General features: G+C 29.6%; 2 protein-coding genes across 2 annotated transcripts in view; both read left to right on the plus strand.

Annotated features, from left to right (window-relative positions):
* The window catches only part of LOC142318820 (uncharacterized), a 191,526-nt gene extending 191,234 nt beyond the window's left edge, over nt 1-292 (plus strand). Inside the window, exon 6 of the mRNA XM_075355332.1 lies at nt 1-292. This exon is cut by the window's left edge and continues 134 nt beyond it. The gene's annotated coding sequence lies outside the window, so the exon portion shown is untranslated.
* A 49,053-nt stretch (nt 293-49,345) lies between these two features.
* LOC142318821 (uncharacterized) lies at nt 49,346-163,944 on the plus strand. Its single transcript, XM_075355333.1, has 3 exons — nt 49,346-49,443; nt 153,874-154,014; nt 162,390-163,944. The coding sequence occupies exons 2-3, from the start codon at nt 153,876-153,878 to the stop codon at nt 162,740-162,742; spliced, it is 492 nt and encodes a 163-aa protein (XP_075211448.1). The 5' UTR covers nt 49,346-49,443; nt 153,874-153,875; the 3' UTR covers nt 162,743-163,944.
* Nucleotides 163,945-251,593: the final 87,649 nt, after the last annotated feature.

The raw sequence follows: 251,593 nt of genomic DNA on the forward strand, positions 1-251,593 counted from the left end.
TTTTACATTTTTTCACTTACTAGTTACTTATTTCGTATATTATAGTTCTTCACCTAATAAATAATATGTCAAAGAATTTGTACACGAATATCAAATATTTCACTGTTTTGGTAGAACATAGCGATAGACCTAATTGAACAAAGAATAAAAAATAAATAATAAAACTAAACAGATTTAAAAAAATATTTAAATAAATTTTGATGAAATATGAATTTAAAAAAATGTTATTCAAATTTAAACAAGCTAATTTTCATCCACAAGTATTAAATCATGTTAGCACAAAACCACTGAATCATACTGAAAAATGAATATGAAAATAAAAATAGGAAATAAATACTTAACAAAATGTACACTTATGGTAGTAATTTATTTCATCTCGATGATACTCAGTAATATTCTTAAGTAAAAAAGGATTTCAACCGATCTCTGAGATGTACAAATTGTATGAAATATTAAAAAAAAAAAAAAATCCCTTTCGGCACAGGGAGAAGGCGGAATTAGATTTCACCAACTCTGAAAAGGGGATAAAAAAGATTTCCAAGTTAAAGTTAAGAAAAACTTCAAATCTACTCAATACGACAAATTGCATGTAAAAAAAATTTCATATGTTTAGCATACGACAAGCCCAATCTTCTTACAATTCTAGCAATATTTTGATCATCCCTTGTCATGCAATTTTGCCCCCATTAACAAATTCGATCGAGATTTTGGGTCGTTATTGATATTTATATATATATATATATATAAACTTTTGAACTGACGGTGGTTTTAAGAGATGTGAAATGCGAAGATATGTCGAAATTTTCCGGAAGTCGAATCATGGTACCCATTACAATAGGTAGCTTTCTTATGAAATCTACTAAAACAACATTAATATCGCCCAATTACGTTCGAGCACTCTTCCATAAAGTCATTTATCTATCAATGTTTAAAGCTAAATGAACCCTCAAATGTCTAGGTATATAACTTACGAAGGCGTAGAAAATAAACTAATTATTTAGATCTAACTAAAAATTGAGCCGGATAGTTAGTAGAAAATACATTTCACTTGTGAGTGGAACTGATGCAAATATATGTTCTACTCGGCTACTGGCAAGTTAAGTGCTTGAGTTCTATGGACATTGAAACAGGCAATACGAATATTGGAAAACAAGAAATTGTTTGAAATCCTTTACAAGATATTCTATTTAAAATTTAAAATTCTAAGAGCGATTTGATTTATTAAACAATCATCATCGCTAAACACTATGTACCATAACACATATAAGATAGATTAAAAAGAAAGCTGACAACACAGTGTAGGACTTACCCGTCACGGGGCTTTTTTCTAATGTACGGCTTAACACCTACAACGTAATTTAAATATTTATCATTTCATTTAAATGTAATATTTCTTATTTACTTAATTCAATTATTCTAAAATAAAAAATAAAGCGCGCGCTCATACCATATTTCAATCGCGAGAATGTGGTGCTACTAGTAGGTACTTTAAATACTTTTTTACACTTTAAATATTATTAATTTATTTAATTCTACCACTCACCTGTGACGTCACAACATACTAGAAGACTACAGCAGCTGTACGTCAGTGCTACACTAGCGCTCGTAGTGATGAGAAGGGGTAATATTGTTACAGTATACCCACTTACCCACTAGATTATTTAGAGAATTTTTTGGAATGGCTTGAGACTTAAGTGATGAACACGGTGAACGTTTCCACCAAGACATTTCGGTGATGGAAAGCTGCTATAAAGGGAAATGGAATACTAACATGCTAGCCGGTTACTGTTGGGCATTAATTCGGAATGTGCCTGAGACTATTTATAAAAGAAAAGCATTAGCGAAATCATTCTGACACAATTATCGCCATGCAAAATTATATATTTTAAGATTTTAACTATATTTTCCCCTAATTTTTTTAAAAGCGTAATTTATTTAAAATTAAGAGTGATATAACAATTGTATTTACATATCTGTAATGTACGCAAAAAAGCAATTCAAGAAATGGTATTACACTTAGAGAAACATTAAGAAAATGGTTTTTGTCTATCAGTGTTGTAATAAAATACTATACTTATAGGAAATTGAAAAATATATTACAAAATTTTATACGTTTTAGCTATGTTTTCAAATAACTAAATATTTAATTATCTAAATTAATTATAGCTAAGGTGAAACTACTTTTGACTGTTTTGACTGGTGCCAAACTTTAAGCATCTAATTTTCACCCAAATATTAACTACCTGTTATTGCTATCATCAAACATCAAACTGTTTACTAAGTACTGTAATGAAAATCTTACTTTAATCTATAGCCTTTTTATAAAATTAAAATTATACTTTTCTAAATTATATTTTATATCATCTTAAAAATACAGAAAAATTTACCGAGGCCATAAACATACTTTCATCACATTTTTGATCTGAAGTTGAAAAAGGATTACAGAGTTTGTAATTTATTGTTGAAGGTTGTATTGTATCAATTCAGAAAATATTTATTACATTTTATATTGGAGTTAGGCGAATGTTCACCATTATGAAAGAACCCTGGAGTGTTGTACGCTTTCAAAGAAAACATTCAATCATAAAATTACAAAACTTAATGCCTGCTTGAACTTTTATCACTTTTCTGCACAGTAAATAGACTTTATTAAATATCTTTATGAGCAGTAATTAATTTATTAAATACTGTTATTTATAAAAAAAAAAACTTATTTTATTAAGATATATTCTTTATTAATTTAGATTTATCGTCTTCACTAGAATATTTTCATAAAATTATTAAAAGTTTCGAAATATTATAAAAGGTTTAAGAAAAAAAAAAGAGAACTTTGTTATAAATTTATCATATTATCTGCCTTCAGGCAGGTCTGTCGTACCATCTCCATCATCATTCTTTTCAATTTTCAGCTAATCTTTTCATGTTGATAACACCCACTTCGATTTAAATCATCTAGTCTTTTCTTCTTTTTTTTTAATTTTTTCCAATTCATTAATATTCTTCCTTGTACCTTCTACTAATCTTGTTTTAATCAATCCTTCTCCTCTTATGATATTTCCCAGCCAATCTACTTCCCCGTTTGAATTTTTACAGATGTAAGAAATAAAAAAATAAAAAAAAAAAAACATGTGATTTTCTAAAGTTATATTGTGAAGACTGGATATTGTTAACAAAAACTATACAAACAGCTACAATTTAATAAAAAAACTATACAGACGAAATGTTTCTATTGAGAATTTTAATTAAACACAGTTTTTTCATTCTGTTTCGTTTATGCATGACATGAGGTACAACTCTTACCCTCACCCTAATTTAACATTCAGCATCTATATAAATAAGGTGGAAGAGAATAAACATGATTCGTCATCCATCGTTGGAATAACACTTAAATTAGCGAGGGATCATCTTAGTAATGAAACCTTTCTATGTGTTAGTGATTATTGAAAATAGAAATAATAAAGCAATACACGGTTTTTATAAACTCACTTTTAATAATATAACATTAACGGACGGTCTTAATGTACTACACCACTATTATTAGAGACCAAAATTACTTTTTGTACAAAAAAAGTGAAGATAATTATTTTTAAATTTGAGAATTGACAAAGTTGATTCATAATTTTAATGACGAATAGTCAAGAGAAATAGCTACTGAAATTTTCTTCTTCTTAAAATATATGGAGAAGGCAAAAATAAGCGAGTGCTCACGGAAAGGACAGCTCTTATACATTTATATTAATAATAATAGTAACAATAATGTATGTGTCAAAATGTTAAAGCTGTCACCGTGATAAAAATTTATTGACGTGAAAAAAGTGTACCCTCACAGAATTGATTTTTCTTTTTTAATAATAATTTCTCTTCTGTCATGTACGATGAATATCAACTGTAATTAAAAAAATAATTACTATTTATATATCTCAAACGTTATTACAATTTTGATTCACATAAAATGCTTTTTTTTCAGACAATCTATGAAGGCTATAATTTCATGGAATCAGTTAAGGTATGAATATATATTCTATAATTAAACTTTGCTGCTACAACTTTGTTGTAGCTTACGTCAAATCACGATAAAAATTATATTTACTTATTTCAATTACATGTTACATTCTCATTTGTTTATAAAACGGTTTATGAATAAGCTTATTTTTAATAATAATTTAGCATAGTTATGCTACATTATCTTGAATTACTACATCTTGTGTTAATTAATAAGTTAATAATATTGATAAAATTAATACTTAACAGCCCTGAGGTAGATATTCCCCACGTCCGGAACACAACATCTACGTTCCACGTCCAGGGCGGCAACAGCTGTACTCAAGTACATTACATATAGCTGGCTAACGGGGTTCCGAGTGTTGTTTCTCGGATATGCTTTTTTCGGTCGATTTACATCTATAGGCCGAATTACAGGACTGGATTTTACGGCCACCTGCAGATACGACATTCTTAACGATTACGGAAATGGATTAATACCGCCTTTAGAGCTGGCGATGTGGCGGCCACAGTCAAAGTTATTTGCAGGTGTAACGGAGACCTTTCGTCGTCCACATGCCCCCCGCGATGGCAAGCATGTAGTTAAGGTGCCCATATTCGGAGCATGGGAGCCCTGAAAGCTTCGGTGTGTAGGGGCCTGGAGTCACTGCAGAGACTGCGCATCCGCTCTCTGCCAGGACATATGCCGGTTCCACCGGAGTACCGGAACGGACCTCCAGGGTTGGTAGCCCTGGAGTGGGGGTGTACCCCGGCGGCTAGCCTTACTACAGAAGGGATTATTTGTTCATGGAAACTGAACAATTAAACGTGGCAGAGGGTTCACGCAAACACCCTCGTTTAGAACCGGCTGTTTCGCCTGAAGCGAAACGCCGATAGAGTACGGAGATTAAGAGGATTGAGATTGAGGCTAGGAAAAGCTTGCAGAAAGCTTTTTTCAAGAGCAGCATCTCAAAACCTAAGTATTTGGTTATTACGAAGGAAGAAGGTAATTTCTCGAAGGTGAGTCCTTTCCTCATCGCTCGAGAAATAAACAAATGTGCTGGAGGCCCTGTTAAAGAAATAAGAAAAACTTTCACGAGACTTCATGTAGAGACTGTTAATGATATACAGTCTCAGAAGATTCTAGGACTGAAGAAAATTGGAGAATTAGCTGTACGTGTTGATCCCCACGGCACGCTCAACACCTCAAGGGGTGTTGTGGTCTGTCGGGATCTTTTAAATTGTTCGGAGCAAGAGATTGTAGAGGAACTGGCAGCACAAGGAGTAATAGAGTGCCGTCGATTGAACATGAAAAGGAACGGTGAGGTCTTACCCTCAGCTTCTCATGTCCTCACTTTCAACCGGCCTACTTTGCCAGAAAAGATAAGAGCGGGGATTCACCGTTTGGATGTGCGGGCATTTGTCCCACAGCCTATGAGGTGCTTCAAGTGCCAACGCTTTGGCCATACCGCTCTTAGATGCGAAAGACCGCAAATATGCGTGTGCGGTGAAGAGGTGCATGAGGGAGAGCCGTGTAAAGAGCCTCCTACATGTATTAATTGCAAAGGAGCGCATTTTTTTTTTTTTTTTTTTTTCCCTCTCAGCTCCCCTGAGCCGGACCGACTTGTTGGTATTACGCCGCCCAGGAGAGTGTATTCAAACTCAAATAGGCCTCCCCACCTACCGGCTATATACCGGCAAGGCAGTTCGGCCTACCGGTTAGCTCTTTTTGAGAGTTCTTTATCAATATTGCCCTCTTGGGGACCCAAAAGGGCAATACTAATACACCACATTATTACACCACGCCAGACCCAGTTCGCCGCGACGCGGTACCGGGTCCCTTCAGTATTCAGTGTGCTGTTGCCTGACTGTTACCCGTGGAGTCCTTGGTGGCTCATCAGTGCCAACACACCGCAGCATGCTGGACCTCACCAGCAAGGCTGTCCACCCAGTCCTATTCTAGCCAACACCTTGTCTTCTCTCGTCGGAGTATTTCTGTAGAACAACTTGTCTAACAAAACTAGCAAAATTATTCCAGTTTGACTCGCTTCTTAGCATGTAGTCTATTGTTGTCTCTGGAGTTATACCTGTGAGTGCCTTACTATGTCTAAGTGTGTCCCACCTATTGCACTCAAAAAAGGTGTGCTCAGCATCATCTATCTCGTTGCAGTAGTTGCAAATTGGCTCTTCTCTCTTGCCTATTTTGTGCAGGTAGTTATTGAAGGAACCATGTCCTGTAAAAAACTGCGATAGGTGATGATCAACCTCACCAAATCTTCTCTGATGGCGATAGAGCGCCACCAGGCCGGAACGGCATACATAAGCGAAGACACGACGGTGGTCGCCAGTAAACGGCGCTTTGAGGCCCGAGGGGCATTCTGCGATGACATAATGATGTTTAGACTTTTTATCATCCTTTCTGCCTTGTTGCACGCCCGTAAGCCTAGAGCAACAACAACTTACGCTCAGGCTGCGGCTGCCGCTCCTGTCACTGCTCCAGTTGCTGTCGATGAGGGTCAACTCATAAGTAAACTTGCTCCGACCTTGGCTAATATGATTGAAAGAATTATAGACAATAAAAAGAAACCTTTCAATAGTAAAGAGCCAATAAAGCCAAAGATATTAGTACAGCCTCCTGAAGATAAAACACAGAAAGTTGCTCTTACTCTCAAGAAAACGGACGCCAAAGCAGAATGTCAAGTCCGTCTCAGTGAGATTCCTGATGAAAAGAAAAAGGTGACTCCTACAGAGACTGTTATGGAGGCTCCAAAGCCTCCAGCAACTGAGTTGGCCTCTAAACCCCAGAGGCCACAAAAAATCACACAGGGGGAGCGAGTGTCCTTCCTCCCACAGGCGGTGACCGGTGCTATCCCCGTGTCGGGGAGTGGCCAGGTTGCCGCCTCTCAATCGGCGCCTGAAACCGGCGCCGATCCATGTCCGTCGTCGTCGGCGGCTTCGGTGGTCTCCGACACGGAGACCGGAAGCCTTACAGGCGACGACCTTCTCCGCGAACATGCTGCTGTTCGCAACATGGAGAAGAAGCGAAAAAAAGGATGGCCGAAAGGAAAACCCAGACAATAATTTAATTAAAAATTAGTGAGTCGATAGTACAGTGGAACATCAATGGATGTTTTTCAAACATCCATGAGCTCCAACGCTTGGTACATGATGTAGACCCGATCTGTATATGTCTGCAAGAAACACATTTCCGCCGAAATGAAAATTTTAAATTAAAAGGATTCAATATATTTCGGCGAGATCAACCGCCAAATATAAGAGTTAGAGGTGGAGTAGCTATATCAACATCGACTAGAGCTACCACCGAAGCGGTTGTTCTGGACACAAACCTACAAGCGGTCGCCGTTAGAATGAAGCGTCCGCTCCATGTCACTGTCGGCAGCATATACTTGCCGTATTTTGATTCGAATAAGGATGACATAGCAAGACTAATTTCCGAGCTTCCCCCACCTGTTTTACTGGTGGGTGGCTTTAATGCTCATAATTCTCTTTGGGGATCGGATCGAGTAGATCCCCGTGGAAGAGAACTGGAAGGGTTCCTGATGAATTCAGAACTTATTATTTTAAACGACGAATCAGGAACCTTTTTCAATGCCAGAGATGGATCGACGTCCTGTATAGATCTTGCACTTATAAGCGGATCGATAGCACCGAGGTACAGCATCTATGTCATAGACGATCTGCATGGAAGCAATCATTTCCCGGTGCAAATTGTAACTGATGTTACAAGAACAATATATCCCATCCCTAAAAGATGGTTATTTGAAAAGGCAGACTGGACGAGCTTCACAGCTAGAACAATACTCCCGGAAACAACTGGAGTTATCGGAGACGATGTCGACGCCATAACAAATGAAATAATTGAGTCGGCATCGAGATATATTCCCAAAACATCTGGGAAACTTACAAAGAAACCCGTTCCATGGTGGAACGATGAAATAAGTGAAGCTATTAAAAGAAAAAAAAGGGCGTATAACGCCTTTAAGAAGCGTCCTGGCATAAAAAATCTTGTTGCCTTTAAGAAATACAGGGGGTATGCAAAACGTCTTATGATAGACTCGAAAAAACGATCCTGGCAGCAATACGTGTCATCTATCGACAAAACTACTACTGCATCAAATGTTTGGAGGAAAGTGAAGGCGATTTGTGGGCGTAATGATTTTCCTCCCATAACTAGCCTTCAAGATGAAGATGAAATAAAAGACACTCCATATGAAATTGCAGAGCTGTTATCCAATCACTTCGAAAAGGCCAGCAGAACGGCCAACTACGAGGAAGGTTTTCGAACCAAAAAAGAACTCGAAGGGCTACTAAATTTTAGAACTGAGTATAATTACTCATATAATGTACAATTTAAAATGGAAGAATTCGCAAAAGCGTTGGAAAAAGCAGGTAACACAGCTGCTGGTCCGGATGAAATCCATTATAATATGATCAGGCAGCTGATTACCACTGCAAAACGCAGATTATTAGAACTTTATAATAAAATGTGGCGGGATGGAACGTACCCGCGGCAGTGGAAAAAAGCTCATGTTGTTCCAGTACCAAAGAAAAATAAAAATTTAACAGACCCCAATAGCTATCGTCCTATTTCTTTGACGTGTGCTATGGGAAAAATACTGGAAAATATGATTAATAATCGACTCGTCTGGGTTTTGGAAAAAGGAAACATTGTGTCGGAGTCTTCTTTGATCTTCAGAAGGCTTTCGATATGACCTGGCGTCATGGTATAATGCTCCAGATACACGAATGGGGCATTCGTGGCAATCTGCCTATACTGCTCAGCAACTACATGAATGACCGTACCTTCCAAGTACGTGTCAACAATGAATATTCATGCGAAAGAATCTTGGAAAATGGCATACCGCAGGGTTCGCCGTTGAGCGGTACCTTGTTTACCATTGCCATTAATAAATTGATACTTGCCATTCCAGTAGAAATCAGCAAGAGCGTCTATGTTGATGATCTGGCAATTGTGTATGCCGGCAACAAGACTGCTATGGTGAGGTACAAATTGCACGAGCTATCAATGCTCTAAATGAAGTTGCAAGGAATAACGGATTCCAATTCTCACCAGAGAAAACGTGCTGTGTACACTTTTGTAGGAAGAGAATTCCTCATCAAAGTCCTGCATTGACAACTGACGATAATCCAATACAATATAAAGATAGCGTAAGATATTTAGGACTAATAAATCCCTTACATGGGGATTACATATACTGGACTTGAGTGATAGATGCAAAAGAGCCCTAAACATTATAAAATGTTTATCGAATTTAAATTGGGGCTCAGACAAAGAGACATTATTGAGATTGTATAAAGCATTGGCTCAATCTAAACTAGACTACGGATGTATCGTATATTCATCCGCTAGAAAGTCGCACTTAAGAAAGTTAGACGTAGTTCATAATAGCGGAATAAGATATGCAACAGGCGCTTTCCGCACAAGTCCGGCGGCTAGTCTGATGTCTGAAGCCGGAATAATCCCACTACATTATAGAAGAGAGATCCTTTTGTTAAGATATGCAGCAAATGTATGGGCTTTCCCTGCTCATATAAATAATAAATTGTTTACGAATCATCCTATGGCTGCAGTATATGAACATCGTGCTACCTATTCCAGACCAACCGGAATTAGGTACAACGAATTAAGAAGAAAATATGAAATTGCTATACCAGAGACACTAGCAATTTCTACTAGAGAAATACCGCCATGGCTCTTGCCAGCGGTAAATACAAATTTGGATCTCTCTCAAGGAGAAATAAAAAAGAAACTAGCAGTGATCATCCAGCAGGAATTTTTAGCAACCGTCAGTAGTTACGAAGAACATATTAAAATTTATACTGACGGTTCTAAAACCGAACATGGTGTTGGATGCTCGATATATGTAAATGAAGAAGCCCACTTTTGAAGACTGCCAGATGTGGCCAGTGGCTACACGGCAGAACTCACTGCAATTCAGCAAGCTCTTCGCTACACTGAACACTATTGCGAAGAGAGAGTGCTAATATGTTCCGATTCATTAAGTGCACTCGTCGCAATTCGGATCAAGAACATTAAGGATGTCTTAATTGCAAACATCCTATCCATTTTATACGTACTAAAACAACGAGGACAGCGATGCGTATTTGTATGGACTCCAGGGCATGCTGGTATTACAGGTAATGAAATCGCAGACGAAGCTGCCAGAAAGCCAACAGTCTGCGATGATTTGGATACATTTCCTGTAAGAGTGGCAGATGTTAAAAACCGTCTAACAAACATAGTAAAAAACAAGTGGAACGCTTAATGGAGGAGTTTAAATACAAAATTAAACTCAGTTAAAACTTCTCCTTATAAATGGAAAAGCGACTTTAAGTTGACTCGCCGAGTACAAGTAGCGGTGACCAGACTTAGAATCGGTCACACGCGATTAACAAATTTATATATGTTAACCGGTGAAGTGAGACCAATGTGCGGTGCTTGTAATAAAACACTGACAATCAAGCATCTAATAGAAGAGTGTACCATATATGAGGACCTCAGAAAGAGGTTCCATCTTACAAATAATATTAGTGCTGATCTGGATAATGGAAATGAAGAAAATATAGTTGCATTTTTACACGCCAGTGGACTTCTTAAAAGTCTATAAAATGGAAGTTTAAAGCTGTGGTAAAAGATACTCTAAGCGGTAGTATTATAATATATACATATAAGGGAGTCTCGAAGCGTGGCACGTATAGTGACGGGAGGTAGCCCTCTTGCCTAGGCCATTTTGGCTCACCTGCATTCAAGAGCAGTGAGTCGGGGTGTGTCCGATGATGGCATGGGGGACCCTCAAGGGTGGATTGAGGGCGCGAGGCTATGGGTGTACGCCGTGCATGCCTATGGCCTGATATAAGAAGGATTCAACTGCCACGCCACCCTGGCACGACTGATATACTGCTCAACGGCGGTTCTGGTCGCCCCGAGGGTGCTTAAACAAACTATAAATGAGACTTCGTAGAAGAAAGAAAGAAAGATATGGTATTGATAAGTTTAATTTTAATTTTAATTTCATGGTCTTTTGAGAACCTATCTCAAATTTTAATATTGGGGCCCTTTACACCCCGTAAGTGTTTGTGATTGTCCTTGTCTTTATGTTTTAATGTTTATTTTGAAGTTTGTGTTTTTAAATAAAATGTAAGGGCCCTTTACACCCTTACATATGACGATCCTGATGGAGATAATAACTTCTTTTAAAGAATGTGTCGAGGGCTAATGACCTTAGCAGTCGATGCCCGTAAAAATTCAGTTAAAAAAAAAAAAAAATACTTAACAGGGTGAAGGAGTAGGATAAATTGCTTTAAGAATACTGGAGTTACTATTGGTTACTAAGAAGTTTCTGGGTACGGAACAACTAGTTTATGTATATACAGATTTTGATATCGTCAAAACTATATTCTCGCTTCTACATATGTTATCACCATCTCTGGTAAAAATTTTCCGATCTCTTAAAGTGTTGTGGGTGGAATGGAAGCCCACTGGCTAAAGGAAGACTTTGAACTTCTATTTGGGTAGAATGGGTTGTATAGTTGGCTTCGTTTGCTACGTAGATACATCATTCTTCCCCATTTCCATTATATATTAGTTTTTGTGTTGTCTGTGTAGAAACCATGTTAGTTTTATGTAGTCTGTGTCAGAAACCAGCTGGATAACGGCAATGGTTATTGGAATGTGAAACTACTACATTCTGATGTCATACGGAGTTGCGCGCCTACATATAGATCTGTTCGGGGTCATTCTTATCTGCTTTCTGGTGGCTAAACAATTAGCTTACTGCTAAGATATATGTTGGGAAAGACCAGACTTTCTAAAACCAAAATTAGAACTCACACTGCAGCTTAAGAACATTCAAAATATTGTTTTCCTGTAAATTTTATTTTCGCCGTTTAATTCTCAAATTCTTTTTTTAAACACCATAAAATTCTGAGAAAGGATGTTTTTAAAATTAATTGTAAAAAAATAGGCCTAAACATTGTTTCCCTAATTTAAATAAACAAAATATAAGGTAACTTTACAGAATTTTTATTATTTCGTTTGTTGACATATACACAACGGGCTTGTTTTTTTGTTTTTTTTATATAAAGCATTAATATGTTAGAGAAATCAACCATATCACATGACCAGAATTGGTAGGCGAAGTTTCTGAAAAGAACTCCGGCTTTCATAAAAACTAAAATATCTTCAAGATTATGATTACAATTAATATTACGCGTATCATACACTTACAAATGTTTTATTTACTATAAAAAAAATTTTTACGTCAATAATAAGAGAGAATCAATATAATCTAATTAGGATAAATGAAAGTAGGAGTAAAATTGAAAGGATTAAACAGTACTTACTGTTTAATCCTTTCCCTTACTAATCCCTTACTCAACGGGTGACTTTACTGTAAAGCATAGTTGAAATCTGATTTGATTTTGTTTCTCAGAAAGAACATAATCTAATATTACGTGAGAAAAAACCAACAAAATGCTATTAACTCAAATGAATGGCTTTTTTTAGTTTTTTATATGTTGTAAGATAAACTGGAAACGGATTTTGTGTTATCGTTGTGCAGTAATGTCTCTGCGAGTATTTGAATAAGTTTTATTTATGAAAAAACTTTCATAAGACTTTTGTGTGAACATTTTTATTTAACCTAAGTTACATTGTTATTGAAACTTTAAAAAAGATGTTTAGCACAAACGTATTTATAAATTACATTCGTACATTGACCTCAAAAGTTAAGCCATTAAGCAGACGCCAAACTATACTATTTTATTTTATAAAAATAAAAACTCAAATAGTTTCTTAATTGTAATAAGATAGCTTAATTAAAATTCCCATACAAATTTGGTAAAAACTAATAATAATTTTCGTTTAAGAAAGTCAGGAATGAAAAATCAGAATATATGAAGGAAAAAATTAATAAACCAAATTAAACAAAAATAAATTTTTAATTTAAAAGGAAAGTAATTAAACATATTTATTTTGCAAATAAAATTATTTAAGATTAAAATCAATCTTTCTTACATTTAAGAGAGAATAAGTAAAACTACCTTTACTTTCGACGTAAAAAAGAGGATAATAAATCCTCATTCTCAAACCATAAATTACTAAAATTATAATTTAACTAAAGCCAAAGAGAAGCAACTTAATTTTAATGAAGAAAATGAAATAAAAAGTTCAGTTAAAATAATAAAATTAAGGAAGTCATTAAATATCTAACGATGACAACATCACTTTACTCTTAAAAATTTAAATAAATAATATAACGCAAAATCAACTATTAATTTATGTAGTGTAAAATTCAATACTCCTTTAATGTTATATTTAAAAAGAAGATTGAAGATGGAAACATACAAGAAACTAACAAAAATTGTTAAAGATTATCTTAAACGTCCCTTTTCTATTAAGTGATACATTATTATTATTATTTGGATTTGTTGTTTTATATGACTATGTACCAAACAGATATTTCCTGATAAATGGTGATAAACTTGCAAAACTTGCCACGGAAATAAATATAACTTTATTTTTAAATATCTTACTTTTTTTTTTTGAAAACAAATTGGATTCAGCAGTGTTACTTTTGAAGGAGATTATGCAGCCAAAGACAATCTATAAAGTGTAAAGTTTTTAAAATCCGATCCTATTACGTAAAAATTGTCTACACAATTGAAATAAAATAATTTTTTTGGATACGAACAGGAATTTTTTCCCACTATAATTTGTTTTTTTTTTTTTTAAGAGGCAGAGAAACCCCATTTACGTGCACCTAAGCAGTGTTGGGCTCACTAACAGGTTCCGCCAGTTATAACCAAGGGCGTATGTATACCTGCGCACTACCGACTAAACCTCCACCCCTGGCTTCCCCCTTCCTCAGACTGCTTATAAAAACATTTCATCAGAAGAAGAGGGAATCGCCCACACACACAGACATAACAATCCAACAATTTCACACACCACACAAACAACATTATTGGAAGCAACACATACAGCACGTCAAATACATACACCGACAGCAACACACAAGAACCTGCAGAAAACAGGACAAGCTACTAAAATCCATGTGTGAGCGTTACACACCCACACAGCCGTCAAAATAGAAATCTTAAATAGTCACACCACTAACCAGTAGCCACCATCAGACGCACGAGCAGGGTGTACCCGGCCTCATCGCACCCAGGCGACCCCCACATGTACGGGAGGCCCCCTAGTCACTCAGCCGAGGATCTGTCCACACCCATGCCCTCCGGCGCCATTCTCCTCTGTGGGACTTCTCATATAATTGGAGCTTGCTTATGACTGTCCTGACGAATCTTTCCACAGTATTCCTCTGTGTCTCACCTTGTAATAGGACTCGTGCTTCAGGGTGAAACATGTGCTCACGTCTCAGGTTGCCGAGCATCTCTCTACGCTCTACGACGAATCGTGGACACAAAAAGAAAACATGTTGGGAGGGGTCTCTTCCACCTCGCACTCCGGACAATTTTCAAATTGACCTAACCCAAATCTATACGAATATGACCTTAATTTCCCATGACCCGCCAGGAATTGCGTTAATTCAAAACTCAGCGTGCCATGGGTTCTCCGGCACCACCCCTTGATATCCCCAATAAGGCAGTGGATCCACCTACCCTTCCTGGCCAGATCCGCTCCTGCCATGTTTGTGCGATCTCTTCTTCAGCAGAACACTTCCTTTCCACTAATAGGAGTATTCTCAGTTCCCTAGTTCTGCTACGCCGCATTACCATCAAGTCTACAGACGGGAATCCAGCAATCACCTCAACCGTCTCACTGGATACCGTTCTATAGGCGGCCACTACCCTGACGCAACACCTACTATGGATGGATTCCAATTTACCCCTGTACTTGGCAAATCTAACAACTCCCGCCCACATCTCGGCGCCATATAGCAGGGCTGAATAAACCACACCAGTAAGCAATTGCCTCCTATGTTAGGAGGGCCCTCTCGTATTCGAGAGTAGACTAGCAATAAGCTACCTCGTTTTCTCTGCCTTCTCACAAGCCCGGAGTACGTGAGTACAAAATCTTAGACAACCCAGATTCCCAAGTATTTTATGGCCATCTGAGACATAATTTCTCTGCTATCAAGGATCAAGTATACTGATTCGCGGAGAGCCCACCCTGCTCTTCCAGTACACCAACTATCCTTTGCTGAAGCATACGTTCCAGTACCTTCGCTAACGCATCAATCTTCGCCAGCGGCCGGTACGAGGAGGGAAGTGCCAAGTCCCTCATCGGTTTAGGAACTAGCACCAGCCGCTGACGCTTCCATTTGCCAGGTAAAACTGTCTCGTTAAGACAGTTGTATGTCTCTAAAAACGCCTCTGGCTCAGCCCGAGCCGCTACCTTGATAAACATATTAGGCAGGAGATCCGGGCTACGCGCCCTGGCCGACGATATTCGTGTGATCGCGGCCTCCAGTTCTGCATCGGTAAACAGCGGTGTAGTCCCAGCCGCGTTTCTTACCTCTGGGAGTAATTCGTCCCCCGAGGGGAAGAGCCCATCAACTATGTTTATTCGATTATAATCTATAAATTAAAAAAAAATGAGATAGAAAATAAAGAATTCTTTCTTATTCATGTTTTATTGAAACTGATATTATAATTTCAACTAAAATTTTAGATAAATATGAAAACTGTTTCTGGGTATAATTTATTTTTTCATAAAAGATTCTCATATAGATTGTTGCTGTTACAATTTACGAAAATTATTGTACAAAATTCCAAATTTCACGTTTTTTTTTTTCGCACAAGTATATTTATGATAGGTTCTTTAGTGGAACCATAAGTAAATAGTTTGATAATAAGCACATGATAAGGGGTTGTTGAGAAATAAGTTAATTTATAATAACAGTTATCAGAAAGCAAAAATCTTCATTAGAAACATTACTTCTGCCAACACTTCATAGTCCATAAAAACAAACCAATAAATAAATAAATAGTTAATCAAAGAAACGAAGAAATAATCAAGCGATAGCTAGTCGAACAAAGAACAAAATAACCTGAAGATGTAAACAAAAAAAGGATATAAATGAATAAAATAAACAAAAATTATATCACTAGATTTGGCGATAGTAATTGCAAACTGTCATTCAGTTGCTCTTAAGTCAAGCACATGGAGAAGTTTTAACCTTCGGACGTCCCTAATGTTATCAAGCAGATTGTTAAAGTGGCTCAAGCTAAGTGGTTGAAGTGATTTTCTAATCGTTGTCTCTCAACGATTGCTATTTAACACTGCGCTGTCTCTCAACCTCACGAACCGTCGGAAGATGCCAGATATTGACTTAAAGCGCAAGTTGCAGGAGTGCTCCTGTCCTTCCTGAAACAAACAGCTGTTCGGTGGCCTTCCCCACACTTTACACAGCGGAAGGGTCTCATGCAATTGTTTTTGGTGTGTCCGTACCGTTGCCACCTCATGCACTGCACGAGGCCTGTTGGTTACTGCAGTGTTTCAAACGACACCACGCGGCCGTTTTCAATATATTTTAACTGAAACATAGTTTTATTGTTCTCCTGCCGCTCTAGATTCACGAAAAATGTTTATGTTGGCTCTTTAGTTACTCTGTGGCGCGCACTTATTATGTCCGTCACACTATGTCCGTGGCCTTCGATTTCCCTGATCATCTGCCTCGGGAATGAGTGGTGTAGGTTTCTAATCACAACACGAAAAGCTCTGTGGTTCTTTCTGGTGAAGGTATAACCTATTTATCTATATTCTCGAACTGTATTTATTATTTTCTTGTACGCTTCAATATCTTTAGAAATTATTCTAAATTGCTTACCTCCTACCAATCAAATATACATCCATACGAACGAAAGTAACACCGAACGTTTCTTTGAAAAGTCTGTAAAAATTTCAACTAAAATAATATTCTATCCATCACAAAGACAAATACTGATCTATTACGGTCTCTGTTTAGAGTTAGAGAGGGAAACTGTGGAACTATCGTACTAATTAGGAGAAATCTCTGAGGTCAAAGAAAATTAAAAACCTACAGATGTTTCAATGATTCTGATTGATCTACGAATTAAACTATCTTCCTATATAAAGATTTTTATGGGTAGCCACTAAAATGGAATACCATATATTCTGTAGAGCCTGGCAGAGCTAGGGTTAGGGTGATTTTCAGCAAATAAAATTTCAAAAGCTTTAAACAATAAAAATGGATTTTCCTAAAGTCCCTGTCAACATAGTGTGTAATTTAATATTATATAAACGGTACCTTGAATTGTGATTTTTTTTTTTCAGACAAAGCTAATTTTGTGCCTTGTTCAAGCAATAAAATAAATCATCTTCCATCAGAAAAATTAATTGAGTGACTACTTTTGAATGCCGGTAAAATTGATCTTCAAATACAAATAACGTTAGGATAGCTAAATGTAAATCTAGGCCTTCCACCACACTATTACAGAACATACTTTACAGCAGTCGATCACAATGATGTTTCAGAACACTTTTCACTATTTTTATTTAAATGTTGATAATGCTAGACTTTTTTTTTTACTCATTCGCATTAATTAAGTCGTTAAATTCCATAGAATGCCAATCAAAGATGGCTTACTTAATTAAGGCCGGTCAGCCTTAATTAACTGACTAGCTCAGTGGATTTCTTTACATTATTCATGTAAAAGCTTAAAATTATATTCAGTGCAAAATAACCTTAATCAGACGAAATATCAACATTGAAAATCCCAGAAATTATTAATAAATTTACCTCTTACGCTAACTTTGATAAAGAAATTATGATCAAATATGTATTTTTGATTCGAACAAAAAGAAACGAAGCCAAAACTTTATATTTTATCTACTCGATAAAATATAGTTTGACTTGCAGTAATTAAGGTAAAAATTTAGTCATTATATTTATTTAATGTGTGACTGAAACTAAAATATTTCATTAAATAATGTAAATACTCCTTCAATAAAGAAGTATCTCCATTAGAAAGAAAAATCTTTGATCAAATAAGAGAGAATAAAGAGAAAGTACGTCAGGACAGGAAATTGAGAATATTGAATGAAAACTTTTCCTTACTCTCCCACTCGAAAATGTAAGACGTTACACATTATCCCAATTGTTGCGGAAACCTGAGTTTTTGAAGATAAAGCTTTTTTATCCCCCACTTTTTCACATCTATTGAATTTCAAAAATTTCCTAAAATATCATTGAACACATTTACTTGCAAGTTTACAAATTGAATGAAATAGATAAAGTATCAGTAAATCCATTTTTAGTTTTAAAGTAAAATAAACTTAATTTATGTATGGTAAAGAAAAATATACCTTAAATAGTGTTAAGGTTTATATTTAATTTAAGAATAAATTTAATTCCATGAACTTTCTAAGTATAATAATTTATGATTTATGACTATTACAATTATTAATGTTTTTATAATACTCATATTAGTAATTTTTTTTTTTATATTCAACAAAAGTTTCCTTAAATGACATTCATTATGGAAATTAACAAAATATTTGTTTATAGTGAGTGCGGATCTATTATTCTTGGTGAGTGTAGAGAAGTTATCAACAAAAAGAAATACAAACAATTTTTTTGATTTTAACTAATTTCTTTCAAGTATTTTTTTTAAAAAAACCGGAAAAGTATCAGCATTAAATTAGTAAAAATAAAAAATTAATAATTTTTTTCTCTTGTAAAATTCCCCGAGTAGTATAAAGTAGGATAATTGCCCATGTTTTTTTTGGATGATACATTTTTCAAAAAACAGTGAAGAAGACTTTAGCTGTACCTAAACAATAAAGACCTGAAGGAAATAGATATAATGACTATAATAGATAATGGATGTTTACCGTAATCAGTGCCGAAACAACAAATTTCAATAACTTCTTCAGACACATTTGGGATGAAATTTAAGAACATCAAGATAGTTTATCTTTGAAAAATACTATTTGTTTAATAATTAAATTATTCTATTGAAATATCATTAAAAGAATACAATTTTTCACACAAAAATGTTTACCATAATAAAAAAAGCGAGTAAAAATAGGAAAAACTGACGATTTCGAATCCGCAAAAGAATTAAAACTGAGGAAGGAAAAATTAAGATTTGTCATCTTTATCCCTCAATGTCAGGGAGTTTGGAAAATATTTTATCTGATATCTGTGTTAAAATTTAGTCCATAAAGTGACGTCTTACTCAAGTTTCTCTACGTACTTAACCACCTTTGACTTATGGCGATAGTTGGGAATAACTTTCACCCCCGTTTCAACCCTTTGGGTTCCTGCTTGCTGAAAATTCCTTCTCAGTTGGTGTCAGCATCATAAAACAAAGCTTTGTGCCAAGTTTAAATTTATTTACTGCAAGGATTACATTATCAGTATAATTACAGTGTTTCAGTAAGGTTTTGACGAAAAAAAATGTTACTACTCGTAAATAAACATATTGTATCATAGAAAAATAATAAACAAAAATAAATGATAAATCAAGTAATATGTATTCTGGAAAAAATATAAAATTCTAAAAACCTCTATAAAAATGTTATTTACAAGCTAAAAATAGATGATCATTTCGATCTTTAACTTTATCAGTTATAAAACAGGTATTGTATCGTTAATTATATTATAGAACACAGATAGTGCTCGCTTCGAAAAATACGACACCATTCACATTACAATAAAAATAACTAATCACAATACCGGTTACTTTCAACCGTATCAAAAGTTTTGCATTTACACCAATCAAAATACAGAAAATACATATCGTAGTAATAGGTTATAGAATTAGCAAATCATAATACCGAATGGTTTTCACAAAACATCTCAACCAATCAATAGATTGTTATGGTATGACTACCATGTAGCAGTACTGAATGAAGTTGTCAGCATATCCCAATCCAATAGGAAGAACTTATTTTTTGCTTATTACTTAAAGGAAAGTATACTCGGCCATTTAGAAAAATATTACGAATACTCCAATTCAGGTATTTAGAAAAACAACACTTTTCTTCAATATTACAATATGATATCGGTTTTGTATTTACTAAAAAAAAGTATCCCGATAACTATAATTTTCAAAACATTAAACTTGGAAATTAATAATTCTAAATCCACTCCACTTTCATTTAGCTATTACGATATTGATTTAATTCATGAAAAGTTTTGAATTTGACAATTTATAATTTTGTAAAATGCAAACTACTCGAAGATATTTTGTAATAGGTCTAAAGTTAACATGACTGTTTATAATTAATTTAATGTACAAGTTACAGGAATTTATCTATCTTACCTGGAAGATGATCTTTTTATTTATATAAGGCAGAGTAATTTTTCAACAAATATCTCTAACAATAACGTTTTATGCACTTAGCTTTGTTCTTCTAAAAAGTATCGTTAACTAGTCTGTTCTCTTAACAGTTTATTTGAAACGGAAGATAATTTGAGGAATTTGATTAAAGGTAAACGATTTTCTCATCTACCGAAAATTCTCACATAAACATATACGTATTTACATCTGTTTAATTCAGTGGTGCTCTTCAGTGTTGGAATGCATTGGTAAAATAAACTGAACAACAAAATGAGCTCAAATAACATTTTAAAAAATATATAAAAATATAACATATTTTAATAGTTGAAGATACGATAATGAAGAAATGATATAATTAAGAAAAAAACAATTCATATGAAACCCGACAAAAGGAGCCTATGTATCTATATTTATATAATAAAAATTAAAACAAGTTTCTACCAAAAAAAGTAAGAATTATTGTTCTAGGCAATCCCAGTGGAAAGCGTAATGTAAGCTGAAAAGTAGTTTTAACTACGGAAACTTTAATTCAGATGGCTCACTGTGATCACGTTCACATTCAGATAGCACACTCCTTATATATGGGATACGATGAGTGTATATCGATGCACACTCTATACATATATATATCGGTGGGACGATGACGTTATCTATGAAAGAAAGAGATAGTATAAACTTTAAAACAATTAAAGAAATATCCCCTCCCACGAATAAAATTTGAAGGAAGGGATAGCCTTTTAATATTCTTATAATATAATGCTTTCACAAAAAAAAACTCTATAAATTCAAAACAAGATGCTACCAACTCGTTACTTGTTAAGTAACCGATTGGTCTCTCGTTACTCAACGATGAAATTTCTGCATCATTATTCTCATAAAGTAAGTTTATCGACCATTTATTTCCCGTTTATTGCTTTTACCTTTAAAACTTTCTTTTCTAATAAAGTAATGTTGTGACACCAAAGATGAGTTTGGATTGCAGATTATTATTATTTCTTTTTATTGTTAGATCCAAAAAATTAACAGTTTCGTCTTTCTCTTTTCCATCGTATACCAGTACAACTAGTTTTGGCAATGGAGTGGTTCCGAAACGCGTCAACAAGTGATAAAAGAATGAAGCTAAGAAATATAAACAGTACTCAGCATAAAAACTATAGTGATTCTAGCCAAAAAGATAAGAGGAAATTATTATCTTAGTAACAACAATTTAAATCTAATTTAACTGAACTCACTTATAACAAATATACGTACACTTTAAAGTCAATAAAATGATAAATTTAGCTTTTTTGTAATAAACTTCTCTGCATCAAGTCCTAATATTTCATAAATATAACAAAAATAATAAAATCAAAACTGTAAGATAAGCATTCTTAAGGAATTTAAGCTAGAGCGTTTTAAATAAACCCGACTTTGTAAAAATAGTTAATCACAATATAAAAATTAATTCATAATTATTTCACTGTACAGTTCAACAATGACGAGACAGATTTACTATCTAATAATTTGAAGTTTGGTTTAGAACACGTTAAAAAAATCTTTCAAAACGTTATGGTGAGTGTAGAAACTATAATTAGAGTACTGACAAAACGTAAAAGTTGAAATTAATAAATTTATCAAATTTAAATTTGAAATAAACTTATGCACCAACTAAACAGCAATAGAAAGAAAAAATAAATAAATAAATTTATTCATGAACATAAAGAACTTTTTTTTTAAGTAATGTTGTTCTGATTTTTTATTATAGTTATTTGAACACCAAGGTAGGAAATTATGGAGTTGTTAAAGTTAATAAAAACCCACTTCCAAATTTTGCTCAAGAAACCAAAGAAGTTAGTTATTAGCATTATAAAAATGTGGTACCAAGGAGAAATAGGTTATCATTTTTTTTTTTCATTTACTTATTTATTCTATTCACTAATCCCTCAGAATTATGATTATCTAACTACGTAATTTCCCATCTATTTTTTTATGTAATTACTTTTTCTATACAGTTTTAGAACACTGTTTTGTTTTCAAATTCAATAAAATGTGGATAGACATTCAATAAAATAAAACCTTCTAATTATGAAAAAAAAATCCATTCGACAGAAATGTATAAGTAAAATATCTGCAATTTGATAAAAATTGGAAAAATGATGAAGAGAAATTAAGTAGAGACGTTTTATCCATACCGTATATGTTCATCACATGTGGTAAGATTGTTTAGAATGCGGAATAGTATACAACATTGATATATTCTCAAACTTTTCCAGCTTATTTCCTTGAATTTAGACACGAAAATCTTTAATGCCAGGGTGATTCCAACATCTTGGAATCAGAAATAAACTGAAACAATTAATATTAAGCAATAAAGAAGTTAACATAATTAAAAATAAGTTCAGATGATCCAGGTGGGTAACATTTCTTTTGTTAAAAAAAGTTTATGTTTAAGTAAAAATTTAAAAAAATTAAAAATGAATCGTGAAGAGTTGAGTATATAAAAAACGTATTTAAGAATGAAAAAGCATTTTTAAGAAAAATATTGCTATTAAAACGTTTTGTCACACATCAAACTGGCAACGTAGATTCATAAAATCAATACGTCTATTATTTAAAATAAAAAACATACCCAAAACACAAAACTAATCTGAAATAACATTAATAATATAATCTAATACTTGTGAATCTTCAAAGCGATTTCCATTACCCATTTTGTGTTTCGTGGATTTCGAACACCCTGTTAAATCTATACCGAAGATGTTGGATTCTGAAGAGCCAGTAAGTCCTAAGTGTAGGATATCGGATTGACTCGGGGACAATAATTTCCTTTCCGGTAGCTGCACAATACGCATTGTGAAAAACAAATCCTAATCTTTTCTAATACAAATGATTTTTTTTTTTGTATTCTCTAGATAGTATTCTCTAGATAGGTGTATTGAAATAATTATGATGACAACAGATTTAGAAGGCTAACAAAAGACAAAGCGAGAGACTTTTGTAGTGCATTAATTTGTTATTAATTGTGTAATCATATTGATTAATTCTTTACTATTAAATTTTATTACCTATTTAACCCGATAATTTATTTTCTTGACTGATAAAGAAAAACGACGTCTTTCCATCTTCTTATACAGGATTTTATCTCTTATTAAAAATGAAAATGCAGTGTTGTTTAATTTTATTTAATATTTTATTTTATTTTACGAATTTTATTTATTTTTTCTTCATAAATATCTCATTAACTAGCAAATTCTAATTGCACTTCGTCCGTAGACAGTCAGGGTGTTAGTGTAACTAAAAAGCTGTTTTTATGAGTAGGTAAGAAAAGACGTACATTATTGCCGTAGAACCAACTTTGGAAATAAAATAATATCTGCTAAAACTGTAGTTAAACCAATTACACTGTCAAGTCTCCGAGTTACTAAAAAATATGTTATAAAGTTTACCCTTTAATAACTCTTTACAGAATTCACATAGAAGAGCCTATTCAAAATCATTACAACTCACTTCTATAAACATATATATTACATAAATAATTTAATAAAACCCTGGTAGAAATATGATTATAAACAAAATATCGATCCACCACTTTCCTAATATTAAATTCTTTCTGGATACATTAAATTGTTTTTTCAAACTATAAAAAATTTTAATTTTGAAAACATACGCGTAAACATAATCGTAGTAGGAACGGAACGCAAGAATGGTGGGAGTTTCAATATTTCTCCCTACAGATCGCACAGCCTGGACAAGGTTCCTTGCTGCTATCTTTTTATTATCAGGCGGGTTTCATGGGTTACGTAGTGGCGGTTATAAATTTTAAGTTTTATTTATGGTCGGATTTGGTAATTTGTGTTTCTATCTGTTTGAACCAGCGTGAAATTTATTTACTGGGTCTGACCGTGGGAGACCAAGCTTTTGAGCCTCGTACTCCTTGCGTGATTCGCCTTCAGTCCGTTCTCTGAAGTCCTTTCAGTACTAGCACCTTATGGGCTAGCAGTAATACGCCTACGGGGCCCTATTTATTTGGAGGGAGCAATGCGCCCCTTCTCCGGAGGGAGTCGCATGCGCTGACTGAATTAAATTGAAAGTTTTGAGGATGGTGGGTAAGAGATTGTAGATCTTCATCTTCTTTTGTGGTGTCCTTCGCGCTGTTTCTCTGCTGGACTCTTCTTCCGTGGCGGTGAGTCGCGTTGTGAATCTTCTTTCTTCTTTTGTGTAATCATATTTAAAGACGTTGTTTATATACTCTTTAGTTGCATGATACATGTACTTTTAATTGGTACATTAACAAGACTCAGATTTTATATATATATATATATATATATATATATATATATATATATATATATATATATATATATATATATATATATATTTATATATATAAAATGTACAAAAAAAATATGTTAAAATAGAAAATGGCATGAATATAAACTGATCTAAATAAATTTTATTGCTGAAAACTTTAAACTGTATTAAAGTTACATCACGTTTACCTAAAAATCAGTCTTTGGATTTTAAGAACATTTCATATGTATTATTAAGCAAGTTAGATTTTATTTAGTACCTTATCAAATCAATAAAATGTTCTAACATATTTCTTAACAGAGAATATTTAAATTAATTTTTGTCTATTGATGTTTTTTGCTTATAAAATTAACCAACAATTAAAAAAATAAACAGTAGTTGGCTAAGAACATAATTACAAATTGTAATTATTTTCTTTTATTATTAGTTTTTAGATTTATTAGAATCACGCATTATTTTAACTACGTATGTATGTTACGTCCCTTAACCGTAATGCTTATAGGCGACCTCAGAAGACGCCAGTCGCTCCTGAAAATGAAAAAAGCATTACCGAGTACAAATAGCAGTCTCTAGATTTATTAGGAAACAATATCAACAAGTTATTAATATAACTAATTTACTTAAAGTTTATTTTCCTGCCAAGTTATCAAATTAAAACGTCTTATCTGTTGAATTAAACTACTCCTCCTTTAAGCACCGAGTACTTTTTTCCTTTTGTATGTAATATTTGAGATAATCTCGTAGTATTTTGTATCGAAAATAAATATATGCATTTTAATCTTAATGATCGGTAAATGCGATGATAAAAATGAATTTGACATGTATAAAGTACATGAAGAGGGTAGGAGTACTGCTATAATTACACAGAAGTGGTCTCTAATAGAGTGAAGCAATAAATTCTAAAAAGAAAAAACATAAAAAGTGCCTAAAAATGTAATTTATTCATATCTCTAAAAGATCGTTGATTTAAAAGATGGGGATAACTTTGTATGAATGCTGTATTGAGGTCACATTTATTTTATTTGACGTAAAAAATATATCTTTTTTAATTTAATTTAATTCTGATCATCTATAGATCTTAGAATAGTTATAGCGATAATCTAGAATTTTTGTACATGATAATGTTAACGTTTTTTATGCATCTTGAAGAAAAGACAAGAGAATATCGAAATGAATGACAAACATTTTTATTTGTCTCAAAACTTACCTTCGACTAATATTCATACGTTGCTGTTTCTTTTATTTGATTTGTTTTTTACAATAAACTCCCTAACTGATTAAAGAATTTAAATTCAGGCTTTATTTTTCCCATACACATTGTATCGTACATACTGAAATCATTGTATTCCGACGTTTTTAAACACCCAATGAACCTAAAAGTAAAATAGTTTTGGTTACAGAATCTTGTATTTTACGTAGTTGGATATGTGGTGGTGTATCGTTTTCTTAGTTTAAGCGGTAAACCTTCATGATGAAATGTTATAGTAGGTTTTGTATTATTAGGGCTGTTTCTATTAAAGTGTTTGATAAAACTGGATGAGAGGGTTGAAAAGTTGAATAACACCGTGTATTTCAGAGATATTGAGCAATGAAACTTGTGCTTTTTTTATGATTACCAGAAACTAAATCTAAGAAAAAATACCTCTGAAAACATCACTAAAAAATCTCCACCATCCCTAAATTACATATGATCATAAAATATTTAGACCAATACCATAAAAAAAAAGAATTATTTTTATATATTTTTTAACTTTTTATCTATCGAATTGAAATAACTTAATCTTCTTTCTAACTATTATAAAAAATAAATTTATTTAAATTTTTTTCTCCAGTTTTTTTCCAATTAGGCTAAAATGTTGTTATTCGAGATATTTTAAATTAATTTTATGGTTCTTTATGATTGAGTACTTTAGAGAACTGCTTGATACAGCGAGGAACTTATAGATGATTTATATATGTTTATACATCCATAAATGTTTTTGAGATAATATTGGATACGATCAGAAGTCACATATGTATCGGAAACATGAACAATGGCCAAAGTAATTGAGAACTGTTTAAACAGCTAAAGATGTAGATAACTAGAGAATAAGACGAAATGATAAAATGAATAATCTAATGAGTGGAGAGGATATTGTAATTTTCATGAAGGCCCAAAAATTTCTTTGGCTTGGGCACAATCAAATAATAAATACTTACTGATAGCCAGGAGAATTTTTCATTTCCTCTGAATTTTTCATTTCCTTTTTTTCAGAGGAAATGAAAAATTCCTTTTTCAGGAGGTGTTGACCCAGGAAACGTCGATAAGATGTGAGATTAAGAAAGATTTGCCTGTGCTGGGAAAGAGTGGTGAGAGAGAAATGGTTGAGGATGGAATTGTATGGAAGCTATCGTGGAGGAAGCAAGATTCAAAAAATTCTGTAGTGCCGAAAAATAAATAAATGTTTAAAATAAAAAATATAAATTCATAAAGATAATAGTTTAAAGTTTTCAATGGTTTTCATTTGACGTTAAGCACAGTTGGAGAGGTTTAGCAACATCGTTGACATTTTTATTTTCTAAATTTTTCGGGAAGATAAAAGTAATATTTTTAACTTGATAAGTACCGTTCTTCTAGAGATCAATTACAAAGTCAACACAATAAATTCCACTTATGTACGATAACTCTCAGTAAGGAAAATATTTACGGAACATCTTTAATTAGAAGGCTGTCACTCGTATTACAAAAATAATTTCTTCACTATTTTTATATAACAGTCATTCAAGATTGTTTTTTATAATAATAAATAATCACTTCATTTTGTATATACTGCTGAAAGTGTACTCTACAAAGTTCAGCTGATTAGATTTAGAGACCGTCTATTTCTTTATTTTTGTAAAATTTTGTCCTTTGGGTCTTACAGACGAGATATGAATCTGTTCCGGATCGTATAGATTCATATTTTTTGGGAGAATTATAATGACTATCAAAATGCGAACAATGATTATTTAAATATTTCCATGCGTCTTGGATACCCAAATAGTCACTAAGTTCAAAAGTAAGACTATATTCGTAAGGTTTATGGTTTACTAGTAGCCTTTACACACTTATTTTGGAAAACAAGGGTAATATTTCACAACATTTTTCTAAAAATATTTATAGAAACTCTTATATTCGGATGATATATATATATACGAAAGGGCTCAATTCTATAAATGAGCTTTAATCAAAAGCTAATAACCCTTCGGGTCGGTCTAGTGGTAAAACTCATCATCGTAAAGCAGCTAATTTTGAGGTTGAGAGTTCTCAGGTTTGAATCCTAATAGTCAATTGCATTTATTCGGATTTAGCTTCTAGATCGTGAATACCGATGATCTTTGGAGTTTGGGTTTCAATTAACCAAATTTCTCAGTTATGGTTGGCCTGAGTCTGTACAAGACTACACCTTATTCACACATAACGAACAAGGGACGCGGCTGCTTACGAACCCCGAATCCAGAAAGAGACTCTATCTTCACGATAGAGACAGATGAACTTATTCCATGTTATCTATCCCAGCCGATTTATCAATTTGATTCATGTACAGAACGTGAATTCCAAAATCACTATTAGTAATGATTTCTTTGAGAGTAAAGAACCCAGCATCTATGAAAGAGCGTTTGATGTCACTTCTAGAGCTGACGTAGCCCTTCTTCATTGAGCTTACTGCTTGCAGCAGTATATTAAGTTCAGTAAATAAAACAAATGCAAACTACTTAATATAATAAACCGAGTAGAAGATGCCTGTTATTCTTAAAAGAAATGGTTTTAATATTTTTCTTGAGAGTTCTGTCTGTATCAGGCTGCTGATAAACGTGATTTTATAGCAACAAGAAAAGTACATTTTGGTCTACAGAAAATTATTTTTTTAAATGTTATCATTTTAGTCCTACGAATAAAAATATAAAATTTCCTTAGCACATGATGTTGGTTTATATCATAGGTTCTCCTATAATACGTGGAATACTTTCGTAGGAAACCGATATAATTAGGTAGTTATAAAAAAATTAACGTTAATTATAAATAAATGTTTATATAATTTATAATTACGCGTAATTATAAAAATAAACATTATAATTTTCACCCACCATAGCTCATTAACAGCTGTGGTGGCTGATAATTATTTATTTACAAAGATCAATTTATTAGATTTAATTCGTTATTTTCACAAGAATTGGTTAGGTAAAAGCGTTATAACTGATTAAATGAAGTAGTTTAAATTGAATTCAAAAGGTTATTTCTGTTTTGAGACGCTATCATCATATTTCTGAAATGATTGGCAAGGTTATTTCACAATTTGAAAGAAAAAAATAAGTAGTGTCATATTACTTGTTACCTTACGAAACAATGTCATAAAGAGAAGCTTAAAATAATCAAAAGAATACGTTTGTATAATTTCAATTATTCCAAGCAATTTTTAGAAAATTAGTTTTAATATAAATATTTTAATATTGCTATTTTTTCCAACTTTTTTTTACTCATTATATTCTAGTTGTTTACTGTATCATCTAACAGAGTTAAATGAAGCATAACGAAATCATGCAGACAGAAAATACGTATCAAATTTAAAACGATACACGTGTATAGACAGTTATTTAATTTAATAAAACTCACTTCTTAGTTACACGAATAATGTAATATTTCTATAGAAACAACGAACTAAACAAACAATTCACATATTTATTATTCCATTAAACTTATTTATTTTTTCATAACACTAGAAATTATTTACCTATACTTTCATACTTAAACAAAAAATAAATTACGTGTACATCTGTCATCTAATCATTGTAGGTTACCCGTTTTAAAGAAATAATTACGCCGATATAATCTGTAAACGATGGATGGAATCAAATGATAAGGCAAAGAGTAATGTTATTTATGTTTGATCTTAACGCAATAATTGACCTTAATAGTCAATAACTTTAAAAAATATAATAAAAACTTAAGCTACATTATTTATTAAAGAATAAATAAATATTATTAAAAAGAAATTAAGCAATGAAAAAAAACCAAATATATCTTATGATAGTAATTACTTCAGTAAAGAAACAATTGCTAACAGAGATCGTAAAAAGAGATCGTATAAAAAATTGGTTATTTTTTTTATGTAATAGAAAAATAATTATACATAAAAAAAGTTAAAAAATCCAAAAAAAATTCTATATTTTTAATCATTGACCGTCTATCTCCCCCGATCTCAATATTGCTCCTAAATATTTTTTTAGAGCTACTTACAATACTACTAAGCTTAGGAGAATTTTAAAAAAAAGTCGCTTAAAATATATGCAAGAAATAAAAAGAGAGCTTTTTTCGATTATTGGGGAAGGGGAGAATTTGGAAGCAAACCTTTTTTAGAAAGTGGTATCGTAATATATACGCAGTAAACTTAATATAAAATGATGTTATTTATACAAAATTTTGATAAAATTAACTTCAAAAAACTATCTTCCCACTTCCTGGGACAATAAATTGTCCCATATATTAGTTTACGAGTCTCTTTACCAAATATCATCAAAATCGATTTATCCAGTCAAAAGTTATTACGCTTCAAACATGCTAACACACGTATGTACGAACATTACGCCACATTTTTTTTGTCCCTAGGTAATGAACGTCGAAAAATGCAAAAAAAAACCATAACCCATTTTTTGACTGATTATCATACTTTGCATTTTGCATCATAGCTCTAGAGCTATGATACCAGGAAAGTAAAAATAAATTTTATAAACAATTTTTGATTAATAAATCACAACATAAAATACAAACAAGTATTCGTATTAATACCGATTTCATATTAACTGACGTTATAAACACTGAAAGTATCGTTAAATTAAATTTTTATTAACTATTATTAGTAGTATAAATACACTAGATAACATCAAACATTGTTTCTTTTATTAAGAAAATCCTTCATTAGATTTTTACTAATCTTATAGTAATTAATTGTAGCAAACCGATTGTTTAATGATAATCACTTAAAATCTTATAAATATAGATCATATGTCTCTTTCTCCCAAATAGAATAAGAGATCTCTTTCAAAACAATTATAAATTGTTAATAGATATTTTTTAATTATCGATAAAAAAACACATGATGATCAAAAATCGGAAAAAAATATTATCTTATTTAAAATTTTCAACTGGATGGCAATTTTGATTGTTAAACAGTCACTATCAGTAGGTTCTGAGGAAACGTATAAACATGAAAAAATGTAAATATATAAAAAAATAAATCTAAAAAAAAGACGAAATAGTAATAATAAAAAAAGTGTTAATTGTCCAGTGTACAATAATTAAAAACTATTATAATAAGGTAGTATTCATTTACTTCGTTACTTACTTTCTGGTTGTGTATATGTTTTCCTGCTATCAACTTAAAATGGTTATTTAACAATCGAAATAATCATCTAGTTATGGATTTCAAGTAAAAAATGTTGTAAATAATTTTTAAGCATTATCTCGTTTCTGATCGTAGGTGTATGTATTACTGCTTAAATTCGGAGCTAAGACAGTGATTTCGCATCAACCAGCGACTACAGTAGTAGTCAAAAGAACTGGTTACATTCCAAAGAAACCGATATATCTCAAAAGTTTGACTGTAAAATTTCAAATCAACTGCATCCCTCCTATCAAACAACGTTTGAAAGAAAAAACGTGAGAAAGAAGTTATTAAATTTTTCTGGAACTTTAAAGTTTAATACCTTAATAAATGAAAAATCAAGAATCACCATTTCGGATCTAATTGGAAAATAATTAGTCATCGGATGACGTGTAACGGATTCGTTAAATATTATTTACGTTTGGAAGGAGTTCTCTGGAAAACGGTTTAAAGTCGGTTAATTTATTTTTCTTTTTTGTTTAATGCGATTACAATGTGTCACAATAATATGACATAAATTTAATTTCTGTTTACCTATTCTTAAAAGAGACCAATGGGTTATGCCAAATTAGGTGAATTGAATGGAGACCAATTAGGTTGTACTTTCATAGTTATCATAAAATGCCAAAAATTAATGAGTGAGGTTATTTTTGGAATGTTTATATAAAATGTATATGTTGTTACAACTATGGAAAGTGATTTTAAATTAAGCTATTTACTTATGTATTATGAACCGTCTAATTTATTTAACTAATTTCTTAATGTATTTACTGATCATAATGACGTTATTAATCCTAGACAAATCAAACGAAAGTTAGGTATCAAAATAAAAGTTTGCCAGGTTAATGGAAAAAGGCGAGCGAAAAAGACGCATAATAAATATTATACCATATATATTACCATTTAATCAGAAATTAATAACTTATAAGAAGTATCAAGTAATTTAAAAATTTCTCTTGAAAGTTTTTGTTTGAAAAATGTTTTTGGTTCTTGAAGACAAAAACAAAAATGATAATATGATTTTAGGAATATTAGAAGTAAAAATTGTTTTGTCTCGGACAGTAAAAACAAAATGCAAATTAAAACAGAACATTACATTTAATTTTTTTTTTTTTTTTTAATGAGAAGTGCGGGCATCAACTGCTATAATTACTTAGCCCGAATGGAAATGTTTAGCGTACGATAAATGTCATGCCTGACATGAATTCGAACCCAGGGACTTCCTGATGAAAGTACATTTAATTATCCTGTTAATTTCCTGAAAAATTCCCTGTCATAAATTGAGAAAAGAATTCGGTGGGCAACAATTCCCTGCTGGGTGTAATCCAAATAACTAATACCAGACTGAAAATTTGTATTAATGCAGCTAAAAAGAGGCTTCTGCCTGCGAAGATAATCGAAGTAAAGTGGCCGAACAAAACTGACGAAACCATTTGGAGTTTAGTAAAATCTCACTGAAGTTTTTTGCTGAAAATAATCAGATTACCGTCTTAAAAAAAAATCAAAGCGCAAATTCTATTCTAAATATCACTAAACTGCACACTCTTTTCAAGTATTATTATTTTAAAGAAATTGGTAAAGTAAAAATTAAATTCAAAATTTATAATTATTGTTAAACAGTCTGTATTCTTTAAGCAATATCTGCGATTTTTATAAGAATATGAATGGTTTTTCTTAAAAGATAAACTTAAAGATAGACGAAAAGATGAGTTTAATTTTTATATCAGGATAAGTATTACACAATACAATCTAAAAAAAAGATTTTGATCCATTAAATTAAAAAATATTATCAAAAATCGATTACCGCCCAAAACCATTGTTTGCCTCCCTTAATTGTACATATCAATTCTACAAATGACTTATAATTGTGATTATTTATTTTTAATATTCATTTACAACCACCAAACAAATTTTTTGTAATTTTTGAAGAAAAAATTATAACAAAATTCACTTAAAAACACATTGTTTTACAGTCAGATTCTGCCAGTGGATAAAATAACAGCAGTACTGTTTTGATATTTTGTGCATAGTTTTCCTATCAGTTTAATACAATGTTTATAACACAAACATATGTTATAATGTTAGTTAAAAACACGAGAAGTTATCTCTAATGTAAAGAACGTTTCATTGCAATAAAGTTTATTCTGAAAACTTTATAAATATTTTTTTATTTCTATTAAACTACATACCTTATACTACTTTTGTATATAATCGCTAAATGAATTAACACATCTATCGTAGCGGTATATCAGCTTCTATATACACTCGTGACATTCTTCTGCCGCCAGTCCATTTAGCCTTTGATTAACAGCATTCTTACGTTCATCGCCTCCTACGAATTGCTTACCGCTCAAAAATTCTTTTAATTTCCCAAACAAATGGTAATAAGAAGGTGCTAAGTTCGGACTATATGATGGGTGATCGTAAATTTCCCATCCAAATGTTCTCACTAAATCACGTGTCGGACCCGCAAGATGTGGAAGTGCATTATCGTACAGCAGGACAAAGCCGTCTCTTAACCGCCCAGGTCGCCGAGTTTAATTGCGCGCCGTTACCTACGCAAAGTTTTGCAATAGGCTTCTCCATTTATAGTCGATCCACGTATCAAGAAATCAATCAGCAGTATACCAAACCGATCCCAAAGGACTATGGCAATCACTTTCCGTCCAAATGGCTGTGGCTTGAGATGTGCTGATCTGGTTGGTGATTCAGGATGACGCCATTCACTTGAATACCGTTTTCTTCCTGGCGTATAATACAAACTCCATGTTTCATCATCGGTAACAATTGAATTAAGGAATTCATTACGTTTTTTCTGTGTAGCGTATCAAAAATTCCAAGTAGATACTATTCGGATTTTTTTTGTAACGTTTTGTTAAGACATGCGGCACCTTACGTGCACAAACCTTTCTGAAGCATAAATGGTCATGAAAAATGCGACCAATAACAGCACTTGAAACATCAGGAAAAAGAAAGGTTAGGTTGGAAATCGTTGAGCGACGATCATTTCTGATTTCATCATCGAAGCTTTTCAACAAGTCCTAGGTGATTATCGAGGTCCTTCCCGAACGTTCTTCATCATGCACATTATTTCTGTTATTTCAAAACCTTTACAGACAACATTGCAGATTTTACATTACTAGCGTGGCCATGAACGTCTCGGGTTCGTCAAACTTAAGGAGAGAAATTTCCCAGCCGTCTGTAAGTAGAGATATCCCTTGTAATTCTCGTTTCCGAAAATATTCATATCCTGTTCTCGCGAGTGCCATAGATATCGATGTTATGTTGAATATGTATTGTCATTGGATTATTTGTATCAGCATTTGTATGCGAGGACCATCGCGGTTGTTAAATTTAGCATTATTTATACGAACATTTAGAGACTGTTTTGATGGGCCCAATGATGAATAAATTATCAGCAAGATTTAATTTTTAAAAGCAATAAATACCAGTACCTTAGTAGTTTACTGATTGTTACATCATCATTTAGGATTAAAGTTTTTGTTGAAATTTATACACGTTTTACGCATGTACTTTTAGGGTGCTTTTACCCGTTAAAATATACATGTATTTGAAAAGTAAGATGTTATAACGTATCGTGAAATGTTACTGGTTTGAAATTTTAAATGGATTGAATTTTTACTGTGGGATTTCATTAATTTTTTTAATGTTACTCGAATATATTCAAGATTACGACTTCCAAAACATACCGTCCAATTCACTATGTCATCTGTTTTGTATGTAAAAACCATACCATTTGCAAAGTGAATTTGAATTGAATTTATATATTCTTTCCTTTAAATTAAACACGAAATCTTTCCTTAAATCTTCTGCGACGTGACTATGGCAAATAAATCACCACAAAGAAAGCCTTTCTGCTGCATATAGTTATCAATTATTTCAGATATCTTGTATAATTAAGGTTCAGGAGATCATGAAAAAGAATTAATGCTATACTGTTAAATTATCGGAATAAAAAAACAGGAATTTCAAGTGATATATTTCTCAATACTAAACATTAAAAAGCTAATGAGACCGGAATTTTGTTTGTTTGTCTTTCTTATTGAAATATGTTGATACACCAGAACAGTATACAAACATAATACTCGTAAATAAGATATAAATAAAACCTAAAGCATTTAAACCTAAAATGGCAGGTTAAAGACAGTTCTTCTTGAATTCACTCTTTTTTAAGCAACCATAAACAAAAGAAAACACATTTCTCATACAAAAATATGTTAGTATGTATTAGTAAAAACATAAATTTCCTGTGGTATTTATGTACTCTGATCTGCATTACATCACCCTACGCAGTAATTAAAAAACACTTTTAAAAGAAAACTAAAGACCGTTTAAGATTAATACTTGCAAAGTAATCAGGAATAAACATTATGAAAACGAAAGATATTGAAACCCGTTAAAAATATTCGATTTTTATATACCATACCACCAGATTATATTTTCCTCGGCTGTTAAACAAAAGTATGAAGACAAAGACGTAGATAATAAATAAGATTGTTATAAAAATTTTATTTTAATAATAAAATATATATATATATATATATTATAATTTCTTTTATTCAAACTAATATCATATTTTTATATAACTTTGTCATTTCTTTAAATTGTTCATTAAGTAAAATATATGGTTCAAAAATATTTAAAGAAAATGTCGAGTAGAAGCATTTTTGTAAAGTAAATATAAATAAGAGATATCGTACTTTTTTATGAATTTTATTGTAATAAAAGAATATTATTTGTTTTCTTTTTAGATTAAGTATTCATATTTTAATTGTATAGATTATAAACACAGTAGTTAGACTTTATAACTACGTTTTCATAGGAAAACAAATAATAACACCGTTTCTATGGTAAAACAACTTAAAACTTTTTAAAATGTTACTTTTAAAGATTTTTAAAAGTAAATCTGCACAATATCTAAACAATTTATTTTCAATCGATTCATACTAAAATAAAAGAATATATAATGTAAAATATTACTATAAACTCAGTTTAAGAAAAATGTATTTTTATATTTGAAAATAAAACTTCAAATTTTTTAAAATGATGACTTCATTTTTCAAAATGAAGTCATTCTTCCAGAGTAGTTTTACTAATTTACTAAACTAGCAAAGTATTACTAATATATTATTAAATATTTGCAAAATATTGATTTTATTAAAGTTGTAAATAACTCATGGTTTTTTGGGAAAAATTTTCAAATTGTTTTATTGTTGCTTCTTTGTCACACCCTTTAGCTTTCTGTCCTATCAGTTTAAAATTTCACAACTTTCCCTAGTCGATTGCTGAAAAATTGCAATTCTGATCTACAATTTTAGACATCTGATCCTAACACAATAGCTGACAGGTACTCTGTTATAAATTTCTGAGCTCGGTTTTTAAGTTTTTATTATAGTTACAGATTTTAGTTTGCGTAGATTTTATTTGTAATATCCAAAATACTATTATTTTTCTACAATTATTTATTTAACAATTTTGGAAATTTAAACAATTTTTAAATCAATCTCAATAGAAAGTCACATTCCATTTGTACTAAACAATATTCCAGTTTTATTGATATAAACATTTTTGACAGGTAACAAAACAAAAAATGCAGTTTCGTAGAGTGGTGCAAAAAGTCTGAACGTTGAATTTTTCTTTCTCAAATACTTTTGAACATTATTAGGAAGTTATTGGAATTTTAATTAATTTAGCATAATGTAAAAGTACGCATTTTAGTAAAATCAGTTGTACAGAAAGCTAAATCCAGAATTTTTATTCCTTAAAATACACGGGAAGATTTTTTATGATTTTCTTTTAGAAACTGTATGTGCATGAAACGTTTATTAATTTGCATTATAAAAATTTATAAGAAAACTTACGAAATAAATATCTAATATAAATAATTATAAAGTAATAAAAGAATAAAGTAACAGGAAAAAATGAAAATATTGCAATCGTTTACTTAAATACAAAGAATAGCCTACGTAAATATAGCATATATATAAAAGTAAAAAGTACTTAAGTAATTATACAATACTTATTTATTTGATGGATGCAGTGATAAAACGATCACTTCATACCATCAACACTGCAGAAATCTGAAGTTTTGAGAATTAGAATAATGAAGACTTTAACATCATCCTGCGACAAAAAATAAATAAATAAATAAAATAAAAAAATATTGATTATCGGTTGTACTTTAGATATTGTAAACTATTTATTTTCTTTCCTTCAAATAATGCGGTCAACGATAGTTAAAAACTATTAAACCAATCAATATCGATTTTATTTTTCCTACTAGAACGATCTCAAATCTGGTAGACAATTATAACTGAATTAAGAAAAGTAAATACGTAATTTGAAAAAAGAAGTAAAATGCATGATATTATTAGCATTTCCTAAGTCGACGTAAAATAATTATTCGATTTTCATTCTCTGATTTTTTCAACATATAAAATTGTATATAGAAAAATTTTCCTACAAAACATCAAAGGAATGGTCATTTTTTTATTTTTAAAACAGTATTTTAATTTTCACATTAAACGCATCTGCCGAATTTAAAACGAATTTTATTTTCTAAATAAGTAACAAAAACCAACGTCATATTGGATATGAGTATATAATTAGCAAAATTTCTGGGGAAAACTTTACAGTTACTTACATTGCTGGGGTAAAGGAACACATAAAAAAATTTCTAAATTGACAACGTTCAACAAAAATTAAACTTATGAGAGTAAATTATTTAGTGATAATTCAAACTTCCAACGAAACTGGATGATCATTTTTTTATATAATTTTCGATAAAAGATTTAAAATTTCCTCTATTTGGTCAATTTTTTATTGAATTCTTATGTGTCCTGAATCATAGTAATTGGAATTAAATGTAGATCGACTAAAAAATAAGGCTACAACTTTATGGATGAAGATAAAGGTTTTTACAAGATCCTAAATGCCAAAACATGACGAAATTAATAAAAACCAATCATCAAATCATCAACGCTACGAATAATTTCATAAAAATAAAGAACTAAAAATCCTTAGGCTATTATTTTGGATGTCCTAACATCCAAAACAATATTAAATGTCAATGACCTTGGGTGTTTCATTAAATTGATTAAACAAACCACTGATCTCATATATATTAAATGATATGAGATTAAGATAAGTAATTTGTACATAAACGGAATAAGAGAATGAATTTCATCTTATTACAACCAAATTACACTTAGAGAAAAACAAATTGTTATATGGACTTTTATAAGTGGAAGTAGTAAAGGGCTTATAACAAACTTAAAAAAATAAATGCGTGAGAGGAGGTGGTGGAGAGTTGATTTGGGGGGTTGAAAAGGGGTGAAAATGGTATTATTGCGATTTCCGGCGAAAATTGACGTAAAAAAAAGTATCCAATACAAAGGTTGTAAATCATGCAAAAATCTATAACTTTGTAGAGGTCACTTTTTAAAATAACCTCAAAATTTACGAGAAAAATTCCAAAAATCTTCTTTTTTTCGTTTTTATTTTTAATTTTCGCTAAAATAATTTAATTTTGACGAAAGTTGGTGAAATTATACCTTTCTATACCTTAAATAAACACAAATTTTTTTAGATAAAAAAATCAAGAAGTTTCCGAGATTTATTTTTTCCGGTCCGAAACTCTTTTTTATTAAAAAAAAATTCTATTTAGAAAAATCATTGTAAGAGTTCTGTCGGTGCTCACTTTTTCGTTTTGACATGTACTTTTTAGTAAAATAGAAGAAAAAATGAAATGTGCTCAAAAACGTAAAAAAAAAAATAAAAAATAACTTGCAACAATGATTTTTTCAGTAATTGTTGATAATTTGTTTAAATTTTAAAAGAAAATCAAAACTATTACACCATGCAATTGTACGGGAAAATAGAAAAGAAACTGTGTTTCATTGTTTGACCAGAAACTTTATTTTTGTACAGTATTGTTATAAACGTCTACGTCGTATAATTTTGTGTACCGAAGGATCAAAACAAGAGAGGTGAGTGGGCGTGCAGCTCCGTTTCCGCTATCACCTTTTACAGAGAACGGCTGATGAACTGTTTCATCTAGCTTTACTTTACCAACTACCGAAAATGTAGTACATATTATTGTTGGTAGATTTCTGTTACACAAAGTTGTTTGAAAAAAAAATGATATCATTGAAGTGATCACCAGAAAATATTTGTCTTTTGAACGCAATCATTATGCAGAAAATAGCTGTATAGTATTATTTGATGGTTATCCGGACAATGAGGCTGATAATGAACACTCAACTGCATCTTCAACAAAAGCAGCTGAACGCTTAAGGCGAAAAAATTCTTCGATTTGTCCTTTTGTTAATATTGAACCGCACACAAAAATAACATTTTTACAAGAAAAGTTTTTGTCAAATGATAAAAATAAGAATGAATTAATAAAACAGTTGTGAAAAGCATTTAGATTTGAAGGGTATACAATAAATAAGCAAAAAAAGATGCAGATTCATTAATTATTTATGCAGCAATAGAAATCGCCGAAAAAATAGGGTTATAAATGCAGCAACAGCAGTCGCCGAATATAAAAAAACTGTCTTTGTTGTCCAAGATTGATCTTTTGGTTCTATTAAATCAATTAAATTCGACTAATGCAACAATTTACTTTCTCAAGCCAGGTGCAGGCAATGTAAGCGACTCAATGTATTACTAAAATTATTTTAAGTATGAAGATTATCGTTCTATTGTTGGTTTTTTAAGTTATTTTACTGGCTGTGACACAACTTCTGCTTTTGCAGGCTAAGGAAATAAACCAACATGGAATTCACTGATTAAAACTTCCGAGTTGACGGAGTTGGTAAATCATTTTTATCAGACTAATTTAGAGCCAAAAGTCATTGCTCGAAATGGTTGTAAATTAATTTCAACTATTTACAAATGCACAAACGATAAATTATCTCTGGATGATTTGAGATTTCAGCAATACAAACTATTAATAGCAAAGTCTACTTTGAAATTTAAAAAATTACCACTAACTGTTGGAGCAGCTACGCAACACTCCTATAGAGCGTACTTTCAGCTTCAAAATTGGCTTGGAAACAACAAAATAACTGTAACTAAGTGGGGCTGGAAAGAAGTAATTACGAATAATTCCAAAATACTTATGCCTCGCTTTACAGAAGTCTCAGTCATGCCTGAAGATATATTAAAAACAATCTCTTGCATCCGCAAAACCAGTTGTGAAGGTAATAAATGCGAGTGTTGAAAAGATGGACGGCAATGTACAGATTTATCTATAAAATGTCATGGTTCGGACAATTGTTCGAACATTGACAAAATTTTGGTAGATTTCACCGATTCCAAAGACATTTCACATGAAATCTAGCAGCCAAGTCTTTGCATGAACCCGGAAAATCAATTACCCGAGGAATTTAGTGATATCGAAGAAATATTTGAAGATCAGGAAGAATCCCAGTCTACTAAAGGATCAGACGATGAAGATTAAGTTAAAAAGGTGCCAAAAATACCAAGATTAGCCTAGTATTATTTAATTATAAATATCCATTGTACAAATTTTGAAAAATATAAATATAATATATAATTATATTATATAATATAATATATAATTTTGAAAGCAAAAATCGGAATTTTAAATAATTTATTCAAAATCGCTTATACATGTATGAATTCATCAATATTAAAACAAAAAAAAAGAAAGTACACTAATCGATTCTACGACAAACAAATTAAGAAAAATATTTTTTTTTTTGTTTTTTATTTGAAGCTTCATTATTCGAACTGAATGTTTATAGCAATACTGCACAAAAATAAAGTTACACGTCAAACAATGAAAAACAATTTATTTGTATTTTTTCCCGTACAATTGAATGGTGTAATCAGTTTTTGGATTTTTAAAAACAATTACTGAAAAATTCATTGTTCAAGTAATTTTTTGTTTTTTTACGTTTTTGAGCATATTTTTGATTGTGATTATAGATTCTTTTTATTTTACTAAAAAGTATATATCAAAACGAAAAAGGTGAGCACCGGCAGAACTCTTACAATGATTTTTCTAAGTAGAATTTTTTTTTTAATAAAAAAGTGTTTCGGACCGGAAAAAATGAATATCTCGCAAACTTCTTGATTTTTTTTATCTAAATAAAAAACGAAAAAAGAAGTTTTTTTCGCATTTTTCTCGGAAAGTTTGAGGTTACCTCTACAAAAGTTGTAGATTTTTACATGATCTACAACTTTTGTACTGCATAATTTTTACATCAACTTTCGCCGTAAATCGTAATAATACCATTTTTACCCGCTTTTCAACCCCCCAAATCAACCCTCTACCACCTCAACTCACGCACTTATTATTTTAACGCTTATTATTAGCCCCTTTGCCATTTCCACTTATAATAGTCCAGCTAACAGTTTTTTTCTCTGTGAGTTATATTGATCGGTCTATCTGTGTAACTCATAATATTTATTTAGAAATTTCCAAACGAAATAGCTGATTATACATATATAATTTTTTGTTCGTTAACTTAACTACTAAAACTTGGAGGGTCTATCTGACCACAAATTTATATTATTCTTTCCATTTAGAAACAATATTTATACGCTGGGGTGAAAAAATAAGATTTTCTACTTAAATTTTTGTTTTATTAATGTTTTACGTCATCACAAAGATACATTTTTGAATGGGTACAACTTCATCTTAGGAAAACTATTCTGTAATAAATTTACTTTTGAAGGAGTTGGGTAAACATTTTAGGAACAAAAATTGTAGCCAGTAGAATTTTAAAACGTAATTTTTTTGGAAATATTGCATTTCACACGCAAGCTACAGTTTCTCTTGGAGAATTTATATTTTTTCATACGTTGTAACGAACAGTGTATAATAATAATAATAATAATAGTACAATAAAGGAGAATAGAAAGAAAAAATCTGAAAAAACTATTACAAGCATTTTTTTCTGAGATTGTATCCAGGAATTCCCCTAAAAAAATAAGTGATTGATAGCGGTACAAATTTGAAAGAAATCGGGATAATTAATTTGCACGTAAATAAAACTTATAAACGTCCATGACTGATAAAAACCCTTTCTACGTTAAAATATAATAACCACAGTCAAATTAAAAAATTGCTCTACTGGATAGAAAAACGAGTTATAATTTTAAAATGCGATTAATTTTAACCGTAAATACACACTACAATGACATAACTATATACCCTAGTATAATCTAAATATTGTAACGTATATCTGCTCTTAACATAATAGGGAAACAGTTATATAATGGAAGTTGTTCAAATTCATGAAATTTTACTAACATTTCATTTTAAGCTTACAAGAAAAATTATTTTTAATTAAATCATTTAAAAACTCATGAAAATTTAATAAAACATTAATTCAAGCAAATAATTTCTTTGCAACGTTTTTGAACTAAAATAATAAAGATTCATACATTTGTTACATCATGTTCGAAACGTAAATATAAAACTTTAAATTTTGTTACTTATTATTAGTTTTACGAATATTAACCCTGCATTTTTAATTCATATTGCAGAACTGAAATTCCATTACATTCAGTTAGCTGAACAAATTGGATCCCAAAGGAGAGCATATATGTCAAAAATATTTACCCTGAAAAATTCCCTAGTCAGTACAAAATATATCTTCCTAAATTCGTAACAGATGTCAGTTATATTTTGTCGATCTAATACAACGTAACTTACAAAACAAATTGTGATAATTTTTCAAACTAATACTCAAAATAAATAAAATAATATTAAAAATTATTCTACATATCCTGTTTAAATTTTTCGATTGTTAGGATGGTCTTGAAATGTTAGCTTTTTCCAAACCATTTCACATCGGTAACACGGTGTGTCTTGCTCTTTCATTATTTTTTTAAGCCCAACTTAAATGGACTATTTTCTTAATTGTCAAGTGATTTTTTTTTCTACCACAATTTTTTTTTTCTTATCTCATATTAAATATTATACTCTTTTCTTATCCAATTAACCGAAATTGCTTAAGTCGCCACTTACAAGGAAGGAGCTGATCTTTTTAAGGATAGAATTTCCTAATTATTTTATTTTTATTTTTTTAGTATGAAAAATTAAATTAAAAACTATTGCTTAAAATAATTTTCTATGGGAGAACGGTTTATTGGCTCAGTTGGATATTTCCTCTAGTCACATGGCTTTGAAATGGTTGAGAGTTTTCCTTATTAAAGCCTAAACACGTTCACAGATGGCTCTTTAATAGCTGAAGGATATAAATTTCCCTTTATTATTGAAAAAATATGCACTGTAAAAAATGATTAGATCAACGCAAAAGTCCTACAACAGTGATGCAATCACTAAACCTGCTGTTCAAAAATCCATGTTTCAAAACAATGTCGAGGATTATTGTAAAACATTTTTAAATAATTTTGTCACAGAAAAATATCTTAATTTCAATACGTACCAATGTTTTAAGACTATTTAGATATGTTAATTTAAGTTATATCTTTAGAGGATGTTTTTGTCGGCAATCCTTATCAGAATTATTATTCCAGTTTAGTTTTATTTCAATCCAAAATATAATACGACTTTTTTTCATTGTTCATTTATTTCCAATCAGAACATAAAAATTTGGATACCACATTATAAATGCATATTGTGCAATTCGGTATATTGTTAATTTTATGAAAATGTATTGTCAAAGGATATTCGATATGCTCCAACGATTTATTATGAAAGAAAATTAGGTTGAAATTAATTTCATGTTGAAGCATGAGTGTTCTTCAAAAACAGGGATTTTCTTTATTACAATAAAGTATTTAATAATGAAAGTATTCGATATATATAAAAACATATCAAATATATGTGTTATACGAATTAGATATCAATTATAACAGGACAGTGCTATATTAAAAGTTTTAAATATAATCTCAATAATTTCATAGTTTATACTACTTGACATTTCATATTATATAACTAAATAACTACGTAACTTTAAGTAACGTTATATGTCATATGAAATTCATAGAATAAGTCTAAATAAGTTCATATAAAACTAAATTTGAAAAGTTAAAAATGTTCATATACATAAAACTTCGAAAAGTAGCAGTAACATTCTTAGGTCAAATATTAATTTGCAGGCTACACTAAGATGTTTTACTGAACACGTGGTTAATGTAATCTAATAACCTTGATACTTATAACTGTGACATAAAATCAATAATTACAACAATTCATACATATAATAAAATGATAACTAGGATCATTCCTGAATGCGCATCACACAAAAACTACTGGGCAAATTTTAATAAAACTTTTCAGATTTGCAGCGTAGAGGCTTGGTCATTAACTCGGATTAGAATTATTACGATATTCCTAATAGAAGATATTAAAGACATCAATTAAAGAAAAAAATTAATCCTTTTATTTCATTATATTCCTTTTAACATTCATAATAAAAGAAAAAATCATAACAAGTGTGTCGGTACGTGCACACACTACGGAAGCAAACCTTCTTACGCAATATTGTGTGAATTATTAATGGTGCAAAATAACATACACAAATGATAAGAATTTTTTTATTAATAAGAAATATGAATTAAAAATGAAATACAATCTGTTAAATATGTCAACGTTTAAATCCAATTTGTGTTTAAAATATTTAAATATGAGGATGATCAAAAACCGTTAAGAAATGAGTAACAGTATCATTCTTTGAACACGATTCTTGAATGAACTGTGTTATCAGCTAGCGTGTGACGCTTTTTCGTGAAGCTCTTTTTTCTCAGTTGATCCCACATCCAAAGCCTGCGATAAGAAGCTTCGCTTCAAAAAGCTCTTTGAGTTGTACAGTTCATATCTATATATTTTAAAATATTTTATTAAATTATTATTATTGTTGTAATTAGCCCAAATTGACGAACTTTAATGTAATTAAAGTTCGTATGTAATTATTTGACGAACTTTTATGGGTTTTGATTGTTTATTTTGTAAATATAACATGCATTTCAGTGTACATCATGCTGATACGCTGATGGGTGAGGAGTGAAATAATAAATCGACTTCACTCCTCATTTTCTTCAGTAATCCTATGAAAGAGTGACGGATGTTTTTTACAATTTTCAGGACGCTTGTCTTATATCAGATTGCCAATAACCATTACAGTTTTTTATCTAACCAATAAAATACAGTTCTTTCTTATGGTCTTTATAGACGTCATTCAGAATTTTTGTTAAACCGATACACTGCATGAATATCATTGATGTAATTTCATATTACCATAAAAAGCTGTTGCTTATACCAATAACAACGCCATATAAATAAATTGATAATAATAATTAATTAGTTATTATAGTATATTAACAGAACTTATCGCCCTAAATATTAGTTGTAAGCAGAAATACGTATAAAGGGTAGTTTTAAGTCGAGTAAATACTTCTGTGAAGAAATTTCCAAATTATATCTAATAATAAAACTAAATCTAAACGAACAATTTATTACAATACTGTTGATAATTACTTTAACCATTAATTAGTTTTACCTATATTATATGCGAATTTAAACTAAATACTAAACTTCTAAACCACTGAACGATCAATCTAACAGATGGGAAGTGCAATGAACCTTTGGAAGCTCGCTTAATGGGGCTATCAACGCTTTACACGAGTAGGAGGCAACGCTGAATTAAATACACACACTCACTGGCATACATACATGCACACATATTCATGAATTCATACAAGAAAGGGTGTGCTAGAGAGGGAGGAGGCAGCTTCACCAGTCACACTCATACTCTTAGATTACACAACAAAAGCACCCTCTCTTTGACCGCCCACCTACCTACTATAAACAAAGTCACGCATGCGCATTAATTAGTAAAAACACGTTCGTTCAAAATTATGCTCTTAATGTTAGTCTATATCATAAAATTATTCTAATGTTAAAATTTTATTAACGTAGATTAAACCTATTTGTCTACCAGTAGTAACTTAGTATTTAACTGGCACATTATATTTCCGCTCCATTGCTATTATTACCTATATTAGAATTATTATCAGTTCAAATAAAATTAAAATTCCTTACAGTAAACAAAAAAATAGTAATATGATTCTATCGTTATTCCTACAATTAAGAAAAAATTAAAAATTGTTAGTTTTTCAGTTTTTTTTTGTTTTTTTTTGTTTTTTAATACGAAAGAGTTTAAACAAAAAAGTAGAATACTTATTGAAAAATAATTTTTTTAATTAACTCTTTAAACATTTTCTTAAATTTTGCCTGGATGTTTGTATTTATGCCAGAAACAGTTCGACCTATCGAGCTGAAATTTTCACTGTACCTTCTACCAAAATCAGTGTCACATAGTTAAATAAAAAATGAATACTCAAGTTCAGGTTTAGAATTCTAACTTGTGATATTTTAGTAACGGCACGTCCACACGTACTGCAATTCTAACTGTAAGTTCTACTACCTTTTTCATTGAAAATCGTAACAAAATTTAAATGAATGTAAATATTAAGATTGTAAAACTAGTGATTATTCGCCGTATAATATTGGGCGCTCTATTTTCTACTTAAGAGAACGATGTTGTACTGGCATGTTATGGAGTTAAATCTACCCACTCCGGTAAATCAACACCCGGTCGAATATAAACAAACGGTGCTACGACATGCCTTCCTTTTTCCTGTTTATCCTCCGGTAACTACCGTTTAGATAATACTTCAGAGTACTAAATGAGGATGACATGTATGAGTGTAAATGAAGTGTAGTCTTATACATTCTCAGTTTGACTATTCCTGAGATGTGTGGTTAATTGAAACCCAACCACCAAAGAACACTAGTATCCACAATCTAGTATTCAAATCCGTGTAAACATAAGTGGCTTTAGTAGGACTTGAACGCTGGAACTCTCGACTTCCAAATCAGCTGATTTGGAATGAGCTACGACATGCCGAATAGTTGTAAACAAACGCAAACCTGCTTCATTTCTTTCGGTGGTATACCCTTCATCTGCAGACGTGCAGAGGATCAGACCTCGTTTACGGAGTATATTAAGTCTGATATTTTCTTGTATTAACTGGTTTCAGCTTGCTCACAGCCATTCGGTGTTTTCAAATGAATTAAATGTAAATATCTCTTTTCTTTATTTTAATGTTTTGACTTCCTTCCTTAAGTTTCAAAAAATCGGTAAAGAAATTTTGTGAATAAGTGCTAGTGTAAAAATATTGGACAATTTTGATAATCAAAAAACATATTTATTTCAGTCGAATTATCAATTATTTTTTTTCAATTTTTCACCAGTTAAAATCCTTCATTTTCAGCAACGCTAGAGTTATTAATCTGTTTTTTCTTTTTTTTATATCGGACAAATTTTTCTCTGAACAATGTTTTTCCCTTTATTCATTATCTGATATCTTACAACGTAATCATGTAATTGCAGTTTTTCAATCTTCCTATCTTTAATTAACAGAAAAAAATACTCGAAGGAAAAACTGCACAACTCATTTGCTGGGTCATTAAGAATACAGAGAAATTAATCTATAATAAAACGATTTTTTTCATAGATATTAGAATATCTGCAGTAATTATCATTATCAATTTCTAATTTAAAAGATGTGGAGACAATCAGCTGCAAATTTGGAAAATGACGCGAATTTAGTACTTCAGGACTTTATTTAATTAATCATAATCTTTTTATACCTATCAGAAAGTATTGCACTAGACGTAAACAAAATTTCAAATAACCATTTGTTAATTAGTTGATTCGTGCAATATTACGAAAGGAAATCTATTGACAATTTTTACAGCATAGTTAAATCAGATTTTTAGGCAGTTGCGTCCTTTCTTCGTGTAGTGAGTGTTCCATTAAACGATTACAACATGAATTACTAGGTTAAAATATATTATTTATTAGAAACCAGCTAGCGAATAGTTACGGAGAGATGGTATTAAGGAATGATTGCATAAACCAACCGCTGCATTATAAACACTAACCTTCACAAAACTTGTATTTTTCTATTAATTATTTTATTAATAAACTAATTATTTCATATCTAAATTGTTTATTTTTACTTTATCGTAAAATAAGAGTTTATTTTACTTGTCAAATTTGCAATGCTATTTTATTTTTATTCTCATATATCTATATAAAAATACACACTTTTCGAACTTAGCTATTCTTTTTTCAGTCTTAAGTCTTCATAAACAACTTATATTTTAAATAAAAATTTGAAGTAATTGATGATGTTAGCTATTAATAGAATTTCCTTATTGACCGGTAGAAAAAAGCAATGAAACAATACTGGAATTTTTAAAAGTTTTCTTAATGTACGTTTTTAAAGACCGTGCTTAAAACTCATACGGTATTTTAAGAAAAATCAAGATTTTTACTTTTTATAATTATATTCTAAGTAAAAGTTATTCTGCATTTTAGCATTTACCTAATATAAAAGATTTGAAATGTAGTCGAAAATTACAATTTATTTTTAGTGGCTAAACAATTTCAAATCCCTTCTTGGATTTATTATTTAATTTCTTCCTACTGAATAAATATTTAACGTGTTTCAGAATTAAATAAATCAAAATAAACAATATATTCTTTCTGGTTGTTTAGAAAACGAATAATATTATTGCTTGAAATTCTATGTTTATCTTTTATTCCTTTAAAAAGATTTATTTTAAGATAAGTAGGGTATAAGTGGAATTTTTCTTAGGATTACAATTTCGGAAAATACTATAATGAATCAACAAGTGAATGACTACCACTTTGTGGCTTTATACAACCGAGTTAGGTATATAAATTAACTTATAAATACCAAATCAAATAGCAATATAAATCTCACATCTTTTATAAAATAAACAAAAATAGAATTTCAAAATAATATTTAGACTGAAGAATATGTTCAAAATTAATGTAGAATGGAAGTCACATAATATGCGACGAATAAATATTGAACATATTACTTAGTAATAAGTTTTTTAACTGTAATTAAAAAAATATATATATATCGTTATATTATTTTCATATTTAGAGTCTTTAATTTTTATAATTTTTTTTTTGATAAATATAATTAAATATTTTTGCATTATAAATTTAGTTCAAAAAGCAACTTTCAACTTTTTTTGTTAAATTGAGCATTGTAATAAATCACTATTAAGAAATTTCTTTAATGTTATTACAAAAAAAGTAATAATTTAACCAACAAAATAACGTGTAAGGGATGATATTTATTATCATCTAATTACAAAAATGTTATCCGTACAACTTAAATTAAGAATGATACTCCCCCACCAAAATGGGTGACGTTAGAGGCTATCATAGTAAGGGATAAATATAATGTGGGTGCATGTTGTTGCGCAGCAGCGTTACTCGTGACGCCCAGAGACGCATAAAACGCTGAGGTTTCTCTCAAATTGTTCATACAGCGACGCGTCCCGACGCCAAGCAACAAGTGACAGTGTGCACCCTTATCGGTGAGTGATTATGAATGTGACGAAATATATGGTCTATCAATTTAATATTTAAGAAAACCATCTTTTTTCCGTATAAATAGTCCCACGACTAAAGTACGTTATTAGAAAAGTTTTATTACAAATTTTAGATACACTGATTTAACAACAGATTGATTTTTTTAACGGTGAAAATATTATTAGTCGTAATAATTTTCAGGATTTACCAAAATATTTAAACATTTTAAATAACTCTAATTGTAACGTTTTTCTTACTATTTCATTTCGCAGATTTAGAAAAAACGGATAAGAAATAACTGTTTATTCATAAAAAGAATTTTAGTGCTTGATAATTGGTATAAATGCAAAATATTATTTTTCTTGGGAATAAAATTATCTTTAGTCAGATACTATACAAGAATGATCAATTTTAAATTTAGTATTTATAACATTTTATACAAAATTTCTCGTTAAATCTTTTACAAAATTTTATTTAATGGTTATTTTATAGTTAAATTTAAACATACATTCTTAAATACAAACAAAAAATTACTTTTTAAAAAATTCTTTTAACAAAATATGCCCTAAAATCTACGTTATTATGAAAGTTGTATAAATAAAATATCTTCTTGAAAATAATGCTCGTATCAGTACATTAAATATTGGTTATTTGTTATTTTAATTATCAAAACGGCCTTTATAACACGTAAAAAAATAATTATCATCTAACCCAGAAACTATTTTTGGATGTCAGCCACTTTTCACTCTTGTATAAATAAATAAGCAAATTTATTATATTTACAATTATTTTCAAGTGTTAATAACTTTTATTTTTCTTTGAAGTAGTGGTAACACAAAACCACATATTTTTAAAAGTAATTGAACTATTACCATAAAATAAAAATGACACTGAAACTTTCAATATATATCACCCAAAACTATCCGATTAGTAAATTGTCATTTCATGAAATACTGATAACAAAAACTCACCATGGGTGAAAAGAACCATCGTGGATGTCAAGTAATAATCTTTTTATTTTTAAAAACATATTGCTCATGTAACTAAATTGAATAGGTAATTTTAAAAGTAAAACAACAAATACCAGAAAATACCGCATACTAACCAGTTTCTTAAATATTTATTTCATTAAAAAAAATCTACTATATTTCTATAAAAAGCTTAAGATCACGAGTTATTTTTAAGATTAGGAGTTTATATATACATGTATATTTAATGCTTAGCAAAATGTTATTTAAACTGTATAAAAATGTATAATCAAAATTTACTTTTAAAAAATTTATTCATTTATAAGTTGTATCTTCAATTTTGTTGAAATCGGATATTTATTTGCCATGGATAAAAATGATTGATGCATACTCAAACATAACTATTAGCTTACGCTCATACTCACAACCGCGTGCGAAAAAAAGCAGATATTTTTTAAAAAATCTTTTGAAATAGTAATAGTTTTATTATCCAAAAATATTATGTTTGATAGAAAAATAATTCAGAAAATAGATGTCATTTAAAAACAATAATTCAAAATATTTAAAAAACCATTATAGGAGTAGAAAAATTATAGAGTTATTTATTTAAGAGCACGTTAAAAATTCACTCGTTAAAAATCGTTAATCGTTATCGTTAATCGAATCGTTAAAAATATGCAATGAATTTTTTTCAGATATGATTATTTATTTATAACCGTGAATAAGTTACGAAATATAAAACTCAAAAAACGAACAATCTTAACTGAATGAAAAATTTAGTGTTACAGTGACAGATAGTCACTTACTTCAAATTATTAACTCTCATTTTTTTTTACAAAATTTTCGCAGGATTATTGTACGCCTGAAATTTGAACTAGTAGTGTGAATATTATAGTTTTTACTATATTTTCAAATTAAAAAAAAATTGTTATAGTTCAACCTGATTAAACAATTTTCTTCTACAATGAATTAAAATGATTATTTATTACATTGTTTAAAGTAAATGGATTTTTAAGTGTATTTTCAAAAGAAAGGCTTATCTTATTATAAATCATATATTAATTCATTGAAGGTGAAATAAGATATATTATTTTATAAGATAATATAATATTTATATTATCTTATAATGATAAATAATATTATATAATACTGTTTAGATACAAAAAAAAATTAACAAATACCTAGAAGTAAATAATACAAATTTGATAAAACAAATATGTTTTTTTTATCGCTTTAAGTATAAATAAATCAAAATCACACTAGTTAGAAGAAAAGTACCCTTACTTAGAATAAAATTTAATTATTATTTCTTTCCAATAAGAATATTTTTTTATAGGAAGCCAAAAAAAAAAAAAAAAGAAATAATTTAGATAGCAAGTCAAAAGTAAAGAAACGACTTTAAAACCGTTCCAGATAGAATATTATAACTTTCAGGATTAGGATCGGTCAACTACTTTAGCTTTTTACAAAAAATAAAATTTCAACCTCTTCTTTGGGGTTGGCTCAGAGGTTGTAACTCAAATATTTAAAATAACAACACCTATTATGTAATAAATAATTTTAAAGGTCTCTTAAGACAAAAAAAAAATGGTATAAAGAAAAAGTTGATACGATGACGTATCCAAATTAGAGGCGGGATAAATTTTGAATTTTGAAAAAATACATTAAGTAACTGTTATCGCAAATAAATAAATTTATAAAAATTTAATTAATTGGATATTATCCAATATTTTTTTCTTTTTTTTAATTATTTGTTAAGCACAACGTTTGCTTATTCACTTACATTTCATTTTAATACATATTCGAAATGTCCTCCTTCTTTTGTTTGACAGTGTGCCAGTCGGTAGTAAAAGGATGATGCTGCTTTAATTAATTATTCCCTATTGATATTTTGTGATGATTCACGAATTATTTTATGTAAATCTTCGATATCTTGGCGCTTAAGTGGCCCCAATACTTTTTAAGTGGCCCCATAAAAAACAATCGAACTGTGACAAATCGGATTATCTTGCTGGTTATTCTATTTGACCCCTTCGGCCAATCCATCTTCCACGAAAAAATGCATTTAAAATTTCTCGTACCTGAAGACCGAAATGAGGCCGAGCACCATCTTGTTGAAACCAAATGTTTTGGAAAATGGGACCAACGTTTTGAATGTTTGTAATGATATGGTCGAGAATTAAAGCCCCATACTTCACTGCATTTAAATTTTCTTCAATAAATATAAGCTCTATCAATCGTCCAACACCTGCCTCTATATTTACTTTGAATACTGTGCATGTGCCTCACGATACCAGTGTGGGTTAATGTTAGTCCAGTATCGGTAATTATGACGATTTACATTGCCATTAAAAACAACAAAAACCGCGGCCTCATCACTAAAACTATGTTGTTTATTAAGATAGGGTGTGCACAAATATTGTTCATTATTATTTCTCAGAACTTAAGTCTTTGAATGTTTTTGAATGACCTTCATTAAGTTCTTGCATCAGACGAATTTTCGAGGAATTAGGATTCTCAATAAATTCTTACATAATCTCTAACGATTTGTTGCAGATTTAGGCCTCCCTGGTTTTTCCCTATTATTACTGCTCCCGATTTCTTTAAATCGTTTGATGGTTTTTGACAATATATCTTTTGAAATAGGGTTACGATTAATAAATGTTGCATTGAACGATTCATAAATTGCATTATACGACCTAACGATATCACCAAAGCCTCTCATCATTAAAAGTGTGGCCCTCTCCCGTTCATTAAGTAATATTGATAGCATATTACAAGAAAGCAGAGAAAAAATAAATTTAGTAAAAACAATTGCAAAAAAAAGGTAAAAAAGATGTAAATTACAAAATCGGCTTACAATGTTGTAAAGGTAAACAAAATCAATTAGCCAACCGATCGCAATAAATTCTCATAAGAAACTTACAGTGTAGTAAGGAAAAATTCTAACTGAAAATTTACACAATATGAAGTAAGCTTCATTTTTGCAACAATAGTAAGAGACCATCAGTCTCTTACTATTGCTACATCAGCTCTTAATAACCTGATCAGCACGATTAGGTGAAAATATTTTATTTATTTTCTGATTTATTCGGAACAAAAAAAAATTTTTGTGTTATAAATAACAATATTTTAGAATTTATATTAAATTTTAATTAAATTAGATTTAATTTAAAAGTAATTTCTTTTTATTTAATTTTATTATTTGAACTTAAATTTAGCAATATAAAAAAACCAAAATTTATCTTGCCGCCATTAGGGTACAGATATCTTAGCAATATTTTATTTGTACCATTTTTATTTGCTTAAGGAGATCTTTAAAAATGATGTATCATACAAAGGGTGTTACAACCCTTAAAGATATTTGAGTTACAACTTCTGCCCCCCCCCCTCCCCACCCAGGAAGGTGTTGAAATTTTATTTCTCGTTAAAAGGTAAAGTAGTTGGCCGATTCCTCATTCCTGAAAGTTACAGAATTCTGTCTGGAACGGTTTTTAAGTTTTTGTGAGGTTTCCGTACTTTTGACTCACTCTGTATGTAACATTTTAATATTTTTAACATTAAGATAGATTAATATCGTTTTACTAATCTTGAATTTGCGTGAGCTAATGTGTCATTCGTTATTACATTGCGAAGGCATTGAAAGCTTTCATAAGAAAAGCTAAATTATTAACAACTTACGATATAAATGTTAAATTTTCGGATAAAATTTAATTAAAAATCTAATTACAGAATATCAAAACGATTGTTAAAAATTGCATTAAAATATATAATACAGTACTTTTCTTATTACGACAAATAAAATGTTAATTTCAAACTCAAATTCATTCCTCCACTGAAAAGAAAATATGTAACACGATTCTCGAAGAGTTTCGATAAGTAATTCACATAAAATAGAACTGTAAGAAATAAAAAAATCTTATCATTTGTAATATATTAAAACAAGTTACATAATTTATATAACACTAGCGGACCCAACAGACGTTGTCCTGACGCGGCATTATTGTGTAATAAATGCACACACATAAATATAAGTAACTTAATTAAGTTAAAATTAGCAGGAATGTGTTCTAAATTTCATTAAAAAGACTATTAGTATGATATTATCAGTTTGTGATTGTTGTATTATTGTAATAGGTTTATTGATTAATTATGTGTAGTATGGTTAATATTTATTTTCACTAAATATTGAGATGTCCGATGAAAATTGAATTAAAAAATCGAAACGTTAAATTAAAAATTAATCAGCTAAAACATTATAAATTCAATTTTTTAAATATACTTTAAACTATATTATAAGTAACTTATATTTTAATTTTATAAATGTTATAATTTATTTTACAAACTTTTATTTTTACAAATTTTTATTTTCAAAGAGTCGTTCAATACTTCATAAGTTACATAGAATCAAATGAGAACTGACAATTTAAATTTGTAGGTTAAGTTGATTGTTATTGAATGCACGTGAATACATCATTAAAAATCATGTAAAATACTCACTTCAATACTGCACCTTACAAATTTGCACAATGTACAATTTTTAATTAAACTTTAAAATTATTTCAATAAATAATATAATATAACATAATTATAATATAATATATAATATAATTATAATAATATAATATAATATTCTCAATAAGCGCGCAATTCTAGCAGACTCGGCAATGCTTCGCTATTGCTACATCTGAGTATACATACAGATTAAATGAAAACTGAAAGTTTCATAAAACCTTAAAAAACTGAACATTAGCAATTTAACAAAATTTAACCTTTCACTTTATAAAAGTCAGAATGTAAATAAATCCAAATAGCAAAACAAAAGCACTACCTATCGGATTTAATTCACACCACTCTAATCAAAGTATTCGGTGGAAAATAATTTTTTAACGAAAGGTGTTGTGGCTGCAAAATCATTACAATTGATACTGAACATTAAGAAACCTACAAAACATTACGGAACCTTATAAAATTTCACCTTTAACTTTATAAAATTGAGAATGTAAATAAATCCAATTGTCAGAACAGCACTACCTACTGATTTAATTCAAACTATTCTCTAAATACGAATTTTAATGTAAGAACAACACTAAGCTACGACGCAAGTAACTGATATGCGAAAAAGCAACAAAATAAAAAAAAAATTCCTAGAATCCGATCGCAGCACCAACTACCGGGTTTGACTGATAAACCAAAAATTAAAAAAAAAACTTCTAAAACGCAATCGCAGCTCTGCCTACCGGACCCAATTGTGAACCTTAACCATCCCAAGATCAACAACACATAAATAAATTTTTTTTAAATTTTCACTTCAATTCTGTACCTTACAAATTTGCACAATGTATATTTTTTAATTACACTTTAAAACGTTATTTCAATAAATAATAATATAATATTTCTCAATACGCGCACAATTCTAAACGCGATCGCAGTGCTGCCTACTTGTTACGTAATCAGTTGTGATTTTGTTTACATTGGCAACGGCCATACGGGCTCTTTGTGATTGGTCGTTGTGTTTGACAGCGGCCATCTTGCATTGATCTGATTGGTTTTCCTATGTTTACATTGCCATCTGATTTATTAGCCTCTTATTTATTAAAAAACTGTTTCATCGCGATTTTTTGTAACACAATAATAACACAAAATTACGAAATATTTTTCTCAATTTGATCGCAGCACCAACTGTCAGCACAAACTAAAATTAAAATAGAATATTATTGAATATTCGATACTGCGATGGTAGTGCAGTCTTCCGGATCCAATGTAAAACATTCCAAAATCAACAACTACTTATAAATAAAAAATTAATTAAAAAAACATTTTCCAGTGGACCAAATTGTGAATCTAAATCATTCTCGAATCCTCTTGAACTCACACACAAAATTTCATCAAAATCAGTCCAGCCATTTAGGAGGAGTTCACTTTCACACACACGCACACAAGAAATATATATATAAAGATTAGTAATATTAACAAGGAGACTAAATTTTAGTACTGTCGATAAGTAAGTAATATAATTTCATGATCCTATTATCGCAAAGAGTAATAAGTTTAAGTAATGAAAATCTGTGAGAAATATATAGTAATCGGTTAAATTTCAAAAATAAATTTGTAACATATGATAATTTATAATATTTTTATACGAATCGAACTACTTACTATTGCACAGTTACTTAATATTAAATACAGGGAACGTAAGACGTTGATCATAGACAAACCCGATTTAATGAAAAAGCTGCATTGTTTACTACGCTTTAAATACAATTTAAAAACTAATTTAAATATTTTTATGCCTTCAAAGTAACAACAAAAAAATGTATATATAAATTCAGTAATCTTTGTTATTGAAAATTACTAGGTACTTCCATCAATAAATGCAGGCTACCTATATAAATGTAAATAAGGAAATAATATTCTACTATAGGAAGAAATATAAGAAAAGATAAATAAAAAGTTTATTGAAAAATAAACATTTACGTATTTTGCAGATCGCTCTAGAGAGATTTATAAAACATCATAAAATATAAAATACAAAAATAAGTTTTTACAACACAAAACATATTAAGTTAATATTAAATAAAGAAAAATATGGTATTAGTTATGTTATTATAAATGTTAAAAATCTTATAAGGTTTTTTTTCAATATGATAAAATACGTATAATACATTCAATCCATTTGACATTTATTTAGGCGAGGGGAAACAAGAAACATAACTAATTGTATAGGATTAGAAATATCCATATTTTATTTTTATGAAAATTATATTAAAATTTTTTGCTTCCTTGTACGAAGTAAAGTAAGTATTGTGATCGCGAAAAGTTTCGGTTTTCAGATTTAAACGGAAATATTCATAATGAATAGTTTCGGCCTGATGTCTGTACGCATGTACATATGAATGTACATACCTCGCGTAACTAAAAAACGATTTGCTGTAAGATGTTGAAATTTTGGATTTGTAAATGTTGTAACATCTAGTTGTGCACCTCTCCTTTTGATCGCAATCGACTGGACCAAAAGTGTCCAAAAAAACCCAAAATCCAAGTGTTTTGGATCTTTTCTTAACTGCAATAATAAGTTCTCATTGAGAGATTTTCAACGATATATCGTAAGTGGTACTTATTTTCATTGGTTCCAGAGTTATAGCCAAATAAAATTCTAATTAATGAAATATTTGGATCTTACGAGGGATCTTATTTTTTTAACTTATATATATATATATATATATATATATATATATATATATATGATTTATTAATAAATTATTAACCTCCGATTGTAAACAAAATTACAAAAAAATTAATTATTCAATAATAACAATAAAAAAAATATCAGAAGTTATTAACAAAAAAAAATTTTATGTACTTTTGATTTTTTTTAAAAATGTATATGTAAATTAATAGACATACAAGGAAGTCATATAGTGTTCACATCAAATTTTTTTGAATCAATGAATACTTAGCGATTAATTAATTGTAAAAGTTGTATTTTAATTATTTTTAACCATCAACATATTTTACACCAATCGTATTTTAATGAATTCATAATTACTTAGGAAAAACGATAATGGATCTTATTTCTGAAGAAGAATGATTTTATTCAGCTAAAAACTAGTATGATGATACTTGAATAATTAAACGAAATATATTACTGGGTGTTTTTTTGAGTGATAGTACTTTGAATTGAAATAAAACACATAAAACAGTAAGTTTGAAACCAATTTTGTTTTTATCTGAAAGATAACTTTCTGATATTTAATTTTTGAAAATAATTTCCGGTTCCAAGCTAGTCGTGTGGACATATGTCCACCATGACATACGATGAATCGTGTTCGATCAGTCTAACTTTGAATCACTTTTTCAACTAATGAGGGACGTATTTCGTTAATAACAAGAGTTATGTTTGGTTCCAAAGCGTCAATTGTTGCTGGTTTATCAGCATAAACCTGAAACTTCACATATCCCCAAACAAAATAATCCATTGGCGTTAGATCACATGATCTTTAAGGCCAGTTCAATGGACCATTTCGTGAAATGATTTTCATTTCAAATTGTTTTTTCAATAAATCGATTGTTTTGGTTGCAGTATGAGTATGGCACAACCCTGTTGAAACCAAAACTGGACGATTATGTGCACAATAAAATTTACGAAGTGCTTTAAACGTTCGGAGAACAGAACATTGATTTTGGAAATATATTTCCACAATTTGTAAACGTTGTTCCGGCGTCAGTTTTTCCATCATCATTTGCTAATGCTCACAGATCTGAAATGACAAAGCAAAACAAATGACAGCTATCTCTATCAAACGTTCTATCACTCTAAACAAAAACACCCATTATAAAAGAAGTCAACTTGTTTTAAGAGCGTCAACACCTTTTTTGAATCTCGTTCTAATTTCGATAAACTAGTCCTTTTTACAGGATCTTTTGTTAGAAATAACTCTAGCATGAAATGCAAATGTTACTACCAGCTTTATGATTAAATTTGTGAACATATATGCTAAATATATAACTGCTAATTACTACTAATTTTATACGGTATGAGGATGATTTATATAAAAAAATTGTTCATTCGTTTAAACCTAAAATATTCACTTAATCGAAAAGATTGTTTATTTTTAGAAGAAAAAATTTTTAGATATTTCTCTTTTTATTTTTTTAATTTTTATTATTAGCAACATAAATAAATACAGCTGTTGTAATTGAGTGTAAATTTTTTTCTTATTGATTTTTTGAATGCTTTTCTTAATCACAGACGTTTACTCTTAAAAATGGCTCCGGTAAAAATCCACACAATTCTATTTTTTCAAACAAAACTAAATGAACCGCTGACCAAGAATGCGTAACAAAAATCAACTTAATGCGAAGTTCTGGTACGCTTCAAAATAATAAAAACTAGTCTTCGGATGATTACTCCTAGAGAAGGTTTCTATGCGGATTTAACCTAACATAGCAAAGTGTGAACCAATAAAATTTCCTTACATATATTATTATAAAATAAATAATGATATATTATTTATTTATAAATCATGTTTATTATTACTCTTATCTCACATACCTTATTTAATTTAAACTAAAAAAATCTGACAAAAAATTTGTAATATTTTCCTGTTATTGGTTTTTTATTCTTATACAGTAGAAAAATAAATGATACATGAAAAAATTTAACTACGATTTATTTTTTGGAGAAGGGTAATTTATGATGAAGTTTTATTGCAAAATAATTATCAACAAACCAAAAAAACTAAAAAATTTAAAAGTCGGTATTTTTTTATTTTGTTCTGCCCCCTGCCTCTAATTGCAAGAATCTATTTGATATTTCTGCGTTTACTATGTTAAATGGAAGAAAATTTAAATAATTTCACTAAAAAATATACAATAAATTAAAAATCTTTCTTTTTCCATGAAATCTTTCTTTTTCTGTCTAGCATCCGGTAATTACCTTTCAGATAATACTTCAGAGGATGTATGAGGATGATATGTATAAGTGTAAATGAAGTATAGTCTTGTACAGTCTCAGTTCGACAATTCCTGAGATGTGTGGTTAATTGAAACTCAACTACCAAAGAACACCGGTATCCACGATCTAGTATTCAAATCCATGTAAGAATATCTGACTTTACTAGGACATGAACGCCTGAACTCTTGACTTCCAAATCAGCTGATTTTAGAAGACGCGTTCACCATTAGACTAACCCGGTGGGTTAATAAATAAAAATCTTCCTATGATTTTATTTTTTCGGGTGAATTATGATGTTATTTTATTACTAAAAGTTTGTTATTTAAACATTTAATACTAATATAAGTTTAAGAAATTCAAAAAAATTTTGAAGAATTCAAAATTTTTGAACTTTTTATCGGATTCCCCAGCACCAGTATTCCCCACAAAGTATTTTTTTAGGTCGCTTGCATTACTGTTACGCCAAGGAAAACATTAAACAAAATTTGTTTTAAAAAATATGTAATATATAAGAAGATAGCTTTTTTCGATTTTTGGAGAAGGGTAATTTTGGGAAATTTTATTTTTTTTAAATGGTAAGATAAGCAGCATTCACGCACGTACTGTGCTTAATAAAAAGTATTTGAAAAAGTCTGAGAAAATTGAACACTAAACCCCCCTCTATCATTGAGATATCAACTTCAAAATTTCACCCACAAATTCCCTCATATACACGAATTTCTGTACAAAATTTCATCAAAATCGGTTTATCCAGTCAAAAGCAATTAATTTTCAAACACTCCGACGCTCGTATGATATTACCCCCATATATTTTTGTTTTTTTTGTTTTTTGGGGTCCCTAGGACATGAAATTCAAGAAATGACAAAACAACCTTTACCTCATTTATTTACTGTTTACCATACATTCCTTCTTGCAGCACAGATTTAGAGTTATGATGCTAGGAAAGTAAAAAAGTAACGAAACTTCAAATAACAATGATTTTAGTAACAATAACTTGTTATTTATTGAAAGCCTCTCTACTCATAAAAATTAGTTGTAGTGAATTACAGAAAGACTGTTAACTGAATAAGGAAAAGATAATTTCAAAGTTGTGGAGATGTTAACTATTTACAGTTCTTTAATTTGCTTTCACTTTGATATGTTGAAATTTTTGTTGGTATTTTTGCTAACTTCCCACGAAAAATTTCTCTCTCCTTTTCGCTGTTTCTGTAATTCATCTTACCTTCTTTTTTTATTATGTTTTTCTATCTCTTAGTATTACTTGAAATCTTATTTTCTTTTTGAAAAGAAGATTTTGGAAATACAAATCAGCGTTCTGCTAAAAAAAAAACTTGTAAACCTGAAACAATTTTTTTTTACAATTGATGTTTTGCAAGATATATTTGAAATAACTAATATTACACCAATATAGTTCATAAGTAATATTAGTTTAGTAATCGGAACCGAATAGATGAGCTGAACATGAGATTAAATACCATCTAAATTTACTAACTAATTTTCATGACTTTAATTAAGTATTGTAAATTCCTAAAAAGAGCATTACTATGTTCAGATAATATCAGAAATTTCCAAACTGTTACATCGATACTTGAAATCAATTAATAAAGCCACTTTCGTTCGATGCCTAATAAAATACAGGTCTGTAAATGAAATAAAACGTTTTAATTAAAAACTTCAAACGTAGATGTTTCTTATTGATGTTAGGTCATTCCTTTTCAATTAAAGCAAAGTAAATATCTTTTGGAGAATGTTTTATTTTTTTTAAAATAACTGAAGAGTAAAAAAAAATATTATTCTAATTTTATATAATTCTGGATTGCACAATTTTTATAAAGAATTATCCCAACGGCTTCATTATTTTCGTGCAAGCTATAATGATATCATGGAATATTGCATTTTATAACATTTGTGATTTGTGACTCAGTAGTATTTTGTGAATCGGTAAATGATGTAAATACCACTACCACTTTTTTTTTTAATTACGAAGTGTAAAAACAAAAAATGCCAAAGTAGTACAGAAATTTAATTTTCTAATTTAAACGTAATTTTGTATTTTGGAATGGAAAAATTTATAAGACGTATTCCTCAGCGTGTCTTTATCTGTTAGGAGTCACTACTAATTAATCAATCTAATTGTTAATTTATTATCTATTAGCAAACGAATCTGTCAATACCTAAATCTTGAATAATCTTAGTCCCGAAAATAAATGTAAAAATCTCAAAGACGAATTTTTTTTTCTAAAAACAAGACCTAGAATTTCGATTACCTTGCAAAAATTATAAAAACAGCTCAATTGAAAAATACGGTTGTAATTCGGCAAAAATTATTAGATCTCATATCTTTTTTGCGAACTACTTTTAATTACGGCCCGAGTATGCGTTTTACTGGAATATTTGTAATTTTTAATAACGAAAAATTTATCTTGTGACTTAATTATACTTTATTTTCTCTTCTCATTACAGTAAAAAAAAATCTGATGTAGACACCACATGACTTCCTTGTACACCTATTAAATTACATATACACATTTTTAAAAGTACATAAAATTTTATTCACTAATAACTTCTGATTTTTTGTTTTTATTGTTATTATTGAATTATAATTTATTGTAAAAAATTGTTTACAATCAGAAGTTAATTTATTAATAAATCAATACATTTTAAATTAAAAAAAAAAGGTTAAAAAAAAAGGAAATGAAGTCGGATTCGAAGATGTATCTTCCCCTTGTAAGCTACAAATATTTCATTAATTCAACATTTATTTGGCTATAACTCTGGAACCAATCAAAATAAGTACCACTTATGATATATCGTTGAAAAGCTCTCAATAACGGCTTATTACTGCAGTTAAGAAAAAGTCGAAATTCTAAATTTTTTTGGACACTTTTGGTCCAGTCTCATTGCAATCAAAAGGGGAGATGCACAATTAGATGTTACAATAGTTCTAAATCCAAAATTTCAACATTCTACGGCTAATCGTTTTTGATACATACTTACGTATGTACAGACATCACGCTGAAACTAGCAAAATGGATATTTCCGTTGAAATTTGAAAACCGAAATTTTTCGCGATTGCAATATTTTCTTGTACTTTGTACAAGGAAGTAAAAATAACATGTAAGGATGAAACAATATATGACGTCTAACCCCGAAAATTGTTAACTGTCTACAAACACTGACCCCCAGATATAAAATATGAGAGTAAATATCAAACTTGGAAAAGGAATGTTGTAGCTCACTAGTTACCAATTTCTGTATTGTTTCTTAGCCAATGTTTTTTGTATGAAAATTGGCTTCTGCCAGATACTTGGCCACTGTGCAAATTGGCTTCCAAAAATGCGGATTTTATTTTTCGGGTATTTTCTAATTCTCCGGTTAACTAAAATTATTCCTAGCCCAACAAAAATAAATGGGGTAAATGGAAAATCGAATATTTAAAAATGTTTCCTTGTATTTTTTAAAAAAGAAACGATATTTTATCAGATGTTATGCTTAAATTTAAAAAAATATATATTCCTTAACTTTGGTTTTCAATTTGGCATATATCAGTTAATCATAAATATGTATTATCATACATATTCGACATATTTATGGCATATCATACTATATTCTCCGTGATTTATGATCATTTCAATATGATAATTTTGCTGATTTTGCAAAAAAGAACTGGGCTAGTTTAAATATTCTCCGGCCGTTTATTTTAATTTAGAATTCAAGATAGATAAAAATGAAAAAAATCTTGCAGACATTTATTTTCAGTATAGATTTATTAGTTAAAATTAAATAATCATTAATAACTTTAATGAATATCACGCGATTCATATTTCATTATGATATCCACTTTCTAGTCAATTTTAAAAATAAGTAATTTAAAATCTAATAACTTTAAATTAATAACTATTACAATAATTCTATTTCCAAACTTTCTAATAAGAAGCAGTCCGGAAAAGTTTATTTTTGGACACTTAAAATTCTTTTACTTACTTATGAATTAAAGTTCTGTCAAGAAACACATCATACTTTTTTCAAAGTTTATTATTCCAAAAATAAACGTAGTTTTTACATACTTTTCTGGAGTTCTACTTCAAAATTAAGCATCAAACTTTGATTTTGTTTTCTTATTTATATTTGTATTGATTTCAGTTTTCTTTTCATATATTTAAGTTCAGTTGGCAATCTTTTTTGAACCAAGTTTCCTGTTTACTTAAAATGAAAAAAAAATCGAAGAATGTATTATTTATAAAATCTAAACTAATCAGTCGTATATTGTTAAATGTATTTTAATTATTTTTTTGACAAACCTAACTGAAAATAGGTCAATCTTGGGATGATAGAAATTACATTTACTTCTTATTTGAATAGGGCAGCTACAAAATCTAGTTCAATTTCCTTCACTATTCAGTCTGGATGTACCTGGATTAACTTTACGTGGAAGTAATATACAAATATATCATGAAATTTTTAAAAACACGAGAGCTGAACGGCTGACTTATACCCATGGCTATCTAGTTTATTTTTGTAATATTCTTAAAAAGTGAATACGTAGCAGATTGTAAGTGGTAGATTTTATGAAAGTAATACATTACATATGTCAATTTCTTAATACAAAACAAATAATATGTTTATAGTGTTGAAACGTTTGGTAATATATTTAAGCGATTTAGAATCCTAATTTAATTAATTTGATTAATGGTCAACAGTATTTTTCAGTCGTGTTTTAAGAGCAACATCCTACTAAGAAGCAACAATGTAACTATTCTACATCTGACAAGGTAATAATTTTTTTTTTAACATCTTTACCACATGAAAGAAGATCCTATTAGGATTTATATATAATCTCATTTAGTTTCGTAATATTTTAAAAAATTAGTTATCACTCACCAAAAGAATGGTAAATATATATTTTATTAACCTATTCTCTTAGCTCACGATGTTTTTTATATGATGTAAAGATATTAAAAAATTGGTGTCTATTTTCTTCATTCAAAAACAAACTAAATCGTAGGAAAAAAAATAGTTAAGTATTGTATGACTTTCCCATTTATTAATAATGAAAATTAAATGAGTTAGAGCCAAAAAAATAAAAAAACAGAATAAATATTTTTTGAAGCTTGAAAATAAATTATAAGAAAACGTTTTCTAAAAACATTCATACATAGGTTAACATTAACAAATGTGCATAAGTAAAATTTTCTCTAAATCTAACACCCCCTTCAATAAGAAATAAACAATTTCCAAAAAAAGTCTCTAAAACTATGATTTAAAAAAAATTGTAAACATTTCTTGATAGCTCTACGTACAAGCATAAACTTTCAAAAAATGTTTGAAAAATATTTAAACCGAAGGAAGATAGAGAGAAAAAGACAAAAACATTTACTGGAACTTTAAGAGGATGGGGGTTGATTTTTTGAAAAAAATAATTTTTGGTTAATTATATATGCAACGTAGGTTAAAGTTTTGCTTTAATAAAGTTTTTTTCTAAAATGCCTCAGAAGAAAATCTAAATTGGTTTCTTCGCATCCCCTTAACGAATTTAAAAAAAAATAATATGATCAATAACCCTTATTTAAAAATATTGATCCTAATTTGAAGAAAATCGATTTTTTAACTCTGAGATAAAAGCCAAAAGCAGTGCGACACCACATATATACATACATATGTTTTTTTTTTTTTTTTTTTTTTTTTTTTGGTCTAGATGAACTGTTGGACCCTAAAATATAAAGGTTTTGGAAAAAACTCGTTTTTAACATAATCAATATACTGTCCCCTTTAACACTGTAGCTATATTCGCCGGGAAAGTAAAACTGTAATAAAAGAATCCTGTTATCAACTGAAAATCTTTTTATTTTGACAAATCGGAAAAAACTTCAGTAGGAATCTTACGCAAATTCTTTCATAGGTATATATAAAATTTATAATTTTTGAAAGATACTTTTTTATGCGTCAGTATTTTATCCAGATCACGAATCCGAAAAAAATATCTACATTGGCTGAAATTGTCTGCAATAATTAAAATTATTTTATTGATTTTTATTAGTTGCATATGAAAAAAATATGATTTTAATTCCGATTATGTTAATTTCAATTCACTTAACACATAATTGTTAAATTAAACATATAGAAAATGGAAGCTATCGTTTTTTCATTCGTATGTCCATAAATAATTATTATTAAACTATACCATTGTAAATAAAATCAAATAAATTTGATAATTTATTAAACAAAGTTATATTCGTCTATAATTAATTTGTTGCATTTTTTGTTAATTATATCTGAAAAAGGACGTAGATAATTTAATATTCAAGAATAATACAGATTTATTACATATATATATATATAATCAAGAATCAAGTATATATATATATATATATATATATATATATATATAATCTTTTATTTTTATTTTTTTAATTATAAAACGTATTTAAATTATTTTTACAACTTCACATTAATTAATAAAATTTCAATTTTTAACTCATTAGATTTCATTTCCTTGTTTTGTGTCTCTTAAGAAATGTTTTATTCATCTAATGCTTTAAGGAGAATAAATCTACCCGTGCCAGTGAGATGTTATATCGTCACGTTCAAATTATTTTCTTTACTTGAATCTCTCAATAACGTATTCTCTCATTTTTGTTTTGGCGGAAATTGTGTTTGTCGGTAAAAATACATTATTCTTTACTTACAAAAGTTGTTAGGATTGAATTTAAAAGTTTTTTTTTGGAAAAATATCTTTAATTATTATTTATAAATATAAATTGTGCTCTTATAAATATAAATGTTCACTTTATACTACAATTTTACTTCTCTGTGTTTTTTTTTGTTCTATTCTTGAATTTTGTCACTTATCTTAATTTATATTTTGTTAATATTTTTCTAGTCTTAATAACTTTTTTTAAACCTGTAAACTGATCTGGCCGTAGATTTATTACTTTTTTTTTTCTTACCATCCAAATATTGAAAAAATTTATTTTACTTCCTTTGGAGTATCAAAACCACTCCTTAGCATATTTGTCGTGATATACGTAAAAGAAGACTATATTTCTAATAAAAATATCTATTTTTATCTATTACTTTTTTTATTATTTCTAATGTTTACGACGCTGTCTGTTCAACTAGTAAACAATAAGCAACACCCCCCCCCCCGGGCCAAATGAGATCAGAATGATATGTGTGACTCGCAAATGAGGTGTACCCTTGTACAGGCTCAGGCCTTCTGTTACTGAGTGTGTGGTTAATTGAATCCCAACCTCTAAATCCATTGTCGGCATCCATTGTCTATTATTAAAATCCGTATAAACGTTAACTAATTTTAACTAGGATTTGAACCTCAGAACCTTCGTCTTCGAAAATCAGCTGTTAAACAAGTGATTTGTGACGAGTTTACTACTAGACCACACCGTTAAACAATAAATATATTTATTTATTATTACAATGATAACAACCGAATAATAACAGTTCCTCTTGCTAAATCAGCGATCAGTTAGGAATGTGAATTTTTATCCTGGAAACCACTTCAATGTTCATCCCCCATCATTCGATCATTTGTTGAAGCAATAGTACGTAACAAAGTTGATAATTCTACTACCGAGGATAAATTTCAGAAGTTGATTTTGAAAACTGAGTTTCTAATGCAATAGATCGGAAATCTCACAGGTTCTATTGACAAAAGTGATCACTAAGCTCTGCCGATAGCAAAGAATTTGAGAATGGTGTCATGGGAACATAAATGGCATTGTGAATCGGCAAATAAACCTACAGGCATTGATCCTAACCGAGCTATTAGATTTTGTTTTTATTTCCGAATCGTATTTTACTGACAGCAACAATTTGAATAGTCGAGAAATTTTTTTTTTTTTCATATGTATTAGTCAAGAAACCGAAGGTAGGTGCAGCCAGTCGCGTCGCACATACAGTAACAGTGCCAGTGGCTGTGTTGGTAGAGCCGCAGCGCCTTACAGTGTAAACAACTAACTATTCAGAAGGCAGTAGAGCGCATGGAGGTACTGCGTTTCTGATCAAAAATGGGATAAAGTATATTCAGCTTCTTCCATTTAGGACCAACCATATTCAAGCAACCTCGTTCGAAATATAAGACTGGCTTGGGCCTCTACGTGTCTCTTTTGTAATGCGATAACGGATGACATTTATCTTGAATACTTCAACTCACTAGGTTGCCGCTTTATTGCGGTAGTAACAAGAATGCGAAACGTGTACTCTGGGGTTCTAGACTAACAACTACTCGTGAAAGATTCTTAAAGGAGTGTATTACGAGGTTGCTACTCAATATTATCTCTGGCTTAGAACCAACTTATTGGCCTACGGACGTGACCTGTTTAGCTCCTGATTTATTACATTGAGTTCTTTATTACATTGATAATTGGCTCTTTCTAGACTGACGTGGGGAAAGTAACCTTGAATCTACGTCCGATCACTCTCCCGTGATATTGAATTTTAGCACAATGGTCATAAAGAAGAAGAATTTTCCAAGCTTTCACGAGAGTAGGACTGACTGGGAAACCTACCGGAGCTGGTAGCTTTAACACATTACATTTCACATTGTTGAATTGTCTCTCTAATTAAATAAGATACTCTTATTTATTATATTAATTTTAATATTTATTAAAATATGAGTCAATTATTCTTATAAAATTCTTTCTTACAGCTCATAGAATAGTATTAATGAAAAATTAATGGAAAAATGTACAAATTATAAATATCATTCTTACCAACCTTGATACCATTCGTGCTGAAATTTTAAATAAATGCATCTAATTAACGTATTTAAATACATTTTTTTTAAATATAGAGCATCATAAACATAAAATTATTGAATATATAATTGCTTAAAAAAAAATTTGTTTGCTTACATCTAAAGATCAGGAGTGGTGATTTTGCGTTTTAAGTTTCAGTAACGCAATAGGGCTAAGTAGTGCTAAAAAAATGCAATATAATTCACGTTTATTTTCTCTTGGGTGTATCTTATTTACTAAAGTATAAACTCTTGGGTATTTTCTATCTACTGAAGTATATATTTATAAAATCTCAAGAGGATATAAATGTTACAAGCGATAGAACCAATAAAAAGAGAAACCCTGAATTATCAAACAGTTGTTTATAAAAAATATTGAAAGTAAAACTATAAGGAATATAAATAATAACAATTCAGAAATTTAATCATTTAAAAGTTATTATTGAATTAAATTTATTTTTCTGTTAGGAAAGAATAAAATACAGTTTACTCTCTCTCTATATATATATATATATATATATATATATATATATATATATATATATATTCATTCCCGTTGCGGCTTCGGCCACGCTATATGGTTACTTCCGTTTCTCGTCGCGATCAATTTTTTTTTTCCATATGTTTTAGTCAAGAAACCAGAGGTAAGTGCAGCCAGTTGAGTCACACATACAATAATAGTGCCAGTGACTATGTTAGTAGAGCAGCAGTACCTTACAGCGTTACATCCCTAAAAAATTGAAATTCAAAAATCTTGAAAATGGTTTTCAGATGTTTAATTGAAGAGTATTTGCAAGCCCCAACCTAGTGAATATCTCTTTTGGTATAGTCGGAAATGGAGAAAATTTGCAATCATTGTTTAATTTTTTTTACCTTTCTTCATCCTTTTAAAAATAAAATTTCGAAAAATCTAGAAATTGGTTTTTAGATATTTGTATTAAAATTACACACACTACAAATCATGTTAATATCATCATTTTTTACCGAAAAATTACAAAAATAATAAATTTCATTATTATTCCATTTTAAACTCGGAATTTAACAGAAATCCTTACTTACTGTGCACCACCGTAAGAAGAGTGTGTACACAAATTTTCATTAATTTATCTTCAGTAGTTTTTGCTGGTCGTTTATTACGAATCACTCACGGGATGTTCTTTTATATATACGTGTATGTACATTATGTATATATATGTACAATTTTATTCAGTACTTTAATCAAAATAAGATGGGCTTATTTTTCTGGTAATCATACAACACAAAACAATCTTTGTGTACTTAACACTTAGAATAAATATAATTTAGTTTGTAAATGTATTTATATATATATATATATATATATATACTTTTTTTTAATTACAAGAATTTAATCAAATTAGCCTACGCTCATCTAGTTATTTATTAAGACGAACAAAATTGGAAAGATGTTAAGAGAAAAGGAATTAATCCTAAATGAATTTGAAGAAGAAAAAGGTTACTGAGATAGCGTATTTCCTCTCATCAACTTCTGCTGCGAAAATATCTATTTACAAAGAAATTTCGTACAAAATAAAAGACAAAATACGTTTTATTATTTATATTAAAATGACTGAAATTTCTAGACAATTAAAAAATAATTGTAATTTGTTAAAATGTTGTAGTTAGATTGACTTTATTTTTAAGACACGGTCCAAAAAACAAAAATTAAAAAAAGATGTTTGACTAGTTTTTTCAACTATAAAAAAAAATGCAGCTGACAAAAATAAAAATTATCAGATTTATATTAAAAATGAATTTTCTACAGTAGGTTTAAAAGCTTTTTTATGTAAAACTAGTAGTCATAACGCTGTGAATACAATAACTATGTAATAAAGAGTGACAACAATACAAAGCGCGCGCGCGCAGGAGTGTATATATGATTTTTTAGCTGTTGTTTAGTGAAAAACTATTCTTTCTTTTTTCCTAAAATAGTTTACTTCACAAAATTATGTATTAATTATCATATCATAACAAGTTACCCCTACATTTTTTTCCATTTGGTATAATTTCCATTAAGGTTGTGAATAAAATTATATAACTTTTGTATCGTGTAAGAAATGCCAACTACGATCAAATACACAACTGGAACAGTTTGAATAAAAGTCACAACTACTCTGGAGGTTGAGACAATTATTTTTTGCTGAATTTAATAACATACTTCAAGTTAAGATAATATTAATGTTTAATAAAAATTTAAGAATTAACTATAACTGAAATCGGTCTACGTTGTTTAATTAATATTAGCTGATTCCTCATTTCTATTTTAAGCATTTTAAAAAACAATAAAAGAAAAACTGTTAATTTAATAAAATAATTAACAGATCACGTATAAAATTTACTTAAACCTCTTAATCTTTGGAAAGATTATAATCATTTTTTTAACAAAGTTTTTGTTTTATTATGGGTTTAAAAATTAATCCAACTGTCGTGAAGAAATTTTAAAGATTTTTAATTATCTACGACCTAAGAGGAATTTTGCAAAATTTTAATATCGTTGAATGAGAAATTCCAAACAAAGATTCTGTGATTATGACTAAATAGGCAAGCGAATGCTTTTATATTACATAAGCAATTAAGGCACTAACAAAAAATTCAGTTGCACTAAATAATTAAAATGTTTATTCTTCAACAACAAAAAAATTATTTATATATATATTAATATATAATTTAATATATATATATTAAAATGAATTATTATATATATATACATTCATTAAAGCATTTTCTTCTTTAAACACGAATAAATGGCCACAACTCTGATAAACATTAGAAAAAAAAATTTACTCGTACTTTAATTTATTACTATCCTTTATCTGTTTAAATTAATAATGTTAATTCCACAGGAATACATTAATGTAACATGACATCTTAATAAGTATGTTACGTTCAAATTTTAATAAAAAATATATCTGTATATATAAACATATAAAAAGGTTAAATTAATCATACCAAACTAATTTAACAAAGTACATTTCAGTGTAGAAGTGACCTTGGTAGATAAGAATTAAAACGTGACATAACAACAGTTAGAAGTATAATTTTCGTTCCCGTATTGGACTTATGATCGTTTTATCTCGATATTCTCATAAACTCTATTAGTAAGTTAGATTATGAACTTATAAGTAACAAAACTTTAATTTGAAATAGCCATGGGATTACGTACAGTATAATTAAAGATAAGGAAGCTAAATAAAATCAGAGATTAAATTTTCTTAGCATGGCACCGTTGGTATTTTATATAAACTATAAAAATAATAAGGATTCACCTTAACAATAGTGAATGTTAAATTAATTTATTTGTTCATCTTCAGGAAAAATCGATTAATTATCAAATTTACAGTTGTGCATTTAAATAGTAGTGTAGAAACTAAAATGAAATAAAATAAATGATTCAAATTTGTATATTCATAAAATCAAGAGTTCTACTTTAAATAAATGATAAAACAAATAAAAATTAATACAAATGTAGAAATAAAAAACAATGTACAAGGGGCATTCAATATTTAAAAATATTTCTCTGGAGCAAAATCTGTTTATTTAATCAATGTGACATTTTTTTCACTTTTTCAATATAATACCAGCAAAATTAATACATCTGTCTCATCCCATCAGCTTACTTATGCCTGTTGCAAAGAAATGTTTGATATCGAAGCCAATTCAGAGCATTTTTTTTTTTTTTGACGTCGTCATTGCCTTTAAACCTCTTACCATGCAGCGCTTTCTAGAGTAGACCAATAAGTGGAAATCCGATGGAACAAAGTGAGAACTTTATAGGTGGTGTGGTAGTAATTTCTAATTCAATTTTTCGATGGTTTTTCGACTTACCTAAACCGTGTGAGGCTGGACATTATCGTGAAGCAGAATGATTCCTTTACGCTGAGATCGAGGGCGTTTTTCAACACTGCTGGCTTCACATAAGCATTAAGCTGGTTGTTAATAAGTATGTTACAGTAGTATGTGCTGTTTTATTGTATGCTAATGTTTTAGAAAATCAACATGAACCGGATCGGGTCTTTTGCATCCTAAAGATTATCTTAATTATTTTGCTGCCGGAATTCTTTCTTATGGATTTATTCTGAAATATAATAATGTAGCAAAATGAATAATCGACTCAAAAACATTTGTACATAAGAATAGTGATTCACTGACACTAGTTAATAGCTGTCCATATATAGCCCATCTTCACATTATAGACTATTCATTTTCTTCCATAGCAGAAGGTACAACTGGCTGACATTCTGGGTCGACGTCTTTCTTACACGTGCACCGTTGTTTGAATTTTCGTTATTTACAAACAACAAACCTTCCATGAAAATGGATTTTTTTATAGAAATTTTTGTTATCACAATGCACTGTCATCGAAAAAACACGCGTGCAAAATTTTAGCCTTCTATTTCACCTAGGTTAAATATTGCTGTCAAAATTCTGACCATCCCGTCATGAGACAAAGGGCATAGAGTAAATTAAATAAAAGTTTATAATAAAAAAAGAAGAATTTAGAAGTTCAAAAAGTTCTCAAAAAATAAAAATACCTGAAGAAATTGTCAAGAAAAAACCTTGTTCAGAAAACTGGTACAAGATCTCAAGGGTATCCAAGAGAAGGAGAAAAGAGAAACCAACAATGTCTCCTCAAAAGAAAGAAGGCAAAATTAAAGTGAAAGAAAGGACTACTGAAATACCAGAAAATAAAATGCCCAGAAGAAAGAGAAATAGATGCAAAATCTTTGCTTCACGTGGTCGACAGTCGGCCAAACTTGAAAAGAGAAAAAGGCCAAGTTTAATAAATTCTTTTACACAAAATTGTTTACTATTCAGTGATGTACGAAAATCAATATGGTGATCGTGATTAAAATTTTGTTCTGACCATAAGAAATCCAGCACGATAGTTTAGAATTGGTCTGTTTTCTATATAAAACGAAAATATTTTTTTTTAAATTAATTAAAAAATATTTTGTTGCATATGTACGTATTATTTTAAACAAGAAAGTTACAGCTTTCTAAAGACCTTCAAATTTATTATAGAGTTTTTAGGGTGCACAAAGCGTGGAATTTATTTCAATATATTGATGTTTATAAATTTCGTCTGGAAAAATCTGCAATGACTTATTTTTTTAATATATTTAAAGACATATGGATGTAAACAAAAGCAAACACGATGTTAATATGCTAAGCAACTATTATTATACTTTAAGCACAGTTTAGCTGAAAATCTTCAATTAACCTGAAATAAACCTCCTTTCATAAACATCCAAATTTTATGTAAAAAAGCATAAGATTTAAAATAGACATGCGAAACATGAAAAAAATATTTTCTTGCAAATTTATGGAAAATGTTACAATAGCATATACAAATTACAGATTTATTTACAGTAAGAGGTTTTGTACCTGCTTTTACTTACCTTAAAAGGGTTTCTTGCATTCCTAAATTTCTAAGTCTTTTTAAGCCATAACAGGAAACTTAACCAAGCACACGAATCAGAATATTTATCCTGAAAAAAATAAATTCAAAAAATCAGATTTTGGAATACATTAAATTCCAACAATATATAGGTGAATAGGCTGAGAAGTTTCCAGCCTGATACATATGTCTCCAGCAGGTCTAATTCTTACTCGTATTCTATATTACTATCCTTCACTAGCTTATTCCTTCAAACTTATTGTAACGTTTGAGTAACAAAATAAAATTAAAACAACCAGCAATAGAGAAAAGAAATCTGTTTCACCATGACAATGCACTAGTACATTCGTCAATCATCGTAGTGGCTAAAATCAACGAATTGGATTTCCAATTGCTTTCGCAACTGCCTTTCCCATTCGCCGGATTTAGTACCCAGCGACTATCACCTATTTTCTAACTTTCCTAACAAAGAATGGCTTGGTGGACACCGATTTGAAAAAAACGAGAAAGTCAGTGATGCTGTAAATGATTATTTTGAGGAGTTCCACGAATCGCATTATAAAGTTGGTATAAATGCATTAGAGCACAGTTATGAAAAGTGTATTAGTCTTTGTAGAAATTGCACTGAAAAATAAGAAAGAAAAATTGTTCCCTTCTTTGTCAGACCGAAAACTTTTCAGCCTACGTATATACAGTTTTTAAATAATTTCTTAACATAATCAATTCAGTTAGGAATCTTCCTAACTAAGGAAGTTCACTAACTAAAGGAAGATTACCTTGCTTAGACTTTTCCAATGCAATCTAACAAGAGATTTAAGTAAATCATTATTGGCTATAATAAAACGAAAACTTACTTAATTAGACATGCTCACTGTTCTTTAAATAAGCTTCAAAACGTTAAAGTAATTATCTATTAATAGGATTATAAATTCATCTGAATTATTATTTTTTTTAATCATATTCTATCAAATTTATATAATAAATTCTCATCTAGTTCTCAAAGTTTTCCGATCTCCGTGACGCGAGTGGTATGGTCTCGGCCTTTCATCCGGAGGTCCCGGATTCGAATCCCGATTAAGCATGGCATTTTTCATACGATAAAAAATTGCATTTCATATTCCTACGCACAAGCTTCGAGTTTTTGTAGTGAATTTCGTCAAGGAAATAAGCGAGCTTAAAAAATTTGAAAAGGATTATAATCGTTGTATTATTTATGACTTAAATCTTCATGAAAAACTGCAGATAAGAAACATAGAGATTTCTATTATTATCATTATTTTTCTTTAGAAAAATTATCTCTTTTTATTTAAATTACATGCATCATATTAATACGTGAAATACTTCATATATGTAAATAATTCTGTCTGCGTTTGCGCATAAGAACATATGTTTTTGTGACTTACGTACCCTCTATTGTTAGACAACAGAAACATATCCGGGTGTCAAAACAGAATGTCATCGTATTATCTTGCGGAATATTATGTCATATTGTTCAAGAACAACAGAAGGTTTATTATAGTAACGTAAAATATCTCCATTGATAAAGATGTCTATAACAATTCAATAATAATTTTCTAGAGTTAAATGATACTTGAAACAATCAACTCGTCAGAAAATCAGACTTACGCGTGTTTATATATATATATATAAACATTTTCGGATATTTTTTCTGGTGTATCGAAGCACCATAACACTTAAATATTATGAATAATTTAAAATCGATAAATTAATTAAAATTAATAGCACGTGTTGTTATTAACACATTAGTTGTTATTAAAACATTATTGTTAATAACACATGTTATTGATGAATCAGTTCATACAGAAACATACCAGATTTTATAGTAATACGTACGAAAACGTAACAAGTAGTTTTGCAACAACATTAGGTAAACATAACAATTCAAAATGATATTTATTTTCAATGCAATAGGATAAAGATTTCATAATCTTGCTGTCTTTATTATAATGTTATAAAATTCTTCTAGCATAAACCATCATAAAATATGGAAGTATTAGTGAATTAATTGAAAAATAATTCATAAGAGATTGGTCCGTTTATATATGTAACCTTTCAGAAACGTTTGAATTTATACGCTAAGAAATTCGACTGTAAGTATTAATGGCTATGTTAAATAACAATTTAACGAAAAGAACTAGTAAAAAAATATTAAAACAATTCAATATGTAATAATTTGTCCAGCTTGAATTTTTTTTATCTTACATTCAATACACAAATTAAAAAAAAAACTTTCTTTAAGATATCAACGACAAAAAAGGTAGGTTACAATATAAATTACATTAAGGAAAGTATACAAGTTAGTTTTAATAGAACGTACTAATAAGATTTAATCAATCTCTGACTAGATAAACTTCTAAACAAGTATCACTGTGAAGAATATCTAAATTCTTTCTAGAAAGTCTAGAAAGTTGTATTATGACAATGAAATCTGAGTTCTCTTTAAATTTGGAATAATATTAGAAATACATGTGTTTATTGTTTTCCTTCACGGATTTTTTTACCGTTCTTAATAAGAAAACTACGGTATTATTTTCGATCGTACAGTAAGTCTGCAGGCTGAAAATTAATTTTCTTGGCGTTTGGAGGTATGAGTAGTACGAAAATGCCATTAATTTAAAATTAATTTCCTTATTTAAATTGGCCTATTTATAAAAATGATGGCTGAAATCATTAATCTCCAAATCTGTAAATCTCAAAGAACTACTAAATCAATTTCATTGAAATTAGATTTGCTGTAGTTATGAATTTGAAGTGCATCTGAAAATTTGATGAAAATTGGTCGAGTCGTTCTTGAGTTACGCTCAATTTAAGGTCGACAGCAGACAAAATAACCTAATTTGAGGTTATGTTGGTTGTATAGTGGTATAATTTTTTCAATTGCGCTTATGGAACGATCACAGTGATGAGCGAGTTGAAACTTGATCCTTGTGTGTAGGGTTTACTCGTTAACCAAATGTATGTAGTGCGATGTATTCTGAAAATCAGTGCGTTTCTGACTGCGAAATAACTAGGGCGTCACAAACGAAAGGATTGTCTTTTTGTGCAAAATTGCGAAAATAGATTTTTATACATGGGAAGAAGAGTTAAGAATTTTCTGAAACTAACAAGAAAAATGATTATAATAAAGCAATAGAGAAAATATCAATTGTTACTTTTCTGTTTTTCAGCTAAGTGGAAGAGAATAAAGATGGACTTTAGTAAACCAGACGCCGTGAGCGTAAATAAAAGACCGTTTATAGATTTCATTTTTATAAATACTGCTGGTATTTATAAATTTTGAGAATTTTGCGTTTTAATCGAATTATGTTAAAGAATTTACTATTATCCTTCTAATTTTCGAAACGTAAGGAGTAATTTAAAGATTTTACGTCCAACCTTAATTCTGTATATCGATTCTTACTGACATAAATACAGTTGGAATTTGAACTAGTAATCTTTTATATCCCCCGCCCAATAATTATATAAACTATGCTTACTTCAGTAAAAAAAAAAAATAAATAAGCATGGATGTTATGTTTATGTATATGGTTCTGATTATGAATAAAACTTTTAAAAATATTATTCAGAAGCAGTTGATTCGCGTTTTTAAAAAAGTAGCAACTTTTAACAAACTTAATGACAAAAATTAAGCGTTTAATTATCCTTGAAATCATTCAACATTTAGTTTAAAAAACTGTTAAATCTATCAAATATCAGGAAAAAATCTAAATGCCGAATGTGAAATTGTAAACAAGATTAGATCAATACATAATAGTTTTTCAAAAAATACTTTCTTTCCACAGCATTCATTTCATCGATATTTATTTTTAAACAAACTAAAGTAATAATTAGTTATATAAATACTTAGAAAATAACATTTTCAATTTATTTAGAAGTATAGAAGCTAATTACTCAAATAAAATATTTGAATAGCTCAGGAGAAGAGTAATTATGGTAACAAAATACAAATTTTACAGGAAAAAGATTTGAAAGTTTTCTGCTGTATAACTTTCTTATCATAAAAAAATTCGATTTTTGTTCTTTTAACGTACATTGTACTTAATAGTCTCCTTCAAATATAAAGCAAAGAGTTACACATTGATTCATGTAATTTTGTTTTATAATAGAGAGTAATTCAGAAAGAAAGGGAAATAATTTGCGAACTGATTCTAGACCTTGAAATAAGGAAAAGCGTTCATACAAACATAAATCCGAAATGCTTCGTTATCGAGTTACGGCTAGCAAACGTTTCGCTCGGATTTCAGTTCCCTCGGAGAAATACTAATATTTTTAAGTTGTTACATATAAGTGGTAAACTTGATGGTTTCTTATCTTTCTTGACCAAAAAAATCGAATAAAATAGAATCCAGAAATGTATCTTTCGTAGTTCTCATGATATCCAACGTAAAACAGAAAAACTTGGTGACGAAAAACACGTTTTTTTAGGGTCGACGAACAACAATTTCTTTTTCAATTTTTTTTTAAATAACTAATAATGCTTAAATTTTATTATCTAAACTTGTAGAAAATTTATTTCTGAAAAAAAATTGATGTAATAAAGTCTGAAAATGAGAAAACATCCACTTCTATTATTAAAAACAAAACAGAACAAAATTTTAAAGAAAACTTTTGGAATTTATAAAAATAAAAAAACAGCTGTTTTAGCATAATATATTTACACTTTAAAAAATTAGAATACGTATAATTTACTTTTAAAAAACACTAACTATGGTTTATATTTAATTAATTTACAATAAATATTCGAAAATTCCACATCGATGCACATTACAACTGGTTTCTTTACATTTCTGTCGCCAACCTGATTATTCGTCAAGAGTTTTTCTGTTTTCTGTAGTATATTATGAAAACTACGAGAGATAAACTTCTGGGATCTGTTTTATTCGATTTTTCAGGTAAAAAATAAGAAACCATCAAGTTTACCCCTTATAAAAATTTCAATGACCTCAAGTCACCGGGGGTATTGAAATCCGGACGAAATTTTTCGCTAGCCGAACTCGATAAAAAAGCGTTTTCGGACAAATGTTTGTATGAATCTTTTTTCCTTATTTTAAGATAATCAGTTACCAAATTATTTCCTTTCCTCTGAATATGTAACAACAGAATTAGACGACTTTTTGAAATTTTGTAATGAAGAAATTTAATGATTGCGAAATTTTTACTTCTGCGCACATGAGTCACAAAATATGTACAATTTACCACAACGGGATAAAGAGATTAGAAATTAAATGCATAAGCATAATTATAATCTCAAGTGAAATATTTTCGAAATGGTTTGTTTGAAAGTGTAAAAATATGATCCTTTATTTGATGAAAATGTATACTGAAATTTGTTTTTACAATTCAATCATTACCCCGGTAATTTTCGGTATCGTTATTTTAAGAAAAAAAATAGTTTTACAATTTGAAAGTATTAACTCCTTTGTAGATTTTTGAATTCGCTCATTCCCCTAAATTTTATTTTACGAAGATTTTGCAAAGTACATTACCATGCAGACATTCAAAGAAAAAACCCATTCTTATATATGTAACATATATAATGAACAAGGGTCTGTATTCTAATGAAAGAGGAAAGGATGAGAATGAACCTTCTTTTACTGTGACTATACTGTAACGACTCCCTATCTGCAGCAGCGTTTTCAAATTTGAGAAAGTAACAATAAAAAAAAATCTAATATACTTATATCTTTCAACCGGTTAGTTTCAATGTATATTCTTGTTTAGTATGGTTTCCTTTTTTGTAACAATCCTGCCAAATGTTAAGAGCAATTTTTAATAAAGTAATGTAATTTTTATTCCATAATTTATCCTTCAAGGCGAAAGTCACAAGTTACAATGCGATAGCTGCTAATTGCTGCTTTTACACCAGTCCTTCCGAACATAAGCTAAAATTAGATTACATTTATTTGTTAATCGGCGCTTCATATAAGTTCCTTCAAGGCGTAAGACAATTTTTGCAAAACAAAACTTTATTGTCGGTTTCATCAGACTACTTCAAGACGATTGATACTAAATGCAGTACTTAAGTTAGTCGTATTATATTGTCTCTTGGAATTCTATATATAAAACATAAAAATATTTTTAGATTCTGTTAAACAAATAAAATTCTCTAATAATTATGGATATTTTCATATCCATATGAAGCAAATATCGGTTTTGCTAAAACATAAATTTATCATACCCCAATCTCTTCGGTAAGCTAATAACCTTTCATCCGAAACGTTCTGGACTAGAATCCCGAACGTTTAAATAAAACTCGCTGAATCCAGTCATTGAGAATTACAAAATTAACTGCATTCATCTATCATAATATTACATGAATAACTGAAATATATATATAAACAAAATTCACTGAATAAAAAATTTATTAATATTCCTAGGTTTATATAATTACAAAGCCGAGTAACTATCTAAAACATGCTGATTAAGCCTATGATACTATTGGTCAGTAATTTTACATTTTAACTAAGCGGACTTTAATCCTTACTCCATCGTATTCACGGACTATGGTCGATCTTTGAATAAAAGCTTTATAACTTACATTACAGTCATTATTCCTAATAGTTTTAACCAAGTTAATAATGTAGTATACAAATCAGGACTATACTTTATTCCACATGACAATTTTGATTTTTTTTTATCGTTCTTTCGCTTTGTTTTTTATTTATTTACCCCATTTTATTTATTTATTTTTTGTTAATAAATTAAATATCAATTTTTTAATATTTAGTTAAAATTTATTTGTTTAATTAATGTAAAAATTACATAATTTTTTTTGTTGTTATTATTTCATGATATTTATTATTTTTGAATGAAAAATAAACTAAGAGTACGTATAATTTTTTTTTTTAACAAAATTATACCAAAAAATTTTGTTTAAAGAATAAAGAGAATATTAATGCTTGCTTTTAAAAACTACCTTAAAGCAGATTTCTTTGAAGATTCTAATAATCTTGTGGAGAATTAGGCATATTAAGATTTTAAATTGTGTAGTAAATAAAATTAATTAAAATTTAAAACCTTTTTTTAAAAAACTTTATTTATAAAAGCAACCAAAAAATTATTTAATAGTGAACGACTAGTAGTCATGAATATTCACAAAATAATTATGGGAATAATAAAATTAAAAAAAAAAATGTATTAAATACTACAAAAAACTGTAATTAAGAAGCGGACGATTATGATAATTACCCTTGCCATTTACTTTGTTTATCAATCCTTTTTCTTTAAAAACATTATTATTAATAAATATACCCCTTGTACACATAAATAAACAAATTTTATCTATAGTTAATCCATCTCGTGGAAAATAAAGTAAACAGCAGTTTACTGCTATATGATTAATTAAAAAATTAATCTTGTCATTCCAGGATGACTGCAGTGTGTCTCTGCTTATGAATGGATAATAATCTAAGAACTATGGTATAGATAAACGATAATCAATTGAGAAAAAGGAAATCCTCAATACGAAAACAAAACTGTTTATATATAATTTCTAATAAAAATAATAAGTCAATACCGAGTAATTTATTCATCCTATGTCAATTGATTGGACAAATTCTTGACTAATCTGAATTACATAAATATTTAGGGCCTTTCAATTCATCTCTAAATAGTCTCTTCACTATTTCATATTTCTACCTTTGTAGGTTGGAGTAATCAGTAATGAAGTCTTTTCTCATACAAGACGATATGCAAAATCATTTATTCTGATTAAAATATGAAATCAAATATTAACACATAGAAATATGATTAAGATTAGAATACTTTATACGTATTAAGAATTTATTCTTTAATCGATTGTTTTATTTCATTGTATCCGAAAAAAAATATATGTATAATTGCTTGTAAGGTGCCTTCAAATAATAACTTAAAAATTCTGTAAGTACATTAGATGACACATATCTCGTAGAATATTTTTGGAGGAATTTCAAGTTCACATATTTGAGGATTTCTTCGAATAATAACCATTTTTCATATTAACTGTTTTTGAGTTTTATAAGATTAATTTTGACTGTTACATAAAAGTATCCAGGGTCATAATGAAGCGTCAAAGGAAACAGAAAGTGTGGTGTGAAAATTCATTACAATTCTTCCTAACATCGTTTCACCTAAGTCGAAAGAATTTGTCTTTATATCAGTTTCAATTTTCTGACTGTATAACATTAATAAAAAGGATACTTAAACTTTCTTTGAACATACAAGCGAAGAGAGCAAATATTATTTACCAAAACCTTATCAAATTTTGTATAAATCTAAAAATACGTTAATTTTAAGTACTGGAGATTACTTACTTTAAAATAAAGTTAAGGGGATGTTAATTTCTAATACTAACGACTCGGTATTAATTAATATATTGTTCTACAAGCATTTATTGTAGACTACCTTTTGTTTTATTTTTTCGGTATTAATACTACAATATACTCATATTCCATTCAACCAAAATTAAGGTAAAATTATTCGTTCCGGTAAAATCCTCTTTACTCAGTAAGGCAGGGAAAATCATAAAATCCTTTAGCAAATTTATTATGTATGAAACAAATACGTTGGAAGTTTAAATACTGTTAACAGCGCATCAAAATTCACTCCTATAAGTCGTACTAGATTCCGGAAAGGTATTGTATAGGCCTAATGTTATGCAAAATGCACAAACTTTAATTAAATTTTTCAATTTTCCAGTAAAATTATATGGAAAAACTTACAACGAGACTACCAAACAAACTTTATAAAATACAAAAATAATCATTGAAATTGTTCTATTTGATGAAAAGTAAGACTACAACATACGTAAAGAAAAAAATTGTCTAATTAAAATCTCCTCTGTTTTTTTGTTTTTTTTTTTTTTAATTTGGTTAAAAAGGTAATCACCAAAAAAAGATTTATCTTAGATTACATAAACATTGTTTGAATATCTTAAGTGTTATCTAGAAGCATAACACTTTTCTCTTCTGGATAAAGAACTGAAAAAAATTGATAAATTATTGTAAAGGGAGTAATATAAACGTGAACTGTTCAGTAACAATTATCCTGTAAATTCAAAAATAATGAAATTCATTATAGACAATGTAGCCTACTGCGTAATTTTCATGAGTAACGTCAATTTTCATGAGTAAGTCCATCACAGTGCGGCAATGTTTCAGGCTTTTATCTGGAAATTTCCAGGTTCTAGTTTCAGTCAGACTTGGCATATTTTACAAGCCAAAAATGTCCTTAGCTTACTCTCTGTATTAGGATGGTGTTCGGAATAAAAATTTCCCTAAACACAGATAAACTAGAAAAATGAAAGTAACAGAAAAAATATTAAGAATCTCAATGACTTGTCATTTTATAATACAATGTATTGTATTTTTATTTATCAAAAAATATATACAGTTTAACAACTAGGTGAATTAGCTGTCGTTATTTCGATAACAATTGTTGAAATATATTCAAATTTAGTTTCACTTAAGGAGGGAGATATCAGAAATCCAATCGATCATTTCTTTTAAATTTTCATTAAGTTTAAATTGAAAAAAATTGTATAATGATCTTTTTATTTTTAACGTTGTAGGCAGTCCTAGATTTATATTTAAAAGACGAAAGAATTATTTCACTTAGTGTGCGGCTTAGTAGCCGTTTCATATTTCAGAAAGGTTTTAAAAAAAGATCGTTAAATATTTAAGACTAAATTGTTTTGACCTAATCCATTTACTTGTTATTTAATTATTTATTACATATTTTTTTTGTTTTTATTTACTTATTTATTTTTTATTGTTTACCTATTTATTTTTTAATGAATCATTAACGACTAAATGACAAAAAAAAATTATACCCTTCATCATTAGGCAAACTAGGACCCAAATTTAAATCCTAGTAAAGGCAGTTATTTTTATACGGATTTGAATATTAGACTGTGGATACCGGTGATCTTTGGTGGTTGGGCTTCAATTAACCACATCTTAGGAATGATCGACCTGAGACTGTACATGACTAACCTTCCTTTACATTCATACACATCATCCTCAGTCATCCTCTGAAGTAATAACTTACGATGGTTTCGGAGGCTAAACAGAAAAAAAGTTCTCAAATTCAGCTTGACAATCTACCATCATTAGAATTATTATAACGGTTTTCTTTGCCACCATACCAACATATAAATGATGAGACTATTGCAAGATTTAACTTAGATAATGTTTCGCTCACCCTCAAATTTAAAATTTCATAACAAACCAAATCCCGAACAAAATTTGTAATTTGTTGTTGATGTTCAGTTAATTATACCAGTGATATACCGTGGAAAGAAACAAATATCAACTAAACGATATTATTAATTTTCTTTTAATTAAAGTGGTAGTTAAAACATAGATAAAAGTTAAGTTGAAGAAGAATACAAATATTTTCCTTCAAAATAGGATTTTTTTTAAAATTAACCAAAGCTAACAAAACATATTTCTGAAAAATGACTCTACTAAATGTAATTACGAAAGTTACAAATAAAATAACCGGTTTATATTATTTTCATTAAATTCACCCGGCAAGTTCAGAAATGCATTATTTATCATTAAGCTGAGTTTTATCAACATTTTTCCACATTAACATATTTAATTCAATCAAGAATTATTGATGGTAAAGAGCTAAACAATAGTTCATTGGACGCCTAAGCAAAATAAATCAGTTCGTTGTTGAGACTGACTATAAAGACTTAACTATTAATTATTAGGCTATATAAAATAAAATTGTAATAATAAATGTACATATTTTAATGGATATAAAGACTAGTGTCGAATAATATTTTTTTAAATAAAAAAACAAGTAAAAAATTCCAAAAGCGAGCATAAATAATAAACTAAATAATTGCATAATAAATATTAGTTATAATAATAAATGAGTATTTACATTAAACAATCAACTAAATAATACAACCTTCAATAAAGATTCAAAATAAACTCCCCTTGAATTTCTATTTTATAACTATAATTGTTTCCTCTGGTTATTTGTAATTCCAACACTAAATAATAATAGCGCTTTCATAGTTTTTCGTATTTCACTGAACTATACGTTTTAATTATACTTATAATAACGAACTTTTCTATTATTTTAAGATAAATTACAAAAGAGGATTTGAATATTTTTGTACTTTTATACGGATTTGAATACTAGATTGTGGATACCGGCATCCTTTGGTGGTTGGGTTTCAATTAACCACACATCTCAGGATTAGTCAACCTGACACTGTACACGACTACACTTCATTTACATACATACATACATACATACAAGTATCATCCTAATTCATCCTCTGAAGTAATGCCTTACGGTATAGGGCTAGGCAGAAAAGAAAGAAGAAAAATTACAAGAGCGTACTCAAAAGTTTCTGTTAAAAATCAGCTGTTAAAAGATTAGACAATCGTGCGAACTTTCTAGCAGTTAATTTCATAGACAACACTGAAGATATCCGGCGACTGAAACGTCAACAAGTGCTGAACTTGGGATATCTTGAGTGTCATTTGTACTGGTTCGGTATCAGACATACGATTAACGTCTTTATTATGCCTTAGTGAGGAGCCTACCGCCCTTCTATTTCTTCCGTAAACTCATTACGCTAATATTTTGTTTATCTCCATCTATTTAAAAAAAAATGTTGCCGATGTTTTTTTGTTTTTTTTCACTAGACTATTGCGATTTCTTGAATCTTTGTGATCCCAATTAATGCAAGTGTGTTTATGTATATACTTTTTATGTATATGTAGTTTATTTATATATGTACGCTTTATTGAGGGTGTTCGCTGGAAACCATTCTTTAAGAGCTTTTTGTAAGGCAATTTACTTTTGATTCTTTAATCGGAACAGATTGTAAATACACGATTTGTAAGACAAAAATATTTTTGTAGAATTATATTACCACATTATAAGTATAATCATCACACTATATTATGTTGATGGAATATGGACAGTTATAAATACAAAATTATGAACCAGGATACTGGAAAATATGAATGCGTTCATTACAACAAAGATTCATGGCGAGAAACTTTTCACGGTTTTTACAAAAATATGTTTTCTTGATTTTTATTGGTTTTATACTAAAGGGTACAGTATATATGTCTGAACACGTATACACAGAAATGTGTATTTCATAGTTGTGGTACGTGCTACAGGTTTTGTGGCTACAACCTGCTACTTAAACCGAAGAGAGTAAGATAAAATGGAATAACGAATCAACAAATAAAAATAGCTGATATCGTAAATACAATATTTAAATATTTTTATTACGAGGAATATATTCACGTTATACAACTGAATTTTCGAATTATCGCTCTAAGTTAAAAAAGATAAATAAAATTGATACAACTTCAAAACGTTTAAAAATTAATAAAAACAGTGAAAATTAATTTTCAAATTAACTAAAATATTACTCCAAAGTCATTTTTGAGTTAATTATAAAAACGCTCAACCGCGAAGTTTTCAGAAGCACTTTTGTTAATGCCATCAATCTGATTTTCATCACCAGATGTTTTTATTTTTTAACACTTTTAGTTCTAGTGTTTTTAAAATATTTAAAAGTACTAAAATCTAGGTTAGAAAATTCAATATCAATGGATATGTTTAAAGATACACCCACATTACTTAATCGTATGTATTTAATGGTAATATTTATGTGTTCAAATTCCTGTTTTGCTTCATATCTCTCAGTAACATACAATAATTAGGCTATGTATAGTAGCTGAATATTAAGTAGACTTCACTCTTGAATTTCGGGGGAAAAAATGGATGGATTAGTGATGAAAATGAAAAAATTACTCGTAAGGTTGGAAATGAGGAAATAATACGATGAAATATGTGTAAATATCCTTTGTAAAAAAAACTTTCACCTAAAAAATTTAGGTTTTATAAATACTAAGTTTTCTCTTTATAATTAACGATTTAGATTTTTCTATAAGTTTTTCAAATTGAGGGATTATCAGAATGGAAATAGATTTGCATTTATCGAAAGACAGAGAAGGCAAAATACTTCCTCTAAAATAAGACTTTTAATGTTAAAATTTTACTTTTATCTGTTCAAGTCAACTGAACTGAATTTTTTTTAAGTATATCCTATTCAGTGGAAAATATATTTTAGCGATTACCAGAGAAACAGAAGGTAAACTTTCATAAAAGATATTAAGAGGGAAGACTTCTAAATAAGTAATGTTTTTGTTTAAATAGTTCAAAATATGCCTCATCGAGGCGTTTTACTAATTAAATTTTTATAACACCTTACAACAGGGTATCAAAATACTCACTCTTTTGGTTATGAACGACGTCGCATTTACGCAAATATTTATAATTTTTTTCCTTTTTATCAGTTTATTTAAGTATATTTTTTTATTATTTTCTACTCCATTCTAATAAAGTATTTAAAAATATATAAGTTAGAAATTAAATAAAATGATAAAATTAATCAAAAAATCTTTGCATTGATACATTAGAAAGGGATAAAGTTCTGCGAAAATGTAAAAGAATTCCAGCTGAAACCAGTAATTTTTTATAATTAATAAAAATAATATTCAAAATGCACTGAAATTTAATAATCCTAGAAAATATTACTCACCTAGTTCTAGGAAAATTGAGTAAAGAGGACTGAATGGTAGAATAATAATTAGTTTTATTTTACAAAAAAAAAAAAATGAGTTTTACTATTCATTTTTACCTTGAACCTACGCTTGACGTGGTCGGCACGTCACCTGATGGGGAAAGGCTACGAGGTAGGAAAGAGGAAACAGTTTAACATCAAGTATAGGAAACTAAATGGTTGCTGAATAGAAACTCACATTTATCGTTGTCTAATACTGTATATCTACAGTAGAGAGTTCTCCTTAGACTTATCTGGACGTATGAGATCCAGATAAAGGTACGACGAGTAACAGCAATATTGAGATAATTCAAAGATTCCAAAATAGATTTATGAGGACCATAACAGAGGCGCCCTACTTTGTGAGAGGAAGAGAAATTCATGATTATTTAGGATTACCTTCTGCTTACCAGGAAATCTAAAAATCTAGCCCGCGGTTCAACCAAAAGTTAGACAAACATGTGGATTATCTGATAGTAAATTATTGGACAACAGCGGTGACATCAGGCGACTGAAACACTTCTAGAGATTCTTGGACCTGGGAGATTTAACCAGAGGAGTGACGTGGAGAAGAGACCTAAGAGTGGGAACACAGGATGACTGTTACTGTACAGTATCACTTTGATGACGAATTACAGCTATTTCTATTTACCGACGAATATTTGTTTTATCTATTGTTGTTGTCATATAATAGTACTGATGACATTGTTTTTATTTATTTATTTTTTCTTCCTGTTTGTTTATTTTTAGTTTTATAATAAGTACTGAACTTTACTTGAACCACCTATGCAAGTGTTTTTCCTACATAAAAGGTGTTGACCCTAAATGAGGGTCAACCCATAATGAGGGTGGATATAATGTTGCTTTAATGGGAGGTTTCATCGGGTACCTCTCTTCACGGGATTATTATGAATCAAATTTACTTTTTGTCTACTATGAGTTACCAGTTGTAAATTCTAACAAATAGACAATAACAACAATAGGCTTAAGTATTATAAAAATATAATACGTTACAATAAACGACAAAAAAAAAAAAATGATAAAAAAGGAAAAAATATATATTATTATTTATGAATTATTTTTAAATAAAATAATCACTTTTTGAATCTAATCTTCCTCATTAATCATGTCTTTAAACAATAAAACTATCCAAATAAAAATCTAAGTTATTTCGATTTGGTTTTGTACAATTATTGATTAGTCTGTATGTATGATAGGACAGAAAGACCTGACTGTGACATTTTCTTTTATTTCAAACTCCAATGAAAAATAAAAATAAATGAAGTAGAAATGGTGAACATAGTAGTAAAGATAAATGAATAAAATAATAATAACAAAAACATGGAATAAACTGTAAGTTTTTAAACTCAAAGAGAGACATTTTCCTTTGATGAATTAGACAGGAACTAACTATATTGCTTAAGATTTCTAAGATATTTTTCCTATTCCTTTCATCGTCAGTTGGTTATATATATAATTTTTTTAATAAATAGTTACAGAATCTAAACCAAGCTTTTGAATTCGTACTTCTCTATAGAACGTAATATCGTCAAATTTCTTTGTATTTTCAGATCTATCTTAAACAGGTACCGACAGGATATCCTCCTTTTTACTTTATTCTGACCATATTTCTTTACAATTTTTTTTCCTCTATAGCTTTCACCACCATTAAAGTCTAACTGATATAGACAATAAGGATGTGACTTAACCATGAATTTTCCAGACCTTTATCAACCTTCCCATACCACACTCTCCTTCCTCTAAATTTCTTCATTCGGTGAACATTTACCATTATTCGATATTCTAGACAATTAATTTTTACTTTCTTGTACGAAGTAAAGGAAGTATTGTGAAAATTGTTGGTTTTCGAATTTCAACGGAAATATCTATTTTGACCATCCCTGAATCCATTTTGACTAGGTTCGGCGTGACGTCTGTATCTACGTACGTACGGTCGTATGTACGTATCTCGCATAACTCAAAAACGATTAGCCGTAGAACGTTGAAATTTTTGATTCAGGACTGTTGTAACACCTAGTTGTGCACCTCCCCTTTTGATTGCAATCGACTTGACAAAAAATGTCCAAAAAAGCTCAAAATTCAAACTCTTTGGATTTTGGACTTCATCTTAACTGCACTAATAAGCTTTCATTGAGAGCGTTTCAACGATATATAAGTGGTTCTTATTTTCATTGGTTCCACACGTATAGCCAAATAAAATTTTGATTAATGAAATATCTGGATCTTACACGATTTGCCGTAGTAAGTTGAAATTTTGGAATTAGGACTGTTGTAACATCTAGTTGTGCAGCTCTTCGTTTGATTGCAACCAAATGGACCAAAAATGTCCAAAAAAGCCCAAAATACAAAAAGGTTTGGACTTTTGACTTTTTCTTAACTGCAGTAATAAGACCTCATTCAGATCTTTTCAGCGATATATCATAAGAGGTATTTATTTTCATTAGTTCCAGAGTTACAGCCAGATAAAACTTTAATTAATGAAATATTTGGATCTTACAAGGGGAAGGCACATCGGTTCAAATCAGACTTCAATTGCTTTTTTTTAACTTTCTTTTAATTTAAATATACTGATTAATTTCTGATTGTAAAGAAAAAATATTTTACTATAAATAATAAAATTATTAATTATTAATAAGTAATTATTATTATTTATTGAATAATAAAAATTTAAAAAAATATGAAAAAAAATCAGAAGTTATTAGTAAAATAAAATTTTACTCGTATGTACTTTTAAAAATGTATATATGAAATTTAATAGGCGTGCAAGGAAGTCATGTGGTGTCCAAATCAGATTTTTTTACTTGAAATATACATAAATAGTTGTTTTTACGAAAATGCTTTTTCGCCATTCCACTCAAATATTACACTGTTGAATGAAATTAAACTGATATTTTAAAACTTGTTTTTACATTAAAAAAATGATAAATCTAAACTAATGAATATCATATTTTTATTTATTTAAGTTATTCACTTTTTCTAACTATCAGTCGTAGCAAGCAGAATAAATAAACTCAAGAATGGATCCATGTAAAAAGAATTAGTGATTTTTTTTTATTATTTATCTCCATATTTTTGGTGGCACAACACTTTCTTCAACATACACCGTTTTATATTCGTTTAAATAATATTTTCCTAATTCTGTTGGTTTTGTTCTTTTTTTTCTTTTTGATAGAGATAGAACGAGTTGAGCTTAATTACTTTATCTGTAAAAACACGAAAATTTGATAACGGTTTCAATTATTGTAAAACAAATATTGTTAAATAAACAACAAAATAATCTGCAAGTAATTTGACTGGTGAGCAACTCATTGTTTAGTTTACTTTACCTTGTTAGTAAACAGTTATTTTCAACCAATTTTAAAAACATTTCCTGAAAATTTAATTAATGTTTTCCTTAATTTTTAATTACTTATTCATAATATGTTACGTAAAAGTAGGCATATCACGATTTTTTTATGCTCCAATTATAATACTTCAATAGACCAAAGAAATGTTTTACTCTATTTCGGTAAAATAAAATTGAATTTTAATTTCTGCTTAAGTCAACATTTTTGTTTTTTAAATTTTAATTTCTATTATTATTATTATTATTATTATTATTATTATTATTATTATTATTATTTTACAATAAGTTTCAGAAACAACAATGAAATAAACCCGGTTTAACACAATTGGAGGATACACGATTAAACATGTTATAAGTTCTTATGCAGCAAAATAAAGACAAAGGTATTCCAATGGAGTTTTTGAGGCGTTTGATTTTTCACCTTAAAGTGATTCGTCAGATTGCGGAGGGTATTATTTCTGACCAATACTTAATGACCCAACAACTAAATATTTAGGTAATAATTAATGAAGAACAATAGCTTTTGGCTCAGAGCTTCACCCAGGTATTTAGGTATTGGACGATGTTGCAATCTGTTCATCTAAGTAATATTTAGCTCCTTTAATACTTTATTTCGCAATGGAAAGCATAAACGTTGTTTTGCTCGGATTTGGTTTTATGAGGTTAGCATCATAGTACAGAGATAATTTTTCAAGGGTTTCAGTTAATATTTCCTCAACTTCCGTATAAATTGCTGGTTGAGCAGCAAACGGTAGTTTGCTTACATTAATATCTGTCTTTTGTGAGGACCGGTTGATCATTCGTAAAAATATTACATAAAATATGAGCCATCGCGTTTCCTTGCGGTATTTTTTTTTTTAGTGCTCTCCGTTTGCTACTTTTTGCCTTCTTCACTAAATTAAAATAACAATGAACTTAACAAACTACCACCTGTCAGACGATAGATCTGATACTGTAAAAGTTTTCTGATAGTAACCGCATCATAAGCAGATGTAAAATCATCAAAAATAAATTCATCAATTTCAAAATTCCTTCTGATCGTATCATCATCCTAATCCCAAATGTGTCTTCAGTGTTTCAGGTAAGATTCAATACCTGGCTGGTACACGATATTCATGACATAAATCCAGCTTCATATTACGATTTAGGAATTAAAAAAAAAGGTTTGGTTTTTTCTGCTTTATTTATTGGATAAATGTATTTGTTTGAAACTTGTTTTTTATTGAAAATGATAGTGATGTAATGATTAGAATTGATATTATTAATGTAATTACTCTTCCTAGTTTTCTAGGAATTGTTTGAATGAGTTCTTGTCGGGTATGTAAAATTTTGCGGGCCTATAGTAAAGAATGGATTTATGTTGATTATTATTGTAATTAGTATTACTGATATTATTACTTTTTTTTAATTTTTTATTTTAATATTTTGAATTTAGATTTTTTTTTTTTTTTTGGCTTCACTAATTTTACTGGTTTGATGCAGCTTTCAAGATTACCTAACTAGTGCCAGTCGTTTCATTTCTGTATACCCCCTAAATCCTACATCCCTAACAATTTTTTTTATATAGTCCAAACGTTGCCTGAATGCACAATTTTTCCCATCTACCTGTCTCTTCAATATTAAAGGGACTATTTCAGGATGCCTTAGGATGTGGCCTGTAAGTCTGTCTCTTCTTTTAACTATATTTTTCCAAATGCTTCTTTCATTATCAATTTGCCGCAAAACTTCTTCATTTGTTACTTTATCCACTCATCTGATTTTTAACATTCTATTACAGCACCACATTTTAGAAGCTTCTAATCTTTTCTTCTCAGGTACCCCGATCGTCCAAGTTTCACTTCCGTATAAAGCTACGCTACAAACATATACTTTCAAAAATGTTTTCATGACGTTTAAATTAATGTTTCATGTAAGCAAATTACATTTCTGACTGAAAGCTCGTTTTGCCTGTGCTATTCGGCATTTTATACCCCCTCATGCTTCATCCATCTTTAGTAACTCTACTTCCCAAATAAAAAAACTGAAGAGTAGGAAGGAAGAAAAAAGATTATGGAGGTAGAAGAAGTACCTCCACAGTCTTTTTTCTTCCTACTTTTATATTCAGTGGTCCATCTACATTATTTCTACTACATTTCATTACTTTCGTTAAGTTCTTTTTTATTTTCATGCGGCAGTTCTTGCGTAGGACTTCATCCATGCCATTCATTGTTTCTTCTAAATATTTTTAATCGCAGTTAGAATTACTATATCATCAGCAGATCGTAGTATCTTTATCTTTTCACCTTGCACTATTACTCCAGATCTAAATTGTTCTTAACATCATTAACCGTTAGTTGTATGTAAAGATTTAAAAGTAACAAGGATAGAGAACATTCTTGTCGGACTTCCTTTTTATTATTGGATTTAATAGTAATTTTTATAAATTTATCTCAAAGCATCTTGAAATGATGATAAACACTACTTTCTATCTTTGACCCGTATCATTGGATCGTAACAATTATGATTCTTTGGTTTCTTGCCGGGTTTCAATAAAGTTACAACACTGACTTTGCTCTATGCCTGAAAAATCATAGTTCCTTTTTGCAAACCTTTATCAGTGGAAGAGTTGCTGAAGACACTTAGGTAGGTTTTTCTGATCGTTATATAGGCCGTGATTTTCTGGAGCTCTATCAAATTTCATACTACTAATGAAGTCTATATCATACTTTGATAAGTCGTCGGGCGGATACTATAATCGCATTGTCTGGTATTAAGAGTTTACCTGCTTTTATTCTTCAACATTTCCTCAAACGCAATTCATTATAGTTTGAAAATTATCCATTATAGTTTTTCTTTTAAAATATTTTTGATAGATTACTAAGCCCTAAACACAGGATAATTTATGATCTTGCTCTTACATTATTTAAAGATCATACATTTTTTAAATTAGCGGATAATTTTAAAGTAATGTATTCTTTTAATCTTAGATATACTGATCTTGTCTCAAAATGATAATTAGAATAGATTATAATAACAAAATCGAAATTATTTCATTTATCGTAATTCTGACAATCTTTTTTTCTCAAAGAACTTTCATTATGAATTATTTTTAATAAAAATGTTATATAGAAATCCAGGGAAACAAAATTTTGAGATATTATAAGACGAGTATCACAGAATTAGATTTTGACATAAAAATATTATTCTTCTAATTGCCTTTTTTTCATGTTGCTGTTTCCAATTCGTAGTTTTCATCTCATACATCATACTATTCTCCCATAGACAGTACTTTTCCCGCTATACAAAAATATTTTACATCAGAGAAATAAAAGAAATACTTAAATAAAATTAATCCATAATGAATTTAAATAAGCCAAATAATTTTTAATAATCTGTTATTGGGAATGCATTAATTTCTATAACCGATAGAGAAAAATGAGTTACTTAAATTGAAATAATAAAATCTATTAAAAAATTTCGTCAAAAAATTACAGCTTGTGTATAAATAAAAGATGGAATTTATCAGTAACATTAATGATATTATTTTTAATCCAAACACTCCAAACGTTATTTAGTTAAAATGCATTACATAATTACAAAAGCAAATAAACATAAATATCAGTGGACTTAAAAGAATGTAAAGCCGGTAGAAACAATCAAGTTAACTTACAAAATAGCATCTACTTTTAATTACAAAGGGCTTCCACTAAACCTAAATAAATAAAGCTTTCTCTCTCATCCTTTGTAATTCTATTGTTTTCATGTCTAATTGTCAGATCCTCTCAATCGCAGAATTCCGATTCTTTTATTTACTAAAACTGCGTACAATTTCTTTTCCTAATTTTCCAATTTCAAAAATAAACAAAAAATTAGTAACACTAGATTAATTGCAACAAATATTTATATCTAAACCTGTTAATATCAAGAAAGCTGATTTTTATGTTCAATTGAGTTTATTATTTTTAATAAATCCTTGACAAATTAAAACATTAAGTGATTTTATGTCAATAAATTGATTTTTATAGTAATGAAATTTAAAACCATATTTAATATTTTCAGAGTAAGACACATAGCTACTAATAAACAGGTCAAAAAAATAAAAATATAATCTAGAACTTATATAAAAGTAGATGAATTAGAATGTTTTTACGCTGAATCTTAAAATGAAATCAGTTTTTCTTCATCATTCTCAGATTTTTAGTTAAGACACTTTAAAATATATAGAAACTTCTTAAATAATAGAATACAAAAACCATAATAGTAATTACAATTAAAATTCCTATCTTTATTTTACAGAGTTTACGTTTATCTTAAATTCTTTTTTCTTATTTTCCTTTTGTGTTCAATGAAGTCTTCTCTTTTATCATCCAGCACTCATCACAGATTAATACCATGAACACTGATAACGTTTTCCATCTGTAATATATCTTGATCTTGGTGGAACCTTTCTTCTTGTTCGTCACTGTCTTCACCCAAGTTTAAAGGGAAAAATTCCAAATGAGAATGTAAAAAATGAATTTTCAGTGACATTCTGCAGGATAAGTGTCTGTAATTTACTAAAAGTTCATTTATAAGCTGATCATAATTTTCAGCTTGTTTATTTCCAATTAAATTAGTAACGACATCTTTGAATGACTTTCATGCTGCTAGTTCTTTATTTGTGGCTAATTTGGCGTCACTTAATTCTGAAAAAACCTCAGCTAAATATTTAAAGCCGTCTCCATCTTTACTAATGCTTTTACAAAATTCTTCATAAGGTCTAGTTTTATGTGTAAAGGTGGTAATAATACGATCTGCTTCGACAAGGGAAATATTAATAACATTTTCCTTTTCTGGGGTGAACTGATTTCTTTTGGCCCGAAAATCTCACAAATACAAGAATCACATACATTTTGTAAAGTCACTCTGGAGACCGAGAAGAAGCCCTATCTCATTCAGGTCAGCAATGATTCGCCATGAGTGTTCATCATACAACTTTTAAATTTTTTACATATTTTCATATATTTCTTTCATTTCTATAGCATGTGCTAACGGTATAGAAGAAAACTTATTCAAGTTACGCAACAACAGTGTCTTTAAGCTTCTTTTTGATGAGTCTATAAATAAACTCTAATCATGAATAACATATTCAGTGTCCAGTTAAGATATTAATCCCTTAACATCATGGCAGAAACAAATTAAACCATTTCTTCGAATGTATTTCAGTAAATTTTCGTTTAGATTTCTATGTTCTGAAATTTTAGTATCCTTGCTTAATAAATTCCATTCTTTAAAACGTGAACTTAGGAGTTCTGAATGTTGTTTTGATAAATACAAGTCAGGAATTAGGTCGCTCAGTTCTGCTTTGGGATGAGGTGAGGTTCAGTATTTGATTGTTGTGGAATGTAATTAATATCTATTGAACTTGAGGACTCATCGGTTGAGCCATCTCGGGAATCAGAAATTTCTTTCAAAGAAGTTAGAACAATCGTAATCGGTAAATCAACACCATAAAGTACTGGTCTCAATACTGCTTTTATTTTTTAATTAAAACTAGTAACATTTGTAAGCAAAATAGCAATCATCATAACGGTTAGTAGGCTCTCGCCAAATCATAGGCACGCTAAAAGGCAAAGGCTCTTTTTTTCCTTTTAAGTATTGGGTTAGTTTAGTTTAACGTAGCACTTGAAGCATGCTACATGTGGAGCCCAGGATTTATCTTGGTCTCCCAAGGAACAGGCAAATTAATGTCTGTGAGTAGTTTTAAGAAGATTAGATACTGGTTTTCGTTGAATTTTTGAGGTGAATTCTCTGCAAACGTAACAAAGAATATTTGGAGAACTTTTACAAGCCCAATTTTTATTCATTGTAAAAATCAAAATGTTTTAATGAATGAGAGTAAACTGAAATATTACAGACATACTTAATTACAAAAATAATTAAATTTTAACTTATAAGTTCTTAATTACTTAAAATTCTTCATAAAATTGTTTCACCATGTACTCCAAGAAAACACAGCGCGAAACACAAACACACACACTCAAAACTTATCTAATCTTGATGTTCAGTAAAATAATACCATAAGTTGCTCTGTCATAAAATTCTATCGTTAAATTTTTGACATCACTTGCGAAACAATTTATGATAAAACCACTACCACAATTGAAGTACACAGTCATATGAAGAGCTGAACGCTTACTAAAGAAAATTTCATCACGTTGAATGAACATTGACATGTCTGGGGCTTGACAGGAAATGGCAACATTCGACTGTTGTGTATCAAATATAGATTTACAGCATGCATCACAACATAAGTCAGATGTGAATAAGCAAATATACAGTCGTACTAACTTATTTTTATTGCTTGTTCCATGAATGATGTAAAAAATAAATTTGTAAAGTGATGGGTTGTTTCGGAATACATATTCAGGTTCAGTATATAAGATATAGAACATCTTTTCAGTTTCAAATTTTATGTTGACCATAAAATGGTGTAATAGTTTAGTTATTAATCGTTTTCAAGATAAAAAACTAAAAATATCTTTATGAAAAAAGTATATATTATATGATGTAATAAGAAATTTATTTGTAGATAAAGTTTTTAATCATTCTGGCTAATTCACCAACTAGAAATTCAGCTAAGAAAATTAAGGAAAAGAAAATCCGATATGTTAAGAAAAAACACTAACAGATTGGGTGTTTTAACTAATAATTTTATGACACCATTTTAATTTTTTAAATATGCTTACCGACAAATAATTTTTTAATTATTAAAACAAATAAGTATCAGCTTATATTTTTTATGCCTTGTATTTTATATTTTTAAGAAAATATAGTAAAAATTTTGGATGTGAAAAGAGAATTTTGGATGTGAACAGTTCCAAATAAATGGGAAAAATAAAGCAAAAAGCACGAATATTTATTTGTATAGAGGGCGTAGTGACATGTAGAAGTATTAAGAAGGAAGAAGATATTGTTTTCCAAATTGAAAAAATAAGTTCACACTTTTTACAGCAATAATTGATTTTTAATACTAATTTTTGTAATTTTTTCTGAAAATTTTCAATGATATAACCACCAAAATAAAAATGTGAAAAAACGTCATTAATAAAATAACTAAAAACTAAATTCTATAGATTTTTCTTTCTTTCTTTGTACGAGTATTATTAATGCCTCCATAATCAATGAATATTAGATGGATTGATAAGATGGTAAATTAAGAGATATTTCCTATGGAAAAGAAATAAATGGTATAATTAAGAAGAAAAGTAAAAGATAATAAAGTAAATAAAAGGTACAATCTGAAAACAAAGGTAGAAGTAAATTGCACCCTCATTATATGGAAAAACTCTTAGATAAGAAAGCACAGTTTTATGTTAGGATCCTCTAGATACAAAAAGGAAAGAAGGCTGAAAACCTAAGTGACACCGTGAAAAATCGTAGAGAGATAATTGTTGAGACCCTATATTCCCAACAGGAATGACAGCAAAGGCATTTCAAGTCATCAATAAGAACCATTTCAAGAAGACAACCAATAGACAAAGTAATTGTAAAAAAACTCATTGAGCTAATAAATGCATATCCGAAATCAAAACTGCCCAGACAGAACATTTATTCACCGACAGAAATTCTACCTTACACCCGAAATAACGCTCATAACAATACAATTAAAAAATAGAATTTCAATGTTATTTGGAATTTATCTATTAATTTGACTTATTAAATAATTCCCCACTACTTTAGTTCTTAAAATGCAGAAGTAAAGAGGTAAATCAATATTTGATAAGAAAGGGAAAAGTACCATCCACTTCTATTACTAGATGGAAGGGTATTACTTGATTCTCCTACTCGGCTGTTCCTAAGTAAAGCCAACATTAACTATTTCAATTAAGAAAACGTAAAATGCACACAAGTGTGACCTTTTCTAACTGAAGCAGTTCTTTTTTTTTCAGTGTAAAATGTAATGAACAGAGTTAAATAAACATCAGTGAATGCTCTTTCTATTATTACACAGGGTTAACTTTTGTCCAGATTCAGTAAAATTAAATAAATAATATATAAAACTACGAAGAGATTTACATTTAAACAACCCGTATTTAAAGTTTAACGTTTTTTTCATTACAAATTATTTGTATAGTTTTCAGCAGCAAATGTCACCGATGATAATTTAAAAAATTGAAATTAGTTAAAATAAGCTTAATAACATCTTTTCAGAATGTCTTATTTCATATTGTAAGATAGTTTTATTTTAATAAAATATAAGGGGAATTATTTTTAACATAAACATTTTACAAATATTATAAATAAAATATAATCTCATTAAATAAAATCCTTCAAACGTTTTACTTGCATTTGAGATGTTTTAACAAATCGAATGTTATGAGAAGATACGCAACTTATTACTCGACTTAAAGAGTTAAGTATACAAATGAAATATTATCGTGCTGATTTTTAATAATATAGGTAAAAGGATAATATCTTAAATTTATCCATTTTCTTACCGTATTGCTGCTAATTTTCTCTTCTATGTAAGCAGAAAATCTAGACTTTATTTGTGACTATATTATAAGCGTGTTATTATTTTTAATAATTCGTGAAGTCTAAATTATTAAAGATCAGGCTATTCGTAGCTAAAATCTGTTGTAAAATAAATACGTCATGTATTTAAGTACGTATTATAAATAAAATATCTGATCAAATTTCAATTACAATGTAAGTAAAACGGTTTGCTTTAATACTATACGTCTTATACTAAAACGTTTAGAATTTCCTAATCTCATTTTCAAACATACAATACACTTCAAAACTTTGAATTCAAAAGCTGAGATGCATTTAAATAGTAAATAGACGTATAATAATAACTTTACTAATACTAAGAAATTAATATCATAATTTCATCACCGAAGTTGGTTCTTTGTTCCAAATTACAAACCGAAATTAATTAATGTAATTATCAATAGTTTTCTGGTTTGTTGTTATGAAATAAATCTGGATAATTGTGACAAAAATCGAGGTTCTTTAATGATTACTCAACTAATTTACTTTAAAGAGAAGAAGTTTAATCATTAAGAAGATAACAGAATCAATAAAAAAGAAACAATTAAGAAAGGGTATTTATTCTGTATTATATGATAAATCCAGATAATATCTGGCAACAATGTTACTGAACTTTTCAGTATTTGCCAAGATATATGCTAAGTTTTTCTAAACTGTGAATTTGAAAATCATCATTAATATTACATCAGCAAAAAAATTATTTTTCTAAAGCTAAACACCAAAAGACAATAGCACAACAAATGGCGTTTTAATTTTGTTACATCTGTATTAAAAGTAGAAATAATTTTAATTTGTATATCACCTGGTTAAAAAAATCTAATTAATTTAAAAAACTAATCGGTAGGTTGATATACTAAAAATTAATAGTAGCTCATAGAATACCTACTTTTAAGAGTATATGAGGTTCTGTTATTCGCTATCTCTCTTAAGTTTTAAAATTTTAAACACTACCACAAAAAAAGATAGAAATGAAGAATAGCATCAACCCATTAAACTTATTGATGTTTTAGAAATAAAAAGGTCTAATTACTGCGACACAATTTTTATGAAATAACATATTTATAAATATATATATATATATATATATATATATATTTTTTTTTTTTTTTTTTTTTTTTTTTTTTTGAGTGCATCATTGTTATCCGTTCCCGGAGCCGGACAAAGAACTAAGCCTTAACACAGCTCCAGGGAATGCCTTTGCTTCAAACTGTCTCGTCGAAAACTAATATTCCCCCAGGCATCTGTGACTCGATCCTTTGGTGATATGCCATGCCCCTAATGAGAGGACCCCAAGGAGTTCCCCCACAGTGGGACTCCGGTCTTTACGCCTTGCCGCTAGTAATAAGGAACCCCGGAGGGATCCCTCACCGGGACTGCAGTCTTACCTTACAAGATGTTCACCTAATCCGACGACACAATGTCTCGAACCGTTCGGAGAAGATCCGCGTATGATCGTTCCGCCGACTTCACCACCAGTCGCGGTTGGGGCCCCGCTGATTTCTTCACCTGGTTCGACTCTCCTTAACCCCCAACGAAGACCCATTTTAATGCATACGAAGCTTAGTGGAACTCCTCTGGGCCAAGTATTCAGCCACCTAATGAATGTATTGCCCCATCTTCCCCTGAGGCTCACAAAAACAAACGCTAAGATTTGCGGCCACCTCTAACCTGGCGGATTCCACGATACGTGAGACCAACTGCTCTTACTGTCGAAAGAATCAACTGCTACCTCGATGTTCATTCCACCCACTGGTACCGCCCCACCAGTCAGGTCCTCAGCCCGAGTACTACGAGCGACTACGTGGTCCGCCCGCAGCGAGCCCGACCAGAGCATAAGTCCCACCCAGGGCATCTTCTCCAACATCTTTGAATCAGCCCAAGATTCCGCACCTGAGCCAAGTCCACCACACGGGCCAGTTTTGGGTCGTCGATGAAGAATCAACCAAGGAAGATCTCCATCATCTACCCATTTGTTCATTGCTTGCTGTACGTCCATCAAAGTCTTGACCCCAAAGTGGAGCGATTGTCCTCCGTCTGGACGGCTCTCAATTCCATCATTCCCACCGGCATTTGAGTGGCTACCATAATAGCCTCCACTGGTGTCCTCGTGCCCACAGAGGGTAGTTCCTCCAGGACGTTCCAAAACTTTTTAAACATAAACACAAGACATTCCATGTCGAACGAATAGTCTACTTCGTGTTAGTGTGTGTACGCACTAACTCACTCAGGTCACAGATATGTTTAAGAAGACAACGTAGATTGTAAGAGAAACATTCCTTCCTCCTTGTTAATGTACCTGGCTCGGAGCCGACCCACCAACATCCTGACAAGACTTCCCAGCTGCACGAGGCTTCTTCTACTCCTCCACCGTCGGGGAAGGGAGAGCTGCACCTGCGTTTTTATGATTTCTCGCTGATGGAACCCCAATTCTCTAAAAAAAAAGACAGCGGTGGAGGGGGCTCAATGTCACTTACATTAAAATCAATATTGCTCAACTCCAGCCCGTTGCTGACGACGCTCGGATACGGTCACCTGTAAAGACTTCCGTCAGACAGCCTCTAATTGCCGAGCTACCGACCGGCGATGTGATTCATGGTCACAGCTCGACGCATTATCAGTGCTCCTGGTCCCGAAAGGACCTCACAGACGACGCGAACACCTGGTGTCCAGGTGTTATTATTATTATTATTATTTAAATGTAATTTTCTTTCTATTTTACAAAATGGCTGAAGTATATAAAATTAATTTAAGATGTCAATTGGCCAATAAAAATCACATAGGCTACATTGTTTATATGATATGGGATTTTACCACATAAATACACTTATATTTATAGGATATTACACTACAGCCCTACATAGTGTAAAACAAGAATCAAACGAGTTGATGAGTCATTTAATTGATTTTGAAACCAATTTAAATCTAACAATTATTGTTTATTATCTCGCAAACAACAGGTGTCTGGGCAACTCGATATTACACTGAATTGATAGGTTAGGTTAATAGAATTTATTGACAGTAGCGATCATTATAGGTGGTGTAAAACCAATAATAAGGAAAAACATTATAATTAAATTTACAGTAACACCAATAATAGTAGTAGTGATAAATAATAACAATACGTCTTATAAATTGATTTACAATCTCATTATCACGTTAAATATATACCTGTTAATTTAAAGCAAATCTATATGTCTTAGTGCAAATAAATGTAGTCTGATAGGTCAATTTTATTTTTAAAACTAATACTATATTTCTATAATAAATATGACATATATTTATTTACTGAAAGATTTGTTTTTACAGGAATGGCTAATTCATTTTTTTTAGAGGAATTAAAGAAGTTTATCCCAGATCTTGTCAAAGAACTAAGTTTTGATGAGTTAAATATTAAGGCATCCATAATAAAATATGAAACAGATTAAATATTTAAAGGGGAAATAAAAATTAAAAGAGACAAAATGATTAACTCAGTTTGTAATATTATTAGGAGATTAAAGTGTTTACAAAAAAAATAAATAAAAATAAAAGGAAAAATAAAGCAAAACAACATTAATGAATCAAATATCTAACGAAAACAAATTAATAGTTTCAAATTTTTTAAATAATAAAATAAAAAATAATACCTTAAATTATAAAATTAATATAAAATCTGACTGGACATAAAATAAAAACACAATTTAAAACAAACAAACATAAGATAACAAACAAAAAAACTTTAAGTTAATCATCGTGTAAGTTAAACTCAACAATCGCTATGTACCGTACACGATCAATTTAATTCTTAAAATAATACGTAGAATAATGTATTTTTAAAAAACACACAAATGTATGAAAATATATTTTTCCCAGTTTTGTTTATAAAAATTTTACATTTCCTGTAAGTTTACTTTTAATACTAGAAAATAAATTAATTATGGTTATATAACATAGCGAAATATTTTAACTTAGGTTGCGTTCAGTGTTTGTTTTTTAGTGACGAAGAAACGCTCGTATTTTTTCATTAGTTGAGTCAAACAATTCAGTGTTTCTAAGTAATGTATACTTAACAAAGAACAGCCCGTAAGAGAATACACGAAAAACCAAAACCTTTAATAACATTGTCTTTTCTTTCCTTTTAATTATTACCATGATTACAAGTATCTTTTTCTGTATGTTTTATTATTAATTACATTAAAAATATATTTCTAATAACAGAAAATCTCACTATCTTTAAATGAGCCAGTGTTTACTTATGTAAAATTATCATTTAGGTAAGTAACAGCATTCAAACTTTATGAAAGAAACAAAAATAATTATTTTTTTATAACTCTTTCACTATTTTATTTAGATTGAGGTTTAGTTTCTTACCATAAAATTTAATTTAAGTTGTTTGTTCACTTATTTTTTTTTTTTTAAATTTAAATGCTGTTGTGAAATAAAAGTAGAATAATTCTTTATTTGGAAACTAAAAAAATTTGGTAATAACAATTTAACTGAATAAATAACAATTTATACTCATCTGTATAAAGTTAAATGATATTAATTAATTTGTTTTTCTACAAATAAAATAAACAAACAGAATATTCGGGTTGATTTATTAAACCTGTAAAAATTTCACCAAAAATTCATCCTACAGTAATTTTTTGTTACATTTTATGTAGAATATTGGTGAAAAATATCTTAAATGATAGCACACTGCCTGATGTTGAAAAACATTGAATAAAAAAGTTTTTTTAATTTCAAAATTTAACATCAATTTAAAAATATGCAAATAGTTTTTGCTTTTAATTACATAATTTTATCAATTCTAAAACTATTCCGATGATATATTTTTGATCAGCTATCATTATTTTCGTATACTTTAACCTCTTGAGATGCATTATCTTTTTGTATTTTTTTTTTTTTAATTAAAAAACAAATCATTCAAATCCTCAATTTACTAAACAAAGTTTCATGATTTTAGGTTAATCCGTTTTTGAGATAAAATCAATTAAGAGGAAATACATATTACACATATATATATCTAATACACGAATAACCGTACGATAACGCACAAACCCACGTGCATTCATGCATGTAAAATTTTGTAATCAAAATTATATTATTTGGACTCTATAATTCAAAACTTTTTGGAAAAAATTACGTGGGATTATTTTTACTAACACCCCAAGAGAGAAATATAATTCAGCACTCAGCTGAAGGATAATTTTAATGTTCGTAACATAAAAGTAGAATTCCACATTTATATAATTTTATCTGTTCTTAATTGTATGAATTAATTTAAGGATTAATAACTAAACTTAAATTGTTTATAAAACACTCTTGCATATGAACAAAAAAGAACAATACTATGTCTGCTTACCGTAATATTCGGTTTATTGTTAAATAAAATTATCTGCAGTCCATTAAATCCATAACTAAAGTGTCAGTATAAAAATAATGGCATAACACAAAAATGTAAACACACGCAAACGTATTTACGAAACGTGTAAGGCTAATTAGAACCTTTAAAAAAAGCTGACAACACATTTGTATGATTTTCCGTCACGCAGCTTACACATGCATATATACACACAACATAAGTTAGCACGTCAGTGCTACACTGGCGCTCCTTGTGGTGAAGGGGGTGCTATTGACGCTGTATACCAATTTAGCTACTAGTTTAGAGCATTCTTTTAGGATGGGGATGTGATTTTGCAAAACATTTTTTTTGCAAATATTATTATTTTATAATTGACAACTGTGCCTAAGAAAAATAAGACCTTAATTAGTCGAAATCTTTGAGATACTGAGAGTGACCTGGCTCTACAGCCTCAAACCTTTGACCTTCTAAGTTGAAAATTTAGTGGCATCCATGCCCCATTTATATATATAAAAGTAATCTGACTAAGTCTGATCGAAATCGGTCTAGTAGTTCTGAAGATAAGGTGATTTAAAGTGTGACAATCAACATACACGCGTACATACGAACATCCGGAAAATTTCCATCCAGTTTTTGGGTTCCTTAGGTGTAGATATCAATAAATAAATGACTAGTTTATAATTAATGACATCTAACGAATTAATTAGAATTTATTACCTCTTATTAATTTAATGAATAAATACATCAAAGAATTTCTTTTTAAATCATGCGAAAAAAGAAGTATGAAATGAGGAAAAATATATAACAATCTCTTGAATTCCCTTCTTTTTATAAACTTCTTTTTTCTTCTCCAGTTTTTTTTTAAAAAAAAACTTATTTTTAATAAGTAGCTTATTCTTTATTTTAAGAAATAAAGCTTATTCTTTAGTTTAAGAATATAATAATAATAAACATATGAAATATTTAAGTCCGAATAGAGTACCTTATTATCCCACAGTTGCATATAGGCCTTCATTTAAACTCAAATACCAGCACAGCTTTGTATAGAACTAGCATTTATTTTAAAAAGTGTTTAAGAATAGCTTCTTTCAACAAAAACTGTTTGCGGAGGAACAGACAATTCTCATTCTTGCAGAGAAAGAGCCGACAAAGTCAGTAAAAACAGCTGTACAAACAAGAGCAGTTAAATTAAAACGGGAAAAATATAAAGATAAAAAGGAATTAACAAGCTGAATCTCTTATATATACATATATATGTAAGCAAACATAAAAACCATTTATGTAAATATTAATTAATTCAGATCAAGAAACAGAATAATTATAACGAAGTCCAATTTTACTTTACAAAAGCTTAAAACGGAAAAAAATACCAATTTTATTTTGTATCACATTAAGGAAAATCATTCAACTCATCCTCTGAAGTAATGCTTAACTGTGGATTCGGAGGTTAAAAAAAAAAAAAAAAAAAAAAAAAAAATGAAAGCGCTGGATCTTCAGACGAACATTTCCTTTTTTAATCGTAGTCATATTCAAATATCGTATTCAATTCGGGTTTTAATTAGTTGAATTAGAGCAGGAAAATTCAAATTAAAGTAATAATTTAGAAAAAAAAATTAAAAGACATCTTGCACAGAATTGAGAAAACCGACCTTTCCTTTCAGACGCCCTCACTATGTGCAGTCAGAAACGCACTGATTTTTATAGTACAATACATTAAATACGTTCGATTAATGATTAGACCCTACACACAAGCATCAAGTTTCAACTCACTTATTACTGAGACTCACTGCATAAGCGCGTATGAAAAATCCACCAATACAAAATCAACTTATCGACTTTTGGACTTAACTAATTTTCATCAAAATTTCACGTGTACAACTTCATATACACTACTACAATATATCTAAATTTTAATGAAATTGATCAAGTAGTTTTGGAAATATATATATTTATATTTTTTCTTTTTGGAAAGTTAAAAAATTTATAAACTTTTCAACCTCTGTGTTAATTGATATAATATTGTAAATTAAACAAACACCAAAACGCAGTTATAAAATCGATTTATTACATTTCCAAAAGTACTATCGCGAAATACTCGCATCAGTTGGTGATGTTATGGTTATATGAGAAATGAATAAATGGAAACATAAAAAATTTTTCTCTTATTATAATTTAAACATAATATTTAAGAGATAATAATAATAATAGAGTAAATTTAAGTGGAATATATAAGATTAAATGTAACGGTTATAATGATATATACATTGGTAAAACAGATTTCAAAAAAAGATTCACTGAACATTATAACGCATACAAGAAAATGAAAAAAGGCATTTCTAATATAGCTTACTATCTGCTACAACATAAATACACTATTACCGATTGCAAATATAATTTATAAGTTTTAGAAACCTGCAACAACTATAAAAAATCTAATGTGTATATTACATGACTTCCTTGTACGCCAATTAAATTACATGTGCATATTTTTGCTGCACTTCTTTTAAACTTATTTGCATTTGAAAGTGAAATACGATCTTCCAATTCCTTAATAACAGCGGACAGTTACACAACTGCTAAAATATTACTTTTTTATTAAAATTAAATATTTGTACATTTATTAATTCAACAATCATACCTGAAATATTAGTTTGGAGTAAAAGTCCGTTTATTACTCTTTAAAGAAATGTATGTTTTATACATATTTAATACTATGTTTTTAAAATTATTATAATGTAACCTTCAACAAAATGAAAACAAAAACAAAACAGAAGAAGGTTAATAAATTTCATAGCAATATTTATTATCAAGTAGACAGAAACAAATGCATAAATAAAAATAATACGATTCTAAATTATAATTTTCAATTAATATTAAACAATTATGATTCACCAAACCTGATGTAGACACCACATGACTTCCTCGTATTAAATTACATATACACATTTTTAAAAGTACATAAAATTTTATTTTATTAATAAATTCTGATTTTTTCTTTTTTTTTATTGTTATTATTGAATAATTATTTACTGTAATATTTTTTTTTTACAATCAGAGGTTAATAATTATTAATAAATCAATACATTTAAATTAAAAAAAAGAAAGAAATGAAGTCGGATTTGAGCAGATGTGCCTTCCCCTTGTAAGATCGAAAAATTTCATCAATTAAAATTTTATGACATAAAAGGATCATGCATATCTGAAGCTGTTGTAAATTGCTTTACGTAAAATTTACAAAAAAAAATACATTAAAAAACCTATAAGAATTAAAAATGTAGCTTTTTTCACTGTGATTTTTCAAATTAAAAACAAATTTTTAAATATTCAGAAATTTTCAAATAGAATTTGACAAATTTGAAAGTTTTTTTATTTAATTTTTCAACATTCGTCTAAGTAATTTTTTTCACTTTAGGTGGTAAAAATTTAGGTGATAAAATCGGTAGATTTTATCCTCTTTGTCTCTATTTTCCACTAATTCTTCAATTACCTCCTGTTTCTTTCAAGAAATATCTCTTATGTCCAATTCACATACCTTCTTCCTCACTCACTCTTTCTGTGTCTCTTTCTCTCTTTTCATTTATTACTTTCTGTTATCGAGATCTGTAGTTCTTTCTTTCACTCACTCACACTCTCTCTCTCTCTCTCTTTTACTTCATCATAACCTCTTCGACTTATTCTTTTCATTACTCTTTATCATTAACTATTTTCTTAAATTCTCTCTTTTTAATCATCTTAACTTATATTACTATATTTTTAACCTCTCTACTTACATAAATTTCTCCAGAGACATCCCATATCTATTTGCTTAATCTTCTTGGATAGTAAATAAATACAAGAACGAAATAGAACTTTCAGATATGTACTAATGGTCAATGTAATTAATCCTAGTCTTAATTCTACTGAATTATAGCAATAGTTAACGAATTTTATTAACTTAAATCCTGTAAGACACTGGGCAGAGAGATAGAGTATCAGCACTCTCCTTTACATGAACTGTATAAAGGTATATTGTAACTAATTAATTTCTCCTTCACACATTTTAACTTTCCTGAATTTAGTACACAATAACGGGTGAAAAGTACTGCTACAGTAAAAATTGGCTCTTTTTCTTTAACTAAATAAATTATTAATTTATCGAAATTTTGAAATCCTCTAATTAAAGGCTAATAAGTTTTTGTAACTGTAAGTGCAATTGTGCGTTTTAAATTCTATTTTGTTTTATATTTGAGGATAATTTAACATGCATTCATAAAATTTGATGTAAAGCTTGTGTGTTAAAGGAACTAATCCTATTATTTTTTTTTCTTTTAATTACATGAGAGATGGAAGGAGACTGAAAGGGTGTTTTGTCTACAGTTAGAAAATTTTTAAATTTTACTTTCGCATGTTAACACGTTATGTTTACTTTATCATACTGTATTAATTTCAGAAATACTATTGAAAAGTTTTTTACAAATTTCGCACACCTCTAATAATTCTATTTAAAATAAGAGTATTTTATAACGCATTATTTGAGTGTAACGAATTGATATAAATGTTCTTCTTAATTTTCTATAATTATATTTGCGCGACAATTGTCAACACTTATTTCAGCATTTGGTGGTAATATTCTCCTACTTCCAAAAAAACCTAAAATGTATACATTTTTTTAACGGCCTCTTTTAAAACGGCCTTAAAGTTTTTCAAAACATCGCATATTAGTGAGTTATAAGTGTGAAGATAGTGTTTAGCTGTTATTATCATGTTCCAGGATAAGTGTTACGGTAGTAAAGCAATCAAATAACAATTTTACCTATGGAATATTTTTAAAATAAGTCGTAAACACTAAAAGTAATTTTCAACTTGTCACTAAAGAAAATTTTAAAACACTCGCTGCATATTATTGCTAGGATAACTCATCAATATCGATGGCATTTTAAATAATTCTTCGGACTTATCGGCTAATTTTTAATAAACAACCTACTCCTACTCCATACTAAACTTAATAGAACATAAAAGTAGAGAAAATTTGACAGAAATACAGATTTTTTTGTTAAATAATAATGCAAAATCGAAAGTAACTGATAATAATGAAAAAAAAAGATGACGAGCACTGACTAGATCTGAGCTAAATTAGTCTAAAATGTAAAATTGCAATATTATTTAAAATAAAATAAAAAGTTGTTTTTTACCATAATTCTTCCATTTTTTTTTTTTTTTTTTTTTTTTTAAATAACTGAAGACTATTTATTAATCATTACTGTATAATAATTCAATAATGAATGGTGAAATAGAAACGAAAATTATCTTAGTCCTACTGTTTTACGTAACCATGCAGTGTACGTTAGTAAAGAAAACTACTGATTTGTTCTTGGAAATATTTACTACCGGTTCATCAGAAAAACTTATTAATAATACCATCGAAATCAGTGCATTAGGTTTTGTGTAAATCTATAAAATCCTGGGACTCTCCTGTGGAATGTAGTCTATGATGCGGTCCATCGACTGCATTACCGGGGAGGGGTGACTCCCATCGCATATGCAGACGACTTAGCCCAGGTGGTGGTAGCGAAACCCACCGGGTTGGTTAACGCGTCTTCCCAAATCAGCTGATTTGGAAAGTCGAGAGTTACAGCGTTCAAGTCCTAGTAAAGCCAGTTATTTTTACACGGATTTGAATACTAGATCGTGGATACCGGTGTTCTTTGGTGGTTGGGTTTCAATTAACCACACTTCTCAGGAATGGTTGAACTGAGAATGTACAAGACTACACTTCATTTACACTCATACATATCATCCTCATTCATCCTCTGAAGTATTATCTGAACGGTAGTTACCGGAGGCTAAACAGGAAAAAGAAAGAAAAAAGGTGGTGGTAGCGAAGATCAAGGAGGAGATGACTAGCACCGGGAACTCCGCTATCTCCATGATCGGGGATTGGATGGCTGGAAATGGGCTGCAGCTGTCTCGAGATAAATCTATGTTCGTCTCGCTGGCGGGAAAACGGCGGCTGGCACCAATCTCAGTCAAGACTGCAGTTCCGTGCATCTAAGCGGAGACTGTATGCACATGTAGTAAACGCAATACTTCTTTCCGGCGTCCCTGTGTGGGAGAGGGCCATAGCGTTGAAAGCGCAACAGGAGGCTTCTGGAGGGAGTGCTGCTACATCGTATGGCTCTCAAGGTGGCTTCAGCGTACGCCTCAGTCTCGACGGAGGTGATGCTGGTCATCACAGGACTGCCTCCTCTCAGCAACTGGCAAAGGCTCGCACTCGGGGCACCAGGAAAAGTCCAAGAAGGCTGTATACGCAGCTGTACTCCGGGAATAGCAGGCTAGATGGAATGCGTCTACCAAGGGCAGGTGGACGCACTACCTGATCGCGGATATTGAGCCATGGGCCGGTCGGAGGTTTAGTGATCTGAATTTTTGGTTCACACAATTCCTGACTGACCACGGAATCTTCCGAGCCTACCTGTGTGGCAGAAAGAGGGCTTACGATCTCAACTGCCCTTATTGTGGTGTCTCCGACAACCCGGAACACGTGATATTCCAATGGCCACGGTGGGAGGAAAACCGTCACACTTGTACATCAGTCACCTCAGTGTGGATAACATCATCGGTATCACGTCGCGGCGCTCCTCGAACTTCAATGCAATTGCGGTATCTGTGGCAGGGGTTCTTCAGGAGAAGGAAAAGGATCGGGAGGCGAGAGGGTGAGGGACACCCCCCCTACGGAACTGCTGTTTGTCTGTGCTTGCACGGGCAGATGGTAGTGATGAAGCATGTGAACTCCTAAAACCCCGTGCAAAGCAGACCGAATCCTGGCTTCCGGGGTGAGGCCCAGGAACGATATAGTCAGGCCTGGTTACTCTGCCCGAGAGGTTAGAGTCAGGGCACGAGGAAAAAGATTCTGCTGGCTCGCATGACAGCGAGTTGAACTGTCATGCTTGAAGCACCTCCCGGGGCAATGTTATGCTTAGTTTTGGGTCAGGCCCCGAGAGGGAAGTTAGTGAGGTGGAGGTTTAGGTGGTAGGGCGCAGGTATACATATGCACATTAACAAGATGTTGCGGAACCTGTTAGCGAGTCTAATACTCTTTCCGTAAATGGGATTCCTCCCCCCACCAGGAAAAAAAACCGTCTATAAAATCTATAAAAATAATTATACTTTCGTTATTAAAGCATTCCCCTTCATAATAAGTAGATTAAAAGAGTGTTGTTTAAGCAAATTAAAATTATCTACAGACCTAACGAGTATATCATTTTTGTCGTGTACTTTAAAAAATTGTATTAATAATAAAATCCGAAAGAAAGCGACGACCTAATCACTTCTGATACAACTTCCTTCTCTCACCTACAAATAAAACCACCTCAATATTCTAAACTTTAAGCTAATTTTAATCTAAGAACAGTAATTTATTATATCTATTTATCATCCTTATCCACAAAAAGAAAATTTAAGCAGTAAGGAAATACTAGTGGTTTAAACCAGCGACATTATCAATTTTATTTTTGTTTTTTAATTAGTAAATAACACGATGCACAATTATTTTATAAAAAAATCTTTTTTTTTTTTCAAAATATATTTAAGAAAAAAAGAGCCTTATTGGAAATGTTAAATACAACAATTTCCTTTAGATTACTAAGGAAGTCTTATTTATAAAACGTTATTAGCAAAACCGGCAAAACGACTTTGCTTTCTTCACTTTCTTGTTATTTATAGAAAAGTAAATGTACTCATAGATAAAAAGTTGATTTTGATATCGACTGAAAAAATAAAAATAAAAGCAAAATTGACCACACATATATGAAAGCTTCTGCATGAATTTAATTGCTCTGAAATTCATAATTTACTTCATTAATAATTTTTGTTTAAATATACTCGTATTAACTTCTTTTCTTTAGAAAAAAAATTTTAAATGAAATAATTATTTTCCTAAAAAAAAAAAATGTGAATGCAAACTGACAAAAGGATAATAATTAGAAAAAAACTGAATTAAAAAAAAATATATAAAAAATGTGTTAATTTTTAATAGACTTTCATTCAAACATTTAAAACTTTTGTTTGATGACATATTTGGTTATAAAATCAACATTTTTGTAGATCAGTTAATTTATAAACTACTTGTTTTATGTGTACAGCTATTAAATAAAGACAATTAGTCTTCTATAAAAAAGTAATAAAATTACTTAAAATAATGAAAAAAGATACACACAAGTAACTGCAAATTGGTAATCTCATAAAGAACAATTGATTTGAAACGGCTGTAAAAGATTGAGGTCGAGGTGTATTGGAGTAGGAAAATTTAGAAGGATCTGTCAAAAATTAAAAAAAAACTAATATTCTGAATATTTGAGGTCTTTTTCGCAAAAATCAGGCACCCTAAAAACTGTTTAAAAGCATTTTGTTATAATACGAGAAACTGCGGCAGCTGAAGAATCGCAATGAAAAAGTAGCCAGTGAAAATAATTATTTTGGCTTACCCAACAAAATTTAAATTTTATTAATTTAAATATTAAACACGATAAATGTTAATATTAATTTAATAATAATAATAATATTTTTATTTGCCCGGTTGAGACAGGTTGTATCAACTAGGTTGGGTTAAGATTTATCTTACGTTTAAAATCGTCATCGTTTTCTAAATTGCAAAAATTATATTTCTCGTCGAGGATTCTTAGAATCGCGATTAACCTCCTAGATTACAGCGAGGACGTAAGCCATCTAAACGGACTGCATGTATTAGATCTGTAAGTTCTCAGATTTAAGGTGAAACAGGCACCCAGTATGTTGTGCTTCGTCAATATTTTTCATTTCGTTTCGCCAGTTAGTTTAATTACTTCGTGTGATTGTTAAGATTATTCATTGGTGCTTTATTTTCTTTTTAAGTTCTGAACTTTGGACTTTTTTCACTGTTCTTGGGACTCATCTTTGTACGTACATTTTTAGATGTATACTGTATAAGTTGTGTATGCATATATACGTACACATATACCGTTCTTTGAGGAATTTCAATAGAAACCCCCTCTCTGCATGTTCCTTTTTGTATTCACATTTACTTATGGTTTCATTAAATCGGAACCGATTGTAAATTAAACACTACAGAAAAAAAAGTAGAATTCTTGAAAGTTTTCTCCCGATTCTTTAGTGAATAAATCCGATTAAACTGGCAAAAAGGATGAATTTCATTTTACAAAAGACATTATATGTTTCAAAAAAGGCAATTAATTTTCTACTACGGATGCTCATAACTACCGGTTTTTTTTTTAAATTATTAAAAATTAGTTTGAATATACAGAAAAAAATATGAAATTTATTAAATACTTTTCTAGTGAAATATTTTCCGTAAAAGATTTAATCAGTTTCCTTGCATTTTGTATTAAAATGACGTAATAACTTTTAATTCGCATTCAGCAAAAATCTAGTGAACTTTACGACGCTTCAACTTAATTAAAATTCAATCTTACGGCTACATCTTTTTAATTTATTTTTTCATTCAATAGATAATAGGGTAAAAGAAATTAAACCTTCAAATTTTAAATTAAATTTTCCACCAAGCAAGCAAACATAAAAATAAACACTATTATAAATAGGGTTGATAGTGTGTCGGAGACCATATTCATTCGAATACGCCTTTATGTTTTGTTGTTTTATAAAGAAAGCGTGTTTCATCGTGCGATCTCGTAAGCACGAGTTCAATATTTTACGAAAGGTGTATTGATGCCGTATATATTATTTTTTCTTTCATTATATTTAATTTATGTTTTCAGAATGTTCTACTAATATCTTCTTACAGCTTGGGCTTTCCGTTATTTAACATTTTAAATCATTTTTCAACTCATCCACCCACGGAAAGACGTAAAAAATCAACAATTAAGATCATTTAATCGACAAAAAAATTAAATGTAATTACATACATTTTTGTAAACATATGTTTTACATTAAAAAAATAACGTTATTTATTCGCTGTTTATTTAACGTTCAAAAATATAATACTCAAGCTGGACTAAAAATTAAATGAAGTGTTCTGAATACACAATATGTATTTTAAAATTCAATTAAATTTGTTTAGCTCGTGGCATATCATGTTTCTATAAAATATATTGAATAAGAGAAACACCTGTACTTGCAGTTAACAAAATAGAGTTTAAAAACTGGGTGAATACTATTTTACAATCTCAACAGTTACAATATTACATATAAATATCGTTTGCCAATGTTATTACATTTGATCAATTAAGTTTTACATCAGTTTTAATAAATTACTTTAACGCATCAAAGAAGCAATGATAACGTTTAAAAACGGACGATGAAATCCAGTTAAAAATAACAGAACTAAATTTTCAACTGAATCGGATGAATGTAAAAACCATTAAATAAAAGTTAATCTTTTATATTTATTAAAATTTAAGGAATAGTTTTACCTCCGTTTTATATATAAATGGAGGATAGAAGGAATATCGGTTTATTTAAAAATAATAATTATTGCCTAAAAATATAATTATAAAATCAGATATACGCGCATTAAAATTCTTTTAATAACAATAACCATTATACTTGCCTGGTTTCACAGATCTAGAGCTATGCTAAAATAAGGAAAGTATGGTACTTTCAGTCGAATTATTTTTTGTTTTTTTTTTCCATTTAACATAGTAAACATATACATCAAAGAATTTTCTTGGGAAGTGATTTTGGGATGGAAGCAGAAAAAAAATTATATCGATTTTTTTAATTTTTAAACTATTTTCAAATATCATTCATTACTTTTTTACTGCATAAGATAATAACTTTTTTGTTTTAATCAGATTTTTTCAAAACTGGCTCGGCAACAAAAGATTCATTATTATTTATAATTCCTATTCAATACTCGTGTCAATAATAACCCACAATAGTTTTATTTTTCAACATTTATTGGAAGCGAAAAATAATTCGTCGTAATTACAATTAGTATTACAAAAACTGATAGTACATTACACAGAGTGATATTAAAATATGAAAACAACTTCATTTTTCAAATGTGAAGGATACTGACCCCGTAGGGGAAGATACCCACCATGTAATAGTGCGGTCACATACCACCCACTCCGTACCCAGCTAACTCTTATGGGCTTTACCGTAGGAGATCTTCAAAACCTCGGCAAAAGGCATCTCTCAGCCTTGTTCTTGCCTCAGTCAGGATGCGTATGCCACATATGACATTCAATTCGGTGTAATACTATCCCTAAAAAAACAACAAAACTAAAAAAAAAGCACATTTTACGTTAATCTCAAACAAGACTGAGTAATCAAATTAAGGAAAGAAAATTAAATCCATTACCTACCCGAAGGAAACAGAAATGAGTAACACGCAATTACAATAAAGCAAACCAATAACAAAAACTTAGCAATTACAGAACAAACAAAAGAAGAACGCGGAAAAGCCCAGGTGGAACCCTAAATGCATTCGCCAATCCTTTCTTTTGCCAATGTATGAAATTTTCAACTATTATCCATTTGGACTGGTTTCAACAAACGACACTGAGATCCAGCGCTGACCTGATAATATGGAGCCGACAGATAGTCAACTCATACTTTGAGATCAACTCGTGCTTTGAAAAAACCTACAAAACATGATATACATCGTCCAACTGTTCGCATCGCGTACCCATTCCTGAGTCCACCAGGCCGAACCTCTACAGCCTGTACGAGAAAGCGCCATGCCAAGAAAAATATTGCGTCACGTACTTATTCAGGTGTACCCAAGAGGCGCCCTGCAAACAAAATCAGGACTGCCCATATTTGAGGGATAGAGTAGTAGGCGATAGAAATAAGTGCGGGTCTACATAGTTTAAAAATCTAAATTATGGTGTGTTTGAAATTTTTGTCTGTAATTTTGGATCCGTCAAATTGAATCAAATTCTTTTTAAATGGAAAGATGGATGAAAATTGCGTCTGTTTTTACGTCCTTGTACGAAGTAAAGGAAGTATTGTGATCACGAAAACTTTCGGTTTCAAGATTTTAACGAAAATATCCATTTTAATCATCCCTGAATCCATTTTAACTAATTTCGGCGTGACGTCTGTACGTACGTATGTGTGTATGCACGTATGTACCTCTCATAACTCAAATACGATTACCCGTAGAATGTTGAAATTTTGGATATAGGACTAGTAGTGCACCTCCCCTTTTCATTGCAATCGACTAAACCAAAGGTGTCCAAAAAAACCCAAAATACAAAAATAATTGGATTTTAGTCTTTATCTTAACTGCAGTAATAAGCCCTAATTGAGAGCTTTATTAATTACCTCTCACTGTAAACAAATTTTTACGATAAATAATAATTCAATAACAAAAACAAAAAATGAAAAAATATGAGAAGTTTTTAATGACGTAAAATTGTATGTAGTTTTCATTTAAAAAAAAAAAATGTTAAATTATAATTTAATAGGCAATGGCAAGGAAGTCATGTATCAGAATTTTATTTATACATTTAAAAGAAGGAAACTATTATATATTGCTAGTTCATCTAGTAACATTTAATTATACCTTAAGTATTCTAAGTTTTGAATAATATATCTTAAAGGTGGCTATTTAGGAGGATGAGTTTATATGTTATCTGTTAAATTATGTAACACCTCCAGAGGAGTTGCGCTAATTTCGTGATGATTTTTTTATTTGAATTCTTTTCATGAACTTTTCATGAGAGTTATTCATTCCAGGAATACCTTACTTTTCAGAGTAAAAAAAAAAAATCACATGCTATAAGGTTCTGTGATCCCCCAGGTCATTAAATACCATCATGTCTGAATAAACATATTTTAACTGCATTTAACTGATAACTCCGTTTTTTTAAATTACATATTTTGATTTTATTTCGGGTTTTCCCGCGCTATTTTAAAAGATGGTTTTCATTCATTAAGACATATCGCTCTGAAGTGACAGTAACAGCATTTCCGTCATTATCCCTAAAGAAATACGGACCGATTTTTCTGATTGATGATACTGCTCATCGTACGGTGATTTTTAATACTGTTCTTGATGCATTTTATTAGGGTTTTTGTTATGTAGTACCAAAAGTTTTGTTTGACTCATTGCATATTACAATAACTTCTTCATTAACGTTAAGACCCAAAGTTGGAGGCAAAAAATTATAGCCTAACTCTCTCAGCGTAATTTAATGCCTTCACTTATCCTTAGAAAGAACCCTTCGAATTCTGGAATCAAGAAAAGTTGAATGACGACGAGCAAACTGTTTAGGCTTAGTATCATTGAAACTTTTATGTTCCCTATGATTTCATATGCACGCACAATTTTATATTCCTTTGGTCACCACAAGCCTTCTTGTTCAACGCTTAACCAGTTTCTTCAAATTCTGCCTCCAAAATTTAATTGCATGGGATAATTGACACCGTATCATCGATCGAAATTGAAGTGGTATCAAGAGTATTTACACCAGTAAAACTATTGCCACTTTCACTATCGCATAAAGTTCACCAGAAAAAAAAACACTCCACCATAATTAAATGTAGAAGAAAGAAGAGTTCATTATTATGGAATTTTACCACAAAAATTATGTTAATAATTACTTATTTAAAAAAATTATCCATTTCATATAATTTCGCTCACCTTCCTGCTACCTACTTCCCACAAGAAAAAGCAAAAGAAGTGACGCCACCAGGTTGCTTCTCAAACTTCTTCAAATTGTCATAGCTTCCATATATGTTAGCATAACTGACAGGTTCCTATTCAAAATAGTCAAGAATATTTTTTTTAAATATATACTATTCTCCTGCTTGTAAAAACAGAAAAAAAAAATCGAAAGTTATAAAAGAACAACCTAAAAACCAAACTAAACACGTTCACATGATCACGGAGAGAGAAATTTACAAGAAATACATTAGACACAACGATAGCAATTTTCACAATAGTTTCAAAACACTAGAAGTAAAGAAAATCCAAATATTTTCTCTCTCACCTCCTGTAAAACAAACAATAATTATTTCAGCTTTGTGGGGAGCGGGTTAAATGCTACTATAAAGAAAAATCTTAGGTTTATGAAAAATCTCCTAATTACAATTATAAAGAAAACTATCACGGAAATAAACAGAAATTTTTTATGTTTTAATATACTAACTTTTGAAATTATAGGTTTCGATAATGGTTACAAGATTACAAGAATCTACGACCACGTAATCAGTAAATTACGTTGGTTCGGATCTGCAATTCCATTGTTTCAATATGTATTCTTGTTAATCTTAGTTGAAAATCTTGTTTCTTTTATTTCATTTTTTTAAATAAGGCATTACTGTTATCAGAAAGGCGTTTTTATCGTTTACCGATCAAGTAAGTTTTCTGATAAATAAATGAAATACGAGCTTCATAATTCGTATAGCAACTAAGTGTTAGTGTAAGTAGGAACATTTATAGTAGATTAATGATTATTATTCATGACTGACTGAGTTACAGAAGTTTTATTTTTAACGTCTTTAAAACTGTTGTAGGCCGTAATTTTTTTATTCAATTTCAATATCACACCGCAATGTTTTATTTTATTATATCTTATTCATTACAGTTTCCATTCTTTCTGTTAATATGAACAATGTAACTCCCAAGAAAATAAGTGTTTTACGTGAATATCAGTCTTTTACACTGCTGCTAAGGCCAACAGTATTTTTAATGATAAAAACAGTACCATTACTCTATAGTTAGACTGACTGATTAAAAACCTGTGTAACAATCTAATAATCTTTTCAATTGTTTAACGTTACATTGGATAAACCAATTTGAGAATATATTGCATTAGACTTGGACTAGGTTTGAGCTCTTCGTTACCCCTTTCCAAAGTCCAATTAACGTAGCTTTTTTCGAGATAATCGACTTTAGTAATAATGCTACATGAACAACGACACACATATCCACCTAAACATTTTTTAAATCTTAATTAAAAATCTGATGTGGGCACCACTTAACGTCCTTGTAAGGCTATTAAATTACATAAAATGTTTTTTCATTAATGACGTCTGATTTTTTTTTATTGCTATTATTAAAATATTATTTATAGTAAATTTGTTTTACTATCAGAGGTTAATAATTATTCACAAATCAATATATTTAAATTTAAAAAACAAATTAAAAAAAGGAAATGAAAAAAAATAAAAAAGGAAGAAAATGTTGCAAACAAACCAAGAATACAAATAGTAAAAGTAGATGATAAATATAAAGAGGAAAAAAACGTTAAGACCAAGATTAAGAGAGGATGATGAAAATAAAGAGTAAGAAAATTTGAAAACTGGAGAACGTGTACACAAATTAAGATTAGAAGAATTATATCAAACCAAAAAAACGAATTAATTATTGGCAACAAAAAACAAATAAACGAAATTATCAACTCCGACTTAGGGAAATTTTTTCCGACAATCAGAGGAGTAATGAGCTAAAAGATAAAAATATTCTGCGATTTATCAAAGATCAGCATATATGCCTAAGTGTATATGTTGTTCTTGTGATGGTTTATTTTTCAGTCACTCACTTTGTGGTTAACTTTAATATAAATAAAACTAAACAGAAATTCCAGAATAACTAAATAAAATTGCAACAGAAATTAAACTAGAAAAAATAAAAATAAAAATACGATTCTAAATTATAATTTTCAAATAATATAAATAATCAGATGTTTCACCAAATTTATATTACATATTTGCCTATTAAATTACATATACGCATTTTTAAAAGTAAATAAAATTTTATTTCACTAATAACTTGTGATTGTTAAAATAACATTATACGGTGATTTTTTTCATTTTTTTTATTATTATTATATATATATATATATATATATATACAATCACCGGTTAATAATTATCAATACATCAATTTATTTAAATTAAAATAAAAAAAAGTTGAAAAAAAAGAAAAGGAAATGAAATCTGATCCGAACCGATGTGCCTTCCCTTGTAAGATCCAAATATTTCATTAATTAAAATTTTATTTGGCTATAACTCTGGAACCAATGAAAATAAGTACCGCTTATGACATATCATTGAAAAGCTTTCAATGAGGGCTTTATTACTGCAGTTAAGAAAAAGTCAAAAGTCCAAACCTTTTTGTATTTTGGGCTTTTTTGGACATTTTTGGTCCAGTTGGTTGCAATCAAACGAAGAGCTGCACAACTAGATGTTACAACAGTCCTAAATAAAAAATTTCAATTTACTACGGCAAATCGTTTTTGAGTTATGCTAGATACATACATTCATTTATATATATATATATATATATATATACATACATACATACGTACGTTCAGACGTCACGCTGAAACTACTCAAAATAGATTTAGAATTTTCAGAATGGATATTTCTGTTTAAATCTGAAAACTAAAATTTCTCGCGATTACAATACTTCCTTTACTTCGCACAACGAAGTAAAACTCATTTACCCTGAAATAGGAAGAAAAATATTTAAAAAACTAAATTACAGACTAGAATATTTTTCCCAAACTGATCTATAACATAAATTATAGGAAAAAACACTGCCACTTCAGTTATTCTGCTTATTTTCTTGTTTGAATTTCACATTTAATATAATACCGACCTAAAAGTGACCAATTAATTAGTTTATTTTATAAAAATATGACAGTATTATAATTATGAGTACAATATATTTTTATTTATTAACCACATAAATCACTGCTTAAAGGTATATGCTGGCGAGAGAAAGGAACTGTTCCCTTATCCCTGGACTACTGGTCTAACACTTTTATCTCGCAGTCGTTTAAAATTCGTTTAAAACTCAGCTTATGGTAAAATTTGAGATATAAAATCATACATTAAAAAGTATTACAATAATCCAAATGTATAAATGTCCGCAGATATCCTAAGAGTTCTTACGAGTGTATGATTTTGTACTCCTGTTTTGATACCATACATAGAGCAATATTGTGAATTCTACTAAAAGAATTATTTGCACCCGATACCAATTTTTCAGTCATTTATTAAATTGTTTCAATTATTGAAAATTTCAGAAACTAAACAGATCTAACATTTTACGAAGACTTATAATAATTTAAAAAGGCCGCATAATACGTAGATTTACACTAAAATTAATTTTTTTTATTAATAATACAGTTATAAAATAACATAACCGGTCCTATGAGTAACATTACTAGAATTAAAACTTATAAAATTCGTTATCAATTACTACATAATGATTCTTGGTTGTTGGCAAAAACGTTGCCATATTTTTTTTACAATTTTGTTTTGAGGTAAAAACCCCCATTAGAATTATTTTTCCTCGGAAATTCTAAAGAAGGAAAGGATTTGTACTATCATTCATTAACTGTTATTTAAACACAGAGTAAATAATGCATTAGTTATTTCTGTGCCTACACATGCTAAAAAAAAAATCTTGTAACGGGTAAATTATAGAAAAAAAGAACAGTATAAGATAAGACATCTAATGAGATTTAAGTAGTTCTTCGAAAATCTTATTACTAAGACAAAATATTGCTTTTATAATTTTATCTCACTTTTTAATGTTACATGTTTTCGCATTAAATTTCGACAAGCAATTATAATATTGTCAACATCAGTAAAGCAAATATAATTACCTCTTTACTTCATTATTTTTGTAGATCTTTTAATTATTTACCCAGAACATTAAAAAATTCTTATTTTTTGCCCTTACATAGATAAAAAGGCTGATCCTCCCTTCCACTAGTCTGTGTATCCTAATCCATCCGTTTCGTAGATTCGTCTTTCCGTAACATCAGTCAACATGTCAATCTTTTTTCTTAAAATGATTTCTTCTTCCTCTACTTTTCTTTCAATCAGCATTCATTGTATATATATTTTTTCCTTTTTATGTAGTTTGTTCATGTCGCTTTCCTTTTGTGTGATAATTTTATATCAGAATGTTTCATTTTCTAGTCTCCTTAACAGTTGTTGGTTCTTTTTCACTAAGAACTATGTATTTTTCCTCCATAATCACATTTTTAAATTTCTCAGCACTTTTTCCCTTCTTGATAATTAAGTTACATGGCTTATCAAGATAACCGCATAACACCAAACATATTTCATAAAACTAATCTACTAGCAGAAAAAAAAATATATATGTGTGTGTGTAATTGAAACGAAAAACAAAATTGGACTGAAAGACTTAATAAATTATTTAAATTGCTACAAGTAACCAAAAATACTTACAACAAAAAATTGCTCTCGATTAACACTAAAATTAGACATTACAAAACTGTGGTTAAACCAGTAATTACTTACGCGAGCGAGACTTTATTTAGATTAAGTCAGAAAAACAGGAATGAACTTTTGCTTAAAGTTGAACGCAGGATTCTTAGAACCTGCATAAACAAAAAATATAAACACGAAAATCAGTACAGATTATTGCCTAATACATTTCTGTACGAAAACTTGGAATCCTTAATTGATACTATGAAAAAGAAGCGAATTTCTGTGCACACTTGTTAAGATTACCGCAGGATAGGATTGCTAAGAGAATTATGGATCGATTTTGGTCTTTAAAAAATCCGCCATTATGGATCAAAGAAATTAAAGAAGACATGCAAGAATTAAATTTGACTTACGAAGATTTACTTAATAAATCCGAAAAATTAAAATTTGTTATTAAAGATCCGAATACCAACTTTAAAGTCAGAACTTTTAATTATACAAAAAGGGTTTATTGAGAAGAGGATCGTAAAGCAAGATCATTAAGAATAACTAAATATTGGGAGAAAGAAAAAGCTAAGAACTTAAAGGCCAAAAGAGCGGCAAAAAAGACTTGAATTATTCTGACTAAAGTGGTCCTTTGCGGCCTTAAAAGTAAATGAAATAAAAATATGTATTTATTTATTCTTTTAAACTGATTCAGTTTTTATGTTCTTTACGTTTTCTTTATTAAATATGTTCCAAGCAAGATAATAAATATATTTTCTCGAATAGAAGAAGTTCCTATAAAAATTTAATTGTCGAAAAAAACTTGAAATAATATATTTACTCCATCAAATTTTATAGGATATGATAGCTTTACTATCATTTCTTTTAATAAAGTACATCTAAGCTAACAAACAAAAAAAAATCTACTCTCAACGGGGTGAAGGAATAGTCAAGTTAAGGAACTTTTAAGACATACCCACCTAGATTTCATTTAGCGTTAATTTAAATTTATTTTGAGGGTCTCATGGAAATATTTCAGCTCTTCTTGTGGGATATGGAAGTAAAAAGGAATTACAAAATTTATAAATAATGTACAGACGGAAATAATTATAATGTTACAGGTTAAAAATTTGTCTTTTTACATCATACTAATAATTTTTATTAAAAACCTTTTTTTTAATATTTTTATTTATAGTCGCATCAACAATCAAAGTCATTAGTGACTTATCAGTGTAATGTAACTGTACCAGTAAATTTATAGTTTTGAATAAACTCAGGTCCACTACTTCTGAGACGTTTTGTTAATTGAAATCCAACCATCAAAGAACACTGGTATCCATGATCTTGTATTCAAATCCGAATAAAAGTAACTACCTTTATTAGGATTTGAATCTGAGAACTTCGACTTCGAGATCAGCTGATTTACGACGACGAGTTTGCCATTAGACCAACCCGGTGGTTTACAAACCTTTTTATTTAACAATTATCCCATAAGTTTTCTAAACAATTTGTGATTTTTTTTTATTTTAGACTTTTTATATAAGGTACTTTTTATTTATTTAATACATATCAAAAGATGTGAAAATAGATGAATTAATTATTGTTTTTTTAAATTGCAAGATATTTCTTTGTATTTTATGCGTTCAAATAGCAAACTCGACCATGCATGATGATCATATATGTACATACAAGCATGTATTTTAAAATTTATGTGAGATTAAGTCAAAATTTTAATCGTGAACTTTTTTTTATTTAAACTATCATCACTATATACACACTTTACAAAATTTAATCAACATATTTTGAACAAAAAAAAAAAGAAAAGAAAACTGCATTAAATAACAATGTGTTATAGAAGAGGGTATTTTTGTTTTGGATATGACATTTCTGTTACATCAATAACATCAGAACACAATGCTAAGAAACGTAGAGTCAAATACCTTACACCAAATGAAAGAAGCGTGAATAAGAAGAAAAACGGAAATGCTCCCACACTCTTTTAGAATACAATATACAACGAGATTTTTCATTATACCCAATTTTCTTTGTTTTTTCTTTTCATACTTTCTTTCTTTTATTCAAATCATTGCAGCTGTTTTTGAAAATATGGATGAATATACCTTTTCGTAATCCTTGTGAACTTAGTTTAAAAATATCAAATATTTATAAATAGAGAAACGAATTTTATAGGTTAGAAAATGGATAGAATAAAAGAAAATATTTAAAGAAGCAACATACTAAAATTATGTTCGGATGCAGAAATTTACGTATATTTCTTAGAATACGACAGCCATGCGTTACCAAAAATTCCCTAAGTAAATAAATGCAAATAGACACATTATCTGGGGTGTATGTAGTTATTTACTAAAAGTAAATAAGATATATATTTTTTAAATAGTCTTATTTACCACATCTCCTTCAATTTTACTGATTAAATATTTGATTTTGTGAAGAAAAAATACGAGTATATCAATAAAAACCATTTAAACGTTTTTGCAAACGGTAAATGTATTATGTATTATATACGGTAAATGTATTATGTATTTTCTCCTGTTTAAATTTTCAATCGAAATTAATTTGCTTTCAGTACTCTTCAAATTACATACAACATCATAAAGAAAACAATATCGTTAAAAAACAACATTAGATTGAAAATCATTTCTTTGAAATAATTGGTAGAAAATTAATGAAGTTCTTTTCAGAATGCGTACAAATATCTGAAAGTTGTTAATGCTACATAATATGTATGTATAATCCTGCTACTACAATAAATTAAAAAATAAATTACTTTAAAGTACAAATAAAATTTACCGGTGACATTTTTGTCACTTTTGTTTGTTATTTTCTTCTAAGTACATAATTAAAACTACTCAATTATAATGATGAATTCCGGATAGGAATTATTTCAGATCATTATCGATGCTAAGGATCCGTAAGAAAGTTAGTTTCTCGAATGCAAAGTAACGGTTCTACCAAAAATAGAAGTATAATCCTGTATATTAAGGGTAAGAATTTAGAATAAAATACTACCAGCTGTAGCCACCCTTAATAAACCAGTGTCATATATTTTGCTAAGCATCAAACTAGCAGCGAAACGCATAAAAAATTTATCAGTTGTTCTAGCCATCTAGGATCTTAAACACGCTGATAAGGAACTATATTTTGTAGATATTTTTCTCCATTAATACACTGATTAATATCTTTCTAAACACTGTCCTTCAAATATATAATGGCAAGAAAATATTTTCTTTCTGATGTTTTGGGACTGAACGGCTGGACACGTAAAGTTTCTATTTACATTGTGAGGAAAATGTTCATATTGCACAAAAAATAATACTAGCCACATTTTACTTTTCAAATATATTTTTATGGAAAAGTTTTTGGAAACTCCTATTATTGCATTCCTTACAGAAAACCTCAACACTTTTTTTTGTGATGCATTTAATTTCATCACTCGTAATCCTTCTTAATTTTTTTTTGTAGCATTCGGAATTGTTCTTTTTCGTGTGAACAAAAAACATAAGATTCGACAGTTAAATAGACATAAACAGAAACTTCAGTTATAGTTTACTTTACTACTCCACAGATTAATTAGAAAAATGTCCGGAAAAACTTAATTAAGTCTTCAAGAGTATTTTGTTTTCTTCTTGATAATATCGCCATTAAGCTTGAAGCTTGTGGGTGGGATATGGAAATGAAAATTTTTAGCGTAAAAAAATACCATGTCTGACCGGAATTCAAACCCCGGACCTATTCGTCTCATACTATTAGCCTCGTATAGTTAGTCTCTCTTCAATTCATTCTCGTTTATATGACTTCTGCATAATGTTTGAAAAAAAAATAGCAATAAAAACGGTAACATTACAGCTCATCTTACATTCATGATCAGAATACAGATTGCTCTGTAAATTAAACCTATTTTTAATTAAATTTTATAAAAAAACAATAGAGTTGAGGATCTATATATAGAGAAAGATTTGTTATATTTTATTAAAAAAATTACAAATAACCTTCAGAAGAAATGTAAACCAAGAACATAACGGAATTAAAAACGCGAATAAAGAATTAATTTAATTTTTTTTGTAATATTTATTTTTTATCTACATGACTTTACAAAAGTGTATTATTTTTACCGTTAAAATTATTACATTACATTATTCTGTTAAGATTTAATTTTTGTCCCAATGTTTAAACTGGATTTAAGTCTTTCATTGTAAGCACAACTCTCAGGTAAACTCATTTCTAACTCGGCGGTATATAATGTGATTGAATTAAAGGAATATTATCTAATAAATAAATATAGGGAGTGTCTCTTTAAAGAGAAAAACATGATAACTTTAATCGTTACACAGGGAATATAAAGCACAAAATCATGATAATGAATCGGAAACAATTGAAGCAGTTTGGGTAAATACTGACTAAACAATGTAAATAACATCTAGTATGTTAGCGTATTGTGGTTCTGTTAAGATAAATATACATGCTAGTGATAGTCGAATAATGAATTATTCTCTATTATGATTATGAATTATTATCTCTGATAAATTGTACCTTTCTTTCAAAATAAAAGTCAAAAGTCACAGATTGGCATAAATCTTCTTATTCATTAAAACATACTTTTTAGACTGAATTATTAAAAATGTTAAATTGTTTTAACTTTATAAATATTTACAACGTTTATTACTGTTTTTGCGGCAATTTTTTGCCGCAAAATCTACCGCGGCTTCAGTCTCCTTTCAATCATTGGCAAAGTATTCATGAGTCATTCAACTGCGACTGCGCAGAAACATCGTAAACAGACGAGCGTAAAGAGCAAGCTGGATTTCGGCCATATCGTGGCTGCTGTGATCAGATCTTTGCCTCCGCCAGCTGATGGAAGAAAGATCAAGTGCGGAATACGAATAGTTATTGTGTTCATCGTCTTTAAGTCAGCATTTGACTGAAAGGTGAAATGCACTGAAATCCAAACATTAACACTAGGAAACCATTCGCCTTTTCCACGTAACATACAATGAGTCAACCAGCTGTGTGCGAATCCGAAACGAATTATCCGATCCATTTTCCATTCAAACAGGAGTTCGCCACGGGGATGTCATCTCTCCACTGCTGTTCAACATTGTAATTGACGCTATAATGAGGAGAGCACTTGCAGAAAGATATGGAGTACAATATGATAAGGATCACTACCTAACCGACCTGATGTATGCAGACGATAGCGCCACATTTGCTAAAAGTGTTGCCGAGGTCACGGATATTTTGTATGAGATCTCCAGTATAGCAGAGTTCATCGGACTGAGGATCAATGTTGACAAAACGAAGATACTAACACCTGACGACTCACATTCCACTGTTTACCTTGGAGGAGCTCAGAACGAACAGGTCCAAGAATTTAATTATCTCGGATCACTGGTCCAAGAAAAGACAGTGGCATCTACGGCTGAAATCCAAGCCAGGATTGGGCAGGCAGCTACAGCTTCCACCTCACTAAAATGGTGCCTATGAAGCGGGCAAACATTACCATCCAGACAAAAATCCGCCTCTTTCGCACACTTACCATCCCAATTCTTCTGTATGAATCAGAAACTTGGAACCTCCTCCAAACAGATTTGAACCGACTAGAGGTTTTCCAAATGTGGTCCCTACGCTGGATCATACGGGTCTCACTTTATGACCACATCCGAAATGAAGTCTTCAGATCCAGATGCGGGCAACAACCAACAGTTGAAGAGCAGATCCAAGTGCAAAAGCTGAGATGTTTTGGTCATGTATGCCGGATGGACTCGGATCTCTTGCCGCACAGACTCCTCTATAGGCAACGTTCTACTCAGGGGAAGATTCAAAGATCTGCACCAAAGAAAACCTGGATAAAACAAGTTGCAGATGACCTGAGGGATCAGCATATTGACCTCGACCAGGCCAGGATCATCGCGATTGACCGTAAAGCACAGAAAAGCGTTGTGATCAAAGTTCGGAATACTACGGCACTCACAGCAGCGTATTGGTTGCGCACCTAGCCTCCACCTCCAGCCGCCAGCTAGGGATCAAAGAAGAAGGAAATTTGAGTAATGAAATATAAAAATTAACAAAAAACTGGTTAAGTAATAAAATAATACAATCCGTGATTTTCCTTTCTTTTCTATTTTTTGTTTGAAAGCTAGTCATTGAGCTTCAAACACATCCACAAAGATATTGTAGATTATCTACTAGAGATTTCTAGCTACTCGTAAAATAGATAAGTTTAAAAAAAATGTATGGTTCTTTAAAACAAATCAATTTAAATACGAGTACTATGAAATACATTTGCCAAATAGTCAAAACGTTTTAAAAAAGATAGTAACAAATGAGGCAATGTACATGAACGCTACCATTGTATGCGTACGGGATGGGGCAGACGAATCTGTACGTCGAGCTGGTTAAGAAAGTATTAATGTAATATTAGCTTGTATAAAATAAATTTCAAACAAGAATCTTTACAGATTTATATTTTATTCCACAAAAATTAATTATTGCTGAATAATGAGAGCCAATCTATTTTGCTCACATTTATTTTGTTAAAAAATGTTTATAATTCTAAAAAATTGTTATATCTATAAAAAATATATCTTCCTAAATAAAATATACTTATATATATATATATATTTGTTTTTTTTTTCAATAAAATACTGTCATTTTGATTAAAGCGCATTTAACAGACATCTTTAACAGGTTTTTTTACATCACACTTTAAGTGAAAGTAAACATCAATTTATGATACTAAAACCGTATTCTATTCTAAAACTAAAGCTGTTATTAGATTTACAGCCTACACAATGTTTGCCAAAGGTCAATAAAGCTGACCACTATAAACTAGGACTGCAATGAATTGCATTATACCAACTATCAACAGTAACGAATATCCCCTCGCTTATCAAATCATTACTGTTAAGCAAAAACACATTGATTATTAACATTCAGTATATGATAAATTTTGTTTGAATTTGATAAGCACATAAATTAGATTATAATATTACTCAACGCAAATACTATCACAACAGAAGTTAAAAAGGAAGTGCAGACTAATTTTTTTTTTTTTTTTTTTTTTTTTTTTTTATATTTTTAATTACTTTAAAATTCTAAAATATACATAAGTCCATGTTTTTTTTTTTAATTTTTGAGCAACCAACCATTGTTTGTTTTACTATTGTTATGTTGACATAGGAATTTAGGCTTTTGTGTCTTCTTTAATTATTTTACATAACGTACAGCACCAATCTGTAACAATTGATTTGCTTAATCGTTTCTTGTACTTGGTATTTATTGAAATAAAACTCAATGAATACTTTGGTACGTATTTATGATTGAGACAAAATTCAAACACTTTTGCATAAGAAATTCGCGCACGAGTTTTCCTGCGCGAATTATCAAAAAATAAAACCAAAAATTACTTCTTGAAAGACTGAATAGGAAAATCACAAATTAGTCGTACTAGTATGAGTCAAAATTACAACAAACTGAGATATATGATTAACTTAAAAAATTTAAGTAATATTAATTATCAGTATTTATCAATTATCGGTAGTATAAATATAAAAACACTCCATTTGGACACGGAATTCATATTAAACTTCAGTTAATAACTACATCAAAGTATATTATGTATCTTCAACACGCAGTACTTATTGATGTACCTTCTTCAATAAGTATATGCTGTATTTTCTTTAATTTGGAATATAATCGTTCAATAAGTATGTTTTATACTATTATTATACCTTCTTGTCACCATTTAACTATTTAATATCCGTCACTAATTATTAATAAAGTAATTATTTAAATTAAAAGTAATAATAAACATTGTATTAATTAATTATTTATGAATTAAGTAAATAATGAATGTGTCAATTTAATTATTATTATATAATTAATAATTATAATATAGAATATATAATAATTATATATAATATATAATTATATATAATTAATAATTACTAAATATAGACAATAATATATATTCATTACTCGCTTCATCAAAAATGTTAATTTTGAATAAAAGAAAAAAGACAAATAAAGAGAACAAAATTTATACTCGTGCAAAATAAATTTTCTATACAATTTTTTATGATAAAATAATTAGTTCATTTCAATTTAGAAATTAACTGAAATAACGTTTTTTTAAAGTAACATAACTTACAAAATTTCAGCTGTTAATTTTAAAAATGTAAAAAATGGAAACGTCTAACTACTCGAAATATTTTCGTTAAGAATTAAAAACATAATTTTATTGGCAAAAAAGAATGAAAATACCGATCTCCGTGGCAGAGTTGTAGCGTCTCGGCCTTTCATCTGGAGGTACCGGGTCCTAATACCGCTAAGGCTTGAGATGTTTCATTCGCTACAAAATTCCATTTCCATTTCCCATGCACAAACTTCAAGCTTACGTGGTAAAATAATCAAGCAAAAAAAATTGATTTTAAAATATAAAAATATGGAAACAATTTTAACTTAAAAATATAATAATATTTTTAATGAAACAATGTCTTTTTAATTAGTGAGATTATGAAAATATTCTTATAAGGAGAGTTGAAAAAATAAAATAAAACTAAGTATTTTGTGGGTTGTAACTTCGCGGCTTACAAGTCCTAACGATGTCAATTTCTAAACAATCAGCGTTTGTTACTTTTTATCTGACCAGTGAAGCTGCGTTCATCAACCGGAACCGATATCCAATCATTATACTTTTCTCACTAAATATAAAAACTCTGTTAACTGTAAAATACCTTCATCTAAACCGCGCACTGAATTTACCTCAAAAAGATTCTTATATTGAGTTTTTACTCAGAATATGAGTAACATCAAAAAAGGAAGCAGATTTGAACACAAAAATAATACAATTAATTTTTAATACAATTAAGTAATTTTTTTTCAATAATTCAACAAATGAATAACAATTTTAAAATTATTTGAATAAAGCAGGCTTAATAAAATGAAAACCTTTCAATAATACAGTGGGTAGATTTATCTTGGTATAAGTAGAAAATTATGTAATATATACAGCAGAAAGCTTATTAACATTTTTATAGGATAATATTACAAAAATATGCGGTTAAGTTATTGGCTACATTGAACGTAAAGTTTTACGCGTTATATATGGAAAATGGACATACATTAAGATTCTGAATTTTATAATTCTGTACCTGTAAAGCAACTTGTCCTGACTGACTGACTCATCAACGCCTAGAAATTGATTAAAGTTTTTATGCATGTTGTTCTTACGGTGTAAGTGTATGCTCGAACCCGGGTCTCGGCCTTTCACCCGGAGGTCCCGGGTTCGAATCCCGGTCAGGCATGGCATTTTTCACACACGCTACAAATCGTTCATCTCATCCTCTGTACAGTAATGCTTAACTGCGGCCCCGCAGGTTAAACAGAAAAAAAAAGTGTATGCTAAGAAAGGATTTTTTGAAATTCCAATCTTAAAGGGTTAAAATGGGATAACAATATAATTTACTATTTTTTTAATTTCCCGGTAACAAATGAAAATACCAACTTGATTTTTGGTATTGTAATCTTAACGTGAATATCTAAAAACTTATTTATAGATTATTTGAAATTCCGTGTTTTTTAGGATCAAAATGAATTTTGAAACCCAGTTTTTTTTATATTTCTCGGTACCAAATGAAAACATCAACTTGATTTTTGGTGTAGGCGAGTTCAGCTTCAAATAAAAAAAAGTTTCAGGTTCAGAAGGACGTAGTCTGTTTCAATTCCTTTTTAATAAATATGTAAGTAATAAAGAAATTTAGAAAAATTTGAAAATAGATAGTGTAACTGAAGAAATGACAAAAATATTCATACTTGCTTATAACATCGTTATTTTCGAAGAAAAAAGAAATTATATTTTTGAATGGCATGATTATACCACTACAATTTAGAATAAATTTTAAATCACATCAAAACAAAAAAAAAACTTTTCTATTTTTTTTTTTATTTATTTTTTTTTATAACACTTTTGGATTATTAAGGTTCATGTTAAAAGAAATCATGGGTTTATTTTGCTAGGATAGAAATAAAATTGTAAAATAACAGACTAATATAAAGTAAATATTAAATTGGGCAGAAAGGAGAATAATAAGAAATTAAATTTTCAAAAAAATGTATAGCATACTTGAAATTTCTTCTTATTTTTCTATCTGTGTAATATTACTATGGAAGATGACTGAGGAAAAGTAGATATCAAAAGCAGACTGTTACAAATAAGGAACAAAAAAATAAGGTTGCTATTATCAAAAATATAGATCAAGAATTAATTTTTAAAAATAAACATATTTTTAAAAATATTAATTGATGTGCACGCTTTTGATAGTAAAACTAGAAAATGCAGAAAAACAAAGATAAGAGTCCTTTGAAATGTGTTGTTACTAGAGAATGTTGAAAATGATTTAACTTGATAAAATACCAAATTAAGAGATCTTAAGACGAAAAGATAAGAAATATAAGCATAGTCATAATCTTGTAAAAAAACAAAATGGGTTTTTGGCCATGTATTAAGATACCCAGTCAATTTAGTTATAGATAAATATGTAGTAATTAAGAACTGTTTAGGAAGATAAAGCATGAAATAAATACATTAATGAGAATGTAAACTATAATATTTTGTTGAAGTTAAAAAATAGCTTATAACAGAAAGGAATATGGTGAACAGAATCAATTCAGCTAAACGACTGATGAAAAACCGTAGCCACTGTGTAATTAGAATACGCAAATAATTTTTATAAAAAAATTATAAAATAATATTGAATGATAAACTTATCCGAAACGGTGATGCTATCAGAATATTAAATAGAATAAACTTCACTAACTACAATTTTAATGATTTTTAAAACGAATTTTTTATATGAAGTTTAAAGGAATTGTTAAAAAAAAGTAAAGTACAAAATAAAAATAAAACTCTTTTTTATTAAACTATAAATCTACACATGTCGTTGTGTATGTTGAATTATATGAAAATATAAACATACATATAAAGAAATGATAAACAGATATTTTACAACTTTAACTAAATATTCTTTTTTTATCAACCATTTCTGTTTGAATATTTCTTTAGTGTTTAATCAACTGGAAGAACTTTCCTGGAATATAAAAGAATATCGTACATGTTACGTATGGTAATGTATTATAGTAAAGCCGTAGAAAGCTTTTGAAAATGTTTCCGAATAAACAGTCACTACATTGTAACCTGCGCTTACAATATAGCCTGACACTCAAAACTAAATATTATACTATATAAATAAGAATATTGTTTAAACAGACATTTAATAAATCTAGTACATTTACTATTTTTTTTTAAAGAATCTCTTGCGAGAGCTTTTTAAGTATTAAATTTCTAACACTCAACGAACAAAAAAGGTAGATATACGTATTTAAGTAAAACGATAAAGAAAAAAAATGCGGCTAAAGAATCACAGCTAAAAGAAATTTGAAAAATATATTTTTTAAGCATTAACATGCAAAACTACGTTCGTATCCAGTAAGGAAAGATTAATTATTTATAAATATTGAAGTTTCACGAAATATTACAGTTTCACGAATAATTATTCTTTGATTAGAAAACATAGGCTACATCTTTTCTAATATTTTCTAACAGACTACAACTAATATTGATGAATTTTTTAATGTGTTCGTAGTAGCGTATATTGCAAAAAAATATTAAAGCCTACAAAGTTTTCTTAAACGCAATCGTATTCCAAAGTTTCTAGCCTTACCTCCCCATTCCCTAATGATTTATATTTTTACTTCCTTGTTCAAATTACAAGAATTGTAATCGTGAAAAATTTCGGTTTTCAGATTTCAACGGGAATATCCATTTTGACCATCTCTGATCCATTTTGACTAGTTTCGGCGTGACATCTGTACTTATGTATGTACGTACATACCTCGCTTAACTCAAAAACAATTAGCCGTAGGATGTTGAAATTTTGGATTTAGGACGGTTGTAACATCTAGTTGTGCACCCTTTTTGATTGCAATCTACTGAACCAAAAGTGTCCAAAAAAGCTCAAAATCCAAAATAAATTTAGATTTTGGACTTTGCCTTAGCTGAAATAATAAGCCCTCATTACGAGCATTTCAACGATATATCATAAGTGGTACTTATTTTCATTGGTCCCAGAGATGTAGCCAAATAAACAATTAATTAATGAAATATTTGGATCTTACAAGGGAAGGCACATCGGTTCGAATCAGACTTCATCTCCTTTTTTTTTTCATTTAAATGTATTGCTTTATTAATAATTATTAATCTCTGATTGTAAAAGCATTCAATAATAACAAAAAAAAAGAAACTATCAAAAGTTATTAACGAAATAAAATTTTACGTACGTTTAATTTTTAAAAAAAAATATGTAATTTAATAGACGTACAAGGAAGTCAAGTGATATCCAATCAGGTTTTTATTTTTACTTACTCGAAAAACTTATTAAAAAAAAACTTATCTAATAAGAAGGTGAAAACACATAAAATGTTATATTTTTTTTGTTCAGAACATTTTAAAAGATTTTTTATGTCAAGAATGTTTCTTGATAACTTTTTTTTAACATTCTATAAAAGTTGAGTTCGTAACAAAAATTTGGAATTTTGTCCATTACCATTTACTTAAATATAATAAATAAACAATACTTATATACAAAGTAAACTTAACTAATTTTACAAACTGCGAAATATGTTTAGCGAGTAAAAATTCAGAATTATCGATACAATATGAATGTTAATTTACAGCATTCTATTATTAAGAACAAATTAAAATTACAACATTTTCAAGAATATTTAAAAAGAAAGTTAATGAAATAACAAATAATAAAAGAATAATATTTACGAAAAATTAGTAAGATGATTCATTTATTTTCATTAAGGTATAAATGAGATTTTTTTTATTAATTTACTGTACAGTGAAATATTCATGAAATTTTATGTTTTTACTAATAACTTAACACCATAACTATAATCTGTTTTTTATTTATCCTTTTTAATTATAATTTTTATAGCGTAAGATTGTAGTAATAATTAATGTTTGTTAATATCCTTTAATAACTGACGTAGACACAAGCTAGATTAAGGACAGATTAAAATGTCGCATCAAGTTCATTAAAACCTCTCCGATGTCTGCTTTAAATAATTTTATTAGTGTTATGAAATTTACAGATTTATAGAAGAAAATGTTTTAAAATAATTTCATAAAATTACTTCCGTAAACAATAAAGAAGGTTTTTTTAATTAAAATATATTTCATTAGATTCATAAAATGAATAGTTTTTTAAGTTTCTCGATGAATAAATTTACGTAATGTTACATCACATTAGAAAATTATCTTATAATAATGAAATACAATTTTTTTTTCTCTTAATGTGTATGCTGCAATCTGTTCAACAAGTGAACAATAAGCAAGCAACCCTTCTCCCCGACTCAATCAGATGAGGATGATGTTTATAACATATAAATGAGGTGACATATAAACATTGTACAGACTCAGGCCAACTATTCCTGAGGCGTGTGGTAATTGAACCCCAGCCACTAAGTGCATCGGTACCCATTATCTAGTATTCATATCCATATAAAAGCAACTAAATTTTACTAGGTTTGGACGTAACAACCTTCGACTTCGAAAATCAGCAGTTAAACAACTGATTTGCGATGAGCAGTTAACCAATAGACCAGCCCGATGAGTCGAAGTACAATATGAAAATTTCTTTAGCTAATATCAATGAATTTTTTTAAAAAATCAGGAGGAAAATCAGATAAAGCTAAATAAAAACAGTCAACTCTATATGATCCGTTTATTTACAAAAACAAGAGAGATAAAATAAATAAAAGGATTACACCAAATTAGACCAGTTTACACACTAATTAGTGAAAATAATTTTTTTAACAAACGATCTTATTAAGATATATTGAAACCAGCAACTACAACTATAACGGAAAAGTACACGGTCGATAAAAAAATTGGTATATTTTAAGTTGTAGCTTAATAAAATATTTTTTAAAAAGGTTTTAACAAAGATAATAGATTTAAATAAATTGTAAATAATTTTCGAAAAACCTTTTTATTCCAATACGCCAAGACCCAAAAATTTATTTTTGTCAGACGGATATTTGTGCTCATGAAAGAATATACGTACGTACATATGTTGGCCTGTACGTAGTCTGAACCCCGTTGACCGATTCACTTCAAAACTGGTAGATAGGTCTGTCTACTTTCAGAGGGAATGGATACATAAAGTTTTTGAAAAATTTAAAACGGGGTGGGGGTGTTTTGGCGAAAATAAAATTTCAAATCTTTAATGGAGGGTACTTTAACAAAATATTTTTCTTACAAAAGTTGAAGTTTTTTTATCAAAAATCACAAATTACTAAAACGGTATATTTAATATTCCCCCTCTCCAAAAAAACATATATATTTTTACTTAATGGTGGGGGAGCCAATTAAAGTTAAAAAAAATCGATTTTTTGAATTTTTCAACACTATTTTTCTGTTTATTTAGAATTTTAATACTAATAATAATAATAATAATAATACAATAAAATTTGGCGATAATACCCCCAAAAAAATCCTATCTAACTTTTTATTGTTGTAAATTTTTCAGTTTTTTTTTTAATTTCTTCCTTTTAACATAGTAAACGTAAAAAATCAAAAGATTTTCTTAAAAGGTGATTTTGGAGCGGAAAGAGAAAATGAACCCGATTTTTAGAATTTTTAAACTTTTATAGGTAATAAAACATCATCATCAATTACCCCACCCCAAAAAAAGAAATCTTAGGAACTCTTTTCATGTATCATTATTTTTTCACTATATAAGAATAAATAAGATATGCCAGGAAAGTATCGCAACTCAGTCGTCAGCTTTTTTTTTTGCATACGTCTTATAATTAAACGCTTAATTTTATTCACCACAGATCATTTATTTTTAGATAAATAAATGAGATTTAAAAAAAAAATTATATTCAAATTTTATTTAATACTTGTTTAAAGTAACTAGTAATAGTAAAATACGCTACTTATAAAATGAAAATTTGATGAGAAAAGTTTGTTGATAAAACGAACAAGAAAAATAACGAGTAAGAGTATTGGAATTTCTTATCCCTTCAATCACGTGCCTAGTTAATTTATTCTTCTTCAAGTCATTTTCCAACAATAAAAATGAAATCTATTATTTAAGAAATCTATTTTTGTAAAACACAAGACATCTGTAAAATTACTTTAGTAATCTAAATTAATTCACCTGCCTTGACGACGCATGTTGTACGTGGGTGCATGAAAATTGAAAAAAAAACTGTACGTTTATACTTTTAATAAAATAAATTTTAAAGGTTAAGCTAGCTTAACTCTATAAAAACTGTATAATGAAAAAATATGACTTTGCTCGAAACTCCGGAGTTTATTGTTTCATAAAACTTAAACCTACACATCATATTATTTTTATGACTTAAATATTTTGTAACATTACTGAGAGTAATTTATTAGTCATGAAAAAGTATTTTAACAAATATGTAATACTTTATTGTTGTTCAAAATCAGTAACATTTAATTTAATCAGTAACAACGAGAACAATAAACAGTGGGAAAAAACACATCTATGCGGTTTTAAAAACGCTGAAAAATCAACATCATGAACTAAAATCATCATGTTAATCATCATCGTGTTAAAAAATCGAATTTTTTAACATTCTTTATTATTAACTGAAGTTTTTTTTAATTTATTTATTTAAAAGTTAATTAAAATCTAATCAAAATTAGTTTTATTAAATTTTAAAGAATTTATTAAAGAATGAAATGAAAATGTGCCTTAAGGAAACTGCTGGTAAATCCAATTTCATGTTTCTATAAAATGTCGATATTATGAATATTCATTATATTGCTGAGTAATATCCCCCTAAAGAACTTATGCAATAATTATTTGAAACGATTTTATATAAACTAATCCGCTTCATATAGCATACTGTACCTATATTAATTACTTGGAATTTTTTTACGATTTATATCTTAAATACAATTTGTAACAACGCATATTTCACATCAAACCTTAATTAGGTAATTGTCTTAAGACTACCTTTCTAAAATACAGTGTCTGGTAGAGCTTACCAATATTTCAAAAATCTCATTATAAAAAAAAGGTAGATATTTATTTTTTTTTTTAAACAAAACGAGATCGCTTACATTAAATAGAAATTTCAAAGAACTCTATTTTTAAATCTAGACTCACAATATTTATATATTACTCACAGATAAAAAATTTGTACAGTAAATGTACAATTAAATTTTACAACTACGAACCTTTCCACTAACTTGCCTTGTCTATTTAAATTAAACGACTACTTCGGAGAACCTAAAATTAATAGTTTTATCGACTTCATTCTGATATTAAATATTATAACGAAAACTTTAATAATACTGGCCATACAATTTAGTATAGATAAATCTTATCTATATTTTCTTATTTTGAAAATGGAATGATGAGAAAAAGCAGGAGAAAGTTATTTATGGTGATGTATAAAGAACTCACAATCAACCAATTACCTGATATCTCTGATAACAAAGATGAAAGAAAAACGCATCTGACTGTGATAAAGCAGGTACTAGGATCCAAAATTTGAACCTTTTAAATACTATATATGCAGCTAAGTTTACTGTGATAGTATATTTATGTTTATTGTTTATTAGAACTGGAAAAATAATCTTAAAAAAATCTGGAAAACTGAAAGATTCAAACACGTTTAAAAAGTATTTTTCCAGTATTTTTATTAATTTCATAATTAAAAAGACGTCAGTAAATTTTACAGTATTTTTTAACACTCATTCTTTTATTACATACTTCCATTAGTGTTCGTATTATTCTTATTCATTATAATAATATTAATAAAACGAATAATATCCTGTTTATTTACTATTTAATATATCAGTAAATCCAAACTACCTTTTAAAAATAATTACAATTTTACAACTACTGACATAAATAAAGAAATATAAATATTTATTACCGTTATTGGGAGAACAGCACTAACCCTTACATCTGTTGCAGCCTAACATATTACCAGCATAAAACTACGTGTACATCAATCATCCGCTTCAAATAGTCTACTGTCTATTTTGATAAAATCATTAAATATATCAAGTATAATAAGAAAATTTGATATGTTTAAGAATAACCATATTTGGACACGATTCTAATAGATCTGATATCTAAACCTTATCTGTTGTAGGTTTTGATAATGTTACTAAAGTCATATCAGTAAGTCATATCAATAGTTAAGAAATGAAGACTGAATTTCATTCCTCAAGAACACTGTAACGTGGCTTTTGTAAACTGACTGTATAGTATGGAAGATCTGTTTGGGCTAAATCGTGCTAGTTGTAATAGAATTTTACGTAGTGTGCAAAAAGGGTAATGCTTACTTTACTTTGTAATTTATACCGTACGGTATCTGACAGTACACTATGCATTTAGTCTAGACATTATCTCAGAGTAGTAATCTTTTTACGAAGAAAAATTAATAGATTCGTATGTTATATTACTTTTTAAGACTGTAAGCACAGCCCAGAGGTTGTCTACTCAAACGGGCCTCCCCGTCCGCCGGCTATTGGTCTAGTCCGACAGATCAGCCCGCTGGCTAGATGTTTCATTGCCTGCCTCTAACTCTAAGGCGGAATATCCAAACCCGACTATGTCGTTCCTGAACCCCACCCGAGAAGCCGGACTCGGTCTTGATGCTAATGCCTCTAGTTAGAGCACTCTGTAGGGCACTCACACCCAGTTTCGATCTTTTCCGCAAAGGGATGAGGGAGTCCCAGTGCCTCATCACTGCCGCCTATCCATGCAAGCACAGACGAACGGCAACTTCGCACGGGGCTATGCCTCAACCCCTCACCACCCCATCTACTCTGGCTTTGTGCTCCACAAGAAAGGCAAAAGGGGTCGTCGGCTCTCCTCTTGCATGTAAGCATACCCAAAACACGCCGTGGCCAGATAAAAATTGGGTCAGCCAGTAGGTAACATCTACCAAATCTCCGGTAGACCCAAGGCTCGACCTGCTGGATCAGACGATGTGTCCATCGTCCTGTAGAGGATGAGTTCCAGCGAACCTGCCATTCTCGGAACAACCGCCTGTGCATATCACTCTTGTCAGCTCCTCCAATAATCCCAATCCTAATTCCGGTTAGTTGTTTAAATGGAGGGATTCCAGCAATGACTAATACTTCCTCAATCAAAACTGAAGAGTATGCCAAAACGATGCGGAGGGCAATCCGCCTCTGCACACCCTACAGTATCCGCCGATTTCGATCACACTCCAGAGCTTTCGACCAAAAAATGACACCTAATAGTAGTACCATATAGTAATACAAAAAAAAAACGGAAATAACTCAAAAGAAACAAAACAAACGAACGAGAACACGAAAACGAACTGAAATACGAAGAAAACGAACAACTTAGTATGAGGTGGGAAAAACACGTCTAACCGCTTGACTTGACCTAACCTCCTCTTTAGGATCATTACGTTTCGCATCGTTTTATTCCATCCAATCTTCTTCTTCAGCCCACTGACACCATTTAGTTCAAATAGGCTTCCTTGAAACTCTGCCACTTCTGTCTGCCTTTGCCTATCTTATCCAGTTATTAAAATATGTATTAGACGTAATTAAAATGGATAAAATTGCAAAGTAATAAAACTTATCCATTTTTGTTCTTTCTATCTTATCGCAATGAATTTCATTTGTGTTACTGATTAGTTCCCTAAGAGTTTATCTAAAACTTTCCTACGGGGACAAATTAACAATAAAAAACGACGTTCCATAAAAGAAAGACAACTAATGACCTGATCACGGAGAAGTGAAGTATGATGTATCATACTTCACTTCTCTATTGCTGGTCTGTTCCCTAAAGTGGGCGAATAATATCTTTAGGTTATTAAAAAATAAAATAGTAAAATTTAATTAAAATTACATATATCTGTATTTTTATTTCAGGAAAGTAAACGCTATAATTTTAACTACATATTGGTTTTCTGTCACGAATTAAAGTGCTACGATAGAAAACTAATTTAATTTTTGATAAATTAATCACAATCTTCTTAAATCAAAATCGAAAAAATATAAAGTATGTCTTTTCAGTTGTAAAATTACCGCTATAGAATTGTATTTCACAAATATTCCCTCGTTGTTTTTCAATAACATTTCTTGTTCGACAGAGGGTTGATATCAAATTGATATCATTAATCATTTAAATTTCATCAGGACATATCACCATGAATGTGACCCAGTATGACACTAATTGTAATACGAATAAAAGCGGCGCGTCTCGTTTTAATATATAAAGGTCGTAATAGCGTTTGGTTCAAAACTCATAAAGTGAATGAATTATAAGCAATCCAACTAATTTCACTTTCGCGCAAGACTTATTGTCGTTAACACTTAATAATCTAATTAACAATCAAATAAGTTTACCGACATCGACGAACTGTCATCTTATTATCAAAACAATTCTGCACCTCAAACTCTTCCTTATTTTTTGTATTATAACCTGTATTCGTATCCAATATCTGTTGGTAGAACTCATTTTTTTACATTACAGTACGAGGAATAATTAATTTGAAAACGAATATACGTTCTTTACAGTTTAATAATTTCTTCCGTAGCCTTTCTCTTACATAAGTTAGTAAAGTTAGATCATATTTTGCTCAATAAGATTGTTTAAAATAAGAATTATACGTTTCTCGAAAATTTACTATACTAAAATATGTTTATTAGAATAGAGTACATTAAATTATACCTAGCTTCATTAATTAAAGAATAGGGTCTTTAATTAATCAGCCTTAAACTGGCAACAGCAACCGAAATATTTTTTTAACTTTTTGTATAATTTAAATTTTAAATAATTTTAACTTATTATTTCTATTTTGAAGTGAAGTTTTTATTTTGAACTGATGTGTTTCTGAATGTAAATCGAAGCTTTATTTAAATACAAAGTTTTTTTATTAAATTTTCTAAATTAATTACACTGACTTGACACAGAATTACAAAATTTAATTACTGTAATTAGCATTTAACATGAAGATGTGGTTAGAAGTTCGTGAAACGCGTTATTTTTTCATTTTATTTTTTTTTTAAATCATGAATAACTATACTTAACTAATTTTTTACTATCTATTTTAAAGTTACATTATGCTGTAAACTCTCTACTTGTTACAGATAGTAAAAATGTGTTTAAACAGATAAACGAAGTCTTTAATCTGTAGGAATAATTGAACTAAGTAATAAATCTCAACCGTATTTCAAAATCACTCTTTAAAGCCCTCCAGAGTGCAATAAAATCAAAGAGCTGGTCGGGGAAGATGACAGATTTTTTTGATACCCACATTTCTAAAGAGATGACTAAGTATTTATCAATATGTCCTACAGCTATAACGCGATCAACGGAAATGTCTTTTGAACAACAGTACATAGTAGGAAACAAACTTTTTATTATGTAAACAACATTTTCAGTATCCGACAAACTATGTAGATAAATCCTACAGTAATCAATTAACATAATGTCTTGTCATGGTTTAATAACTCGTATAATCATACATATGCACAGTATCTTCAGGCATATACTGATTTTATTTTATACAGCAAATGAAGAGTAGTTAAATATTATCAATATTTAAAATAAACCTTTAAAAATAATTTATTTTTTACGTTTCATTAAGTCAATGACAATGTACGAATAGTGCAGTAATATTGCGCCGTAGACTAATTATCAAGTTTAATTGGCACGAATATAACGTGTATCGAATTTCAACAACTTAAGAACAGCAGTTAATTAAATAAAAGGTTAATATTATTTTATTGTATTTACACTGAGACTAAAATATTATTATTAAAAATGAGCTAATTATTAGTATGTATATAAAATAAACTACACAAACCAAGTTAAATACATTAAAAAAAAATGTTGAAAATCCTTGCCTAAATATAAACTATGTTTATATAAACTAAATTAATAATTTTGTTTACTTTAAGTTAATATTGTAATATCAGAAAAATAATATTACAAAAAAGGAAATTATAAAAAGGATGCTCCTTTCTATAAGGATATAGGACGTGTTTCTTAACGTTTAATTCCTTCCTCATACATAATGACACAGTTATTATCTTTTTTGTAATTATTTTCAAACACTTTGGCCTTTTAAAAATACTCCTTTTCTTATTCGGATTTTGAAAACTAACCATTTATATTTCAGTTTTCAAAATAACCATTCCCTATTAAAATACTTTTATAGGGATTATCTATATTATCAATTAGTACTTGAAAATATATCTCATTAACCGGAAAAACATGCCGATAACTTTTATTACTTCGAATAATTCTAAATTTAACACAATATGAAAAAAATTATTATTATGTATAATTATTTAGTTACTTTTTAATACTTTTAACTAGGATATTAAGTCTAATTAGATTAACAGATGTTAAAAAGAAGATTTGATTATTAATACGTGTAAAATAAAATTCAATTTTACATGTTAACAGAAAAATTATTGCCGAATAAAACAAAAACCGCCTTCGATTTTGTATTGTAACTATCCGACAAGTTATTAAAATAAAATTCATCGGCATTGATGCAACGCGAATAGTCATACCAAATCAAATGCATACAAATGGCAGTAAATTAAGTGCAAATAAAAAAGAATAAAATCATAAATTAAAGATTACCAACTGAATTGGATACAGTAAATAAAATCGTCACGATTCGTTTTTTAAACATTCTGGTTTTATAATCCAGATTAATATTTAAACAAAAAATGAAGATTTGTGCAGGTTTAATGGTTATTGTTATGTTGTACATATTTTTAGGTACAATTTTTTGAATTATTTTATCGTTTAATATTACTTTATCTATGAACGATTTATTTGTTCATTTGTATTACCACATAAACTTTTATTTTCATTATTATTTTGTGTTGTTTTCTTTCTATTTAATTTAATTCATTACTATAGAAATTACTTTTAAATTGTTTTTCATACGTAATTTTAGATTGATTTGACGTAAAGTAATAACTGCTATTATCATTTATATTTTAATTTAATTTGTAAGTGAATGAGAGGATTTTCTCAGTTTTTACTAGTTATAATAAATAAATAGGTCAACCGACCAATCACTCTTTTTCTCCTTTTCTTTCCCTTCATCCGTATCGTAGCTTTGCACACACTAGCAGAGACATAGAAGCAACAAAGTGTGAATAATTTGCGTTTTATTAATTCTTGTTTGTCAGCAGGAGTTACCAGTAAATGTAAGGGTGTAATAGAACCCGAATATCCGAGTTAATTGTTGTTCTAATATATATTTTTACAACTTTATAGTAAAATCTGATTATGTAGTCTAGAGAGAAGAGTAGAAATTAGAGTAAACATATCTTTCATTAATAATCAATAAGATTATTGAACTAGAATCACATAAGGCATTAAATCAATAAAACTGATGTAATGTCATTATCATTGTAATGAGAACGTAATTATTAATCATTCTGCTTTGAGATGTAAAGGATGTTTTCGTTTTGTGTAAAGCTGAGATATGTAACCTAATACACTGATTTAGCCCATGTTTCCGAGCTAGGTTGATCACCCGTACATAATTAACCAGACAATTTCGCATAGCATCCGGCACAGGACAGGATTTTTATATCAAAAAATTATAATTAATCATAAGACTAATAACATTTTAAAAATGAAATATTAAAATACATACAATGTATGAGGTAAAAATGATAACAGAGAACGAAAATACAAGATACGATTGACAGATAGTAGTGAAATTAAGAAAAAGTTGTGATCAGGCAAATTGGATTATGAATGTTAAGGGGTCAGGAAGAGTTTCGGGAGCTGGCATGGAGAGTATGAAACAAAAAACAACAGAGAAACAGAAACGGAACTACGGCTGGCTGAAAACCAACCGCTATAACGAAAAATAATTAATGAAAGGAGAAGATATGTCTTGGCAAATCTAGCAACTGATTTTCAGGAATGTAGCAGGTAAACAGCTAATTTTAATAAAAAAACTTTTCAATCGAAAGAATTTCTTTGTGAATGGATAATATTCTTTTAGTCCAGTTAGCAGATGAGCTAAGGCCGCTAAGTATTCGATAATAAATATTGTTTCGTTCTTAAAGTACCCGTTTCATAGAAATTAATTCAGGGAAAACTACATACAGAATTCAATCCCAAAACAATATCTTTTTTATATGTTACAGAATTAAGCCTACTCCAAGATTAAAATATTTTACAGTATTATGATAAGAATACTATTCCTTTCAGAAAGTAGAAGTGAAATTATCAGTATTGATTTAAAATAAACGGAAGACTTGTTGAAATTGCAGGCATAAGGTGCGTTATTTATTGAATACACCAGTTGCCCACCTTGAAGTGATAATCCGTAAACCAAATAATTGTGCACAAACAATTATAAACATATATTTTAACTGATGTAACCTGTAAGCAGTTAATATTAACAAAATATTTTACCAAGAACAATATTGAATCTTTGGATTTATTATCTTGAATTATTGAATACTGAAAATCTTTTTTAAACAAACCTGATTTATTAATGTAATTATATTTATTATAATTAAAAACTTAATTTTTGTAAAAAAAAAACTACAGTGGTTACGTTTTCTTTCTTTTCAAGTTTTATTTTTTAATTAGATTTTGTCATAACAGTATAGGTATTCAGTAAAGGAATACAAAGAAACTTTATCCCTGAAGCTAGCTAGTCATAAAAATGATTTCCCACTTTTACACTATTGTTATATAAGTAACAATGAAAACTCACAAAATGAATTTAATAAAATTACATTAAATATGATTATTTAAAAGAGATGAATGGTATTAATTAAAAAACTTTTAAAAGATATTAATTATAATAAAAGATAAAATAAATTCTTTATTAGTAAAAGTTTTTATTAATTAATTTACGATTAAACGTTTTAAACAATACTCATAGACAGATTATTGCTCTCTAAATTATCCGTACAATTTCTTTTGGTACAGAAATAATTATAATAAAAATATTAGGTAAGAGTATAATACACATTAAAAATACGCGGAACTGGTAAAAACTTCTTCGAAAGACAATACATGAATAAAAAAAATGTTGTTAGAGATATATTATCATAACGTAAAGCCACCACCGGGCTGGTCTAGTGGTAAATTCGTCGTCGCAAATCAATCGTTTAACAGCTTATTTTCGAAGTCGAAGGTTCTGAGGGTCAAATCCTAGTAAAGCTTAGCTGCTTTTATACGGATTTGAATACTAGACAGTAGATACCGGTGTACTTTGGTGGTTGGGATTCGATTAACCTCACGTCTCAGGATTGATCCGCCTAAGTCTGTACAAGATCACCCCTCATTTATATGTATCCTCATCTCATTGGACCATGGGGGAGTTGCTTGTTGTTCAATAGTTGAACAGATTGCACCGTACAGATTAGGAATAATAGTACAAAAAATAATGTAAAAACAGAAGCAAAAGGTATAGTAATTATTATTATTTTATTGTTTGGTTTAAAAAATAAAATAGCGTTTACACTTTATATATTTATGCATATTTTGTACTGCAGTTTTCATAAATATCAGCAAAATCTAAGTCACACAATGATTTTGCAGATATGTCAAATGAAAAAAGTACATTTTTTGTTGAGAAAACGGAGTAGCATTGATTTTATTTCGAAAAAAATTTATCAAACATTTATACAAACAACCGGCTGAATAAATCTTTTGTTAAAAAATGTTGCTTACAAAAAATGTTAATTTTTTTTTTTCTTTCTTGTAATGTGATCTATACATCACATTTATATTTTTCTAAATATTTTTAGCTACATGACTGTACATGTAAAAAAAAGTTTAAGTTTCCCCGAAGAAAAATTAAAGTTTAAGTGAAGAACTATTATTGTTATTAAAAGAAAAGAGGATGCCATAAAAACCAGGAAAGGTTTTCTAAATTAGAATGAGGAAACTCGTTTTCTAACTTTTTTTTATTTTTCTGAGGTTTATCTGTAACTGCAAGAAACGTATAACTAATAGTTAAAATTAGGATATTTATGAAGTATATATAGAGTTTTATTTTATTTTATAGATGATAATAAATTCCGTTCATTTACCTCATTAACATGAGAACTTATAACTTCTGATTATTTATTAATTTACCCAAAAATCACCCATTTATTATACCAAAAATAACACTCTTGTAATAGGCATTAACAACAAAAGCTTTTACAATCTATATGAATTTTTTTTTTGTAAAATAGTATACAGTTAGCAACAAAAAATTTAATAAGCTGTTTGTAAGTCGTTTAATATCAATTATCAAGAAAGAAGATAAATAATTGTTTTCAGTACATTATGGAATATTATTAATTATGCAAAACAATTTAACTTCTTTTCTTAAGAATTAGTATAATTGGTAATATATAAAAATTTCTATTGAATAATATTAAGTACTAATTAAATTTACAGGAAAAAACATAACCTATACAACTCGCACACACGAGTTTAAGATGTAGTTTTGTTATAATAAACCAGAAATTAAAACATAACAATCAGTTAGTTCAATGATGAAAAATCATCATATTATAATAAATAATGAACAATTTTCTATTAATCCAAAGTTCATAATACAAATTTTCTGAACCAACTGTATGCAAAATCGTATGTTAAAACAAACGTATCTCTAGTTAAGATTACGCGGAACAAACATTCAAAACACTCACAATAAATTTGTGTCTTAAAGTGTCTCCAGTATAATCGCAGTTGATCACTCTCACTTTCTAAATTTAAACCTCCTGAAACGCTCAGCTAAACTTAATTTGAATATTTTGTTAAGTAAATGTGCCTTTGTACAAGCGGAGAATTTAAATTGAATTAGTGGTTCAAGATCCTTACTGCTTCATTGAAATGAAATTTCGTTCGATTTAGGCAATATGATTACAAATATTCATCTTATCTGAATATTAATATTCCATAGAATTATTTATAAAAGTCGCTTTCAATTGTTATTAAAACTTTAAATACCGCAATATTTTCTTAGTAGCTGGCAAACTTTATTAAACTCCAAAAATTTTACACTTTTAAATCAAATCGTTAGCATTAAAATTTTATCAAGAAATAATTTATGAATAAAATATATGAAAAAAAATAGTTTATTATAATTACCTTTTAGTAACTATTATATATATTTTGATAGTGAACCATATCAAATATGACTAGTTTCTTTATCAAATTATTTTTAATAAAGTTAAATGAGACTAAAATAAATTTTACCACGATGTAACATACGCATCTTATAACTTATGCGTAATCAGTAAACGGAAAAAAGAAGGAAAATAGATATGCTTGATTCTAGGTTCAAATAATATAACATACCACGTACCTCGGTAAGTCAAAATTTTTGTTTCCTCGAATCATTGATTTGCTTGTCATTCCTTTTAATGAACAAATATTTCAAAATTTTATTATTTTTGTTTTTATATTCAGCCTCCATTTCTAGAATAAAGTTTTGGTAAAAAGTAAATTCAAAATAAAAAATTATCAGAATTATTATTGTTTTTATGAAATGTACCAAATAATTTTGAATATGGAAAACAATTTTTTTTTTTAAATTAAGATTATTTAATTTCAGAGGTAATCGGCAGCTTAGTAGATATAAAACGAGACTGGTTGTAAAAAAGATAGTCAATTTAACATTCCTGCAGCGTAACTGATTCATATGAAATGTACTGTATGGTAGCAGTCACAGATCACGATCGTTTGTACACAGAAGGCAATATTAGAGTATTTTTAAATAAAAATTATTTTCAGTAGAAATAAATGTTTCAGTAAATGTTTAATCAACAAACATAATCATGTTGGTTATAAAACGTAAATATTTTTAAGTTAAAAAGTAACACAAACCTTGAAACGAGATACAAAATTTTCTTGGCTTCCTAAGCGTAACATACGCTAACAAACAAGGAGCATTAGATATTAATTTCGGAAAAATTCTTACTACTCTTCTTTAACTTTGCATGATGATGTACAGATGAAAATTAATATTTAAAAAAAAATAAATATTTTTTAACAAAAAATCAAAATTAATCAGGTTGTAGAAGGAGATTTTAGATAATCGCTTAACCTATAAATTGAGACGTTGTAGTTAACGATTTCACAATTAGGTCACGTGCAATACGCAAAAAAAGCAAAAAATGAAAGTGACGTTTGAGACTCAGTAGCTTTTTTATTTTTTTCTCAAAACACTTCAAATTTAAAAAGTACCCCCGCGCTGGATGCTATAAATTAATTTGTTATTACAAAATAAGCATTTTTCAAAAAAAAACCTAGAAGTGGGCATACAGGGATTTTTGGGTCTTCTTTGGCTAAATTGAAAATGTGACTTTAAAATGAAAATGAAATAAGACTTTTTTATATGGCAAATGTGACTTTCTTATCAAAATCATTATTTTGATAATTATCTGTTTTGTCATCGCTGTTTCTTGGACAATTTTTCACTAAAAAATTTCAAATACACATCAAATTAATAATTAAACATTCCTTAATCACCCTTCCAAATTTCAGCACTTAATTAATGTTAACTAACTTCAGAGATATGAATTTTGCAATAAACAATACATTACTGCAAATATCTTGGAAACAACACAACCGCTTAAGGTTTTTTAAGCTTAAGTTAAAGATAAAAGCAATACTTTCAGATGTATTTAGTTTTATTTGTATACAATCATTTTTCCCCGAGATATTGTATATTAGAACATTGCAGAATTTTATAAACATTAATAAAAAATAGAAAAATGAGCTGAAAAATAATTTCTTTGATAACGAGATGTCAAACATTGACTCTTCTTTCAATTTAGATAAAATAGACCCAGAAATCCCTATATGCTCAAAATGAATGGACATTGCCAGTGTTTTAGCAAAATGCTTATTTTGCAATAACAAATTAACTTGCAGCATCCAGCTCGGGGTTACTTTTTGGACAACGTTAGAGCTAATTTTTCACAAAATTTGAAGTGCTATGATAAAAAAATAAAAAAACGACTGAGTCTCAAATGTCATACTCATATTTTGGTGCTTTTTTCACTTTTTGCGTATTACACGTGACCTAACTATCGAATCGTTATCTACAACGTTACACTTTATACTTTAAGCGATTACCTAAAACATTTCCTGTGAAGCTTTTTCTAAAGTGTTTTCTGACCGAGCTATATGCAATTTTTGCCGGTCACTGGCGCCATTCTTTTATTTTTCCCCTCTTTCCCACCTTCCAAAACCTGATTCATGTTAGAAACATTAGTTTTCATCGGTTACTCGTCATGCCAAGTTACACAGTGGTACGAATTTTTCCGGAAAATCGCTAGTTTTGCGTCTAATGCTCCTAGCCTGTAATATTAATTACCTTAAATACCAGAAACCAATATAGTTGAAATTCTAATATTTTAAATTTTTTGGGGAATATTTTTTTTTTGGAAAAATATTTTCCGTTGGTATTATGTGTATTGAAAAGGCAAAGAAATAATTTACTTTTTGGACGTTTTTATCTATATATAACAGTCTCGCTTTACCTTTGTATCTTCCCAATCCTTTTATGAATATATTTTTTAAAACTTTAATGACATCAATGTTTCATAAATGAAAGCTATCTTGAAAATTTCTATTTATTATGTAAACGCAGTTCAGATGTATAAGCGATAACTCGAATGGAGATCGTTGCCCTCACTATTCCTTTAAGAATAATTATCAAAATAAAACTTTAAAAAAAAGCTTATTAGATTAATTATGATGAAAAGTCGATAAATAGGTAATAAAAAATTTTTCTCTCGTTTATTTTTATCGAGAAATGATACTCCTACCACTGTATTTCCCCAACCCTCGAAAAATCTTTTTGAAATTTCATCATCAATACCCAATATGTAGAAGTTATCCAGTTAAATTTTAAATCAACCCCTTTCCTGAGATATTAATGGAAGTAGAGGCCAACACAGATGCATATTCACACGCGCTTCCTGCCTGAAGCACATATTTCCTACGGGGTTTTATGACGGATCTTGATGTTTCACGATCCACTGAGTCAGAAAAATATACATACTCGTATATTTCGACGGGACGTTTCTGATATGATTGTAATAATTTCCTCCTATCACAATCTAAAATGAAAGTAATGGAAAGTAACGTCATTATAGAAACAAATTTTCATGACTGGAAAAAATACGTCTTTTATAATAGAAGATTCAAATATAATAAAAATCCATTCCAAATACGTACAAAAAATTAAATTTGATTTTTTCTTATAAATATTCAAAGTACCAGGCAGCAAATATTGTAGTAATGTCGCTAGATGTCTGAAAGAAAGGAATTAATAACATAAGCTAATTTCTTATTTGCTTACGGAAATTTGTAAAATCTTGATTATAAATGTCAGATATAAATACACAATCTCCCTTAACTTCCGGTGTACACAAACTTAATTGGATCGAAATGAAAGACCAAATAAACAGACACCCCACCTGTAAACAAAGTTATTCTTGGGAACGTCACCTGATGCTAATGATGAAAATGAATGAGTGTCCAACATCTTGACAGTTTTGACAATACAGCTTGAATGTTTAATATAAACAAGGAGGTAGAAGTCTTCGTCTATCTGTCTTAACGCTATCATCATAATTATCATCACGTTTCTTCCGCTTTTCACTATTGTCCAGCAGATTAATCTGACTTCCCAGAAATATTTCAAGGTACAATCTGAAACAATGAAACTCACTCTCATTATCTATTGATAAATTTTATCAAGTCGTATTAACATGAGCCTATTCAATTTCACTAATTTTTTATAATCTTTGTTTGTGCCATAATTTAAATAAATAAATAAACATTAAAAAAAATTTCCGTCGATGAATTATTAAACGTTAACAAATATTTTTGATTTCTAAGCGATAATTTAAAAAAAAAAATAGTTACAGTAAATGCTTACTGAAATATATCTGAAAAAAAAACAACACTCAAAGACCATAAATAAAACGTTACTTAAAAATAAAACGAGATAGCGATTATGATTGTTAAACGACAGTCATCACAAGAAATTGAGAAAATAACGTATTTACCAAACACCAATAAATAAATAATTTCAATTATTTATTCATTTAAATTTATTAATTATTACGACAATTTCTTCATCATTAATTATTATCCATATTTTAGAATTATTTTCAGTATCTACTGATTTTTTTAACATTAGAAATAGCCGTCTTGAATGATTTCTTACTTTACAATGTACATCAACAGTAATTGCGGATCTGTTGTTTATTAAAAATTTACTTAATTTTTCGAACGTTTCTTCTTAACTATGAAATTGCAATGAAAATTTAAAGTAAAAAATAATTTTAAAATCTGATAGGCTTAAATTTTAAGGAATTTTTACCTTTTAGCTAAATGGTGTAATATAACAGAGCGATTAGGAATGGTAATTATATTTGAGCTCATTTTATCAGGTAATGTAAATAATTATTTGAGTACAGTCGTTTGTTCAAATGATCTCCAATATATCAAAATAATTACAAATAACATTTATCCATCTTTTATAAGTATACAAAAAAACTCATAAATAAATTTTAATTAATTATGTATTGTTATAAGAATACATAAATTGTGAAAACATACAAATTTTAATGTATTCAGGCTGGTTTGCTTAGTGATTAACTTGCTAGCTTCCAGACCAACTAACTGGTCTCGGGTTCGATTCCCCTCATTTTTTCACCTATTATTTCATTCATCACGTTTTCTGTTATCTGCGGCAGCTCGGTGGATATAATTTAATAAAAATAATAAAGATTATATTTGTTTCAGATATGGCAGTAATAGTCGTGGGCTTAGTACTCGCATTCTGTGCATCATCTCAAAGTGTATTAGCAGCTCCTCCACCAGCAGCTGCACCAAGTACAGTCTTGGATACACCACCAGATCCTTTTCATCACTATCAACCGCCTGGTAAAATAACAATAAAATTAATTACTTTAGACATTAACCGAGTATGAAAATATTTCATAAAATTATTTTAGCAAATTTTTTTTATTAAAAAAAACTCAGGTTATCACCTTTTATTTAATAGTACTCCAATTTAATTAAAGATAACGGCCGATCTCCGTGGCGGAATGGTAGCATCTCGGCCTTTCATCCGGAGGTCCCGGATTCGAATCCCGGTTAGACTGGAATTTTTACACGTTACAAAAATTGTCATTCATTCATCCTCTAAAGCAATACCTAACAGTGGTCCCGGAGGTAAAACAAATGTTTAAATAATGAATAATTTATAAGTGTATTTTTAACATATTTAACGCATGAAATGAACCGTACTGATAAAAGTTCGGTTAATTAAAATTTAATAAAATTCATAAATAAATACTATTGATCATTTTGCCACAGGAAAATATTAATATATGTTAAAACTATCTTTTTTCAACTAATAAATATCCACACCGATCATATTCTTACGTAAAAATACATTAACTAACTTTTTTTCAACTAATCAATATCCACACCGATCATATTCTTATGTAAAAATACATTTTTATACTGCTTTCCATGCTCCAGCTATTGTTAATTATTTTTTATTGGTTTTTAATTGAAACCTTGAAAACATTTCTTTATGGTGCTACTCTCCTCCCCACTCTATTAGTGAAAGAGACGTAGTTTGCCAATGATTGTGTTGTTTCTTCCCTAAAAGTAGTTTTCTAACGCCATCTCTAGGTTTATTTACTAGATCTGATCGAGATAAGTCTATTTGTTAGTATGAATAAAATTTGCAACGCGCTCATTGCCTGAAATTCCAATATTGCTGGGGATCCAGCAGAAGCTAACAATTGTGTTACGCTGTGTCATCTCATAAATGATAGAGTGAATCTCACAGATAACAGGGTTTCTAGAGTACATGTTACTAATCGCCTGCAAGACACTCATGGAATCTGAACACATAACTACCTATTGATATAATGGGCTAATTATATATTTAAGCCCTTATTAATAGCATACAGCTCCGCGATGAAACCCCTGATTCAGGGAAGGCTAAACATGTATGTTTTATTGCCAACCACAAAAGTACGACCAACAAAATTTTCGTGTTTAGAGCCATCTGAAAAAACTATAGCATCAGGATTCATGCAATTAGAATATAATTTTTTTCTTGCAAGATAACGGGATTCGTGTACTTTTTATGATTTCGACCAAAACTATAGCAATAATTTACGAGAGAAGGTCGCCAAGGAGGGTAAAACATTGAGTAACAGGAAGAACTGGAGGTAACTGTGTATTTGGAGATAAAAAAAGGCGCTGAGCTCTGAGTGGGGCAGTCGATCTCAGCTGTTCTGATACCGACTGAAATGCGGGTTTAAGAACATCCCCTCAAAGGTCGGATGGTTTAGTTGCGCAATAATGCCAACTACATAGAAGCAGGTCATTTGTTTCCGTCTGTACCAAAGTAATGGCTCTCCACTGTCTACCAGTAAACTTACCACAGGACTTGAATGAAACGCACCTGTACAAAACGGATAAATGAATGATGACAACTGCGTCAAGTATTTTTCAGATAGGTGGCCCGAGCGGACGAATAAGCCATGCAGCTGTAGTTCAAGTGGGAACAGACCAGAGCTTAGTAAAAGTCCAAGATGCATACTCGACCAACTCCTCACCGAGTATTAGATAGAACTATCAGCATATCTACCATTTTTAAACATTTTACCTTTAGCTCCTTTAAATGTGTTACTCACGTCAGTAGAGTAGAATAAAGTAAAGTAGTTTGTCGAACCTCTAACCTAAAAATGTAACCCGCATGGGTTACATGGTTCAACTGGTTCACAATGTAAAAACAGTTCAGGATGAATATGTTCTCTCAACCGGGAAAAGCAAATGCATTTCGTTTTCTCCAGGGAAAACGTGAATCCACATTTACTTCCCGAAATGTTTACTTTACATCACTAAACAGGTTATTATGTTTTGCAGCAGTCTCTCGCCAGTAGCTAAAGTTTTAGATGCGACGTAAATTGAAAAATCATTTACAAGTAACGAACACATAACGGTTTTTCTCACGCAGTTTTTTTATAGTATTTATGGCTACAGCGAACAAGGTAACACTAAGGACATTTCCCACTGGTATTCCGTTTTATAGTGTAAAATTTTTGGATACCGTCGTTCCAACTCGAACTCCAAAGGACCAACTGCTAAGGAAAGCCCTGATAATTGCAAGGAGATTGCCTTGTATACCCTTCATGTAGAGTATTTAGGATTCCTTTCCTCCAAACAGTGTCGTACGCTTTTCTCATATGGAAAAATACCGCAACGAGGCGTTGGCAAAGTAGGAAAAAGATTTACATGACAGATTCCAGGCCTACTTCATGATTGATAGACCAACTATGTTGGCGAAAACCACATAGTTTGGCGCTAATTTCTGTCAAGGTACCACAATAGACGACGGTTCACCATTCATTCCTTCACCTTGCAGGGTACTGTCAAGGGGATAGGACGATAACTTGAAGGGCACGATTTACCTTTACCAGGTTTCAGAATGAGAATTACCAATGCTTCTGACCAAGAAACTGGAAAAACCTGGTCAGAGAATATTGCATTATAGATAAACAAAGAATACCGTAATTCAGTATCTGGTAGATAAGATAACATACTGAACCTGATATTATCAATTAATTCCGGTGGAGTGTCATGGGAGCTATTCAAGGCATACCTTAGCTCATCAAAAGAGAGGTGTTTATTCATTACGCGAGTCTTCAATAACAAACGGCACTTTCTAACTGTAAATTATATCTCAACTCAAGACAATATGAGAGTGTGAACAAAACCAGGATTCCTTATGTTGACGGCTTTTTTGTATGTCTGACGAACCACAGGAAAGGGCACTTTCTGTTCAGTAAGAACCCTTCTTAATATACCTGTGCTTCCTTATAAACGGGACATTCTAGAGATCTTGTCGAATGTGAACCCTTAGATTTAATACACTTTTCAATGACACTTTAATTCACTTTTGATGACAGCGCAGTGAATGCGCTGTCATCATGACCCTTACAGCTGCCACACGCACAAATTTTCTCCTTTGTGCAACCAATTTTTTTGTGACCAAAACTCTGACATTGAATGCAGCGCCTCGGGTTTGGTATATATGGTTGCATACGAACAGAGAGCTAGCCAATTCTTATTCGCTCAGGAACAGATGCAGTAGATGAGGTTAAAATAAGAGAGGACGTTGGCACATCAACACCATTCTCCTTCCTAATAATCCTCTGCACAGAAGTAACTGACTACAATGATAGCTCCTGAGATCTCTGGTAATTCATTACCAGCTAAGCCACAGTAAAAGATTACTTTCTTGCTGAAATTTAGCGTATGTGGCTCCATTATCACTTCATCCATCGCTATGTACCTAAGTTCTAGGAGCTTTCGATTCTGTTCATCATTATTCACCTCAATCAACAAAGCCCCACTTTTAAGCTTTTTAACTGATTTCGGTGAGCCACAAGCTGCTACTACACACTTATTTATCAAAAAGAAAGAAACCTTAGAAAATAATTTATCTTCTTTGTTACATTTCCCTATAAGAAATCTTACATTAGATAACTTTTTTTTTTTTTTTTTTTAGATAAAAAAATCATTAGATAACTTAGCACACTTTTACATTACTTGTCTCTGTCGCCCGACGCATCTTCGGCTGATAACGTCGGTCAAAGTCTTTTCAAACCTCCGTTTTTGTTGGTTTTTCCTAGTAGACCAACAACCACTGAAAGATTATTTAGAACTGAAATTCGGTTCCCACGAGTACCGGCGATTTAACGGACCACTCCAGCAGAGTGCACACGTACGTACTGAAGTAGGGTTTCATATACGGGTTCACCCTGGTACCCAGAGAACAACGTTTGAGACTCACTACGTAGAACCATCCACACATCGGCACGATAGTTTCCACCTTGGGTTACTGTTGCGTTTCGTAAGGTCTCGCAACACCACAGAGAGTAAGTGTAAGAAGAAACTGTGTATGATGTGTTACTGTGTAAGGGATTTTTTTTTCTCCCCCGGGCCGTATCCTGCAGTTAAGTATTACTGTGTAAGGGTTTATGTTATAAAATGCGTACTATTCTTGGTTAGTATAAATGTAAAATGTAAAGAGTTCAGCAGATCGGTGTGTAGTAGGAAGAAAGGATGCATAGGCTAGGGTTGTGGGGACACCAACCCCCAGTCTTAAAGAGTAAGACTCCCCGTCGGGACTTATAATCTCGCCGGCAGAACCTCACCTTAAATATCGCTCATTGTTTCATCCCTAATTTCAGCACTTAGTTGGAGTGTCATGGTCCCATGACAAGTTATTTTAAGCGTTATTTGAAACATTTAATTTCAATATTCATGTCAGGTTTTGTACTTCGAAAGTCGTTTTTGATATCAGTAATTTCCTGGCCATATTTCGATCACATACCAGCATCTTTAAATGCAACCTTTTCTTCCGAGACAAGCTATTATTTTGTCTACTATTTAATCCACCATTAATTACCACTATTACATTTCGGTCGGCTACATAATTTTTTTTATCCTCAAGGTTGCTCAACCGGGTACAAGTCTGGGTAATATGCAGTCAATAAAACTACAGAACAGCCGTGTTCTTGTATAATGCATCGGGGAAATAATTTAGACTGAATTTGAAGCTTGTATCAACCGAAGTAACTCTGCCTTAGACTAATTATTTGAAGGAACTATTTTTTTTTTTAGCCATTCCTATATTTCTACTTCACGATTTTTCACAGCTGGAATATTCACTTTGACACCACGGTATGTTGTCAAGCACTAGTACACTATCTGGTTGAAATTTTTAATTAGTTTTTCTGTAAGTCCATTTTTTTTTAAGTTCCGTTAATTCATATTTAATGTAAAACAAAACATCATTGTTTTGTTTCATAAGCTCCCAGTCTGCTTTTAACTAACAGGACCATAATTCAACTGGTACTTAATACGTAATAAATAAAATTTTTATCAGCGATTCGTATAATATGGGAATGAATTCGTATAATATGGGATAATCATCTACAATGTAAGTCAATATGAATGACTGGTACAAAATTAATTTTAAATGAATCTATAAATAATAAGCTAATGTCATCATTGAAACAATTAGCATATTAACAATTTATTTATAACAATTTATATTTAGTAGTGTAAAACGATTCTTTTTAAATCTATGCTATTCTGCCCCTTCCACATAAAGTTTCCAATCTCATAGTTGTTAACTTATAACGCGAAACCTGTAGCTTTCTTTGTTCAATAATTGGTTAATATTCTTTCAAATTCTATTATTTTCTTCTTTTTTCTGGCGCGCCACAATGCTTGGCTGTTTACGGAAAGATAAATTACCACTATTTTGGCTTTATTTACCTTTAGTTTATACTTCTAGGATTAATTCAAATAATGGCTATTATACTTAGGCTAGTAAATTAATATAATAATAATTATTTTTATTATTATAAACACTGCAATACAATTATAAGACTTGTTTTTATTGTTATATTAAAATTAATGTATTTGTGCATACATATGAGTATAGGAGTGTAAATTGTAATTTAAAGTGTCCTTTAAGTTTTAATTAAATTGTAATAAAGGAAATATATAAAATATTTTTCTTTGACTTTACTTCGTATACTACTTTAAAGGTTTTTGACTTTATTTTATCTAATGACGAAAACTGACTGCCTACTCATTTTTGGGAGTAGAAGAGATAATATTTGTTAAATATGTTTTCTATCAATTTCATACGTTGTACACATATTTTGAGAAAGCAATCGTAGGAATCGGAATATGTAACCTACAGTTTATTGACTCATTTTAATAAAAAAAAAGGTAAATTTATTTCCGTTTTAGCTTAATTAATATTTTCTTTTATCTTTTTTAATTTCCATGAAAGGAAAAAAGTCAATAATATCCTACATTGCTGTATCAACCTGTTACACCACCTTTGGGTGACGTCATGTATTCTTCTATTAAATAAAATATTAAGTGTATTTTTAATTTAATTTTTTTGTAATTAGATATTTTTCTTATTGCTATTATTATTATTATTATTATTATTATTATTATTATTATTATTAGGGTATGTATTTATAAAACCTTTGGTAATTAAGAAATAGATTTTTCTCTTATTTTTATTAGGAAATGTTACAACTTATACTACTATAATTTTGTATTTACTATAACAAATTTTGTGTTATATTGGTTATAATATTTGTAAAACCGTATCTTTAAAGGTTAGAAATTCCATTGAAGTTGTGTAGCAAATTAATATTTTTTTAATTACTTTTTCAATAAGACAAAGACTGAAAACTTAAAACTAAGAAACCAACTAACTTAAACTAAGACTAATACTTAAAACTAAAATTTATAATTTTTAATTTCTTCATTTTTTCCAGCAACAGTTTCATTACTTAGTAATTGAATTTAAAGAAAAATTTTAAAGATTTTAATTTTTTTAAAGAAATAGTTTCAAGTTCTTTCTCGATCTTTATTATTATAAATAAAGTCACTATTAAATTTTGCAAAATGTTGTTTTCCAAAAAAAAAACCTATTAGCCATAACGATGGTATGTTCTGTCTCATTTCTGCTAAATATCTAAAAGTACATAACCTATATCTGGAAAAACAAACATTAAATGCAATGTAAAACGAAAATATGTAAAAGATAATTAATTGGAGACCGAAAACTAAAGTTTACAAAAAGTATTGTAAATAATCAATTTTAACCTCTAGTTATGGAATTTATTTTGTAAATACTGCTGGTTATTTTTAACATAAATCCTGTAATTTAAAATATATTTCATTATAAAACAACAATTCAAAGCAATAATCTAAATAAAATGAAGTTATAACTAAAATATGATTATTAAATAGCCACCACATTATAGTAACTTTTTTTTTTTAAATCTCTCCGATCTTTATTTCCGTTTTCTCAGATATTTTATTTCATGTTGATTTTGTTGATTATTTGTTATGAAATCTTAGTTTTTATTGTTGTTTTATAATATCATATTTCAGCTCTTCATCTTGCCGTAAGATAATTATTATTATTTTATTTTCATATTTCTTATTATCTTCTCAGTTGTTTATTGTTATATGAGTATATTTTTACAATTAATCTAATCCCTTTTCTTTTCTCCATTAAGTCTATTTTTTTCTTTTTATTGTTATAAGCTTTGAAAAATTCAAATTTGTTATTTTTTTCACTTACTTTATTATTTTTTACTATTAATAAATGTATTCAAACGATAATAATGTATAATTTTTGCGTGAAAATTATTTTCAGGGATATATTAAAAATATTGTATAATCGTAAGTATTTCAATTAAAATTTTAATTTCAAAATAAAATACTGCTATGAATAATTCGGTTGAAAACTATATTTAAAAAAATGAGTAACAAAGAATGAATATTTAATCATTTTTTATTAAAATTTAATTTAAACTGAATTAATTTTATTCAGACAAAGGAATAACTTCTGAAAATTTAATACTGCGTTTTTAAAGTAAAAATTCTTTTTTGTTTATTAATATTAAAAATTTAAGCGGATTTTTTTTTATTTTTGAGCTTTATACACTTAAAAGGGCAATTGTAGAAATAAATTACGCACTGTGTAAAACGAATATACGAAAGAAAAACAAATATTGAATGAACATTTTTCACAGTAAGATATTTTCTTTGAAATATTTGCTTTCAAAAAATCTTTACGTAAGATACCCACAACATTCACATAAACAAGTGAGGAAATTTGTCTTCACTGGTGAGGAAATATTGAATAAATAATAAATTTGTTTTCGTTTTTCCATATTTACCTTTTAAATTTAAAGTAAATAAATATTTATGAGTTGTAAAACGTAACAGTATTTAAGTAGATTGATTGTTATTAATTTTATTTAATGTTCTTTTTTTCACATTTCTTGAACCACTCAAATTAATTAATTTGTAAAATGAAAATTTTCCGATATCAAAACTTACATATAAGTACACTTAATCGCCCATTTTTTAAATTTTTATCTCCTGTTATTAGTAAATGGACGGTAAATAATGGTCGGTAGTAACAGTATCAATATTGTCCAATATTCGTTGTCTTATTGTCCAATATTCGTTGTCTTATAAGACAACGAATAAAAACGCTGTCGATAATACTAACGACATGTAAAGGCAACCGAAAACAGTCAATTATACATAAATAACGGATCTACTGCTGGAAAGTCTTCCTTTTAGAAAGTACTTATTTGTTTGTATTAACGTGGATGTAATTAAATCTTTTCTGCTATGATAAAACTAATTTGAACTTTCTCTTTGGTTTACAGACCTCGATGATTTGGAAATGGATCGATTGGCTGCTCATTTAACAGAACTTTTGGAAAGCGACGATGAAATCCCATTAGTCTACGTAGAAACACCGGAATTAGCACCTGGTCCTGAAATCTGGAAAAGATCTCGTTACTACCGACGTTATCCATGGAAGCGACAAAACGGACGCGGTTACGATCCAGAAGGATATCTTTGCAATCCGAGTAAAGAGGACGTATTTCAACTTTTAGTGGCGTTACACGAAGCGCGCGAAGGTAACTTTTCTCGAACCGTTAGCTTCTGTAATCGTCGTAGACCAGCACGAGCTATTTTCACAAATATTCGCTTCCTTGGACGTCGACGCAAATAAATATTTTAAAAATGAATCCGGTTTAACACCAAGCCAAATGGACTGTTCCTCTTTCAAAAATATCACGTGCAGTCTTCCAAAAACATGGGAGGGGTAAACTATAAACGTTTTATCATAATCTAAAAATTACCGTATTCACACTTCAGTTAACTTATTGTATGTTAAACAAAAACAAAATACTTTAAATTTAATGAAATAGTATTTCTGTCATAATTTATGTCACTTATAAATCAACAGTAATTTAAATACAGCGATACATTTACATATTGTATCACTGAATGAATATCGTGACAACAAGAAACGTTTTCATTTTTGTTATGAACATTTTCAAACATGGCAATAAAGATCCTGAATAAATTCATACTACATAATTGATAACAAGTAATAACTTATTTTCCAACAAATATTGTTCTCATCAGATTAATACAAATTGATAACTGGATTTCATATCAATGAATTTAATATTTCTTTGTAATTACTACCGATATCGTAAAAATAAATAATTTTACGATACGCTTTCATTTTTATTTATCTATAGAATATATTGAAAACCTAAGTTATTTCCTTACTACCTATTTCCTTTGTGTAACAATTGCCATTTTCGAGTCAGACAAGATGATCGGATAAATTGACATAACAATCATACAGTGTTAGTTGTACTGAACTGCTTTTTTAAACTTTTACAATAGGCAAATAAGTACAATCAATTCATGGACTTTCTCATTGCACAAGTATAGCTCTGCTATACAAATAGATTTAAAACAAAAATATTGCATCCTAAGATATACCGGTAAATGTTTTGTCAATTAAAAAATTTCGTCTATTGTCTAAAGAAATATTTACAGTACATAACAACACAGACTATTACTAATTTTTTTGCATTTTTGTAAGCAAATGGAATAATGTTTTTCTTTTAAAAAAATTATAAATATTATGTCGAAGATATCTAAAACCAAGTATATACTTTAAACTTTCTATTCAAAATATTTTATTATATATCATTACAATTATTAATTAATAATAAAATCTACATTTGAATTAAAACAGTTGTCGTCAATCATTTAAGGAATAACAAATAATGTTTATTAAACAAACTTTTACTTTATACAACATTACTAAATTAGTCAAGAATAAAATAATAACTCAAAAAAGTATCATTAAAATATATAAAGTTAATTAGTTGTAAATATTTCTGTAAATCTCTTTTAATAGAAAAAAAACCGCATGAAGCAATTTTAATGGCCTAATAAATTAAAACAGAATCTAATATGATAAAGTATTCGTAGCATACATACTTACTTATGAATGTACAATTTCTTTTGGAACTAAAAGAAAAAATAAATAAATAAAAAAGGCTTATGTAACAAAAAATATGTATATTTATATTTTATTTATAAAACTACGCAACTTACTATTGTACGTAAAATACTTTATGTTATTAATGTTCATGATAACTTATTACACTCAATATTTATCAATTAAGTGTATCTATGTAACTATGTTCCTAGTATTTATGTTTTTATGTAATATCAAGTGAAAACATAAGCATAGATTATATCAATACAATCTATGATTATCATAGATTAGACTAGGTTAACAATCATGAATTATGATTTACGAAGTCGTAAATTAATAAAGTAATCAGCAAATAACCCTTGTAACATAAAATAAAACACTATAATCTTGTTACTTTGTGTTCAATATAATAATATTAAATTTTATTAATTCATTTAAATTAAATGATAAGAATATTTAATTAAATACTGAAGGTAACAGGAGATAATAACTATGGTGTATATCTAATAAAAGATGTGAAGATGAAAATTGTGTGAAATAAAAGATCAACATTTGCTTTGTCTTCTGTACCCTACAGTTTTTGAATAATATAAACCAAATTCACTTTTTTTTAATTAATGAAAAACATATTTTTATTTTTCGTAGGGTAAATACAATTGATTCATATCTTTTTAATATAATGAAACTGATAATTAGTTTTCTAATCTAAGAAAACTGTGGTTGTCTCTTAATTATTGGTTGTAAGTGACTTAGATGACTCAACTATTGGGTTAGTAATATTTTTCTTCTATGACATTATTTTTTAAGACTTCACAATTTTAAAACTGAAAAAAAAATTAAAGACCATTTCTATTACTACTTTATAGATACTTCTTTTCTATAAAAAATTTTGGATACCAGCACTTTCAAAGAATTCAAAATTATTAAAAAAAATAAAATCTCATCCATTAATGGTTTTTAATAATCTAAAATTATAAAATAATTTTGTAAAAAAAATAAATCAAGACTATTCACAAACTGTTGATTGATTACAATATCATCTACTTCATTATTAAAGATTTCCATTGTTTAAAAAAAAATCACACAAAATTAAAGATATTACTAATGTTATTATTTTATTTTAGTTTTTTGCTATAAATCTTTTACATTCATTTTATAAACAGAATAGTCTTAAAAATTAAGACTGAACTCTAGCGAAAAACTAAAATTGATGAATGATTACAAACGATAAATTGAATGTTACGGTAACCGATTTATTACTGTTATTAAAATTTTACCTGACTATATTATTCCCTTTTTATTAATACAATATATATTACGACGTAGTGTAGTAATATAATCAAAAATATAATAAGCTACCAACTTTAAAATAAGTCAAATATATTTTTAAGACGTCATTTATAATCTTAAAATAAATATAATCTGACATTTTTACAACTTTTTAAATATTAATTATCACAAAAAATAAATAATAGACCTTATAATTCTATAAAATCTTTTAAATAAGGCGTATATAAAAGTTTTTAGGTGCAATCTGAACTGTGTAATAAAAGTCAAAGACCGAAGTTAATCGTATGAACCTTTAAATCTTAGTTTATTGTGACACAGGTCTCCCACGCAGAAAAAAAAAGATTACAGTCGGTCAATTTTCGAAAGTAGATAAATTATAATACGCAGTATGAGAGAAATAATCAAACAAATTATTTTACAATATAATTTAACCAAATATAAAGAAGAATATTATTTCTCTTATATTTTTAACTTATCTTAAAAGTAACCGATTCATTAATAATAAAAAAATTTAGCTACTTAAGGATCTGGTGCTGAAGCTTAATATCCAGTTAATTTAAAATGGAAATCTCTGTTATTAAAAGACTTGATAGATTGTCAGATACATAAAAATTTTCTTCAGATACTAAAAACGTTTACCAAATTGAATTTTTATTATTATTCTTATATTCAAAAAGAAATAAATTTAGCTTCTGATTGAAAATTAATTTTCTTTTCTGTTTTTAACGACTTAGAAAAAAATATAATTTATACATAAATGTTTTGAAATTGTGAGTTTTTTAGTAATTTCTGTGAAATTAAAATTTCAAAAATAAATAATATTTTAATTAGTTACATTTATCATTTTAAACATATATAGTTCTGAAACAACGTTATAGTTTGTGCATTTGATCTGTATTGTATGAATTTAAACTGTTCACGTGAATATGCTAAATATATATTTAGAATAGTGGATAAAATTAATTTTATTTGTTAAAATTATCATGAATAATTTAGAACAGAAGCAATTTTTTTATTCATATTCAAGTAATGTATAAAAAATTATTATTAATCATAACTGAATTTTAAATTTATTGTTATATGATTTAAACAATGGTACACAATTTTAATAATTTTGTTTATAACTAAGAATAGGTTATTTGCTACAACAAAAGTATTTATTAAAAAAAAAGAAGAAAAACAAACATTACTATTATTGCTAAAATTTTAGAATTTTTTAAACACTTGGATTGTATGCTAAAAAAAATATTATACTATTCAGTTTAAATTTTAGTAAAGAACTCATAAATTATTACATTATATTGAATAAACAGAATAAAAATGTTTATTATTATTTTTAATAAATCCCATATTTTTGGAACATGCTGTATGTAATCATAAAATCAAATAAAAAATGATTAAAACAAATATGTAAGCTAATTGGAAGAAAAATATGCTAAATGAAATGATAAATAATTTAATTATAATGTTAAAAAGTTATTATAAATACAAGAATAAAACTATAGCAAGTAACAATTTTTTGATATTTTTTTCGAATTATCCTCGCTGAAGTTTTAGTTTCTGTTTTTAAAAAAAGAAGAAAAATGTTAATAAGTAGAATTTTTCACTGTTTTATCTGTCAATGTTAATGTTTATAAACTAAATGTATAAAAAAAATATGAATAAATATACGTTAAAACGAATTTTCTATTGAATTTACAGGATATGTCTTTCGTCAATGTAATATTCCTCACACACTGAACCATTTCCTGTTATATATTGACCTCATTAAACGTCACTTTCATAAATATTATTATACATTTTTAATTGTTATAGAGAACTAGTCATCGCTATTTCTGTGGATGTTACAATATAAAGGAATCAGTTGTAATCTTCGTTACACAGATTGTAGAGAGGAGACCCATCAATTAGGATGTATACACATATTACATCCTAATTTTAATAAAAAAAGAAACTATAACTTTTCCATCTACGTCAATCTTTAAATTAGATGTAACACTCCAAATAGCAATAATTATCACTAAAAATGAGTGCCCACCAATGTTTTTTTCTAACTCACTTGTATGTAATATTTTTCAGTTTTTTATACCATTGGAAACATAAAACTTGTCAATTTGAGATTTATCAATAATATAACTTTACAATTCTAACCTACTCAAAATACACTATAATTATTTTGAAAACTTTTAAAATGGATTAATTGGAATGAATCTGACACAAGGGTCTCATAATTAATTAACGCTGGGATTATTAGTTTCGACTTCAAACAACCTAATTCCATGTAGATGTATATTTTCGTCAAAATTTGCACAAATTAAAGACTTAACCTTTTGGTTCTTAGGATAATTTTTGAATACGGATGTTTCTTTTTGAGACTATTTAAGGAGAAAAAAAATCACGGTAGCTAATTACATTCAGCGTACATCCATTTGGATACCTTTTATTAAGCAGTAACCGACCTTGGATACTACACCAAAGTGAAGTTTATTAGAAAATCAAAAATAAATGTTTATTAACTGTAAGAAGTAATAAGAGAATTTAAGCAAATTTTACTTCCCTTCATCACTTCATGATTATTTAAAAATATGTTGTTAACTTACTGCACCGCATGCTTATTACAACTATGAAACGATTCCTTTATATCCCCTGCCGCATATCACATAGCTGATAGCAACCAATCTATCTAGAATTAACCTTCATCAACCTCTTCAAGAGTTTCTTTGTAGCCTGAAATTACTAAAAACTACCCTGAAAATGATGTACTAATCTAAATTGGTATATCTGTTGTATTAACGTCAACAATTACAAGCTGTCAGCAATTGTCGTAATCCATTCGTACTATAGTCGAACAGCTAATTAATTTGTATGAACAGCTAATTCATTGTATATTATAATACAAATAATATATAACACGATATTATGCATACATACATACATTAATTACAGTATTCTATAATGTTTATTGTATATATATATATATATATATATATATATTTAAATTTTCTTTTCTTAATAATACATATAAGCCTAATTATTAATCAAGTGAAATTTTTAGCTCAAGTTTAATAGATTTCCTCAGATCACCTAAAAGACTTACAAATCAAAACTCGTAAAATAATCTTCAAACGACCAAAAATTTTAAAGAAAATTTCATAAGTTGAATTAAAAATATTTTATTCTTAAATAATGATGCGCACATTAAATTGTGTATTTTTAATCATTAACGATGTCCATACAACAACCTATATTTATAGCTGAATTTCCAAAATCTATATTTCTTAAAGATATCCTGAAAAAATTCATGGACAGGTCAGTAGCTCCATTAAGAAAGATTGCATCAAATGACATATGACTTTTATTAACACGGAATTAATGTCTGGGCTGAAATCTAGAATAGTAATAAGATTGTAAAATAAATTGTCTAGCATTTCCTTTAAAAACAGTTAGATAAAAGAAATGGGAATTTTTTTCTGGAAGTAACATAAAATAATAGGAACCAATGGTTAAATTAGTAATTGAGTATTATCTGTTGTATTGAAAAGATGACAGATTTTAATTTAACAGAAAACAGATTTTTGTGCGTTTTGGCCAAAACGCACATCGACATTACTTTCTAACGTCTTGACGTGAAAGTTCTAAAAGATAAATCTTTAAAATCAGTAACCTTTTGATTTTTACTTCTTTGTACGAAGTAAATGAAGTATTGTTATCGCGAAATATTTCGGTTTTCAGATTTCAACAGAAATATCACCATCCCTGAATTCATTTTGACTAATTTCGCTGAGATATCTGTACGTACGAATGTATGTATGTACGTACGTACGTACGTATCTCGCATAACTCAAAAACGATTAGGCGTAGGATGTAGGAATTTTTTGGATTTAGGACTGTTGTAACATTTAGTTGTGCACCAACTGAACCAAAATTTTCCAAAAAACCCCAAAATCCAAACAAATTTGGATTTTTAACTTTTTCTTAACTACGCTAATAAGCTTTCATTGGGAGTGTTTCAACGATATATAAGTGGTACTTATTTTCAATGGTTCCACACATATAGCCAAATAAAATTTTGTTTAATGAAATATTTGGATCTTACATGGGCACATCGGTTTAAATCAGACTTCATCTCCTTTTTTTTAACTTTTTTTTTTAAATTTAAATAAATTGCTTTATTAATAATTATTAACCTCCGATTGTAAAAAAATTTTTACGATAAATAATAATTTAATAATAACAATAAAAAAATAAATATGAAAAGATATCAGAAGTTATTAATGAAATTAAACTTTTTTAATTTTTTTTTTAAATATATTAATTTATTAAAAATTATTAAAAAAATGTTTGCAATAAACAACAATTCACATTAATAACAATAAAAAAAATATGAAAAAAATAAGAAGTTATTAGTGAAATACAATTTCATGTAGTTTTTGTTTTAAAAAAAATCTGTATAGTAATTTAATAGGCGTACAAGGAAGTCATGTTGTGTCCACATCAGATTTTTAATAAAACGTTTACAATCAGAAGTTATTAATGAAATTAAACTTTTTTAATTTTTTTTTTTTAAATATATTAATTTATTAAAAATGATTAAAAAATGTTTGCAATAAACAACAATTCACATTAATAACAATAAAAAAAAATATGAAAAAAAATAAGAAGTTATTAGTGAAATACAATTTCATGTACTTTTTGTTTTAAAAAAAATCTGTATAGTAATTTAATAGGCGTACAAGGAAGTCATGTTGTGTCCACATCAGATTTTTAACAAAACGTTTACAACAGACTGATATAATGGCGCAGATATTATATATTAATAAATGTTGGATAATCCACACATTTTATAAGTTACCTAATAAAATTGCATCTTGATGAACAAGCAATAACTCATTCAGGTTAATCATTGTATAATTCTTCTATTTTATAATTTTTAGTAATTAATACAAAAATGCAATGTCTCAAAAAGAGAATCGTTGTAAATCTATCGAAAGAAATAAGTTCTTAAATTTTGACCGAAGTTGAAGTAGAAAAGAAACTCGGTTAAGCTTTAACCTTTTACAGCCAACATCATGAAAAATTGAATGTGAGATTTTTGAAAAATAGGAAATATTTACAAAAAACAGAATTCAGTGAAAAATTAACGAATTTTCACAGAATAAGAATCAGATGATCATTACAACTGTGCATGAAATAAAAGACTGAAATTGTCGGTAGTAGACGCCGTTCTTTGTAAACTGAGTAAATTGTTTGAAATTCATCAATTTATTGAAATATGACTTTAAAAAACCATACATAACAAGATTCGATAAGGTGAAATAACTGCAGAATTGTTATTGTATTTATATAAAAGTAATATTACAAACTGTTCAAACTATTACTGTTCAAGATAATACAAACTGTAATGTATAACAGTATTTATTCCCGTTCTTCGTTAATTGCGTGTAAAGCATGTCAACATTAGCCCCTGAAGTTGCTTACAAAACTTTTCAACTCATTTTAATCTGTATAAACATTTATTTATTACTGTATATTTATCTCTGGTTGCTTGTAAAACTTTCCTGCTCTTCATAATCTAATCAAATATTTAACGCAGCTTTTGTTCACCATTTTTATCGTCACTACTGATAACATGCCAATCTTAAACCGATGATACAAAAACAAAATCTTTTTTTCCAAAAAAACTTTTTTTTCTAACGTTTACGAAAGGAAAAAAATTAGTTGAATTGAGAGTTATATTGGTTACACAATAAAAATAATATAATTTTTTAATAAGCTACTCTTTTAAATTGAGGAAAGGATTGTTGCTTAGTCATTATTTTAACATAAACTATATAACTTCTGAATATTCCAAAAAATATTGACAGGTAATGTAAATTGTGCAGTTATAATAAACAGGGTACTCCTGTCAGATTAAAATAAAATTTTTCTTTGTTTTAAAACTAAATATTTAATTAAACTAATATTTAATACTAATATTTAAACTAATATGTTTTTAAACTAATATTTATTACAGTATTTAATTATAATATTTAGTAGATGTGACCGGCTAATAGCAATTTCTGTTCAATGAAATAATAATTGAAGTCCATAATTTTATTATTTTAGACGAAATTTCACTTAACAAATAATCTATTTTAAAAATTCAAATAACCCCCTATTGAAAACCCACAGTTTATTGTAAAATCGTTAAACTATAAAGTTCTTTTTAAGGTAAGCTTTAAAAAGAAATTTTGTATTAGTGGTATCTTACACTTAGTAATGCAAATACGATTACCAAATGTCTTATTTCTGTATAAAAACTTTGAAATTCACGTTTGATTGCCAATATAAAAATTGATAAAAATCCCCATTTTCTTCAAATTTTATCATACAAACACTCAGAAATCTCGGAAAACCTCACTTTTTATTTGATAATAAAATTAAGAAACAGACTGAAAGTAACCTATCCTCATTGTCCTCCCCAAACTTCGGAATTTGTGAACTAAGTTTTCCAGTTTTCGATCATTACTCAGTAATAAATATTTCAGTCAGGAATGATAATTTTTAAAAACGAAAAAAAGAAGAAAAACCTACATCATTATTTTTAATGAATTAATAAGAAGATGTTTACACTGATGAGATAAAATATAATATTTCATCTACCAAGATAAAATGATGAAGTGTAAATAAAAACATATAAAATATTTTACACCAGAGTATATGCACAGATTTTTTTTAGAAAGCCGGTTCACAATGTAGCTTATGCTGTTATCATTATTCTACATTTTCCTCCAAGTACAATTAATATAGAGATTATTTTAAAAGTTTGTTTTAAATACCATTTTACCCGAAGTGACAATATGGTTATTTATAAGATGTTTCACACTTTCTTGAGCAGCTTAAAAAAACCAAAATTTTGTTTTCTTTATCTTAAAAATATCATACGAAATAGCTGTTACATGGAAAATGATAAAGTGAAAATTACTGGTTTAAAAACCACAAATTGGGCTAGAATAATAATAAAATATTAATTACTACCTTGTTAACAGAGCATACTTTTATAATTTTTCCACACTACTGTACAAAGTTGTAAACAAGATCAAAGTTAAAAAATACTTTTTTATTGAACAGATATTAAAGTTTACTACGGCTATTAAATTATACATATATATATAGTGTAACAAGACCGGTATAAAGGAGCTGAGTAACAGATTTCTGCCAATTAAGAAGAAAGTAGTAGAAAATATAATAATAGGAAGAATCCAGAAGGGAACTAAAAGAAATCCTTTTTCTAAGGTTAACAGGTTCGTTTAATCGGTCTTGTTACAATATATTTATATACATAAAACTTCAAAATATTCTGTTCATTCTTATCACACAAAATTAAGTGGTACAATTTAATATTGATCATTCATAATAGACGCGTCACCCACACAATTTCTTTTCGTTCTATTAAATTGGTCATGAAAAGGCGTCGAACTTATAATCGAAACTTATAGTCATCTAACCAAAATGAAAATTATTCATTCTTAAAGATAATTTTAACAAAGAAATGGTTTATAATAAATTTTATAGTAATATTAATGAATGCACAGCTTAAGAATAGAATAATATTCATGATTATGAGTTTTGATAGATATTTACCGCAATTCTGAAACATTTTGACACAAGGTTAGACGAGGTTTTAGAGAGTAATGATTAAAATTATACGGATTAATGACTAGAAATATACTGATGATTAATGATTATCACTGTTTAAGATTTTATTACAATTATTATTATTTGAAAAATTGTACATCCATAACGGGAGTTGACACTCAGAACAACTGCTAAATTGCTGACTAAAATTTGCTGATATATTTTAGCGTTTGTCTATCTTTCAATATTTAACTTGTTAAATTTCAGAAACAAAATGAAAAACTTAAATCTAAACACATAAAAAGTGGAGTCAAATTGTAAGCTTTACCAAACAAGTTCCATAAACAAATATATACGTATATAAAAATTTTATATTATTTGTACTGTGCTAAGTTTACGTGCACTTGTAATTAATAACTACAGACGTATATACTTTATCAGGCAAACTGTTTTATATGATCAAACAGCTTTATTGTACCTTCCTAGAGCATATTTCTCTAGATTCGGTCTTTTTAAAGTTCAAAGAAAGTAGTTCCAAAAAATAAATTAAAACAAAAATATATATATATATATATATATATATATATACTCTCATATATTTTTAATTTCTTAATGTATCCATCCTAATTCTCCTTTAGAGGTTAGGCGTCAAGACGGGAGTCCAGGCGGGGGAATCCCTTGATCCCTTGGGATTCCCTCGATAGAGGCATGGCATATAACACAAGACTGATTTCCGGCTATCCGGGTGGGGCCTAGCGCCCTACCGATGTAGTTTGAGGCGAAGGCCCCCTCGGAGCTGAGTTTATGAGTAAATGCGGATCCGGCTCTGGGTGGCGGGGAGATTACACTCCAAAAAAAGATGTATCCATTGCAATCTGTTCAACTGATGAACAATAAGTAACCCTTTCTCAAGGCCCAATGTGATGATGATATGTATGACGTGTGATGAGATGTAGTCTTGCACAGACTCAGGCCGATCATTCCTGAGACATGTCTTGTATATGTATATAATAAAAATAATCATGAAAATATATTAACAAAAATAAATAATTCGTAGGAATAAAGATAATTTAATGAATAAAAATTATGTGAAACGTAAACTAACTTTCAACTAACTAGGAGAACTTTATAAACAAAACAAACAAAAGGAAATAGTTCGAAAAGTCGTATAACAAATATTTACTTTATTTTCATTATTTCGAAAAATAAAATCTGTTCTTTTTTTAATTTAAAAATTCGTTAAATATTGTTTAGTTGTGCTCTTATTACACTGATAGACTTTTTTTTTAAATTTAAATAGCCTTAGGTACATCTGTTGGCATGTCACGAATTAATATCAAATAGTAATCGGCTAGCATGTTAGTATTCAATTTCCCTTAATAGAGGCTTTTCTACACCGAAATGTCTTTGTTGAAACGTTCACCGTGTTCGTCACTTACGTCTCCGAGGTTGTCCGGAAAAAATTCCAGATGCGAGTGGAAAAAATGTATTTTCAAACACATATTACATTCCACAGCTCTGTATGAAGAAAGAAGTTGATTAACAATATCGTGATAATTGTCGGATTTCTGTTTGCCGAGAGAAGTTTTGCAAACGTCTTTAAATGAAGTCCAAGCTGCACTTTCTATATTACTTAACATTGAGTTAAATACATCATCTTTGACCGACTCTCTTATTTGAGGACCAACAAATATTCCTTCTTCAATTTTTCCTTCACTTACATTCGGAAATTTCTGCCTGATGTACAAAAATCCAGGACTACCCTTCTTCATTGCTTTTACAAAATTTTTCATTAGTCCTAGCTTGATATGGAGATGTGGTAAAGATATTTTTTTGGGTTCAAATAAGGGCTCATAAATAATATTTTTCACATTTGGAGTTAACTTATCTCGTGTCTTCCACTCTTTGGTAACATAATGTTTATCCCTAGCTTGGCTGTCCGATTGGCAAAGAAAACACATGTACTTAGTATAGCCTAACTGCATGCCTAAAAAAGTAGCTATAACTTTCAAATCACCACATATGTACCAGCTATGTTTTTTATCATTTGATCGTATGTCTCTTTCAAATTAATACCATAATCGATTGGTATCGAAGGATATTTGTTACCGTTGTGTAGTAGAACCATACTTGGACGGGACGAATCCATGAAAAGGCTCCAATCCTCAGGTTTATGAACTTGTCCTAAGTACAACATAAGCTCATCAATATTTGTGCAATAAACCAAATTATTTACATCAATAAAGTACTGAGAAAGTTCTTTTTGTCAGCTTCGAAAGCCCGAAATTTTTATATTTTTTTGAAGTAAATTCCAACCTTGCAGACTTGATCCTAACAGTTCAGCTTGATTTTTTGATAAATTTAAATCCCTAACAAAGTCATTCATCTTGTGATATAAGATATGGCTTATAGGAAGATAATTCAAAATCAAAATCATTGTTGTCTTCTTCAGTACTGCCTGATTCTTCATCGCTACTTTCGAAACATACATTCACAGATGACTCAGGAACTGGAATAATTTCTGGCTGCAGATTGCAATGAAGATATTTTACAGTATGTTTAGATTTTTTTAGAAATTCCAGACACTTGTTAAACAAAAGAAGTAACAATCGGTTACATGATCCTTTGGTTCACGCCAAACCATAGGTACACCAAATGGCAAAGCCTTCCGTGACCTTTCAGCCTTCCTCTTAAATATACAGAACAATTAGTGCATAATATATGACCAGCCCACGTCTTATCCTGATCACCAATTTTACACCGAAAGTACAAATGATATGCTTTTTTAATTAAAGGTGAATGTTTTTTCTATTTGATTTTCACATACATAACAAAAGGCATCCACATCATTTACAAAATTTCGAGGCACTATGACACTGCACTGTTAACAAACTTAAGACAGCAATAAGACTGAACAAAATTAATTCATTCCTAAATCCAGTTCTTAATACAGAAACACAGCTGTGTTTACAGCTACATGTTTTGACATGCACGGACATGATTAACCTTGTCCATGAAGGCTCACTCTTCAGTGTTAGATATGATATCATAATATGTGACTATGATATGATTTAATTCTTTGTGCAGTATTGTTTATTTATAGCTTACAAATTTTGTTAACAAAGTTAAATAATAAAAAATGAGCTAACCAAATGCATATAGGAGCACTAAAAAACATAATTAAAAAAAAACTTTAATTAATTTTTCAAAACTTTTCAAAAATGGTGGGCGATAGAAAGATTTTGAGTTCATATTCGTTTTCAGCATAAAAAACAGATTAAAATGGTGTATCCCATGTTAGGAAACTAAAATTATATTATCAGTGTTATCAGAAGTAATATGACTTTTTATCTCATTGTAAATACTTTATATTTCTAAAGAAGTTTTAAACTGTTCAAAATTTTATGAAAATAAAATTGTTTATTACTTTGATGTTATTCAAGAAGTAAAGAAAAAAATTGTTTCTGATCAAGTAGAGGTCGTAGCGCTGTCTAGCATATTTTTGAAATACTACATAGCTTAACTACGAATCAAGGCTAGGAAAAAGTAAATCAAGCAAAAGTACGAACACTATTAAATCGTTCATATTAACGAACAAAAAAGTTTTATTTATATTTATAATACTAGCTCCACGTCGCAGCTTCACCTGCGTAACCATATAGCTTGCTATACGGTTACTTGCGTTTCCCGTAGGGATCAAACTTTTTATCTTACGTTTTTTAGTCAAGTAACCGGAGGCAGGCGCAGCCAGTCAAGACATATAGTTACGATGGCAGTGGCTGTGGGTTGAGCCACAGCGCCCCTTAAAATAATTGGAATTAAAAAACCCAAAAATGATTTTTAAATATTTAGCTAAAGAGTATTTGTAAGCAAAACTCTACTGAATATCTCGTTGTACTACAATTAGAATTGGTAAAACCTACAATCATTGTTGAACTTCTTTTTTTTACCTTTCAAGGTTGAATTTCAAAAATGTAGCAACTGGTTTATTGACATGAAGCCTACACTCACAAAAAGTCAGGTTGATTTCTTCATTTCTTTCCGAGAAAATAACAGGGTTTCGAAAAAAATTCAAAAAATCCACTTTAACCCTTGAAATTCTGAATTAAAAAAAAAAATCTAGAAATTTGTTTTTAGATATTCATAATCATTCAGCTCAACCAACCTCACTCAGGGATAGAGAGTCTCACAGTTCACAATTCATTAAAGTTTGTGCTTCAACCGGAAAATCTCCACTAATTAATATATATATTTAATTATATTTAATTTTTTTTTCGAGATGAAAAATATCGAAAAACCTTCTCAGCTATGCAAAAGAAACATGGGTAAAAATTTGGTTGCGATTGATCGGGTATTTTTTTATTTATCCCGAACAAAGAAAAATCCTCTTCCTATTTAAATAATATAGATTTAATTATAACATATATAAATATTCATTACGCAATTGTTGTCCAATAACATTATGAAAATTACGCAAGCATACTTAAGTCCTATTTTAATATAACACGTGGATCTTAAAACAAATAAAGCGTGCAAATATATACTCTATATAGAGATGTAAAAAAAGGGGAGTCTATAAATATAAAAGTATATTACTACTACGTAATCTTATATTAATTCAACTGTTATACATAAAGGCAAAGGGCTATTACATTATTTAAAACTCAAAGCATTAAGAGAATAATTGAGTAATTTTTATGCCTAAAGAAAAGCTATGAATATTTTTTACCTAGATATACCTACTAGCTAAACCAGATTACGTAAAAGTATTAATATTGACGACTTAAACGAGAACAGTGTTATCAATATATCTTGATAGACGAAGAAGAAAAGCAATAATATATAAATTAGAACTGTTATTGATTAGTACACGTTATTAGTACACTATTAGTATACGTTTTTTTTTTTCAGTTTTATCACAAAAATTAAACGGGGATTTAGTATAGCTCATTCAAAATAGGCACGACACCCACAAACAATTATTTTACATCCATTAAGTTGTCTAAAAATTACTTTTCAATTTCTAATTACTTAGTCATATAACAAAAATGAAAATTTTCAGTTTTCTTGAATGAAAATATTATTTTTAAAATTAAAATTCATCTATTTTTTCTCCTGCTAGAAGATTTATAATATTTGCTTAACTCTTGCGTTTTCTGTTACATTAAACATTTAATTACACCGAGTAACTCCAATTTAAAAGTTCTCTTTCAAATTTAAGCTTCATTGTATTCATTCATAAACCTATCTCATATTTTATGTATTAAGAAAAACAAAACATACTCAAATTTGCTCGCTAATTGAGGTAATGGGACAAATAATTCATTGGAATCCATATTCGAGTTATTTGAGCGGGGGCGGTAAACTAACACGCCTTGCTTATTATATTTAACTACCTCCATAATGCACGTAATCTATGGTCTTTGGTTGGTATAATGTTGGCATTGCTTTTATTAATGTACAAAATGTTAAATCACATTTAATATAATTATTTACACGTACTGCATACATTAAAATATTATAAATTTTCGCATTTTAATATATTGTTTTTATTATTAATATAATATTTTTAATGTTTATTAAAATAATAGCTAATCGTCTAACTTTTACTACCAGTAAGTTATTAGTAAGATATTTAAATATTCTATCAGATGAATCTTCTCATGTTCCCAGATCTCTTTTTTATTTATATTCGTATCTGTTCTACCTATTTGTATTTAATTTAGCAAAGTAGACTCAGCGATTTACATGTATAAATTTTAAATATAACAACTCTCTAAATGCGGGTGATATGTTTCATAAATTTATTGTAGTGTAAAACAGCGAATGATGAGATTTAAATTTTATGACGAAAAGGAATAGGGAGTTGACAAAATTAAAATAATCTTTGTAGAATAGTTAAAAATAAATGTATTTAATGACTTTTTCAGTTATTGTTATTTTCTTATATATTTTTAAAATAGAGAATTATTCTATTAATTATGAAACAAACTTATTTTATTTTCGGGTCTTGTTTCGAAAGCAGACACATTTCCAAAATTGTTATTATTATACTACAATTAAGTCTTACTCATATTCACTGTTGTGGAGGTCAAAACTCAATGTCCTGTAAAATATGATCGAACGGGCCCATGTCGATGTTACTTTGGTGTCACATGTATACTCGCTTATATTCACACTCCTATCGATTCCGACTTTTTTCTGTTGCCCATAAACTCCCCACTGTATTTGTAAGCGCCCCGGTAATTGGATCTCAAAAATTAACCGAGGAATTAACAGTTTGATGTGTAAAACTGTAACCTTTTAGATTAGGTATATCATCGTAACTCCGCCAAAGATCACAAATTAAATCGTCCAAGTCTACAAACGTTTTTATAACACTTAGTAAAGTGTCTTTCGTTCGATCGGGGTAGATATACACAGAGATGTATACGTAAGATTTTTTTTTATTTCTCTGAAAATTCCTGCAAATAATCACAGATGAGGTTAAACCATCCCCACATTCTATTTTCATCTTGAAAGAAAATTCGCCTACTTCCACACTGATACCATTCCCGTCAATTATGACTAGGTTACAATTAACATGTCCACGCACACACTTCTCTTACAAAATGTTTGTAATCAATTACAGCTGCACTGCCCATACCAAATATTTGGTTTCGAAACCTAAAACTTGTATATTCCTGCTCCGTGCGAACAAGATGTAAACAACTTACAATTTCTGTTTGCTGTATTGCAGCCACGTACCGCTCCTTAAACGAGCAGAATTGTGACAATTAGCCTTCGCACAACGCCAATTATCTTCTCTGTCGCTTAACAAAAGAGGCATTTTATGACTCTGTACGGAAAACCTAGGATTATGTATATAATCCCTTTGGCATGTAAAAATGAACGGAATGTTGTTTATCTGGTACCTCATGGATTAAGTCAATCAAACTCATGCCGGATGAAAATTCTGGAATAGTGACAAACACAGGATAAACACGCAATATAGGATTCAAATAACGTCAACTAGTACACAACAGCAGCATTGAAAAGATAAGAGAGGATAAAATATCTTTTATTTACTATAATATCCTTACTATAACGACAGGTGAGATAAAAATTAGAAATTTATATTTTAAATTATTACTAATTCCATTAATAATTTTTTTTTTATCTGTCACAATATAAAATTTATGATATGTTACACTATTACAAAAACATAAGTAAGTATGATGACATATTCAATCACATATAGAGAGGCTTCCATTGAAGCTCTTCAAAAATTATATACTAATATTCCTATACAGAAAATTTAATGCAAGTACACACGTAAAGTTAGGTTAGAGAACAGTTTAACAAAAAACAAAAATAGTTCAACCTTAAATAAAAATAATCACAAGAATTCACAAAAAAAAGAAAAACTGAAAAGAGAACTATAATTAATAATGAATGAATAACTAAAATTGAAAAAAGTGAAATATAAATATGATAGGTGAACATTAAGTTGTTGCAATTCGCCGTCCTCCATGGCGCGAGTAGTAGCGTCTCGGCCTTTCATGCGGAGGTTCCGGGTTCGAATCCCGGTCAGACATGGAATTTTCCCTCACGCTATAAATGCTTCGTCTCATCCTCTGAAGTAATACCTAACAGTGACCCCGGAGGTTAAACAAAAAAAAAATTGCAATTCTAGCTCAAATCACATAAAATAGTCACCAACATCCAACACGTGGAGTCGTTTTAGCATTCTAACGTCTTCACAGTTGCCTAGAAGATTAATAGCTAAATATTTCATGTGGTTGTTTAGCCGCAATTTATATTATGTACCGAATCCTTGTACTTCTTCTCGAACATACGTAACATACGTAAACCCAGAAATTCGTGGATTTCATTGTTTCCTACGAAACAAGAAGCCTCTGTGACGCTCCTGAGTAATTTGTTTTGAGAACAATGTACAATCTTGACATTGTAGCTTTTCGCTGTACCCCAAGCTGGATCCCATACGTGTAAATCGGTTTCAGGATTGTCGTGTACAAAAACTGTTTGTTAGATAGTAAAATCTGTGACCTCTTCCTGAGCAACCAGTACATTTTCCTTAAACCTAATACATCCAGCGGTATTCTCTTTTTTCTTACATGGACTTGCCACATGTCGCCATGAATGTCACATGTCACTTGATTAACCCTAATTTTCCATCTAGACAGCCATTCGTTTATTTGGTCAAATTCAGATTGTAGTTTATTTAAAGCTAGAGTAAAGTTAACATCAACAGCAAGATAGCCGTGACATCTCCAAATGAAGCGACAGTAACAGTCCGGATTCGGAAGGTCCGCTCTGAATACAAGAGAGGTCTTAAAACCGGCAGAGCCGGTCCTAGGTGATAAACAAGATAGATAACTGCCTACGGCGGCAAAATTTAGGAGCTACTTTGTATAGAGCTACATGGTATCTCTACGCAAAGAGAAAGATTCTCGAGGTAATTTTTAAATGTTTCATTTTTAATAGACCTCAGTAGTTGTTTCAACCTACAAGCAGCCTGTGCAAAGATGTCTTATCCGTTGGTTCCAGAAAGGTTGCCATCTCCGCCTAAGCCTACTTTTAGTAGCAATAAGATAGTGGACCTTATTAATAATTTATTCAACGATAATAATAGTTCAGAAAATTAAAATTCAGGAATGTGTTCCTGTTTTCAAATTAAGACCCATATTTTCTTACAAATGAACATTTTGCCGACTATTATGATTGAAAAAAACAAACCAAATTTTTATCTCTATTTTTATAAGATATTAGCAGAATAATACTACAATAATTACTATTATTTTTTTTTTTTTGTTACTAGTACTTAAAACAAGAATATTTATACGATTAACTTAAAATAAATAGTAATCTAATTCATCGGCTTTCCCTGCTGCAAGAAGATTTATAATCTTTGCTTGTCTCTTGTGTTTTCTGTTAGATTAGGTATTTATGTATACAGGGTCACTGAAATTTAAACTCTCTTCTTAATTTTAAGCTTCAATATATTCATGAACCGATCTCTTAAACTTTATTAAATAACTTCCGCACTAAAAACTTTCAGATTATAAATTATCTTAAATTGATATTTTGTATTATTCTACAACGGTAAGGAAAAGGTATAATGAAGTATTTTTAATTATCTAAGTTTCCTTTATTTAAACTCTATCAAAACATTTTCCTTTTACCTTGATTTTTCACACACATACGTAAATAAAATGAATGTCATAGAATAGATAAAGTTAGAATAGGTAATAATAGGTAAAAATAGGTTATTGTAAAAACGTAAAATAAGATTAGAATAGATAAATATAGCGCTTATAGCTTGGCTATTAGATCCTCTTTAATTATGCTTTTATACGTTATTCTACGATAAAAATTGACAAAGTTAAAACCTATAATATCCAGATAGAACTCTTTATAAATCAAAACTATTGAATAATGTATTTTGAATACGAGTATATAAAAATGAATTAAATTTTATAACTATTCTCAAATAGAAAAAATAAATATATCTATCTATACTCGAGCAAATTATAGGAAACTAACTTTTTTTCGACTTCGTTGTAAAAGTTACTTTTTAAATAAGCACACTACTAAATGTTTTACTGAATTTTTGAGGTTAATAACTAAGGTATCAAATAGTTCTGTTCGATTTTCAAAATATTAGCTTTTAAAATAAATGTTTGAGCTAAAAATCAGTAAATGGAAAAAAAATTCAATTTTACACAAAATTAGAAAATTTGAAAGACTTTAAGATATTAGCTATTACATCCTAAATATGGGTAATTTTAAAAATCATAAATTATGTATGTTAACTTGATATACTTTTAAAATCTTTTTTTTTTAAGAAAAATAAAAACAGCCAGTTAATTTGTTGTTTATTATTTCACAATAAGTTCTTTTTACCAAGGAATTTATGCATTTACATTAAAATTAATAAATTTTCCTAAATTTCTAACTCCTACTCTTTTACACTTATGGTGAACTAAGTAAAAAAGTTATTTAAATATAAATTAGCCAAATGTTGTTTTCACAAAATTAAATGTAAGTGCCTTAAGAGTTAAAAAGATTCTTTTAAACCTTATTAAGCGTTAAATTTTGCCGACTATTATGATTGAAAAAACAAACCAAATTTTTATCTCTATTTTTATGAGGTATTAGCAGAATAATACAACAATAATTATTAATTTTTTTTTTCAATTATATATCCTTTTTTATTTGTATTTTTTTATAGAAAATGTGTAATTTTACATATGAGTTACAGATATAAGGAGGAAAGATTTTGCTCTAAAATTAAACCTGAAAAAATTCTTAATCCAGTAAAAAATTTAAAAACCAGTCATGATTGTTGCGAGAAATACCGGGTTAGACGAATGACGCACTCAATTATTATTAAGAAAAACAGTTAAAAAAATATTCAACATAAGCTATTTATTAGTGCATGTTTTATACACAAAGAACTGATCAGTGTCGTTCTTCTGTTGTTATGCATGTTTGTCGTTGCGATCAACCACTGAAATTATTTTTTTCCAAAAAATATTTTATCCCGATATTTAAATTAATTGAGTTTTGTTCTACAGCTCAAGCCGATTCAGTTCACTTGGATTTGAAAAAAATAACAGGTATTTTACCCCAACCAGAATGAAAAATTTGAAGGTGATCATGTGAACGTGATATAGCCTTTCAGTTGTTTTCAATGACTTATTCATAACTATAAAACCGAAGTAATCATTTAATTGAAGACCGTACCAAAGAGATGGTCTATCTTGCTGCCCAATATAGGGAAATTAATTTCAAATACATGGTTGTTTAATTGGTCAGAATAATATCTCGTAAAATACTCGTATCAAAGTATAAATCGTTTGTTTATAATTCCGTCAAAAAAATTAGATTTCAACTACACTTTTTGTTATCTCACACCAAACATGAATTTCGTGTGCAACAAGTTCCTACTCTATTATGAAGCGAGAATTTAGACCATTAAACTCAACTAAGAAGGTTACACTAGGCCATTCAATATGAATTACGACTCATCGAACCAAAAAAATACAGAAAAGAACCAAATACAGAAATGAGTATTTGTTTTACAATGAAAAAGGTCTAATAAAATTACACTCTTCTGTCGAAATCGTCTTTATAAACTGCACGACTAATAATCCTAACCTAAACTTGAGTTCCTTTCGTTTCTTTTATAAACTTGTTCTGGGTGTTTCCAACCTTTCTTTTCCTGTTTAGCCTCCGGTAACTACCGTTTAGATAATTCTTCAGAGGATGAATGAGGATGATATGTATGAGTGTAAATGAAGTGTAGTGTTGTACATTCTTTGTACAAGTGTACTTGTACATTCTCAGTTCGACCATTCCTGAGATGTGTGGTTAATTGAAACCCAACCACCAAAGAACACCGGTATCCACGATCTAGTATTCAAATCCGTGTAAAAATAACTGGCTTTACTACGACTTGAACGCTGTGACTCTCGACTTTCCAAATCAGCTGATTTGGGAAGACGCGTTAACCACTAGACCAACCCGGTGGGTGGGTATTTCCAACCTAACGGAAGACTTTGTAGTTGACGTTTGTGGTCTCTTCAGTAATGTCTCAGCAACAAATCATTTTCTAAATATAAACTAGTTCTAAGCTTATCTGATCGCAGGGCGTCTCCAACATATCCGGTAATTTTTCAGAATTTATGTTCAGCTTATGCAAATGTCGAGTTGGTAGTGAAAATAGAACGAAAATCTTTGACGGCAGCGTTTCGTTTTTATTTTCCCATCAACACTGAAAAATAAAATATTGTTTCTTTTTTGTGTTCTAAGACGCTGTATTTTCAAAACAGAAACAAATAAAAACCGAATAATAAATTAGATAGCTGATGTTGCATACAGCTATCTAGCAATAATAATTCGATGCTTAGATTAAGTGCAAAGCAAAAATTTCACACCTACTAAAGAATTTAAATCAGTATGCAGGGAAATTTTTAGACCTGTGTATATATGAATTCGCAAAGCCAGTGAGCTCAATGATGTTACCTTAGGAAAATAGCCAAGAATGTTATAATACTTTGCAGGTAATAAAATTGTGTTGTAATATTTATTACAAATGTACACGCTTTTTTTATTTATTTTTTTTTGTGAAATTCCAAATTTGTTATCAGATTTGTTTTTATGGACATACGAAACCTTAAAAAGACCTTTCTGTTTAAAAAAAACTAATAAATTGACAATAATTTTTTTTTTAACAAAAAATGTTTAATTGACCATAAGACTAATTCAGACATCGTCAGATGAGAACTATTTTTCAGCAACTTAAAAAAACATTAAGTAATCTTAAAAACATTTTCACAAATATCCATAACTCAGAGAAGAAATGCTCTACGAGTAATTTTTTTTTTCTAAAAATACGAGTATATTCTTCATCAAGACAATGATTAATTTTCATTATACAACAATTTATAAACAAATGATACGAAAAGGGATTTAAACCAAAATTAATATATATATATATATATATATATATATATATATATATATATAAGTAATTTTCGTGATAAATGTTAGAACGATGAATTTAAGACGAAAGGTTTTAGTGGGGATGATAAAAGGGCACAACACAAAAGTCTCTTGCACGATCAACCTTGGTTGAAAATTATAAAAAATAAAAATAGAGATAATTTTATAATCTTAAAAAATACTTTTCTGATATTTTTCAAAATATACGCAAAAAAATATCTTTGATCAAGATTCCTCTCGAGCGTAAATTACGATTAAAATGTTTTTATATCTATTTTAAACAAATATAAAAAAATCTTCATCCAACTAGTATTTTTTTATTTAGAACGAAATTTTAGTTAGTTTTTTTTACCAAAAAGGGTAATGCTCCGTATGCAGGTTGCTTAACCAGCCGGTAAATAAACAGTTACGGTAAGTAAACACTCTTTATCTTTTAAAGGCTTAACGAAAGGTAGTGTTCTACATTTATGTCAATATTAGCTATTACCACAAGGGTGTAGAAGACGCTTAAGTGCACATGTGACTATATGTATAGTGTGAGTTGCGGATGGAGGTTAATTCAAGATATGTAGACACTCATTGTAAGGACACTCACAAGTGAGTATTACATAGATATACGTATGTATATATTACAAGTATATAGGAAATACAATATTCATATATAGTTTTTGCGAGGTATGGTGAGTTTGAAATTTTATAATTCCAACTCTTCAGAGTTTTATATAACTCATAACAACAATCTACAATATAATTAACACAGAAATCAGAATCTTATAAATTTAAGAATTATATAATTAAAAAACACTTTTATTCCCTTAAATTACACCTTATATAACTAAAACTAAGTATTAAGTAGTATTGAAAAATTTTACTATTCCTAATTCTTTCTTAAAACAGTTTGTGAAAACTGGATTCGAGCTGGAAGTCCTGATTCTTTTCATATTAAATGCGGAGCATCCAGTTATAAAGCCTTTAAATTCGAAAAAGTATAGATAAAAATGTTGTAAAACATTATTAACAAAAAAAAATATTGAGATAACCAAAATACTTTAAGTTATTGAGGTAACAGACATATTCAGTGTGACTTATGTTAAAAATAGAAATGTTACTCTGCCGCCCAGTTAATGGAATATTGTTAAAACTACATATTCACCCTGCAATCTTAACCAACATACCGTCACAACGAGAACAAACTCAATACTACAATTTAGTTCCACAATTATCACTGAATGTCAAGTACATTGAAGTACTGGAAGTTATTTTATAAAACATTAGAAGTGACTGATTTACGTTAATATCATAATTTTAACAGTATATCCTCAAAGAAATAGGGAAAGTTTTCAATTTGTATTTTTAAAATGAATATTCTGTAAAACAGATAGGGGTTTTTCGTTGTTACTTATATTTTTTATTCCAAAACTTTTATGAAAAATACTATATTTTTAATTATTTTGAGACCGTATAAAATTGTTATGTTGAAAAGTAAATTATGAATAAAAAATATTTTTTCAGCAGAACAGAAATAAATTTAATATTTTAAATATAGCCAATACATGCACGCTTCTACAGTATATTAATACTCAGTAATACTTCTATTTTATTCATTTAATTCAGATTTCCAAATTTATAGATATTTATAATAAAGATTAATAACAATACAAGTAAATACGGTCATTATGTTCCTTAATTCCAATAAAATAATATTTCATTATTTCTTAACGTAAAGAAAATCGTTTTTCTAATTTGATTGACTGTGAAATAATTTTATAGCATCCTTTGCATTTATTTTTAAATAAATTTTCAATTTTCTTCTAATTATTTCTGTGATTTTGCTGACCTTGAAAAAAATAAATCAATATAATTCATAACTTACTTTCTAAAAAACAATCATGCATTCGTTTTCTGTAAATCAAGAGTATGGATTTCGAAATGAAAATAGTAGCACATGGTGTAATATTAGGGAAGTCGACTTACACGAGACGTATCTAATCTTTCCTTGTTTTATTTCATTTTTCCTGTTTAATGATTCGAACATTTATTTTTGAAACAATTTTAATTTTTACAACGATAAAAAAATAAATTTTACAATGTAGCGCATATTCAGTGTAAAATTTAATAAAAAACTTTAAATAAAGGTGTGTTATTAAAAATAAATATAAAAAAATAATTTTTTTTTTTTAATTTTACATTTAGTATCAAAGCATTCATAAATCATTTAGAATAGTTAAATGTCTTCATAATGTAATTTATAAATTACTAAAGATACAGCATTCACTTTTGTAGCGCCAAGTTTTCATTCGATTGAAAAAATTTAATTTTTTGAGTTATTTTAGTTTTATCCATTTTTTTAATCCATAGTTGAAAATGTTTAAAATCAAAATTAAAAACGCAATTTAAAGAACTACCATGAAACATAAAGGTCTTAGTCTCTAATCATAATTCTTCTTGTTACAAACAACTAGGAAAAAAAAAAATAATAAAATAAATCAAAAACAGAAAAAAGATATTTCAGTTTTTAGTTAAATAATTTTAATTTAAAAAATAGTACTTAGTTTTCTTTTTTGTTTTTTTTTCAGTTAAAAACTAAGTACATCTCCCAATAGAATGGTAACAGTTCTAAAATTATAACAAACTTCAACAGATAACTAAAAAATAAATAGCAAGGAACTTCGATAACGAAGGAAAGCGCAGACAATAAGCGACAAGTTGCTTTCGAATAGAATATCCTTAGAGAAGCCTTTTAGGATAGATTGGCATTACACTAACACTCCAGCCGACTGACTAGTAACCGAAACCGATACTGGTGTAAAGGGCAGAAGCAATCAAAATAAGTATAATAAGACCTAATATAAATCCAGTGAATGTAAAAAAAAAAGAAAAAGTAAATAAGACAAATCAGTTGTCCTATTTAAATAGGAAAATTCTTTAAATCGCAGTTCTTTAAAACTGAGATTTAAAAAATGCCAACGTCAACAATAAAAATCAAATATAAAATCAAAAATTAACCGTTTTGTTGAGAAAATTCACAATGAAAACCTGACATGAGTTGAAATAAAAGATAGCGTGAAAACATTACACTACGTGATTAAAGAAGCCAAGAACATCAAAGAAGAATCTGATATTTACAGAAATTATAAAAGATTATCTAACATTAGGTCACATAAAATGTAACCAGATAATTTTTAATAAAGGTGTATTGTTAAAAATTTTAAAAACATTACATTTTTAACAAAATATTTATACATCAAATAAAATAACTAAATTTCTTTACACTGCAATTCATAAACTATTAAAGACACAGATTTCATTATTGTAGTGCAGTTTTCATTCGATTGAGAAAATTTAGGTCATGTAACTAAATTTTTATAATTCAAACTTACTAGTTTAAAGGACTTAATACTACATCCCTTCGAGAAGCTGGATTATAAGCAAAAACAGGTGAGGAAATAGTGATAGAACGGAGAAAAAGTAAAAAAATAACACAATTTAGTCGAGGCACAGCCGATATTTTATGACCAATATGTATGTGTGAATTAAATAGATCTACATTATTTAAACATTTAAAAATGTAATATTTTTTTCATTTGGATATTTTTATTCTTGTTTCATTATATCAAAGAAGCTATAAGTTTTTGGTTAGCTGGCATTTCTCCCGCCACCACCCCATTCGGTCGCCCTAGAGCATAGACCAAATGTCCCGTGCCAAAAAAACGGCTACTGTCCCTCTGAAACAGATTTGCGACCTCGTTTTCCTAATGCTCCTAGTGAGCTCCTAACTTGCGTGAGCGGTTAAGCTGGGTGCCGTACACCAGCCGCTTTATATGTCCCTTCCGCTCACTTGTCACATTAAAACTAGATAGGGGAGGCGCACCCCTTGTTACAAATTAAAAACTATAGAGTTATACATTAAAAAGACGGCAATTTAAGCCACCACGCCTCGGTCAATGTTTGCCAGCCAATGTAGTGCCTGTCCACCATTTAAAGCGCTTGGAGCTTATTACTGGCTGATGGCAGCCATTATTTCAAGGAAGACTTCCCACAGACACGCTACAGGAATCAATAAATCCCATTTAAATTAACCAATCTAACGATGACGGCTGAACATCGCAACCTCATCCAGGAACTCCCACACGGTCCGACAATGCGGCTCACGCCACATTGACTCGCCGTTTATGAGCGGCCAGTTTTCTCCCTGACCTCTAAGTTTCAGGGTGGCCTGGAAAGTTCCAGGTCTCTGGCCCCCCCAAAAACAGGGCAGTCGAACATTAGATGTTCGTTCGACTGGACCTCCCCGCAGACACACAACTCATCAGCCGCTAGGCGAAACCTGAACAGATATTGCATCAAATTCACATGGTTGGTGAGCACTTGGGCACCGCCGCCCGTAAAATGAACTCAAGGCATACCATCCCCCCAGATCCTGTATAAATCTATACAGAGATCTTCCCTTAGTCGTGGTGTGCCATTCATGCTGCCATGCCTCCATCGCGAGGCGCCAAAGCCTCTTCCCCAGGCGGGAAATGGGCAACTGTTCGAAATTTAGACCCGAAGCATTGTGGTGATAGCCGTTCCGTTCCGGTTCTAGCCCGGCCCGAAACCGCATCCCAAATACCTCGGTTTCCCGACCTCTTCGCAACTTCCACATGGCTGCTCGAACTTTCACCACTAAATCGATTGGAAGAGCCTTTCCCAATACGGTGGTAACCTCGTAGGGGATCGTTTTAAAAACAACAGTGCATACTATTAATGCTCTGCGCTGGGCACTCCTTAAATTCTGAATAAGTGGTCTATTTCTGTCCAACCTATGCGCCCAAACGAACGCAGCATAAGAGGCCATACTTTCGAAAACACCTCGGTACACCAAATACATTTGGCGACCAGACAGCCCGTAGTCTTTCCGAGCAATCCTTCTAAGTTTGTGCATCACAGAGACAGCGTCCGCCGCAACTTGCTTAATGTGGTTGCTAAAAAGCAAATTATCATCAAACAAAACACCTAGGTACTTATGAACCCTTACTCGGCTGATTACACAGCCTTTATACTTAATGTGGGGGTTTCGACTGCATGATAATTTGTCTGCGCCCTTCAGAAGCATGAACTTCATCTTGGGCACAGAAATCTTTAAATTTTGTATGTCCATCCAGCCTTCGGCGGTTGACAAAGCCGCCTGCGTTCTGCTTTCTAGCTGTGGTCGTGAAATTCCACGAACTAAAAGGAGACAGTCATCGGCGAAAGCCTGGGCCGTGACTCCTTCTGGGAATGTCAACCCCAGAAACCCGTCGAACACCAGGTTCCACAGCAGGGGACCGAGAACGGAACCCTGCGGGTTCCCCTGGTGAAGGATTTTTCCACAACTAGGTGCGCATCCTTAAACAGAGCCGTACGGTTAGACAAGTAGTCTCGTACCACGGCCTGTATGGCTTTGAGAACCTCGCGGCGTTCCAAAGCATAGAGGACAGAACTCCAACACAAGGAAGGAAATGCTGCCTCTATATCAATAAAAATAGCCAAAACATATTTGCAGTCGGCGCTTTCCACTTCGGTAAGAGCATTTAAGATGCAATCCTCGGTGCCAACCCCTTTCATGAAGCCATATTGGCCTCGATTTAGAATATAGCTCATATCAATGCTTTCCTCGAGCCGTTCCACAACCAGCCTTTCAAGCAACTTGCCGAGAACCGGTAAGCTATAGGTTTTACTTAACTTTCAAATTTCAGATGGAAATTTTCAGATGTTAATGTTCATATATATATATATATATATATATATATGTGTTCGGTGTTGGCCTCTAAATCATCTTATATCTCCAGAACTATTGGACCTATTTTGACTATCGATGCTTTCTTCGAGCCGTTCCACAACCAGCCTTTCAAGCAACTTGCCGAGAACCGGTAAGCTATAAGTTTTACTTAACTTTTTAATTTTCCATCTAGACTACACTACAGCAGAGCTATAGCTTTAGAAGGGAAAGTTTTTGATTACAAAATTTCCCGCACATAAACTGTTTTTTAACAAATTGGACGGACTGGTCCAATTTGGGTATATGATATTTTCACCGGATCTTGACGTTTTAACAGCTAAGGAACCCAAAGAACCAGATGGAAATTTTCAGATGTTAATGTTCATATATATATATATATATATATATATATATATGTGTGTGTGTGTGTGTGTGTGTTCGGTGTTGGCCTCTAAATCATCTTATATCTCCAGAACTATTGAACCTATTTTGACTAAAATTTTTCAGATTACTTCTTTATATAGGGCATTGATGCTATTAAATTTTCAACCTAAAAGGTCAACGGGGTGAGGCTGTAGAGCAAGGTCAGTCATCCTCAGTATCTTGAAATTTCGCCAAACTAGTCATATTTTTCTTAGGCACATTTGTTAAAAAATAACAATATTTGCAAATAATTTATGTTTGGAAAATCACACCTCTACCTCAAAAAATGCTGTTGTAGTCGTCTGTTATTTTTTGACGTCACAGCTGAATGGTAGAATTAAATAAACGAATAATATTTAAAGTGTAAAAAAGTAATTCTGTCTGGCTGGGTCTTGAACTCCATCGCCCGGTAGACTCAATGACTGGTGTGTTAAGTCTCGCGGCTACACCAGTCTGCCAACCGTAAAAGCAAAATTTGTTCTATGTAAGTTATGCGATTACATTAGTCTAGTTAGTGCTGACCGCCGCCGCTAGTACCGCCACACCCGCACGATTTAAATACGATACGCATGTGCGCTTTAGTTAGAATCAGTGAATCAAATAAACGAAAAAATATTATATTTAGATAAAATGATAAATACGTTAAATTAAGTTGTGCGTGTAAGCCGTGTATCAAAAACAACCCATAGTTGGAATTTCCCGAAACACAACTTTAGCCGCATGTCGGGAAAGTTCTATAACTGTGTTGTCAGCTTTTATTTTTTATTTTGATGCTTACGTGAAGCACAAAATAAATTAATAATTTTGATATTTTATATTTAAAGGCGTACTGGATCGTGGACGAAGACTGACAGAGAAAAGGCCTGTCTGTTTGCTTCACACCTAGAGGTAACGTTCCGACCCCACGATGCTGAGGTCCCCGGTGATGTGGATGTTAACGACTTCCTTGAAAGCCCAATACCAATCAGCTAACCGATTAAACCGATTTCTGCAAGGGAGATACTGAAATTAGTCAACCATGAAAGACAATTAAGGAAGGCCCAAGGCTTTGACTTAGTGACGCACAAAATGCTTGTCATGCTTAAAGGCATCGATTACATCAGGAATTTGTTTAACGCTGTTCTGCGGACGTCTTACTTCCCAGCGGAATGAAAGGTGTCGCAGGTGGCAACGATTTTGAAGCCAGGGAAGCCTGCACAGGAAGTTTCTTCTTACAGACCAATTAGCCCGTTACCGGTCTTATCTAAATTGTTTGAGAAGCTACTACTGTACAGGATTAGGCCAGTGTTGGAGAGTAAGGGGATAATTCCGGACCATCAGTTTCGGTTCAGGTGTGGCCATTCCGCAATCGAACAATCCCATAGAGTCATCAGTGGGTGTCTGGAGGAGTAGAAATTCTACTCGGCGGTGTTCTGAGACATCCAACAGGCCTTTGATAAGGTATGGATACTTGGCTTACTCTACAAGTTAAAGCTACAACTTCCTCAACCCTACTTCCTAGTCTTGCGGAATTATCTTAAGGGGCGTTTTGCTCAGGTGAAATGTAAAGACGAGTTTTCAAGGTTCTTTGAGATTGGATAGGGTATCCCTCAGGGCTCTGTGCTGGGCCCTGTGTTGTATTCCATATTTGCTGTGGACATTCCGGTCCTGGATGATTGCATCGTCGCCACGTTCGCTGATGACATTGCTATCTTGGCCGTTAACGAAAACCCTGGCCTAGCTTCGCAGACCCTACAAATGGCGCTGGATCGTGGGTGCGTGTGGTAGAAAAAGTGGAGGATTAAGATTAATCAGGGTAAGTCGAGGCATGTCACATTTGCCATGCGGAGAGGTGACTGTCCCGGTGTGTACTTCGATGGTGTTTTGATCCCGCAAACGGAGACTGTGCGGTATCTGAGACCGAACAGATACCGCACAGTATCTGTGCGATTCACCTGGATCAGCTTTTGACCTGGAAGTGTCACGTGAGGATGAAAAGGAAACAGCTAAACACAAAGTACAAGGAACTTCATTGGCTGCTACGGAGGAACTCAGGTCTCACGTTATCAAACAAGATCTTAATTTACAAGACTATCCTGCGCCCAATCTAGACTTACGGTGTGGAATTGTGGGGAACGGCTAGTACTAGTAGTGTGGAAATTATAGAACGATTTCAGAACAAAGTAGCGAGGGTAATTGCCGAAGCTCCGTGGTTCACGCGGAATGATGAGATTCAGGATTATTTGGAGCTCCCATCGGTTCATGAGATTACACAATAGTGCAATGTCAAATACCTGCAAAGGCTTGAGAATCATGTAAATCACTTTGAAATTAATCTACTCGATAACAGCAGAGACGTCCGACGGTTGAAACGAGCCTATGTACTCGACTTAGGGTCTGCGTAACAGTTTGGAATCTAACACCGTCAAGTTTACTGGTGTCGTATCTAATTTCTTGTTACTTCTCTTTCTTTTTTCTTTTTTATTTGTTATTATGGACCGTGTGGTGCTGAAATTAATGGTTTGTGATTTATGACTGAGCTTGAAATTTCATATTTGTCTTTAAGTTTTTACTTTGCAACTATTTATTGTGTATTATTTATTTTAGGGGTTCCTTAAGAACCTCTTTAAAACGTGCTCTTGTCAGGAGACTTACTTATGGCTCCGCAGGAGAGCCGATTGTAATTATAATTGTTATTGAGCAAAAAAAAAAAAATATATATATATATACGGATATACGGATGAAGAAAAGAGAGCAAGATCTGAACGGATGAAGAAATTCTGGGCAGTTCGAAAGAGTAAAATAACACGCTTTTCTCAGAAAAGATCCAACTAAAATTGACTTAAGTGGTCCCATGTTGGCCGTAAAAGCATAATAATAATAATAATATATATATATATATATATATATATATATATACATATATTTAAAGGGTCTTGTATTATTTATAATACAATATAATTATGTATTATTTTGCTGACTTTTCGAAGAAAAGTACGGTATTTCTTTCGGTCACATGGTGGGACTGCGGAGATGAAAATTAACTTTCCTTACGTTTTGGATGAGGAGTACGAAAATACAATTTTCAAAACAGTCGGGTTTATATAATTTCGCGGCTCGATCAGAATACTGAGAGATAGACAATTTAAAATGTTTATAAAATTACAATTTATTTTAGGTAATTTATTTATTTAGAAGTAAAACAAGACAAACAATAATAATGACAATAGTAATAATAAGGGACAATAATAATAATAAATGTCAATAATAATAATAAAAATCATAATAGTAATAATAATAAACAGTGATTACGTACAAAACAAAACTTTAAGTACTCGTCAGGATTTATTCACAGGTAGATAAATAATGAAAACCAGAATTCAGTTCAATTTACAAAAGACATTAGCATGACTTTTAACTACTATTCTTGCATTAACAACAATAGTACAATAGATACGACAAGAATAAAGTTCTTTCGCTCAAATATCTTTACTATTTACAAATGAAACTACTCTAACAATTTATGAACGAAATTTAGTACATTATCTCTTTCATTTATAGTCTTACAGTAACTCACCGAACCATTTCTTGTTTTCGTGTACTGGAATTATTTGTAATATCACCCTAATCGTGTCGAATTTGCATAATAATTCCTCCATCGTAGCACTCTCATCTCGCAGACTGACATCATAAGGTCTCGCTTATACTGATAAAGTGAGAACTGATTTTTAACTGGTCTTTCCCGGAGTATTTATATTCCTATCCTCTTTAGCTGCTGGACCGGACCCAACTTGAAGCGAGAGAATGACCGACCGCCCTCACATTTTCCTATGAAATTTCAAGTCTGGGTCCGGTAACTCTTCTCACAGAAGAACATTTGTTTGGTTGTGTCAGTGGGCAGTATTACAAAAAACAATTGTTAAATGGACCTGTTACCTTTACTATATATATAGGTCAGGGAATAAACTTTTGTGGCTCGAAAATCTTCCAAACTAGAAGACCAATTTCATTGAAATTAGTAGTAGTGTATCTAAAGTTATGCATGTAAAACTTTTATTACGATTGAGTCGTTCTAAATTTGATTTGATTTGCATGGCATTTCTCCCGACACCACCCCATTCGGTCGCCCTAGAACATAAGACCGAATGTCTGTGCCACAAACGGCTACTAAGCCTCGAATCAGTTTAGCGACCAGTGTCCTAACTAGCTCCTAGAACTAATCTAATTGCGTGAGTGAACTAAGCATGGTGCCACACACCACTTGCTTCGTGTCCCACCGCTCACTTGTCATATAATGGGTAGGCGCACCCCGTCAACTACTAAAATATATGCCATTCAATAAATTAAATTTATGTCGTCAAGACAGCAATTCGCTGCCACGCCTAGGTCACTGAATGCCAACAAGTACCTGTCCACCAATATTAAAACGCTTGGCGCTATAATTGGCTGATGGCCAGCCATAACTCTCGGGTAACTTTTCACAGCAGCGAAGTAGGAGTCTTTCCCTTAAATAAACTACCGATGCAGGTTGAGCAAAGCAACGGCGTCAAGAAACACCCACACAGTCCGACAGTACGGCTCACGCCACATTGACTCGCCGCTTATGGGTGACCAATTTTCCCCTTGCCCTCTAAGTTCCAGGGATGACTGAGATTTGCCCCCCCCCCCACCAAGAGCTGGGCAATCAAACGTCATATGTTCGTTCGACTGAACCTCCCCCCGCAGACGCACAGCTCATCAGCTGCCAGACGGAACCGAAACAAATATTTTTTCAAGTACGCGTGGTTGGAGAGCACCTGGGCACCCGTTGCCCTTAAAAACGAAGGAGAGGCATACCATCCCACCCAAGTCCTGTATAAATCTATACAAAGACCTTCCCTTAGTCGTGGTGTGCCATTCTTGCTGCCATGCATTCTTCGCGAGGCTGTAAAACCTCCTCCTCAGGCGGGAGATGGGCAACTCAACGAAATTTAGAACCGGTGCATTGCGATCACCGTTCCGCTCCGGTACAAGCCCGGCTCGAAACCGCATTCCAAATACCTCGGCCTCCCTGCCTCTTCAAAACTTCCACATGGCCGCCCAAACAATCACCAATAAATCGATTGGGAGAGCCTTTCCCAATACGGTGGTAGCCTCGTAGGAGATCGTTTTAAAAACACCAGTGCATACTATTAATGCTCTGCGCTGGGCACTCCTTAAATTCTGAATAAGTGGTCTATTTCTGTCCAACCTATGCGCCCAAACGAACGCAGCATAAGAGGCCATACTTTCGAAAACAAATCGGTACACCATGTACAAATGACGGCTCAACAGCCCATAATCCTTCCGAGCAATTCTTCTAAGTTTGTGCATCACAGAGACAGCGTCCGCCGCAACTTGCTTAATGTGGTTGCTAAAAAGCAAATTATCATCAAACAAAACACCTAGGTACTTATGAACTCTAACTCGGCTAATCGAGTCGTTCTTGAGTTACACTCTATATAACGTCGAAAAAGGTTGAGGTTATGCTAAATGGGTGTGGTGCATTTTTCATACATGCTTATACAGTAAGTCGCAGTGGCGAACGTATTGAATCTTGTTTTTTTTAATTATTATAGTGCTTTTTTGACGTGCACTATTTTCTATAGATTAAAGGGTTTTTTGTTAAATTTTAGGTTAGAATTAGTTGACACTTTTTCAAAAGGAGACAAAATAAAATAACGAAAAGTTGGTATTTTTGTGCCGCTGGATGCGCAAGAATTTTTTTATGGTGAATTGATGTTTTCGTATCTTAGTTTTTTTTTTTAATATTACTTAAAAATTCTGGAAAAGCTTTATATGTCACTTTGTTGGTGAAATGACCGTTGTTTATGTACTAAAGAAGAGAAAGTGTTAAACATGAGTGTACACATTTTAAGATTATAAATCGGAGATGGATACAAAGAGCACATTTGGAAGGGGTAGACTTACTGGGAGTGACGTTTTATTACGTACTTCTGAATCAATTAATTAATTAGCAATTATTATCTAAGCGAATTCCAAACTTTTTTAAGGAGAAGCGCGGTTTGTAAATGTCTTAAATTTCAAACGAAATAATTCAATTTATAAAATCAACTTCTCTTCACCAAGTATTCTGAAGAGGTACACGTACTTGGTTATGTTGAAAAAAGAGTATTCAAAAACTTCCATATAAACGAAATCTGGTAAAATTCGAGCGTTACTGTTTTACTAAATGATTACCCCCTCCCCTAATAATTTGTGGTTGATTTAAATAAAATTAATCCAGCGACTTAGTAGATGAGATAGACACAAAGGAAAATTTTCTAAAACCCATCATTTCAAACTCATTTGAGTTATTCTTTCAGTAGGCTTAATAGCCTACTGAAAGAATGAAAATAGAGTTGAAATAAGAAAGAAAAGAAATATTCCGACTTAGAAAGAAATGAACAATTTTATAATTTATGTACACTACATTTCAAATTTACGAAAGCTTTGCTGAATATATTTACTGTAGTCAGATTGCAATATTTATTGTAGAACAAATTTCCCTCAAATAGATTGACATCAAAAAAGCAACCGTACGTAAAGACGAAAGCGCGCCAAATCCCTTACTAATTACTCCAGGGAAAAACACTGGCGTAAAAAAATTCATATAATCTTAACATTATAATAATTTACATTACAATTTTGTTTTTTACACATTTACAATTATTTCTTTATTTTATTTTCAGGTGCCTCGTATATAAACCAATAGAACAGATTAGAAAATACATATGAATTATTTATGGACTATTTTTGTTTACAACGTTAATAAATTTAAAAAATGATCAGATGTCAAACTTCTACAAACTTATATAATTGTAAATTTCACATAATAAACTACAAACCGTATGAAAAAATCTTATGAATGATTTACGTTATCAGTATTGCCTCAAAAAAAAATAAAAGAAATGAAAAGTTAACGTTTATATAAGCTATTACGATATATGAAAGTAGGTTATTTGAATGAACGTACATACAACTTGACATATATCCGTTTTTCTTATTTCTATTTATGAGGAGGGACGAACAGCGTGGTACTGTCATGTTTAAATGTATGAAAAGAATATTATCTATAAAGAAAAAAAGAATCATATAAGGAAGTGAATGTAGCGCGTTATTTATTATAAAACAAGGTTAGTTCCCTTTCAGAATTAAAAAAAATAATTCAATAATGATGTTTATCAATCCACTTGACCTACTAATAAACTACAAAAATTAAAAAATAAGTAATTCATTTATGTACATTTTTTAATTATTTGATAAATATTTTTTTTGCATACTACTAACTAATCGCATAGAATTTGCTCATTTAAAACAACCTTTAACGAATTTTTTATATAGAAATTACTGATGAATACTTTTTTATGTAATTCATGTTATTCTAACTTTTTTAAATTTATTTAAAAGTTTTTTTTCAATTTTCTAGGTAAATTTAAAAGTAGTAGTACATTTTATTTAGGCTGTTGTAATATCTAACAGAATAATGTTTTGTCACGTACACGTATGTAAAAGAAGTATTACCTTTTTTGAAAAAAAAACCATACTCATTTATTCTAACATCTCGTAGATTTTACCGAAAAAATTTTTATAGATTTATACATTAAATTAAACAATTATACATTAAAATGACTTTACATTTTATGAAAATAATTCTAAGAAAACTAGCTTATTTAAAAATCTTAAACATTATTTAATCCTGTAAAAACAAAAAATACTAAAATAATGTAATTATTAATTATCTTATATTTAAAAATTTTAATAAATAAATAAAATACATGCGCTAATAAGTTCATTACATGTACGTATATTCTCGCAATGAAAGAAATACGGCTCATGAATAAGCTGTTATGATAATTAAAAATTGTATTTTAACTCTCTTTTGAAGCAACTACCCATAAATTAAATAATAAAATCCTAACAGGTTTATATTGAGGATGAATACATCCCATCGTTAAAATATAGGAATACTGAAATAAGTTTAAGACATGCCAGGATAGTTTATTATTTTCATTGGCTTAATAAAAAAAAAAAAGATTCATAGATCGTCTCTATTATAATCCAATTCGAAAAGGTGACATTATTATCATCATTTAACATCAGCCTGCAATACATGAAGAATAATCATGAGGAAACATTATTGTATTTGTTTAAAAGTGCAGTTTCTAAAACTAAATAAATTCTAAAAATCAAGTGTTTGAAGAATTTGGAAGATAAATTAGTTTATTATTAATATACTGAGCATTACGCAACATGCTTCCTAATTTATTCCGTTTATCTTTATTGTTTTTAAATAAAAAGTCCTTTAAAAAATTTTATTTTTAAAGTGGTAGTCGAATTTTTTTTTTATATTTCAAAATTTCATATTAAAAATAATTTTACAGTCGATTAAGGTTTTATTGTTTATAGTTTTGTTAACACGTCGGAAAATTTTTTTCATTCACAAAAGTCCTCTACACTATTCTACTTGATATTATTTAGGGATCATAGTGCAAAACGTTATGGTTTTGCAACAGTGACAGTAAAAAATGAGATCAAATTGTATGTCCTGAATAAAGATATCTATCACACAGTCAGGGAATAGAATGCCAGTACAAGCTAATTACGCTATCAAGAAATAAATATTAAAAGTAAATAAATAATGTTTATCGTCAGGCTTACTACGCAGAGAGAATATTTTCCCAAAAATCACCTTTCCGCTTTAAAAAAAAAAAAAATCAAGGGTAATAAAACATCAGAAATTGTATTTAAAAACACAGGTGTAAATTTTCGTTCATTTATATATATATATATATATATATATATATATATATATATATATATATATATATTTGTTTGTAAGTGTGTTTGGATTCATAAATCCTGGTACAACGACCTTCAGATTTGAGCTAATGAATTCTATACATCGAGAATTGATGTTACTGAAATTTGAAGCCGGTGTTTTAAAAGTGGGAAAGTAAGATAAAAGGGTACGGGAAGTCATATTTGAGCTGAAGCTGGACTTAATTAAACATTTTTACTGGTACGAATTTTAAGCTCTTTTAAAAGATAAAAATTTTCATTTTAACATTTTTCAGATTCTTTCAAATTTTGTACATTTTTTTCAGAATCGGGCGTAAAATTTTTCTGGTAAATTTTATGCAATTCCTAATTTTTATATTAAATTTCATGAAGGTACAGTCCAAAAGAGAAACATTTAGGTTTTTCACCGTAATGTGTGTAAAAATGAATAATGTAATCGTAATACATAAAAAGGTTTGAAGGAAAATCCAATGACGTGCAACACTATGAAGTATTTAAATATAAAAATTTATATGAATAGGTGGTAGGCCATCCTTCAGTTTTTAATAGACTACAAAAATAAAATATTCTAAAATTAATTCCGCAATTTTTATCAAGTAATAATTTACACAGAGGATGAATAAATTACATTATTTTATCGTAACATTATATATAGCATTACTTTGTAATCAATTTGTTTCGCAAACATTATGATATCAAATTTAATTTTTTCGAAGTAAACGTATAGCCCTACGTTATAATAGAAATTATTTGTTTTTTTTTTTTTTTTGTCAAAAAAGTGACTGCAGGCGTTTAATAATACTAATAATTAATAATTATGATGTGTTAATATTAAAGTGGGTCTTCTTTATTTCTATCTTTAGCTGAAGTACAAGATTTAATATAAAAGTTTCCTCTTTCTTTGAAAGCCCATCAGAGGCAATTAAAAAAATAATCTACTACCTAATAAAGTAAAGTCGTCGATCTAAGAAAGTTAAGGTGTAAAAAGATGAAAAAAGAAGCTGATGAATAATTAGTTAAAGGTGAATTCATTGAGCTCACTTGTTTTCTTTTTTAATTCATATCTTAATTCATCAAAAAAGTTCTTTGATTGTTAAAGTTGAATATTCACAGATAAAAACCGTCGTATTGTTGGTTCTTGCTTATCCATGATTTATAGCTACGAAAAATTTTAATTTTATTCTTTCAGGAAAAATAATTTTTAATATTCATATTAAGTAATTTTCATTATGAACAATTATATATACAAGTAATCGATCACTTTCAAAATTAAACCGTACTGTTATTTTTCAAATATTTTTTATAATCATGCAAAAAGAATAGTAACCCGTTTCTGAAATAAAAATGTCTGCAAATTTATTTTCTAACAACACATTCGTAATTATAGGTTTTACTAGCTCGACTTTACTTGTAATCAACTGTATTGTGTTTCATTCTACTATAGACCCTAAATAACACACAGAGATGCCTAAATATATCAATTTTTTACTTTCATTTTAAAAGCACCTATCTTCAAATAAAACGTACTTTAAAGTACATATTTATTTTTTTCAGTTGTAATTAAATCATATAATTTTAGACAACATACCTTTATATATAAACACATAGAGTGTCTCATGAAGAAATGGAAATAATTTCAGGATATTTTCTACAAATAAAAATGAAGAAAAAAGTTCATACAAACATTAGTCTACAAATGCTTAATTATCCAGTTATAGCTAGCAAAAAAATTCGCCCTGTTTCTGCTTCAAGTTTAAAATGAACCATACTCAAATTCTTGCGACATAGACACAATAACGAACACACTTTAATAATTGATTTTATGTCAAGTAATGTTTTTGAAAAGTATTATAAAACACAAAAAATTCATGACTCAAAACACATTTTTTTTAAATTTAATTTCCTTTCTTAAATTGTCAGTAAACAAATAAAGATTTCCAGCAAAATTTTTAAATATTTTAATTCTCGTAGATATTTATAGAAAAGTTTAAGAATTTTACTTTTATTAAAAACAAAACAGACCAAAAACGAGACAAATGAAATTTCTGGCACCAGGTTTAATGAGTTTTTCAGGACAAAAGTGGTGTGAATACATTAAATGTACTTCTCAATTTAAGATTCAAGAATTTCATTACGGTTTCATTTTACTCTTTGAGCAAATAAGGGCAACACTTCTTGCAAGCTATAACTCAAAAACAAAGCGCTTCCGAACTCATGCTTATATGAACGGTTTTTTCTTTATTTCCTTTTTTAAAACAAGTCCTGAAATTATTTTCCGTTTCTTTGTGAGACAACCTATACATAAAAAAATGAACATAAAACTTCCAACAGCTTCTTTACAGGTTTATTTTAGGACAGTTGTATTAATACTACTTTTCGAACATGGAAGCATTAGCTTTTTCTTCTTATCTAATCGGTTTGTTTATAAATCGTTTTTTCTTAACTGTTACTTTTACATTAAGAACAATTTGTTTTTTTCAAAAATTGTATTTTTTACATCAACATAAATCGTAATGAACATTCAAACTAAATTTTTTGAGTAATGTATTTAAAATAAAACATTAATATTAAAACAATGATCTATATACCAAAATAAAAAATTATGTAATCATGTGAATACGTGTATTCATTACGTGTATTTATTTGATGATCCGGTGCCTTCATGGTGCGATTAATTAGCCTATCAATACACAGAGAGGCAAGAGTTTCATATGGAATAACTACTGTACTAATATTATAACTTAAAAGATCCATGGTTGTAAGCTTTTTTTATTTAGTTTCATTTCTAATGGATTAATTCTCTTTCTGCTTGCCTACGCATATTGTTTGAAAAAGAAAACAGTAAATAATAAATTTCCAATTCAAATTAAGGGGGAAAATGCTGAGTGGTGTAGTGATATGCAACTAAAGAAGCTATAGTAGAAGCCACGTGCTTCTTTTTGCGTTTTGTTATTTTTTTCCGGAAGGTAAAACGTACAATTTATTCAATTAGATTTTATTAGGTTTCTCTGAAAAGAATTTGATAAATACGAACTGTTTGTTATCTTGATCAATTAAACAATAAAATTTCAATACAACGAATAACACTAAAGATCGAAAATATAATTCATTACAAGGCTACGCTGTACGTAATGTTTATTTGCGGAAAACAGAATAATTTTTTAGTACAAATAGAATTTGTTTACATAGTAATTACTAATAACTAAACATAAAAAATCAAAAAATAGTGATTGAGGTGGATACAAAAGATGAAACATTCAGGATCCACAAATTTTCAAATAAAAATCAAAAAATTCAGATAAGCAAAACTAAAATTATTTTGTATTAAATTTGTTTCGTGTTTCAGAAGTTCAAATTTTGTTATCGGTAGACTTTTACTTCTCAAAATCAAAAAAGAAACCACACTCGAAAAATGTATAAGACTTTAAAATGAATATTAATAAAATTAAACATACGTCGAAACTATGTCAGATTATAATTTCAAATAATTCAATTCAGAATGCAATGAATTTGAATTTATATATTCAAAGAACATGTATCTGAAAAAAAATTAAAACTAAGAAAATGACTTTACAAATAAGTTTTCTTTAAAATTTCTGCTTAAAAATTTTAGTAGTTAAAAACTTTAATATTGTTATACCATACGTTTTCTTTTGTAAAATAATGGGAACAAAATAATACACTCGTAATATTACCAAGGAGTTAGATACAAATGCAGTCAGTAAAAAGAAATAATCCAGCTGATTTACATATCAACGTTGTAAAATAGATAAAAATTATATAAAGATATCAAATCTTTGGAATATTTTTTGAAAGTCAGATAGAAGGCAAAATCAATAATAACCGTTATTGTTATTCGTTATCATGAATAGATTTTCAATCGGTGAAGCTAGTAATTATCAATACAAAAAGTAGGTTGTATGAAAGTGTTTTGAAAATGGAATTCAAAGTAGAGGCCCATCCTAAAAACACTGATATATATTTTTTAAAAATTCATAAACTATTATTAATTTCTTAGAAATATTCTCCTTGAATTATATATTTGTACCGCGATACTTTATTATATATATGCAATTACTGCTATCGGCTTGCCAGGCCTAGATGTAGTGAAATGTAAGTGAAAATGTACCGGTAAACATGTGGTCTGGAACAGACTCACATGTCGACTCACGACATGAAGTGGTCGACCACTTGAGATATGCGGGGTTAATTGAACCCAATCACCAAAGAATACCGGTATCAAGAGTCTTAACAATCAAAACTGCCTTTACATGGACTCTCGAGCCTTAGAAATCTCTATTTGGAAAATCAGCTGATTTTGCGATGACGAACTACTAGACTAACCTGGCGGGTTAAATAAATAAATAAATATATATATATATATATATATATATATATATATATATATATATATATATATATATATATATAAATTTATGTAACTTTCTTATAACATTTTCTTATGTAACATTTATTCCCCGCATGTCAACTTTTAACTCGCTTTTTTGGATTTTAATAACTTTATTCAAGTTATTGACGGTTATGTATGAAGCAACTCGACTAAACTATGTACAAACCAAAATGCGAAATTAAAAGACATGGTACTACGCTCCCATTCACTTCCATTCTGGGTTTGAAAAATCTGTACGAATGTTTTTAATTTTTCCAACCGATAGAAGAAAACAAATTAAAAGATTAAGATTAAGAATAACTATTTGTATTTATCTAATAACATAATATTTTACTGCAATACATTCTCACTATTCTATCTAAAATTGTTTGAAAACAAGTTGTAATTTTTAATCCACATTAATTTTTCATAAAATAATATGATTGCGTTACTAAAATGAATCAATATTTTTCTAAATTCATAGATATTACTTAATTTTAAGACGTTAAAAGAAACATATTGTTGTATAAAATAGCTTTTTTTTTAAATATTAACCCTCAAAATAATAACAGCAACAGCAACAACCTACCACTTCCTGAAGAAAAAAGGAAATTGCTATCGTTTGTCTACGAGGCAATCAAGAAAATCGTTACGCTTCATAAATTGGAAACAAAATGTAAACGTGATATACTTATATATACAGAAACCGCTATGCAGTTTTTTACGTAAATATGTGTTCCCTATTTCTGTTCCTAACATGTACGTGCAAAATAAAATTTAAAATATGATTTAAGTAAAACGTTGATAAAAATTATTTTAGGATTACAACTTCTGATTCAGCAGATGAAATTCAAGTACCATAAGAAAGAAAATATATTTAAATTTTCATTGCACTTCTTTTTATAAATATAAAAAAAAAATTATAATTGAGCTACTAAATAAAATTATTCCTACTTCATGACAGTCAGTCATTCAATTATCAGCAAAAGACATTTTTGTCAAGCGCCTCACCTCTTCATATCTGTTTTGTTTTTATGTTTTTATTTTACTTTAGAAATACGATTAGAAGTAATAATTTGTATTAATACATTAAAAACATTTTCAAAAAATAATATAACATTGAAATAATAATAAATAATATTACAAAATCCCGAAAATAATAAAATAAAGTGTTTTCACAGACTCCTGAAATAAATAGACACTTTTTTAAATATTTTTCATATCCGGAAGTTAGCTTTGGCAATTCATTGGTTCTATCTATTAATTCTGAATTGAAACTTATAAACTACTAACCTCAAGCAATAAAATGTGAGTACCATCTAATTTAGAGTAATTAATAAAAATAAAAGATTAACAAAAAAAATAATACCATAATGTATAATGAACAAACATAAAAAGATTTTTTTCTAAATAGGAAAAGATAACAAAAATTTTATACTAAAATTATTTTTTCTAATAATAAAAAATGTATAATTACTTTTCCTAATAATAATTTTACATTAATATAGTTCACAAAATACGTTGTTTATAAACATTAGTAGAAAGAAAACGTAAAAGAATTCCTATTACATAAATGACCCATTTTTTTCCTACAATTCAAGGTTTATTTATCTGTGTCAACCATCTGTCTATTTCTGAATATTCAAGAATCGCTGACGTAATTCCGATAAACAAGGCCTAGAAATTTAATGATGGCATTATGATATAAAAATAAAATTTCGTTAGTAATATAATCTCTGTCCTTATCAATATTTCAATGTGTTTATTACCGTTTATAAGTTATAATTGAATAAGATTAGTTATATACATGACGTCATTACATTAAGGAATAATCATTAATTTATATCAGTAATGAACGATAAATATTTTTGCGTAACAATAATTATCAGCTTTAATTTAAAATGTATTTACTTCGAAATAAACTTTTTTTTTTTTTGCTTTACCAAACAAATCACGAAATTCTGAAGAGCTTGTTTCAAATGAAATGTTTAACTGAGCTCTGAATCAAAGATTTACTAAAAATCAGTCACTATGGAGATTGTAATGACATTAACATTACAATAATCATTCTCTCGCATTGTTTATCAAACAAAATTTAATTGCGGTCAGATCCGATAAATTTTTTTTTTAATATTTCGATTTAATTATTACGGAAATACAGTAAATACTAGACTTTATTAAATAAAAAATTTATTCTGATTTTCCTCCTTTTTTTCTTGATTTTCCATTTGTTCTACGACTTTAAATTATACTGCACTTTTCAAACCATACTCACACTAAATTTTGTTGCATAATTGTAGCCAAAGCGTGCATAATTGTATAACTAATCTTATTGTATATAATTTTACATGTTTATATAATTTATTAAATAAATTTTAGAATTTTAAAATTTTTAAATGCTCAAAGAAATGAACAATTATTAAATCGACACCAGTTTTTTTTTTTTAATTTACAAGTGGACCCCGAAATTCTTCGCTATTGCCAGAATTTTTACAACAGTTCAAACTTCACCAATCTCTCTACTACATAAATCATAAAAACATTTGATGTGAACGCCACATGACTTCCTTTTACGTCTATTAAATTGCATATACACATTTTTTTAAAATGAAAAGTACATTCAATTTTATTTCACTAATAACTTCTGATTTTTTTCATATTTTTATTTTATTATTATATATTGTAAAAACTTTTTTAATAAATATTTAAATCTATTATTAATGAGACAATATATTTAAATTTTAAAAAAAGTTAAAAAAAGGAAATAAAGTCAGATTCGAACCGATGTGCCTTTCCCTTGAAGATCCAAATATTTCATAAATTAAAATTCTATTTGTCTATAACTCTGGAACTAATGAAAATAAGTACCACTTATTATATATCACTGAGAAGGTCTCAATGAGGGCAATTAAGAAAAAGTCCTAAATCTAAATTTTTGGAATTTTGGGCTTTTTTGGATACTTTTGGTCCAGTCGATGGCAATCAAAGGGGAAGGTGCACAACAGATGTGTTACAACGATCCTAAATCCAAAATTTCAACATCCTACGGTTAATCGTTTTTCATTTATGCAAGATACATAGGTACGTACAGACGTCACACCGAAACTAGTCAAAATTGATTCAGGGATGGTCAAATGGATATTTCCGTTGAAATTTGAAAAACTAAATTTTTTGCGATTACAATCCTTTACTTCGAACAAAAAAGTAAAAAACGTATAAATAAATAACCTAAAACTTTCTTTACTAAATTTAATGTCGTTATACATATCAAGAGATATTTTCTATATCGATCGTTGTCTATGTCAATATCAATTTTCTCAGACAATTATTATGTTATTAAATATTATTTTATTAAATTATTAAATATTATGGAACTAATAACATGTAAACGCTCCCGGAAAACATAATAATTTGTGAAATTTTCAGCGAAATCGAGTAAGTATTTTGAGTTATTAGGGCATACACAAAACGAAGGTTGTCTTTCATTTATTTGGTAGATTAAGCAATTTATAATTTTACGATCATAACTTAACTTCTTATTATTATTTAACTTTATTTCATATTTACTTTTAACTTTTTTCATATTTATTTAGTCTCAGGAACGGTCGGCCTGAGTCTATACAAGACCACCTCATGTTATTCATATCATCCTACCTCATTGGGTAGTGAAGGGTTGCTTATTGTCATTAATTGAACAGGTTTCAACGTGCACATTAGAAAATAAAAATATATATATATTTATTTTTAATGAGTTTAATATCTGATTTTGTTTTTTTTTTTTTTATTAGACTAACACATTCAAACACTACGAAAAATACGTCTTAAAATAAAAAAAATAATTTTTTTTTTTAAATTATGCCACCTCGCTATAAACAGCAAGTTTTAAAAGAAAAAGATTAATCTTAAAGGTACAGCTTACATTCTACATCTTTATTGGCCATGACGTATTCCCTAACTGGTCTTCTTAAGCGTAAAGTAGGATAATAAGAATATACGGATTTATCTAAACAAAGACTATTCGAGTGGCGATTTAAGCGATACAGACTATACTGAAAAATAATTTTTTGCTTTTAACTACCACTGTCATAGCAAAATGGTATTATCGATTTTTTATTCTATCAATAGATCAGCAATGTTTTAAAAACTTTGTAAAAATTGATGTTTCAAGCACGTACATGAAACAAGCGTTTCTCAATGACAGTCAAGCAAAAATAATAATCTCAAAGAAAAGGAACAAGAAGAAAGCATTGTAAATTTTAAGACCAATTTGGAATGAATTATAGAATGCCCTGGGTAAAAAAAGAATTTTTTTAAGTTAACTCTTTTCTTGCAACTTTTATACATAAATCTTTTATTGAAAAAATTAACTAATAAAAATAAATTATTATTTTTAAATTGTTAACTTACTGAAGTCAGCTCAAAATTAAGGATTATTAACGAGTTAGTGTCGGTATTTTTACTCTGTCTATTTCAAACAGTCGAAATTTTAAAAAATTTAAATTATTTTTTTTTTTTAATTCTTAACAAACAATTTTGGCAGTTGGTTTTATTTTATTTATTTTTTAAATTAACTTTATTGTAACTTTTTATTTTTATTCAAAATATGTCAACAAAAAGCGCATCTTTATGAAAAACCCCGTTTGCAAGAAACGCAAAGTCGAGACATTTGCTTCTTACTAAAAATGAAAAAAGAATGTAGTGAAATGAAATTGGAAGACTCTATACCCTATACCATTATCAAATATGAGCTGTGAAAACCTATATTGTGTATTACTTTTTACCTTATTTGATTCAATCAATTTTCTCAATTATTAGAAGAAAGTAATCTTAATATCAGGATTTTATCAAACCATATACGATAGCATTGTAACAATTCAATAACAATCAATTGTACAATCATGACAACAAAATTTTAAATTATTAAAAATCTATCTACATCTACCTAGACAATGTAATTTTTTGTTAAAAAAATTGTATATTTAAATATATAGAAACGCTTGGTAACGGGACTTCAACTACAAAATGAAAAAAAAAACTTTTAATCAAAATTACGCCATATAGGGATGATTAAAACTTTTGAATACAAATTAAAAAATTACAAACAGTTTGATTTGAGGATATCCTTCTTTTTGAATTTGATTAAAAACTCAAAAGATAAGTTCTGCATCATCTTCATTTATATTATCTAAATCGTCTATATCTACCTCTACATCATCTACAAACATTTAACCATCAAACACACGGGTCGTAAATAAATTTGATTTTAATATATAAAAATTTATATCCGTTCAGCAAAATTTATTCTTTTGAAAATAAAATGATAATAAATTAAACAATTACATTTTACTATAACCAAATAGTGAATGTTTCATTTACATAATTTCCATTTAATATGGGTCTCAAAATAGATAAAAACCACTCAGTGGAATACTGTTGTGGGAGGGAAATAAATCTGAAACGCATTTGCTGCTGTACCAATTATTCTCCCGTTTTATTCTAATTTAAAAAGAGAAAAAAAAATCAAAATATAGTCTAACGTAGACTGGGTAATGGACCGGACTAATCACAGTTAGGAACAGCAATACCTATTGGCGTTTCTATCAGCAACCTGCACACAATTTAAGTAGTCCACACATATGTTACAGATTTACACAACGAATGGATCAGAAAAAATAAAACATTCTTTCATAAAACGTTTTTTTAATTTTATTTTTATTATTACCTGTTGCATTACGATCTAAACAATGATTTTATTTATTTTTACTAGAATGAAATGAATAAAAAAAATAAATTAATTTAACCTGACGTGTTAAATTTTTTATCAGAATTAAACCTAAGTTGTCTGATTCAGATTCCAGCATAATTATAATATTAAAAAAGAGGTTTTGTGTGTGTGTGTGTGTGTGTGTGTGTGTATGCGCGCGCGCGCATACACACACATTACACAGTATTCTACCGTGCAATTTCCTAGGTTGGAAATAATGTTATGCAATCGTAATTTTTGAAAATAAATACATACATAGGAAGTTTCATAACATAAAACGATTAGTAAAACGGCCTATTGTAAAATGTTTTTATACCCACCTACTTTATAGAAGTAACAGTCAAAATATTACAAACAGTCAAAATTAGTAAAATATTACTTTATAATTATCAAAGAGAATAGTTTGATAAATCAGAACACAATTTACTTGTTCTTTATAACTATTGACTTAGATCGTTAAATAATATTTTCAATAATGCGATATAGAAATCGAAAAGACCATATGCAAAAATATTTAAGGTTAATTCATTTTAAATATTTACAATTACACAATCTTGAAATGTATTCGCACTTAATATACGAGAACATAACTAATTTAATTCATTTTTAAAAGTGTAGAGATATTTTATAGTAACATCACTCCGTGAAAATAGAGATTTTTGTTTATAATACACAGGAATTTTTTGTTTATGTATTACGAACTAAACTGTAATTCGAACTACAGAATAGTTTTCTGGTCTGTTCCACTGTAAGCCCAAAAGGTCCTGAAAATAGTGTTTTGATAAATACAATCCACAACAACCGAAGAAAACAGATAGAAGACATTTCGGATTCAATTTATCACTATAACTAATTAATTACATCTTTAATGAATTGAACCTAGTTTTTCCAGCATTACAGAGAAACAATCTGTTAGGAATCAGCCTTTTACCCCAACGAGGGATGTAATAAAAAATTATGAAACGACCAATTTTTTTTTATAATCTTAAGTTAAAACATAATTGCTTATTATAGATTTTATATACCATACTAGAAATTAATTTATGTATATTTAAAATTACAATTATAATATCACACACATGATTAACATTACATGTAATATCACACATGATTTTTTGTTAATTTGATTTCTGTATGGGATCCTCAATGAACTAAGTAAGCTTTGGATGTGATTTTGGTATATGGATTTAAATGTGATTTTGGTATACAATATAAATTATGATAAATTATTGTAGAAAGCTTTCTTGTTGAATACTATTTATTTTGTATTTAATATCAATTTTGTGTCTATTTCATTGCGTATGTTAATATTTAATGCAGTCTCTTTATTTGTAATGCATTACGGTAAACAGACAAAAATAAATAAAAAATACAAAATTATTAGAGAAATACGAAAACAGAAAATTACTGACTAAGAAGTATATTAAATAAAACAATTTTACCAATTTAAATTTTTAATTTATTTTCTACAAAGAGGTAAATCTTTAGAGAAAATTAGTTAAGTGGTGTTTAATATACAAGAAATTGAGTTAATAACCTAATTTAGAATATTATAGTTATAATTATTTAAATAAATATTTTACGAGAGAAGAGAATAAAAGGCAACTTGAAATAAAGTTCAAGGAAATGTTTTGGTTTTTGGGCAGACGTTCTCGTTTGTCCTTGTCTAATAAGCTGCTCGACAATTCTAAAACCTGTCTGGACCTATGGGATCGAACTACGGGGCAGCGCAGGCAGAAGCAATGTCGACATCTTACAGCGGTTTTAGAATAAGCTAGCAAGGTGTATAACAGAGACATCTTGGTTTACAAGGAGCAATGAGATCCAGGATTATTTAGGATTACGGTCCGTGTGGGAGGAGATTCAACGCTGCAGTTCAAAGTACGAACTTCGGCTTAACTACCAATCACTTGGCAGTAAACCTACTAGGCAATGGGGATCTCATTAGGAGACTGAATCGTGTGCACGTTCTAGACCTGTATCCCTACAGTATCTTAATGCATCTGTAGTAAACTCGGATGTGAGTATTGAGCATTATCTATTCAACTTAATTTCATATCTTTTACATATTCTTTCTTTTTTTTTTAATTAGTTCAACGTTTATTTTTACCTCTACTTATTTTATTCTGCATTCTCTTATTTTAGTGTCATTCTTAACTGCTAAGTGAATGTGCTTGGCATAAAATGTTTATTATATTAGTGTGTAATTTTTTAGGGTTTTGCTGAGGACTCCTTATCATTTGAATTGGGATTACGATCCAATTTACTAAAGGTATATGTAAATATAGCCGATTGTAAATAAGAGTTGATACAATAAAAAAAAGAAAAGAGTATTATATGAAACAAAAATGTCTGATTCAGCAATTTCAGGTATGAATCTTACACAATCACCACCAATTCCAATATTAAATAAAACCATCCATCACTAAAGCATTTATTTTATCGCAGATTATCGTAACTGTCATTTCTCAACTGTAACAGAAAAATACTTTTTTCATCCAACTGCTATATTTAACCGTCACGTTTTTGTTCAGACAAACGTCTTACTTAAACAGTAATTCATTACTTTTCAGATTACTGTCGTATCATGTCACTTAAATATATTGAAATTGATCTTTACAAGGTATAAAATTCATGAGCTTTCTGCGACTTTATAAAGATTACATTAATAATTTGTATATCACAGACAAGAGAATACAATAATCATATTTTATGTGAGGAAATAGGCAAACATTATTACTTTTATGAAAAATACGAATTTATAAAAAGACTATTAAATTACATTAGCCGTATTCAATAAAAACTTTGGAATCATGGGTTAAATGTTTCATATTAATTGCTATAATTACGTCACGAATATTAATCTAAATTCTTATATATGCCAGTACACTTCATGTTATTTAATTTATTATTTTTTATTCACATATGGATTGAGAAGTACGTGAATGGAGTGATTTTTCAAAATCCGTCTACTGGTCAAGATCGAGTTTGCTTCAATCATTATAGAATTTATTCGAACAAACAGGCGGTTCATACGTACTTCACCATGCTCAAATTTATAGTATAAGTTCTAAGAAAACGTAGGAAGCGTTTACATGTGCCCTTCACAAAAACAAATGTCATAATTATTCATTATTAAAGATTCGAAAAATTTGACGTTACCAATTTTATATTCAACTAAAAATTTCTAAAATTAAGAGGTTGGTAGCAATAATAAGAAAAACGAATTAATAGTATCTCATTTTTGAAATTAATATTATGGCATTTAACGTATACTATTTTATCCCAATTATTATTTTCATTAATTGAACACATTTGATTTGAAACCATAATTTTACATAAAATCATTCAAAATTGTACACTTGGTTTATATTTTAATCATGTTAAACAGTGATTATAAAAAAAAATGTATTTTATTAATAATTGTTATTTTATATTCTATAAATATTTTTTAATAAACGTGCAATTGCTTTTTTAACTTTTAAAGTGAAATAAGATTTTTTATTCAGCAAGACAACGAGTGAATAAGATCGGAGAACAGTTTTATAATTTAATTTTCTATTTGAAGCAAAATGAGGGAAAGAAGAAAAGTGCTTTCTGCCATAAACACAATTACAACATGAAAGCCCAAATGATAAGTGTACCTCAGAGAGGAAAGGAGTGTGTACATTTCTAAGAGCATTGTCTGCTACTGTGCTGCAATCAGAGCCAATATTTTACAGTTCATACTGAAATCAGAATTAAGAATAAAAAACACATGTGTCTGTACTATAGCATAAATATATAAACAAACTGAGCGAAAGTGAATTACCTGCGTTTTGTATTATTATCAATCCTTAAATATTTTTAAAAAACAACTATCATGTAATAAAAGAAATTAAGACAAATAAGTTTGTAATTTAATTTAATTTTCTTTTTAATATAAACAACTAAAAATTAAAAATATTAACGAGAACTCAACCAAATCTTCCTGCAATCAGCAATATTTAATGGAATATTTATCTCTCATACTAGCTGCAATAAATTTAAAATATTGAATATAAATTCAAATTTAATACTAAGGCAAAACTAATCAATGATTAGATCAGGTTTTGCGATCACTGGGTTTTAATATCTAAAATAAATAACTCGTATACACATAGTGTTAGAAATCAACAGCAGATTCAGAAACGTTCAACCTAAATCTGGAAGAAACCCACTTTGTCGAACTCGAATTATAATTAATTGCCTGAATTTTTGAGTGTGCAATAATTAAAAAAAAAGCTACTGCCGGTAAATTACGTTCAAAAAAAAAGTAAATACTTAAGTCTAGATTCTGCAATCCAATTGTAATGATGTTTGTAATATTTTAAACTGCATCTCTTACAATATGATGGTTCAGCAACACCAGAAACATCCTCAGGAGATGCATTCTGGAAATCGAAACATAAAGACTGAGAATAAAATTCAAAGGGCTAAAATCAATCTAATGAACGAGTTTTCATAAATCACCTTAAGTTAACAAAATGCTTGAAGTTTCACTACGTCCTACTGATATTTATTAGTTACTAATGTCCAAAGCATTCTATGCCACTTAAAATTTATAAAATTTTATATACAATAAGTACATTTTATAATTTGAAAATTTTGTTTGTATATATATATATATATATATCGATCTTGACCTTAACACGCTAATTTACAAGGTAGGAAAACGACAGGTAAGTAATGAGTATCATAAAAGAATAAAAAGTCGTAGGATATTCAAAGCACTAGTACTAATGTTGAAATAAAAGAGATTTACAAAAAGGTACATCTGAAAAAGCTTTCTTTCGGTCAATGATTTCGGAAAGATATACTACTATAACTGTAGTACAAAAGTACAAACAGCGATTCAAATTTTACACATATATAATAATCCATGTTCAAGTAGCCTATTTTCCGTTTTCATGTAGTATTATTTGTACACCAAATGGAATGGATTTCGATTGCTGTCTCTCCGCGTCATCATACTGACAAAACAGCATTCTTCCACATCTCACCGTTTTTACCGTATCAATAAAGAAAGTCAAAAGATGCTTAGTGCAAAGGTCTCTCTTCTTTTCTCTATTTAGCCTCCGAAACCTCCGTCAGGTTTTACTTCAGAGGATGATTTGTATGATTATAAGGAAGCGTAGTCTTGTACAGTCTCAGGTCGACCATTCTAATGACGGAAGAAGGATGCAGCCAGTGAGCATCAAGATAGAAGATACAGATGTACAGACACAGGACCAGGCCTTATATCTCAGGATCTGGTTGGATAGGAGACGGGCATTTACCCGCCACGTTGAGGAGATTTCCTACAAAACTTTAACATGGTGAACAAACTGACTCGTCTCCACTGTAATATCGGAGGGCCTCGCTCTAAGAAGAGAGAGTTATATGGTCACGTGACAAACTCCTGTTTGTTGTTCGCCGTACCGGCGTGCGGAAGAGCATTGAAGTTACCAGAAATAGACGACTGCTGGAACATGTACAGCGTAAGATGGCGCTAAGGATAGCGATGTGCTATAGCTCAGTCTCGACCGATGCATTACAAGTCATCGCTAGAATGCATCCCGCATCATTGCTGGTAAAAATGAGAACAGAGATTTATGGAGGCTGCGATAGGGATATCGCATACAATAGAATGCTGGCCGAAGATGGAATACCTCTGACAAGGGAAGATGGACTTACGAGTTAATAAGAGACATCAAGCCACGGTTTGGGAGGAACACTGGGAAGTTTTGCTTTTGTCTCTTGCAGTTCCTTATAGGCCATGGCTGTTTCATGATATACCTGCATCGAAGGAGACGAGTAGAAGACGACAGGTATCCCTATTGCCTACTAGTGGATTCATGAGCACATGTTATGTTCCACTTTTCCAGATGGAAAGCCCAAAGACAGCATTTGTATAGAATTACTGGATCCTTAGACATCAGCATTATTAGCAAAATAATGCTTAAGTCTGACGAGGTATTCAATTCTATTAAAAAATTTGTCCACAAAATATTACGATGTAAAGACCGAGAAGCGTGCGTCACATGATTTGGTTTTTAGTACAGCACTGGTCGCCAAGACCGAAGATACCAGCTACCAAAAAGATGCCTTGAAGACCTCATGAAGATTTGGATATCGAGGAACGGTGTTATGCGGCCGATTGGACCATGGGAGAGGTCAGCTTGACACCGGAACCGTCGTCTGTCCGCACAAGCGCGAGTGGACAGCGGTAATGACACTCCCGGAACATCAGATACCCCGTGCGCGACACCCCTTCACGGAACCGTCAGTTTTTGGTGGCAATGAAGCGGACGGGACTGGAAGAACATATTGTCCGATCCATCCCCGCTAAGGGTTGATGCCGCGCATCCTTTTCGGTGAATCCGGTTCTTACACTGGGGATAAGGCGCAGTTTTTAGTTTATTGGGTTCAACTCCCACATACCCGAGGGGTGTTGTACTTTTGCTCTTTAGGGCCTGCAGGGCTCCGAGGAGCAATACCAACATCTTTCCTCCTTCCGTTCTGTATGACGGCCAGAGACTGCGGTAGTTCCATCACTGCGTACGCTAAATGAAAACAAAAACCACCAAAGAACACCGGTATCCACGATCTAGTATTCAAATCCATATAAAAGTAACTTCGAAATCAGCTGATTTGCGATGACGAGTTCAACCCAGTCGGTTAGTAGTGCAAAGGTCAAGTAGTCCAAGTGCACGTGAGAAAGGGTTCATTTAGGCTAACCATGTAAATGTAAATTTTGGTGATGTGAACACATAACCTGTGTTCACATCACCAAAATTTACATGGATAGCCTTTTTAACTAAGAACTGTTTGTTTAACAATTGTTAGTTAAAAAGGAGTGCAGTAAGGATTTTAAGCTAAATGCTTCAAAATAAAAAAAATCTGCTGCTCATACTCGTATTCTGGAATTTATTGAGGACATTTACCGAATGAATATAAAGACTCTTAAGAAGTCAACATATTTTACTCATAGCAAAATACGGATTAAATTTCTTAATTACTTTTGTTTACTCTTTGCTGATAACCCGGACTATGTTTATTTGAGTAATTGTTCCTTATGCAAAACTGATTAAAATACATTTTACAATAAGCTAGGCAATTGTAAAATTATACAGATTTAATACTGATCGAGAAAAATTAAAACTATAAAATTTATATCCCATTTCACACCAGATTATGTAACCACAAGAGCTGAATTGAACAGCAGGATTTTAGACTAGAAAGATCATACCTTTTCGGGTAAAGAACTTCAAGAAATCTTTTATCATCTACGAAAACAGAAATATCACCAGAACTGGATGGCATAGGCATATCCCTCCTAATAATTTATCTCTAAGGCTAACTCTTACTTGCTTAAAATGAATTGCAGCATACGAACAATACGTTTTATTACGTGATCCTTGAAACAGATTAAAATATGATCTACAACTTAATTTTTTTTTTTCATTCTGATCTGATAATCGTAAAATTTAACAAAAATACAGAAAATACTCTCGTAAATATAGCAATGCGTAAGATTAAATTCAAAAATAGCTCAACTGAATAGACTGGCATGAATTAAAATGCCAAAAATTAAATTATTATTATTTTTTTAATACTGCTTAAAAATGCAATACTAATTTATGTGTATAAGTATTTCAGAGACTGTAATAGATAAAATTAATTATTCAAAATAAATTAAAAATAATTTATATAAATAAAAGACAATCTTCGTTTTGTGTGTCCCCTAATAAATCAAAAACTACTCAACCGATTTCGCTGAAAATTTCACAATTTATTATTATCTGTAACTGAAGTTTTTACATGATATGAGGTCCATATGTTGAAGACCGTTTAAAAGAGAAACATTAAAAAAGTAAAAGGGTTAAAATGGAGTAACAATGAAATTTACTATTTTTTTTAGTTTCTCGGTAACAAATGAAGATATCAAATTGATTTTTGGTGTATATTATCTTCATGTGAATATCTAAAAACCATTTCTAAATTTTATGAAATTCAACCTTGAAAGAGGTAAAATTATTAAAATTAAAATAAAAATATTAAGGAGTAAAAAGGTAAAAAGATTTTGTACAATGATTGCAAATATTTCATTTTACCTAAAAGATATATTCACTTGATTTGGGCTTGCAAATACTCTTTGGATAAACATCTAAAAACCATTTTCGGGTTTTCTGAATTTCGGTTTTCAAGTGGTGCGACTGTGTACAGCGCGGCAGCTCAACCAATATAGCCACAGCCAATATTACTGTATGTGTGATGTGACTGGCTGCACCTGCTTCTGGTTACTTGATTAAAAATTTGATGTTGTCACCACATGACTTCCTTGTACGCCTATTAAATTACATATATTTTTTATTAAATATTTTTTTCTTTTTTTTGTTATTATTGAATTATTATTTATTGCAAAACTTTTTTTACAATCAGAAGTTAATTATTAATAAATCAATACATTTAAATTAAAAAAATAAAAGGTAGAAAAAAGGAAATGAAGTTGGATTCAAACCGATGTGCATTCCCCATGTAAGACCCAAATATTTCATTAATTAAAATTTCATTTGGCTATAACTCTGGAACCAATGAAAATAAGTACCACTTATGACATATCGTTAAAAAGCTCTCAATGAGGCCTTATTACTGCAGTTAAGGAAAAGTCTAAAATCCAATTTTTTTGTATACTTTTGGTCCAGTCGATGGCAGTCAAAAGGGGAGGTGCATACCTAGCTGTTACAACAGTCCTAAATCCAAAATTTCAACATCCTACGGCTAATCGCTTTTTACTTATGCGAGATACATATGTACATACGTACGTACAGAAGTCACATCGAAACTAGTCAAAATTGATTCAGGGTTGGTCAAAATGAATATTTCCGTTGAAATCTGAAAACCGAAATTTTTCACGATTTCTGTACGAGTACAGGGAAGTAAAAAACAAAATAGAATTTTTTTTTAATGAGAAACGTAATATCTTCTAATGATTTTATCCATAACCCTAAGAATCAGGTAAAATAGATTTTTACCAGTATGAAAAACGAATAACCAGCTATAATTAATATTTTTAAGAAGTAGGCTGACTATTTTGAAACCCACAATCTTCAGATCATACAAAGTTTCAGGTTCTATACTGACCATACTGTTGCTCTGAAGAAATTACGATACACTGATATTTTTATAACTGTATTGCTAAATATCACCTAACCGAAACGGGAAATGCCAGTACCATACAACGTAGGCAAAGCCGCGACGGATTATACTAGTTAATAATTAAAATACTAACTTAATCTTATAACAGCTGTCATTAAAAGAAGCTTGTGTAGTAAAAAAATTAAAATACGTAACATTTTCAAATTCAAGGTAAAAAAAAATATGAATTACAACAAAAATGTATATGTAATTCGTTAAATGGTAATTAATTTCTTTTCTACAATTTTATCTCAAATATTAATTTAACAAAATTCCTTATTTATAAAAATAAAGAAGTAATGATTACTCTATTGTTCATCATATTCCTAAAACGTTTTTTCATAATTCCACTTAAGAATGAATAAAATTAAACTATTTTTTTTTATTCTTTAAAAAAATAGATTTTTAATACAGTTTGAAACCACAATATGCATTCTTCTTTATTTTATTTATTTTAAGTAGTTTATTTTTGTAATTTTCATATCCTATTTAATATATTGTACAACAATATATCTATGTAGACGGAAGTGGAATAAACTTCAGTTGGATTAATGCAACCTCAAATATAGGCAACTATCATAGAAGACAAATTTCTCTTCGTATAACGAAGACGAGTTAATTATAACATCTAAAACGAGAATTTTTGAATTTTAGTTAAATTTTTGTCACAAAGTTACGAAAAAAATAATAGAGGAAGTTCAGATCTATTACAATACAATGAAAGATTCTTACAAAACAATTAAAGAAATAATTTTAAAATGATAACGAAAAACAATACACTTAGTAAAACTATACAATCTTAAAAAGCGTGTATAAAATTAAAAAATTCAAGAGGAAAACCACGGTCAGAATTTAATGTTATATAGAATAATCGGTATTAATGTAGGAGACAATCTACTTCTGCAGTTAATTAGGTGTTAGATGGCACCACTGAAGCGCTATATTGAAATAAGAAAATAAATACAAAAAATCTGATGTGGACACCACATGACGTCTTCCTTGTACTCCAATTAAATTACATAAACACATTTTTTGCTACACTTCCTTTAAATTTATTTCATTTGAAAGTAAAATATAATTACCAAAATTATAAATAAAATCTAACCAAACTTAACCACGCTCACTTCGTTCACTAAACTTGATTAGTGAGCGATTCTTTTTGGTATATATTTTCTTAATTAAATATATCGTTTCAGTGGCGCCATCTACTAAACTAACTACAGAGGTAGATCGCCTGCAAGATTAATACCAAATAATCCTTATATTACAGGGGAAATTAGAAATGCCATATTCAAAATCTTTAGATACCGAAAATATTTGAATGCATTGCGTCTGAATTCCTTGGTATAAAAAAAAATTAAAGAAAACCGAATTTAAAAAATTATAATTTATGTCGGTTAGTGCATCAATATTTCTTTATCAGTACCTCTAAAAACAAATTGTTTCTTAGGAGTATGGTTAAAACTGATCACTCGATAAGCCAATTTAACACTTTCAAAAAAAAACCTTAATTAGTTTCATAAAATGCTTACAATTGTACTTGAAGAATTTTCATAAATTCGATTTATTTCTTACATTAAAAAAAATTATAAAAGCAAAGTTCCATATACTTAATTTAATAAAAAATTTTACACACGTATCATTAAGAGCCGCATATAAATTAATTTGCATTGCTAAATAAAGTATTTTTGTTTGTTTTTCATAATAAATTTATAAGTTAGTATTTCACATACCACAAAAAAAAATTAAATCACAAACACCAATATTTGGAAAAAAACCGCTACCTTAACATATATTCCAATTTAAAATTATAAACTTTTTTAGAAGTTTTACAACGTCTAAAAAGTTAATGAAAGATAACAACCACCTTGTATGACTCATATCTATGAACATTATTTATGATTAGGGGTATCTTTATCGAATAAAATTCATAAAATACTCGTTAAAAAACACATTTTAAAATCCAAATAACTAAACTTTAAAAAAATAATTTAATAGTTTTTTAACCGATATAAAACTTCTTTTTTAATTACAATTCCTCTAAGAAAGGGAAAACATTTTTTATAACTTAAAAATTAAAATTACAAATTTACAGATACATGTACGAATTTTGACAATTTATTACCTAATATTTATTAAAAAAATTTCTTTCACACCTAATTTTACTCACTTAATTATGATTCATAGTCAATAATAATTTTAATATGGTAACATATTTTCAACTGAATAAAGAAAAACTTCTAATTAATAACTTATAAATCAGTTAGTCACACAAAACATTATTAATTTCATGTTGAAAAGTTTTTTCGTAAAAACTGTATTTGTACTTAATAAACGGGTAATTTATAATGAAATTTAAATAAATATAACAATCGAAATATACTATTTTTTAATCCAAATCAACGTATATATTATTATTATAAATAATATGATATTAAGATATAAAAAATACTCATATTAATTATGTTAATATAATGAATAATAAGTTAATCTCTTATATAAAAGAGAATGTCCTGACCGATTCACTGACTCATAATCAACATTCATCCAAAACACTATTATATGTAGAGACTTGACATTTTCAGGGTACTTTCGTATCTTTAAGTAGGCGTGCACTAACAACGGATTTTGCGAAATTTTGATTTCAAGAAGTTCAAATCGATAAAAAACTAAATTTCGTGTTAACAGCGCTATCTGTTGGATGTAAAAGCAACACACGCTATACTAAATATTTTACGACTGCATTGCAATGTTTCCGATATGTGTGTCCGCTATAGACTAAAAACTACTGGACCGATTTACGCGCGGGAAAGAAGGGAGATAGGGAAAAATCGGAAAAGAGAAATAGGGAAGAAGGGGAAAATGGAAAAAAGAGAAAAACAGGAAAAAGAGAAAAACAGGAAAAAGAGAAAAAAGAAAAGAGGAAGGGAAAAAGGAAAATGAGGGAAGAGGAAGGGGATTAAATAAATTTAATTAAAATTAAATAAAATAATATTAAATTAAATTTAAAATAAATAAATAATTAAATTAAAATGGAATTAAAAAATTAGAATATGTAAAGCACATAATTGATGATGTCAAATGCAAAAAAATTGGTTGAGATTAAAAGCGTAGGTATGGAAATGAAGTAATTCATTACATCTGTCAAATAAGTATTATTAATACATCGTGTGCGCGCGCAGAGAGACAGAATGAATGTGAGGGCTCCAGAAGAATGAGTGGAAAAGGCTTTGTTTTTAAATTAGGAATAACAAAGAATTTTACCATAATTTCTGCTTAGCGGCAAAATGAACCTATACCGAAATTCATCGAAAACCGGGAAAGAAGGGAGAAAAGGGAAAAAAACGGAAAAGGGAAATAGGGAAAAATTGGAAAAGGGAAAATTCGAAAAAGGTAAAAGGGATGAGAGTAAAAACGGAGGAAGTGAAAAACGGGGGAAAGGAAATGGAAAATAGAAAAGAAAAAAGAGGAAGGGGGAAAGGGAAGTAAGGGAAAGATAAACGGGAGAAAACGGGAAGGGAGAGCGAAGCGAGCCATGACCCACTGATCGTAACGGGATGCACAAGTAACAATAGAGCACGGGCGAAGCCGCTCTATGGTTACAGGTGCTCTATGATTATGGGATGCTAGATTTAGGATTGTAATAAATTTTTTTTTATCTTTACTGGACTTTTATATTGATTCTATTTAACTATTTTAATTCATTTATAAAATGGATTGGTCTAACAAATATTGTTCGATTTTCTCATCTTCTTTTTTTTTGTTTTCCTTTATTTAAGTTTTGGGCAACAATTAATTGTTTATCGTATATTCCTTCAGTATTTTTCATAAAAAATTTTATTTACCGTTTTATCAGGATTTAATGAAAATCTAAATAAAATATTGTTGATTAAATATTTTTTATTTAGAAAAAAATAAGTTTGCTATTAAAAAAGGATTGCGAGTGAAACTACATCTATATTGTGGGCGAAGTCACAACGGGGTACGCTAGTCTTACAATAAAAGCTACTTCTTTTATGAAAAAAATCGAAGAAATAGTATTTCATTAATTTTAATACTTTTATTTTGGGTTTTACGTTGGAGGAAGCCAAAAAGTCTGCTCGCAGATACCACAACGCGCTCGTATGTGGTTTTGTCGGGTTCCGCCAAACCGACCCGAGTCGATCAAGCCAGGACCGACTAACCCCCCCCCCCCCTGGCAGCGACATGTCCGATACCAACCTTTCGGCATCGAAACACGCCGCCCCACTGCGTCACCAGACGTCAGGAGAAGGGAAGCCAAGCCGAACAGAATGATACCTCAATGATCCCCAACCCCGGTGACCAGGCAACCCACTACCCAGACGCAAGACAAGACTAAAGAGCATAGATGTCTTTGCCGATAGACTTGAACAAGCCTATATTTCGTGACAGAGGCAAAACTTAAGTAGTCCAAAGCCTCACGCACCTTAGTATAGACTTAAAAGCCTTTTTCCCGAAAGAATGACGACCAATAAGGCTCGACCGCAGTCGAAAATTATTTGCTCCACACACACTTGCACACTTATCCACTACACTTATCCACACCGTGGTTATCTTCTGCCATCTGTCCGAGTTGAGTGGAGTCCCGACAGCTTCTTCGACAGAGGTGACCCTATATGACCCCCCCCCCCCATTCCACATCTGCCGAGCTGTCCACCCCCCCTCAAACGGTCTTACGAAACCTCCTCATGTAGAGACACGTCCATGCCAGTTTTCTTCAGTCATATTTACTTTTAGAATGTTGTAACACATCTTGGATACAACATTCCAACCGGACCCTGAGAGAAACATCTGCCCCACAATGCATCCCTCGTCAAATGGCCCAGTAATGTTGCAGCAGAGCCGTCTCTCCTCCTCCTATTAGATGCAGTGAAATATCACATGCGCACTACAATATTGACATCCATCTCTATCAAATTTCCTAATTTTCGTCCGATAGGAATTGAACGACCAATCTCGGGTTAAGAACTGGGTTGTCCAAAAAATCCACCTTATTGTGTTTCTTGTTAATCCACTTCTTGATATCAGGAATCAGTGTGTAGGTCCAGCGGCCACCTGCCCCTCGATCCCATCTCTCCTAAAAGACGCACCATGCAACAGTCTTCGGAGTACCCCTCCTTCTCCCCAAGAGCTTCAATATCTGCAAGTCTAACGGAAGGATTCCGGACACCACAAATATAGCCTCAGCCGACACCGTTCTGTAGCCTGCCGCCTACCGCAATGCGATACGCCGCTGGATTTTATTGAGGGTACTTCTATTCCTGTCCACAACCAGGGCATCATACCACACCGGGCACGCATAAGAAGTTACGGAGGTTATCACTTCCGCAAGCAGCACTCTTTTCTATTGTCGAGGACCTACAGGATTCGCCATTACTCTAAAGAGAGTCATGGCGGTTCTCTCAGCTTTCTCACTGGTGTTCCTCATGTTTGGATCGAACCATATACTTTGGTCCAACCAGACCATTAAATACTGCATTACTATGAATCTATTAAACATTCTTTATTTTTATTTTATTATGAATTAATTATATATTTAAGTACATTATTTTAGTAACAAATAGGGTTTTTATTGTTAATTTTTAATGTTTATCTCACTAATATATAGGTAACGTATTTTTCGTTTGTTCCCGATATCTGTGAAAACTGCTACACCAATCATTACGAAATTTTAATTGTTGCTTTCTTATGACTCCCGGAATGTTTACCACAGTTCAAACCTCACCAATCTTAATGCTATATAATAAAAATGTTTTTAAAAAATGTAAAAATAAATAACCTAGAACTACTCTTAGTAAATTTAATATTATTGCCTATATCGATCATTGTCCACATCAATATCGACTATTTCAGATTAGTATGTGATTTACTAAATTTAATGTCAGTGTCTCCAAAAGATCAAAATATGTATTATACGTAAAAAAGAAATTATTTTGAAAATAACATTTGAGGGAATGACAACATTTAATAACTGAAAATATATTATTCTCCTAAATTAATCTATTTTATCCGGCAAGTTGTGAACAGCAATAACTCATGAGAGTAACAGCCAACACATAATCACCGATTTTTTAAGTTTCTATACGCGTACAGTGCGGGCGGGAGATGCTAGTTATGTTGTAAAAATCTTTCATGATCTCATCACAATTTTTGTCCTTGATTTTTTTTATGTAAATTTTTATTTCTCTAATTTTTCTTTCATGATTAAATTAGAACAAATATAGTATTAAAATGGAAACTTACATTGTTTTGTTTTTTTTTTTTTTTACAACTAAAGTGCATCAACATTATTAATGTAAAAATTCTACTTTAATCAAATTTATTAATCATTCAAGTTTTTATCAAGAAACTTTTAATATGAAAAAAGTTGTTTCTAATTAATCATTTATTTTTGCATTTAATTTAATTAATTATAGTTATTAATTTTTATTTCAATTGATAGATCTCTTTAGTTATTAAAAAAAAAATAAAGCACAATGCAAAGCAATATTATATTTATGATACAAAATCTGCAAAAGCGTATAACAAGCTTGATAATAAGAATTTTTCAAAACAAAGAATGGTATAAACAAAGAACAAGCTGCATATAAAGGAATTCCATTAACATAGCTTAACATTTCATTGGCAAGAGTAGACTAAAATGATTAAGATTAAAATTTTAAATGTAAATATATTAGAATATGTTACAAGAAAATAAAGATTCTATAGAATGAGAAATAAGAGATAAAAAGAATAATTGGATAATATAAAAGTAAAATGGGTTGTTGCTTTTATCCTACCACTGTCAATGCGACCCCTCACATCTTTCTTAAGTCACAGACTAGGTTGGATAGAAGTTTATGATGAAGCTTACCTTGCTTTATGGAAAATTTGTGGACCCTGTTTATTTAACAGAAGTTTAATATTATTTTAACCGTTTAACCTCTAAATAGATGCTTTTATCCGATTTCTGTCATTCACCCATCATAGTCTATAAGTAACGAAGAATATCTGTTAATTATATGATTGTTCTATCGACACCCTTCCTTCAGACTTCTTTCTACTCGACCCTTCCTGACAACATCGCGACCTCACAGCCAAGAACAGAGGCCTCAAGGATTTTAATGACTATGTTAATTTTTCTTACGTAGAGGAAATGAAAGCGAATAAATCACAGTTTATTTTTCTGTAAATTTATAAGAGAATGATTTTTTTATTCAGACTCATCAACTTGCCAGAAAACAGAAGAACTGTAAATTAAAAAAGCTTTTTTTTTTAATTTTAACATTTTAAATTTGTTAATCCCTGTCATAAATAGTAGACCTAATAACTCATAGTTTTGCTTTCTCAGCTGAGATATGCAACCAAGGGTTTTTATGTTAACCAACATAGTTTTTCAAAATTTTTCTTTATTAGTAATATCAAGACAGATAATGAAAATTATTACCTTAAGTAATTTTTTTTTTTTTAAATGATAAATGTAAAGAATTAGATAAATGTAAAGTAAAAACAAGAAAATTAAACTTCCAATTCTATAAAATACATATAAGCTTAATTTTTCTATCCGTAAAAATGTTTGACTAACTTAATCGCCTTGTACCACTATAGATGAATTGCTTTCACAATCCAATGCATCCCCTAAGCTGATATGACAAATGTCAGATAAAAAGCTTTTGATAGAACAAGATTTTTGCCTCTCTCCAACCATCTGATTGTGACTCAGCCTTACAGTCGAATTGAAAGCCTCGGCACATCACTGTTACTGTTTACGTGTGCTCTAAATAGCTTTAATGTCAGGATAAGATGAAGCTAGGATTGAAGACGATCAGAAAGGAGGAATCAGCAAATAAATCTCAAATAAGATGAATTATTATCAGATGAGTTCTGTTTTTCTGTGTACGACTACCTTAGCTGTTCTACATACTGCAGAATTCACAGAGAATTACGTAGTTCTTGAATAATTTTATGATTTTTGGGGAAGAATATCTGAAGTGAATCTGTTAATAACCGTAAAATGACAAGGCACTGGCTAATTAACAACAATTGCTAAATATTCATGTAATCTAAATGTACCCGAGGTCTTGAATTTGTCTGGTTAATATTTTGATTAAAAAAAAACACACATTTACCTCTCCCATATTTATACTTATATTTAAATAAATCTGCAAATATTATATTGAAGCTGTGTGCCGGAAACATTAAACAAAAATAATTTTACCAGATTTTAAATTTTTATCAAATAAGAATACGCAATAAAACTATCTGTTATATGAATACAATGCAACTAAAAATAAAGTTTTTTAACCTTTTATATGAAGCTCATCGATGAAGGAAATATAGATTATTAAAAGAAACATTGTACATTCAAAAATAAAAATAATGGTAAATCTTGTCAAAATTTTCATCTAAGTAACTTTTTTTTGTCAAAGACTTTATTAGATTCTATGTAACTCTTTTAAAACATGCTATACACCTAAGTAACTCAAAACACTTTTCAGTTTTTTTTTTATAAGTTTATCAAAGCAACATGATGCTTTTTGGAGAAAGGATTAATAATTGCATATAAAAGTGACATCCACAATCTAATATTCCTAAATTCATTTTTATTACAACGACATAGAAATCTCATTTGATTACAAAAAGATTCAAGATTCTACGCATTAATTTTGTTAACAAGAAGGTAAAAAAAAAGAAACAAAATTCTCTCTCTGTGTGTGTGTGTGTATGTGTGTCGTGTACTTCAAATCTCATATTCATTTATGCAAAATTCATTTAAAGTATATCGAAATTTTTTCAGTTATAACAACGAATTAATGTACACATTTAGAAATCAACCTATAGTGTATGGACTTGTAAATTAGCTGTTCACCAGAAACGAATGTTGATCGCTACAGCAGAAAATAAAGCAACTTATTATTTGCACAGTTTTACTCGCTCGTTGGGTGCCTTCGATTTATATTATTACACAAGTGAAACAATAGTTTGTCAAAAAGCAGGGAAAAAACTCATGTAAATTACAATTCATTAAAATCCTCTAAATTCAAAAAAGGTTTCTTATAATTTATAATTTGATTGATTCAAATTCATTTTTTTTTTATACAATTAAAAACAATGAATTAATCATACATTTCACCAATGGTTAAAATAAAGTGTGACTAATGATATATGCCCACACAATAAGTGATCATACTTAACTGTGTTTTATTTACATAAACAATTTTTGCAAAATGCAAAGTGAAAATGTTTTGGGCTGTTATTAATTTCTATCTATATGTTATTGTAAGACCAATTACTCTACGGCAGGTAAAATCCTAAAGGCACTTCTCATAAGCTTAAAATTGACTTTGTTTAGTTAATTCTGAAATGAAATATACATGTTTACCGAAACAGTTCAAATACGCATGTCGTTCAGTTATTATCGACATTTCGTCTATAATAAGGTTACTAACATTGTTGGTTGCTTAAATTACTGTAAAATATTTAGAGATACTGTAACATATTTTTTTCATTTATCCATTGAGGGGGTAAACGTAAAATGTAAAGAATTTAGTTTATGAATTTGAACGCATGAAATTTTTATCTATTAAAATAGTATGAGAATAGTAATTTTCTTTTTGTTATTGACTAACACAAGACAATAATACATCGTTTCTCATAATCAATAAACTCCTAATTTTCGATATCACTTTTCTCTACCCAGTAAGTTCAGTTGCATTTCTTATTTAAAATGAAATGGTTCCCATTTTAAAATTTGAATACAGAATTAAACTATAATAAATAATCTTGTTAGTAGAACATGTAGGGTTTTTCACGTTTATTAAAAGGTAATTAATATCAAAATATCTTCTTAAAAAATTACTTTTGTAAAACAAAACTCTGGAAGAATAAAGAAGATAAATAATTGAAACATATGCTTAAACTCTATGAATCATGAAAAAATAAACTGTATGAATCATGAGACCTTGCCGATGGTGAGGGGCCTTGAGTGCTCAATGATACAGAGTAGCTGGACTGAAGGTACAATCGTAACCGAGAGGTATCTGTTGACAGCCAGACTAAGGAATGGTACTGAAAGAGCAGCTCTTTCAGTAGTTGTTAAGGGTGTAGGTCAGAAGAGGTTAAACGGCCTTATCAACATCATCTGAGTACTGCGCAGCTGAAAGCAATGGAAAACTACAGCTGCTTTTTTTCCTACTCTCTGTAGTAACAAGGATAGAGGCGCCTTCCTAGGTAAAATATTCCAGAGGTAAACTAGTCCCCCATTCAGATCTCCAAGTGGGAACTACTAAGGAAAGAGTCATAAGAATATTAAAAAATAACAGTCTAAGAGCAAAGAATGCAAGAATTCTAAAAAAAGTTGGTAGGTTAAAAAATTTAAAGAGGGAAATGGATAAATTAAATGTAGATGTAGTAGGAATTAGCGATGTTTGGTGGGAAGAGGAAAATGACTTTTGGCCAGGTGATTTTAGAATAATTAACACAGCTTCAAATAAAGGGCAGGCAAGAGTAGGTTTTGTAATGAACAAGAAGATAGGGAAGAGAGTAGAGTATTTCAAAATATATAGCGACAGAATCATTGTAATAAGGATAAAATCAAAACCTAAGCCGACAACGATTGAAAACATCCATATGCGTACAAGTGCCCTGATAATGATGAGATAGTGTGTATACAAAGAAATTTATGAATCAATTAAACACATAAAAGGGATGAAAATTTAATAATAGCTAGAGATTGGAATGCAAGCAATTAGAAAAGACAAGGAAGAAAATATTGTGGGTGAATATGAGTAGGGCAAAAGTAATGAAACAGGGGACTGATGACTTATAGAGTTTTGCACAAAGTATTATTTAGAAATTGCCAACACCCAGTTTCAAAAATCATAATAGAATATACACATGGAAAAAGCCAGGTGATACTGCAAGGATCAGTACAAATCAGTATCAGACAGATTATATCATTGTTAAGCAAAGATTTAGAAATCAACTCGACTGCAAAGCTTACCCTGGAGCAGAAATTAATAGAGACCATAATTTAGTGATAATGAAATGTAGATTGGGGTTTAAAAACCTGAAGAAAAGGTGTCGGATGAATTGGTGGAATTTAGAAAAGCTTGAGGAAGAGGAGGTAAAGAAGATTTTTGAGGAGGACATCGCAAGAGGTCTGAGTAAAATAGATAAGGTAGAAAATGTAGAAGAAGAATGGGAGAATGTTAAAAAGGAAATTCTTAAATCAGTAGAAGCAAACTTAGGTGAAACAAAGGGAACTGGTAGAAAACCTTGGATATCAGAAGATATATTACAGCTCTTGGATGAACATAGAAAATATAAGAATGCTAGTGATGAAGAAAGTAAAAGGAACTATCGACAATTAAGAAATACTATAAACAGGAAGTGCAAACTAGCGAAAGAACAGTGGATTAAAGAATAGTATTCAGAAATGGAAAGAGAAATGATTACTGGTAAAATAGATAGCACATACAGGAAAGTTAAGGAAAATTTTGTGGTACATAAGTTAAAATCTAATAATGTGTTAAACAAAGATCAGTGTAATGTGTTACACCGATTTATAATACGAAAGGAAATGTATTGACATTTCCTTTCAACATATTCCACGAAGAGTTATATAGAGGAAATGAATTAGAAAATGGTGTTATAGAGGAAAAAGAGGAAGTCAAAGAGAGGAGGAAAGGGAAGAAACAATACTGAGATCAGAATTTAAGAGAGCATTAAAAAATTTGAATGGCAGAAAGGCTCCTGGAATAGACGGAATAGCTACAGAATTACTGTGCAGTACAGGTGAGGAAGCAATAGATAGATTATACAAACTGGTATGTAATATTTACAAAAAAGGGGAAGTTGCATCAGACTTCAAAAAGGGTATTATAGTCATGATACTAAAAAAAGCAGGAGCAGATAAATGTGAAGAATACAGAACAATTAGCTTAACTAATCATGTATAAAAAATCTTTACAGAAGAATTGAGAGGAGAGTGAAAGAAGTGTTAGGAGAAGACCAAGTTGGTTTTTGGAAAAGTATAGCGACAAGGGAAGCAATTTTAGTGCTGATTTTAATAGTAAAAGGAAGATTAAAGAAAAACAAACCAACATACTTGGCATTTATAGACCTAGGAAAGTCATTCGATAACGTAGACTGGAATAAAATGTTCAGCATTTAAAAAAAAATATGGTTGAAGTACAGAGATAGAAGAACAACTGCAAACATTTGCGGGAACCAAACAGCAACAGTAATAGTAATAATTGAAGAACATAAGAAAGAAGCCGTAATAAAAAGGGAGTCTGACAAGGATGTTCCCTATCCCAGTTACTTTTTAATCTTTGTATAGAACTAGCAGTTAATGATGTTAAAGAACAATTTAGATCCGGAGTAACAGTAAAAGGTGAAAAGATAAAGATTTTACAATTTGCTGATGATATAGTAATTCTAGCTGAGAGTAAAAAGGAATTAAGAAGAAACAATGAACGGCATTGATGAAGTCCTAAGCAAGAACTACCGCATGAAAATAAACAAGAATAAGATGTAGTAGAAATAATTAAGATAAACCACTGAATATAAAAATAGGAAGAGAAAAGATTACAGAGGTAGAAGAATTTTGTTATTTGGGAAGTGGAATTACTAAAGATGGATGATGCCGTAGCAGTGTAAAATGCCAAATAGCACAGGTGAAATGAGCCTTCATTCAGAAATATAATTTGTTTACATCAAAACTTAATTTAAACATCAGGAAAAGATTTTTGAAAGTATATGTTTGGAGCATAGCTTTATATGGAAGTGAAACTTGGACGATCAGAGTACCTAAGAAGAAAAGATTAGAAGCTTTTGAAATGTGGTGCAATAGGAGAATGTTAAAAATCAGATGGTTGGATAAAGTGACAAATGAAGAGGTGTAACAAATTGATAAAAAAAGAAGCATTTGGAAAAATATAATTAAAAGAAGAGGGAGACATATAAGCCACATATTAAGCCATTCTGAAATAATTGATTTAATATTAGAGGTACAGGTAGAAGGGAAAAATTGTGCAGGTAGGCAATGTTTAGAATATGTAAAACAAATTGTTAGGGATGTAGGATGTAGGGGGTATATACTGAAATGAAACGACTGGCATTAGATAGGGAATCTTGGAGAGCTGCATCAAACCAGTCAAGTGACTGAAGACAAAAAAAAAGCTTAAACTAAGTTTTACAAATTGAAATGTGACATTGCACCCAAAGTTCAGTCCATAATATGTTTAGGTGTAACTAACGTTTAAAATGTTAAAAAAGTTGCCTCCCACAAAAGAAGGAATAATTTCTTAGCTTTCAAAATTACTATTTTTTTGTGTAAAAATCTATTATCTGTAAAGGGTTTATAAATACAGGGCAGAAATAACAGTATCTCTAAATCCCTATCCTGTACATTTACTAGACGGATTCTGAACTTCAAAATCACATTTAAATTTTTCATGATATACCATGATTTTTACCCGTTATCATAGTCGTGTACTGTAAGCATAAATTTATGATGTCTTTGAATGAAATTTAGCATATTCTTCATATTTTATTAAGATTTTTGATTCACAGAAATATCTTATCTTATATAGTTTGCAGTTTCATAATACATTTTTAGGTTATTATATTCAAATTTTAATGCATGTTTACTATTACACTATTTTAGTAAAACATATCACAGTTAGTATGTTACACTGTGTGTATGAACACATTTTTTGCATTTGTAATACTGTGTTTTGGGAATGAGATATGTTTACAAGGGCTAAATGTATAATGAAAGAAGAATACACAATATTATAATACAAATATATATGTTAATAATGTTAAAATATTAATAGCAATTTTTCTAAACACCAGTTAATTATATTTACCCACAACTACAAATCAATTTTTCAAGATATATTAAACAATCTCTACAAAAAAAACCATAAAATTTTTACTATTGAAACAGATGACAAAAACAAAATTTAGATTTTATCATTTGAATAACCAATCCCTAGTGCACTGTTGAAAACAAAGATCCTACAAACGTAATCTTCAGCCAAAACAAACTCTGTTACTCTGGCCAGTGACATTTCAGAATCAAGTACAATAAACTATCACCTACAAGGCCATTCATTCTCCAATGTTCTGTTCAAACATTTACGAAAGAATGAATTAGATAGTGGGATATCACATAAACTTAACAAAAAATATATATATAAAACAGGTACATTAAATTGCTAAAAATATGCTTGAGGATAAAAAAATTTGTCTCTGGTTTAATAAACAGATATAAACAAGAAACGCAACTGTTTTTGTGTTTTAAGCGAAGTTCATTCTGTACAGCCTTACCTGACAAATTAACATAGGAAACTTCAGATTTCAAAATAATTATACATTAACACAAGCAAATAGTAATACTACTTAATAATCATTCATTGAAACCTGGTAAAAGTAAACTGTTTATTGACTAAAATTTGTATTTAGAAATATTTCATTTCTAAATGAAATATTAAAATCATGTACTATATTCAATTTTATAAGAAAAAATAGCCATTGTCAAACTAAGGTACATATTTTGGCCATAAGCAAGGATGTGTTACAGCTAACGCATAATAATATAATTTTATATTTTGCCTGAAGTACTCTAGTCAAATTATTATTTTCGTCAAGCGCATTTTTAGTAGTTTCAAGTTACAGATTTTTTTAAACAGGCAGTGACAATGTGAAGTAACCTTGTCTAAAATACTTCTTTTTCCATAAATGTTACTGCTGCCGTTTTTTATCGTAACCTTTACTATTCAATACTAAAATATTAATCATAGTTGTAATCGTGAGCGCGCGCGTTCGTTTGTGTGTGTTTACAAATTTTTATTGGCTGTATATTCAAATATCTATGAATAATCGATCAATAGTTAAGATTCAAACAATAACTATATTCAAAATCATGCAGATTAAATTAAAATACATTGTAATTTGATTTCTTTATAACAGCAGATTAATGTGACAATAAAGATATTTCCTTACTACGATACCTGTTTCTAAATCTCACAAACTGAAACTAACAAACCATAACCGATAACAACATCATAATAACTGATACACGTTTTCCCTTTTTACATTACCCAAAAAAAAAAAATTGTTTCGGTAAAGCTCCATCAACATAACCTAGATGCTATCTTTATACCCAGTTGCTGGGAATAGACTTTAATGTAGTTACATCATAAATTATTTTAAATGTTGTTATATTACGGTAAAAAGTTAAATTGTTTATTAATAAAACTGTTTACTTTAAACATTTAATGAAAAAATAAGTGCAACTGGTTAAAAATTTGGTTAAGTGTAGCCTATCTCTGAATAAGAAATTTGTTCAATATACTTTATATCTCATTACTTACATTCAATAACTGTCATAAAAAAAAATTACGGAAAATATTCCACATTATGAACGATATACACTGAAAATTTACTTTACATTCGTTACATTAATTTTCAAGTATTAAATCAAAAAATTATAGCCTATAATCTCCGTGTTACATCATAAAGATATAATAATACCACCTGAATTTGAGCATTAAACACAAAAAAATCAGTAACAGTAAACTAGATATGTATTAAATTATGGTAACAAAGTAAATTATAACCAACCTGTAACAACGAACTGCGGACGAAGGGTAACTGAACGTTAATGGAAAGGCATGTCGTTACCGGTCTGCGAGAGTGCTAGAGAGTGTAACGCGCAATTAATCCACGCATTTAGATCTATCATATAGCCGCCAAACATTACATGAAATTATTTTTATAATACAGCACTAACGAATGAATTTTTATAAACAAATGACCATACACATAAACTCAAATAACTCACAATAAAAATATCGCGTAAAAGCTTGTTCTTCGCTGCATTATTTTTTAATTAAAATTTATTTTAAAAAATACTTCAGAAATTAATCGTACATAATTTGTACAGAAAGTACATCGTGTTTTTCCCCCTTCTTTCTCCCATGCAGTTTTACCTTTCATTACTTCGTTAAGAGATTATATTAAAAATAAATTAGCGTAAATTTAACTGAGAATAATTTTATGTGATTTAAAAAAGATGTTATAAAACATGTTACAGTCGGTTTCAATGTGACAGTCATTTACAATTTAAAAAAAATTATAAATAAAAAATTGCCATCTCGATTCATAGTAAAAAATAGCTTTTCTTACACTGAATTGTTTTTTTTTTTAATATTCAACAGTATTTCGAAACATACATATTTACTATTACACAGAAATACTTTTCTGAAGCAGTTTCAAGAACCAGAAACAAATATGTAAAATTCCTACACTGCCTAAAATCTATTTGCTTTCTGGGTATCAAACTCTATATAATAATTACGTTAGCCCTATATCTATACAATTTTGCCATTATTGGACTCTTCACTATAATATTAGTACTTTATAGATAAAAAAAATAAACTGACTGTAACAAAACCGTTCATGAGAAATCTACTAACTTTGTAATCAGATTCTGTTGTAAGAAAAGCAGGATCACCGGAGATGAAAGGATTTTAAATTATTCAATTAACCCCTCCCCAATTCACTACCGTAAAAAATTAAAATACTACAATACACAATTTTTTTTTTCAAAAAATTCTCCTTCATTAAAAGAAAATATAAATATCATATAGGATAAAGGGAAGTTCAAGTTCCCTGGCTACAGTGAGCCTCTATCCTCCTATCTAACACGATTAATTAACAAAAATTGAAATACTCCGATGTCTCATTTTTTTTCAAAATATGAATACCTAAACAACCAAAAGAAATTAAAAATTGATTAAAAAATGAAGAGGTTTATGCCTTATTTCTCTCCAAAAAGTTAACAAATCTTCTTGGTTAACAAATCATGAGTTATAACGATCTTCAAAACGGTTTATTTTTTAATTCTATTTAGGGAAAAAATTTTAATTTATAATGTAACCAAAAGTTTAAGGATTACTCCACATCTTTAACACGACTCTAACCCCTTCTAACAATCTACCTGTTGATTTAGGGGGATAACAACACACACCCTCCCCCTAAGTCAAACAAAAGATGTGCGATGATATTCGAATTACATTTTATGAAAATGTGTTCTGCCTCCAGAAAAATCAAAAAACATATAGAAGATGTTCAAGCCTTCTTTCTTCAATGATCTTGTGCCCTCTATGTTTCTTCAACTAACAACAAAATTGAAAAATTGCTATATATAAATACATTTAATTTCTTTCAGTGTGTTTTACCTTCAAAAAAAAATTAAAAAAGCGTCTAAAATACTTTCCCCTTTGTCTCCCAAAGGGCCTTCGTCTTCCTAACCTCCTAAGTAAACAAACATTGGAATTAGTGATATTAAACTATGTTTTTAAGTAATATTTTTACCTTTAGAAAAAAATTTTAAAAACAGACGGTGAAGGTGTTCTGGTTTTTTGCCTCCAAAATTGCTCGTGCCCCCAATCAAATAAAAAAATTCAAAAAAATACAGTATTAGAACCGTTTTTTTTTTTTTTTTAATTTTTTTTAGCTTCGAAAGTTATAAAGGCAATGTTTTCCAAGAAGTTCTGACCACATTGTTTCCCAAACGCCTCTAGTCCCCTAGCTCCTTTCAGTTCAAATTAAACTGAATATAACAATATTCAAACCGTTATTTTTTTCAAATTATGTTCTACCTTCAGGAGGAATTAAAAAAAAAACAAGAGAAGTCTAAAAAGTACTAATACTAGTCCTCCCTCGATTAACACAACTTGAAATCTCGTTCATATTCCATTCCCTTTTTTCAAAATGAGTTTTACCGTAACAAAATAATTAAAATACGTAATGAAATTTAAGAAATTTGGAATTTCTTGCTCTTCATGGGTCTTTTTTAAGTATTCAAGCTTTAATAAAGTTTAGGTGGAAAGTTAATTTTTTTAACTCATGACTAAAATAAACATATTTTATCTTATAACATAAGAAATATTCCGGACGACATTTCCCCTCAAACAACTTTCAAACGATGCTTACCACACGTAATAAAAGTTATAAAAATTGTATTTGGCCATAAATTCTTAGAGAGAAGAATATTTACAGCTTCTACGAATGATGGTATACGACTACTACTCGGTGAAACCCAATCACTACTGCGAGATTAGATTTTTTTAATGTCTCATTTGAAAATCAATTCTTGTTGTGAATTGAACAACTTCACGATAATCGGTCTAAATACTGTGATTAATGCAATTAAATGAAAAGTGCATTATACACCATGTTAAAATTAGAAATGTCAAGTTCGTTTCTCAATTTCTGCATTTGGAAACCACCCAGAAAAATGCTTGCGGTAATTCCTTGGTATATGATTCCACGTGAGTTTTTAGTCAAGAAAATATAAAAACCTTCACGTACACTGGTAGCAGCAGCTCAGTGATTTTTTGCTATATGATTAGGACCGTTTTCTTCTTGTTAAGCAGGAACTTTCTGGCAGTACATAACTTCATTAGCATTTGTCATCCACGTACTACAGTGAGTTGTAACGGAGCTTTAAATCGCTACTCGCAATTGGAAAGAGGAAAATCCCCATTACAGAACTCTTAGATACACTGTGACAAACAAAAAACGTATCTTCTCTAATGAAAACAGCCTGATTTCTTTTCACAAGGTAACACATTTTGAATGCCACGTAACCTAAACCACATGTATCAAGCTCCCACGAGCTCCCCGGAAGTGTACAGTGGAACACGCGATCAAAGGCTACAGTCAAATCACAAAAAATAAGCCCGTTAATCTCCACTTTAAAATACATTCATAACTAACACAATCAAATCAGTAGTACAAAAATAGATAATAGAGAATAGACAATGGAACAGTAGACTTGTTAGCTCATCCCGAGGAAATATGCAAGCATTTTTCTAGGATGGGTAATTCAATTTTAATCATGGTCAATTATGCACTTCTCCTCTGTTACGAGTATATAATTAATGGTGTCTTTTTATAAGGATAACAATCTTCATAACTGAATAAACAGTTCTCGATTAACTTAATGTAGGTCTTTACAAGACTACAAGAATGCGGGAATGCAAATTATATGTTTTCAAAAAATGAGCTTACCCACAAACTTCTGGTCAACGACTAACGGGTTGAAATTACGCTAATAATTTCAAATAATTAAATATATATATATATGTATGTATGTATATATTTTAATTAAGGTGATAAACTGAATCGATGATCTTTCATTGGAAACTAGCGGTAAATACAAAGACTATGCAGAAGATATTTTTTGATCTTAAACTTCGATTAACATATTAAGCAGTTTCTCTTAGCATGAAGAGTGCTCATTAAACGTAGCGTTAAAAATAAAATATAAGCTAACGAAAAAATCAACGTAATGAGAGTAAAAGTATATCTTTTTTCAACACAGTTTCAGCAGGAAACAGGATAAAAGTTTTTTAATCGCAATGAAAAAGAAGTATATACAATGTTGGGTTTTTTTTATCGCTGCTAATGAATATTTACAGTTACGAGTGGCCTCTTAATTTATTATATTACTGCTGTCGATAAAGTATTTCTCAAACCTTTATTTGCAGTCATCACAAGCGTTCGTTGGTTTTTAGGAAAACCAAATTATTTACACTTTAAAATTAATCAACCAGGAGATTTATTCAAAAATAACTTCTGTAAATACTCACAAACTGCTGAAGTAAATTTTAACAGATTAAAGAAAATAAAATACAAACATTTCTTTAAATATTTCATTATTAGTTTAAAAATTAAAAACGAATACGTTGTTACTATAATTACAATTGTATTAGATAATTAAATAATACTAATGAAACCGTGAACTCTGTAATTATATAATAATTTTGTTAAGCATGGCTCGTTAGTGTAAATATATAATTAAAGTTAATATACTAAAACCCGCTTACCAACAATTGAATTCGAAGCGTTCAAGCCCTATTGGAATTAAATTCCATCTTCAGGAACTTTCATATTCGTCCTATTTGTAATATTAATTAAAACTTCACATGTAAATTATAAAAAATCGTGATATTTATTAAAACATAACAGTTGGTCGTCAAATGATTCCAGAACAAAGCTCAAGATTAACGGAAGTTTTTCTGCATGACAGATAAAACCATGCTGAACAGATGTTTCTTCACTCTGGGTAGAAGTTGTGTATCATATAGGTTAGTGTCTCTTCATCAAGGTAGAACATAATAAGGAAATTGTACATCGACGATTTCCTTATTATTTATTGTCTATATAGGTACTGAACAAGGGACGACTACATATTCTGATTATCGACTCGAGTATATAGTAAAATTAAATATGCAGGGTTTCAATTCTATGTGAACCTTAATTACATTTTGATGTAGACCCAGACTGTACACCCAAGCAAATGAAAAGTTATATCCATAGTCCTTCAATTGAATGTACAGTTCCTTTTCTACAAAATGTTCCAATAAAATACATAAAGCCTGTCAGCATGTGCAATTTTCTTTGTTGAGTTTGTACAGCAAAGTCCAACTGGTAATAACAATTCATTTGATAGGATCAACATCACAACAAATGATTCTTGACCTTTGGAGATTAACTTCAAGGGTTAAGTAATAAAAAGAAATAATAAAGATAATAATAATGTGGCAATAAACATAATAAAGACAATAAAAGGTAAGTTATTTGGCCTAAAAATTTCTTTATTTGTTCAAAATTATTTACTTAAATAGATATTTTAAACTAAAAACATTACATTAAAATATATATATACACCAAATAATAATGACTTTGCTAACATAATGATATATCAAACGCTATTAAATTAAATTTGAGTAATTTACACAAAATGCACACTTTCATGTTACTGAAAAAAAGGAACCAGTAATAAAAACTGGCAAAATACTGCAATAATTAATATTTGTACACACTAAAGAAAATTATCTCCAAAAAAAGACATTCAGACATAGTGGAAGAATATTCTCTTACACCCATCTAGCAGAATGGTTTGACAATTCTATTCTGATGTCCAGAACTGCATGATTTTATTAATCATAAACTTAGAAATACATAAATCAAAATCAAGCTCGTTTAGTCACAAAAATTCTTGTAATAACACTATTTTTTTAAAACACTTTTGATATTACAAGGGGTAAATTTTACAAAGCAGTAAAAATTAGTATTTCATGAAAATGCTGGTGATGTATATAATTCATTAAAATCTGGTGGATAGCAAGAATTACAAAACATTTTATTGAAAATTTCATATTTTTAGAATTTTATATTGTTTTTATATTAATAGCATTACATAATGAACACTTTTCTTTAATTTCAGAATGACATTCTAACCACCCAATCCCATACAAATTACCTGCTTTAATAAGTACGATCCACATACTTTCAACACACTTATTTCACCTATGACCATGTAGAACCCAACAACAGAAAAGTATCTAGTACTTGGAAATAGAAATTACATCACACCCACTGTCACATTCCCTCAAGAATAAATAAAAACAAAATTACGGGAAAATACATCACACAGATAAACAAACATCTCACAAATTTTAAAAATTTGATTCTTAAGTAAAGAACAATAACTAATAAAAATGATTTTACACAAAACATAATTATCAAACACAATATCACTGAAATTCATATTCTAAACTCTTCTAACTGCATGTTCTATGTTGATTAAACATGATGTAGCTTCAAAGATATAAAACTTAAAGGCTCTCACAAAAGCTGTACAGACAACAATTACCAACTGCAAAGTGGGATTTAAAAAGTGAAATTCATTCACATCAGTAATAAAATAAACAAGTTAGGTTTATGGTATTGTTAGGTGTATGCTGTAGGTTTACAACAGTGAATAGTGTTGTTTAATCATTTATAACATTCCTTGTTTATACTCATAGAACTGTTTACAGTAACATCCAAGAAAAGCTATTTGCATAATTTGTAGAAGAATGTTTACACACATTTGAGCACAGTAACTGCATGCAATATTTGCAGTGAGAAAAAAGTTAACATAATCCTGTACACAAGTTTATGTTTTTACAAATGCATTTATATGTAAGTGTTATATATATTTTTTATAGATGAAAGAAACTAAACTGGCTGCTTTTGGGTTATTTTTAAAAAGAGGGGACCTGAGGCAGAATGGGGTACCAAGTTGAGAATATTTTTTTTTAAATACAAAAGTTAATTAAGACAGCTGCAAATTTTTCTATGAACACATTAAAATGCAATAATCACAAAAATACAATAATATTCTAAGAAAACAAAAGAACAATATATTTTTTTTCAAAAACAGAAAATTATAACATTTGTCCTGGGTATGGGTTAGAACGAGGTAGTCAGGACAAGTAATTTTAAAAACATATAAAACTAGTGGAAATGCAGAAAAAATAAGTTTTCTCTATTTTTATTTAGTTTTAGTGACTGTAAATGTTTAACTACTACAGTTTTCATTGACTGCGTCCTTTTCTTAAACCAATTCATAAAATTCACACACTAGGGCAATCTCATCATCTTCACTATCTACTCTCCCACAGGAATTGTGTGCCGATTTTTTGCACATGGAACAAGCAACCCAACTTTCAACTGACTTTGAGCAAATTCACCGCAATTTAAACATCTAGTCAGAACAATCCTCAGAATCACTCTTGTTAGTTTTGGGTTTTCTCTTCAGTTCATTTTGTCCATTTTTCTTCAGGCACATTCCTTTGTTTTTTCCATTCTTAGTTTTACTCTCTCTTAAATAGTTTTATCCTTGCTCTTTCTTCTCTGGAAAATTTATTTTCCTATTTTTCCTTAATAGTGGCTTCTAACTCTTTTTTGTATGGCAAATCTGTTAAGACAGTGTGTGTAATCTTCTCCCTCTTCTGATTCGTCCTTTTCACATTTTCTTTAACTTTTCGAATAGGCATTAGAATTTCAGGTGAAACTCAAAACGAACTGACTGTTGTCAGTCCAAAGACAACTGACAGGAGTGGCACAATTAGCCTCATTAGATCGGACCTTCTTAGTCAGTGTGTCATCTTTAGAGTTGGCTGAAACCTAGCCAGATTCCAACCTGATGGCGGGTTTTTTTTAACTGGTGTGATAGGCAAAGGCAATTCCAATTGTTCAGCTCCAGATATGATCACTTCTTCACTTAAAGGCCTACCAAGTCCAATGTCAGTTATCAAAGTCAAAATGTCAGTTACCAGTTAAATCGGCATCAGTGAATACAGATGGGTCAGTCGGTCATATTCCTGTAGCTTCAAAACCAGTAATAACAGTTTTCATTGTTGTGCTTTTGATAAAAGCTGATCCAAAAAACATTGAAATCTGAAAGAAAATTACGACTTTCCCTGGGTTGCCTCGTAGCCATTTTCAAGGCTCATCGCTGTAATGAAGACTTAAAGGCTTCATAAAAGAAACATCAAGTGGCTGAAGTCTGTGCCAACAATATGGTGGTAGACATAGCAATGAAACGCCACTCTCCCTCGCATAGTTTACAACATCAAGGTTCTTGGTATGTGTTGAGGGGCCATCTAATTTATGAAGAACTGGGAAGTCTCTTGATGCCTTAGAAAATTCCACAAATTTTTGAAACCATACAAAAAATAACTCAGCAGTTAACCATCAAGTGATGGTTTTGCCCAACCTCCTGGTGGCAATCTTAATTCAAATTCTTTCTGCTTCTTCTTTCGAGGAAAAATGACTATCAGAGGCATGTAAGCCTGCCAACACACAAATAAGGTAGGTAACAGTTTCGCCCCTTCTACAAATGTTAACGATCCGACTTGACATTTCTACTTGCACGCTATGATCTTAGATTGGTTTTTAGGGTTCACTGAAACGCCCGTTTCATCACACTTAAATATTTGAGAAGCCGTTAGTTTGTGCTTGTTGAGCAAATTCATTAGCAACGAAAAAACTATCTACAGTTACTTCATTAAAGCCCATGGCTTTTGCACCAGATGTTGGTTTGAATTTGCAAACAGATAAAGTAGGATGTCTCTTAAGGAATCCACTAACCCAATCTTTGCCTTATTCCACTTTTAAATGTATGACCAATGCCATTTCTTACAGCCAACTGATAAGCTAAGCTATTCATCTTTCATTGTTAGACCGAATAACCTAGCATCTATAATTTTAAAGTAGTTAATGAGCTCAACTACTATATTCAAAATGCTCTTCTGTAAATGCGTTTTTAAATCATCCATTTTATCAATATTGTAGTCAGGGTTTTCCCTTCTTTTTTAACATATCTTTCCAGAGTAGACTGGGTAACTTCAAATTGATTTGAAGCCTTCAAATACCCACAGATTGGCCAGATAGGATTGTTCATTGCCTCAGTAGACCATGACTGCCTATTTGTTTTTTTCTTACAGCCTCATACCAACTGAAATCGAAATAAATAAACTAGGAGCCTAGTAAAAACGATCTCTTAGTTAAAAACATTGTGGGGCAGAATGGGGTACTTCCCCATTCCACCCCAAGAACATGATTTAGGTTAGGAACGAAAGGTCACTCCAGAAAGATACGTAAACAAACATTTAACTTCACGAAACTAAAGACAATTAATTACACATACTTCAAGCATGTACTAACTATAGTTGTAATGTAAACAAGTGTGTATGTATACCTTACCTTGGTTATAAAATCATCATAAGTTGCAATACAGGTGCAAAAAATTACACAACGAAAACTTCACGCACCAACGCTCAAGAAAACTAGACTAAATGGCTGTCGTAGTTGAGCAGCAACAGGTTGGTCTGGTTCTACTTATGTCGCTCTCTGACAGCACTTCCTTGACACTGAAAAATGTCAAACTTTATTCCGCCCCGGTACCCCAGGTTCACTTACATGACAGTTTTTACTTTTCTGATATTTATAAAAAGTATATAGCTATACAGTATACAATATAAAGGAAAGTAAATATAGTAAAGGAACGGTTCTATATAAGTAAAGGAAATATGTTAATCAGGTCAAAATTTTCTTTTGTCTGAGGTTTTGCAATCTTAATATTTTATCATAGCCCCTTTGAACCAAAAGTAAACACAATTTTAGCATTGCAAAACTTCAGAAGGATCTATTTATGTTGACCTGTTTTATGTTTGATACGCCCAGAATGGATGGACCAATTTGGATAAAATGGCACAGTAAATTCTGAATACCGAACGATTCAATTTTGGTCATAATTAATCAGGAGGGAAGGGGGAGTTATGGAACTTACAGACCTCAAAAATTTGCTCAAAGGAAATATATTTTTTTATGGAATTTAATGTCCCTTAGGTAGCTAAAATACTTCTGAAGTTGGTCTCATTCAAACCTCTATAAAATACTTATTTTATGGAGGTCAAAGCCATATTCTAGATTTTAGATTCCAAGACATTAATGTGTCATTTTGGTTATGTATTTGAGCAACACCATTCAGAGATGAGAGAAAATACCTCTAATAATTTTTTTCATCAGTTATAGTTTTCTTTGGTATCTTCAGACTGGATTAATCAATTTTTATGAAATTTTGTCTAATGATGTCTGAATATGGGACGTTGATATAATTTAATTTTAGTTAAAAACAGTCCAGTAGGTGGAGATAGACTGTCACCAAGGATCCCATACCTCAAAACTTTACTCAAAGAATAGAATAGTTTTTTAAAAATAATTCCTTAATTGTATAATTAATTACAAACTTTAATGTTCCATTTAATTTTTCTTCTAAGTAGTAGTCTGTCAAAGGTGAAGCACTTTTTTTAACACAGTTGTTTTTAATTACTAGGCATTTATTTGGCCAAAATTTTGCAGTAAAAAATTACTCAAAACAAAATATTCTGAAGAAAACTAAATATTACATGTTAAAATTTAGACAAATAATTATTTTAATTTAGAATTTATAAATGAAGGTTGAATTTATAAATCAAGTGTTGAAATACTAATTTTTACTGCATTCTGAGATTTTTACCACTGGTAATATCAAAAAATATTTTACAAAAATAGTGTTATCACAAGAATTTAATCTTGCCAATTCAAAGTATCCTTAGGCAAAACAAAATTGTATCACATGTATTAGAGTTACCATGTATATATTCCACTTACTTCTGAAATGTTTCTTTTGGTGGTAATTAAGTTATAAGTAGTAGCTTTTACGTGATGTAACTTCTGAAAATTGAATAAATAATTGCTTTTAAATTTACTTGTACGCCTATTATGTTTACTTAACTTAAATGTTAACGTCTATATGCCTACAAGCGCCAATGATGATGATGAGGTAGAGTGTGTATACGAAGAGATTGATGAAGCAATTAAACATGTAAAAGAAGATGAAAATTTAATAATAGTTGGAGATTGGAATGCAAGCATTGGAAAAGGCAAGGAAAGAAATATAGTGGGTGAATACAGGCTGGGCAAAAGGAATGAAAGAGGGAACCGACTTATAGAGTTTTGCACGAAGTATAAAACTAGTAATTGCCAACACCCAATTTAAAAATCATAATAGAAGAATATACACTTGGAAAAAGGCAGGCGATACTGCAAGGTATCAGATAGATTATATCATAGTTAAGCAAAGATTTAGAAATCAACACGTTGATTGCAAAACTTACCCTGGAGCAGACATTGATAGCGATCATAATTTGGTGATAATGAAATGTAGATTGGGGTTTAAAAACCTGAAAAAAAGGTGTCAGATGAATCGGTGGAATTTAGAGAAGCTTGAGGAAGAGGAGGTAAAAAAGATTGTTGAGGAGGACATCACAAGAGGTCTGAGTAAAAAAGATAAGGTAGAAAATGTAGAAGAAGAATGGGAGAATGTTAAAAAGGAAATTCTTAAATCAGCAGAAGCGAACTTAGGCGGAACAAAGAGAACTGGTAGAAAACCTTAGGTTTGAGACGATATATTGCAGCTGATGGATGAACGTAGAAAATATAAGAATGCTAGTGATGAAGAAAGTAAAAGGAACTATAGACAATTAACAAATGCTATAAACAGGAAGTGCAAACTAGCAAAAGAAGAGTGAATTAAAGAAAAGTGTTCAGAGGTGGAAAGAGAAATGAACATTGGTAAAATAGACGGAGCATACAGGAAAGTTAAGGAAAATTTTGGGATACATAAATTAAAATCTAATAATGTATTAAACAAAGATGGTACACCGATTTATAATACGAAAGGTAAAGTCGACAGGTGGGTGGAATATATTGAAGAGTTATACGGAGGAAATGAATTAGAAAATGGTGTTATAGAGGAAGAAGAGGAAGTTGAAGAGGATGAAATGGTTGAAACAATACTGAGATCTGAATTTAAGAGAGCATTAAAAGATTTAAATGGCAGAAAGGCTCCTGGAATAGACGGAATACCTGTAGAATTACTTTGCAGTGCAGGTGAGGAAGCGATTGATAGATTATACAAACTGGTGTGTAATATTTATTAAAAAGGGGAAGTTCCGTCAGACATCAAAAAAAGTGTTATAGTCATGATACCAAAGAAAGCAGGAGCAGATAAATGTGAAGAATACAGAACAATTAGTTTAACTAGTCATGCATCAAAAATCTTAACTAGAGTTCTAGACAGAAGAATTGAGAGGAGAGTGGAAGAAGTGTCAGAAGAAGACCAACAAGGGAAGCAATTTTAGGCCTCAGATTAATAATGGAAGGAAGATTAAAGAAAAACAAACCAACATACATGGCATTTATAAATCTAGAAAAGGCATTCGATAACGTAGACTGGAATAAAATATTCAGCATTTTAAAAATATTAGGGTCAAATACAGAGATAGAAGAACAATTGCTGACATTTACAGGAACCAAACAGCAACAATAATAATTGAAGAACATAAGAAAGAAGCCATAATAAGAAAGGGAGTCCGACAAGGATGTTCCTTATACCCCTTGCTTTTTAATCTTTACATGGAACTAGCAGTTAATGATGTTAAAGAACAATTTAGATTCGCAGTAACAGTACAAGGTGAAAAGATAAAGATGCTACGATTTGCTGATGATATAGTAATTCTAGCTGAGAGTAAAAAGGATTTAGAAGAAACAATGGAACGGCATTGATGAATTCCTACGCAAGAACTATCGCATGAAAATAAACAAGAACAAAACAAAAGTAATGAAATGTATTAGAAATAACAAAGATGGACCACTGAATGTGAAAATAGGAGAAGAAAAGATTATGGAGGGAGAAGAATTTTGTTATTTGGGAAGTAGAATTACTAAAGATGGACGAAGCAGGAGCAATATAAAATGCCGAATAGCACAAGCGCAATGAGCCTTCAGTCAGAAATATAATTTGTTTACATCAAAAATTAATTTAAATATCAGGAAAAGATTTTTGAAAGTATATGTTTGGAGTGTCGCTTTATATGGAAGTGAAACTTGGACAATCGGGAGTATCTGAGAAGAAAAGATTAGAAGCTTTTGAAATGTGGTGCTACAGGATAATATTAAAAATCAGATGGGTAGATAAAGTGACAAATGAAGAGGTGTTGCGGCAAATAGATGAAGAAAGAAGCATTTGGAAAAATATAGCTAAAAGAAGAGACAGACTTATAGGCCACATACTAAGGCATCCTGGAATAGTCGCTTTAGAATTGGAAGGACAGGTAGTAGGAAAAAATTGTGTAGGCAGGCCACGTTTGGAATATGTAAAACAAATTGTTAGGGATGTAGGATGTAGGGGGTATTCTGAAATGAAATGACTAGCACTAGATAGGGAATCTTGGAGAGCTGCATCAAACCAGTCAAATGACTGAAGACAAAAAAAAAACTTAAATGTAAATAAAATAAATTATTAATCTTTTCGTTTTCAGTGCTTCCTTTTTTCAAATTGTCATGTAACACTCAACTAAGTCATGTTCTGCTCTTTATTTTTTTATTTGGTTTGAATTTTATGGGTTTTCTATATTCCAAATACCACGCCTGGCTGCCACCTTTATAATTAACTTTTCCATATCAATATTTAACATTGTAAAAGTGAAATATACAAAATTCAAAGGAACACATTCACATTCATGAAATGGTGAAACATGGATTAAATTATTGGATGTAGGTATGGGATTCAAATAGTTTTGGTCAGTGGCACCATACCTTCAGCAGCAACAAGTCATTACCACTACAACCTACATCTTTAATGAATGTATGGCGACACAAAATCATGACTGTGGCATGACGGCAGTCTGTCTAAATGGGCTTATTAATTTCCTTACTGAAGTTCAGTATATTAATTAAGAGCTAAGACAATAAGGCATGGGTTACTGAAATTCCTTCATTTTAACTTACACACTCTGCCTTAATATCAGCAAATGTTAATATATATTTTTTTAAGTAATTTATTAATAATATTATCTTCTTGAAGTCAAGATTGCAATGATATATAAAAATTATTTTTTCTCATTAAATGTTTTACTCTTATTTCTCACTATCATTTAACTTTGAATCATTATTAGGTACCTTCCTCTGAAAAAACTTCCTTCACATGGGTTGGCACATTGTCATGAAGGAATTATGAGTTTTTCATGCCAAAGTTCAGGTCCCTTTGTTGCATTTTCATCTGTATGACTGATAACTTCTAGGTAGTAATGGCAATTGCTTTACAGGGAGAGACTCATAGTGAGCAACACTTTTAATGTCAAAAAAGACTACCACATCATTTTTGTTTACATGATTTTTGTGTACCTTATCAGTTTCATAATGATTTTCTGACTGATTGCAATGACCGAGACATTTTTCCCCAATTATTATCATATACCCATGTCTCATTGCTGTCCATTAACAAGGTTCCATCATATTTGCATGATGACATGATTGTCTTTCTTCAAACCGTTCGTAAATACTCATGTGAGTAGAAGAAAATGAATGGTTGTTGTTCTCGCTTCTCGTCATACAAAGCATAAGGTGATCACTGCACCCTCGTGTATTACAAATGTTTGACATATAAAAATTGTAATTCACCCCAAGATTCTTATCATATTTAGAAAAGATGATGAAGACCGTCGGAAGGTAGCGAAAACAATGGAACGCCCATCAGTTGTCCGACGGAAGAGCAAAGAGGCCTGAACTTTCCCCTGTACTACTCAGGACTTACAGGTCTTTCTAGGGTTACGGTCTGTAATTATTTTCAACCAGAAATACGGAAAGGAAGGCTAAAGAATTAAGAAAGAACTATATCCCACAATCAATCGAACCTGGTCCAGCTGTGAAAGCTAAGACAAGATGAAGATTGCAAGAGTGAAGAAGAATCCACGAAAACCAAAATTCACCAACCATCCTTCTTTCCTCCACCTCACAATGTTGCCTACCTACTGTTAACATACGCAACTCCCTCCAGCAAAGGGAGTGCATTCCATCCTCCAACAACCAGGGTCCCATCAGGCGCATTCGTGCTAGACCAAAACGTTCCACAACTGACAGACCTTCAGTGGACAGAGTGAAGGGGAATTGTGCCAGGAGAAAAACAACATAAATACAATGCTAGACTCCAAGGTCAGCCCAAGTAACGATTTTCAAATTGATTGAAACGTAATCCTCAATTCCATCCATAAACAAAACCAATATACAATGGACATTAAACAAATACTCTTACCCTATAATAAGAAAGACCCAGCACAAGGGACTACTGTCCAGGTTCTGCGATTAATTGGGGGATATGAACCCTCTTGCTATTCTTGCGTTCTGTTCCACTGCAACTCTTTGTTCGTACAAGTCACTCATCACAAAAATTACCAAAGAAACCTAACAACACCTACTTTGAATGATCATAATGCAAAACTAACTATTGTAGACATGTTTGGATGGTGGGAGGTTGTTTGTTTATAGCTTATGCTACACAGTGATGCCAACCAAATGATTCAAATTATTTCTAAGCACTAAAGAAAAAAAATTTGATTATATATCTTTCATAGAACTCAAATGTCTGTCAGTAACATAATCATAATAGCGGGCGACAGGATACAAAAACAAAATTAATAATATATCAGTAACCTTATGAAGCATCCCATTCCAAAATTCTAGAGAAGATGTAGGATCAAGTAAAGTTGTTTACACTCCTCTTCTTCACAAACTGAAATTTACTACTCCACATCAGGATGTAAAGGCAATTGAAATTCAGTCAATATTTAGCATGCAAGTGAAACCATGATCATGTTGCCCACAGAGACTGATTATTAATGTAAATCTTACTTTAAAATAAAGAAACTCTTGAATACCTCACATACCTCTTGAATGCCTCATATACTTTATATGTTTGTCACAAATTGTGAGACTGGAGTAGGTAGTGTAATGTAAGATCTCAATACTTTCTGTTATAAAATATTTCATAATTCATAAATAAATGTACAATTATGCAAGTGTTTTATTCAGTTTTCACACGCACATGCACACACAAACTGATACCCCAATGCCACCATATTTCAAAGTAATCTACCTCTGTTAGTTGGAACTTTTATATGCTAGTTAATTTCTTATCTACATACATACTACAAATAACGTTTAAATTATAAATTATGTATAATAAATGTTTTGAATATTACAAAAGCAGCTGATCGTGAAAATTAATAAAGAAACTGCTGAAAATTACCAATCTCTTTCAAAGGATCTCAAAAGTACTTTTAATAAGTTTTAAATGATTTAAATATTTTTGACCGATTTACTGAATGAAATAAATTACCACTACAAAATAATGTACAAACACTAATTTCTGCTTTAGAGCTGTACAACTTTTGTGGCATGTAAAAAAGGCCTACAATAGATCTCATCAACATTAAATGTTAAATAATTTAATGTAAATCTTTTAAATGAGTGTAAATGAAGATTCATTATGATTTACAGCAAATAATAAAACCATGTATATGGTAG

The sequence above is a fragment of the Lycorma delicatula genome, chromosome 2 (assembly GCF_047948215.1).
Source record: "Lycorma delicatula isolate Av1 chromosome 2, ASM4794821v1, whole genome shotgun sequence".
In the NCBI taxonomy this organism is placed as follows: Eukaryota; Metazoa; Arthropoda; class Insecta; order Hemiptera; family Fulgoridae; genus Lycorma; species Lycorma delicatula.

Coding starts and splice junctions, on each gene's coding strand:
- LOC142318821 (XM_075355333.1), top strand. CDS start 153,876: ATGGCAGTAATAGTCGTGGGCTTAGTACTCGCATTCTGTGCATCATCT. Junction 154,015..162,389: donor TCATCACTATCAACCGCCTG/GTAAAATAACAA, acceptor TTTGGTTTACAG/ACCTCGATGATTTGGAAATG.